At 52.5% G+C, this 209,751-nt stretch overlaps 3 protein-coding genes and 5 long non-coding RNA genes across 36 annotated transcripts in view; 3 read left to right on the top strand and 5 right to left on the bottom strand.

Annotated features, from left to right (window-relative positions):
- Nucleotides 1–4,613: 4,613 nt before the first annotated feature.
- On the bottom strand, nucleotides 4,614–10,225 carry LOC117195934 (uncharacterized). Of its 4 annotated transcripts, XR_007478630.1 has the most exons (5): nucleotides 10,116–10,176; nucleotides 9,001–9,144; nucleotides 8,779–8,889; nucleotides 7,058–7,191; nucleotides 4,614–4,755 (listed from the first exon to the last, which is right to left on the bottom strand). It is a non-coding gene; the product is annotated as an uncharacterized LOC117195934 (long non-coding RNA). The 4 variants fall into 4 exon arrangements; XR_007478631.1 differs by lacking the exon at nucleotides 9,001–9,144 and having other exon boundaries at nucleotides 10,116–10,225; XR_007478632.1 differs by lacking the exons at nucleotides 8,779–8,889; nucleotides 9,001–9,144; nucleotides 10,116–10,176 and adding an exon at nucleotides 7,776–7,916.
- Nucleotides 10,226–22,203: 11,978 nt separating this feature from the next.
- Nucleotides 22,204–122,731, top strand: PPFIA1 (PTPRF interacting protein alpha 1). 12 transcript variants are annotated; one of them, XM_033402495.2, is made up of 32 exons: nucleotides 32,937–33,434; nucleotides 34,688–34,951; nucleotides 69,729–69,830; nucleotides 70,346–70,510; nucleotides 70,935–71,009; nucleotides 71,364–71,465; nucleotides 71,688–71,909; nucleotides 74,179–74,325; nucleotides 75,742–75,876; nucleotides 76,758–76,832; nucleotides 77,210–77,293; nucleotides 79,362–79,493; nucleotides 80,668–80,730; nucleotides 81,804–81,883; nucleotides 86,209–86,344; nucleotides 89,357–89,580; nucleotides 91,655–91,886; nucleotides 94,205–94,234; nucleotides 97,077–97,228; nucleotides 98,099–98,271; nucleotides 98,685–98,778; nucleotides 105,706–105,787; nucleotides 105,880–106,080; nucleotides 107,576–107,638; nucleotides 108,147–108,173; nucleotides 113,210–113,385; nucleotides 113,475–113,572; nucleotides 115,537–115,712; nucleotides 116,420–116,488; nucleotides 117,713–117,878; nucleotides 120,569–120,637; nucleotides 121,311–122,731. In XM_033402495.2, exons 2-31 carry the CDS (start codon nucleotides 34,688–34,690, stop codon nucleotides 120,625–120,627), a joined length of 3,804 nt encoding a protein of 1,267 aa, XP_033258386.1. In that variant the 5' UTR covers nucleotides 32,937–33,434; the 3' UTR covers nucleotides 120,628–120,637; nucleotides 121,311–122,731. The 12 variants fall into 12 exon arrangements, with proteins under 12 accessions (XP_049568983.1, XP_033258386.1, XP_033258382.1 ...); XM_049713026.1 differs by lacking the exons at nucleotides 32,937–33,434; nucleotides 76,758–76,832 and adding an exon at nucleotides 22,204–22,962 and having other exon boundaries at nucleotides 113,207–113,385; XM_033402491.2 differs by lacking the exon at nucleotides 76,758–76,832.
- On the bottom strand, nucleotides 30,730–34,061 carry LOC125965112 (uncharacterized). Its single transcript, XR_007478638.1, has 2 exons — nucleotides 33,964–34,061; nucleotides 30,730–32,943 (listed from the first exon to the last, which is right to left on the bottom strand). It is a non-coding gene; the product is annotated as an uncharacterized LOC125965112 (long non-coding RNA).
- Nucleotides 108,180–110,919, top strand: LOC125965110 (uncharacterized). Its single transcript, XR_007478629.1, has 2 exons — nucleotides 108,180–110,101; nucleotides 110,198–110,919. It is a non-coding gene; the product is annotated as an uncharacterized LOC125965110 (long non-coding RNA).
- LOC125965111 (uncharacterized) lies at nucleotides 114,413–115,541 on the bottom strand. The gene is made up of 3 exons (XR_007478634.1): nucleotides 114,854–115,541; nucleotides 114,719–114,772; nucleotides 114,413–114,654 (listed from the first exon to the last, which is right to left on the bottom strand). It is a non-coding gene; the product is annotated as an uncharacterized LOC125965111 (long non-coding RNA).
- Nucleotides 122,732–124,882: 2,151 nt separating the features above from the next.
- LOC125965109 (uncharacterized) lies at nucleotides 124,883–133,937 on the bottom strand. 3 transcript variants are annotated; one of them, XR_007478628.1, is made up of 4 exons: nucleotides 132,828–133,937; nucleotides 132,013–132,148; nucleotides 130,909–131,640; nucleotides 124,883–129,436 (listed from the first exon to the last, which is right to left on the bottom strand). It is a non-coding gene; the product is annotated as an uncharacterized LOC125965109 (long non-coding RNA). The 3 variants fall into 3 exon arrangements; XR_007478627.1 differs by having other exon boundaries at nucleotides 130,909–131,626; XR_007478626.1 differs by lacking the exon at nucleotides 130,909–131,640 and having other exon boundaries at nucleotides 132,828–133,454.
- An 803-nt stretch (nucleotides 133,938–134,740) lies between these two features.
- CTTN (cortactin) lies at nucleotides 134,741–167,929 on the top strand. Of its 7 annotated transcripts, none has more exons than XM_033402498.2 (19): nucleotides 134,741–134,897; nucleotides 138,706–138,802; nucleotides 141,046–141,132; nucleotides 141,275–141,348; nucleotides 143,359–143,488; nucleotides 146,704–146,817; nucleotides 147,092–147,202; nucleotides 148,252–148,306; nucleotides 149,478–149,588; nucleotides 151,820–151,930; nucleotides 152,473–152,583; nucleotides 153,341–153,451; nucleotides 154,699–154,754; nucleotides 158,430–158,499; nucleotides 160,556–160,704; nucleotides 163,321–163,410; nucleotides 165,237–165,378; nucleotides 166,184–166,255; nucleotides 166,690–167,929. In XM_033402498.2, the coding sequence occupies exons 3-19, from the start codon at nucleotides 141,046–141,048 to the stop codon at nucleotides 166,824–166,826; spliced, it is 1,731 nt and encodes a 576-aa protein (XP_033258389.1). In that variant the 5' UTR covers nucleotides 134,741–134,897; nucleotides 138,706–138,802; the 3' UTR covers nucleotides 166,827–167,929. The 7 variants fall into 7 exon arrangements, with proteins under 7 accessions (XP_033258389.1, XP_033258392.1, XP_004278101.1 ...); XM_033402500.2 differs by having other exon boundaries at nucleotides 134,801–134,921; XM_033402499.2 differs by lacking the exon at nucleotides 134,741–134,897 and adding an exon at nucleotides 134,908–135,047.
- Nucleotides 167,930–180,829: 12,900 nt separating this feature from the next.
- SHANK2 (SH3 and multiple ankyrin repeat domains 2) overlaps nucleotides 180,830–209,751 on the bottom strand; it is a 559,408-nt gene continuing 530,486 nt past the window's right edge. For 3 of the 7 annotated variants that reach the window (XM_049713018.1, XM_049713022.1, XM_049713019.1), the window contains 7 exons: nucleotides 207,962–208,097; nucleotides 207,272–207,352; nucleotides 199,854–199,984; nucleotides 198,370–198,481; nucleotides 197,513–197,533; nucleotides 193,721–196,127; nucleotides 180,830–185,539 (listed from right to left, as the gene is read on the bottom strand). In XM_049713018.1, the coding sequence (XP_049568975.1) occupies nucleotides 184,969–185,539; nucleotides 193,721–196,127; nucleotides 197,513–197,533; nucleotides 198,370–198,481; nucleotides 199,854–199,984; nucleotides 207,272–207,352; nucleotides 207,962–208,097 (3,459 nt within the window). In that variant the 3' untranslated portion in view covers nucleotides 180,830–184,968. Of the gene's footprint in view, nucleotides 185,540–193,720; nucleotides 196,128–197,512; nucleotides 197,534–198,369; nucleotides 198,482–199,853; nucleotides 199,985–205,694; nucleotides 205,716–207,032; nucleotides 207,042–207,271; nucleotides 207,353–207,961; nucleotides 208,098–209,751 lie in introns of all 7 variants that reach the window. The other 4 variants (XM_049713023.1, XM_033402506.2, XM_049713021.1 and 1 more) reach the window with 3 other exon arrangements.

Below are 209,751 nucleotides of genomic sequence, written 5' to 3'. Positions count from 1 at the left end.
TGGCTAATGGGTCGCTTTGGGACATAGGTGATCTGGAAAATGTGTCCACGTTTCTTGAACAGAGGCAGATTTCAGAGGTGGTGCTAATCTTCTTATGGTTTATGGCATATGCTACTGAAATGTGAGGTGCTGGGCACCCTGGCCTCTGGCCTGCATCCCCCAACACGGTTCCCACACCTGGAAGGAATGTCTGCCCTCTGTCACACCAGGTGTTCTCATGGAGGCTTTGACAGCACGTGCTTACAGCACTCAGGATTTTCCAATGCCTGGGACCTGGCACTGGACCGACTCCGTGCCACTTGAGGTGAGGCACTGGTCCCCCTGGGCACTGACATCCCAAGGCTTCCCTCAGGGAGCTGCTCTGGTCCACGTGGTGAGGATGTTGGAGCAGCCTCAGTAGACCGGTCATGTGACCTAATCTCACCACCCAAGGCACAGATCTGAGTTCCAGGACAGAAGAGGTGATGGATGAGAAGGCACCGCCTTCCAGCATTGCTGTCCGCCTCCCAGGCCCTGGAGATGGGCCAGCCGTGGTGGCTCTGGGCCGCTGGGGCAAAGCTGCAGAGCCTGGTGGTGGGTGAACTTGCACAAGAAACTGGCCCCGGAAGGTGGGAGCTCAAGGCCAGCTAGAATCCTCCGTTTGTTCAGTCCTCAGTGGCCAGGGGGCTTCCACTGTAGCTGCGCTGCCAGGCATTGAGGTGAGACCGAGCAAGCAGGCAGCCTGCCCTCAGAAAGCGCAGGATTTCCCCACTTTTGTGACACAAAAGGAAAAGGCACAATAAAGGTGTATAGAGTGACTTCCCTGGTGGTCCAGTGGTTAAGACTTCACCTTCCGATGCAGGGGGTGGGTAGGAGAGCTAAGACCCCACGTGCCTCGCAGCCAAAAAACCAAAACAAGCAATATTGTAACAAATTCAATAAAGACTTTAAAAATGGTCCACATCAAAAATAAAAAAAAAAAAAAGGTGTATAGAAAAAGCACAAATGCTATACGGGCCCTAAAAGTGGAAAGGTACACAGCAAATTTTGGAGAACAATTCTCTGAATGATAGTTTTTCTGTATGCTATCCAAATTTTCCCCGTTTCTGTAACAGTTTCAGTTGTCCGCCAAATACCAGTCCCAGGTGTAACGTGAACCGTCATGGGGGGTGTCCTGGAGAGCAGGGCGCCGCGTGGGCTCTCGAGCCTGACCTGAGTGTGAACCGGGGGCTTTGTCCCTTGGGGCTCCACCTCCCTGAAAAGGGGCCATTAGATAAATAGGAAGTGCTTGGGCAAGTCTGTGGCACTATTTTTACCTTAAAAACAAACACACGTCACCCAGAGCCCCAGAGGTCTGCCAAAGGCTGTTCTGCTCTGTGTGGTCTCAGAACATCGAGCCCGGCCTTTGTGCGGCTTGCGGGATCTTAGCTCCCTGATCAGGGATTGAACCCGTGCCCCCTGCAGTGGACTCGCAGAGTCCTGAGCACTGGACCGCCAGGGAATTCCCGTTCCAGGTCTTCTCATAACCCCTCCTGGGACAGACGTGGTTGACATCTAACCAGAACTGTGACCCCGGGGACAGGTCAGCTACACCCCACGTAGGCAGGGAGCTGCTGCAGTTTTTGGACAAAGATTTCTCACAGCAACTTTCCAAAAACAACCCATCCCTTTTTTTTTTCAGTCACATAAAATTAATTTTTTCTGATAAAGCTGCACACAAGTCATGTGGTTTACTTGGAAGCGAAAGTTAAGAGCCACGTTCTGCTCTCAATCCTTTTTCCCCTGAGAAGAAGGGAAAGAAGGGTCCAAGTGTATGCGCTTCGCGGGAGATTTCCCGGCCGACGAAGGAGGATTTGAACGAGTGTTTCCTTGACAAGGGTCGCTCCCTCTCCCGGCCCACAGGTTTCCCGGCTTCACAGCCTCCCCCTGCCACCTCGCCAGGCCAGCCCTGCTCCTGGGCCCCCGCCCCCTCCAGACTCTTCCGTTGGGGCGGGGGCTGGCAGCTCCCCTCCCCCCTGCTCTCCCCGCCGGCTGGCTTGCCTCCCGTCCGCTCCTCTTCCTCCCAGGCGACCCCACGGCCACCCCCAAAGTGCACTGCAGAGTGGAGGCTGCCGGTCCCACGGTGCGCTCTCCTGGTTTGTGTGGCCTCTAGGGCACCTGTTCTGGCCGCTCCGCTCGGCCTCTTTAACCTGTCCCGGCACCAGACCCCCACCCATGGGAGGACCTTGGCCTCGTCTCTCCCAGGTCCCTGGTGCCTCCCATCTCTCTCTCTCTCTCTCTCTCTCTCTCTCTCTCTCTCTCTCTCTCTCTCTCTCTCTCTCCCCCTCCCTCTCCCTCTCTCCCTCTCTCCCTCTCTCCCTCTCTCCCTCTCTCCCTCTCTCCCTCTCTCCCTCTCTCCCTCCCTCTCTCTCTCTCTCTCTCTCTCTCTCTCTCTCTCTCTCTCTCTCTCTCTCTCTCCTCCTCTCTCTGTCAGATAGCTGGGGGCAACGCTTGCCATGCAAGGGAGCGGATCACAGATTTCTGGGATTCGGACGTGGGCGTCGTGGGGGCAGGTGTTCCGCGGTCCCCTCCCTGGGGCTCGCGCTCCCGTGCGCCACAGCACCGGCTCCTCTGGACGCTACCTCGCAAGCCTCTCTCGTTCCCGCCCCCCAGCGGGGCTCCACCCTTCTCAGGACAGCCCCGCCTCTGCCCCTTCTGCCCCGCCCCATCAGCCGCCAGAAATAGTCATGCTGCAGACTCCTGACTGTATTCCTAGAAACCGCAAGCTCTCTGCATACATTTTTCAGTTTTGTGTTTTTCTTCCCATGATACGTATTCTGAGTCATCTTGCTGACTGCTTTCTAACCTCAGGATTCCTGTGTGCATCGAGTTTTGGAACCAGACAGGCAAGCGTGACGCAGGGTAGCATGTGCTTATTCGAAAACGTCCAGGCACCCTACATTGGCCGGAACAGGCAAAACTCTTTTACAAGGAAAATGTGCAATTGAAACCCGTTTTCGTCAAAGAAGCCCTCAGTTTCTTAAGTCAGTGACTACGTTAATACACTGTGGCAAGAGTCCCACGTGGGTACCAACCACATTAATTGTCACCAGGCAACAGAGGCCGAGTCAGTGCGTGAGCGGTGTTGTAAAAGCTGGAAACCGAAGAACGTGGGCCGTTTGGTCACCCAGGCACCAGGCAGGTCTAAGCTTCCCTTCCCCACACCTGCTTGGTGACAGTCTCGACACAAGCAACGATTTTGTTTCAGCGCGTGTTGTTTCACGGGACAGACCTTCTGTCTGGGGAGACGACAAAGTTCTCGAGAAGGTTGGGATGATGGTTGACAACATTGTGAGTGAAGAGGGTGAACTTTATGTTGTGTATTATTTTACCACAAGTTTTAGAATCATCCTTCACATTAAATTAACCCTTTAATTATATTATTAATCTAAACTGTATTCATTTCGTGGGCTTCCCTCTAATTTGAATTTTATTGGCGTTTTATAAGTTACGAGGGCTATAGGAGCATAAGCGTGTCTCCGGCCTATGTGTGTGTTGAAGTGACATTATTACAGATAAAACCTTGTCCATCCCTGGGAGTCTGAGTCCCCGTTACTCCTTCCAGCGGGGTTTCCAGCTGGAGACACCCGTGTGCAGGGTACCCAGGCCGCCTGGGCAAGTCCTGGGGCTCAGCGTCATGAGGAACAGGAGGGGCGCCGGGCCCTATGCAACTTGCTCCCCAAATGCCCACCTCCTGGGGGGCTGAGGACCGGCTCAGACACCCCGTGTGATGAGGCCTCGCCTGACCCCCGCCACCCGAAGAGGACCCCCCCCCAGCCCTGGTCGTGCCCCACCAGGCGCGGTTTCCTCATCACCGTGGCTTCCAGAGCTGCCCAGCGGCTCTAAGGGCAGAGGCTCACTGTGCCCGCTGAGTAGGTGAGTGAACTGCCACGATAAAAGACCAGGTCCAGGGGCCCCAGGGCAGAGACCAGGCTGCCTCTCCGCCCATCGTGCCCAGCCGTGACCGAGACCCAGGATTTGCCCTTCACGCCGCCTAGTCCCAGCAAGAGGTCCACCACGGACCCTAGGGTGGCTCCCCCACCCCCTGAATCGCCACCGGCCACCCCAAGAGTCCCCTCCCCGGGCAGGGTTGATGCCACGTACACAAGAACACACACCTTCTGGCTCTGGGAGCTCTGAAACGTGTGGTCCGTTCACGCACCCACCCACGCATCCACACCTTCATTCAGTAGGTTCTCAGCCAAGGGCCAGAGGCTCAGGTGGGGCGGTGGGGAGGGGCCCTTCGCCTCCCTCTAGCTGGTGACGGCACAGTGGGGCCCCACCTCCCTTTCTCACCTGGCAGGACCAGCCCTCTCCCAGCTGCTGCAGGCTCCAAGAAGATGAGTGATGGTGAGTGGCTGGGAGTTGCTTCCACATGGTAAAGACCACGATGTCATTACTGTAACTATTCCGGAGTGACGGCACGTGTTTAAAATGACTCGCCTTTACGCCAACTTGACTGGGTATGAAACTCTTCGATCATACGTTCATTCCCTGAGGTCTCTGGAGGCATCAGATGATACCTGGGGAACCTGCCCCAGTGCCTGTCACCGAGGAGCACCTGACCCAGGCCCAGCCACCGATCCTACTGTGAGAAAGGGGAGTCCTCTGTCATCTGGTCCCACTGATGTTGTCTGCAGCCCAGACCATAAACCAAGGACTGTGGAAGTTCAAGTGAACGTAAGTAGACGGACAAGACTAAGAGACCAACTCTTCTTCCTCACACAGTGGGGGCCCCTGTAGAGGCAAAGGAGAACAGAATTAATAAGGTAGATGTAATAGGGACACAGTGAGCAGTGCCGTGAGAGGCACGGCATCCCCTGCAGCCAACTGCCCGGGTTCAAACCCTGGCTCTGTTTAGTGGCTGCGTGGCGCTGGGCAAACGAACCCACCTACAGAATGGATTATTATAGGACCTACCGCGAAGGAATGGGATGCTGGGGGCATTCTGTGACTTGCTTCTAAAGCACAGGGTGGGTACAAGGACGCCTGCAGCCTCTGTTCCGGGTGCTGTGTCGGAACCGTGATGACATTTGTGTAGCAGACAGCAGAGCCAAGAGATGTGTCACTGAGTTGCTGAATTGACTCACTCTGCCTCTGGGCTCCATCACTTGCTAACACTTCTTTTTACAATTCTTTAAGACACTTTGGTTGGATTTTCTGATATTTGATGCACTGAAAGGCATCATAGTGGTCAAAAGGGAATTTAGAACATAAAGATGGTGTTTCAAATCAGTGAGGAAAAAAATTCAATAATTGGGGTTAGGACAACTGGGAAAGATCGTTGCATCCTTACCTTCTTCCTTCTACCAAAATAAATCCCAGATGCCCACGAGATTTGGATTTTTTTTCAATATGAAGCAACCCTGGGAGAATTTCTCATCTTGGAGAGGAAGGAGAGGGCCATAAAATAAATGATCAATTCAACTACATAAAAACTAAAAATGTCTACCTGTCAGAAAATATTATAAACCAGTTTAAAGACATGACCCCTCGTGAAATGGTTGTAGCTGAAGGAAATGAAGTTTAGGGTGAAGAGCCTGCCCAAAGTCACCCACTCAGTCACCTGTCAGCTAGTGTTCGGTGAGCACCTACTGCGTACGGGGTAGACATCGCCAGGACGGGAGCTGCGTCCGGGAGCTACCTTCATGGAGCTTCCAATCCAGTGGGAGAGGCCCGGTGCTCACAGCCTCCTCAGGAGGGCAACACTGGGCTTCCTGTGACACCCACTGGGTCCCCATAGCTGGGCTCTGGGTCCTCATGACTTAGCATCCAGTGTCAGGACCCACGTGGGGGACGAGGCCCCGCTGAGGAAGGGATCGCTGCTTTGCCTCCAGGCACTTACTGCCCACCGGTGTAGCACTCACAACCTGCATTTCCCGTGAGTCAATTTGGGGGTACTCTGCCTTCCCCTGGGGCTTCCAGGGGACGAGGCCAATGCAGAGCCCAGTGAACGTGGTGCTGATTTGTTATTATCCTGGGATAGTAACTGCCTTAGGCGTTGGGGAGGAAGAAAAGGACTTGGGACAAATAAAACATGGTGCTGACGTGGAGACAAACAGAAACAATTATAAGTGGAGAAACTGAAGTCCTGAGAGTTGCAGTGATTTGTCAAGTCACAGGCAGAGATAGGACTAGAACCCAGGCCTCCTGACTCCAAGGCCCATGCAATATCTAGGACATCTAACTGTGTTTCAGAGAAGGGGCCTTCTGAGCTGGGTTTCATAGGATAAATAGGAGTTTGCCAGATGGCGAGCAGTTTAGGCACAGGAAACAGCAAGTGCAAAGGCCAAGAGGCATGAAATTGGAGGGTTTGTTCAGGAGGCAGCAAGTAGATTAGTGGGGCTGGTTCCAGGCAGGCTCAGGAGAGTTACACGGAAAAAAATGTGGTAGCACACGCATATCATCCCTGAGGAAGAAGGTGGCGCTGGTTAAAGCTGTATAGCAGCTTTGGGGTTTTTTAAAGGGCTTTGGGGCTTTGCCTCTTGTTTTAGTCTCACGGAAACCTTGAATTGTATTAAGGGGGGTGTTTTCCCCTTTTGACAGGTAAGGAAATGGGGATGCGGAGGACTTCAGTGATTAGCACAGGGTCTCACAGCAGGAAGGGGAGGAGTGAGGTCTCCAGTCACTCTGCCAGACTAAGAGAGCCAGCCTGCCCTGCAGAACTCTCTAGTCCCCAGACAGGCCCCAAAAGTGGCCCAGCTTGGGGTGGGGGTGGGGGCGAAGCCAGGACCCCCGGGGAAGGCTGTCCCGTCTCACCACAGGCAGCACCAGGGTGGGAGCAGCCCCAAAAGCTAAAATAAGGCTCATGTGCTCCAAAAATACTCTGCTGAAAGCACTGCGGTCCTGGAAATGGGCCCGTCTGCTGGCTTCCCGCCTGGGGAATCAGGGTGGAGCACGAAAGCCACACTTCCGTCCCCACCCCGTTTATTTGGGGAGATCAAGCCCTCGCCACCGCCACCGGAGCTGCCTCGATCCATGCAACGCTTGCTGGAGGGAGTCTGGGCACAGACGCAGGAGAGGTCGGTCACCCACTCACCGTTCACCAGCACGTCCCCGCGGTGGCCTTGCTGTGCCAGGCCCTGCTCCTGGCATCAGGGCACAGCAGGGAGCACGGCCGACCAAGGTGCAGGAAGCCTGGGGCGGGGAGCAGATCAGGGCGGGTTCATCGTGCTGTGAGGACGCAGTGAGAAGATGCAGACAAGGTCATGAGTCCCGCCCGCGTCAGTGCATTGTTCCTTCACTTATTCAGGACCCCCTGTGGGCTTAGCCTTGGTGACCTCGTGGGTTCCTCCCAGCAGCCTCTGAGCTACTGACTTCTGACCTGTCCCCCTTTAACTTCACCACCTTGGCTCCAAACCTTTCCCTTTCTTCTGAAACCCCATCAGGGGCCCCTGACCTCAGCGCCTACCTCCAAAGCAAACAGGCCAGCGGGAGCCTGCAAGCCTTCCTGGCGCTTCTCAGCAGGCAGGTGGCTGCCCTCACTCCACACTTCTGGCCTCCAGCTCCGCGGCCTGGCTCAGACCCTCTCAGCCTCTCTTCTGGAACAAGCACTTGCTTCCTCCCCGACTCTCCTGGGATCTCTCCAGCCGCAGGCCCCTGTCCACACCCGGGCCTGAGAGCCAGCCTGATTCTCAGCTCACACACTCACTTCATGTTCCTGTCTTCACAGTGTGTTTCCCAAATCTCAGTGATCCCAGGGCCAGCTTGGAAATTTTTGCCTTAGCCATGTGCCACCTGTTCTTTTATTTACTTACCTTTTCCTTCGAAGTGACTCTCTTTCCTCACTGAATTTTAAATGAAAAGGGAATAGGATGTCTTCATCACAAAAGGAAAACAATCTGTGGCAGACGTGGCTGGTGTCCCCACTGTCTGTTCACACCTTCTCACTTTACATTAGAGCCCTGACTTTTAGCTGCCCAGATCCAGGCTATATTTCCCAACCCCACTTGTAGCAAGTTATGGCCATTCAACCGAAGTTCTGCACATGAGCAGAAGCGGTGGTTGGAACTTCCTAGAAGTATTTTTAAAAGGAGGAGGATGTGCACTTCAGCATCCCCTTCTTCCATCCTTCTAGCTGGAATGCAAACATGATAGCTGGAGCATGGGCAGCTACATTAGACCATGAGGGAGTATAGCAACAAGATAGAAAGAGGCTGGTTTCCTGATGGTCATGGAACCTCCCTACTGACCTTGGAAGGTTTACCTCAGGACTGCATTTGTATGAGAGAAATAAACTTCTCTTACGGAGGCCACTGTGATTTGGGGATTTCAGACGTTTGCCATAAACCCAATACTGATTGAAACACCATGTCACTTGGAGTAAGCAGAAGGTGACAATGAATGCAGTGAAAAATAATATTCTAAAACTGTGGCTCTGAACCCAAGAGCTGCTCTTTCTGTTTAAAAAAAAAAAAAGACATTAGTCATCATTAGACTGAGACTGAATCTGTTTGTTCAGGACTGATGGGTAATTGAAAATGGAATGTCTTTCTCACCATGTGACTCGGTGCTATTTAGTGCCAGGTCCTTTACTTCACTGCTCCCTAAAATCATCCAGCTGATCACACCCCACAGGCTGAAAGCACAGCACAATAGGATGAAGCCTGCACGGCCGCCTATTGACACCCCTGCTCCTAGCCTGGAACCACCCTGCCATGCCCTCCCCCAGGGCTCCGCCGTAAGCAGCAGCCCAGCTTCCAGCCTCCGCCCAAACGTTCCCCTGGGTCTTCCTTTAGTAGATGTTTCTCAAGCACCCACCGTTTGTGGTTCTGAGCGACCGGTCCAGAGCCAGACAACCACGCCTTGCTCCCTGCTGGGTGGGTGACCTGGGCAAGTTATGTAGCTTCTCCCCACCTCAGTCCTGCTCATCTGTGAAATGGGCATAAAGGGTTACATCCATCAGTACATATCATGTGCTTGGAAAAGAGCCCAGAACCCACAAAGCCTGCCCACCCCCCACAAATTAGCTGCTGTTGTTACATGTCAAGCGAGGGGGCTACAGCGGCGAGCCAGGCAGGTGAGGATTCTGCTCTCCTGGGGAGGCAGGGTAACCTTCTAGAGGCTCGGAAGACACAGCTTCAGCCCTGCCAGCAGCATGACACCCTCTGCGTTGAGCACGTCCCGCTGTGATGGGGGTTGGATGGTGATGGACCGTTAGGGGCCTGTCTTCCTCACTAGACGGGGGCCCGTGACAATAGGGAACTCAACTGACATTTGACTTCTGAGCACCTAGCCTAGCGGGAGCCTACACACAGCAGGTGTTTCAGGAAACGGTATCAACAGAGGAATGAGTGTGTGAGATACAAGATGGGCAAAGACAGCGAGGCTGAGGGCAAGGTGGCTCAGGTGCTCCTTCCAGCCCAGGTCTCCACCCCCAGCCCAGCACCGTTCCTTCTGCAGCCGCAGCAAAAGGCTTTGAGTGGCTTTCTTCCTGGTACAGGTGACCTCACTGACACATGTGTGCATATGTGCAGGTGGAGAAAATGTTAGCTGTGTAGAGCTCAGGCCTTGAAGTCATCAAACTAGGTTTGAATTCAAACTCTCCTGTGCATTTGCTGTGTGGCCCTGGGCAAGTTTACCCGAGCTCTCTGAGCCTCATCTTCCTCACTGAGAAACTGGCTTTGATGCCGTGATCTATTCCTGTGTAACAAACGACCCCAACACTTAGCAGCTTAAACTACCAGTTATGTCCTGTCTGCCAGGGTTCCTGTGGGTCAGACCTCAGGAGGGCTCAGTGGACTGGTTCTGGTTCCAGGCCTCCAGTTTGGGCTTCCTCCCAATATGGCGGCATGAGGGTGGCTGAATCGCCTACGAGTGGCTCGGGGCTCATGGCCAGCGTGAATCCGCAGCCCATGCAGGTTCAAGGGCAGGGGAATTAGACCCCCCTCCTTGGTGGGACAGTGGGAAGGTTCTAGAAGAGCCTGTGGGACAGGAGATGTTGTTGCAACCCTCTTTTGGAAAATACAGTTGCCACAGATGATAACACTCATGCTGGCCTCAGGGGGGCCCAGGAGGGTTTCTAGGTGGAAAACACCTGAAACAGCGTAGGTGCCTAAAAAGTAACCTCTGTGATGATTGATTGGCTCCCTTCCTACCCTTCCTTGGTCAGCTTACATCCTGTTCAAAATCCACAGGCGTCAACTCCCATGAGACAGCTGGAAGAAGTAAGGATCTGTTAGTTCACTTGGAGTGGCCCTACGCCCGGCGGAAGGAGTTCCAGGGCACTTAGCCCAGGCCAGGTGAGCTTCAGCGACACCACATGGGAGCTGGGCATTCACAAGGGGCATTTCCGTTACACCGGGTGAGCACGTGGTGGCCACACTGCCCCACCTGGAGGGCTCAGCCTCCACCATCGGTGTGACAGCCTCTCCGTAAACCGTCCCTTCCAGGTCCTGGAGAGCCTTGTGGCTTGATTTCATCTCCCCTCTGACACAGCAGCACTGAATTAAGAATTTCTGCTGAAGGGAAACTGTCAACGGTAGGGGCCAGAGTATGTCCTTATTGGACGGCCTTCCGGGATCCATCTTGGCAGCCCTCTTTGTTGCCAGACTCAGGTTCGGCTAATCCAACACTGAGAGACAAGTGCTGGGTAGAAGGAAAGACAGCTTTACTGAGGAAGCTGGCAATCCTGGGGAGAAGGTGGACTCATGTCCCAAAGAACCAGCTCCTCCCTCCCCAGGTTTTGCTCAGAGATTTTATAGGGAAAAGAGGAAGGGGCTACGTGCTGGGAAGGGGTTGTGGGGTGTGTATCAGCTCGTGCACGCTCTTCTGATTGGCTGGTGGTGAGCTAACCAAGAGTCAGTGTCATCAGCCTTCTGGTTCCAGCCAGTCAGGGTCTCCACGCTGGTGGTCAGCACGCAGGTAACTTCTTCCACCTGCTGGGGTTTCAGTCTCTGCAAAACAGCTCAAAGGATGTGGCTCAGAATATGATCTCTAGCCCTTGAGGAGGAAGTAAAGGTCCTTGACTCTGTCTAATGGCTAAACTATTATTATTTTGTCTTGCTTGACTATTTTCCTTTGTTTCTGCATATTCTCATTTCCCTGATTAAATTAAATTTATTCTTTGGAACTCAGAAAAGGCCTCAGAGGCTAAAGTTTTTCTACAGACGAGAGGCAGGTGGAGGACAGGGGTGCTGTCTGTTCCGGGGAGACCCCATAGGGCCCTCCTGCTCAGTGACAGCCTGACCCCTGATCACAGAGAGCATGAAAGGCCACAGAGGCAGTGGACCCTGGCCTGGGGTATCTTCCATGATCCACCCTCTACTGGGTTGAATAGTGTTCCGAAAAAATTCACGTCCACCTGCGACCTCCAAATGGGACCTTATTTGGAAATAGGGTCTTTGCAGATGTAGCTAGGTTAGGACAAGGTCATATTGCAGTAGGGTGGACCCCAAGTCCAATGACTTGTATCCTTCTAAGAAGAGGAAATTTGGACAGAGAGACACATGGGGAGAACACTGTGTGAGGACAGAGGCAGAGGTTGGAGGGATGCAGCTACAAGCCCAGGAATGCCAGGGATTTTCCACAACCTCTAGAAGCTAGAGAGGGGCGTGGGACAGATTCTCCCCCAGAACCTCCAGAAGGAACCAGCCCTGCCAGCACTTTAATTTTAGGACGTCTCACCTCCAGATTGTGTGAGAATATGTTTCTGTTGCTTTAAGACACTCAGTTTGTGGGGTCATTTGTTACAGCAGCTGCAGGTCACACACATACACACCACCACCACTCCTAGCTACACCCACCCTAGCATCCCCCCTAGTTCTGCCCACACCCCCCTTGTTCAGGCGGCCCATTCAGCTCCTCTCTCTGACTTACCAACCATGGCAGAAAAAAGAAAAGATTTTACTCTTTAAAAAGTGCATGTAGGGGCTTCCCTGGTGGCACAGTGGTTGAGAGTCTGCCTGCCGATGCAGGGGACACGGGTTCGTGCCCCGGTCCGGGAAGATCCCACGTGCCGCGGAGCGGCTGGGCCCGTGAGCCATGGCCGCTGAGCCTGCGCGTCCGGAGCCTGTGCTCTGCAACGGGAGAAGCCGCAACAGTGAGAGGCCCGCGTACTGCAAAAAAAAAAAAAAAAAAAAAAAAGGTGCATGTAAGACTTCCCTGGAGGTCCAGTGGTTAAGATTCCGTGCTCCCAATGCAGGGGGCATGGGTTTGATCCCTGGTTGGGGAACTAAGATCCCACATGCCACACAGAGGAATGGATAAAGAAGATGTGGTACATATAGACAATGGACTATTACTCATCCATAAAAAAGAATGAAATAATGTCATTTGCAGCAACATGGGTGGACCTAGAGATTATCATAGTAAGTGAAGTAAGTCAGACTGAGACAAAATACCATATGATATCACTTATACATGGAATCTATAATATGACACAAATGAACTTATCTACACAAATCTACAAAACAGAAACAGACTTACAGACATAGAGAACAGACTTGTGGTTGCCAAGGGGGAGGAGGAGTGGGGGAAGGAAGGATTGGGAGTTTGGGACTAGCAGATGCAAACTGTTTTATATAAAACGGATGAAAAACAAGGTCCTACTGTATAGCATGGGGAACTGTATTCTATATCCTGTGATAAACCATAATGGAAAAGAATATGAAAAAGAATGTATATATATATGTATAACTGAACCACTTTGCTGTACAGCAGAAATTAACACAACATTGTAAATCAACTCTACCACAATAAAATAAATGTTTAAAATAATTTAATTTAAAAAAATTAAACGCTCATTTAAGACCAGGTATTTCACAGGTGTGACTTCTCCCCCCACTTTGTAATCTGCGCAGGTCCCAGCTGCATTTGCTCTGTGTCACATCAGGGAGAAAGGATCAGGAGGAAGCCTCTCTCCTTGAGTGGGTGGTGGAGGGAGAGGTGGGCAAGACCTCTGGGCCCCTCTCTCTCTCCCACCCACCCCACCGCACCCCCGGCCATCAGGACAGGGTGGGCCTTGACTCCCCCGGACACTAACTACAGTCCTGTCACCCCGAACTGTAAAATCCTCCCATGGTCCCCTGCCGGCTCGACCTTTAGCATCGGAATCAGCGGTTCCGCACCTCATGCCCACACGTTTTTAATTGTGATAAAATACACGTAACATGGAATTTCCCATCTCAGCCATGTTACACGCACAGTTCAGTGGCATTAAGTAGATTCACGTTGCTGCGAACCATCTCCACCATCCGTCTCCAGAACTTTCCATCTTCCCAGACTGAAGCTCTGTCCCCATGAAACACTCGCTCCCCTCCCCTCCCCCAGCCCCGGGCCCCACCACCCGCCTGTCTGTCTCTGTGGATCTGGCTTGTTTCTCTCAGTACCATGTCCTCCTGGTTCATCCATATGGTAGCCTGTGTCAGAATTCCAGTGCCACCTTTTTATAACAAGCAACCCGTAAAGCCCTTCTCACTCTCCGGAAATGCAGTGTCTAGAACAATCTAGCACCTTGCCCCTGTCCCCACCAAATGCCCAGTAGAACCCACAATCACCATAACAAGCAACCTGCCACCCTGCATTTCCCAGACACTCCCTAGGGACAGTCCCCCCACAACCACCCTGAACACTGCTGTCCCAGATGACGCTGGCCCCTGGGGAGCCCAGGGCTCCTTGTTCCTCATCCCCTCCCCAAGTCTCGAGCCCCTGACACCCCTATGAAGTTTCCTCCTTGCAGATTTCATACCCGTAAGCAAATCACACAGGCAAAAGGCTGCCGAGGGCGGAACCGGTGCACACTCCGCCTCTGCGCAGGCTCAGCCGGCAGCGCCCCACAGCTATACCACCATCCTCGGCCATCACCCTCATTTCAAAGAGGTGGAGATTGAGGCCCAGGGAAGAGGAGAGACTGGGACTAACGCTCACTGCGTGCCTCCCAGGTGCCACGTGCAGTGTGTCCTTGCTGCTCTCAGCATCCCTGAGAGAGACATCATCCCATTTCACAGAAGGGAAGACCGAGGCTCAGAGAGGCAGGGAACTTTGTTCTGGATCACGTCACAAAGCTGTTTGGTGGCAAAGCCAGAACCAGGAGCTAGGACTCCTAATTCTAAGTCAATACACCCTCCCACCTCCGTGAGGAAGGACAGAGGGGCTCAGACACCCCTCGCCTCTCCCACAGTGGCCGCGGGATCCCTGTGAGCCTCCAAAACCAGGCTGTGCACCCTGACCCTGTGAGTCAGCGCTCAGAGGGAGCAGCCGCCCTGGTGCCACCCGGTCTCTGCCAGGCACTGCCATGGCCCCATGGGCAGGGTGGCATGTGTCTTCCCTGGGCCAGGAGGTGATTAATGACCTCGCAGGGAGGATGAGCAGGTAGGACCAGGCGCAGGCATCCCAGCTGAGGCGAGTTTCTCTGTCTGGCTGGTTTCTCTGCAGCTGTTTTCACTTCGCTCCGGAAAATCAGCTTTCCTGCCTTGCCCCAGCCTCCTGCCACCCCTACTCCAAAAACACCACCTTTGCCCTTGTCCTCTGCCTGGTTCTGCCACGGCTTCCAGCGCTGTGCCTGCTCCCGAGCCTGGCATTCAAGGCCTTGTGCCAACTCCAGCTTCATCCCGTTTCCTGACACAAGCCTTCTCCTCTGGCCAAATTCCTCCCGTCCCCAAAACGTGCCCCAGCTTTCCTGCCTCTGAGCCTTTGTCTGTGATTCCCCCCATGTCCGCCCTCCTCACTCCATTTCTCCTCCTAGGCTGAGAGGGCAGGTTTGGAGGTAGAGGAACCTGATTATAATCCTGACTTTGCCTTCGTATCAAGCTGTGAGACATCGGGCAAATTCCCGTGCCTCTGTGAGCTTCAGTTTCTTCAGGTGTAAAATGTCATTCAATTCAATGCATATTGATTGAAATCCTGCTGTGTCCACAGCAGTCTGGGAACTCAGCAGCTTGGAAATCTTCTTTTTCACTGTCTATCCTTTTGTACCTTTTCAATGCTGTGTTATATGCAAGTGTTCACTAATTAATTTTTTTTAATTTTTTAAAGATTTTTTGATAATTTTTTATAGTTTTTCTTAATTGAAGTATAGTTGATTTACAATGTGTGTTAGTTTCAGGTGTACCGCGAGTGATTCCGTTATATATACATACACGTGTGTGTGTGTATAGGAATATATGTATATTCTTTTTCAAGTTCTTTTCCCATATAGGTTATTACAAAATATTGAGTAGAGTTCCCTGTGCTGTACAGTATATCTACTTTATATATTATTGTTTATCTATTTTATATAGTGTGTCTATGTGCCTCCCAATAAAATTTTTATTAAAATAATAATTCCTAATGAAATAAGACTTAGAAAAGGGAAAGATATCTCACTCCAAAGGCTGCCACGAGGATGAAGGGAGATTTTACGTAAAGTACCCGGTCTAGTGTCCAGCAAAGAAGTGCTCACCAAATCACAGCTTCATCAAAATGCTGCCCTCTCAGCTCCTCTAATATGACTTCTTCAGTTAAACCTGATCCCCACCTCCTCCAGGGTCTCGTGACACCTTTGCTTGTCCTATTTCATCCATCCATCCATCCACCCATCCAGCCCCAATACAGCCATCCACTCATCAATTATTTATTGCATACCTACAATGTGCCAGGGCCTCTGCCAGGAGGGCAGGAGATAATGACAAAACAGTCCCAGTCCTTCCCCTCATGGGGACAACTGTCAGGCGGGGGAGAGACACCACCAGAAAATATTTACAGCATTCGAGCTTTGCTAGATTATGTACAGAGTAAGTGCGCGCCATGGAGCACACAGAGGTGGCGCATGACTTGCAGAAAGGCAGCATCTAAGTCGAGACCTGAAGGTGGCACAGGCCGGTAAAGACAGGAGGCGTGTTCCCTGCAAAGGGTGGGAGGTAAGGTCAGTGCCGAGAACACGATGGAGCGTTGAGCTTGAAGTTGAGAGAAACACAGGCCTGGAGAGGTGACAAGGGACCTCGTAGTCACATGAGGAATTTGAACTTTGTCCCAAGAGCAGGCTTGGAGGGTGTCAAGCAAGGAAGGGCATGATAAGGGTCTGGGTCGGGAGCCCTGAGTCTGGCGGCACTGTGGACAGTGGGCTGGAGGGATGGGAGGCAGGGGTGAGCAGAAGTGGTGGTGCAAGGGATGGGAGGCAGGGGTGAGCACAAGGGAGCCCGCTGGAAAGCTGAAGCAGAGATGCCTGGGGCAGGAGAAGGTGATGGGGGCTGAGCAGGGCACGGGCAGCGGGGTCGAGAGAACAGGATGAGATCAGAAGATTGCCCCCAACTCTTTATCATGAAGCTCTTCATCCTGCAGGAAAGTTGGAAGAACAGTTGGCGACCACGGTCTCCACTTTGATTCAACAGTTATTACCGTGTTCCTCTTTTGCCTTCGCTCAGTAGATAGATAGCGAGACAGGTAGATTTCCTTTTTCTGAACCACTTGAAATTGCAGTCATGACAATGCTTTGTCCCAGGGCCCTTCAGCTGCATCTCCCCGAGTAAGGTCATTTTCCTCCTTAACCACAAGACCAGTATCACACTGGAAGTTCAACAGGATGGCATCTGGTGTCCAGTCCGAGTTCAGATTTCCCCAGGTATTCCAGGAATGTCTTTCTGAGTTGGGTTTTGTTTGTTTTGAAATCCAGGGACCCGTCAAGTTTCCAGGATTGCATTTGGTTACATCTCTTTGGCTTTTAAGGAAGATTCGGGAGGTGGAATGTGCAGGGCTTGGTGAGTCATCGTATGTCGGGGTAGAGGGCAGGGACGAGTCCGGGGGACGGCTGGGGCTCTGGCTTGGGCAGCACGGATGCGGTTCCCCAGACGAGGAGTTCCGGAATAGGAACAGATGTCGAGAGAGGAGCGTCTGGTAGGCAGGTGGAAATGCAGGGGTGACATTCAGGGTCATGGTGGGAGACAGACTGGAGGCTGCATGGGAGTCCTGGAGCTGCCATAACAAGTGACCACAAACTGGGTGCTTTAAAACAACAGAAATTTATTCGCTCGTGGTTCAGGAGGCCAGAAATCTGAAATCACGGGATCAGCATGGCCGTGCTCCCTCCATAGACTCAGGGAAGGATCCTTCCTTGGTCTTCCAGCCTCTGGTGGTTTCCGGCGATCCTTGGTGTACCTTGCGTTACAGCTGCATCCCTCCGACCTCTGCCCCCTTCTGGTACTTGACCTTCTCCCCTTTGTGTCTTCACACGGTCCTCTTGCAAGGATGTCGTCTCTGGATGTAGGGTCCACCCTATTCGAGTGTGACCCCATCTTAACTAACTGCATCTGCAAAGACCCTATTTCCAAATAAGCTCACATGCTGACGTTCCAGGTAAACGTGAATTTTAGGGGGGACACGATTCAACCCACTACAGGGACCATATAACTGTCTAGATGGTCATTGAAACCTCAGGAAAGGATGTGATTCCCCGGGGAGTACAGATGGAGAGGAGGGCTCGGGATGGAGCCTTATGGGATCCCCATGTTTAAGGGGGTCGCCGTAGGGTGAGGAGCCCTAAAAAGCGACCAGGGGGTTTGGCCACAGCTGGGAGGGGGAGGAGGGTGTGGGGTGAACAGGGCAGAGTGCCGTGGGTACCAAGTAAGAGATGCGCTGAGCCGGGGCTCTGGATTCCAGGAAGAGAGCAGTTTCCGGGGACTGCTTGGGGAAAACCCAGACCGCACGGGATTTTGGTTTTAACTTTCGCACACTGGCCTTGGAGCAATCTTTGAGGCCAGTGGAGTAGTCAGTGGCTCTTTTGATGTATTGCTTCTCTGATGCTGTCAGTGCTTCCTGTAGGACCGGAAGCCCCTCCAAATTAGGGACCCACACCTGCTCTTGTTCACCGTGACACTCATAGCCCCCAGGACAGTGCCAGCATGTAACAGGCATTCGGAGTACCTGTTAAGTGAGCCGGTGACTGGGGCCAGCCTCCTGGCTACCGCTGGGCCTTTGATCTGGCCGAGGTCCCCAGTGTCGGAGAAGGGGCACCCCGATGCTGTTCACCCCAATACTCACCACCTTCACGCTCCCCACGCAGGACGAGGCAACACGTGGAGCCACTGAGAGGGAAACCCGTCCCTTCCCCTACCCCCGACTCCCTGAGTGTGGAAGGAATGAGGGAGACTACATCGTAATAATAATAATCACAGCGGACCTGCACGGGCGGGCTGGGAATCCAGACCTCCGTGTGGCTGCCACGGTCCTTGTGTCTGCCCAGCAAGCGTCCCCCAGGCCCGGTGCATTGGCCCCGCCGGTCAGCCTGCCCTTCCTTCTCCACCGCCTGCCCCAGACGGCCTTAGCTCAGCCCAAAGCCCAGAGGAGCCACTCCTGGCTCCGCCTGGCTCGCCACGCCGCACCAGTGAGGTTTGCTGCTCTGGATGGGTTTGGTCTCTTCAGTTTTTACTCTGAGTCCTTAATCTCTTTCTCACAAGAGACTGTAACTTGTCATCCCCAGGCAGGTTGCCGCTTGGCCAGTGGGTGGGAACCTGCGGCTCTGCCCCCACACCCCTCTGGAGCCCCAGCTGGCACAGCTGCAGCGGGAGGAGCCTGCAGGCGTGGGAAAGGGGCAGAGCCACCCCCACCCTGCCCCCGCTCCTCCTGGCGGCCGGCTGGGGGCCCGCCTCACTGTCCCAGGGGGCCCCAGGAAAGGGGGTGGGAGGGAGGAAGCCCCCTCTCCCTCTTTTTTTTTCCATATATAAGTGCATCTTTGGGGGCTGTCATCTGGGAATTCAATTTTATTTATTTATTTATCTATTTTTAATTTTTTTGGCCACGCTGTGCGGAATGCGGGATCTTAGTTCCCCAACCGGGGATGGAACCCGTGCCCCCTGAATTGGGAGCACGGAATCTTAACCACCGGACTACCAGGCAAGTCCCCCACCTCTCCCTTTTGAGGAATTTCCCTTCCCTCAGGCAGAGCAAATCTGAGTACCCCCCATCTTTGGGAAGAGGGGGTGAAGTGTCCAGTAGACGCCCCAGCCTCAGTGAACACCCTCCTCCCAGCCTTTGCGCTGCTGGTGCCTCTGCATGGACCTTCTTCCCCCACTCTCCTCACATGACTAACTCTTACTTGTCCTTTCTGTACTGCCTTTGATGTTGCTTCTTCCAGGAAGACTGCCCTGCTTTTCCTGGGCCAGAGGTGGTGCCTTCCCCCAGGCTCCCAGACCCCACCACCTCCTTTCCCCTGCACTCTGTCTACACCCACGGGGGATTTGGGTTCCTCGAGGGCCGAGGCCATGTCCTCTTGCCCTCCCTGTGTCCTCGGCACCTGGGCCCACGGAACCTCATAGACTTGCTGTAGCTGGGATGGGAGTTGGCCTGGTTACCTCTCTCTCCCTCCTCTCCCAGGACCAAGCTCATCGCCTCACTGACTGAGGCTCCCGGCTTCCCCCTTCCCCACTGGGACCACAGCCAGGAGCTGCACGAAGAGCTGTGTGAGGGACGGGGCAGGAGAGGCAAGCAGGGTGAGAGGGGCTCCTTGGCGGGGTGACCTCCTGGAAGAGGTGACTCTATGGCACGACAACTCAGAGACTGGGAGACGTCAGCTGTGTGAGAGGTCAGGTCAGAGAGTTCTGGGAAAAGAGGAACAGCCAGTGCAAATGCCCTGGGGCAGGAACCAGCCTGGCAGGTTTGAGAGCCACTAAGGCAGCCAGTGTGACTGCTGCTGGGTGAGTTGTGGATTTCATTCCAAGTGTGTCAGAAACCAGGGAGGAACACGATCTGACTCAGCCTGGGCTGCTGCGGGTGGGCTTTCCTGAGCCAGGGTGGCCTGCTGGGTTGAGGCTGAGGGACAGGGCTCGAGGGGGATTCACGGCGGTCCCCACTCCTGCCCCCATCCTGCAGACGCTGGCCAGTACTTGGAGGTATTCCTGGAAGGCACTGCAAGGAGGAAAGCACCCATGTGGGGAGCAGAAGCACAGCTCAGCTTCCGGCTCCCAGAGGTAATATTAATCTTACACAGAGAGAAATAGGTCAGGGGCGAGAGAACCTGTTTTTCTGCCACCCACAGGGATGGAGACTGGGGCGCAAAGAGCACTGAGTGGGATCTCAGTTCTCCGACCAGGGATGGAACCCGTGCCCCCTGCAGTGGAAGCACGGAGTCTTAACCACTGGACCGCCAGGGAATTCCCCAGCACACAAGCCTTTAAACAAGGACAGCATGTCTTTTGTCTTAAACCCCATCTGGGTTTAAGATATTTGCACAAAGGTCTAAGTTAAATGTAAACAGGTGTTAAATTATTTGACAAAAAGGACCCGTCTTTTCCTCTCTTATTGGAAAGACCCTGCACTGCCATAGGGACCAGCTGTGTGACTGGAGCTGGGGTCCCACCCTGGCCCCTGGGGCATCCAATAAGGTGTGCCCACCTGAGCCAAGCACTCCGGTCTCCCCACCACCACTTACCCCCAAGTGAGCATCCTGAACCGCAGGCTGGAATGTGCAGAAAATGAACTCAGCACCTGACTCCGAATCCTTCGCCCTCTGAAAAAACGTCTATTATGAAATAGTTCATTTATACAAAAGAACAGAGGTGAAAATAATGAGATAACATGGACGCCCACGTACCACCGACCACTTAAGAAATAAAACAAGCCAGGACCAATCACGCCTTCTAGTGCACCTCATGCCCGGCTCCCCTGCACCCCACCCCACAGGTAACCAAGACCCTGGATTTCACTTTTATCTTCCCCTCTTCCTGGGTTCCTCCTGCCTCGTGCCAGCTGCTCTGTGGTCTTAGAGCGCACGTAGGACGTTGGTAGGGAATGTTTAATGTATTTGTTTCCTGTAGTAAACTGGACTGCTTATGACAACAGAAATGTATTCTCTCCCATCCTGGGGGCCCTAGACTTCTTTTTTCTTTTAATTTCTTTTTTAATTTTTGGCTGCGTTGGGCCTTTGTTGCTGAGCGTGGGCTTTCTCTAGTTGTGGCGAGCGGGGGCCACTCTTCGTTGCTGTATGCGGGCTTCTCCTTGCGGTGGCTTCTCTTGTTGCGGAGCACGGGCTCTAGGTGCGCAGGCTTCAGTAGTTGTGGCACGCGGGCTCTAGAGCGCAGGCTTAGTAGTCGTGGCACGCGGGCTCTAGAGCGCAGGCTCAGTAGTTGTGGCGCACGGGCTTAGCTGCTCCGTGGCATGTGGGATCTTCCCAGACCAGGGCACGAACCCACGTCCCCTGCATCGGCAGGCAGACTCTCAACCACTGCGCCACCAGGGAAGTCCCGGCCCTAGACTTTTTGATCAAGCACCTCCAACACCAGAAATCCAAAACGAAGACCAGAAATGAGGCCAGAAATCCGAAATGAAGGTGTGGGCAGGGTTGGCTCCTTCTCGAGGCTCAGAGGGAGAATCTGCCCCATGCCGCTCCTCTAGCTCCCTGGGGTGGCCAAAACCCCTTGGCGCTCCTAGGCCTACAGCCGCATCCCTCCAATCTCTGCCCCCGTCTTTACACGCCTTCTCCCCTGTGTGTCTGCGTCCTCTCCTCTTTCTATAAGGACACAGTCATTCTATGTGGGGCCCACCCTAAATTCAGGATGGTCTCATCTTGACATCCTTAATTTGATTACATCTGCAAAGACCCTTATTCTAAGTAAGATTGCATTCACAGGGACCAGGACAGATCTACCCACCCACCGTTACATAGAGGAAGGTGCTCGATATTTACTTAGCGATGGAGGTGTTGATGCAAAAGTCTAGGGTACCCCGTAGAGTGGGAATGTTTCTGGCATGGGCTCTCCTTTCAGGGTGGGACCACATCTTACGCCTTGAGGTCCCCCAGCTGCTCAATGGGATGGAGGAGATGGGGTCCGGTCGGGGCTGCTGGAGGCTCACTCAGGAGCCCTCTCAGGCTTATTAAGATGGGCCAAGCACAGAGGCGCAGCCAGGTCTCCCCGCCCGCACCTGGCGGCCACAGCACCGCCATCTTGCCCACCACCCTCCCCCATCAGACTAGGTTAGAGCAGCGCTGCCACTGCTGTCAGCCCTCCTTGCTCCCATCCTTTCCAGCGGGGCATGTCTCACCATGTGATTGAAGAAATGCTGGGGTAATTACTTCTTTAAGGCTTATCTCCTCCCCAGGATCCTGCCTGTCCGGTTCCTTCCGCCCCTGTAGGCCCTCGAGAGATCACTGTGCCCTGAATGAATGAGGTCAGGTGTGAGTGATCCGAACCCTTCCCGCCCTGGTCCGAGGGAGCCTGCAGGGTGGGCTGCGTCGCAGTGAGGCACCCGACCCGTCCAGGGGGAAGGAACTGCTCCACGTGGGCTCCCTGGGACCCTTCCGGGGACAGCAGCTGTTCCACAGGTGATGACTGCCCACCTGCTCGGTGCTGGAGATCAAGGTAGAGAGACAGGCAGAGGGGCAGAGTGCTGCCAGCCCCCACCTCCCGACCGAGAGCAGACCCTGCCCTGGGCCCTCCCCCATGCCTCCTCCATCCTCCCTGTGCAAAGCCTCTGCCTACAACTCCCACGCTGGGAAGCCCAGGAAAGAGATCCCACGTGTTCCCATCCTGCCCGGTGTGAAAGCCCAGACCAGCCAGCGCTGTGAATTACCGCGGACGGACAGGCCCTGGGATGGGCACTTCCCAGAACTCCGGCTGTGAGCCTGCCCGGCTTTTCTTTGGCGCTCAGCTCTTAGAAATCCCTTGGGGCAGCACCTCCCAGCACAGCGTGGGCGGATTTGTGTTCCAGTTGTCCGGCTTCTTCCGGGAATTGGCAAACTCCTTTTCACAGCCCTGCCCCTCACACCCTGCCTGGAGCCTTCATGGGTGTTCACATACTCTGCTGCTGCCTGGGTCAAGGAAGGCATTACTCAGGTCTAAATATTTTGATCCAAAAAAAAAAATCCCCACACCCACTGCCCAAGAAATGGGCCTCGTTTCCCTTTCTTCGTCCTGAACCGCAGCCAGCAGGTCCTGAGGACGCTGGACCGGAGAAGACGGTGACCGTGCGCCCCGTCAGTCCCTGCCAAGCTGGGAGCCACCCCTGCCAACAGCACCTTCTCATCCGGGCCAGGAGAAGGTACGGCCAGGGGGTTGCCTGGGCAGCAGGCAGCGGAGGAGCTGAGGCAGGGTCGGTGAGGAGGGTGGGGTGGGGCAGGGGCACCGTGGGGTTGCAGCAGGCGGTCAAGGCTCCATTTGTGGGAAGTAAGTTTGCCTCATATGTGGGGATGCTTTTCCTTTCACATTGGATCTGACTCACCTGCTAAAACCTGCTATTTTGACCTAAACTTACATGCTATCTAGAGAAGCGGCCTGTAATGAACATCAGATGTGTGAAAATCTATACAGCACAAGAAAATCACAGGTGCCTCCCTAAACATGGTATAAACACACAGGATGATGGGAATTCCCTGGTGGTCCAGCGGTTAGGACTCGGTGCTTCCACTGCTGGGACCTCAGGTTCGACCCCTGGTCGGGGAACTAAGATCCCAGAAGCCACGCAGCGCAGCCAAAAAAACCCCCAAAACAACAACAGCAACAACAAAAACCACACACACACAATTAGACAACGTCAGAAGCCAGGTTGAAGAAATCTTCCAGAAGCTACACGTAAAGGCAAATTGTCATTAACCATTTACAGACTCACCAATGTGGGGTAAAGAAACGACTGTAGGTATTCTTCAGGCATAGTAGTAAAAAATATCATTAAAAAATGGGGATTTGAGAACCGCCCCCAGCTCGGGTATTACCAGATTCCTTTTTAAAACAAGTTTCTCAATGGGGTAAAATGTATGCTGCAGTCCTTGAGTCCACCCTGGCCGTTCCAGCTTGGACTAGTCAATGGTCAGACCTTGTAAATGGAAATGTGATAGGCAGGAAGTTAACACTGAAGGTGGGAGGAGATTACTGGTGTATCTACCTCATAACCAAGGACGCTGCTGAGGCAGGCTGTCACGGGCAGATCTGTGTTCCCCAAATTCATGTGTCGGAGTCGTGACCCCCAGCATTTCAGAATGTGACTGTATTTGGAGTTGGGGTCTTTCAAGAAGTGATTAAAGAAAAATGAGGTCACTAGGGCGCATCCCAATCCCATAGGACTGATGTCCTTATGAGAAGAGGAGAAAAGGACACAGACACACACAGAGGGACGACCCCGTGAGGACACAGGGAGAAGATGGCCGTCTACAGGCCGAGGAGAGAGGCCTCAGGAGGACCCAGCCCTGCCCACACCTGGATCTGGGATGCCAGCCTCCAGGACTGGAGACAATAAATGTCTGCTGTTTAAGCCCCCCAGGCTGTGGAACTTTGTTACAGCAGCTCTAGCAAACTAAAACACATGCCAATCTCAAAGAAAAAGTTTTTCAGCTTTTTTTTTTTTGTTTTTTGGGGTTTTTTTGCATGAAATGCTAAGCCTTTGATTCCAAATTAACTTGGTGTTAGCAGTGAAGATGGACAACCAGACCCTCCAAGGCAAAGAGCACATAAGAGCTCTGAGCTTGACACACGGACTCATCCGTTAATCGACGCTGAGTTCATGTCTGTCCACCTCTCTCTGGCTTCTCCCTGGGGAAACTCATTTCCCGTCCTGCATAACGGTAACGGTGGGGAGCAGAAAGGGCAGAGAGGAGCTCTCAGCCACAGGGCAACCTCAACGCTACTTCTCGATGTAGGGGATCCAACTGCTGCGAGCCCGTCTCCAGAGCCATTCATGGCTGCAACACGTATGACTTTCAAACCAGATGCAGTTTTTGTTTGCTTGTCTGTTTCGACGCTGGACACAGCTCTGCTGTCCTGATTTACTGTCTGATTTCAAGTGGCTCGACATGATCACGTCTGTTGAATAAATGAATGAAATGGATAAAAATGGCCACGCCCCACAGTTGTCATGTCATCTGTCAAAGTTAAAGTGATTTTAAGGAAGTGTCAGGAAGAAGGAAAAGGCTTTGCCGGCTGCAGTGAGATCATTCATTCATTCAAGGAAAGAGCTCAAACAACACGCTCGTTTCTTGTTCTGACTCCCAGGGCCCTGGGCATGGGTGCTGGGTGGCACAGCCTCTCGGTGTGACCCTCCTTCCTCAGTAAGTCAGCAATCATGATTTCCAAATTCCCAACAGACAGTCATCTTTGAGACTTGGGAATGAGGTATCAGAATTCCCCAAACCCTAATTATGTTTCAAAACACTGTATTTATATGATTTCAATAATGATGGACCCTAGTAAGCAGGTTCAGAGGTTTTCTGTAAAAAAAAAAATCATACACTCGTGGCTTCTTATTATTATAAACTAATATATTCTGACAATATTACATATTTTAATAATGTGGGAAGGATCTCTATCTGATGTAGATATTGGATAACAGAAAACGTAAAAAGAAGGGACTATTAGCAAAAGACAAATGCCAATTAAAAATCATTTTAGGGGCTTCCCTGGTGGCACAGTGGTTGAGAGTCCGCCTGCCGATGCAGGGGATGTGGGTTCATGCCCCGGTCTGGGAAGATCCCACATGCCGCGGAGCGGCTGGGCCCGTGAGCCATGGCCGCTGAGCCTGCGCGTCTGGAGCCTGTGCTCCGCAACGGGAGAGGCCACAACAGTGAGAGGCCCACGTACCGCAAAAAAAAAAAAAAAAAAAAAAAAAAATCATTTTAACATGGATGGACCTAGAGATTATGCTAAGTGAAGTAAGTCAGACAGAGAAAGACAAATATCATATGATATCACTTATATGTGGAATCTAAAAAAAAATTGATACAAATGAACTTATTTACAAAACAGGAAGAGACTCACAGACTTAGAAAACAAATTTATGGTTACCAAAGGGGAAAGGAGGGGAGGAATAAATTAGGAGTTTGCGATTAACATATACACACTACTGTGTATAAAATAAATAAACAACAAGGACCTACTCTATAGCACAGAGAACTATACTCAATATCTTGTAATAACCTATAATGGAAAAGAATCTGAAAAAGAATCTATATCTATATCTGTATCTATCTATCTGTCTCTCTGTATATATCTGAATTACTTTGCTATACACCAGAAACTAATACAACATTGTAAATCAACTATTCTTTGATAAAAAAATAAATTATTAAACATTTAAAGATAATTCCACAAATATATATTAAAAAGATTAATTGCCCTGGAGAGTCTAGAGCCTTTGTTCCATGACAAATATGCCAGTTGTAGAAAAACTTCTTCCACTTGACAGTGACGTTGGTCAGACTTTTAGGAGTCCAAAGCATTCTTCGAGTTGGGCAATAGGAGAGTACAGGTTGCTTTTTTTTTTATTATGGTAAAAAATTATATATATATAGAATATAAATTTATATTCTATTTATATTCTATTTTATATTCTATTTATATAGAATATAAAAGTTACCATCTTAACCAGTTGTAAGTGTATAGCTCAGTGGCACTAAGTACATTCACATTGTTGTACAACCATCCCCACTCTCCATCTCCAGAACTTTTTCGTCTTCCTAGACTGAAATTCTATCCCCATTAAACTCTCACTCCTCACCCTCCTCCCCCTACCCCTGGCCCCCATGTCCTACTTTGTGTCTTTATGGACTTGACTCCTCTAGGGGCCTCCTGTATGTGGAATCTGTCCTTTCGTGGCAGGCATGTTTCACTTAGCATCACGTCCTCAAGGTTCGTCCACAAGGTCACTTTTTTTGCAGTTTTTTCTCGTGGTTGATTTCTAATCTCATAGCATTGTGGTCGGAAAAGATGCTTGATATGATTTCAATTTTCTTAAATTTACAGAGGCTTGCTTTGTGGCCCAGCATGTGATCTATCCTGGAGAATATTCCATGTGCGCTTGAAAAGAATGTGTATTTTGCTATTTTTGGGTGGAACACTCTAGGGATATCAATTAAGTCCGTCTGATCTAATGCGTCACTTAAGGCCTGTGTTTCCTTATTGATTTTCTGTCTGGAAGGTCTATCCATTGACGTAAATGGGGTGTTAATGGGGTGACTATTATTGTGTTACTGTCAATGTCTCCTTCTATATCTGTTAACATTTGCCTTATATGTTTAGGTGCTCCTGTGTTGGGTGCATATAGATTTACAATTGTTATGTCTTCTTCTTGGATGGATCCCTCGATTGTTATGCAGTGTCCTTCTTTGTCTCTTGTAACAGTCTTAATTTTAAAGCCTATTTTTCTGATACGAGTATTGCTACTCCAGCTTTCTTTTGATTTCTATTTGCATGGAATACCATTCTCCATCCCCACGAGGTCACTTTTTTAGTGGTGAAACTATTTCATCTGCTCCACAAAACCATAGACTACAGTGAATATTCAAACACTGAGAAGTACCAGCAAGTATTGCCGAGTGGGATTCAAGTCATGGGACGCTGAGATCCCTGAGCGAGTTTAATAGCGCTACACAGAATCACAAACCGCCAATTTAAGGACTTTGTTTATTCCTCAGAACGCCACTCATAGGATTTGTGTGAAGTATCCTGTGTGTATAAGCTCATTCATGTTTATTTCATTCACATGAATGACTCACCCCTGGCACAGGCAGGGCCGGGAGCAGGCAGCTACAATGTGCTGCAGCCACAAGCCAGACTGGTTCCGTAGTGGCTGGTTCTTGCCCCTGTGCTTCTGTCCTGGTTCCCAAAATCTCAACCTTATCCTTCAACTCCACGTGAGAGCGCTTCCTGACCTCGCTTTTGACCTGACCAATGGATTCTTTCCAACCACTAACCTCTTCATGTTGACTATTTCATTCTCCAAAGAGAATTTTAATGCTTTTCCCTTTGTCTTGATGTCTTGACTGATATCTCTATTTGGGATTAGGAAAAACATAACTTTCATGAGAAATGGTGGGAAAGAATTCCTGCCTCGAAACCCAATGGGCAGTGTCTCCCCTTGTGGCACTGCCACAGCTCCTGGCTGCCACAGGACACTGCCACAGCTCCTGGCTGCATGTCCTGAAGGTCAGGGGGCAAATAGGAAGAAGAACCACAAGGCTTTCTCCCATGCTGTTCTCTCTTCTGACAGAGAGGAAAACCCCACAAGCCCCTGCACTGTCCCTTATGTGGAATTGACAAGATCAGGGTCCAGCCCCTCTCATAGCCTTTCGGGGGCAAAGCACAATGAGATACCAGAGGACTCAGCTCAATCCCGATTCTCTCCAGGGTGGATGGGCATGGCCTGGATGAAAGGGACCCCCTCAGGTGATAATAGAGATCTTCTATATCGCCCTTCCCAACTAGCAAAACCCTCAGAGCCATCCCCATGAGGCGGTTCTATCATCCGCACTTCAGGAATGAGGAAACTGAGGCCCAGAGGGGATTTGCCTAAGAATACACAGCCATGTCCAAAAGAAGCAGGACCAAGACTTGAACTAGGCAAAAGCGCCTTTCAAAGAGGGGCCTGATGACCAGACTCAGCAGGGAACCAGCAGTGCTGCCAGGGTGGTCACTTCTCACGTCCAGCCACGAGTCTCACAACATCCCAGCGTGATAGTTAGTGTGGGTGTTATTATCCCTGTCTACAGATGAAGAGATCAAGGCTTCGTATGGCTATGGACTCCACTCGAGGTCAAGGTAAAGGTCAGGGCTGGGGCCCCAGCTGAGCCCTTGGAGAGTCTGAACTACCTGCCCAGGCCCTTCTTCCTCCAATTGCTGGGCGTTTTTATTAGATTGGCTCTATCTGAAGAGCATAATGAAGTTGTCAAGAGAAGCAAGTTGCAAGGAGCTTATGACTTGCTTTTAAATATAAGTACACGGGGACTTCCCTGGTGGCACAGTGGTTAAGAATCCGCCTGCCAATGCAGGGGACACAGGTTCGAGCCCTGGTCCGGGAGGATCCCACATGCCGTGGAGCAACGAAGCCCGTGTGCCACAACTACCGAGCCTGTGCTCTAGAGCCCACGGGCCACAACTACTGAGACTGCGTGCCACAGCTACTGAAGCCCACGCGCCTAGAGCCCATGCTCTGCAACAAGAAGGCACCGCAATGAGAAGCCCGCGCACCACAACAAAGAATAGCCCCCGCTCACCGCAACTAGAGAAAGCGTGCACGCAGCAATGAAGACCCAACGCAGCCATAAATAAATAAACTTACACAGATGAAAGGGGTGGACGTCTTCATGTCCATGTGGGAGGCTCTGAGGTCCTCGAGGAGCTGGTAACTCCCTGTGCCCAGCACTGTGTTGGGACAGTGGGGCGTGTTTCAGACCAGGAGGTGGAGAGGCACGTAGACCCTCAATGGGCATCAGGTTTAGTGCCTTGATGCCCTGGTCTAGGGGATTTGTCCCCAGTTTTGGCGGCCTGGGGACTCGTTCTGTTGTAGCAGCACAAAAACTGGCTTTGGAGGCAGTCTTGGGTTCAAGACCCCCAGGTTCTACCAAATTATAAACTGTGGGCCTTGGACAGGTGATCTGATCTCTCCACGTCTCAGTGTTCGCATCCATGAAAGGATGGAAGATACGCTTGTGAGGCTTGAGTGAGGCTATACGAGTTAGGGGTTCTCCGTAAATGCTTTTTCTCCTTTCTTCTCCTGGGGATGGACACGCACCAACCAAGCTCCGGACAGGCTCCGTCATGGGCCAAAACGTCAGCTACTGGTCAACTGTGGGCAACAGAACTGCCGTGGAAACTGGACCAGCAGGCTGATGTTCTTCCTTGCTTGGTGGCCACTGGGACCTCAGTTTCCTCATGTGCATAGTGGGAAGGATACAGGAACAGCCGTGTGGGGAATTATCTTAAGAACGAAATGAGATGAATAGTCTTCTTTCTTTCCCTTTCTCCGTGTCTGTCAACCCCTCCTCACCTCAGCAGGGATACATGGGAAACCCAGACAGGGTTGGTTCTTATGGCTAAAGTCATCAAGCTAATGAAGCCCAGGGCCTCACCTCCTCTGCAGGGGACTGGATTACTGGGGCAGCGCTGAGACCCACTGATAAAGTGCTTCCTCTTTGGGTGTCCCTTTAAGAGACCATCCTTGCTCACAAGCATAGTGACGAGATCAGCAATTAGGACCGCCCCCGTTCATTCAAGGCTCCAGTCCCAGCTCTTCCCAAATTAGCTGGGTGCTGCTGGGCAAAGGCTGTTTGCATCTCTGAGCTTCAGTTTCCTCCTCTTAAACGGACAGCCACATCCTCCATCACCCACGGCCAGCTCAGACCTCTCCACCCCACCCCAACCCCGAATAGTATTGTCCCACCACCATTCATTAGGTTGCTTTACATATTCCAGTAGACCTGGATCTCTGTGATAGAGGCCAGGCCACATTCTGATCTCACCTCTCCTCCCGGGCCCCTTACCTCTCTAGAAAGGGGAGGTGGCCCAGGCCACGCTCAAGGTTGACAGCTACATCATCTGGAGAGTCCACGCTGGCGGGCACATGTGTGAAAACACAACTCTGAGCACAGTAAAAAACACTCTAGCCCCCACCGGTACTCCCATATTTTATCTAGCCTTTAATAGAAGAATTGGAGGGAAAACATTTCTCATGTTCATTGTTTTCCTGACTAAGCCTCTGAAATATTTCTCAGGTGAATACTTCTGGGAAAGAGTTTAGTTGAGTGATATAGATAACTACACCAAAATGTCATCTTAGCTTCCCGAAAGCAGTGTGCCATGGCTTGTTCTTGCCTAGGTTTTATGAAAGTAACGCTGGTGGGGTTTTTGCCTCTAATGATAAAAAGAATGCACATTCATGATAAAGTATCTGGAAGGCACAAACTAGCACAAAGAAGAAAGTGAAAACAACCCATTGTCCCCCTCAAAGACAACCCCTGCCAACAGGCTGACATTAACTCTTTCTAGGAGTATCTCTGTACATACATATACAGAGAAATGTAAGAAACTAACTGAACTCAGTAACAATGTTTTCACATATAGACATACATGTTTTTGTTTTACAAATTTGAGAGTGAAAATTGAATTTCACTTTTCAAAAATATTTCATGTAAGACTCATTTTATGAAAATTGTATCACTTGGATTAATATCAGTCATATTTAGAATTTTTCAGATACAAGCTAATACATTTTCGATAATACAGACTTCAACTAAACACAAACTTCCCTTGTTTGAATTGGGGCTCACACTCTATATACTTGTGTGTAACTTGGTATTTTTTGAAGTTTTTTTCCCCATTAAAAAAATTAGGTATATGTTGATAAAATAGATAACCAACAAGGACCTACTGTATAGCACAGGGAACTATACTTAATCATTTTGTAATAACCTATAAGGGAAAAGAATCTGAAAAAAAAATAGATATATATGTATGCATAACCGAATCACTTTGCTATACACCTGAAACTAACACAACATCGTAAATCAACTATACTTCAATTTTTTAAAGTTAGGACACAGTTTACACATTAATGTACAGTTCTGTTAGATTTGACAAACGCATGCAGTCATGTACCTACCACCACAGTCAGGATAAAGAATTTTGCCAGTCATCTAAAATATACCTCTGAATGTCATCAAGCTTTCTGTCATTTGCAGTGCAATGATTTAACCAGTCTTTTTTTGTTGGCCATTTGAGGTTGCTTACAATTTTCCTCTTAACTGATTTTGCAATCTGAGGGAGTGAAATGAATGCATGAAAATGAGTGAAATCTGGGATTCTCATTTTCCTGCCGTTATACCAAATGGGCTTCTCCCTTCTCTGCTTGGAAAACTGCTCATCCTGAGACCCAGCTCAGATGTTATCCCTCTGTGAAGCCCCTGTGATGCCAAATGGAGAGTTGGTTCCTCCTTCCTCTGCAGTCCCAAGGCACCAAGTCACACGCTGTTTATAGGACAGACATTGTAATAGTCTGTTTCTCTTCTCCCCTCCAGGCTGTGAATTGATGTCTTTCGCAGTCCTGTGTTCCCCAAACCTAGGCCATGCCTGGCTCACAGTGTTCTATAAATGTTCATGAAATGAATGAACATTCTACTCTGTTGAACACGATTTTAGTATTGTGCTGATTTTTTAGGAGGCAGGTACTTTCTGAGCATGGTGCCAATATGGGCTGGATGAATTAAGCTGGTACACTTGAGGAGAGCTGGATGTTTTCCTCTGTTACAGACCCTGGATCGGGGATGCAAATTCATATTTATGTGGAGTCATTCAAATATTTATTGAATGAACAAATACATGGATGAAAGGTGTGGTCCTGGACTTGGGAGGTAAGAAAGCCAATCAGACATAGCACCTGTTCTTGGTGAGTTCACAACTGGGAATCAAGGAATCTACCTAGGAAGGCTTCACCCCCCTCCCCCACCATGCAACCTGTACTTAGACTTAGCGAGACAGCAGCCAGTGTCACTTGGCAACAATGCCTGGACATTTTGTTTTGCCAAGAGTTTGTGATCCAGGAGTCACACCTTGAGTGGGGAGCATCTGCTTTAATTTATTAAAGGTGTATTTATTAATCTCTGCATCTGCAATATATAGCACAGGACTTGGCACACAGCAGGGATTTTTGAAAGCTTGCGCAAGGATGAAATATGGATATGAATAAGGATAACAATGTTGAGAAAGATAAAAATGACCACCATTCGCTGAGTACCTCCCCAGCCAGGTCCTTGACTAGGTGCTCCCTACACATTCTGTTTCTTATAACAGCCCTGGGGTAGGTCTGTATCACTCACTCTCCCATCTTACAAGTGGGTTCCCCCGCGGTGCCCAGGCCCACACCGCAGGGAGAAGTATCTGCTGGAAGTTGAACAAGGTGTGCCTAGCTCCAAAGCCTGCCTTCTCGACACAGCGCCCAGGAGCCTTAACATCAAACGCTGCCCATCTCTGCCTCCCCAGGTACTGCAGGTAAAGCTCGGTAATGGGTCTTGCGTCGAAACGGCGTCCTTCCGAATCGTGCAAGGACCGGTTCCTAGGAGGCTCCGGAGGCCACACCGCAGGCTCCGACCGGCTGCGAACAGGTGACTTGCACTGGGGTGCGCTCCGGCGTAAGGTGTGTAGCCGTGACCTTCGGGAAGTGTCGGGCTCAGAACCTGGCACCCAGCAGACGCTCGATAACGGCCTTCGGTGTCCTCCGCGGCTGTAAGCGGAGAGTTGGGGGCAGCCCCCGAGTTGGAAGACGCTGCTCGGAAAGAGGACCAAAGCCCGAAGCCCGGAGCCCGGTGCCGGAAATCAGGAGCGGCGACTCGACCGAGGCTCACCCACCTGGGCGGGGCCGGGGGCGGGGCTTCTACTGTATCCAGTCAATCGGCGTCCGAGAGGCGAGCCCGCCCCCTGAGGAGGCGGTGCTTGCACACTCGGCCGCCCCCTGAGTTCCTCCCCCGGGGGACGGGGCGGGGCGTGCCGGCGGCGCTCGGCGCTGACGCTGCGCCGACGCGCCCGACGTCGGGCACGTTGACGCCGGCGACGCGCAGCCGGGCCCGCTCCTCCTGTGCTCTGCCAGTGTCCGGCCGCAGGCCGGCCTTAGTGACTGGGGGCGGCGGGCCCGGGGCGGCGGGCGCGGGGCGGGCGGCGGGCGCGGGCTGCCTTCGTCGGGCCCCGAGCTCGCCTGGAGCGAGCAGCCGCCCGCGAGCCGCCGCGGAGCCTCCTCGCCCGCTCCCGCCGGCGAGCAAGGTAAGGGATAGGGGGACTGAAACAGGGTTGGGGCGGAGCGGGGCCCCGGGCGCCGGCGCCCTCCCCGTGGGGGCCGCGCGGCTGGTGAGTGTCAGCCCCGGGGGAAGGGTGTGCGGCGGGGCCCGGGGTCGCTGGGGCAGGGGGCGCTGCCCGCGCGACCCCCGGCGAACGGGCTCTCGGGGCCGTGCGCCCCCCCTCCCCGACCCCAGCGCCAGGTGACCCGCGCCCCCGGGGACCCCAGCGCTGGGCGCGGGGGCGAGGACCTGTAGCCGCGGGAAGTCCCGAGCCAGGCTGGGTTCCCGTGGTGAATCGTTCTCGCCACCCTGGCGTCCGGGCTGCTGCAGCACCGGGTGCGGGTGCGAGCGGGGTAGAGTCGTTGTCACTGTCAGGTGCGTGGTATGCGGTCCTGGGCATCTCCGTCCCGGGGGTCCGCCGAGCCCGGAGCACCGGCGGCAGCCTCGGGAACCGGCCCCCTGCCCCTCGCCCCGTCATTATATTTGAGACACTTAGTAGCCTCTCGTAATCTCACCTTTCACTTTTCCTTCCTTCCTAGCCGTGCACGTCTGTCTCGACCTGCTATATTTCCATTGTGGAATTTTTTGGGGGCGGGGGGTCTGTTAATTTACGTAAGTTAGGTTGACTGACCAACCATTGTAGCCGTTGAAAAACACCTCTCGCGCCCTTAACGAGTCCAGTTCCGTTTATCCCTCACCAAATCCAGCCCAAGAATTCAGGGAGCCGTCAGTCCTTCCTAGGAGCTGACTGCACACATTCCTCTAAGATGCCTGATGGATTTTGTACTTGTCAGTTTTACTGGCTGTATGCTCCTTCTGTGCTTTTCCTGAAAAATGATTGGATGGCACGTGTTTTGACTTTCTCTCCCCCACCGGGAAATAGAAAGGAAAAAAAAAAAGGTTACAGAAGCACACTTGTTTTCAACAACTAGAAAGTACAGCTTTGCAGAGAGAATGCCACAGGGTTTGTTCTTTATGTGAGGGTTGTCTTCTTTGGTCTTTACCCCTTCACTGGATTACTGTCAGTATTAAATGTCTTCATCTTGTGTGTTCTGGGCACTTTGTATATGCATGTGTATGTTTTCCCAGTTTTTTTCTGTACAGAGCAGAGCAGTCAGATCTGGGAATAATGAGGCTGTCAGCCTTTCACTTATCAGCTACAGATAGCTATAAAGTTGCAGCTTTGGGGAAGCCTTTATTTTGCACTTGATGACTGTGGTCTGGGTCTTTCATTTCAAGATGATGTGCGAGGTGATGCCGACCATCAGTGAAGCAGAAGGCCCCCCAGGAGGAAGTGGGAGCCATGGGTCCAGCTCCCCTTCACAGCCAGATGCAGATTCACATTTTGAACAGTTGATGGTCTCCATGCTGGAAGAGAGGGACCGTCTCCTTGACACTCTGAGAGAGACCCAAGAAACGCTGGCCTTAACCCAGGGGAAGTTACACGAGGTTGGTCACGAAAGAGATTCCTTGCAGAGGCAGCTCAATACCGCGCTTCCACAGGTATGGGTGATTTTCACCTGAGTTTTTTCTAAACGCTTTTTTACGATGTTGAAATTTTTCGATGTGTATTTTGCGTAATCACTCGTGAAATGGTGGTTCTGTTATTTGTAAGTCCCATATAGATAAAATTCCTGAGGATTAAACTTCTTAGTGAGAACAAACTCCAGTGTACCATAAAGTTCTGTAAAAACACCTTATTGCCCTTGTTCCCCTTTAGAGCGGCAGAAGGAACTGCCTAGATTTGGAAGAGCGCCCCAGGGTTTTTGAAAAAGGGCTATGAAGCAGCCAAGCTCTGTGGTGCCTTCCATTTCGCTGTCTTAAGCTATTCCTTGCCTAAATGTGTATTTCCATGGGTTGTGTTATGTATTTCCAATTTCCTAATGAAATTTACTGGACAAATAGGATTGATTTCACAGGAGAAATATTTTTACAGCCACCTTTCTCAGAACACCGGTGTTTTGTAAATTAGGTTTGTTTGAGGGGATAGAAGACGGAAGATGGATTCCTTTGGAGCTCTCTCTGTGGCAGATGAGAATTATAAAGCTTACAGCCACACTGAAGTTTTTCATCTAAGGATATCGTGTTTGGAGCAGTGTTTCAAGGCCTTTTCTTGTGGAGCCGAGTGAGGATCTAATGACAGGAGCAGGGAGAGGGTGTCAGCTGGAAGAGTGTGCACTGGGTGGCACAGAGCACAGTGGGAGATGTGTGTGTTCCTTGGGTGTTTACGAGCTGTGTAGGTGCCATTTTACCTATTCATATAGGTGCCTTTATGGTGCTTTCAGGTGGACATGAATAAGCATGCATTTATTCTCTCAGGATGGGTCTGCAGTGGTAAATAGTAAATGAATAATTACTAGCCTTAATGCATTTCTGGGCTTTAGTCAATTCTCCTGAAAGATGGGTAAGCTCAACATTTGGATTTCCTTTTTAGCAACAATAATCTGATGTCAGTGCTGTAATGTTCTGTCTTTGTCAATTTGAGAATCATTAAGTTTTTTCTCATTTGAATCTTGTAAATTACCAAGTTTGTTTGGGTCAGATTTTATTACCACAAGCTTAGAAGGGTTGGCCAAATTATGTTTTACTGGGATTTTATTGTAGTATTTGTAAATCTTTTCAGTACTTTGGGGTTTTTTGTTTTGTTTTGTTTCTTTCGTAGCTGTATTTGTCTTCTTATAATTTGAGGTACATAACACTGAAGTGTAGTTTTTTGAAAGGATGAGCACAAGGGATTTGTGACAAGTAAGGGACAGGAGTTTTGTAAAGTCCAGTCTCATGCAGTGGAGGTTGTCACACCAGCCAATGGGACAGTCGCTCAGTGATTTGTTGCTAGCTGCTGCTCCGTGTTGTAGCCTGGAAATGCCTTGTTGAGTGGAGAATGTGATGACGTCACCAGCTCACCTCACCACCTGAGCACCTGAGTCCAGCGTTTTAGAAACACAGGAACCATTAAGTAAACATTTTTTGGATCCTTCCCTTTCTTGGCATTTGTCTTCTGTTTGGTGGCTAATTGTGTGACCAGGTAGGAGTGTGAATAAACTCCTGCCAGGTTATGTAGGCAAGTAATAGTGTAACTTAAGAAAAACTTAACTGTAACAGAACATACGTCAGAAAAATTCACAAATCATAAGTGTACATCGCAGTGAATTTTTCATTAAGCAAACACACTCTTGTAACCACTGCCCAGACCAAGAAATAGAACATTACCAGGCTTCCCAGAAGCCCCCTCCCACCCACTCCCAGTAATTGTCTCCCAGAGCTAACTGTGGTCTCGACTTTCTGCCGTTGATTAACTTGGCATGCTCTTGACTTTGTGTAAATGGAATAAAGTAACGTGTATATTTTATTTCTTCATTCTTTCATTCAACATTATCTTTGCGAGCTCTATCCATGTAGCTTTGTTCGTTCTCATCTGCTATTTAATAACCCAGTGTATGAATGTACCATAATTTATTCTTTCTGTTGTTCATGGGTATCTGGGTTGTTTCTAGTTTTTACAAATGCTGCCCTGAATGTTCTTGCTTTTTGGTACAGATATGTATGTGTTTCTGTTGGGTGTGTTCAAAGGAGTAGCACTGCCAGGTGATGGAGTATGTTCAGCCTTAGTAGGGTCTATCCAAGGTGGTGGTCGTGACCGTTGTCCTACCTCCCGCAGTGTGTGAGCCGTTGGTTGTTCTGACCCTCGGTATCGGCAGTTCTTTGGTTGTAGCTGTCTGGTGGTGTTGAATGGTAGGAACTCAGTAGGGTGGGGACTTGCTCCCTGATGGCCAGTAAACATCCCTGGCGTTCGTTGGCCATTTGCTTACGTTCTTTGGTGAAATAATTGTCTTTTGCCCATTTTTTGATTGGGTTGTCTGTTTTGTTTCTTACTGATTTGAAGGAGTTCTTTTTATATATTCTGAGTACATATATGTATGGCAGGTTTTTTTGGGGGGGTGTTTGCCTTTTCACTTTCTCAGTGGTGTCTTTTAAAAAGCATAATTTTTTATTTTAATGTACCCCAGGTGATCAGTCTTTTCAGTAATATTTAATGAGCTTTGTGTTCATTGAAAGATATCATCACGAAGTTGCATGAAGATGTTATCCTGTAAAAGCTTTATTGTTTTATCTTTTACATTTAGATCTGTAATCCATCTGAAACTGATTTTTGTTTATTGTGTGAGATAGGGGCCAGGCTTCATTTTTTTTTTTTTTTTTTCCTTTAAGTGTATGGCTATCCAGTTGTAATTTATTAAAAAAAGCATCCTTTCCCCAGTGTGCTGCAGTGTCATCTCTGTTGTAAATCAAGTGACCGTAAGTGTATGGGTCTGTTTCTGGACTCCCCTCTGCTCCATTGATCTTTTTCTCTCTTTTGCACAAATGCAACGCTATCTAAATTACTGTAGATTTAGTCAGTCTTCATATCTGGTAATTTAAATCCTACACCTGAGTCATGATTCAGTATTGCCTTGGCTAACCTTGACCCTTTGCGTTTTCAGATAAATTTTAGAATCCACTAGGCTGTCTTTCCCCAGAAAATGTGCCGGGATTTTAATTGAGGTTGAATTTAATTTGTAGACCAGTGCGGGGAGAAATGACGTCTTTTTAATATTGTTCTTAGAATCCATGAACACAGTATATATAGTCCTCCATTTATTTAGATCTTCTTTAATTTGTCTTAAAATTTTACAGTTTTCTGTATGTCTTATGCATGTTTAATTAGATATCTCATATTTTTGATGCCATTATAAATTACTAGTATGTAGAGATAGAATTAATTTTTCTGTATTCACTTGCTAAATCCATTTATTTCTAGTAATAATTCTTGTATTTTCTATGTATACACTGTTATGTCTGCAGATAAGTTTCTTTTTTTTCTTTCCAGTTGCTGTAACCCTTTTTCTTTTTCTTGCCTTATTGTACTGGCTAGGATCTCCAATACAGTGGTGAACAGAAGTAATGAGAATAAATATCCTTGTCTCATTCCCAGTATCAGAGGAAAAGCTTTCACTATTTCACCATTACATATGATATTTACTGTAACTTTTCTTTAATTTTTAAAAAAAATTTATTTATTTTACTTCTTTGGCTACTTTGGGTCTTCGTTGTTGCGTGTGGGCTTTCTCTAGCTGTGGTGAGCAGGGCCTACTCTTCACTGCGGGCTCCTCACTGCAGTGGCTTCTCTTGTTGTGGAGCACAGGCTCCAGGCACACGGGCTTCATTAGTTGTGGCACGTGGGCTCAGTAGTTGTGGCTTGCGGGCTCTAGAGCACAGGCTCAGTAGTTGTGGTTCATGGGCTTAGTTGCTCCGCGGCACGTGGGATCTTCCCAGACCAGGGCTCGAACCCATGTCCCCTGCATTGGCAGGTGGATTCTTAACCACTGCGCCACCAGGGAAGCCCTACTGTGGCTTTTTTGTAGATATTTTTATGAAAATATGAAAAATTTCCTCTTTGCTAAGAGTTTTTTAAAATCATGAATTAAAATTATTACATTAAATTTTCTTAAGTATATTTTCTGCAAATTTTAAAACAACCAAGTGATTTTTCTTTTATGTGGTGATTTAACTTTTTAAAAAATTTTGTGATTCTAGAATAATCCCAACCTGATCTTGATGTATTCTCCTTTGGTTGGATTTTATTTGTTAATTTTGTTTAGGATTATTGCATCTGTATTCAAGGTCTGTAATTTTACTTTCTTATACTTCTTGTCCTTGTTGGGTTTTGGTATCAAGGTTATGCTCGTCTCATAAAACAAGGTGGAAAGTGTTCCTTTTTTACCCCCAGAAGAGTTCCTGTGAGATTGGTGTTTTCTTTCTTAGATTTTTGGAAGAATTGATTGGCAAAACCAGCTGGTGTAGGATTTTCATTAAGGGATGGCTTTTAATTTCAGATTTAATTATTTTCATGGAAATAGAATTTTTCTGATTTTATATGTCTTCTTGTGTCTGTTTAGGTAAAGCATTTTCCCCCGCTAGGAATTTATTCAGGCCACCCAAACTTTCCAATTAGTAAGTGTAAAGGGGTTCATAATATCCCCTTTAAAAAATACTTGATACTGGTAATTTGTGCTTTGTCTCTTTTTCTTAATCAGTCTCTCTAGGGGTTTATCAATTTTATCAGTCCTTTCAAAGAACCAACTTTTGGCTTTATTGATTTTTTTTTTTAATTTCATATTTGTTCTCTATTTCCTTACTTTGTGCTCCTTTTTCTTCCATTTGCTTTGTGTTTCGTTTGCTATTCTTTTCTCTGGTTTCTTGGGATAGATGCTTAATTGATTTTTAGCCGTCTTTCTTTTCCAGTACATGTGTTTAAGGCTGTAAGTTACCCTCTAAACACCATTAGCTGCATCCCACAAATTTGAATAAGCCAAACTTTCATTTATCTTTTATGTAAAAGTATTTTCTAATTTTCATTGTGTTTTTGAAAATTATTATTTAAAAAAATTTTGAAGAAGTGTGTCGTTTAACTTCCCAGTGTTTGGGGAGGCTTTTCTCCTTATCTTTTTGTTGATTTCTAGCTTAATTCCATGAAGATCCCTATCTTAGTCTTTTTGGGCTGTTGTTATAAAATACCATAGACTAGCTGACTTATAAACAATAGAAATTTATTTCTCATAGTACTGGAGGCTGGGAAGTCCCAAGATCAAGGTGCCGGCAGATTCCATGTTTGGTGAGTCCTGTTTCCTGGTCCCTAGATGTCCAGCTTCTTCTCACTGTCCTCCCCGGGCGGACGGGGGCAAGGGAGCTCATTGCACTTAGGACCTAATCCCTCGCAGAGTCCGTGCCTTGGGGGGGATGAATTTTGAGGGGGCATAAACTGTCTATCTACTGCAATCCCTAAAGATACCCTGCATTATTTCAATCCTTTGAAATGAGTTGAGCTTTCCTAATGGCCCAATACACATTCATTTTGTTAAGTGTTCTTGGGCACTTGAAAGCAATGCGTATCCGCGGGAACGCAGTATTCTGTGTGTATCGGTTAGATCAGGTTTGTTAATCATGTAATTCAGATTCTGGTAGCCACGTTAAATAAAGTAGAAATAGGTGAAATTAATTTTAATATATTTTATTTAGCACAGATATCCAAAATATTATCATTTCAGTGTGTAATCAACATAAGAAAACGAATGAAATATTTTACGCTCTTTTTTTCGTACTAAGTCTTTAAAATCCGCTGTGCGTTTCCTGCTTGCAGCACATCTCAGTGTGGAGCGGCCACGCTTCCAGCATCACTGCCTCATAGCTGCACGTGGCTGCCTACTGGACAGCCCCCTTCCACTGAGAGATGCATCAAAGGCTCCCACTGCGATGATGAATATGGCTGTTTCTCCTTTTCTACTTCTCTCCGTTTTTATGTGTTGATATTTTGAGATTATGTTATTAGGTACATTCGAATTTAGAATTCTCCTCGCTAGATTGAACTTGTATCATTATGGAATTTTCCTTTTTATCTCTAGTAACGCTTCTTACTTCAGACACTATTTGACAGTGATATCTGCACATCAGTTTCCTGTCCGTGTTTGCCTGGGTATCTTTTCCTTTCGCCTGATTGTGATTTTATATCTTAACATGTACCTCTGTGAATAGTGTGTAGTTTTTATTTTAATCAGTTTGATAGTTCTTATCTTTTTTTTTTTTTTTAGTTCTTATCTTTTAATTAGAGTATTTGCTCTATTTAAATGTAATTGCAGTCTTTCAGTTTATAGGTACAGTGTTACTATTTGTGTTCTGTTTGTCCCACCTATTCTGTGTCCTTTCTCTCTTACCTTCTTTGAGAAGTATGAAGTGTTTTTAACTCTGTGTTCCTGTGTCGGTTGTCGGATATACAGTCGCAGACACAGGGTGTGTTTTACAGTTCAGCCTAGGTTCGTGCCTGCCTTTACTGCCCCCCGACACTGCTGTTTGCTTTGATACTCAAACTGCCCTGAACGCCCTCCCACCTCCTGTGTCACTGCTATGATACTTTAGAATTTTAGATATATTTTTGGCATTATCATCATTGTTTTGTACAGTTAATATTGTGATTTATTCTCATAGGTTGCTTTTCACTTGTTTTTTCATATTTCTGTCAGAGACTTCTTTTTCTCGAAGAACTACTTCAATATTTTTTTAGTTCATGTCTGTGGGTGATGAGTTGTCTCATTTTCATTTGCCTGAAACGGCTTTATTTTGCCTTCACTTTTAAAAAATAAATTTATTTATTTTTATTTTTGGTTGTATTGGGTCTTTGTTGCTGCACGCAGGCTTTCTCTAGTTGCAGCGAGCGGGGGCTACTCTTCCCCGTGGTGCGCAGGCTCCTCATTGCGGTGGCTTCTCCTGTTGTGGAGCACGGGCCCTAGGCGTGAGGGCTTCAGTAGTTGTGGCTCACAGACTCAGTAGTTGTGGCGCATGGGCTTTGTTGTTCCACGGCATGTGGGATCTTCCCGGACCAGGGCTCGAACCCGTGTCCCCTGCATTGGCAGGCGGATTCTTAACCGCTGCGCCACCAGGGAAGCCCCTATTTTGCCTTCACTTTTTTTTTTTTTTTTTTTTTTTTTTGCCGTACGCGGGCCTCTCACTGCTGTGGCCTCTCCCGTTGCGGAGCACAGGCTCCGGACGCGCAGGCTCAGCGGCCATGGCTCACGGGCCCAGCCGCTCCACGGCATGTGGGATCTTCCCGGACCGGGGCACGAACCCGCGCCCCTGCATCGGCCGGCGGACTCTCAACCGCTGCGCCACCAGGGAAGCCCTTGCCTTCACTTTTGAAGAATGTTTTTGTTGGGTATAGAATTCCAGGTTGGTGGTTATTTGTTTTTCAGCATTTTACAGATGCCAATCCCTTATCTTCTGACTTCCTTTTTCTGGAAAAGTCAGCTCTCAGTGTTGTTGTGCCATTAAAGGCAGTGCCGCTTTTCCTCCGGGCACGTTAACATTTTCTTTTTGCCTTAGACACCAGAACTGCTGAAAACCGATGTGTGGTTTTCTTTGTTGAGTCAATGGCTTGACTCTGTAACCAACGTTGACCATTACCTTCACAGGTGTTTCTCACTCCCCTTCCTGTCTCTCCTCCACTGTGAGGAGCCCCATTTATACGTACACTAGATCTTTTTAACGGTGTCCTGCGGTGTCTTTTGGGCTCCTTGGATAGACTTTTTTCCCTCTAACTTCTATTTTCTTTTTAAAACTAATCCATCCTTCAGTTCATTGATCCTCTCTTCAGCTGTGTCCGATTTGATGTTAAGCCCATAGATTGAGTTCTTAAATTCAATCACTGTTACTTTCAAGTTCTAGAATCCATTTTGAATTTTGGAAAATTCTCCTTTTGTCAAGTATATTTTTGAACAGTTGAAGTTTGCGTCTGATAGCTCTAGTGTATGGGTCCCCTCCGGATCTGTTTCTATTTCTGTTCTTTTTTTCTCCTGGTCCTATTCGTTGTTACGCCCGTTTTTGTCTTTTTAGTTGAGTGTTGGACATTATGTGTGAAAAACTGTAGCGGTTCTGGGTGATGCTGTCCTCCTTCAGAGTCTCCTGTGTCGCAGACCCAGGGTAGGGTCACAGCTCTTGGCTCAGTCGGGGGCTCAGTGGCTGGAGGCTGGGAGTCCTTGTCAGCCTCAGGCTCAGCTGCCTTCACCCACCTTCCCGCCCCCCCGAGGGTGGAGCCCTGCAGGGTCTCCATCTGGAAGCTTCCCAGGGCCCCTCCTTGGCAGGTCCTGAGCACCGTGAGGTTCTACTGCAGCTCCGCTGCTCAGCCAGTTTGTGCGGAGTGTTGGGCTCATTTTCTGTGTCCCCCTTTTCTCGGGGAGCTTAGTCCCTAAAGTCCTGGCTGACTTGTCAGGCCTGTACTAGAATGTTTGTCTTCCCAGCCTTATGGAACTGTCCAGAGCTCTGTTAGCTAGTACCCTCTGCTTGCCTTTTCACTGCGTTTTCTTCCCAGAGTCAGCATGGGCAGATGCCCCGAGGGAGGGAGCGCCCCTCTCAGTCTCCCGCTCCCTCACTGGGTTTCCCTTTTCTTTGGAGTCTTGTACCCTCCAGTTTTGGCTGCCTCAGTACCTCTTTGATGCCTTCAGACAGACTTTAAAAATGTATTTTATTTAGCTTTTCTAGTTCTTGGCGGGCTGACCTACAAACTGCTCACGTACATAACTGGAAGTGGGGGAATAACTGGTGTGTTCTCTCCATCTGAAGCAACACGTAATAGTAAATATATTTGATCATCTCTATTTGATGCAGGAGAACAAGGACCACTGGTCCTTGCTTAGTCCCCACTCTTCCGTTTCTAGTCAGAATCCCCAGTTTGCCCATGCTCGGCCACTTGAACTTGGAAAGAGGATGGAGCAAGCGGCCCACTCGCCCTGGAGACAGAGGACCTGCACTCTGGCTCCTCTCGCGGCCATTGTCCCAGCCCCGCACTGGTCTCCCCTCTTCCCCTTGCCCTGTGCCAGCCTGGCGGTGATGACGGGCTGGCGGTGGCAGAGGAGGAGGATAAGGAGGTGGGAGGGGTTATGTGACCTTTGTTCTGTGAGTTGATCACATGTGGGTTTTCTTTTTCAGTGTTTAAAAAAATTACTGCTTTTAGTCTTCCTTTCAATTTCATTTTAAAGTTGAAAATGAAGATTTTATTCTTAAAGTTGAGTGTAGTGATTTTACAGTCTTTTTGAAAGCAACAGTTGAGATTTTAAAAAGACGTCTCAGAGAACTCCAATACATAGAACCGAGAAAAGAGAATGTGTTCAGGTTGAATTGTGGGCAGAACCCCAAACTGTGCTGCCATCTCTCCCAGAGTCTGCTAATTCCTGAGACTGGTGGATATAGGACTCCAAGCACCCTAAGGACTAAGGTCCTAAAATCACAACTTAGTCTGCCTGTGTCAGGAGTGTTGGTTGTCACAGCAGAGGTTTGGGCTGAGCGGGGAGCAGTGTAGCCTGTGCTGGGGGATCGGAGCGCAAGGAGGGTGGAAGCACAGCCTGGCCAGGAGGGTGAGAGGGGACGGGAGACGATGCGGGACGGAGGAAGGGGTGACACCTGGTGGGGTCTGAGGGGCTGCGGCCGTCAAGGCTCGGGCAGGGATGCCCCTGAACGTCTGCGATGCCCCCTCCACGGCACCAGTTACCTGGCAGCCGAGGGCCGAGGTTGAGAGGCTCTGGTGGGAAGAATCCCCAGCCTGTCTCGAGCACCGCTGAGTTCACAGCGGGGTCCAGCACTCCACTGGGGGTTCACGGTCAGTGCCCCTACCAAGGTTGGATCAGTGCTGCTGAGCTGAAGTGAGTGAGTCAGGCAGGGAGGACTGACCTCAGAATCAGAGTGAGGTCTAAGTAGCTCAGTGACTCCTCTTCCAGGCTGGAGTCTAGGGATGCCCTTGACTTTAGGTGGGGCCCTTCCAGTGAGCTTTTTCAGCAGGTGCAGGTGGCAAAACCCCTCTCCGAAGACCATGGGTATTTCTAGTGTTTTTGGTTTCTGAAACAGTTAATACTGTTCAGTACTACTTTGAAACAGTATCCTTTCAGTTAATACTACTTTGTTCAGTAGTATTACTTTGTTCAGTAATACTACTACTGTTCAGTACTACTTTGAAACAGTATCCTTGAGCACGGGCGCCTTCCCTCTTTGGCACACACTCACTGCACCGTTGAGCAGAGCCCTCCGGTCTCCGTGGAGCCCCTTGTGACTGAGTTGGTTCCGGGTTCTGGGCTCCTGGGAGACAGTGGCAGAGGCAGAGCTATATGCAGCCATTTCGTCTCCAGATAGCGGTGAGAGTGGTCACAGTGGTGAGAGTGGGATAGGGGTGATAGTGGTCGTAGTGGTCATAGTGGGATAGTGGTCATAGTGGTGATAGTGGTGATAGTTTTGGCTTCAGTGGGGAAGGATTGACACCATCTGGTTGAAGGTTGTGAGAGGCCATGCTGGTGCTGTGTGGAGGATGGGTGGGGCGGGGCTAGAAGGGATGGGGAAGAAACCACTGGCGGAGAGTCATTGGGGTACATGGGTTGAGCTGTAGAGTCAGTACTTTAGGCAAAAGTTTTAAACCCCTTGACATCACCCATCTTACAAAGCACAGAACAATGTATGTAATATTTTAATGAAGTGTACATACTGCTTGTGTGTATAATGTATACACTGATATTCACTGAGCGCCTGTTCTGTGTCAGACACTGTTCTAGGTGCTGAATACTCAGTATGTAGGAAGGGTCATGTGGCCCAAGATCTCTTTATTTGTGCAAAGAGAAATAGAATGAAAGACTCTGTGTAGTTCAGTTTGACCAAGTTTGACGCGTGGACAGAACCGCAGCAGAAGCAGCGGCCGGTGCTGAGTGTCTGCACAGGAGGACTCGGCCCGGCGGCTTTCCTCACGTTTCCACGACCCTCTGTCCTCCCCGCTCTACTGCTTGAGCTCACACACACGTCCTCGCCTGGCACACCTCCATATGGGTGGACTTTGGGCCTCTTGAATTCAGCATGGGCCCAAACCAGCTCTTCCCACGTCTGTCTCTCCTCCTGAGATGGTACAGTTTTCTGCCGAGTCAGGTGGTCAGAAAGCAAGGAGACCACTCGTCTCACCCTCCTAGTCTCCAGGCCCTGTAGGAGGCACCTTTCCTGTCTCTCGGACGCCACCTCTGAGGTCCACTGGCGAGGTCTGGACCCTCTTCTTCCACCAGGTTGATTCAAGGAGGGGTTGGCCCCAGCGACCTCTCTGTCCCGCACCAGCCATACTGGGTTGTAGGTCATTCCTCACAGGAGATGTTCTGTTTTCCTGCAGTTTCTTTGTAAATATGCTGTTCTGTCAGAGAGGAAGGCCCTTCTTACCCTGTCTTCTGCTTGCTAGCTCTTGGCGCTAGCTCCTGCTGAGTACTTTGGTAGCTAACTCTTTTGGAGAGCCAGTTTGGCCCTGTGTAGAAAGAGCCTCAAAAAACTCCTGTCCTTCTTTCTTTTCCAGATTACTCTTCCATTTATTTATTTATTTTTTAGCATGGATTTTGCAGCTAGACAGGTCTGCATTTTACTTCTGTCTACAAATTAACTGCCTGCTGTTAGGCCAGTGGCTTAGCTCTTTTCTCTTTTAAATTAAATTAAATTAAATTATTTTTTATTTATTTTTTGTCTGCATTGGGTCTTCATTGCTGTGCGTGAGCTTTCTCTAGCTGCGGCGAGCTGGGGCTACTCTTTGTTGCGGTGCACGGGCTTCTCATTGCAGTGGCTTCTCTTGTTGTGGAGCACGGGCTCTAGGTTAGTGGGCTTCGGTAGTTGTGGCTCGCAGGCTCTAGAGCGCAGGCTCAGTAGTTGTGGCACACGGCCTTAGTTGCTCCGTGGCATGTGGGATCTTCCTGGCCAGGGATCAAACCTGTGTCCCCTGCATTGGCAGGCAGACTCTTATCCACTGCACCACCAGGGAAGCCCAAGGAAATGGTTCTTATCTGGAGGAAACTTACGCATAATGATATTCACCATAACAGCTTTAAATACGATTTACATTTTTTACTGGTTAGAAAATTATAAGAGCAGTACACCAGTTAGAAACCATTTTAAAGTATAAATGATGTGTAGTTCGCGTTCCACAGGGGTTTAACGTCTCCCACTTTACCTCCCAGCCTTACCTCATTTCCCCCATTTTTGCCCTCACTTTGAGAGGGAACGATTTCTGGTGGTCCCGTTCTTGTGGTGGGAGGTCGGCTCACTGGGCTGAGGCGGTGGTTTCTGACCCCTCTTCGTCTCTCTCTCTGCACTTCCTCCTGCTCCCCAGGGACCTTCCTGGTCACTAGGGGACTTCCTAGGACCTTAGCATCCATTTGGCGTTCCTGCCAAATCACTTCTTTCATTGGAAGTTGAGTGATGATTTCTCCGACTCTCGGTCCTCCTTTGTTTATTAATTGATGCTCCTCTTTCAAGAGCATCCCTTTTTATTCTCTTTCTCTCTCAGTCACTGTGGACACTGGATTGGTATTTATTCGGTGTATTATAGTCAGTTATCATTATTCCTTAGATGCTTATATTGTCCCCCTTGGATTGGCTCCTGTGGCCTTTGCCAAGGCCCTGTTAGGCTTTGAATGTTTCCTTGTTTTCTGGAACAAAAATTTGTCCCAGGCCCACTTTGTGTTTTTCCTGCCTCAGATCTGAAATCATTCCTCTGAGGAGCCCTGGTTCCTTTTCGTGGGGAAGTATTTAGAAATCAGTATCTGGAGGCCAGGTGTGCTCATGTCACAGGGGTTAGCATCTTTTAGGTCCTCCTAGGGAACAGAGCTAGACAAAAATATTCATTTTTTAAAAACCGTGGATTTCATATTGGTATTTCCTTAACAAATTAAAATGAAGTCTTTCCCCTTAGTTTATTTTCTATTTATAATTCTTGTCTTACACTGTTTTGATTTCTAATGATGTTAGCATTATTTTCTTTATCCTATGATATACATGAAATATTTTCAACATTTTAATACCATATTACTATAATCATCCTACTGTATGAAGTTTTATAATTTCTTTGCAATTCTTTGGGGTCTTAGAATAAATAAATGTATCTAAATAATATATAGTTAGAATAATGGGTTTTAAAGCAATGTGAAGTAACATAGCTGCACAAATAAAATTTGATATACAGTTCATTTGTTTCTGTTTATTTTTTTTAATAAATTTATTTTATTTATTTATTTTTGGCTGCATTGGGTCTTCGTTGCTGCGTGTGGGCTTTCTCTAGTTGTGGGAGCGGGGGCTACTCTTCGTTGTGGTGCGCGGGCTTCTCATTGCAGTGGCTTCTCTTGTTGCGGAGCACGGGATCTAGGCACGCGGGCTCCAGTAGTTGTGGCATGTGGACTTAGTAGTTGTGGCGCAACGGGCTTAGTTGCTCTGCGGCATGTGGGATCTTCTCGGACTAGGGCTTGAACCCGCATCCCCTGCATTGGCAAGCGGATTCTTAACCACTGCGCCACCAGGGAAGCCCTCTTTTTATTCTTAATTTTAGGGTTTGCATTCTTCTTTTGGAGTTAATTTTTTTCGAATACATAAAGCATTTACATGGTTCAAAAATCGGAACTATAGGAAAAGGCATTCTCAGAAATCTTGCTTCTCCTGTCTCTGTCCCACCCAACCCTCACAGGTGGGTGACCATGTCTCCTAGTTTGCCTGAGATGGTCCTGGGTTTTGCCTGTTATCCTGAGCAGTTAGCAAGTGTTCCCTTTCACTCTCAGAAATGAAGCACAGCTGAAGGTTTGTTGCTTGCTAATGCTAATTAGAGAAGTGACAAAATGTTTCCACTTCGTAGGTTTTCCCTGTAGCTGGAAGTGAGCTCTTGGCCCAGTTCTGCAGGCTTGGATAGCAGGTCCTTGGCAGGGAAGGTCCACCCAGAGAGTTCTTACGCTTGGCTTGCAGAGTCTCAATGTTATTCTGAGGGGGAAATTTCATTTTGCTCTGAAAATAAATTTGGGAGCTTAAAGCATATCCTGCATTTCCAAGTTTTTCTGCTTTGCAAATAGGCTAATTATCCCTTCTGCCTGTGTAATTTTAAACCCTTGTCAGTAGTAACATAATCATTGATTTCATGTGTGGCATGTCGGTATAAAAGTTTAAGCTCTACTTGAGACTAGTCGATATTTCTGAGCCATTGATCTCTCTTGAAATCGGAAGGTGCTGTTAGAAGCTAGGGCCCGCTCTTCTCCCCACCTTGACAGTCTTTCATGGGAGAACGTGAATGCCAGGTAAGGTCAGGCATCCTCTGTACCCCAAAACAGAAACAGATGTGGCAGGGGAAGAGTATTTCAAATAGTCTGAGTATTAATTTGAATAGTCTGATGCGGTGTTTGTTTTCATGCAAATTAAAATCTAAAGGACTTTATTTGTGACCAAGTGTGAAATCCAGTTGAGGCCAAGGGTTAAAGAAGTTCTGTATAGCACTTTGCTGCTTTGTGGCTCAGCTCCTTTCCCTCCACCGCAGACACATGCTGACGGGGGACTGTCAGCACGCTGGCGTTTCACCCCTGCGCTGTCTGAAGGCATTTTATAAAACAGTAGCGCAGCTCCCTCCTCAAGCCGACAGTGACTTAAACGAAGAGCTTAAAGCAGGCCTGCGGGTGTGCCCCGCATCTCTCACTCGCGGGCCTGTCTCTCTGGGTAGATTCCATCCCACGCCTGCCCCACCATGGACCCCAGGTCAAGGTGGGTGCATTTTCGAGGAAAGCAGCCTGTTCAGGCAGAGTCGGCGGACTTCCGGGCCAGCCTTCCTTCCCTGGTTACTTTTGTCAGTTTCCTCAGAGGTGAGCCTTCAGCGTTGTCATCAGTCAGTGAGGAACAGTAACTGTTTGTTTTTATTTAGCAAGTATTATACTTAGTGTTGGCCATGTGTTAGGCACTGGCCAGGGGCTGTGTGGATGGATGTTTAGGGGGATTAAATGAGGTAATAGCCAACATGTTTTGCCTCTAAGCCTTTTTTTTTTTTTTAAGTGAAGTATAGTTAGTTTACAATGTTGTGTTAGTTGCAGATGTACAGCAAAATGATTCAGTTTTACATATATATATGTATATATATATGTATTCTTTTTCAGATTCTTTTCCCATGTAGGTTATTACAAAATATTGAGTATAGTTTCCTGTGCTATACTGTAGGTCCTTGTTGGTTATCTATTTTATATATACTAGTGTGTATATGTTAATCCCAAACTCCTAATTTATCCCTCTCCCATCTTGCCCTTTGGTAACCATAAGTTTGTTTTCTATGTCTGTGGGTCTATTTCTGTTTTGCATATAAGTTCATTTGTTTCTTTTTTGGGCTGCGCCGAGCAGCCTGTGGGATCTTAGATCCCCGACCAGGGATCGAACCTATGCCCCCTGCAGTGGAAGCACGGAGTCCTCACCACTGGACCGCCAAGAGATTCCTGTATCATTTTTTTTTAGATTCCACATATAAGTGATATATGATAGCCTCTAAGCCTCTTTATGTGAATTATCTCACTGAGGCCTCATAATGATACTATAGAGTATACTTTATTTATTTTTGGCTGTGTTGGGTCTTCATTGCTGCACGTGGACTTTCTCTAGTTGCGGCGAGCAGGGGCTACTCTTCATCGCAGTGCACGGGCTTCTCACTGCGGTGGCTTTTCTTGTTGAAGAGCACGGGCTCTAGGCGCACAGGCTTCAGTAGTTGCGGCACGTGGGCTCCCTAGTTGTGGCTCGCAGGCTCTAGAGCGCAGGCTCAGTAGTTGTGGCGCATGGGCTTAGTTGCTCTGCGGCATGTGGGATCTTCCCGGACCAGGGCTCGAACCTGTGTCCCCTGCATTGGCAGGCGGATTCTTAACCACTGCGCCACCAGGGAAGTCGCCTATAGAGTATACTTTAAACAGTACTAGAAAGCAGGATGCTATTATGTACCCCATTTTATAGATGAAGAAATTGAGGTTGGGGAGCTCCCCAGAGCCCCATAGATCACAGGTGGTGGTCAGTGTTTGCACCCAGGCAGTCTGACTCCAGGGCTGCTCCCTGCAGGAGGAGATGGGGCCGGCAGGATGCCCCCAATGCCCGTGGGGGTGGTCCTGTGAGTGCCAGGGTTTGCTTCTTCAGCAAAGGGTCTCTGTCCCCGTTGGCTCTGCCTGTGGGCGGCGGGCAGCGCCCAGAACAGGAGCCCTCCAGTGGTCCCCACGGCACCTGCCGCCCTGTGGAGCCTCGTGGGGCGAATACGATGGTTTCCTGACACCGTCAGTTGGTTCCTCTAGTGCCCAGAATCTTTAAAGTCTTCTGTTCTCAGATGTCTTGTCTAATTCTGTTTCTGACTATTCTTGTGGCTCTTTCACTTGACGAATCCAGGACGTTTAGAGTTTCTCTTTTGCTCCTCATCACCTTCCCCAGAAGCTCTTGCCCGCAGTGTGTGCCCAGGGGTCTACGTGTGCTGTGGACGGCGGCTCCGGAGCGCGCGTGTCCCTCAGCCAACTCTCGGCCCCTGGTGAGAGTCACATGCACTGAACTGCGCCACGTCTGGGTGGGTCACTGCAACAGTGAGGAAGGAAAGAGCTGTGGCTTTGGAATGCAACAGATCAGCCGGCAGTTTGCATGTCAGGGTGTGCAAGGCCCGTCTTCTGTCACTGTCTGTGATGCAGGTAGCTGGGTGGCAGCGCGGCAGAGCCCTGAGACAGCTTCTGATCTGGTTCCGTCACCGGGTCACCTCTTGGAGCCTCTGGTCGCATCTCTGTAGAATGGGGAGGGGCAAGGGGACTCGACCCTGTAGTTCAAAGCCTTATGGAAAGGAGCCTGTCTCTGGAGGGTCTCCGAGGGGCTGGCTCCCCAGGGAGCGCAGTGCCACCTAGAGCCTCATGTGCCGAGAACCTGCGGCCACACGGGGGTCCGGGGAGGACGGTTGGGAAGCCCTGGGAGCTAGATGGTCTCCATGTCCCGTTGGGCACTGTGACTGTCAGTGTTCTGTAGCTCCTGCACAGCCCTTTACTGTAAGTGGGAAGGAAAGTCGACGTTCGGCTGTGGTTTTCACCGCAGCTGGGGCCGAAGAGTGAGGAGTGATGCTGGGGGCACAGCTGGTCCTGAGCAGACGCTCTGCCCCTCCGGACGTCTCTCTCCCCGGGCCGAGGCCGCGCCCTTTAGCCACTCAACGAGAAACATCCTGGTGCATTTGGATGGGATGTGATTCCTACCGCGAGTGTAAGAATGGAGGTTTTGTGAGAAGGGCAAGGAATCAGATGATGGGAGGGAAATTGCAAGGACTTTCTTCGCTGCGTTTGTTTTTGCCTGTGTGGAGGGAGCCGCTTTTTCTTACTGTGTGAGTTGGAGGCCGTGCTTAACTAAGAGCATGGGCTCTGGGGCTGGGCCCTCACTTTGCCACCTGCGCTGAGAGCTGCTTCACAGGCTGCGGTGACGCCACCCTGAGCGTGTCCAAGAAGCCCTCCCAAGAGTGCCTGGGCTCCGAGCAGAGCGGGAGGCGTTAGCCGGTGTTCCGCTGAGCAGCGTCAGGGAGTGCGGCGATGATGAGGGGCCCCTTCCTTCTGGGTTCCCAAAGTTACTAGGGGAAAAAAGGAGGCAAGTGAAAAAAAAGAAGTTCAAACAATGTCAGCTGTAAGATGCACAGAGTAACAGTCTCTGCCCCCATCCAGCGTGCCCGCGGGGTGGGGTGACGTCAGAAAGGCAGTGGCGTTTCTCACGCTCATTCATGCTTCTCACTGAGGAAAATGCGTGAAGTTGCGCGCCGAGGAAAACAAGCATGCTAAGTTGGGGGGCTTAGTTGCAGACTGCCTGGGTGATCCATGCAGAAAAATAAATGGCTGTGCACACTCTGAGCAGCTCCCAGCGTCTCGGGGAAGGTGGGGGCGCCGGGCCCGGAGGCCACGAGCCCTGTCCTGCTGTGCGAGGCTCTGGTGAAGCTGCTTGTCCGGAAACTGCACCTGCACTGCCCACACCATCGCCCGGAGCCGCGGATGCATGACCACCTCTGGGCACCGCTTGTTGCTTCCCGTTCGGAGTCTGGGCTCCAGGCCTGTGATTGGTGGGCCTGGGGCTGTTCTGCACTGTCCCCAGATGTGGGAGAGGCCAGGAGAGCAGGGGGCTGGTGCTTCTGCCTCCTCCTCTGGGTCACAAGCCGTTCCTCAAGGACAGACCACTTCCCAGCCGTGGGAAGGGGGCTCCGAGGCTGCGTGGCTAAAATAGATGCCACGTGGCGACAGTATGACCATGCGTGTTGACAGTGTCAGAAAGCAGCGTGACATTTGCTTAGGTGGCACACAGCGAAGACTGCCCGGCTGGGATTTTCAGGGACAGTCGCCACGTCCATCTCTCCTCCGCCCTGACCTGCTGGAGAGAGAAAAGAACACAGTAAATAGAGATTGGAGTCGGGTGCCCCTCCCGGCGGCCTCCTGTGGCATCACAGAGACTTTTGCTGTTTTATTCCTGCCCCTGGTTATCTGTGCTCCATTTCAAGGAGAAAGTTCCACAAACTAGAAGCGCTGCCCTTTTGGCTTGCGTAGCAGGGTGCCTGAACATGACCTGAGCGTAGAAAGGTCCATGGGGGGCGAGTGGTGGGTGGTTAGAACAAAGGGTTTAAGTTGGAAAGAATGTACATTCCAAGGTTGTTTTCTTGTGCAAACCAGAGAAATACTTGGTCCCAAAAAAGTTTAACGATGAATTAAGAGATTGCTCGAAAGCACATTCCTGCTGATAGGTTCTGCACGCTTTGTACAAACCCTTGAGTGTCCGGTGCTTTCCTCTTTGTTTCCCCGCTGAAATAGTGTTTTCACTATTAATGACTGTTATTAAAAGGGCCGGTGCTGCCAGGAAGTGAGATGTTCTCTGGTGTGCCTGCAGGTGCTCAGGCTATAGCCCGTTTAGTAAGTGACCTCCAGGCTGGCACCCACCCTGCTGCTCAGACGCTTTCACTGCACTCAACGAAGAAATGAAGGTCTTTGGTGTTGACTTGGAATGCGTGTTTCATGTGCTCTGAAACGCTACTGGTGTTGCTTCAGTTAACTTCATCTTAAGATTCTCTCACTGGAAGTTTTATAGTAATACTACAGAAAAACAATCTGACACACATAATCCTAGTTTAAAGTAACTTTAAAAATTGTCAGTAATGTAGAGGGAGCTCGTGTTCTCGTCTTTGTGTATTTCCTGTGCTCACTGGCAGGTGTTAGGTTCTTTTTTTTCCATGTTTGGAAAACCTCTGTGGAAAGAATTGAGGGAAAGGAAGCACTTGCTACCCAAAGATAGTTGGATAATTATTTTCATTTTATCCTAGTCATGTGCTCGTGACTAGGAAATACATTAAAATCCTAGCCTTCTTCTGCCCCTTTTCTGTAGTCGTGCAGATTCGTTCACTTCTGTGGGCTCGGCATCCCCCTTTTGAAGGTGACTGCCACGGCTGTGTCTTCATCCCCAAGTGTGTGATGCACCTTTCACGCCCCAGCCCCAAGCTTTGTCACATCCTTTAGATGTGACCCAGGCTCTCCTGCTGCGTCTCATATCCAGGGTTGTGCCATGCGTCCTCCTTGCTCAGCCTCCCCTCCCACCTCCCCTCCCAGCTTTCCGTGCCTCGCCTTTCCTTCCCTTCTCACCCTCCAGGACCACTCAGCGCTGCTTCGGTTTTTCTTTCCTAATGTTGTTTTTATTTTCTCCTGTATTCTGGTATCGCTGCTTGGCCCCTCCATGCCTCGAGCCTCTGTGATGCACCCTCTCCCCTTTCCAGTCCCTCCAGCACGCTTCTTACAGCTCCCAGGTTAACCTGAACCTTTGCTGTGTGCAGGTTTCTGCAGCGCCCATCCCTGGTAGCAGAGGCAAAACCTAAGCTCTTTGTTTGGCACTCACAACTCCACGATCTGGCTTTCTTCAACCTTCCCACACCGTTTCCCTCTGTAAATACCCCTTCGTTCTAGCCACACCAGTCTTTTTGCTCCCCTTCCCTCACACCCTGGCCTACACAATTCCCTGCTTGTGGAGTCCCTTTCCCGCTCCCTTTTTTCAAAACCCCACCTGTGTCTCAAGGCCGAGGTCAACCCTGTGAGGTCTGTTCTCACACCTCTAGTTCCTACTGGGATTCAGCGTCTGTCCCATCTCTAGGAGAAGATGGAGTCTGATGCCTGGGGCCGGTGTTACTTTTTATTCCTTTTACTTTTCTTCAGCTTTTAAAAATGTCATCAGCTTGAAGAAAAACACAGATGAAGTAGTAGGCTTGGGTATATATCAAGGCCATCCTTGAGGGGGGCAAAAGAAATCACAGAAAGATATCCTGGGGGATATGTAGCTGCCCTCTTTCTTTCCACGTGGTGATGGTGGTGAAGTTATTGGTTGACTGTAACAGTCCCTTCCTTTTCACTAACTGCTGAGTGATATTTTTCTTGTCCACCCAGTCTTTCCTTCTCTCCACCCCCCTCCCCACCTGTTTCAAGTCTTCAATCCTCTGCTTACTAACATGTGGCCTTGGTGTTGATACTTACTGTGTTATCTTCCCCTGAAGATAACATATTGTCTGTATTGAGTTCTCAGTCCCAAGCCACTTATTAACTGAGTGACCTTTGCACTTCACTAACCTGCCTGGGCCTGTATTATAATTTGTAAAATGAGGTCATTATGAGCACCTTACTGGGTGGTTGAGAATAAAATGTGATAACATATGTGAAAATACTTTGAAAACCATAAAGCAGCAAACAAAAATAGCGCTATTGCCATTAATATTTACATCTACGTGTACTTAGAATAGCACCTCAGAAATTGCTGGTGTTGTCCAGCTGGTGTTTTCCAGGGCTACTCATCCTTAGGCCTGTGTTCCTACCCTACTAAGCTTACTAGAGCCACAGAGGAACCCTAATAAAGTACCTTCAGTTATGGTTTTGTAGCTGGCCTTTGTTTCATTCTCAGGTGTCTTCTTGTTAAATTAGAGGGTAAAACTGTTGTAACAGGGGACTCTTGTCAGACTGGTTTGCAAGACATGAATACACAGACCCACAAAAGGTTAAGAAGGTTACAGAGTAGTAATATTTGCTGTCAGAGGTAGTATGTTACTGATTTGTTTCCGTACAAAGCTATTGCCTGATCACTGGTGTGTTGCTAGACCCTTTGGGGGGCTGGGGTTTCAGTAGTGAGGGGGCACGTCTTTCCCCCGAGTAGACTGGGGTCCGCGCAGTGAAGCGGTGGCGGAGGCCTGGGGGAGCCTAAGCGGGAGATGGGTGGTCAAGCCCAGCCCGCGCGACCCTGTGTTCAGCCTGCGGGAGGGTGTGGGGCTGGGCCGGCAGGTCAGCAGGTGGGGAAGGAGGGAGGTGATGGGGGTGCGGCCCTGACACAGTGTGGGGATGGTCCTTCGCACGGGGGTGGGAAGAGAACGGTTGACAAAGGCCTTGAGAGTGTGGCCCCGGGGAAGTGGTGACCAGGAGCAGAGCTGGTTGTCTGACAGCTTCTGGGGGAGGATGGTGATGGACGGGCAGACTCTGGACAGGCGGAGGGGCGGATCTGCAGGCAGCCGAGACATTTTGTCGACAATCAACCCTTTATCTGTATCATTTCCACCAATCAGCTTTGTGGTCTTCTAGTAGGCAATGTCATTCTTGTTATGAAAGCTGCATGACAGAGAATCAGAAGCCTTTTTCAAGTTCATTTGTACTTATTACTTTCAGCCTTTGCTCTGTGGCCTGAAACACTGCAGCATTTGTGTTTCTTTGGCTCGTCAGCAGAATTTCAGGAAATGCTATAAACGTAGCCGTAGATACTCTGAGACTACTCATTCTTAAACTTGTATTTCTATTGACTAGGCAGAGTGGAGCCGCAAGAGGAACCCCTAATAAAGTACTTTCAGTTATGGTTTTATACCGAGACCTTTGATTGACTCCGAGATAACCTGTCTTCCGTCTGGTGTATCAGGAAAGCAGCCCGCTCGGTTGTCCTTGGTCTTCTGTGCGCTGAGCCTTGAGCTTTCAGTCGCGGTCCCCCGTGTCTGTTAAAAGGCGGCCATGATTCCCCATAACTGTTTTTTGAGTTCTTTCAGAGTCACATTGTAGCTTTAGAGCAGAGTCAGGTGCAGTGTTAGCTGACCCTGTTGCGTGTCAGAGAGCTGCTCTTCAATAGTACCTGCTGGGAATTTGGTGGAAAATTCTCTTCCTGTCGACAGTGCAGTCTCACAGGGCAACAGAGGAGGTTCTGTCTTATAACCCCTTCTGTGCAGTTGTGTTTGCTGATACTATGAGGGCCCTGGAAGGTGGGGTCCGAAGCCTCCTACACCTAATTTAACACATCTAGGGTGTTCTAAGTTAATAAAGGTCATGAAGTAATTTCACAGAGTGCTTAATCACATGTAAAAGAGTTGATTGTGGCTTTTTGGGTTTTTGGTGTTTTTTTTTTTTGCAAAATAGAGGTGCTACTAGGAGCTAATGACAAGCCTGAAATATTCTAAAATTGTGACTAACTCAGAAAAGCCAGGAGCACACCACCATAAGGTTTTTCAGGAGACTTGCTAAGCTGTAAACTGTACGGCAGTTCCCGAGCGGGGCCGGGGAGAGCAGCATGATGTCGTCTCACCAGAGGAGTGGAGATGCTCCTCAGGCGTGCTGTCCTTCCCCCAGGATGGCATTGGCTTCCTTCTCAAGTTCAGCGCGCCTCAAACCCTGATGGCAGCCTCCCACCACTCCCAGACATTTCTCTGTGCCATGTTCTGATGGTGCCACCATTGCCAGGAGGCTGCAGCAGGATCTGGAGCTCGGCCGTGGGAGTGACGGGGCAGTGATCCACCTGGTGTCCTGCAGCTGGAGCGCGCCATGTTGTTTTCTTAACGTAGGTGCTCGGGGATGCCCACATGGTGGTTGGCGTCGATGATTCCCAAATGGCTCACCAGCAGGTGAACCACTGTTGTCCCAGCAAAGAGAAGAAAACATGGTTAAAGGACCTCTCAGAAGTGTTCTGAGTCCATGTGATGTGACTGCAGATAGAATATAAGCATATTAGGTATAGTAACTTAGCATGCAACTAGAATAAGTAGTTCTGTCTATTTATTTTCATAAATGTGTAGGACTGAGCCTGAGTCAGAGTCGGCTGTTTAATCTGCATTCCTGAAAGCGTCTGTTAAAGTGGCCGGAAAACTTTTGGCAGTTGTCTTAATGGGAAACCAGGGGGATTGAATTTTACTTGAAATTGCCTTATATTTGGGCATGTATGCTATATATGTAATATTTAAATAAATAATTTGGATATTCAGGTATATAATCATAGGTTTGTGATTATTTTTACTGTTATATAATAGCATAATATTTTAATTTGCCCTTTATTGCCATGGGGAGGTTAGAAAAGGCAAAGATTCTGGGCTTCCCTGGTGGCGCAGTGGTTGAGAGTCCGCCTGCCGATGCAGGGGACACGGGTTCGTGCCCCAGTCCGGGAGGATCCCACATGCCGCGGAGCGGCTGGGCCCGTGAGCCATGGCCACTGAGCCTGCGTGTCCGGAGCCTGTGCTCCGCAACGGGAGAGGCCATAACGGTGAGAGACCCGTGTACCGCAAAAAAAAAAAAAAAAGAAAAGGCAAAGATTATAAGTGGAGAAATTGTGGTGATATTTGAACAAAATAAATGCTTAAAAAAATTTTTTTTTGCAAATAATGTTTTATGTTTAAAAAGTAGTAGTGCAGTCCTCACCTTGCCCAGGACTCTGAAGGTGACCATGCAGGCTGAACCTGTGCAAGCAGTCTTCCTCATCAGTGGACTTAGTTATAGTTGTTGTGATCTTCTTTTTGTCAGGACATCAAAACCCTGTAAATTATAAAATATACAAAGAGATGCCAAAAGCAGTGAAACTAATATTTCTTTAGTACACTGTAGTTTATCACATTAGAAACATTGAGAATTAAATTACGTAACCCTTTGACCCAGCAGGTCTGTTTCTAGGTGTGTACCTTAGAGCAATACAATAGCTCCTTTTTACAATATTTTAAATTATAATCTGTGCCATCATAAAATTATATCCATTTTAAAATGTACCTGAACACATGATTTTAAGAAATCAGTACAATACCCTAATTGTAATATAAAGTGAATTTTAAAAATCAGTTTACAGTGAAGTATTTTGTTATGTACGTGTTTGGGCATGACTGCACTAGAAGACACAAGTCAGGTGTTTGTGTTCCTGCTAACGGATGTTTCGGTGTAAGAGATGATGATCAGAGGCCATTCTATAGGAAAGGATAGGAATGTCAGGATGCATCAGGATAAGTAAAACACAGACCAGTCTCACTTGTATTTGATCCAAGAAAAATAAAAAACAGTAACTGAAATAAGGAAAATGTGCCGTTTGTGTTACAGATTGTCAGGTGAGAAAATGAGGACGTGTAATAACCTCACGAACAAGCTGAGCCTTCTTTGTAAGAGAAATGTCAGCATAATTCCCCAGCCGTGAGAGGGTCAGGGGAGCGAAGGATGCTCCAGAGAACGTGTTACCTCTTGCTCACACCGGGTGCTGGGCTTGCATTCGGTGTCTAGCATAGGAAAAGGTTTTGGAGACTTTGATGTGATAGGCAGGAGGGAAGGAGGATGGATCCAAAAAAGAAAAATTGACACCGAGGTTTAATAACACCCAGGATGGTGGGACTATAAGGAAACATGTTTTCACACATTGCTGGCCAGTGAGGAATAATTTAACAGTATATTTTAAAATGATCAACATCCTTTGACTCAGAAATTCTCAGATTATCCCACAGATATATTTGGCACACATGCAAAATGATATATGCGCAGGATTATTTGTTACCATGTTACTTGTAATAGCAGAAGATTGGAAACACAAACAAATGTCCATCAGCAAGTGAATAAAAAATAAATTAGGGCTTTTGAATTCATTGGTATGTGCAATCATTGCAGCTATAAAAAAGGAAGAGGACATCGTGAACTGATATGGAAACATCTTCAGGTTATATCCTTAACCAAAGAAAAGCAAAGGGAAATGGATGTATTTATTGGCATATATATATATATATATATATATACACAATTCTAGATAAGCAAGAAACCCATGACTTTAATTACCTATTGTGTGGAAGAGCAAACTGGGCTGCAAGGGAGACTTTTCTTATGTATACCTTTATTACTGTTTCAAAAATATATATATTTTTTGAAGGTTTGTGTTAAAACTCTGTCCTAAGCCCCCTTCCATTGCTGCTGCTATTACTGTTTTTTAAAAGTTTGTTACAGCTGAAAAGAAACATCTCTGTGGAAATATGGACTTTACGCTGTTGCTAATGGTGGTTTAGACAGTCAAGGTCAGACAGGCAGTTTCTGGTCTCATACTCTGAAGACATTTCTTTATGATTCAGTAATGTCTTGGGACACACATAGATCTATGAAATGAAATATTTGAAGATGAAAACTGCTTTATACTCTAGTAAGCATGAGTAGTGCTAAAAACCACATAACCGGCTTTATTGGGAAATTTGAAACATTATATAAATACAAACTGGATGTTAACATACTTCATATTGTGTTCTCATTTTGTTATTTCCCAGTGTTTTAGAACCCAGAAGGTACTCATTCCTACTTGAATGAAGGATTTCTGCCCTTCATTTTTTTACTTCATTGGTTTGATTCTCCCTCAACCCCCAGGCTCAGTTTTTTAAATTTAATTAGAATGTTTTCGCCTGTGATATTTCACTGACATTATACACTTGTTTCTAAAACATATGAAATATGCATTCATACTTATATTCAGGTGGTTTTGAAATACACGTGTGCATTTATTTTTCAGATTATCTTGACTAATTGTAAGAAACTATGTGTGTTTAAATACTGAAATGCAAATAACAACCAAAAACATTTTGGTTTGCTCTTTAGCAGAAAGATAAAAATATGTGAAGCAAAACTTATAATTACTGTCCATGAGGAAATCCCAATTTTTGCCTAAAAGAAAATACATTCCAAAGAAGAAAGGAGTGATGGCTGAGATAGCTGGATATTTAAATTGGAATTTAGAAACAGAAATGGAACAATTCACTCATTTACATTGTGAAGAAGTATGTCTACTGCTCTGTATGCCCAAAAACCAAAGTATAAATCCACATAAAAACTTGTGCAGGAATGTTCATAGTAGCATGATTCATGATCGTTAGAAAGCACGAGCAACCCAAATGCCCACTAACCAGTGAATGGATAGACAAGCTGTGCTGCATCCACATAATGGAATTATTATTGAGGCACAAAAATGAATGAGGCACGACACACACTCCAACGTGGATGAACCTTGAAAACATTACACTGAGTGACAGAATCCAGACACGAGAGGACAGATATTGTCCAAGTCCATATGTGTGGAATGTCCAGAATAGGCACGTGCCTAGAGACAGAAGGCAGACTGGCGGCTGCCGGAGGTTGGAGGAAAGGGGTAGCTCGGAGTGACTCCTAATGGGTCCGGGTTTCTTTGGGGCAGAGAGGCCGGCAGCCCAGGCGGAGGAGGCGGCGGCAGCGGCCAGTCTAGGAGATGCAAGTGTGAGGTCGAATTAGCAGGCCCAGCAGTTGGCAAACATGGAGGAAAAGGAGGGAGGCCATGTGGTCTCCTCTACTCTGGGGGCCAGGAGGAAGATGATGAGGTCCTGGAAGACAGCCGAGTGGAGGTGCATGGTGGGCAGTTGGACAGTGACCCAGCACGGGGGGGTGAAGCCTGACACAGGTCAGACGGGCATGGTGTGTAGGGTGAACAGGGGACCTCAGACAGAGCCCCCGGAGCACCAGCCATTATGAGATGAGCAGAGAACTAGGGACCAGGACAAGGGGGAAGAAAGTGGGGAGGGGAGGGTTCAGAAGCTCCCCCATAGGACGGGGTAGGTGAGCACTGAAGCTGGACTGGGTTCAGTGGAGACAGGGGTGGTGCTGGTGTGTCAGCCAGAGCTCATTCAGTGAGGCTGGAGGCTGAGGCCACCTTGCAGTGATGAGTGGGAGAGCAGGAGAAAGAATTAGAGATTGAGATACGGCGACTTTGGGGGAAAGTATCTGGACAGCTTACGTCCACGTAGGCGGCCTGTATTTGCTCGTGCCCTGTAGTTTTAACCTTGTTTAGAAAGGAAGAAGGAAGTAAAGATTGGCCTTTTTTTTTTTAATAAGTTGGGCTAATGATTTCATTCTTTTTGTTTTAATTTTTAAATTTATTATTATTATTTTTTTGGCTGCACCGCACGGCTTGTGGGATCTTAGTTCCCTGACCAGGGATTGAACCGGGTCCCGGCAGTGAAAGCACTGAGTCCTAACCACTGGACTGTCAGGGAAGTCCCTGGTCTTTTTTTTTTTTAAAAAAAAACAAAGCGAGTACGTACTTAATTGAAATTAAACAGGAATATAAGTTAAAAAGACAGACTCATTTCCGGCCCACTTTCGCATCCATAGTGGATAATCTGCATTAGCAGTTTGGTGGGTGTCCATCTATATTTTAAATAAGAAATACAAGTTGGGGCTTCCCTGGTGGCGCAGTGGTTGAGAGTCCGCCTGCCGATGCAGGGGACACGGGTTCGTGCCCCGGTCGGGGAAGATCCCACATGCCGCGGAGCGGCTGGGCCCGTGAGCCATGGCCACTGAGCCTGCGCGTCCAGAGCCTGTGCTCCACAACGGGAGAGGCCACAACAGTGAGAGGCTCGCATACCGCAAAAAAAAAAAAAAAAAAAAAGAAAAATACAAGTTTGTGTTTGCTTTTAACCCAATTGAGATCGCATTGCAGTACTGCTCTGCACCATGTTTGTTAGGTTCAGAGTATACAGTCTCAATTGCGTAATTGCCAAATGCTAAGTATGAGCATAAATTTTGTCAGTATCTATTCTTAGAAACGAGAAAAAATAAATCAGATATATTGGGACTTTTGAACTGCTTATGCATTTTGCTCTGTTGCTTGCAATAATCAGTAGTTGAAAATCCAGTGCTATTGCATTCACGGCTTTAAATACATCTAGTGAGCTCATGACTCAGATTTTGCAAAGGTGTAAAGTTTGTCTTTTTTCCAAGTGTCCCTCTGTCCTTCTTCTCCCATCATTAGGTCGCAGAATAGTAGATAGTTATACATAACCTTTCCAAGCATATTTTAATCAACACATTAGAGTTTCAAATATGATTTGCTGATTCATTTTAATGTATAAACTTCTAATTTTCTTTCAGTTCAAAATTTGACATGCTTTTAAACCTAAGACTGTGGCAAATATCAATAGCTTCCGTCAGAAGATAAACTAAGTCAGTTCTGCAAGTCAGTTTTTCAGGTGTTCATTTTAGTTTGCTAAAAATTAGACCCCATTTCCATTCTTTATTATACTCGTGTCCCTACAGTAAGAGGACATACACTTTTTGCCTCCAGTGAAGCTTTAGTCTTGTTTCAGCAGGTTAGCAAAAATAATGAAACGTAATTTAAAAATAAAACAGAGCTATTGGTGGAGATTATAGAGAATAGAAGATGTAGAACCGTAACACGGATGGTCAGGTAAAGAACACGGGAAGGGTGTCGGGACCACGTGAGGGTAGGAAGTGGCCAGACCCTGCTGCTTCCCACTTCCCTTGGTGTCTGGGAAGAGAGAATGGTCATCGCTTCTAGAACCAAATGTTGCATCTGATCCATAGGACTTACTTTTTTTTTTTAATAAATTGATTTATTTTTATTTACTTATTTTTGGCTGTGTTGAGTCTTGGTGCTGCACGCGGGCTTTCTCTAGTTGCGGCGAGTGGGGGCTACTCTTCGTTGCGGTGCGCGGGCTTCTCATTGTGGCTTCTCTTGTTGTGGAGCGCGGGCTTTAGGCACGTGGGCTCAGTAGGTGTGGCTTGCGGGCTCTAGAATGCAGGCTCAGTAGTTGTGGCGCACGGGCTCAGTAGTTATGGCTCGAGGGCTCTAGAGCACAGACTCAGTAGGTGGCACGTGGGCTTAGTTACTCTGCGGCATGTGGGATCTTCCTGGAGCAGGGCTTGAACCCATGTCCATTGGCAGGCGGATTCTTAACCACTGCGCCACCGGGAAAGTCTCTTGATCATGGACGTTGATTAGTCATGTCTGGTTCATGTAATCTGATCCAGTTATCTAGATCCAGAAATGATAATTATCGGCATTTTCACGCATTATGTGAAATCAAGTTCTTAAATTGATTTTAGTGGTTGAATGTTATTTTCCCTCGTCTCGGTCCTAGAAAATGTCAAATGGAAATACAAATCTGTATTGTGCAGACTTATATTTTAAACGGAAAATACTCCAGTGATTGTTGTATCTGTTCAGTTTCAAAGAATACTTCAAACTTTAATTACAGTAAATAGAATGTCACTTTTAACTGGCTTACAGTACTTTTTAAACAGACATTTTTTTCTAAAGAGAAAAAAATGTAGATGCTGACAGTTAGGTTCCTGTCATGGTGATAGAGTAGATCGTTTATTGCACGTATTTGGGATTTATTCAGGCTCCACAATTTTTTTCTGCAATGACAACACAAACACAGTGCACATATGAACATGCTTTTGGAATCTTAAACTTTGGAATTTCCTGTCTAATGTTTATCTAAACTCCTAAGTTTAAATTTGCTTTGATACTTTTTCGGTTGAATTCTCTTGAGCAAAGAGAAAGGTTTTTCTTTAAGGAGTAAAAATAATTGTGAAGTTCTGTAAATTTTTTTCTACCATATTCAAAGCAGTATATCATAGAATGGTTTTAACTGTTGAATTTATTGTAAGAAACACTTATATTTAGCCAAAATGTTGGGAATTAAATATTCTCTTAATAGGTGAATGAAGACAGTTTGGAGCTATTAGGAAAAACTTGAGGAAACGTTGTATGTAAAAGACATAGGCTTGCTTCTGGTGGTGAAAGAGTTAAAGGAAAAGTGACTATGGAAAAAGGCTTGCGTGTGGAAGTGGGGCTAGATGGCGGTCCCTTCTAGCTCCAAGGGGGGTGAATGTGTGAATCGCTAGTTGGCGTAGCCGGCGTGTACAGGCGTCTTCAAGCTCCTCCCGCCCCCGCCAGCCCACAAACTTGCAGTGTGCACTTGTTATGCTTTGACTCCATATTTCACTTAAAGGCAGTGAAATGTGTTCATGATAGATGGTAGGACTTTGGAAAATAAAACCCCGAAATTCAACCCTCCTGGGGCCTACAGGCTGCGACCCTACCACCTTGTTGTGGTCCTTTGCCCTTCCCATGTCTCCCTTGTCTTCTTTACCCACGGAAATTCCGTGGTCCATTATCATCACACACACACACACACACACACACACACACACACACCCTACCTGAACACACACACACACACACACCCTACCTCAGCACACACACACACACCCTACCTGAACACAGACACACACCCTACCTGAACACACACACACACACACACACCCTACCTCAGCACACACACACCCACCCTACCTCAGCGCACACACACACACCCTACCTCAGCACACACACACACACCCTACCTGAACACACACACACCCACCCTACCTCAGCACACACACACACACACACCCTACCTGAACACAGACACACACCCTACCTCAGCACACACACACCCACCCTACCTCAGCGCACACACACACACACACACCCTACCTCAGCACACACACACACACCCCCTACCTGAACACAGACACACACCCTACCTCAACACACACACACACCCCCACCCTACCTCAGCACACACACACACACACACCCTACCTCAGCACACACACACACACCCTACCTGAACACACACACACACACCCTACCTGAACACACACACACACCCCCTACCTGAACACACACACACACACCCTACCTCAGCACACACACACACACACACACACACACACACACCCCCCACACCCTACCTCACCGTACTCGGAAACCCGCTCCCGTTAAGTCCGTTCCCTGTCCATGGGTGTCGCTGGCAGCCTGCAGTGGACCCGAATGCCCGCGGTCGTGGCACTGGTGTCCGACCCCCTCTCTGCTCAGTGGCTACTTGGTGCCCGCCCCTCCTCCCCTCCCCAGTGCACCGCGTGCACCCTTCCACTCAGTGCAAAGGCATCTGTTTTCTCAGGGAGATTGGAAGAAATTAGAAGAGGACTTCCAGAAATTCCCACCGCACATCTCCCTGTGTGTCTGGATCTGTGCCTACGTATTTGAGTGCCTTTCCCTTGACTGTGGGTGAACTGGGCGCCCCCGGGAAAGGCACCCTCTGCACAGACCCAGCTGACTGACCTGCTCTCGGCTGCTCGGGTAGTGGCCATTGGCTCCCACCTCTCCCCTGGACTCTGGCCGTCAGCGTGCGAGCCCCTGTCCCCTCCTGCAGCAGGGCTCTCTTGACCCTGTGTCTCCTTTAACCACTGCCCTATTTCTCTTCTCCTCTTAACTCAAAGTCCCTCAAAAGAATGAGTGTGCCCACTGCCGTCCTCCTCCCATCCTCTGTTGCCCTCTGTCCACCCAGGCTTTCGGCCCTGCCAGGGCTCCCGACCTGCTATGGTCATGGTCACCGCTGGCCTCCATTTCAGCAGACCCGCCCGCCAGGGGCCAGTCAGATGACTCCCAGCAGCTGTTGACCCTGGTGACCATTGCTTCTGGAGCACTGGACTCCGAGGTGTTCCCCTTCCCTCCTGGCCCCCTGTGGCCGCCCTTGCTGACGCCTCTCGTTTCCAAGCCGTCCAGCGTTGGCTTCTCACAGGGCTCAAGCCTCATCTTTTATCGCCCACGCTCAGTGCCATGAGATCACTCTTCCACCTCGGCCAGCATCCCCGAGAAGTCCAGACCGGGAGGTGCAGCTCCACTTGAATGCCTTAGAACCTCTCCAATTAAGCTTGTCCGAAACTGGACTTTTAGACCTCCCTTCAAAGCCTGCTCTTCCCGTAGACATTCCCTTCTCAGAGAATGGGGCCTCCATCCTTCCCTCGCTCCTGCCAGAATCCTTGGAATCGTCCTAGACCCTTATTTCTCTCAGATTTGTTGGATCTGTCGGCAAATCCTGCTGGCTCTACTCTCCAGCGCGCCCTGCCCCCCCACCCCCCCGCGGTGTGCTCACTCGCCTGGCCTCTCCTGCACTTTCCCGATGCCAGGCTGCCTCCCCACATCTGGCCTCACCCTCGTACAGGCTCTTCTGAGCACAGCATCCAGAGGACCCTTTGAAGGCTGATGACGGCCACAGCAGGGGCACATGGGATCCTTGCATTTCGCCCTGAGAATTCTTCTATGTTCTGCGTCTCTCTAGTCTTGGTCTCGGGTCAGACCCTCACTTCTCCCCGGGGTTCTTGCTGTGGCCTCAGCTGGCTTCTCACTCTTAACCTCCTCCACCCCAGCTTCGGCCCTGCTCCCAGGGACTTTTGTTTACCCAGCAAACCCATTTTGAGCAGCACATCCTTTGTGTCAGGCACTGCCTGGAACTTTGAACAGTTTGGCCCCTTCCCTGTTCAGGGCCCCCAAAGTCTGTAAATAAGACAGCTCCCAGAGCCTTCAGGATGAAGCACAGACTCCTTACGGGGTCCGCGGGACCTTAGTCTAGCCTCTGCCCACCTCCAGCCTCACCTTACTCGTGCCTGCAGATGCCCTTCTCCAACTTCAGCGCTGTACTTTCGTGACGAGGCTCTTGCCAGCTGGACAGCTGGGTCCTGCTTGCCATTCAGTGCAGGGGCCATCCCGGCAGCAAACCTCCCATCAGAGATGGCTTCCGGTCGGCTCCCACAGTGGCCTGGGTGACTCTCATGCAGAGCACGGGGGTCGTTGCTCGCTTGCCTGTCTGTGCTGTTGGAGCGCCCGGGGAGCGGCCAGGCTCACCTCCTGGCGTTCAGCCGTTTCTCGGATGCATTGTGACTTCCAGTTAGGATGGCAGCATAAACTCATGCTTTGACATATGTCTTCTCCAGACCCAGCAGTGGAAAGATAAATTTAAACAGAGAAACATAAACCAGAAAATATGGCCAGGCCCCCAAAAGAGGAAAATACCCTTAAGGATAGAAGCGGGGTACCCAGTGTGGGGAGCTTGAGCTGGCTTGATGCCCTGGCCTGCGGTGCTCCAGGCCCTGAGCCGGTGGTGGCACAGGAGACGTGGCTCCCGTGGGTTACGGTGATAGGATCCAAAGCGTTGAGGCGAATTAGAACTAGATTCAGACTCACTTTCTGAAGCTGGGGTTGGCCTCGGTGTATAGAGGCCAACTGCCCTCTATACACTGGGGCTTTATAGGAAGTTGTGGGCCCGGGGAGGGTAGAAAGCAATACCTGGAAGGCATGGCTCTGTCTGGTGGTTGGTTCTCTAAGAGGATCTGCACTGTCTGTAATGGAAGCAGGCAGCAGGGGCCCTCGGTCACCATGGAAACGTAGTTCTGGCCTGAGGCCTTGGGAGGCTCAGAGGGGCAACCATAGGACCTAGGCTGGGTGGGGGGGAGGTCGGCACCAACAGCGTCACCTCCTACTCGAGGGGAGCTGGAACCCAGGTCCCACAACACGAAGATCTCACACTGAGAGACCCTCCCAGAGCCCGCTCCTAATGCAGCCGTGCCTTGACTCCATGTGAGAGTCGCGGATGGGGCCTGGCAAAACCGTCAGAGAAGTGTGCTTCAGATGCTTCAGGCCTGAGCTAACATCCATGAAGAGCAACTAGAAATCACAGGACAAGAAGAGACAAAAATGAAACGAGAGCAGGAGGGCCTGGCCAAGAAACAACTGGAAATCCAGTCAGTGAGAAACATGTTAGGACGATGAGCTTTGGGCTGGACATAATCAGACATTTAGTGACAGGCATTTTCTTCATGAAACTGACTCAGACTGCAGTGCAGAGCGGGACAGTGTGATCAAGGAAAACTCCAGGGCCCTGAGTTCAGACGGCCTTAGAGCCAGCCCTGCCTCTGACCCTCACGAGTAGTAACTGCCTCTCAGCCTAGGCTAGTCTGAGTCAGGCTTTCTCTCACCTGTAGCGGGAAGAGTGTTTCTCATACAGGATCTTAGTAATTAGATGGAAACCTCTCCCTGATGTTAGACATTAGATGATCTGACAGTCAGCTAGTTATTTACCAGAGGAATCAGCTCGTCAGTGTAATTAACACGGGCACATCTGAAAGAAATCTCAGAAACTCAGGAAGGGAAAGAGCTTGCTGCCAGGACAGGGAGAGCAGACGTTGTCCACGTGGCTGCCCCGCCCTTCCTGCTTCCCAGCCACAAAGCCCAGTGCCGATGCTGCCGGCCAGGTCTCTGAAGATGTATCTTCAGAATCTTGGTCAGGTTTGAAGACACATTGGATTATTTCTGTCCAGCGTTCCTGGGATGTCTTCGTGTTTGCAGGTCTGCGCTGAAGTACTGAAGTGAAGAGTTGTTCACGTTCTGTAGCTTTGTCTTGTCTCCAGAGAGCACCGTGTATACGTGCGCGCGCGCACCTGTGTAAATTGTGGTGAAATATATACAACGTAAATGTACCATTTTAACCAGTTTATTGACTGTCTGGCTGACTTCAGTGGGGTCAGGCCAACAGACTGGCCTTGGGGCGCCACTAGCCTTTTCCCGGGGGACACTCCAAAGCCTGTTGCCTTCTAGACCTTTTTTCTTTACTCTCCCCAGTGGTTCTAGGTCACACGCCTGTGAGTCATTTAAAAAAATCTTTATCCACTTTGGCATTAGGATTTACGTTCAGGAAAGTATCTCGGACTCCCCTGGGTCTTGAGAAGGCAGGCTTGGATCCCCTCCCCCGCCGTGTGCATGCCAGGCTCGGGGGTGGAGGGGTGAAGGTTGGTCGGAGTTGTGGTGTTCTGTGTGGTCTTGGGCTGCTCGGTGGACCCCTCGTTCTCTGGAGGGTCAGAGAGGCCCCGCTTATCCCAGGGCGGGAGTTGTCTCTGTGTGAAGCCTGGGGAGGCTTGACGGGAATTGGCCTTTAGAGACACTCTCTCGCTCTCTTTTGTATTTATATTTATATCTATTTACTTATTTAACTGTTTTCTAGGAGTTTGCAGCACTTACTAAAGAACTAAATGTATGCAGGGAACAGCTCCTCGAAAGAGAAGAAGAAATTGCTGAACTGAAAGCGGAAAGGAACAACACCAGGGTTAGTAGGGGATTCTCTGTGTTAACATTTGCCTTGGCGTCACGACTGGGCTCCGTGTTGCTGTCTTTAAACTCAGAAGATGATCCACTCTGTCTGTTTTTAAACACATTTTCGACATTTTCCCACTGAGTGGACTGGGGTTGATCAGTTCAGGGTTCTCATACCTTGCTTGAAATTTATGATGAGAGTTAATGCAATTTTAATACATTCGAGGGGGAATTTCTCTAACTTTATTTATTTATTATTTTTTGGCCACGCCGCACGGCAAGCGGGGGGGCGGGTCTTAGTTCCCTGAACAGGGATCGAACCCACGCTCCCTGCAGTGGAAGCACGCAGTCCTAACCCCTGGACCGCCAGGGAAGTTCTCTCTGACTTTAGACAGAACCAGAGGGATTCAGACCTGTCTTCACACGGTTTTGGCTTTAGTGTGAGATTGAAAGGAGTTATTGCCCCAGATTCAAATATGAGATTGAAAGTGCTCTGTAAACCGTGCTCACCTTGGCCTTGCCCTGCAGCTGCTGCTGGAACATCTGGAGTGCCTGGTCTCGCGGCACGAGCGGTCCCTCAGGATGACGGTGGTGAAGCGGCAGGCGCAGTCCCCGGCAGGCGTGTCCAGCGAGGTGGAAGTGCTTAAAGCACTGAAGTCGTTATTCGAGCACCACAAAGCCCTGGATGAGAAGGTACCGCCGCCACACGGCAGTTCCGGGTTTGTACACGTGCTGCGTCATTTGGCGGACAACGCAGGTGTTTGTGCAACTTTAGTTGACTTTTGAGCTTCTTGAATTCTTGTAAACACGGTTTTTCTATAAGAAGCCAGAGTTCTACATGGTTAAAAAGTATTAGTTGGCATAAATGTCTCAAGATTTATTATATCCTGTGTATCAAGTGGCTATTAGGAATTGGGTAATAGAATTTATTTAGGGTGAAATTTTAAAGCTATTAGCAAGCCGGTTTTCTCGACGTTAAGATCGACGAAAGACATTAAAGGTATTCTATTATGTTATATTACACTAATAGTCTACTAGGATAGCTATGCAATAAGAATTGAATTAACATATCTACACATATACACACACACACTAACTGAATCCCTTTTGTTTTCAGGTGAGAGAACGGTTACGAGTAGCACTTGAAAGGTGTAGTTTGTTAGAAGAAGAATTAGGTGCCACACATAAAGAGGTAAGCTTGATAAATCGTCATACAGTTTCAACTGAGGGTTCCTAATTCTTAATCCCTTCATTTTAAAAAAGTACGAAGACTGTAGTAGTAGATATCAGATGTTACTTATCTTTCTGATTGAGGACCAGCCCATATGGGTCATTTTAATGATTAGTAAACTAGACTTTTATTTCGGAGTTGCAGAATCTCTTAAGTACCCATGTCTCCAGTAGAAGGTAAATTCTGACTTTAATGACCTGGTTATATTCAGGATGGATAACATCACCATGTGTTTTCTTTTCAGTTGTGTTTTTCCAAATGGAGTTTTGCTGTCTTTACTTATTTCTTTACTCTCATTCAATTGTTTGCTTTTAGCTAATGATTCTTAAAGAACAGAATAACCAGAAAAAGACACTAACGGACGGGGTGCTTGACATAAACCACGAGCAAGAGAACACGCCGAGCGCGAACGGAAAGGCAAGTCCCTGGTCCCCTCTGTGTGGTTCTCGTCCCCCCCGTCCAGTCTGTGCACGCGTGTTGGGAACCTGTCGCCAACGCACCACTTCGGCCCGAGCGGCCGTGAAAGTTGTGTGAACCCACAGCGTGCAGAAGGCAGCTTTGACCTTACCGACTTCCCAGAAGTGCTTTATTTCCTCCCTCAGCAAACAAGGCTGTTTAAGGGTTCTTTCCCCCCATTAGAGATCTTCTGATGGTTCTCTAAGCCACGAGGAAGACCTGGCTAAAGTGATTGAGCTCCAGGAAGTCATAGACAAGCAGTCAAGGGAGCAGAGCCAGATGAAGGAGCGCCTGGCCGCCCTGTCCAGTCACGTGACAGAGCTGGAGGAAGATCTGGACACGGCCAGGAAAGACCTCATCAAATCTGAGGAAGTGAACACAAAGTTGCAACGGGATGTCCGTGAAGTGAGTGACAGTCGCCATGTCAGTGTTGTCATGGGGTTGAACGTGTGGACTGTTTTGGTTTGATTGTCACTTATTCTCCCAGTTACTTCAACCTTGGGGTGACTGTATGAGTAAGAGCAAAACAGAACAGAGCCCTGAGACTTTGACTGGCGGCTTCCCCGTTTCTGTGTCAAGGTCTTTAAAGGTAGGGGAGGCCTGGTCCAGCTGGTCCGTTGGCAGCGGCACGGACACGAAGCCGGCCCTTCCTGCTGTGCTGCTGTGGCTGTACTGCCCTGGGTGTGGACTCCTCGTTCCTATAAGTCCTAGGCTGTCGAATGTATTCCTGATCATGCTCAGATTTCCTTTTGATACACTTCGAGCGAGCGTGGTGGCCTCTGCGGCGGTAGTTCTCTCGGAGAGACGCGAGCATGGGCTGTGGGCTCTGCCAGGGCGGCACTGTCGGCTGTGTTTCTAGTTTTCTGATGTTCCGCGCCTTGAGGGGAATGTACGATATTGATGGTGGTGGTCAGACAGAGTGGCATTTGTTCACACTTGGGTCATCAGGCTCATGCTGTAAAAATACGTAGAAATGTGTGCATCTCTGGCAGACGTTTCTGCGTGTGGCATGATTTATGAGAAACTAGCCCGCTGTCACTAAAAACAAATGAGCTCTGGGTGCCTTCCCTGGCACCTCCTCCTGTTAGCGTAACCTCTCCTTTGTAAACAGACAGCTCCTACCCCCTCCCCCACACCTTGTGAGACCACCGCAGAGAGAACCCCTTTCACGTGTATGTAGAACAGGTGTACATTCTGTTTAGTAGCTTGGTGTGAGTAATTTTATGTAAGAATTCAAAACAGATCTTTGCATGTATCTATATAACCTATCTACATTATTCTTTGGCAACAGGAGGAGGTGAGGTGGCAGAGTTCAATATGCAGAGAATTTTGAAAACGAAAATTTTAAGACTTGCCACTTTTAATATTAAGACTTTGCTAATATTGGTTACTTAGTGAACAGGGAGGGACCTGAAGCGGATTTTTAGCTGGGGACGGGAATTGCAGTAGCAGAAAGTTCAGGTCCTAGTTTCAGCGTTTGATACTGTGTAATATAATTTTGCTTTAGAAGAATTAGGCTTTAGAAGGCTGCTTCCAGTTGTATGAAACTTCTTCTGTTTGTTTTCAATTTTATTTATTTTTGGCTGCGTTGGGTCTTCGTTGCTGCACGCGAGCTTTCTCTAGTTGCGGCAAGCGGGGGCTACTCCTGTTGCGATGCGTGGGCTTCTCATTGCAGTGGCTTCTCTTGTTGCGGAGCACGGCTCTAGGCGCGCGGGCTTCAGTAGTTGTGGCGCATGGGCTCAGTAGTTGTGGTTCGCAGGCTCCGTAGTTGTGGAGCACGGGCTCAGTAGTTGTGGCTCGCAGGCTCTAGAGCGCAGGCTCGGTAGTTGTGGCGCATGGGCTTAGTTGCTCCACGGCACGTGGGATCTTCCCGGACCAGGGATCAAACCCACGTCCCCTGCACTGGCAGGCATATTCCTAACCACTAGGCCACCAGGGAAGTCCCCAGTTGTATTAAACTTTGAGTTCTGTTTCCATTTGTTAATATTATTACTTTAATTCTGTGGTAATTGGATGAGATTTCATCCAACTTTTACCCAAGAAAATGAGACACATATCTCACTGTTGTATCTCCACCTGTATCGTGAGGCAAACAGAGGTCCTGTCTTCATGGCAGATACCTTCCCCCTCCTAGAATTCTTGCAATAACAGGATATTTTACTATACTTTTTCTCTTTTTTTTTGGTAGTATTATGTAGAAAAGGATAAACTTGGTAAACTGAATGGCCAGACATAGCATTAAGACAGATGAGTGCTGGGATTTCCCTGGTGGGCCAGTGGGTAAGACTCCGTGCTCCCAATGCAAGGGTCCAGGGTTCGATCCCTGGTCGGGGAAGTAGTTCCCACACGCCACAACTAAGAATTCACATGCCGCAACAAAGATCCTGCGTTTCGCAACTTAAACCCAGTGCAGTCAAAATAAATAAATATTTAAAAAATAAATAAAAAAGACAGATGAGTGCTAATTACTTGGGGAATATTTATGATCTTTGAGGTAGGTGCGTTTTCATTCACATCGGAGAAAACTGGCATGTCTGTCAATTTAATTTTGAGGACAGTAATTTTATATTTGATTTGAAACTTACGATTGAGCCCAGTTTGTTCTCTCTCTGAGTACACCCATCTGTTATGTATTGGTTACTTCCCTTCTCTCCCTCTGAAATGCCCGACATAGGCCATGGCCCAGAAGGAAGACATGGAAGAGAGAGTCACTACTCTCGAGAAACGCTACCTCGCAGCACAGCGTGAAGCCACCTCTGTGCACGACCTCAACGATAAACTGGAAAATGAAATTGCAAATAAGGAGTCTATGCATCGACAGGTAGTGGTTTTTATCGAATTTTGTCTGGCTTTTATTAATTACTTACTAATGAAGGGGGGAAGACCTTTTCCTGTGACTTCCATGTTGGAAATCAAGTCCCAGGGTAAAGTTTTTATGATCTTAGAGTATTATGTTCAGAAGTGTGGTGTACATTGTAGATCAACTGTACTAGAATAAGATAAATTTAAAAAAAATTGTGGGTGACTGCAATTTACAGGTTTTCATTTTTTAGGATTTGGTTCAGCCATTTTGTGGAGCTGCACTCCTGACTCTTGTTGCCTGTTAGCATTTTTACCAAAAGAGCAGAGAGTGGCAAAGAACTTCAAGGCAGCTGGCTGCCTGTTGGTAACTGGGGTCAGTGTGGTAAATGGCAGATTGAGAGACGCAGTCTGAGTAGTAAGGTCTGTGCCTCCTGTGGTTCGGTTCGCCTCACTTGCTCCTGTTTCCGTGTGGTCTCAGATAACCAAGAGTTAACTAGGGAAACCAAACCTGGCTTCTGGAAAACAAAGTGAGTTTGTTTGGTGTGTTATAAAGTGTATCATTGGCCCCAAAATAAAAATAAAATACTAGAAAGCCATTAAAACTTACGGTGTGGAATGCTAATTAAGAGCATTAAAATGTTCAAAATAATGACTTTAACAGGCAGATCAGAAAATACTACGTACCATGCGCTGTTATTTTCTGAGGGTTTTGAAGCATAACCTGTTGTTTGTATATGTGCGTAGAGATATATGCACACAGAAAACAAGAGAGCTGCACAGAAACAAGCGTTAGCCTCTCAGGAGCTGAGCTTACAGATGATTTAACATGTTCCCTTTTCTAAAGAAAGAAAAATCTGTCTAAATTTTCTACATTGAAAATTTTTCAGAGTAAGAGGATTTTCTAAAAGAATGACCCTACGTTTACAAAGCTAAAACTTGACCAGTGTTCCCTTAGGCCCACTCTTAGCAGGTCTGGATTTCAAAGGAGATGAACGCTGTATTTTGGCTTACATGCCCGTGGCAGCCTGTTGTCAGTAAGGTTCCCTTCAAATGATGATTCTGATGATGTTTTAAGAAGGGTTAGTACTGAACCCTTCTTTCCTTAACTTGTCAATAAGAATAAATAAGCTCCTACCGAAAACGGGTTTGCTTTCATGTATAGGAACTTGTGTGTGTGTGTGTGTGTGTGTGTGTGTGTGTGTTTTAAGACTTCTTTGGAGGTATTTAGGAAGAGCAGATACTTTTGGCAAGAGGTGTTTTGCACGTTGAAGTCAAGCCCAAGAAAGTGGGTGTGCGCTCTTCACAGAAAGAAAAACTTCACTGTGAGGCAGCTGGCAAAACAGCTGTGCCCCCCTCGGAACGGACTTATTAGACGATTGAAAACGGAAATGGCTGAACCATTCGCCCGTGTTGACGCTTTGCTCTCATTTTGTAGACTGAGGATAAAAACCGCCAGTTGCAAGAGCGCCTGGAGCTGGCGGAGCAGAAGCTGCAGCAGACCCTGCGGAGAGCGGAGACCCTCCCCGAGGTGGAGGCGGAGCTGGCCCAGCGGGTGGCCGCGCTCTCCAAGGTGCTGCCCTGGGTCTCCTTGTGGGGCAGACGCCGGAGTTGGGTGTTGAGGGTGATTTGTTCACGTGCCTTATCGTTGTGGTCTTGTCAGCGCCCCTAAATCCACCAAGCAGCTCAGACTTGTTTTCAGTGCTGTACTGTCTGAGACTGGAGCAAGTTTGAATGTCAGACATTATCCCTGCTTTCGTGTCATCCCCACATTCTTTTCCCTCCAGTTTTGTCAGATGTGTTCTGTGTGTCCCCAGGGTGCTTCAGCTCAGAGTCACTGCTGCTTGGAGCTACTCAAGTCAGCAGCTCCAAGGTTAGGGCAGAAGCTTTGGGGAAGAGCAGGGTAGTTTTTCTCAGAAGTAGGAAAATCCCATTCTCTGTCGAAGACCGCCAAAGTAACTTCGTAGTAAACAAGTTTTTGAGTCTTTATTCATTCACTGGTTCAACACATCATGGTGGGGCATGTGCCAGGCCCGGTCCCTGCCCTCACAGCCTCCCCGTCCCTGGAGAGCCGGCAGGTGAGAGGGGGTGTCCCAGTGACGCAGCGGCGCTGGGGGCGGCTCGTCCACACGGCGGGGAGGAAGCGCACAACCGGCCACCGGCCCAGTCTTTCAGGCATATGGTCCTGCACTGCCAGTAGGCGCTGGCCAGGCCCAGAGGCCCTGGTGCATCCGTCAGGAGTTCTGTGTTGCCTGCCTGGAGCTTAGTGAGCTGCTGAGGGGGCTGGACAGACCCGGGGTGGGCAGATGGCGTCAGGTGCTCGCAGACCTTCCTTAGAGCAAGTTCATTGCTAACAGCTGTAACAGAAGCGCTCCTTTTCCTTCATGATCTGCATTTAAAGTCTCGGTTTCTTTTCTCCCCTGTCATCTCTCCTGTCCCTGGTTGGCCTTGTAGTCTGACCTTTTGTCTGCTGGAAACTCGGCCACTAAGGAAGCTAAACTGTTCGAACTTACCTCCCAGATTAGGAAGGTAGAACGTGTACATCGCTCTTGACTGTGCTTGCCGCTTCCTGCTTCCTGTGCTGACTCACCCAGAGCAGTCTGAGGCTGGGGCGAAACACAGCCCCCGGGTGTGGGACCTGGGGTGGGGGAGCACAGCTACTCTCACAAGTCGATCGCCAGCGCCCGTCACGCCTCAGTCATCTGCCCGAGAGGGTGAATTGCCTCCCGGGGTCACGCATGGGGCCACGCAGGACGTGCGAGCAGGTGTCAGCGCCTGCCTTCCACTGAGCACGGGGTGCGTAGTCCACGCACAGCACGTCCTGCTTGTTGCTGCTGCAGTCGTACCCCGCGTGTTGTCAGGAAAGGGCAACTGTGAGCTGAACTGACACCATCCTTTGCTGGCAGGCCGAGGAGAGACACGGCAACATCGAGGAGAGGCTGCGCCAGATGGAGGCCCAGTTGGAGGAGAAGCACCAGGAGCTGCAGCGGGTACGTGTCCGGGCAGAGAGGCCGAGCGCCGGGCCGGGCCTGGGGCTGCTCCCCCCCCCACCGCCGTGTGCACTCAGTGTGCGGCCTCATCTGCGCGCTGTCTGCTGATTGGCGCACCCACCACGTGCTTGCCCGCAGGCGGTGTGTAGGGGGGAGGAGGCCGCCTGCCGCTCTGACCAGCCTATTGCGGGAGCTGCTCCAGGTACAGGTGGGACCTTACGGGCCTCCCTCAAACAAGCCTGAGGTGCCAGCCCGGGGTGCCCATGCCACTTAAGGCACAGCGTCCTAGGCGTTGGGTCTGCTTGCCTGGGGTGTGGCACTGGAGTCCCAGATTCCGGTCACGGGCCTGATCGCTGTCCTGAACCCCAAAGTATTGTTCCAGACACAAAGGTAGACGTAGGGATGGCCGTTCCTGAGCAGGAGGAAAACTCCTGTGCTCGGAGATGGGGTAAAAAGGAGCCTCGGGAAAGCGTGGTGGTGGAGGCTCACATCAGCTGAGTCCTGAGGGAGCTTTCCTGGAAGATTTGGTCACACGGCGAGATGGAACCTCCAGGAAATAGAGCGAGTGGTGGCCCCAGGTCCAGGCGTGCGACATCAGTATTGTCACCACCAGAAAGCGGCGTTCCTGGGCCTGGACTGCAGAGCATCAAATGTGAGCTTCCAGGAAGGAAAGCGTCTGCCTCCCATCAAGAGATCTGCATGCCAGGCGCCCCTGCCCCCGACACAGGCATGCGCCCTCCCCTCTTAGGCGGAGAATTGGACTCTGACCGCTTGAGGGGTGCACTTCATTACTTCCAGAACTCGTTGCAATAGGGATGCAGTTTATGACTAAGGCAATTCAAAGCAAACTTTTAAGTGGTTTTGCTTTAAAAATATTTGAGGGACTTCCCTGGTGGCACAGTGGTTAAGAACCCACCTGCTAGTGCAGGGGACGTGGGTTCGAGCCCTGGTCCGGGAAGATCCCACATGCCGCAGAGCAGCTAAGCCCTTGCGCTACAACTACTGAGCCTGCGCTCTAGAGCCCGCGAGCCACAACTACTGAGCCCACGTGCCACAACTACTGAAGCCCGTGCTCCGCAACAAGAGGAGCCACCGCAGTGAGAAGCCCGCGCACCGCAACCGAGAGTAGCCCCCGCTCACCGCGACTAGAGAAAGCCCGCGCGCAGCAACAGACCCAACACAGCCAAAAATAAATAAATACTTTTTTTTTTTTTTAATTTGGATGCTGACAGCCTTATCGTACGGTGAGCTGGGCCTCTTCTAGGTGGTGGTGGTCGCTGTGTTTTGGGCGTGATTCTGAGCGCTTTGTATTTAGTGCTTCCAACAACCTAGGAGAACAGGGAGACCCGCCGAGGGGACCTGCCCTGATGTGTGCTGCCTGTCAGCACTTTCTGTCCCCTCCACTTTTCTTCTGTGTTCATTCAGGGTGTGGGGTGAAAATAAGCTTTTGAAACCATGAAGTTGATGCTAGTTTTATAGAACACAGACTTACCAATTTTATTACATTTCAAAATTACTTGCGGTAATTATTTCTAGTTTTTTAGTATAAATTATCATTACAAAGAATTCAGGTGATGTTAAGAGTATAAAGAAAAACATGTGAAAGTCTGTCTCCACTGTTTTTTTTCCCAAAATGAAATTTTTTACCTTTTGCTTTATAAGTTGAATTCATTTTACCCCCTTAATCCAGATTCAAGCTTCTGTTTACATGCTGGGAAGTTCCCCCTCCAGTGTGTGTGTAAGCTGATCCCCTTTAAAATGTGCTTGTTTTCTGCGTGTAAATCTGCTCCTTGAGTCCATCAGACAGTTAATGGTTGGTGACACTAATGAGGCCCCCTGGGTGCTTTGTGGAACAGAAGCAGTGGGAGGGACCTTTCTCTGCACCTGCAGTCAGCTCTGGTGATCCAGTCGGTTCTGGTGACGGTGCAGAGTCCACCGGAGATGGCAGTGGGAGGGGCAGCCTGGGGAGCCAGGGCATAGGCCAGTCATGTCATCGCTCCTTGGCGCTTTTAAAATAATGACCATACTTGTTCTTGAAGTTTGTAAGTTTTTGTTTTTCTTATTTTAGGCAAGGCAGAGAGAAAAAATGAACGAAGAACACAATAAACGTTTATCAGACACTGTTGACAAGCTGCTTTCAGAATCCAACGAGCGGCTTCAGCTTCATCTTAAAGAGAGAATGGCAGCTCTGGAAGACAAGGTGCGCTCGCACACCGTCCCCGAAGGCCCCTTTGCAAAAGGGGCGCCAGGGGCTACGTCCTCGCCCAGGCTGTGCGTGTGGGAAATTGCCTGTCATTCTTACTCTCCAGAACAAGAGTTAGAGAACTGTTTCCATAGCGGGCCAGCCACGCAGTAAATATCTTAGGCGTTTACCAGTCGTGAGTAATTGAGTAGAAGAAGTTCATGCTGATCAGTTAAGTAGCATGAAAGCAGCCACAGGCAATCCGTAAAGGAATGGACGTGGTTGTGTGCCACTGGCGGGCCGAGTTTATCAGCCCCTGCGCCAGAATTTTCTAGGTCCACCCTCACCCCTTCATTGCTCTTGTATTAGAGGTTTATTTCTGTCTCTTGTGTGTGATGTAATATAAAAGATTTAACCATCTAAAAACAAGCGTTCTCATATTCCAACTCCAGCCTTCTCTCTTTTCATTTGGTTTGGAAAATGTCTAAGCCTGGACTCTTGCTGCTCATCATGGAACTACTGTAGCTGTAACCAGAGTAAAGGAGTAGCCGAGAATCTATGTCAGAGAAGCTCTGATGGGCGACACTTTGGTTCGGGTTTGATAAAAAACCTGTCCCGACTGCACCAGTGCCCTAGAGATGAGGCCCAAGAATCTTCCCTGAGATTGGCACCTGGGCTGATGCTTGTTTGGGAGAGACCAGTGGTTACCACTAATTATGTGGCACGTTTCATTTTACACAAAACCCACGATGAAATGCATTACTAGAGACCACATAGGGCAGTTACCTCACTTCCTCCCTGATCTGCGGGCCGGCCTTAAGGTAGGACTATTTTTGTCTCAGATTTGAATTTTGCATGTGAAACTTGTGCCGGTTTCCCGAGTGACCACTGAACTGCAAAAGCTGAAAGCCGGTATAAACCAGTTTAACTTACCCCATGAACTTGACCTCCTTACATCTAGAAAATCAGTCGGTGAAGAAGGAAATTTTATATGTACAGGTTATGATTAAAAGGTGTCATCTGGCCTCGTGGCTCGCAGTTCGCCCTGGGAGTGTGATCTGCCCATTAGTATGTTCATGTGGCCCATTCCTTCCTGCGGTGCTTCACTGTTTCAGACAGAACTGTAGCCGTCCTATAGTACGTGGAACATTTTTAAGAATTAACACTAAAAGGCTATTTATATCTTTTTCAGAATTCCCTCCTACGAGAAGTTGAAAATGCAAAAAAGCAATTAGAAGAAATGCAACATGATAAGGTGCTTCAATCTCTAGATTGTTTAGAAATCTGTTAAGAGCTGAATTGAGCTGGGTTCACTGTTACTATAATTATTACAGCTGTTCAGCAGAAGTTGAGTTACATTTTCTTTATGGCTAGTCCACTGCTGCAACATATATAGCACTCCGGGATTTGTGTGTTGAAGGCGTTTGCGTTTTACATGGATTTAGAGTCCAGCAGGTGTGTGTGCTTCAGAATTCTGAGTCCTTTCTGGGTTCATCTGAAAGCTGAAACAAAGCAGGAGCCTTTCATCTGGAACAGTGCCGTCCATCAGAAAGATAATAAGAGCCACATGTGTAATCTAACATTTCCTAGTAGCCACATTTAAAACAGTAGAAAGAAACAGGTGAAGTTAATTGTATTGTGTTCTACCCTATGTAATCAGAATGTTATCTTATCGTATAATTGCTCTAAAAACGAATGAGCTGCTTTACGTTCTTCTCTCCACCTGAGTCTTTGAAACCTGCGGTGTGGTTTCTGGTCACAGCACTTGGCGCTTTGGGGTGGCCCGTCCCAGGCGCTCAGTAGCCACATGAGGTGAGTGGCAGCTGTGGCCCACAGCGCAGAGCAGGAAGGCTGTCCGTTGACTCAGAAACTCTGGCAGTCTGCCTTGTCGCTTTGCCCTGTGAGGAAGTGGCGTTGGGAGTAGGGGTGGCACATGAGTGGATGTGTGCTTGGTGTAGACAGCTGAAAGCAATACAGAGGAGCGAGTGCGATGGAGAGTGAATCCTGCGTGTGTGTCCCCCACCCCTGCCCCAAGTACAGCTTGTCTCAGAATTCATTATTGTTAATGGCTTGGCGTTTCTCTTCTGAGAGCTTTTCTACAACCAAGATGTAACTTTTTGTTCACTACAGCTTATAAAGTTAATACTGGTCTGAGCGTTTATGTTTGCTATAGGACTCTTGGAGAACATTTTCTCAGAATTAAAATGTTTGGATTTTATAACTGCTAATGTAACCTGTTACGGTTTTGTTCAGCATTTGAGCACATTTTGATGCAAGTCATTTTATATCCTGGAAGCAACACGTGTTATGCCATTTGCTGTTTTGTAGGATCAGCTCGTACTAACCCTGGAAGCCTTGAGAGCTGAACTGGACCAGACGGGGCTGAGAGGGGCTCCCCTACACCACAGGTAGGACGTTCCCCAGGTCACAGCTCTGCTCAGCACTGTCGTGTGTATACAAGGGCGTGTCATGGCTGCGTGGACAGTATGACTGGGTGGGTATAGCTCGTGGTCGCGCCTCCAGGAGCCTGTAGCTTAGTGGCAGGCTAGAGGGAAGAAAGAGTAGAATATCATTCCTAAGGTTAGAACTCGGTACCTAGGAGAGTGGCAGTCACATTACTGACAAGACTCAAAACCACAGGAGGCGGTTTGGAAGGAGGGTGGTGGCTCGTTAATATTTGGGTGTATTCATTTGAGGGACCTGACAGACTGTGACACTGATGTTTCTTAAGAATCGCAGAAGGTTAGTGACTTGCAGTCATTTTAAAATGTATTGAGACATGACTTGGCGTTGGCTGCCGTGGGAGGAACCACCTGGCTTGTGAGTGAGTTGAGCAAATGACTCAGCATCCTGATTTTTTTCTTACTTGTCATTATAGGGGCGATAATTCTTTTTAAGCTATTTAAATTTTTCTTTGCTTTCTTTGTGGAAAATGATCATCAAGTGAGAGTTAAACTTTAGCAAAAGTTATTGAAGAGCTTAACTGGTGACATTCATCCATCTGTAGGAAAGAGACTCCTGCTTGAATCGTGATTTAGGAGACAGTTCGGAGCCTATACAGATATTGCAGCATTTGCAAACGTAGGGGACCGTCAGGGTCTAGGGTCCTTGCAGAACCTCCTAGAAAAAAAGAGAAATCAAGGAAGATAGAGACAGAGCCAGAAACTTTCCCTGTCTCCAGAACCACCGGGGGGTAGAATTTCAAGGAGAGTGTGTGAGCTTACGGACGGTGGGGGGTGGGGGGGTGGAGGGAGATCGGGACAGCGGCATTGCTGGACTTGCTGGCTAAGGTCCTCTAGGGTGAGGTCAGAGGTGGAGGCAGAGCCCTACTCACGGGGTAGATGAGGTGCGTGTGAGGACGGTGCGGGTACCTGGAGGAGGAGGTGGACACAGCCTGTTACTCTTTTGGGAGTTTGAGTGATGAAGGGGGCGCAGGTGCCAGAAGCGAAGGGCTGGCACAGTTGCGGGGGTTTTCAGTGGAAAAGCCTTGGGCATGGTCACCAGAGCCATGTGTGACAGTGAAAGTCAAGGACGAGGAAGCAGCTCTTGCTCTGATGGCGCAGGGGGGCGGGAGGGGGGCTCCGTGCTCTGATGACGCAGGGGGGCGGCGGGAGGGGGTCTGTGCTCTGACGGCGCAGGGGGGCGGTGGGGGGAGAGGCTCGGTGCTCTGATGGCGCAGGGGGGCGGTGGGGGGAGAGGCTCTGTGCTCTGATGGTGCAGGGGGGCGGGAGGGGGGTTCTGTGCTCTGATGGCGCTGGGGGGTGGCAGGAGGGGGCTCTGTGCTCTGACGGCGCAGGGGGGGCGGCGGGGGGAGAGGCTCTGTGCTCTGATGGTGCAGGGGGGCGGGAGGGGGGCTCTGCTCTGATGGCGCAGGGGGCTGGAATGGGGGGGCTCTGTGCTCTGACGGCGCAGGGGGCGGGAGGGGGACTCTGTGCTCTGATGGCGCAGGGGGGTGGAGTGGGGGAGCTCTGTGCTCTGATGGTGCAGGGGGGCGGGAGGGGGGCTCTGTGCTCTGATGGCGCAGGGGGGCGGCGGGAGGGGGCTCTGTGCTCTGATGACGCAGGGGGCGGGAGGGGGGCTCTGTGCTCTGATGGCGCAGGGGGGTGGAGTGGGGGGGCTCTGTGCTCTGATGGTGCAGGGGGGCGGGAGGGGGGCTCTGTGCTCTGATGGCGCAGAGGGTGGGGGGGGCTCTGTGCTCTGATGGCTCAGGGGGGCAGGGGGGGCTCTGCTCTGATGGCGCAGGGGGGCGGAGGGGGGCCTCCGTGCTCTGATGGCACGGTGGGGGCTGTAGGCGAAATCTGTGCTCTGAAGACAGTGGGCTGGAGGGGCTGGGTACTGCGGGAGGGGACGTTTCAAGGAGGCAGTTCTCGAGGTGTAATGTCAAGTGGCTTAGCAGAGAGGTGGTTGGGATCACAGCAGGTGGGGAGGGGGGCCTCGGGGTGCGGAGGGGGGACTGAAAAGATGGCTCGTGGGCAGGGCAGGCTCGGCTTGTTTGGCAGGACTTCACAGTGAAATCAGTCACCTTGTCTCTGAGATCTTCTGGGAGGAAAGCCAGCCTCTGTTGACAAGTGGGGGACAAAGATGGTGGCTGGGCTCCGTAAGGAGACTGGGAAATGACTGCTGCGGGGCGACAGAACCCGGGGGCGTTTGTGGACTTCAGAGGATCCGCCAGCCACCAAAAGCACGTACGGGATTTTGTGTCGTAGCTTTCACCCGATTTTGAAGCGTGCTGTGGCCCCCAAGCAGTTGGGTAGAGGTCATGCTGAGAAAGAAGGAGCAGTTTCCTTAGGCATGAGGCCAGAGGGGAAGGGGAGACGGTTGTGGTTCAAGGGAGATTCCAGACTTTGATCTCCTGCAAACAAGGGATAAATCCTATGCAACACTTGAAAACATTTCTTTTTTTTTTTTTTTTTTTTTACATCTTTATTGGAGTATAATTGCTTTACAATGGTGTGTTAGTTTCTGCTTTATAACAAAGTGAATCAGTTATACATATACATATGTTCCCATATCTCTTCCCTCTTGCGTCTCCCTCCCTCCCACCCTCCCTATCCCACCCCTCTAGGTGGTCACAAAGCACTGAGCTGATCTCCCTGTGCTATGTGGCTGCTTCCCACTAGCTATCTACCTTACGTTTGTTAGTGTATATATGTCCATGCCGCTCTCTCGCTTTGTCCCAGCTTACCCTTCCCCCTCCCCACATCCTCAAGTCCGTTCTCCAGTAGGTCTGTGTCTTTATTCCTGTCTTACCCCTAGGTTCTTCATGACATTTTTTTCCCTTAAATTCCATATATATGTGTTAGCATGTGGTATTTGTCTTTCTCTTTCTGACTTCATTCTGTATGACAGACTCTAGGTCTATCCACCTCATTACAAATAGCTCAATTTCATTTCTTTTTATGGCTGAGTAATGTTCCATTGTATATATATGCCACATCTTCTTTATCCATTCATCCAATGATGGACACTTAGGTTGTTTCCATCTCCTGGCTATTGTAAATAGAGCTGCAATGAACATTTTGGTACATGACTCTTTTTGAATTATGGTTTTCTTAGGGTATATGCCCAGTAGTGGGATTGCTGGGTCGTATGGTAGTTCTATTTGTAGTTTTTTAAGGAACCTCCATACTGTGCTCCATAGTGTCTGTATCAATTTACATTCCCACCAACAGTGTAAGAGGGTTCCCTTTTCTCCACACCCTCTCCAGCATTTATTGTTTCTAGATTTTTTGATGATGGCCATTCTGACTGGTGTGAGATGATATCTCACTGTAGTTTTGACTTGCATTTCTCTAATGATTAATGATGTTGAGCATTCTTTCATGTGTTTGTTGGGAAGACATTTCTTTTAAAAACGTCGAGCAGTGGGTGAACCAGAGGAGGCTGAGCTAGCACGTGGTCCTGGCCCGCTCTGCAGAGGGTGTGAGGAGAGCTTTACTCTCCTCAGGGGAGTGGGGTCTGTTTCCTGGATTTCAGGGCTCCTGCGAATGAAGGCGCCACCCTTCTTCCCAGAGACAAGGGCCGAGCAGCTCCTGGGCTGGGCCCGCAGTGCAGGTGGGCCCATGGTCAAGGCTGGGCCGCGCCTCCGCTGACCGGGGTGTCTCCTGACACCCACGCCCAGTTTCTGTCGTCATGCTCAGGGCCCCAACCACCTGTTCTGGGACTTCTTCAGCCTAGCGTCTTGATCGTTAATGTAATTACACCCAGCACTCTGCTTTTGATTCGGAAACACCAGTCCATCTAAGCTCTAAGCCGTGGTTCAGAGGGGTTTCTGCTGCGGGTTTGTCTGAGGCGCTGTGAGCGGTGTAGACGGTGTTCCAGGTAGAGGAATGTTTATGATTGATGGGCTTCACACTGGGCATCTTGGCCCAAACAGGAAAGGAGAGAACAGCTGAAGGCCAGAGGGGAGGTGTGGATGTCAAGGAAAAAGCAGGGCAGGTGCCGGGCCCAGCGCCCTGACCTGAGGGCGGGTTCCCAGGTGGACCACAGACCCCTGGGCGCCGCAGACAGCTGGGTGCCGTCCCTGTCACTGGCATGTCCTCGTGTCCGCGCTGGCTTTCCCGGATGTGGTGGGGCAGGCGGCAGGGTGCTGTTGGAGCGGGCGAGCGGTGCCCTCCTGGGCGACCTTCTCCTGTGACATCACTCAGTTTCCAAGTTGACAGGTTCCGGCTTGGCCAACAAAGTGAGGTCACTTTCCTCCTAATAATGACCTTTTTCTTCCCCCGTGTTTCAGCCGACCCCACTTGGGCAGCGTCCCAGATTTCAGGTTCCCCGTGGCAGACGGGCCCTCGGACTCCTTCAGCAGCAGCGCGGTGTTGCGACGCCCGCAGAAAGGCCGGCTGGCAGCGCTGCGCGACGAGCCTTCCAAGGCAAGCCCCCCACCCCCCGCCCCGCCCAGCCCAGCCCCGCCCCCTGTCCCGGGGACCAGCGCTCTGTGAGATACTGGCCTCCTCACCCTGCGGTTCGGAGACTGTCTTGAAACAAAGCTTGATGGGTTGCTTCCTCTCTTCCCCTACCCCCGTTCTCCTTTTTCTGACTAAGAGTTTACTTTTAAGGCAAGCTTTTTTTTTTTTTTTAAGAACAAATTTTGGTAACATGTGACCTACTGTAAGGCACAGCACAGTGCTGATTAGCACAGGTTTGAGGTCGTCCTTACGAGTAAATGAATACACACATTCATCATCTTGTAGTGAGAATTCTCATTTGGAAGTTCAACTGCCTTCATATTTTTGTGCATTTCACGGCATATATTTTTATATATGTCTCTGTATTTTGAGCTCCCATATTCAGTGAGCAGCTAGTTTGGGCCAGGCATCCTCAGACCTAGGGCTCCAGCAGAGAATTAAAAACAGACAAAATGGGCTTCCCTGGTGGCGCAGTGGTTGAGAGTCTGCCTGCCGATGCAGGGGACATGGGTTTGTGCCCCGGTCCGGGAAGATCCCACATGTTGCGGAGTGGCTGGGCCCGTGAGCCATGGCCGCTGAGCCTGCGGGTCCGGAGCCTGTGCTCTGCAACGGGAGAGGCCACAACAGTGAGAGGCCCGCATACCGCAAAAAAAAAACCAGACAAAATACCTGCACGCACGCACACTCCAACACGCACTCCCTAGTGAGAAGAGAGAGGCAGCAGTGAATGGAAAGTAAAATAAAACATGCTGTGTGTATTCTTTATCTACTGCTGCATAGCCAATCACTGCAAAGCTCAGTGGCTTCACAGTGAACATTTAATAGTCCACAGTTCGTGTGCACGTGGGAGCATCTTAGTGGGCTGGGCCCTGCTCAGGGCCTCCTGAGGTCACTGCCACCGGAAGGCTCCCCCGGGGCTGGGTGGCATGCTTTCAGACTCCCTCACCTGGCTGTTGGCGAGAGGGCCCCGGTCCTTGCCGTGTGGACCTCTTCATGGGGCTGGCTTTCCTCAGAACTCCCTCCGAGAGAGAGCGGGGGAGAGCCCTTTCATGCCGCAGTCCCGGAAGCTGCACACCTTTGCTTCCACTGCGTTCTGATCGTTAGAGTGAGCTGCGAAGTCCTGCCCTCACTCACGGGGGTCAGGGAGGAATTGCCCTCTGCCTCTTGAAGGGAGGAGGATTAAAGAATTCATGGACGTATTTTTCAGTCACCACAGCCAGATGGTAATAAGCAGGGAAAGGAAACCAAGGGTACCCGAGTTGCCAAACAAGGAGGGGAATAATAATTTTTAAACAGGGTGGCCAGCGAGGGTCTCCAGGAGGGTGGCGTTCGAGCAAAGACCTGAGGAAGGGAGGGGAAGTAGCCATTCGGAGGTAATGGTCGTGCCAGCCAGACGGGCCGGTGCACTGGACGTAGGCTACGGGCGCGGGGGCGGTCGCGGTCCGGGAGCAGCTCAAGGCTGGGGTCTGTTTCCTGCTGTGAGGGAGATAGCCGGGTCGGGGGAGGCTGGGATCTGGGCCTTGGTCCCGTTCAGGTGGACAGGTCGGCAGCTGGGTGTTCCAGGACCCAGGAGAGCTCTCAACTCGAGGTAGACTTGGGGTCATGGGCATACAGGTGGTATTTAAAGGCATGAGCCAGATAGGGTCACCCGGTGGGTGCCTGTGGAGAGAGAGATGAGGTCCACGGATGGAGCCGTGGGGCACCCCGGATTCAGAGGTCGGGAGGCTGAGAAAGGGCTGCGGGGGGGTGAGGAGTAGCCCGGGAGGGTGGGGCTGCTGAGTCAGAGGCTCCAGCGCTCTGCTGGGCAGTGTGGGGGAGGGGACCTAGGCGTGCGGGCTCCACGGAGCCCCCTGGAGCCACACCTGCTTGCAGAGAGTGGGAGACAGACGGAGGAGGGAAGGGGCGGCGTAGAGGCTGCCCTTGGGCGCTTTCAGGGAAACGCAGTGGTTGCTGGAAGGAGCCCTGGAGGGAGAGTTCGGTGGTTCCTGCTGTGTGCTTTTAAGGAGAGAGGAGGGAGTGGACATCCTGAGGCTGTTGGGAATGAGCCCCTAGGACGTGGATTAGCCACAGGGAAGGAGGAGTGATGGCAGGTGATCCTGGACCAGCTGAAGGGGGTGGCCCGGCCCTGGGGAGGGTCGGAAGACGGATTGCGTGGGCACAGGCCCCAGGGGCAGGGGGCTGGGGAGCCTGCGTCTAGAGGCTGCCCCGTGGTTACTCTGAGGTCGTGTCTGGCAAACGGAAGGCAGGACCCTGGGCTGAGCGTGGAGGTGGGGATGGGGAGTGGGAGGAGGTTTGGGGAGGGAAGGGGTGTGGGATGGCCCCAGAGGAGAGGCAGCGCAGGGCCCCAGCGAGCACGCTTCTTCTGTGCATGTTCTGATGACAGCGCAGAGGGCGTCCGGGCTCAGCACGGAGGTATCCTTGCAACGCGAGTTGCAGTTCCCTAGAAAAGCCCCGCTGCTCTGCAGCTCCCTCGCCCCGAGGGCTGTCGGGGGCAGGCTCTCCCATCTCCCTTCTGCTGCTGCTCTTGTCTGCGCGTGTTGGGAGACGAGACTAAGGGACCTCTGAGAGCCCTGTTGCGTGGTGGCGCTGGTAAAAGCTATGGCAGCCGAGGTGACCCCGGCAGCTTTGGATCTGAGGGATTTTTGTTTACTTCCCTTCAGCCTGGCTGATGGTGGCACGGAATTAATTTTTTTAATTTTCGGTTTTTGTTTCTGATGCGGTTGCCTCAGCCTTGCGAATAACGTCGTAGAATTGCCTCCCGTCCAGGCCAGGAAGTGAACGTGGCCAGGCTGTCTGAGAAATAGATTCTCTTCCTGCCCATTTCCTAAGTACTGCTCACTTCACAGATGTCAGTGGCTTCTAAGCGTGACCCATTTTTCCAAGGTCTTCTGGGTCTCTGTGTAAAGTTGTTTCAAGTTGCTGGTAGCCTGCAGTTGCCCTGACTGTCGCTGCTGAACCGTGGCCTTTCGTGCGCAGGTGCAGACCCTGGACGAGCAGGACTGGGAGCGCGCGCGGCAGGCCAGCGTGCTGGCTCACGTGGCGCAGGCGTTCGAGAGCGGCGCGGACGTGCCTGACGGCGCCGGCGACGGGGACACGCTTTTCAGCTCGGCCACTCTGCTGTCGCCCAGCGGGCAGGCCGATGCCCAGACCCTGGCCATGATGCTTCAGGAGCAGCTGGACGCCATCAACAAAGAGATCCGGTGCGTGTGCCCGTGCCTGGCTTCCCGGAAACACGGTGTCTCCGAGGAGTGGTCGCTACTTAGAAAAGCCTAAGTGTTCCATAAATAAGGAAACGTACGTCGGTTCTGTTTTAAGAATTTTAAGTCCTGAGATTGCCCTTGCTTATAAAGCTCAGTTAAGCAGGGCGTTGTCTCCACAGTTGTGGGGTCAGCACACTGTGTGAGATGTCGTGGAAGGGGGAGGAGAGGCGTGAGGCGTTCAGCCCCTGCCCCCGGAAGCTGCCGACACACCTGGAGAGAGATGGCGGGGTGCAGAGAGCCGAGGCCATGCCCGTCCGGGGTGCAGGGCGGAGACATGGCACCAGGGAGTCGGGGCGGAGTCGGCTCCCCGGATTCCTTTCCCGGGGCAGGGCTGGCGGGCGTGCCGCAGAAAGTGAGGGCACACCCTTATTCGGCCTCTGCCAGCCGGCTGTGTCCCCCCCAGCTCTGAGCCCCGAGGTGATGCCCCCCTGCAGCCCGTGCGTCCTCCGGCACGGAGAGGTCGCCCTCTTGTGGGTCCCTTGGAGCCTCGCGTATTCTGTGGTGTGTCCCAAAGCCACCGGGAACAGAAAAGCTGGGGTTTTCGGGTTGGCAGGCTCCCACTGGGACTTGCGATTTGCTTTTAAATTAACATAATGTGAAAATCGGTTCTTGTAAGACAGGGGTCAGAGGATGTGTGCTTGAGTATTTTCTAGTCTCATCAGTACATTTAAGATGTTTTCTTCAGAAACTGTCGTAGCAATTATAATAGTTACTTTGCAAAACAGGGAATAGAATCCAGAGGACGCCTTGTAGTGATCAGGAGGCCTTAGGTCTGGGGGCGGCAGTGTGATCGGGTACCCTGAGGCCTGCCCGGTGTCAGATCTGCCATGGCCACACCTCCTGTCCCAAGTCCACATGCAGAGCAGCCCCAGGCCGGTGACCCTGTGGCAGACCCGGTCAGAGTTGCTGCTCAGCTTGCTCTTGTCACATTAACACAGGCAGAGGTGCCCGTTCCCACCTGCAGAGAACGGGGGCCAGAGAGGAAAGGCCGCAGAATAAACGGCAAAAGTAGGTTGTGCTGCCTGCACTTTTGACTTCATAGACTGCTTCGTGAGCCATGTTTGAACCCAGACGAGCTCTGAAAGACTGTCTTTCCCCATCCCTGCGGGAACTGTGAAACGATAATATACTTTTATTTTTGTAGCCAGGTAAAAATGATTTTTTCCTTATGCAACAGGTTGACCTGATGTAACTGGTAAATTCTGCCCATCGACTTTTTATCAAAAATGAGAAAATACTTTCAGTATATATAAACAGAACTTAAATTGGAAAGGTTACGACAAGGATCCGGTATTTTAATATCAAAATAATTGTATTTGCATAGTCAGATATTTAGACTGCTATTTAACCATCCAGTACACATTCGGGGAGAGGAACATTAACCTTGAATTCCAGAGTAATGCAGCTGTGGTCGACATGAATCCAGAAACTCACATGAGAGACTTCCCTGGTGGTACAGTGGTTAAGACTCTGCCCTTCCACTGTAGGGGGCATGGGTTCAATCCCTGGTTGGGGAACAACAACAAAAAAAACCCCAAAAAACAAACAAAAAAAGAAACTCACATGAGGCTGGTAGAGAACTTTATGAAATAATACTTTTGTTCAAATTCAACCTTAAAAAAAAATCAACTCAGCATTTTCATCAGGTCTAGAGACTTGTGTTTAGAAACTCCACATTGCTTTGTGAATTGCTTTTTTGATTATATCAGAGTTCCCTATTTCCAGTTGAAAAAATTGATAGACAGGTGTGCTGCTTTGCTGTAACAACAGGGAAGGTTGTAAATTTTAAATATTGTAAAAAAGCTGTAAATTTTAAATGTCTCATTATGCAGTGAGCGTTGCCACCCAGCCCCCATCAGAATTTAGTGTAAATAAGGAAAATCAAACGTGAATGATCGGAAGCAACTCAGTGCTAAGTCGTCAATCGTAACACAGAACACAGACCCAGATTTGTTATCCAGACACGTTCCTCTGTTTTCTGACAAAGGCAGGTGACGGTTTTATTCTGTTTCAGGTTGATACAAGAAGAAAAGGAGAACACGGAGCAGCGGGCGGAGGAGATTGAGAGCAGGGTGGGCAGTGGGAGCTTAGACAGCCTTGGTCGTTTTCGATCAGTGAGCTCCATCCCCCCGTACCCTGCTTCCTCTCGGGCCAGCTCTTCCCCTCCCAGCAGCGGGCGGCCCACCCCTCGAAGGGCCCCGCACAGCCCGGCAAGGGAAGTGGACAGACTAGGCGTCATGACTCTGGTAAGTGTCTGCCTTCTCCCTGCTGCACCCTCCCCCAGCACACCTGGTTTGCTTGCTTGCTTTCTTTGTTAACCTAGAAGAAAGTCAGGTGCATTTGCTATGTTCAGAGGTTCAAGATTTTTAAAGCTAGTATTTAATCAGTCCCCCCAATTAATGACAAATTAATTTTGATGTTTGGACCACCAGCTTAGCATGTCATCATGAACTCATCCAAAGTTCTCCTTTGTGTAACATTGGGCATGGCCTCTGCAAGGCGCAGCAGCTACAGAAAAGTTTTTGTTTTTCAGGAGTAGACAGCTTAGCAAGAGTAAACATAGGCAGCCTTAATGGCATCTCGAACACTGTACAGAGAGTCCATGCTGTCTTCCTTTACACTAGGGATGTCTCACTGGAGGGGGCAGGGCATGCGGTCAAAACAAAACCGAAAAAGCTAAAGTGGTCCTCTTGCTGAGGCAGCTGGCCACGCACTCACGCCGGCTCTGCATGTGAAACCAGGTTAAAAGCCGGTGCCCCTGGGCTTCCCTGGTGGCGCAGTGGTTGAGAGTCTGCCTGCCGATGCAGGGGACACAGGTTCGGGCCCCGGTCCGGGAAGATCCCACATGCCGCGGAGCGGCTGGGCCCATGAGCCATGGCCGCTGAGCCTGCGCGTCCGGAGCCTGTGCTCCACAACAGGAGAGGCCAAAGCAGTGAGAGGCCCGCGTACCGCAAAAAAAAGAAAAAAAAGCTGGTGCCCCGCGGCTCCCAGGGAAGCAAACGGGCGTCCTCACTCTTCCTCATCTGGAAACGCGATGAGCACGTGGTGACAGCGTGCAGCTCTGGAGCACACGTTATAGCTTTCTGTGGATTTAGGTCTTCTGAGTGCATTGCTGTTCACCACGTGAAGTTGGATTTACAATATTCTGCTTTTGAACTGCACTTGTATTATAACTTTTTTCTGTTACCACCCATTTTCATTTTAGCTGCATTGTTAGCGTATAAGTAAATCAACTGTGAATCATTTCAGTGACACGTGAAGTGGTGACTAGTCCATGTCGTGGTATTTGGGCATATACTGCTTCTGTAATTTACATCATTAGCTAATTAGCTGATAATTAAAACTCTTTGACGATTTCATTTGTGGTTTCATGCTTAGTATCTTTCAGAGAATTTGTAAAAACAGTTCTGTGTATTTTTTTCTTTGTTGTTATGTGGTTCTCTGTCCTGGCTGACGGTGTGTCTGCTTCTGTCATTGGTGTTGATTCCCTGTACCATCCTTTGTTTTATCAGTTAATCCAGACCCCAGCCTCCCCACCGCTGGGTCTGTAGTTTACCATCCAGCTCCGCTCCCCGTCCTCCCCACTCGGTTATCAGTCCCTTCCACAGCAGTGCTGTGCTCCACAGCGTGTGTCTATGCTTGTGGCTCATTAGTGGGGTTTCTTCGTTTCTCATTAAACAGTGTTTTTCCCCCATAGCGGTAAGTTTTATTTAGTGTATCACTGCATAATAGGTATGGCTACAGGCATGATGTAGATGGACCAGAGTGTTTTTGCTCACACTGTATAGCATACGTGTAATTCATAAGTGAGATGCTGCTTATATAAAGAAATGACCCGCTAAGTGTAGAATTCATGGACTCTGACACGACGTACTTTCTGGTTTCAGTGCTTGTATTACTTAAGACGGTAAATCTCATCAGCTTATTAAACATGCACAGTTAGTGTCTTTACTAGACTATTTTTAATTAAATTATCTTCTATGAATCATAAAATGTAAAGACTGTCTGCTATTATGCTAGCTTTTATTCTTACATATTTTCACAGGGTACCTGCTTTAATCAATAAATTTATTTTGAGAAGTTTTAAATCAAATTCTAGGTAAGGATTTTACGTTAATGTCCAATAGGTGGTTAGATTTGTTCAGTGTTAAAATAGGTATTGCAATTACTTCCTCATCAGTTAGATTGCTATTTTAAAGTATAACATGTTTCTTATTAAGAAAAACTAAGTTATAGAGAAGTTTGGCTTAGAACAGACAACTGTTAAGGCCCTTTGTTATACAGAATGCCGTATTATAAGAAGTGGAGTATGTTGTAATAGAATTGTATCTTCCTGAGGAAAATCTATACTGTTTCACTAGGAAATCTTGAATAGCTTATTATATTTAACTTTCGTGGTCAAAAAGATGTTCTATCTCCAGTTACATTTTCTCTAAATCTTACCTCACTCACATGTGTTCTGCCATTTCCTTTAATATGTCTGCCTGTACTGGTCCTTGAATTTTTAAATTCAAAGTGTGCAGTAAATCTGGTTTCTCTTCATTTCTTCGCATGCATCTGTCAGCCTAGTGATTTAAGGAAGCATCGTAGAAAGGTAAAATATTTAGTAATTCAGCATGCCTTTGTTTCTTTGTGAAGTATTGAAGAGTCCCTGTCGTGTTACGTGAATGAACACTATGTGGTTGAGTACTGGTGAATAATTGACGTTTTAATGGAAGTGTTGAAACTCACCCTCCACTTAACATATGCTGATGGTTCCGCTGGAAATAGGTCGTTCACTGGGACAAATGTAAGAGTTTGCCTTTCTCGCGCTTGTTTGCCTTCTAAGTGTTGCACGCTTATTTACAGTAGACATAGTGGTTTTTATTTTTTGTTATTTTTAAATTTTATTTATTTGTTTATTTACTTATTTATTTTTGGCTGTGCTGCGAGGCTTGCGGGATCTTAGTTCCCCAACCAGGGATCGAACTCGGGCCCCAGGCAGTGAGAGCACTGAGTCCTTAACCACCCTACCGCCAGGGAATTCCCCATAGTGTTTTTTAAAAAGAAATGATGGGAGGCTTCCCTGATGGCGCAGTGGTTGAGAGTCCACCTGCCGATGCAGGGGACACAGGTTCGTGCCCCGGTCCGGGAAGATCCCACATGCCACGGAGCGGCTGGGCCCGTGAGCCAGGGCCGCTGAGCCTGCGCGTCCGGAGCCTGTGCTCCGCAACGGGAGAGGCCACAATGGTGAGAGGCCTGCGTACCACAGAAAGAAAAAAAAAAAGAAATGATGGAAGCGGAGCCATAGATGCTAGATTTGGGGGAAAGCAATTTTAATAGTCACAGGTAGTAGCATTCGGTAGGCTGTCACTTTGTGCCAGGCGTCGTGCTGAATGCTTTACGAGTCTGTTCCCTAATCCCACAAACACCCACGTGAGGTCCAGGTGCTGTTGTTATCCCCATTCAACAGACGTGGACACTGAGGCTTAGAGAGGCCAGGTGCTGTGCCCAGGCTCGCACAGTCAGTCAGCAGCGCAGTGTGGATTTGTCTGATTTCAGAACCTGGACCCTCAGCCCTGGCGCCGTCTGGCCCGCTTTTCCACCAGGAGCTCTTGTCTCCTTCACAGCATTCCTGACGGAGAGCGCTCGGGGCTCCTTCCTCTCAGATAACCCTGGACTGAGCCCCTGTTCTTGGAGGGAATACGGTGCGCTGAGGGCCAGATCTGTTGACCACGATGTCTCCCTCCCTCTCAGGCTCACAACCCCCTGGGCGTGCACTCACCGCGCAGCCGTGCTGCGGCCCAGCCGCCCAGCGCGCCAGCGCCCCTCTGCCAGGCCACAGCAGTGCGGCAGTTTAAAGTCCCGGCTCTGTCACCGATTGGTTGTGACCTGGGTGAGCCGCTCGCCCGCTCTGGGCCCGGCTTTGCCCTGCTGTTAAGTGAGGACAGCGGTAGACCCGTGCCCCTCGGGGTGGCCGCGCTGTGCCGTCCCTGCACAGTCCACAGGTCGGCAGTGAGACACAGTTCTGCTGCATACGTTCGTAGTTTTCTTGGTGGCAAGACTTTCTCAATAAAGGTAGTGGCCTGTTGATTACGTCCCGGCCGGGGGGCCTGGTCTGTTGCATGTGGTAGCTTGAGCTCGCTGGCTGGCTACTGAGAGGGCCTTGTTCTAGGTTTGGCGTGTGTGCGCCAAGAACCAGGCACCGGCGGACCTGCCGCCTCCTCCACGCCGCACGTGGATGCCGAGACGCCTGCCCAGCTTGCGTGCAGCTGCCCGTCCTAGTCACGTGGGCACAGCGGGGCGGGCTCTCATCCCGGGGGAGGTGCCAGGCTGGGTGGGCCCGGAGGACTTCCTTAGGAAGAGGCCCTTGGGAAGGGCCTTGTCGTGTTTACTGGGCTTCAAAGCAGCTGTTTGTCTCCACGGAGTCCCTAGTCAACTCAGGCCTGTGTCACTTCCCTGACCCGTTTGATTTTTGTAAAGGATTGTTTGAACTTGAACTTGAGATCGATCCCTGTTAAGTTTCACATTGATGATTTCTAGCCTTTCTAGCCTTTTGCTATCTGATGATTGTAATTAGAAATCAGGAGAGGACACAGTTTATCCAGCTGTCGCTTAAATGAGTTCAGCTGTGTTTTGCCCCGGGTCACTTTGTTGTCACCAAGCCGCTGTGGGGCTGCAGTGGATCAGTATTATTCTTTACAGAATCCCATTAAAAAGGCACAGGTCGGTTGCTCAAGTCGCATTGTTTCTACAAATGCTTGCCGTGCATGTTTCGTAAAATCTAACCTGGCGTAACCACTAAACCCAAATTTATAAGGGAGATCTGCCTGGACCCTGAAGGGGTTAACCTGTTCCCCATACCGTAACCACCACCCTGCTTCCCATACTCACATCCCATTATAAGCCAAAAAGCTGGGAGTCTGGAAGAGATCGTCTTTTGATGAAGACCTAGAACAAGCTATTTCTTTTTTCCTCTCAAACAGAAAGGTCTGGACAGGTTTGCCTGAGAGGTTTCTTCCCCGTGCTAGTGTTTCTGTTGAATGGCATCAGGAGATAAACACAGCCGTCCTCTTCCTCGGGGTCCTCTTCATCGCGGTGGTTAATGCCATGCGTGGTTTATGGTGGTGGCTTCAGGCGGGGCTCAGCTCTCTGCTGCCCCTGCGGGCCTGTCCGGGTGGCCTGGATTCTAGGGACGGCAGGCCACGGGAGGCCGCTGTCCAGGTCTCCGCGCTCGTGCGGGTGCAGGCCGGCTCCCTCTGCTGACAGCCTTGCTTCTCATGAACAAGACAGCCCTTTAAGATGGCATTAGGCTAGATCAAGCCTTTTTGTACTGGCAGAAAGCATAGCTAATAGGTTTTCAGATAAGTTTCTGGTTATAACGTAGAGCCTCCGTGACTTCCTTTATCCGTCACAGTCTGTTGTCACCTAATTTTACACTTATCTCAATCCCTCAGCTGCCGGCTTCCCGAGACGAGGTACGAGACGACAAGACGACCATCAAATGTGAAACCTCACCCCCCTCGTCCCCACGATCCCTTCGGCTGGACCGGCTGCACACAGGGGCGCTGCACACAGCCAGCCACGAGGACATCAGGGACGCACGCAAGTAAGGGCCCTGCTCTCCTCCTTCCACTTTCAGGAAATCTGTTCGTCTTCTCTTGAAAAACAAGTCAGAATGATGATTTTAAAGAAATACCACTCAGTTCAGCGTGTTTGTTGAAGTGATAGACTTAGGGTGCCGACCCCTGCTCTGGGCGCTGTAGTGAAATCCGGCAGGAGGTGCCTTCTGTTTGGACAGAGTCAGCTTGGCAAGGAAAGAGTTAAGAGATATCAGCAATTTTAGAAACACCTCGTTTCTGCAGATTCTACAGATTAACTCCTTTGGGAACTTTCTTCCTATTCTGGCTGGAGCCTCCGCCCGGCGCGGGCTGTTTCTGAGCGTTACTCCTCTGTAGGACACTGCGTGGCTCTCGGATGCGTTCTTGTCCTTTCCGAGCTGTGAGGTGTCCCACCCCATCTTTCCATGCTCCCCGAGTGCCTCCTCTCAGGAGACTGTCAGTTGCAGTTCTGTGACGCTGGCCTTGTTCAGACCACCACCTGCTGAGCTCCTGTCCGGAGCCAGGCAGCACTCGATGCAGGGCACGTGTGGTCATCTCTCCAGCGCCCCTGCACGGTGACCATCGCTCTCCTGCCCCGGCCCCGGGGGCGTCTGCACCTGCCGGGCCATTACCTTGAGGGGCTCGGAGCACCCTCTGCACTGGGTGGTCTAGAGTCGGGCCCCTCCCCCTTCGGAGGAGAGCTCACGTCAGAGAGTCCCGGCCTCTCGGGAGCAGCTGTCCGTGGTGGGGAGCCTGCACCTCTTGTGCGCGCCGCGGTCCGCGAGGAGCCCCGTCTGCCGCATGGTGTGGGGAGCGAGCGTTGTAGGGGGTGTGGTTGCGCGAGGCCACCCGTTAAAGGTCACTTTCTGTCCCCAAAGCTCGACAGGCTCGCAGGACGGCCCCGCGAGCAACCCCAGCAGTAGCAGCAGCAGCCAGGACTCGCTGCACAAAGCCCCCAAGAAGAAGGGCATCAAGTCCTCTATCGGCCGCTTGTTCGGCAAGAAAGAGAAGGGCCGGCCTGGGGCCCTGGGCAAGGAGTCGCTGGGACAAGGTGGGTGGTTTCCAGCCGACCCTTCAGTGTTCGGAGTGGGCAGGGGGCTGCACGCACACCTCTGCGCGCCCCTCCGCCGCCCCGTCGCCACCGCGTGCTTCCTCTCACACGAGCTGGGTGTTCTCCCGGGTCTGTTTCCCCAGTGGGTCCACACACGGCCCAGAGAGCACGGGTAACGTCTGCCTGCCTTGAGCAGCTCAGCGTCTCCCAGGCGTCAGCCTTCCTGCCTCTTGAGCGTTTTCGTGTGCGTGTGTGCGTGTGTGCGTGTGTGCGCATGGGCCGTCTGGTCGGAAAGTTCACCTTTAGAATTTTCCTCACTCTCCCTACAAAAACTCCTCCACCTGTTTACAGAAACACCTAACTCGGCCGTGTTGATTTTCTCTCAATATTTCGACCACTCTGCTTCCTCGTAGCTGTTATTTCAGAGACAGAAAACTCATCTCAAGATGCCTTGGGACTCAGCAAATTGGGAGGACAGGCTGAAAAAAATCGTAAACTTCAAAAAAAGTAAGGTTTTTGTTTTTTGTCGATCTCACTGAACAGTTTTCAGTTGTTCCTGATGCTTAACTAATGTTTATTGATTAAATGTGATATCCAGCTCTGTAGATATACTATCTTCTGAAAGCTTAGCCCAAAGCCTTTATTAAACTGTGCTTCCCGGAGGACTTAGAACACCTGTGAATTCGGGGAGGCCTCACACGTGGGCTCCTAGTCCACTCTAGAGAGTTCTCTGGCGAGGATGTGTCGTGGCTGAGTCGTGCGCAGCCACGGAGCCTTCGTATCTGAATGCGGCTCCTGCACGAGTCAGCTTTGGGGCGTTGGGAAGCTTGGCTTTCCTGTGCTTCAGTTTTCTCATCTGTGAGATGCGAGTCATAGTAGTACATACCCCATGGGGCCTTTACGAGCATTAGCTGTACAGATACATCTACGTATACGTCCACGAGGCTCCTTAAGCAGTGCCGGCGCTGGGGCAGACGCACGTGTGACTGCAGCCACTACGGGGACTTGGCATTTGCGGCTCACGCTAGCCATCAGTCAGGAAGTTGTCACTTACCATGTTGCCCTTTTTTTCCCTCCTCTGGTAGATTTTGTATTTTTACCTTAAACAGACTCTCAGTTTTGCAATCTTATTAAATTTTAATTCTGAGTTGTCCTGATTTCTGAAAATAAGCGATAACAGTAGGGATGGTTTTCTGCAAAGGAGCTCGGGCGTTGTGATGCCCCAGGATGAGGCACAGAGGCACATAGCGTGTGCATGTGTCTCTGGGTCCAGAGACGTTTTCTGACCCAGGACGATTTGTGTGTCGGGTGACCACATCCCAAACGAGCGCTAAGTAGATGACCTGGATAGGCGGAGGCTGTCCCAGTGAACTGACAAGTGGGAAATAAGATGGAACGTTTTGTAGTCTCGGGTGAGCACGAACCTGAGAGTGGGGAAGGTGGTGATAAGGTGGTAATACTGGCCCTTGAGACGCGGGAAGCTGGGTGGGCTCTGTGATAAATCTGACGATGGGGAAGGTCATCTGGCCACTGTCAGGCACCTTGAGAAACCAACGCTGGTCTGGAATCCGGGGCCTGCAGGCACTGACCCCAGGACCACCCTTGAGCCCAGGGGGACCCTCTCCACTAGAGGCCAGTTTGCCTGTAGCCCCTCAAGTTGCCTGTTGGTTTTTCTTTTGTGAAATCTGCCTCATCTTAGCTCCTCTTCTTAGAGGTCACAGTTCTCTTGCGTGGCATAGTGTTGATTGCGTTCCGGGGGAAATGCTGTCCGTTCGGTCATTGCTCACGACACCGTAGGAATACTCGGTCTTTGGTTCCCTGGAAGTGGAAAACTGTAGAAACTCAACAGCAAAAGCTGATTTGAGTGTTGCTGTCTTTGAACTGTAGAGAGTGTCGTACCCGAACTCAGGTGACTGCCGTTCGCTTATGGGGACTTAACGTCAGAGCCTTTTGCCCTTCTGGAGTCATGCCAGGACACTTCTGTGCCCTAGATTCTGCTGGGGCGTTTCACTTGACATCTTCCCGCTCAGCTGCTAGAGACCAGGAGGGGTTATGGCTGTGCCGCCAGCCCTCCCACCCTCTGCTCCTGAGCGTTGGTGTTTCACGTAGCGTCAAACGTAGTTTTCCACTGTGTTTTCTCCATTTGTCTTGTAATTCTCAGGAGGAAGCTCGAGTGGTGGGCTGCACGTGGCAGACGTCGCTGGGTTACTTGCCCGGCGTGTGATGAAGTTCCGTGCGCTGGTGTGTGTGTGTCTGCTAGGCAGGTTCCTCTGGAGCTCGGGTGCTCAGGCTGAACTTCTGACTCTGTGTTACCACGGCTGAGAGTGCACGAGCAGGGTGTTCTCTGCTCCACCGTCACGCGCGGCAAGTTCTAACATGTACTGACGACTTGGAGAACAACGCAGAGTCCGAAGGTTTTCTGACTACAGTGGGTGATTTTTGTTCTGTCAGTTGACCAGAGATACGATTGGCTTCAGGGAGAATGCTTTACTTATAAATGTGAAAAAAATATTTTAGCTTTCCAGAAAAAGTACTGTTTGAATATAGTTTAACGTTTATGGCATTATCGATGGGAGAATCAAAATACGCTTGTCAGAAATATTTTCTTTTTATCAAGCCCCAATTTATCTCAGAGGTGCTCTTTTAACTGCTGAATTTACACAGCCAGTGCGTCCACTTTTTTAGAGAATTTTCAAAATTTGGTGAAGATGAGACTTTCAGGTTTCATGAAAGCTACATGAGAGAGCGCGGCGGGCACACTTGGTGCTGGACGTGCTCGGTGGGGCGTGGAGGCTGCAGCTGTCGTGGGAGCCGGCGTCCCTGACCATCGTCGCGGTGGCCTGGGCTCTAGACGGGCTCCCCGTGTGCTCGGTGGGGCGTGGAGGCTGCAGCTGTCGTGGGAGCCGGTGTCCCTGACCATCGTCGCGGTGGCCTGGGCTCTAGACGGGCTCCCCGCGTGCGGGCACTTGCTCAGCGGCGTTTGAACTGGGCCCCGTTAATAAGGACCTGGTGCTGTAAATGCTGTCTTTCCACCTCCCCTTGGTTGACGCTGTCGTGCGCTCACGGGGGAAGCTGAGTCGTGGGGTTTGCTGTGCTGTGTGTCCTGAAACCTTCCGCGTTGCCCGTCGCCAGCTACAGGCTCGGAGCTGCACTGCTTTTGACGGGAAGTGGCACCGCAGTCCTCCTGCCCGGGCCTCTCTCCGGCCCTGCACCGGCCTGCGCGGCTGCGTTGGTGAAGTGGAGCCCGGTGAGCCTTTGTAGGAGGTGCCGGGTGTGCAGAGTGTCAGTGTCAGAGAAATGAGGCCCTGTCTGTTGTCTGGATGATGCCACTCGTATGGTATTTGATCAGCACCTCACACAACCGTCTCGTTACGAAAGACGGCTTGACCGTGGCGCTTCTGTCCCAATTTAAAACGCATGTTGTCATTCACATATGACATGACCTTTCTCTCATAGGCGTGTCTGTTCCCCATAGAATTCAGCGTATTTCTGAATGTCTTTCTCCTGTGCCTCTGATTCTGAGGTTAGTAAGTGTGCCACAGGAGTCGACTACTAGAGCAGGTATTTAAGAAATCCCGCTTGGGGTCTAGAATTTGATCCTTGACGGGGCAGATCAAGTCCCAGCCGAGTAGCCCCGCACGCGTGGCCCGAGCCGGGTGGGCACAGTGCTGACCTCGTCCCAGCTGGCCCGCAGGGGAGGCAGCCCCCTTGAGCTCGTTTCCCCAGTCCTCTCTGTAAACTGAGGTCAAAGATGAGAGTGAGACAGTGACAGCAGAGAGCGTTGCAGAGGAAGGAAATCAATCCCAGCAGAAACGGAGCGAGTCCTCTCTTTGCTTCTGGACCGTGGCTCGGGGCCGCGGGATCCCGGCAGATGGCATACGCCTCATCCCGCAGGATACTGGCTCGTAGCTCAGCTTCTTCGGAACAGAGCTGGATGCTTTGGGGAGATTTAAGGCATTTGGAGTCCTGTCACCTTAGTGCTCGTGTTTTAGGCTTGGGAGCTAATGACTGGAAGATTTCTTGTTTTCTAGAAGATTGACCTGTGAAGGAATACCTCCTTCCCTTGCAGTTAACTTAGCTGAGGACTAAATGCCTGTCATGTTTATCTTGGTAGCTGTAGTAAAGAAGGAAGAAAAGACGGTTCTGTTGATTATTAGAAAGTGGTCGTGTGAGTGAACGGGCGAGTTGGTAGGCTGTACTTCACATTTATTTATTTCTTTGCTCTTGATATCAGTACTTTTTTTTTTTTAAAGAAACACATTTGTTCCTAAGTGAGGGACTGAACAGATTTTATTCTGCCACTCAAGAGTTTTTTAAATACCATTTTTTGTCATCAAGTCTTTTTCTCTTGGCCTTTTGTTACCGATATTCCATTAGCGGAGACCAGATGTTCTGCTTCTGGCAGAGGACTTAGCGATAGCTTCCCAAATAGTCTCCAGGTAGCTGCTTTCATCCCCTGGTTTCTCAGACTGTCTATGATGGGGTTCAGTGAGGGAGACAAAACTGTGTGCCGTGGCAGTCCCCAGATCTCGAACAGATAAAATGTCAGCAGTTGGTCGTAAGGCAGCCAAGAGCCCTGTGGTGCGGACGAGCGCGCCGAAGAAAAGCAGCCGCGGGAGCAGGTGGGCCTCCGCCGGGGGGAGCGTGAGCGTTTCCAGTTGAGAAGAACTGGAAACAGGAGAGAGTAGAAACAGAGAATCCCAGGGCACGCGGCATTCCATTCGGAGCAGTCGCGGGTTGTGTCGGCAGCAGGCAGAAGTGGGTTCCTAGATGAAGTGGGAGAGCGGCAGTGATTTGCTCCTGTGCCCCACTGGCGGGAGGGGCAGGAGTGGGGGCCCTGCCGCTGATGCCCGCCTGCGGGTGTGCTTCCCCCAGCGCGGGACGGGCACCTCGGGGAGGAGGGGGCTTGTGCTCCCAGGCCGCGGGCCTCCTCGCCCTCTCGCTGGCTTCCCGCGTCTCTCAGCCGCGTTGTCCTGTCACCGTCACCGTATCCCAGTGTCATCAGGGTGCTGGACCGGAGCTCTAAAATCCCAGAAATACATCCATGGTAGAAAAGGCCTTTTATGAAAGCGAGCGACTCTTGCCTGGAAAAGAGTCAGAACAGTGTGCACCAATCTCCAGGTAATGGGATCAGTGGGCTCTTTTTAACCCTGAATTTCTCGTCTACAGTGAATATCTGTTGCATATTTAAAAAAAATGAAGCCTCTGGCAACGTGCCAAGGATTCAGTGCCTGTTTGGCTCCCTTCAGAGCGCGGGGTTCTGAAAGCCCCCAGCCTGGCAGGTGCTGCGGCGTCGCCTCCTGGCCAGCCTGGCAGTCCGGGGACCACACTCAGGCTGTCCCTGGCTGGCCTGTGCAGGCCTTGTTTGCGGCGCTCAGAGGCTTGTATGGCCCCCGTGAATGTTTACATAAGGTGTAGCTGCTGTCTTTGAGGAGGAGTCATCTTCAGGGAACAGGAAGTAGCATTCAATTCAGCGCTGATGGCTGCTCTGCCCGACAAGGCCCTTCTTGCCTCCATGACTCCTTCCAGCGCTGGGGTCCTGTGTCAGGGTGGTCACAGTCTCATGTGGACTCAGTTTTTGTTTTTAATTTATGAATAGCTTTGTTTGTTTTAATTTGAAAAGTTTACTGGGTTTTTTACTCTGCTTGAGCTGTTAAGATACATGTTGTGTTCTCTGGTATAATCATTCCTGGATAATACAGTATTTACTATTCCCAGGAAACCTAAGGTTGACTTAAAGGAACACTTACTTGAAATTTTATGTGAAACACTTTGGGCTTTAATTGTACATAGACGTCACAGTCTTAAGTCTAATGCTGCTTGAATAGAATGAAAAGCCGCTCTGTTTCTCTAGGGAGTTAGTTCCCTGGCGGCGCAGTGCTTAGGACTCCGCGCTGTCACTGCGGTGGCCGGGTTCAGTCCCTGGTCGGGGGACTAAGATCCCCCAAGACGTGCAGCGTGGCCAAAAAAAGAAAAAGAAAGAAAAGCCACTAAGTATCTTTAGAAATCAAAGATTCCGTGGGGTGATCTGCAGAAATTATTACAGAAAAATAACTAAGAACGACCTAGGAATTTCGCAGTGACTCAGGGATGTCCAGTCAGGTAAATGGACCTGTCCTTTCCACTCCAGTCCCATCTTCTCTCCTAGACTTTTCATTTTTAAGCTAATTAGTGACTTTCAGAAAGTTTTGTAAGTACGTAACGCAGAGAAGTACAATAAGGTTCATAAAGCTTCTTGTGTTACCTCTTACATAAGTATGTTATCCGTAGACAAAATCATTTTAAAAGATGTTAACATTATGGTTTGGGCATTTTAAAGTCAGGCACACAGAACATCTCTGATCCCATAAAGCAGCGGTCCCCAACCTTTTTGGCACCAGGGACCGGTTTCGTGGAAGACAGTTTTTCCGCAGAGTGGGGGGGCCAGGCAGGGGGACAGTTCAGGCAGCAGTGCGAGCAACGGAGAGCAGCAGATGCAGCTTTGCCTGCTCCCCCGCCGCTCACCTCCTGCCGCGCGGCCGGTTCCTCACAGGCCACGGACTGCCACCGGTCCACATCCCGGGGCCTGGGGAGCCCTGCCATAAGGATCCCAGGACTCCTCGCTGCCTCCTGCCCTGGGCTAGTTGGCATCGCCGTCAGTATCATAGGCTCACGGCCTGCCTTGTGTGCACTGGTAGAGGTTGTCGGCATTTAAATTTTCTGGATGTGAAGCTTGTGGGTTAAACCAGAGATGACCCGGGAATTCCCTGGTGGTGGTCCAGCGGTTAGGACTCTGCCCTTCCACTGCAGGGGGCCCAGGTTTGATCCTTGATCGGAGAACTGGGATCCCACAAACCGCGCAGCACAGCCAAAAAAAATAAATAACCCCCCCCAAAAAAGATGACCCAATATCTTAATTTAGCAAATACCTACTTAGCTAAATAGCAGTGCAGAATAGAAACAGCCAAAATCCAGCCCTTTCCTTGCTCGCTGTATTAGAGCGTCGTTAGTGTTAAAGGTCTGCGTTGTTCTCTGTGTTCTTTGTTGTGAAATGTTGAGCATTTCTGAAGCTCTCTGAGGCAGACTCCTCTGTTCAGACCTAGGTATGGTTTCCTCTTCCTACGGATTTGTCCTCCTTGTTTAGAAAGGGATGAGTGATTATGTTTTGTGTTGAATATCCTACCTTGGATGTGAAGACTCTGCTGGGTCTTTTAAAGTTGGTAGCAATTCTTTAATCCTGGAAGGAGACACTTCTGTAGAGAATCCTCGAGGGTCTTTCAGCATCTCGTTACTCAGGCGTTCAGTGTGATGTGTTCCAAACTACCCTTCAGTGGACGGTTTAGAAGGTTGAAGGACAACGATGAGATGTGTGGCACCACACTTTGGGGGTTTATAGAGGACGCTTTGCCTGTGTGTAGTGTGGCTCTTGAAGGTCTGAACATCTGTCACCTGTAGGCATGAATTGCTCGAAGAAGCCCGGAGACAAGGCTTACCCTTTGCACAGTGGGACGGGCCAACTGTTGTCGTCTGGCTGGAGGTGCGTATGCCCCTCTCCGAATCCTGGCCGAGTGTGCGAGCCCGTCCGTACGCCACGCATAACCTTCTGGCCCCCGTGTCTCCCGTCTCCAGCTCTGGGTCGGGATGCCGGCCTGGTACGTGGCTGCTTGCCGAGCCAACGTGAAGAGCGGGGCCATCATGTCCGCCCTGTCGGACACGGAGATCCAGCGCGAGATCGGCATCAGCAACCCTCTGCACCGGCTGAAGCTGAGGCTGGCGATTCAGGAGATCATGTCCCTGACAAGTCCGTCAGCCCCTCCTACGTCAAGAACGGTACGTTTCCGTAAAAAGAGTTCATCCCCTATGCGTGTTGCTTCCGCAGTTCTTTAGAAACACATCTAGTGTTCCAGTTTAAAGGTTTAGCATTCAAAGACATGACAACTTTTAATTTGCGGCAATTGGGCTGTTAAAAGATACGTCATTAAATACTTTTATAACAGCTTGGCTACAGTGGCATTGTGATATAGAAATGGGAGTCTTTGAAAACGTAATAAAGTAACCATCACAAATTTAAATATGAATTTAAAGAAAGTGAAGGAGAAAAAGCTTAGACCCCGGGCTGCATTGTAAGCAGTGGTCCCCTCGTTTGACTTGTTCGGCCTGTTGGCGCTCTCCGTTTCGGGAGCTGTAGACCCTGGGATTTTAAGAGTCCGTAAATCTGCAAGTGTACTCCAAGTAGTGTTTGTGCTCATCCAGTTTTGCTCCACGTGGGAAGACCTTGGAAGTCCTTTAAGAGGGTCCTCCTAGTTGAAAAAGTGAAAAACTAACGTAATGAAAACGTGAATGATAATTGGGAGATCAGGACGGGCCAGCCCTTCATTTCTCAAGGGCAGACTCTGTACACCGGCTCAGTTCCCACTCTGCTTTCAGTCTGTCTACTCCGGAGAGAAAAACCAGTGCGGAAGCTAAGCCTCACAGACGTACTTCCTCTGAGTAGCAGGTCGACGCCTGATTCAGGGCTCACGGTTACTTTACACAAAAAGCATGAAAGCTTTTCTGTTCGCTTGTCTTCCGTTGTTTCTCAGTGGGAACGTCGTGGTGATGACAGTAGCCCGTGTCCTCACCTCTTGCACAGGTGTGCGTGATCTCAGTGTATCTGATCTGCTCTGTGCCCAGGTGTTTCACCAGAGTCGCCTTTTCAGAAATGAAGGTGCTGGGGGTTTTCCCGCAGTTTTTATCAAGTATCTCGGTAAAGGGAGCGTCTTATGAGTTGAGTTTAATGGACGGTGAAGACGAACAGGCCTCCCGTGAGGAACCTGCCCACCATTAGGCGGGGGCACCGCCCGCGGGGGCTCGGCCGTCTGGGGCTGCGGGGACGCCCGGCGGTGCCGTCACTGGGACGCTGGCGGCCCCGCGCCCCACCTCTGACAGAGGCCCCGGTCCCCGGCGGGCGCCTGCTCGGAAGCGTCTCCCCAGAGCCCAAAGCCGGACTTCTGTCCTGTTCTTTGTTGTACTTTGACTGGGTGAGACCGTCTTAAGTACAATGGCTTAACAGCTCTTTAGATCCCACGTAGCTCAGGTGTCAGCGTGGCACAGGAAGAAGCTCTAGGCTGTCCTCCTTAAGAAGGCGGGGTCCTGCCAGGAGAAGGGCCGAGCGCCCGCCCGTGTCTCGCTGTGGGCATCTCAGACGGGGAGGTGGGTGGGGACGGCCTCTGCCCCACCCGCTCCCCTCCCGTGCCCTGGCTGACCTGGCTGACGTGTCTGCCGCCTTTCCCCTCTGTCACCGCTGCCCTTGCCCTGGATGTGGCCGGTCACGGGGTGCCCCTAGACCACAGGAAATGTCTGGTTAACACACGAGGAGATGGAGACGCTCACGGCCACGCCCCAGACGGTCAGTCCCGCCCCGTGCTCACCCCCCACCCCCACCCCTCCCCGGGCAGCCCCACCTCAGGTTGGCGCCGTTCTTGGCCTTTCTGTGGAAAACAGAAATGTCGTCTTACGTTCGATTGTTCTGGACAAGTATTTCCTTTAGGTAATAGTTAAACGTGTGAAACACAATCCATATTTCATCCTATTTTATATTCTTTTCAGGAACTTAGAGTTGGTAGACTCGCTCCACGTAGAATAGACTTAATTGCTGTCTTCTTTAGGGGAGCCCTCAGTTCAGCCCTCTGGCCCTAGTTTTCTCCTCTTCCGGGTGTGCTTGCCGTGGGAAGTCCGCTCCTCGCATGAGACATGGGAATTGTTGGTTTTGCATGAGTTTTGCATGATGCTTTGATTCTCTGACCCTTTTCACCCCATTAAGCTGCACCTCCCCTGCAAAGTTAATTTGCTTGCATTGCTAAGCTCGCCAATACTAATAGTTATGTTCTTTTGCATCCCTGACCACGTAACATCAGGAAGATGAGGAGGGAAGCTGGGCTCAGGTTGGAGACTTTCTATAACGTATTCTTCACTATATGTACAGCAACAAAAAGAATTGGAGTATGAAAACTTGTAATTTACTTTTCTTGACGTTTTTAACTTCTTGACATAGAATATTGTTAATGGTTTGAAAGCATTAGCCAAAGAAAGCACGGGATTAACCAGTGCGTCTCATGGACAACTTTGAACATGTCTCGTGTGGTGCCCTGGTAGTTAGTTCTCACTCACGTAAATTACTTTGTTTGACACGTGGTCCTTCCTACAAAGCCCTGTTGGCTTTGGCAGCTCCTGAGATGATGTATTTCAGTCCCTGGTGGGGGTAGCGTTAGTTACAAGACCTACTGAGGAGGAAATCGTGTTCTAATAAATTTCCAACACAAGGGTTGCCGTAGAGCCTCTACCTCTGTCGGCATTTGCTACATTGTGTCCTAATACAGTGTTGTTCCAAAGGCTTTCTTACTGGTGGGATTCTCAGAAATTGAGCCCATTCTCGCTTACCGTGCCTGTGGAATTGTTAGGTCCCCAGTTCAGCTCGAGAAAAGCCCTGTCACAGCTGTTTTGCAGCTTTACTTTGAGACCCGTTGATTAAAAACAGTGATTTCCCCACGTGTGATCCCACGACATTGCCCTGTGACTCACGACAAGTCGAAGCCTGCCGGCTGCGGCTGGAGTTTCCCTGAGGCGCTCACTAGTGGCACCTGTTCACGGACCTTGAGAGGATAACTGTTTAACCGAAAAGTCAAAGGAATTTTAAATCAGAATTTTCCTGATCACAGGTTGTTGGTTGAAACACCTGCTTCCCTCTATTTGTACTCCTGAAATAAAGCCAATTATATCACTTTTCAACAGAAGAGGAAACGCTATAATATGATGCTGTGAGCTCCCCCCCACCACCATTTAGGTATTCTGTGCCACTACTCCAGGTAAACATCCTCATTAATTTTTTAACCTGGTCACTAATGAGTATCAGTGAATTTGAAAGAGTGCATTTCATAATTACTTAAACATCAGTATATTTTACACTAAGAAGCAGAACTTGGTGAGCACTTGAATATAAAATTCCCTGCGTCATGGGGCACGAAGTGTAAATTAAATAAGCTGGACGTTTGCTTTTCGCAACGGAAGTAGAAACAAGGATGAGCCCTGCCGATGACACCAGAATTGCCAACGTTGAGTCCTCAGCGTAAGCAAGGACCGCTTTCACTCCTTTCACTCCTAGGGGAGAGGAAAGCAAAGAGGCTTCCTGGTGTCCGTGAAGCTGCCAGGGGCAGATGGCGTACAGTGCGTATTCCCTGTGGTATTAGCACAGTGACCAGCTCCTAACCCAAGGGGAAGTTTGAGATTCCCTTGGGCACTCAGGGGAAGAAGACATCAAGGTGTTGTCAAAGCCTTGGATGCCTTCCTTTAGCAAGTAGCATCACCCAGCTGTCCGCGCGAGACTACACTGCCCACTGGTGGTACAGGATCGAGCAGGACAGCCGCATCCGTGCCATCACTCTCACCTTGTACAGAGTTCAGAAAACTGATTTGTATTTGTGATCATTTCAGTGATGGAAAGATAGACCCTGTAGAGTCTCTTGTATCCCAGATGTTCTCTGACCATGAGAGAGCCCCATTGTGTGCTTTCTTTCAGAGGCTGTGATGACAGCCTAGGAGGTGTGGGTCTCCCTTGGATTGAGCCTGATTTTCCCAGAAACCTATATGATCGACCATTTAGGTGTGACTAGAGTACCTAAGGAGTAAACAAAGATACAGAAGCTTCTGCTTCCGTGGAATTCTCTGTTTAGAAATGTCTTTGCATCTTGTTTCTCTTTAAGAACACATAATCCGCAAGCAAGGAAATAATACCAGGTATTCACGCTGTAAGTGTCAGGCTATGAGAGATATTCATGCTGCAGGTGTCAGGCTATGAGAGATATTCATGCTGTAGGTGTCAGGCTATGAGAGATACTCATGCTGTAGGTGTCAGGCTATGAGAGATACTCATGCTGTAAGTGTCAGGCTATGAGAGATATTCATGCTGTAGGTGTCAGGCTATGAGAGATATTCACGCTGTAGGTGTCAGGCTATGAGAGATATTCATGCTGTAAGTATCAGGCTATGAGAGATATTCATGCTGTAGGTGTCAGGCTATGAGAGATATTCACACTGTAGGTGTCAGGCTATGAGAGATATTCATGCTGTAGGTGTCAGGCTATGAGAGATATTCACGCTGTAGGTGTCAGGCTATGAGAGATATTCATGCTGTAAGTGTCAGGCTATGAGAGATATTCACGCTGCAAGTGTCAGGCTATGAGAGATATTCATGCTGTAAGTGTCAGGCTTGAGATGAGAGTTGGGTTTGAAAGAGTGAAGAAACGTGATATTGTGATGATGTCCCAAAAGTGTTTGATGTTTATCTCCACTCATGACTATTTATAGAATTTTTTTTTTCTATTAGAAACATTTTTTTTTCCTATTAGAATTTGAGTGTTCTTGCTGGAGTCTGAATCATTCCTTCCAGCTTTGTTGGTATTAATAATAGATTAGAGGGCTTCCCTGGTGGCGCAGTGGTAGAGAGTCCGCCTGCCGATGCAGGGGACACGGATTCGTGCCCCGGTCCGGGAAGATCCCACATGCCGCGGAGCAGCTGGGCCCGTGAGCCATGGCCGCTGAGCCTGCGCGTCCGGAGCCTGTGCTCCGCGACGTGAGAGGCCACAACAATGAGAGGCCCGCGTACCGCAAAAAAAAAAAAAAAAAAAAAGAAAATAGATTAGAGGCCATATTTTTGAGACAGACCATGGTGGTAGTCGAGAGATACTATTTCCAAGGATTGCATAATGTACAGAATTCCTCTGAATATACCTTAGTCTTCCTGGACTGCAGAACATCAAGTACCTTTCTTTGGTGTGTGTGTATAGACATATGATGTGTTTATTTTTCATTGTGCAGACCTTGCACATATTCTGTTAGATTTATCCCTGAGGATTTCATGGGTTTTGATGATGTTATAATAAGTGGTATTTTTAAAAATTTCAATTTCCAGTTTATTTCTAGTATTTACAAGTATTGTGCATTTTTATATGTTGACCTTGTATCCTGCAACTTTGCTAATAAACTCATTTTTATTCTTGTAACTGTTTTGCGGATTCATTTTCCACATTAATAACCAGGTCATCTGCAAATACCGTTTTATTGCTTTTCCAGTTCGTATGATTTTGGTTTCATTTTTCTTGTCTTATTACAGTGACTAGGAGTTCCAATACAGTGTTGAATAAAAGTTGCGAGAGCAGACATCCTTGCTTTGTTCCTGACCTTAGGGAGAATGCATTGCGTGTTGTCAGCTCTCCGTTTTTTGTAAATGCTCTGTATGTGAGGTTGAGGCAGTTTTCTTCCATTCCTAGATTGCTGAGGTTTCCGTATATACATGATGAATATCGTCAGCTGCCTTTTCTTTGTCTTTCGAGATGATATTATGGTTTTTCTTTTCAGTTCATCGATACAGTGAATTTCATTGGTTTTTCAAACATTGACCCAACCTTACGTTCTTGGGATAAGCCCTACTTGTCACGATATCCTGTTCGTTTAATTGATTATTGATCTCCTGATACTTCGTTAAGGAATTCTGCATCTGTGTCTCTGAGGGATATTGGTTTGCAGTTTTCTTATTATATGTTTCTCTGGTTTAGGTATCAAGATGATTCCGGCCTCGTAGAATGAGTTAGGCGGTTTTTTTCCTTCACTGTTTTGGAATAGTTTGTGTGGAATTGGTATTTTTTTCATAAATGCTTGATCGGATTCACTAGTGAAGCCATTTAGGGTAGAGATTTTATGTGTGTGCGTGTATGGGTGGGTAGGAAGGTTTGTAACTACAAATTTGAGTTTTAATAGATTCAGGTTATCTGTTTCTTACTGAGTGGCTTTCATAAATTGTGTCTTTCTAGAAATTAGACTACTTTATGTAAGTTGCTTAAAGTTGTTCACAGTTTACCCTTGTTGCTATCCTTTCAATGTCTATAGGATCTGTACTGATGTCCCCTCTTTCATTCTTGACATTGGTGGTTTATGTCTTCTCTTTTTTCTTGATCACTCTGGTTAGTCAATTTTATTGATATCTATGAAGAAATTGATTTTAGTTTCATTGTTTTATTTTCTGTTTTTTTGGTTTCCATTTCATTGATTTCTGCTCCTTTGTTTTCTTCTTTCTGCTTCATTGATTCCTAATTTAATTCTGTTGAGGTCAGAGAACATACTTTGTATGATTTCAGTCACTTTGAGTATGCTGAGACTCGTCTGCCTTGAAGAGTGTTCCATAGTCCCTTGAAAAGAACGTATCGTGCTGTTGGATGGAGCGTTACATAAAATGTCAGTTAGGTTAGGTTGGTTGATAGCGTTACTTAAGGCTTCTCTATCCTTACTGGGGTTGGTTGGTTGTCTGTTTTGGCTTCCTCGTTCAATCAGTTACTGAATAATTGAGAGAGGAGGGTTGAGGTCTCTGACTGTAATTGTGCGTTTGTCTCTTTCTCCTTTCAGCCTGTCAGTTACTGCTTTGCTTATCGGTTCTTTTAAAACTATTTTTTAATTCACTGGACTGACTTGGAAGTTAACAGATGTTTTGTTAAGGAGATTTGGAAAACAAAGTGTTAAAAATAAAATTAAAGACAGCCAGAGATACTGTTAATGAGTAGAGTTAGATCGATCCTTCAAACTTGTTCATGAGTCGTGATTATTATGTATAAAAGCTATTTCAGAAAAGTAATGTGTGGTCAGTTATAATTTTATCGTGGTTGTTAAATACGTTAAATTTATACACACAAGAGAGTCATAGAGTTTTAATGGCATAATTCCTTTTGTATAAAATTTTGCCAGCAAATTTATAAGGTAGTAAATAAGAGATCAAGTTATTTTGAAATTATAAGCAATCACGTTGTCGTTAGCTTATCAGCCTTTGAGAATACGTAACAGATGAAAAATCCAGTTTAAAGATGATATAAACGGTCCTTGTGGCTGCTTTCGTGGGCTTTTTCCTGAGCTGATCGTCCCTGATTATTGAAAGCAGACACTGGCGTACGGGGACATGAACCACGAGTGGATCGGCAACGAGTGGCTGCCCAGCCTGGGCCTCCCGCAGTACCGCAGCTACTTCATGGAGTGCCTCGTGGACGCGCGGATGCTCGACCACTTGACCAAGAAAGACCTTCGCGGGCAGCTGAAAATGGTCGATAGTTTTCACAGGTTAGTCGCCGTAAGTAGTTCTTGCTAATTGGCTGGGAGACGTTTGACTGTTGCCCGGTCTAAATTTTTTCTTTTTCTCTTGGAAATAGAAACAGTTTCCAGTGTGGAATTATGTGCCTGCGAAGGTTAAATTATGACCGGAAAGAACTGGAAAGAAAAAGAGAAGAAAGCCAGAATGAACTGAAAGGTTAGTACAGTCGTGTTTCTTGCTTCCCAGTGTACTAGCAGCCTCAGTGATTTCCTGTTTTAAAGAAAAAAAATCAGGAAATGCTTTAAGTGGAGAAGACGTGTCTGGCATCGTTACAGAGGAGGGAGTGTTTTGAAGATCCTCCTCTGTGGCCAGAGCACTTGTGCCTGCGTCCTTGTGCTCAGTCTGTAGGTTAAGTGTCTCAAGGCAAACATTCTTCCCATGACTCTAGAGATTTCCTGTTACTATGACACGTGTCCTGTTTCACTCAGAAATGCTGCTACACACTGTAGATCATTCCAGAGCCGAAAAGAACGAGACCTGCTGTTCACTCATTTGATTTAGGTGTGAAAAACGCTGCTCTGGCCGTCTGTCAGAGGACTTGAGGAGTGCCGAGGAGAGCAGCGCGTGGCTCTCCTCCCAGGCTGGGGCGAGCGGGCCTTGAAGGTGCAGTGGGAGCCGCTTAGCCAGGGAGGAGCGCAGAGGCATTTCAGTTAGAAGGCGGTGCGGAGGCCTGGGAGGACGTGGGCTGTCCCACTGGGGGATGTCAGATGCTTGTCTGCGAGGGGGAGCTTCTCACTCTGTGCGCCTCTCAATGGTCAGGTATGATAGAGTGCTTTCACATGAGGTGTTAGTGATTAAGCTCGACGCAAAACCTCCCAGCATTTTCAGAAAATAAATCTAATAATAGTAATAATAGTAGTAAGACTTAGGGAACGAGTCCAGGCACTTTCAAAGGCTACTTTATTTAATCCTCGCCACAGCACTGTGAGTGTAAGCACTGTTTTCACCCCCAGCTTTTACTAAGAAGGAAACTAAAGGTAAAATACGGTTGGGGAGACGCGGCCCGTGTGAAGGATGGTTGAGTCGTGATCGAGTTGATGTGAATCATGAGAAAAGGCAGAAGCCAACATCTATATATTCTATACTTTATCCAGAAAAGGGCGTTGGAAATGAAATCTGTGAATCTGTTTCACTTGTTTTCTCTATGGTTTAAATGGTTTAAATCTTCTTACGGTGGATGGGAGCTGCCTTTGAAAGTAATCGGTGATCACCTGCGGCTCTGTGTAGCTCTCTGTCACCTGCGGCTCTGCGTAGCTCTCTATCACCTGCGGCTCTGTGTAGCTCTCTATCACCTGCTATCACCTGCGGCTCTGTGTAGCTCTCTATCACCTGCGGCTCTGTGTAGCTCTCTGTCACCTGCGGTCCTGTGTAGCTCTCTGTCACCTGCGGCTCTGTGTAGCTCTCTGTCATCTGCGGCTCTGTGTAGCTCTCTGTCACCTGCGGCTCTGTGTAGCTCTCTATCACCTGCGGCTCTGTGTAGCTCTCTGTCACCTGTGGCTATGTGTAGCTCTCTACTAGCACAGACTTAATCACTTATGACTTGGCTTAATATGAAGTCTTCCCCCCAAATCTCTAATATGCTGGAGAATATCTTTAAGTTTCTCTCTTTTTAACAAAAGAGAGACAACAAAAATGGCTTCAAGAAAAAAGGCTTCACAGTTATAAGCGAGAGGTTGATGCTGAATTGAGCAGGGTGTCCAGATACGGCGCCAGCTCCTCCTTGGGATGGGAAGAAAGTATATCAGAGACTCTCAAGTCCGTATCTGAAACGTGTTCGTACCTGGTGGGCGTTCACATCCTTGTGTGTCCTTTTATTTCTGATCCCCGGATCCTCGTTTTCTGTTCTCTAGAAACTACGTGTACGTAATAACTTCGTTCCTCTTGGGTTCACTTGAAGAATGAGTTCTAATGGGACAGTCTCCACTGGAGTGGGGAAGGGCCAAGCCATCAGCGTCTCAGTGCAGGAGGGGCTGGCTGCCCGCCTAACGGTGTCTCCCAGCTTTTGTCAGGAGCTGAAGGGTCAGTTTCGCGGTAGGGATCTTTCCGCCGTGCCTGCAGGGTGTACGTGATGAACACAGCTTTCTGAGGCCACTTTTAAAAGTGTTTTTATTCATCTGCAGATGTGCTCGTTTGGAGCAACGATCGAGTGATTCGCTGGATCCTGTCCATTGGTCTCAAGGAATACGCAAACAACCTCGTAGAGAGCGGTGTGCACGGCGCCCTTCTGGCCCTAGACGAAACCTTCGACTTCAACGCGCTGGCCCTCTTGTTACAGATCCCCACGCAGAACACACAGGTACAGCCCAGACGCCGGGCCTTCACTGGGGCGCAGCGTGTGGTCCGTTCTCCCCATGCAGACATGTTGCTGCCTATCTGAATGGAGACCAAACTTAACATCTCAGACCACTAGTAATCTCATTCCATACCAAATCCGTCATATAATAGTTCAAAATCTGTAATGTTTCATTCCGCAGTATTTTTTGCCTATTGACTTTTCATTTTCCGTTGGAAGCATGAGAGTCTTACAGTAAACACAATAAGGGGAACTTTCATTCAAGTCAGTACTCTGGTAAGAGTGACGTGTATCGAGATTTAGTTCTTCCGTGGAAAGAGAAATACTTTGTGTGTCAGATGAAGGTTTTATTAATTTTGTTTCTATGTGTAATTGCAATTCTTGTTGACTCGTGGGCTCATTTGAGAATGAGGACATTTTTTTATTCTTCTACGGAAGATTGTATATCTTTTGCCAGTACCCCGATCTTCCCACCAGCACCAACCCACAGAGCACACTTTTGTATGTAATTTCCAAGAGGTCATGGATCCCTCTCCCCAAAAGGCCATCCATGGACTCCATGTTAAACCCCTGATTTAAAATACTGTCAGAGTTTGAGTTTCTTTGTTTTGTTTTGTTTTTAAAGTCTTGGTTTAAAAAGCAGTCCAGAAATGCTGATATTCAAGTGAGATTGTTGAAAGCTGTAGGGTGGTGTTGTTTTATGATTTCAGGCTCGTGCTGTCTTGGAAAGAGAGTTTAACAACCTTTTGGTCATGGGGACCGACAGAAGGTTCGATGAAGTAAGTTTTCAGCTTAATTTACATTAATGCAACTTTAAAAGTCATTATCTTATCATACTTGTATGAACCATGTAGTCAGCGTATTTCTTCTAAATGTGGAGACAATTTTACTTTACAAGTTAAGCTTTGCTCTTAAAAAATTATTAACAAATGAGCTATTAAAAAATTAATATCTTTGGACTTCCCTGGTGGCACAGTGGTTAAGAATCCGCCTGCCAATGCAGGGGACACGGGTTCGAGCCCTGGTCCGGGAAGGTCCCACATGCCGCGGAGCAGCTAAGCCCGTGCGCCACAACTACTGAGCCTGCGCTCTAGAGCCCGCGAGCCACAACTACTGAAGCCCGTGCGCCTAGAACCCGTGCTCCACGACAAAAGAAGCCCCCTCGGTGAGAAGCCCGCGCACCACAACGAAGAGTAGCCCCTGCGCACCGCAACTAGGGAAAGCCCGTGGGCAGCAACAAAGACCCAGCATAGCCAAAAATAAATAAATAAAATTAATTTTTAAAAAATGAATGGCTTCAGTAAGATAGGGGTTTGTGTTTTTTTTTAATTTTCGCTATTTAACTTTTGATACCCCTCAAAGGTATTTTTTTATATCGTGAAACACTGGTTTCAGCTTAGGAATGGAGTCTAAGTTGTGTTTTGGGGACCAGCTGGATGTCTTACCCTAATCCAGAGCCCCTGTGCTTTGGGGGACTGTTTCATAAGTATATTGGAAAGTACAAAATATTAATTTCCCCTTACACAAAACCATGACTCATTTATTCCCACACTTATCGTTATTCTCTTCATTGGACGTTAAGGAAACTTGAGTTTCACAAAGAGAGTAGAAGGGCACCTAAAGCAGCATTTGCTGGCTCTGTCCCAGCATGAGACAGAATTGTTCACAGCTCGAAAACTGTTTTTAAAGACAAATAAAAACGTGTTATATTATATAGCAAGAAGGTGATTCCTTCAAGATAAGAAGTGAAGCCTGGTAATTGTCAGGAGGAACGTACACCCGGGCGGCCCAGGCAGTCCTGGTTGATGCTCAGTTAGGGTCCCAGCATCAGTGGTACCGGGCCCCCGGCCACTCTCCACAGTTCCCAGCTAATCATATGGTTGTCACGAACGGGGTGAAATAAAGATGCGGTAACAAGCTCAGTCATTTTAAAGGGCTGGTAACTTTATGTTTTTGTCCTTTATTTTTAAATCCGTCTTGTTTTCTGTCCTTTAATTCACCAGGATGATGATAAAAGCTTTAGGAGAGCACCTTCTTGGAGAAAAAAATTTAGACCAAAGGATGTTCGTGGCTTAGCTGCTGGGTCAGCAGAGACTCTCCCCGCAAACTTCCGGGTCCCGTCCTCTCTGTCCTCGCCCTCTGTGCAGCCAAAGAAGATGCAGCTGGACGGTAGGTGATGCAGTGCTGCCCCAGCCGTTGGTAGGCAGCTTGAGCAGCTCCGGGACTGGAACGTTAATAATGATCTAGAATGGCCTACTTAGTATGTGACAAGGCACTTGAGTACTGTTGCATGCCCAGGTGTAAATGTTTAAAATTAATCCTAACATCTGTTTATAAAAGTTTAACAGTAATAGAGTCTTAATTCTTAAGTTCTTGTCTGGTTGAATATTAGCATACTCTTCTAACTAATAAAACTAAGAATCGTGTGTATTCTCAGAGCGTTAGATCGACACCCATGCTCGTAAAGATGTGTGTGTGGCAGGCAGCGCTCAGAAGCTGTTTCATAAAATAGCACATAGTAGTTTTCAGACCCCACCAGCTCCCCCTCGACTTCTCTTCGCGCTAGAACGGTGACTGAGTCCATTTGAAATAACCTCCACCTTCCTGTCCTCCCTCCGTCCTCACTGTTATTTGTCCCTTGCACGCTGTAGAAGGCCGGGGAGAAGGAAGAAGGTGAGGTTGAGAGAAGTCATCACTCGAGCATGGCTGGGCCCATAGTCATTTCACACCCAGCTCTGCTCTTCCCTTTGACAACCGCTCTGCCAGAGGGCACCGCCAGTTAAGGGTGGGCTCTCAGCGCTGCTGTGTCCCCACTCGGCAGCAAAATCAAGACGGACGGCCTGGGTCTGAGTCTGGCCCTGCGGCCTAGGAGGCGCCTTGAGCACCGCTCCTCAGTTTCCCATCTGGGAAAGGGTCGTCTTGGGGCACCCTCCTCCCCGGCTGCCCGTGCCGGTTACACAAGTGATTCACAGAGCGGGTCGTGGCTCAGGAAAGCGCCTGGCACGTCCTCAGTCCCGTGAGGGCGGAGCCCTTAGGGCCGCCGCGGCGCTGCTGTTACTCAGGCCGTCCCCACGCCTGCCATGGCCGGGCTGCAGGAGAGCGAGGGGTTTTCGAAGTGTGCTGACGGGGTTTGTAGTTTTCTCCTGTTATCAGCCCTTCCCATGCGTAGGTTTGTAAGTTTTGCTCTCACTTGCCTGTATGAAAATCAGCGCAAAGTACATTTAGGGAAGCCTTTGCTAACTAAGCTGGACCCTTTAGTGAGGGCGGTTTACGGATTTGGGTTGTTTTGTTTTGTTTTTTTGTTTTTTTTTTTTTGCGGTACACGGGCCTCTCACTGCTGCGGCCTCTCCCGTTGCGGAGCACAGGCTCCGGACACACAGGCTCAGCGGCCATGGCTCACGGGCCCAGCCGCTGCGCGGCATGTGGGATCTTCCCGGACCGGGGCACGAACCCGTGTCCCCTGCATCGGCAGGCGGACCCTCAACCACTGCGCCACCAGGGAAGCCCCATTTTTACAGATTTTAACCGTAGCTTGGCCTTCAATTTTTGGATAGTCTAAGTGAGTGCTTTCTTATTTTCCTCACTGCTTCATTTCCATTCTCCTCGTTATAAATCGCATTTCGCTGTTAAATGCTCACAGTGATGTTAACATTAGAGTTTTGATAAATTAAAAATACTCCTAGAAAGAGGTGTAGGCAGTATATTATATGGGAGATGACTTTTTACCCTTGTGTGATAAGGAAGGCATAAACTATTAAAATGGGTTGTTTTCATGGCTTTTGAAGGCAAAAAGTGCAGCAGGTCCCTGGGGTTCTTAGGATCAGAAGGATTTAGAAAGATGCTGTGCAGGACTTCCCCAGTGGCCCAGTGGTTAAGGCGCCGCGCTTCCAGTGCAGGGGGCGCGGGTTCGATCCCTGGTCGGGAACTAAGCCTGTGTGCCACGTGGTGTGGCCAAATATAAATAAATAAAGTCAAATAAAATGTCCAAATCAATGGCTTTAAAACCAAAAAGATCTGCTCCGATCAGCAGCGCCAGCCGTCTTAAGCCCTTTCTGGAACCGCGGCCAAATATTGGTCAAATGTGTTCCTGGTGGACCTGTGGGGAAACGAAAAATGTTGAATTGGGAGCAGCGGATTTCTGCTCGGGGTTATGGAAATTTCTTACTCAGTTTAAAGCGGGGTGAGGGCTTACCTATTGGGCCCCGCAGCCTGTTTCTTGACAAGAAAAAAATCGTCAGTGGTGACATCCTTTCCGGTGGAAGCTGACACTGGGCTTCCTCCGCTTTGTTAGCTACATCCCCGTCCTCTGCCCTCTGCCCTCTGCCCTCTGTCGAAGCCGCTGCGGAAGGCTCCCGGGGAGAGAGAGCAGGCGGGTCCCCCTGGGGCAACAGAGCGCGGGGCCTCCGGGCCATCGGTGCTGGGCTTCAGTCCCCTTGGCGGGGCCCGTCACGTGGCCGCTGTCACTGTTGCCCGACTACCGTCCTCGCGGATACAGCGAAAGAGAAGTCCAGGCGCTCTCTGAATCTAGAGGGTTTAAGGAGGGACCACGTGGTCACGCTGGGTAGTCGTCACCCACCGTGCAGGCGTTTCTCTGTCATCTGACTGCGGCTGCTGCTGTAGTGTGACCTCCCTGTGCCCCCCAGGGTGGCGGAGGTGAAGGGAACCCTCACGTGGTGGCCCTTAGGCTCCCTTTCTCTGGCTCGTCCGCCCCTCCCTGTCTGGTGGTTTCCCCCAGAGCCCTCAGGAGGTGGCCGCTCTGGATGTGAGTGCGTGTCCGTCCTTGTGCCCCCGTGTGGCGTCCCACCACTAACCGCACGCTGTGTTTGCACGCTTCCTCCCTCCCGTGCTTGTCGGACCAGGCAGCGTGGCGGGAGCGCAGAGGCTGGACTCCGCTGCAGTCAGGACTTACTCCTGCTGAGCCAACGCCGGTGAGTACAGGGCGGCCCTGGCCCCGGCCCGCAGGTGCGGGGAGGCCACGCCCTGGCGCCGGAGCGTCCGGGGGGATGGGGCGGCAGGAGAGCGGAAGGTGACCTTGGCGCTTAGCTGCCGCCGGGAGTGGTCAGTGCACGGCCCGGGTCTCCGTCGCGTTGCCCTGCGTGGTGGTGTCGCTCCCGCGTCAGCGGTGCTGCAGCACCGTGTCTTGCGTGCACATTCTCGAAGGGAACAAGCCCCAAAGCATCAGGGTTCACGAGGCTGCACCGCCGTGTGCCTCTCAGTCCAGAGGCCCGTCTTTAAAACGAAACTGCGCTGGCATCTCGGGGTCGGCCGCTGCTGAGGGGCCACCCTTGCTTTGCAGGTGGTGCTGTGGGTGGGTGTGGGCCCGGGAGCCCAGCCTTCCCCTCGCTGCTCTCAGGGTTCTGTTGTCACGTCTCAGCTGGAATGCATGATTGGTTTTCTTATTAGTAGCTTTTAGATGTGTGTCAAAAGAAAGTCAGTCAAGGAATTCTCTCCGTGATCCGCTTGGTCCTTGATACTTACCTACGTTCTAAAAGCAGCCAAAGCACAGAACGTAGGGCTTGGGGACGGGTCGTGGAGGGGTAGGAGCTCGGGCACTTGAAGCTGTCTCGAGACTGACTCGTTTGCTTTTATTTTATTTTCCAGTTTACCCACACTACTTCTACAGATGATTATGCAGCATTTTGAATCCAGCGAAGACTACATTTTGAGCTCAACGGAATCTTTAATCTGTTAATACTTGTTATATGGACCCTAAGATATTTTATTACAGAGTTTTTAATTAGTGAAAAATTCATGAATACCATAGAGAAAATATTTTAGAATTTAATGTTTCTTATATTTATGTAAACTTATGACTTCATTTATATAGTTACTTACTTTTTCATGTATATCCAGGCTATAAATATCCTTTCAGATCAATTCATGTTCTTATATCTGATTTTAGTCTTTCAAAGGAATGTACTGTAATGCTTGTATGTATAAATCCTATGAACAAATATAGGGCTTTTGTAAATTATGCATTTATTGTAATTATTCTTGTTTAATTTTTTAATGATAAACCATGACAGAGCAAAGGATTTTACCGCGTTTGTAAAATCATGACACAGTGTGCATTACCCTTTACAAAATGTAACCTAGCCCTACAACAATCATTTTGAAAGAAGCCAACTTACTTTCAAGCAATTGTTGTTGTATTTTAATGACTGACCTTAGCTATCCTTTTTCTAGCAAGAAATGCTTTACTCTGTAGCGTGAAGAGATTAAAAATACGGGGTGTTAAAGAGCAGCTTCTAATCAAATTTGGACTGAAGGGATCATTAGAACGCTCTGAAAATCCCTTCGGACCGGTGGTGAGCTCTCCCGTAGCCTGGCCTCTGTGGATCCGGACACCTCGTCTTGGGTGGCTGGCAGAAGCCGCGAGCTGGGGGAAGAGCGACTCCGGTGGGGGGGTGGGGCCTGGGCCCCCGCGGCCCGCCGCGCCCGCCCCCTTCCCCGCCCCCCTCCTGGGAAGCCGGGTCAAGGGCGCCGACTCTTAGAGGACCAATCACGAAGCACTGCACTGGCTGAGGAGACACTGGCGCACGCGGAAGGTGAAGGCACTGAGATGCTGAGAATAATGTAGTGCGGCTCTAATCAAGGCCTTATTTTTCTGATGTAAATCATCCTTTTACATTTGTCTGTAAACATGTTTAAAGAATGGACCTAGCCGTACATTTTTAGATTTTGACGATATAGCCATTTTGGATTGCATAAGTAGCAAATGTAACTTCTACTTTTTAATGGCATATTAAAAAGCCAGCAGGAGACGTGTTCAGATCATGGCGCATTAGTTATTACGCAGCTGCTGTACCGGCGGACAGAGATGGCGTGGCTTTTTACATTCGGGCTCTGCCTTTAATTTACTTGTACAGTTCGCTGTTACCGTTCTGTTTTTCTATTCATCTTTTGTGAACTTCCCGATTATGTAACAAAGTATGTACAGTCTACTTTTGAACTATTTTTATCACAGTATTATTTATTGCTTTCTTTCAATAAAGTACTGAAGCAGAATTTTCCACTGCCAATACAGAGTACGAGGGTAAGCTGTGCTCCTGCTGAGAACTGACCGCAGCTGTTGCGTCTCCCGCTCCAGGCCGACTGATTGGAGCCGGTGTCGTCATATGGAAATTCTGTTGTAGGAATGGACGGACAGACTGAAAAGGCTGGACGATGGGAGTGTAGGGTCAGGTGTCCTCCAGAGGGGGACCAGGTGTTCGTGCCCTCGGTTCTGGAGGCCAGAGGCGCCCTCTCATCAGTACCTACGGGGAGCCGGGCCCTGGAAGCCTCTGCTGCCACAGGCACCGGGCCGATTGTCGGCAACAGCGTGGCGCTGTGTAGGCTCACCTATGGAGTCCAGGGATGGGGCGGCCGAGGGCAACCCAGACCTGGACCCGAAGGAGGACACCCGGGGCTGTGCGTGTGCTCGCGTGCAGGTGTGTGGGTGTGGGTGCTTTTTAATTTTTTTTTTTTAGTCAGCAAATTTTATTCACATATTCCATAGAAACAGGAATGTAGCAAGGGAGTTAGGGAAGTATGAAAAAAGATTTTTAATGCAGAATCGTAATCACAGCACTGGGTACATCTGGGAGCAGGCTCTCCCCCCGGCATCAGGCTCCCCCCGCATCAGGCTCCCCCCACATCAGGCACGGCAGCCACACTTGTCCGATGCCCCTGTGCCGCCACAGCCCTGGGCACACTCAGGGCAGCCGGAACAGCAGCTCTTGCAGGAGGTGCATTTTTAGGAGCCACCGGTGGGGCAGCAGCAGCTGGGATCTGTTCTAAGCTGAGGTGAGGCCAGAGAGCTGGAGCAAGTGGCGAAGCAGAGGCACTCGTGCTGGTGGCGGTGTGCGCGCGCGTTCCTCAGTTCCGCCGCCTCTGTGCGGGCTTGGTGTCCTGCTCTTCCCACGTGGCCACACAAGGGTCCCAGGGCTGTGTCCTTCCAGATTCATGGCCTCTGTGATAGCTCAAGCCAAGTCCTGAGTCACATCCAGGTTCAGTGTGGCAGAGGGGTGGGAACACCCAAACTGGAGGGCTGAAAGTGGATCCCCAGGGGGACAGCCGGGCACTAGTGGGTGGCAGGGTGGGAGCAGGTGGCTGCTCCCGAAGGGCCACTGCAGGCGGCACTAGGACGAGAGCACGGACGCCTTAGCTCACTAGGTGACGTTTCCCGCCCTCACCACCACGAAGGTGTTTCTGCCATCAGGTCTGAGGACGCAGCAAGCCCGGTGACTGCCACCACCCTACTTGGGCCCTGTTGGGTGGGCACTGCTGACCATGGCCTCGGTTTCATTCCTGTCCCGACTGTCCCTCCAGGGCTGACGGGCTCCCTTTCTGAATGGCACATGTGTTGTTTATGTGGATGAATGCATTCCGGCTTGTTTCTGTGAACATAGCTGTCAGGTCATGGTGTGTTTCCCTCTTTAGAACCTGTGCTTTGCTCGTCTTCCAGTTTAACTTAGGAGCGGCCTTATTTTCTGCATTTCCTAGCTCTCAGGGTTAACTTAAGCGTGAGATTTAAAACCACAGAGTGCTTTTCTCATCCGACACTCCATTTCTGCCTGAACAAAGCCAAGCGAGCCTTGCGTATCTGAAAGATTCTGGAAACGGAGTCATGCCTGATTCATAAGCTGCAGGTGTTTTATGACAGCTTGTCTCATTGATTCCACTTAGGCCTTAAAAACAAGTGTCGACGGAGAAATACCCAAAGAAAGCAGTAAGGAGACGTTTCTGTAGTTTTGCTTCTCTTAGAACACTCGTTAGCCATGCTTCTCAGGTCTGCTCCCTTCACAGCCAGTGCCCAGGGCTTTGCGCATCACGGGGACGGGAGGGAAGTCAGTCTGCAGTCCAGGTATGGTCACGTTAAAGGGGGTCTTGACTCTTCCCACCATTAGAAACTCTTTGTTAGGCTACACATCCTACCCTTAAGGATCTAAGTTTCCTGTCACGCGTTTTTGAGGTCACTGTGGTTTTAGTTTTTGTTCTTTGCCTTTTACGAGCTAAGTTCTCTCCTCACCCAAGATGGGTTTCCGGGGTATCCGGAAGAGTCCGTCTTTCCTGTGTTCTTGCCAGATAGATGAGTAGGTGCATATCCAAGTGCTACCACAGCTGCTGTTGTAACTACCCACGTGTCATTCGGTACATTTCTATAAATTTGTTTACTTTTATTTTTGGCTGCATTGGATCTTCGTTGCTGTGCGCAGGCTTTCTCTAGTTGCGGCGAGTGGGGGCTACTCTTCGTTGCGGTGCGCGGGCTTCTCATTGCGGTGGCTTCTCTTGTTGCGGAGCACGGGCTCTAGGCGCGTGGGCTTCCGTAGTTGTGGCACGAGGGCTCAGTAGTCGTGGCTCACAGGCTCTGTAGCGCAGGCTCAGTAGTTGTGGCCCACGGGCTTAGTTGCTCCGCGGCATGTGGGATCTTCCTGGACCAGGGCTCGAACCCGTGTCCCCTGCACTGGCAGGCGGATTCTTAACCGCTGTGCCACCAAGGAAGTCCTCAATACATTTCTAAATATCGCAGATCCTTTTGTTTCTTACATTTCCTTGGCTTAATCCCTTGGTGAGAATGGGTAGCCGGTGCCTTTGCTGTTTCATGTCCTGGACTCAGCGGGGCACCTTTTCAAGTACTGCTGTCTGAGACCAGCACTGTGTGCAGCCCTATGCCCAGCGTGCAGGTGCAGTGGGAGAGGAGGTGGGCCAGGTCCTTGCGGAGGCTCGAGGGGAGGGTCCATTCTCTCTTCCAGTGTTCGGTGGTTGCTGGCTTCCGTGGCCGTGGCCGCATCCTTCCAGTCTGCTCTGTCTTCACGTGGCCTCTCTGAGTGTCTCATCTTCTGTCTCTTTATAAGAACACCTCTCATTGGCCCACCCAGGTAATCCAAGGCGATCTCATCTCAAGATCCTTAATTACATCTACAAAGATCACTTTGCCAAATAAAGTCACATTCACCAGTTCCAGAGATGTGCACAGACGTATCTGTGTGGGACCACCACCATCAGGCACTCTGGAGAAGACCCTGCTGCCCTGGAGATACCAGGATGGCTAGAACTGGCCCTGCCCAGGGACTGCCCTCTAGTGGGGACTGGACCCTCGACATCCCATGAAGGGCGCTGTGAGCAGAGAGCAGGGGGCTGGGCTGGGACGTGGGGGGAAGGACCATCAGACGGCTCACAGTGACCTGGTAGGTGCTGGCAGAGACTGGCCAGGTAGAACATGGAAAATATTTTAAAATAATCAAAATGACCCGTGGCGTGCAAACAGGTTTGACTGGTAGGAGAAGTATTCTTCCAACTGGAGTGTGTCGAGTGTCCCTAGCTGCAAAGGTAGACCGACAAACTCTGCTCTATTAAAAAGTGATTTGGGGACTTACCTGGTGGCACAGTGGTTAAGAATCCGCCTGCCAATGCAGAGGACACGGGTTTGAGCCCTGGTCCGGGAAGGTCCCACGTGCCGCGGAGCAGCTAAGCCCGTGCGCCACAAGTACTGAGCTTGCACGCCACAACTACTGAAGCCTGCGCACCTAGGGCCCATACTCCGCAACAAAGAGAAGCCACCACAATGAGAAGCCCATGCACTGCAACGAACAGTAGCCCCAGCTCGCTGCGACTAGAGAAAGCCGCGCGCAGCAACAAAGACCCAATGCAGCCAAAAATAAAATAAATGAAATAAATAAATTTATAAAAAAAAAAAAAAACGTAACTGAGGAATTGTAGTATTACACTACCTATAGGGCCGAAGAGATTTTAGTCATCAATTCTCCAACATCTTAATTTTTTAAATTCAATATTTATTTATTTGGTTGCATCGGGTCTTAGTTGTGGCAGGCAGGCTCCTTAGTTGCAGCAGGCAGGCTCCTTAGCTGTGGCATGCAAACTCAGTTGTGGCATGCATGTGGGATCTAGTTCCCGGACCAGGGATCGAACCCGGGGCCCCTGCATTGGGAGCGTGGAGTCTTAACCACTGAACCACCAGGGAAGTCCCCACCTTACTTTCTTTTTAATGTTTTATTTTAATCAAAGTAATAACGTGTATATCACTTAAGTGAGACCCCAGCGGCCCCACTCTCTGACTTCCCCTTCTGTGGTCCATGTGCAGCTGGGTTAACTGTTTCCTCTAGTTGCTTCCTTACTCCTAAGTAATTTGTGTTTAATGTGGCCCCTTGATTCACCAATTTTATTTATTTATTTATAAATTTATTTGTTTTTATTTTTGGCAGCGTTGGGTCTCTGTTGCCGCGTGCGGGCTTTCTCTAGTTGTGGTGGCTTCTCTTGTTACGGAGCACGGGCTCTAGGCGTGTGGGCTTCAGTAGTTGTGGCTCTCGGGCTCAGTAGTTGTGGCACACGGGCTTAGTTGCTCCGCGGCATGTGGGATCTTCCCGGGCCAGGGCTCGAATCCATGTTCCCTGCACCGGCAGGCGGATTCTTAACCACTGCGCCATCAGGGAAGCCCTTGATTCACCAATTTTAGACTTTGCAGATTGGCAACTCTTTATGGTAGATGGGAATTTTAGCATTCCTCTGCCCTGCCCTTTCCTCTCCCAACACAGTTAAATCAAAGTTGTTGAATCCATGTCCACTGTTTCCATTAATAAGGCTGTAAATATTATCTATTGCCAAGCCAAGTGGATCACTGTGATTACAACAAAAAAGGCATGTGGAAAGACAGTATTCCCCAGTATTTACAGATGAAATAATACAGTGTCTGGCATTTGCTTTAAAATAATCCTGGGGCAGGGATAAGTCAGGATATGGATCAAAAAAAATTGACCCTGTGGGGAGATAACTGTAAAAGATGGGTGATGGAAGTGTCCATCGACAGATGAATGGATAAAGAAGATGTGGCACATACATACAATGGAACATTACACAGCTATACAAAGAAACAAAATTGAGTTATTTGTAATGAGGTGGATGGACCTAGAGTCTGTCATACAGGGTGTAGTAAGTCCGAAAGAGAAAAGCAACTACCGTATATATGTATTCCATGTATATATATGAAATCTACAAAAAAAAAAAAGGTTCTGATGAACCTAGGGGCAGGACAGGAATAAAGATGCAGACATAGAGAATGGACTTGAGGACATGGGGAGGGGGAAGGGTAAGCTGGGACGAAGTGAGAGAGTAGCATTTACATATATACACTACCAAAGGTAAAATAGATAGCTAGTGGGAAGCAGCTGCATAGCACAGGGAGATCAACTCGGTGCTTTGTGACCACCTAGAGGGGTGGGATAGGGAGGGTGGGAGGGAGACACAAGAGGGAAGGAATATGGGGGATGTCTATACATGTAGCTGATTCACTTTGATATACAGCAGAAACTAACACAACATTTTAAAGCAATTACACTCCAATAAAGATGTTAAAAAAGAAAAAAAGATGGGTAATGTTTTCATGAAGGTTTATTATATTAATCTGTTTTTGCATTCGTGTGAATTTTTTTAGCATAACAAAAATTTTAATAGTTATTTTTAGGGACATCCTCCATGTGACAAACTGTCTTAGTCTGGACTAGATGTCTGGAAATTGCTTCTTGGCTCTCACTTTGGAATGTAATTTAGCCTAGTTTTGAACTTCTAAGCAAGCCACAGTGGAAAACATTTTACACCACAGCTCTGCATGTATACACTACATTTCATCAATTTTATTATGACCGTTTTTTCACATCTTTTTACCCGTGAAGTCAGGATGTGTCTTACAAGCAATGACATCTTACAAATACAGTATGTGACAAAATACCCCCTAGGCTGCAGATTCTTTGCTGCTCCTCTCATTAAGAGGTGGGGTCTTAATCCCCCCGTCCCGACCTCCTTAAGCCTGGGCTGGCCTCAGCGACTTACCTGGTTGACCAACAGAATGTAGCAGGTGTGATGTTCACGGACCTCTGAAGCGAGGTCAGCAGAAGCCTTGCAGAAACCAGCCACCGAGTAAGAAGTCCAGCTACCCAGGCCCACCGTGCTGTAAGGAAGCCCAAGCTGGCCCCATGGAGAGCTGTGCAGAGCGAGATCCTCGCGGCTCCTGCCAGCCTACTGGAAGTGAAGAAGCCAAGTTGGACGTTCCTGTTCCTGAAGACATGATGGGGAGAAGAAACGAGGAACGCACCCAGCAGACAGAGTCAAGGCCCCAGACATACGGCCCTAATCAGTTCATCCAGCCACAGCCCCAAATTTGATCTATCACAGCCGAGGCTCCATTGAAAACAAAGATGAACCACATCCCCTGCACTTGCCAAACTCCTGGTCCAGCATATGAAGTTTCAGCATAAAATGGTGGCTTTTCACCATGAACTTTTGGAGTGCCTTACTACACAGCAACAGATAATTGCAACGATTCTGTATGAAATGAACTCATATATTCTATTCTGCCGTCTCATATACTTTTTATACTGTTTTCCTCCCCCAGAAAATCGATTTCACAATTCCCTGTAGATCACCATCTGCTATCTTATCTGTTGCTTTGTAAAAATCCACCCCAAAACTTAGTGGTAAAAACAATGATTTCTTGTTTCTCTTGATTCGGTGGACTGGCAATCTGGGTGGTTCTTCCGCTGGTCTTTCCTGGAACCACTTACGTGATGGCAGTCACCTGACAGCTCTTGTGGGGCTGGGAAGTCCGAGGTGGTCTCAGTCAGGTACCTGGAAGCTGGTGCTGGCTTTTGGCTGGGAGGCCTGGGTTCTCCTTCATGTGGCGTCTCTCACACTCCAGGAGCTTCTTCACAGCAGTGCAGTCTCAAGTTCCAAGACTGCAAGACCAGAAGCAGCAAGGCGTCGTAAGGGCTAACACCGTAATGTTAAGGATCCTTAACGTTATATTTAGAATGCATACAGTGGGACTTCCCTGGTGGTCCAGTGATTAAGCCTCCGTGCTTCCACTGCAGGGGGCACGGGTTCGATCCCTGGGCAGGGAACTAAGAACCCACATGCTGTGCGGTCTGTCCTCCCCGTAGCAGCCAGAGTGGTCTTTGTGCGTCAGAAAGTTCACGCCACCTTCCTGCTGACCAGTCTCCTGTGAGCTTTGGTTATTCTAATCTGGACAATGGAAGCAGTAATTCCAGCTCATTGAATGTGGCATATGTATTATATAATTACATAATATAATAAATATTAAAAAAATAATTCCAGCTCATCGAGAGAAAGCGGATGAGTGGTTGCTTGGGGTGGGGTGGGGTGGATAGAAATTGATCACTAATAAGCAGGGTCTCCTCTGGGGGGGATGAAAATGTTCTAAAGGTCGGTTGTGGTGACGGTTGCACTGAGACAGGCTGGGACCTGGGAACTGGGACCCTTTGCTGCAGTGCTTACATCTGGACAAACATCTCCTTGAGCAACAAAATACAAAGAAACTTTAAGGGGCTAAAAATAACTGTGTGCATGTACAGTTGGGGCAATTACGGACAACAAGATACAAAAAGCCCCAAAACCCAACTGCCACTTCTGAAGAGCCGGGAGCAGAAGCAGGGTACTGCGCATGACCCCTGCACACACCACGACCAAAGGGCTGGGCGGGGCTTCCCTGGTGGCGCAGTGGTTGAGAGTCCGCCTGCAGATGCAGGGGACGCGGGTTCGTGCCCCAGTCCCGGAAGATCCCACATGCTGCGGAGCGGCTGGGCCCGTGAGCCATGGCCGCTGAGCCTGCGCGTCCGGAGCCTGTGCCCCGCAACGGGAGAGGCCACAGCAGTGAGAGGCCCGCGTACCGCGGAAAAAAAAAAAAAAAAAAAAGGGCTGGGCAAACCCCCTAAGTCACCGCTCCAGCCCGACCCCAGTACACACCCCTACCCGCCCCCCATAGAGGGAACCAGCTGCCCCCCTCGGGAAGTGAGCGAGGGAACCTCTTACTTGTTCTCGCACCCTCCTGCTGCAGCAGGGGCCCCAGTACAGCCCTGCCTGAATTTCTTGTCTGGCTTCTGATCCATTTCTATTGATTAAGGGGGCAAGAGCCCTGGAGGGTAACAGTGCCACCTCCTGACAATACTAAAAACCACTGAATTGTATGCTGTAAGTGGGTGTGTTGTATTTTATGTAATTATAGCTCAATAAAAACGACTCTTAAAAAATAATTTCAACGCATAAAGCTGTTTTGAGGGGAAAATGAAATATCCTATTGGTGTTCTGAGACTCCACTTCTAATGTCGGGGTAGTCCCCCCACCCCCCACCAACAAACAATTCTCAGACACCGGCGGGGCGCCTGAGAATTCAGCTCAGTTCTCACGCTACCTGCTCCGAGGTGGCGTCAGAGCCTGAAGGTTACAGATCCAGTCGCACAACGCCCGCACGCCCACGTCAGACGTCAACTGCAAGTCTAGGTTGCTACCTGCGCTTCTGACTCACCGGCTACAGACTGGAGGTTCCCACGACCTCCTCCTTGGACTTCAGACACCAGCCCCAAGTGCAGGTTGTCACCTGTGCTTCTAAGCCACTGGCTATAAGTCAGAGGTTCCCAACCCTCCTTGGGATTGATGAATTTGCTAGAGTGGCTCACAGAACTCAGAGAACCTTGTTACTTGCTAGATCACAGATTTATTTTAAAAGGTTATGAACTCAGGAACAGCCAGATGGAAGAGGTGCACAGGGCAAGGTGTGAGAAAGGATTCAGAGCTTCCATGCTTTCCAGGCAGCGCTCTCCCCAGATCTGCACACGTTCACCAACTCGGGAGCTCCCAGAACCCCGTCCTTTTGGGTCTCTATGGAGGATTCATTACACATGCACGATTGATGAACTCTTGGCCCTTGGCGATTAATTCAACCCGCCGTTCTTCACTTCTCCCCTCCCCAGAGCTCAAGGGTGGGACTGAAATTTCCAACCCTCTAGTCACTTAGTTGGTTCTTCTGGCAACCAGCTCCCATCCTTAGGTGCTTTCCAAAAGTCAGCTCATTCATATAACGAGACACATTTATGCTCTTAACAGTTAGGAAATTCCAAGGGTTTGGGGAGCTGTAAAACAGGAGCTGTGAATGAAGATCAACTATATATGAGAAATATACATTTGGTCATCTGAATGACCAAATACATACTTCTTTTTAAAAAATTTTTATTTTGGCCGTGCTGCGTGGCTCGCGGGAATCTCAGTTCCCCAACCAGGGATTGAACCCGGGCCACGGCAGTGAAAGCCCGGAATCCTAACCACTGGACTGCCAGGGAAGTCCCCATATTTCTTATAAATCACAGTATCACACTTATACTTTAAAAATCTCACAGTGGTGTCTGACAAAGCCAGGCTGTCCCCAAATGTTAGTTCCCCTACTTCCAGGTGGGATAGTTCCCTCTGCCTCTACAAGGATGCAGTCATGAGCCGCTGCAGTCACTGACTTTCAACCTACCCTGAAAGGAGGTCAGGGTGGAGATCAGGAATGAAGTGCTCTGTACTCTGGGAAAAACTGGCAGAACAGGTCTTCAGGTAGTTAGATATTTTCAGGAGAAGATTTTCTGAGTCCAATTTCTTGCATCTTCTCATACCTAGAAAAGCAGTAAAATTATTAACAGGGACATCTGCACCTCGTGACTAGCAGCTAGCCTCTGTGAAAATGTGTGTTTGACTGCATGTGCCCCTCCCTTCACTAAAATCATGTCTACTGACCCCCCAACTCCACCTCTTTGGAGCAGTTCCTCAGAGCCATCTGAAAGGCTGTCTCTCAGACTGTAGTCCTCACTTTGCCCCAAATAAAACTTAACTCACAACTCTCACATTGTGCATCCTTTTTCAGTCAACAGGGCCAACACTTACTGGGCACTAACTGTATGCCGGGCCCTGGGCTAACCAAGCAACGTGGGACCTGCATATTACAATCTCCAGGAGACAACAGCTAGCTGCACAAATGGGGAGACCGGGGCTCAGAAAGACAGAGTGACTGCCCACGGTCACAAAGCTAGTAGGCCTTGGAGTTGGGATCTATTGTCAGATCCTCTGCGTCCAGAGCCTAAAATCCTATATCAAAAGGGAGCCTTCCCTTAGTCCACCACGCAATTAGCTTGATGCCTGACTGCACACAGCACTGCACTGTCGGTGGTAATGATGGAAGCGAAAGCACTTCGATTCTATCCATCTGACCTCAAGGTTTTCTATGCGGACCCCGTTCTTTGCCACCTCTGTGCCTTTGCTGCAATCCCTCCCTCTTCCCGGGATGGCCTTTCCTACCTTTTTACGTCCTTATCCTGCTTAGTCTTAAAGCTCCTGCTCAAAAGCCATCTCTCCAGCATCACTTCGTGGACCTCGTTTTGACATGCAACAGGCCCCTCAAAGGTACCAAGTCCACAAACGTATCCTCACTCTTCCATCGCAATCTTGGTGTATCTTCTCCCCCAACCCTCATTCCCCACCCTGCCCATCTGCCCTGTCTGAGCACCTACTCAGATACTAGGAGTCATCCTTTTGGAAGGAAAAATTCCAGACTTTAGAACGGGCAAAAATGATTCTTAGGTATTCTTTTAACAGAATGCTGGAGCCTCTGATAAACACGATTCTACAGGATGTGTGCCTTTGTTATTTTTGCCTAGATTATTCCGTACCTCTGTGGAGGTAGAAGTTAACCTGGAGAAAACAGATGCAAATAATTTGCACCCACAGAAAGGCAAATTACCTGTGTCCAATGAAATACAACTGACGTTGCCCTATGGATAGACCGGTTTTTGCAAATTCATTTCAGCATGCCTTTGACTTCTCCTCTGAACAAGTTGTGACACATTTTTGCTTCATTTATTATTAAGTGAAATAAGATCTTTGACATGTGTTCATTTTACATGTGTATGAAAATCATGATTTTATCTTTAAAAAATTATCCTTTGACCCCTGACATCTCCTTCCCCACCCCGTACCCCCAGTCCATCCTCAAACCTGACAATTTAACTTCCTAAATGTATCTTGTACCTACTCACTTCTCTCCATCTTACTTGCTACCAACAGTCTGCCTGAACTGGTGGTAGCAAGCAGGATATTAGGATCCTACCTGGCCATCTTCCCACCCACTCTCCACCCAGCAGCCAGAGGGATTTCATTACAGTTCAAACTGTATGATGTCTCCCCTCTGCTTAATCTCCTCCAAGGACTTCCTGTTTCTTCTAGAATAAAGACTAAGGTCCTTGCTCTGCCCTCCCAATCTCTACATGACCTGGCCCCATCTTGCCCCACTACCCTGCTTCATCACCACACTTCTGCTGCACTGAACTTCCTTCAGTTCCCATGTGGCAAGACCTTTCCTGACTCAGGACCTTCACACAGGCTCTTTCCTTACCTGGAAAATTTTTCCCTTCTTACCTTGTTTACTTCTGTTTGGCCTTCAGATCTTAGCACAAATGTTAATCGCTCACAGAAACCTCCAATCTCCTGGATGAGCTCGGGTCCCGTCTTCTCCCCAATATAATGTCATGACCTTTGACTTCTTCTATAGCATATACCTTGTTTCCTAAGTACATACTTATTCGATTAATGCCTGACCCCTCTTCTAGGCTGAAAGGTCCCTGAGGGCAAGGACCACGTTTATTCTGCTGACCTCTATTCCTGACACATATCTGGCCTTCTCTGGATGGACAGGTGGATGGATGGGTGGGTGGATGGATGATGGATGGAACATGGATGGAGAAGATGGATGGATGGATGATGTACGTATGGGTAATGGATGGCCAGACGGATGGATGAGGAGGGCGCTATTCCTCCTAGGTGACTGGCCGTCACAGTTACCTCCTGTGTCCTCAGGGCTCAGCGCACTCGGCATTGTCCCCTTTCCCGGCTCATTTTCCCTTTGCTCCCTCGGGCTGTGCTATGAATTCAGTATGAGCACCTTGGATTGTGTCCATCTGAGCACAGTCTGGCCCGCGCATGGTGGGCCTAAATGTACTCTGTACAGTCATCTAACTTTTAAGCATGCTTTGCAGGCTGGCACCTGGGCGGAGCTCGCGCCTGCGCCAGCGGTGAGCGCTTCCGGCGCCACGTGGACGAGGGAGGCTGCAGGGACCGCGGGCCGGTCAGCCGGGGTTTGACCACGGTTCCCACCCCGCTGTCTCGGCAAGGCCGTAGGCCTCTGACCGGGCGGGGGCGGGGCGTGCCAGAGGGGGCGGGGCCTCGGGGACCCGGATGCGGCCCCGCCCCCGCACGCGGAACCGGAAGTGGAGAGGGGCGCCTAGGAGCGGCAGGAGAAGCGGGAGCGGCGGGAGGTGGCGGCGCGGCGGAGGCAGGGCGGAGCCGGGCTGGACCGGAGCGACCGCAGTGGTGGTGAGCGAGCGCGCCTTCCGCCAGGTGGGGAGGGCCGGTTCCTCAGTTGCGGTCCCGGGGCGCCGCCGGGTCCTGAAACGGGAAGGAAGCGGCGGCCGCGGCGGTCTCGCCGCATTTCCGCTTGCGGTTTCGGGCGCGGGGGGAGCGCGGGTGAGGCTTCCCGGGGCAGGGGGCTGTGGTCGGAGAGAAGGGGATGGGCTGGCTGGGGGCTGCGGCAGGGCCTGCGCCGGAGGGAGAGGCTGAGGTCAGAGGAAAGGGGGCGGGTTGGGGGAAGGGGAAGGGGTCGGGGCCTGAGGGGGAAGGGCACGCGGTTCTGAGCGGTCGGGGGCGATGGAGGGGGAGGGGCCCGGGGCTGCGGGCAGGAAGGGGGAGGAGAGGGACCAGAGGCGGAGGGGTCCGGGGTATGAGGAGAGGGTGCCCGGGTCCCTAGGAGGAAGGGGCCAGAGGGCCGAGGGGGTCTAGGGGAGGGGAGGGGCCCTCCAGGAGGGGGCGCAGGACCCGCGAGGTTGGGGGAAGGGGCAGAGAGAGGGCTTAGGGGGAGAGGTCAGGCCCCGAGGATTTAGGGGAAGGGGGCGGAGGGCCGAGGGAAACTAGGAGGAGAGGGGGCCTACGGGGAGGGGATCCAGGACCTCCTGGAGGGTTAGGAGACGGGGGCAGAGAGCCGAGAGGGAGGGGCCGGGGCGGAGGGCTGAGAGGGGGACTAGGGTAGGAGAGGAGCCCTACAAGAAGGGGTCCGGGACCCGGGGGGGGGGTCAGGGGCGGAGGGGCTGGGGTCTCCGGGCGGCCGGGCGGGGCAGTTCCCACCCCGCTCCCGGGCCCGCACCTAGCGGGAGGTGTTGCAATCAGGTCAGTGGAAATGCAGCGACCGGCGCAGCTGCAGAGTTGAGAGGCTGTGGGTTGGGAACAGCCCCTCCTCTGGGGGTGCTGGAAATGAGCTGGAAGGGGCTCTTGGGGAGTATTCCGACGCGAGCTGGATGGCCCTGCCGGAGGGTCTCGGGTGGAGGGGGACAGGGCTTCCTCCCCCTGGGATCTGGCCGCGTCGGGCTCCGGGGCGAGGAATCCTCTTCCCGCTGGACGCAGCTCCGGAGGCGTCCCTGGCGAGCGCTCCCCGCTGGGGCTCCGCGGTGACTTGGTCCCGCGGAGCTTGGTCGGGGCTTAAGCCGCCGGGGCCCGACCGCGTGATTCGGCCTGGCGGCCCCGCAGGCCGGCGCTGGGCCGGGCCTGACGGCGGGGTGAGTCACCACGCCGGTGCCGCAGGTGGGCCTGCTCTTCTCCTGGATGGAAGGTACTCCTGGAGCCCAAGGAGCAAGGAAGGGTCCTAAAGGCCCCTCCGGACACAAGAATGAAGAGCGGAGGATGCAGGGTTGTCTTTGATGCTCTGCCCCTCCCCCCCTCCAACTGGCAGTTTGCCCGCACTACCTGTGACTTTTAGTTGAAACATTTTGCGGGACGTATCTATAAAACACTTAAATTGTATGAATGGCATTGGTGATGCAGATCTTTGGTCCGTGGCACTCAGTAGGGGCTGGGGAGGCACATGGTTGAGGGAGAGAATGGTGGTGAGCCCCGGGAACTGCCTTGTGTTGCAGTGGCCTATGTCCTGGGGTGGCGCGTTGTCCATCAGGTTTCTCCTCTTTCACTGGGCAGGCGGTGCTTTGAGTCACCTTGGAGGAGGCCAGGTGGGAGGGGAGTCCTCTGAGCAGTTGTGGTGCAGAGAGTGGGCCTTGTGATGTCTGTTTTGGCTGCTCAGATACCTTTCTGTTCCCTTTGGCTTCCTGCTGCCCTGGAGAGGGTGAGGTTAATGGAAAGCTAATTGTGCGTGGGTGGTTTCATCACCTCACAAAGAAACCCTGTACCCGTCCCCCAGCCCCCCAGCACTAAGCGACCACCAATCTACTTTTGGTCTCTGTAGATTTGCCAGATCTGGCCATTCATATAAATGGGACTGTATAATATCTGGTCTTTTGTGTCTGGCCTCTTTCACTTAGCATAATGTTTTCAAGAGTAATGCATGTTGTAGCGTGTGTCAGTACTTCACTCTTTTTATTGCCAAATACTATTCCATTGTATGCATAGACTACCTGGTATGTATCTATTACATAACATGGACATTTAGGTTATTTTCACTCTGGGGCTGTTAGGAGTAATGCTCTATGAACATTCCTTTACAAGTTTTCTGTGGAAGTTTTCATTTCTCTGGGTATATACCTAGGAGTGGAATTGCTGGGACATACGGTACCTCTGTGTTTAACCTTTTGAGGAACTGCCAGACTTTTTCATTTTACTTTCCCACCAGCAACATAAGAGGGTTCTGATTTCTCCACACCCTTAGCAAACTTATTATTGTTTGTTTTTTGGATAGTAGCCATTCTAGAATGTGTGGAGTGGTATCTCATTGGTTTTGATTTGCATATCCTTGATGGTTAATGATACTGTCTTTTCTTGAGCTTATCATCCATTTCTGTATCTTTGGAGAAATGTCTGTGCAGGTCCTTTTCCCATTTAAAAATACGATTAATTTGTCCTTTTTATTATTGAATTGTAAGAGTTCTTTATATATTCTCTATGATTTGAAAATATATGTGTCTCTCTGTGAATTATTTTCACTTTCTTGGTAGGTGTCCTTTGAAGCACTAAGTTTAAAACTTTGTCCAATTTATTTTTTTCTCTTTTCACTTGTGCTTTTGGTGTCATATCTAAGCATTATTGCCAAATTCAAGCTTATAAAAATCTATGCTTATGTTTTTTTTTTTTTTCCCTAAGAGTTTAATAGTTTTAGTTCAGACATTTAGGTGTTTGATCCATTTTTCAGTTAGTTTTTGTGTATGGTGTGAGGTAGGGGTCCAGAGGCATTACCTCTGGATCCAAAAAATCCCAGGCTTTTAATTTTTCAAAAACTTAAAGTGTTGAGCGGGTAATAAATTATTGTAGATTTGAGCCTATCACTAGCTGCCCTTGGGTAGACTTTTATAGATGCTGGCTGATAACTGCGATACCCAGAATGTACTAAGTAAGCAACCTGCAGAAGTTAGGGTTTCCAAAGGGGAAATTGAGTGTGAGGAGGGCCAGCAGAGCATCACCCCTCTAGTTCCTAAAGCATGGCAAGCCGTGTGCCGATACAAATGGTGTTTGCCTGTGACTGGTTTGTTCCTGGAGAACAAGGGGATTGTATTCATCTGTAATGTCTGGGAGTGCAGTGTCCAATCAAGAGGTGCTGAGCTGGTGGCTTGGGGAATTGGAGTCTTGGTCCTGTGCAGTAACCATACCCGTTCATCAGAGATGCAGCCTGCTTCTCCTTTGCTCCCCGAGTCGCCCCCTTCACATTCCAATAGCCGTCGCCACCCTGGGTTTCATCCCAGCCACATCATGATCCCTTCCTTCAGGGAGTGCTTCTCTTATGTTATTTTTTCTTAAAAACCCAGGGTAATAGAATTTTATGATTTTTAGTAGAGTCATAAATTAGGATGGCCCAGAAATGGAAAGCAGTCAGGATTCTAGCGAACAGGAAATGTATGTTAGCAATTGAGGCAATAGTTTCTGGTTGCATTAAGAAGAAACTTCAAACAGTTATAAATCTTTTGGAACTTTTTTATTTTCTGTAGTTTCTCACTGTGGCTGAAAATCGGTTGAGTTTTTTGGTTAGTAAAATGTAACTCTTCCCACCCTCCTTTCAGATTGCTCTGCAAAACCTCGTTATGTTTGCGAGGATTTCAGAGGTATTCTAAAAGGACCTCCACACGTAAAGATTTGCCCTGGGTGCCCGTCAGCACATATCCTTCTGAGCTTTTTACTCTTAATCTTTTTACAGACAGAATAATTCACAAATGCCTGGAAATTCCTCGTTGGATTCCCGTGTTTTAAACAGAGTTTTGTGAGCACCTTTCATCTTTACTTGGAAAAGAAAGGTTTGTGCACTGTGAACATTCTCCTGTGCTCTCCCGTGGGTGGGCAAGGTAAAACCCCTTTGACAGGGAACACGAGGGGTGTTCTTTTGCTGGGTTTGCAGAGATTGGGATGATAACTGTCTGGGAGGAAATTTCCTTCTTTGAAAAATAAAGTCAATTTCCAGTGTTGCCTGTGGTCTAGGAAGTGGAGGGGATTCTGCAGAACTCTGGAGTGCAGGACCTGGAGCATCTCTGTCCTGTCTGAGCAGCCACCTGGCGCCTTCTTCCTGTCCCATGTTGGGCGGGGGAGGCAGCGGGCACGATGTTAGGGAGAGCCTGGAAGTGCTCACCTACGCACGAGTGAAGCCGGCTTCCAGAAAGATGGGTGAAGAGTGGGCTCTGCTAGCGTTAGCCCCATGAGTCTGGAAAAGTCTCAGGCTGGGACATCGGCTTTCACCTTTGCCTTCGGGGGGAAGTGAGCCTCGCTGGAGACCCCCGACTTTTGTGTGACCGTCTCCTCAATGGTTGGAACTCTAGGCAGCTAGAGTCCTGCAGGTGGGCAGCCCCTTCTCCAGGACAGTGTGGTGTCACGGGGCACACTTGGCTTGGGGAGTCAGAGGCTGAGGGCAAACCGTTTAGCTTCAGGCAGCTGTTTCCCCATCTGTGAATGGGCGCATTGGTTGTGCTGAACCTAGTCCGTCGGCTCTCGAAAATTGTGTCAAAAGCAGTTCACGTCTGGGAAATTCTTTTTTTTTTTTTTTTTTTTAAAGAAACTATTTCTTGGTTAAGTTCTATGTTTTACTTTAATCTCAAAAGAAACTGGTCTTTTATTTACTTATTTATTTATTTTTTAATTTATCTTTGGCTGTGTTGGGTCTTTATTCCTGCATGCAGGCTTTCTGTAGTTGCAGCACGTGGGCTCAGTAGTTGTGGCTCGTGGGCTGTAGAGCGCAGGCTCAGTAGTTGCGGCGCACGGGCTCAGTTGCTCCGTGGCATGTGGGATATTCCTGGACCAGGGCTCGAACCCGTGTCCCCTGCATTGGCAGGCGGATTCTTAACCACTGAGCCACCAGGGAAGTCCACGTCTGGGAAATTGTTGCCATGCTTTGCCGTACCTGGTCAGAGGGGAACAAGGTTTGAAGTGGCCATGAAGGGACATTGCTGGTCCTGTCCCACCTGGTGGCACATGATTCCCTGCCCAGGTGACATGGCGGGAGTTGCATCTGGAAATCTGAGAGCCCTGCACCCTGATTCGCCCCTGCCACCGCCTTGGACTTGTGACCCAGCGGAGCTGGCGGGGGTGGTGGACCTGGACAGGGGAGTCTTAGGCTTGTGAAGGGCTCTCGTCCAGTCTGGGTTCACACAGAAGCACGGTGACCCCACAGAGCGAGACTTGCTCGTCCTCAGTTCAGACGCTGGGATGGGGCTTCTGGTTGATTAGATGAAAATAAGCTTTCAGTTGCTTCCTGGCCTATGTGAAATTTTATAAGTACTTTTGGGGAGAATGAATCCATTCTTCTCATACATAGTTTTCTTTTGAAACCCTTAAAAGCTAGATTTTGCCTTTGCAGTTAAGAAAAGAACGATGTGGTTCAGTTGTGAAGCTGCATCATGGTTCTGTCCACTAGATAAAACATACAGAATTTCAGGACTCTGCTGAGGAAGCAGGGTGGCCAGTCTTCAGAGCTGCCTAGTAGAGAACAGGTTGGCATTTATGTGCTATTTTCCCAAGTAGATAGCAAAGCAACGCTTGAAATATTTGACTTGTCAGAGTCCGAGTTAAGAAAATCATTATTAGGTTTCCAGTAATTTCCAAATTTCCACTTTGAAGTTAAGATGGGTGCTTTTCAAAAAAATTGTGGTAAAATACAACAAAATTTACCATTGGTGACATTCGGTGCGTTCCCAGTGTTGGACAGTATCGTTGTCATGAGACTTAGTGGGAGAGGAAGATATTCCCAATGAGTGAAGTAAGTGCACACGTGACTTTTTTATTTTCCAGAAAATTTCCTCACTTGAGTTGAAGCCAGGAGCATTTCTTATTTGTTTCTGATGCCGGTTGACAGCAGTATTAGAGCTAAAAAATGTTGCGTTTCTTCTGTTCCTACGGGTGTCACTCAGGGATTATGAGTGACTATTTGAGCTTATAGCCCCCCAGCCTGCCCTGTGCCCTCTAGGGTTTTGGGGTCCCAGGCAAAGGTGTCTGCGTCGGCCTCTGCGCAGGGTTCTCCTGGGCCTCTGTAACTGCGGGGCTGCTTTTCCAGATGTGGAAAGCCTCGGCCGGCCACACCGTGTCCATCACCCAGGACGACGCGGGAGCCGACGACTGGGAAACCGACCCTGATTTCGTGGTACAAGTCACCAGTCTGCCTGCCTTTCACGTCTCCCGGAGTGGATTTCCCCAGGGTTTGGGTTTGGGTTTGGGTGGGCGGGTGGGTGGTTGTCTTACAATCCAGGCTGTGGGGTGCACTCGTCATTTATTTTTCTTTTCAGAATGACGTAAGTGAAAAAGAGCAGCGATGGGGGGCCAAAACCGTCCAGGGGTCTGGGCACCAGGAGCACATCAAGTAAGAGACTTTCTCGGTATTTGTGTGACAGTGATGTTCTGAAAGATGAAGATAAGGCAGGGATAAGAGATAAGGTCATGGCTTCCTGTGGTGGAATTGCTTCTGTTTTGTTTTGTGACTCGATTTTTTATTTTATTTTGGTTTTTATTTTTTGCAGCATTGTTCTTTGTATGTGTGTCTGTCTGTGTGTGTGTGTGTGTTTTGGCTGCAGTGGGTCTTTGTCGCTGCATGCTGCGACTCGATATTTATACAGTAGGTGAATGTAAGACCTGATGTGTACATCTGCGTGTTTGTGTACGTGTATGTATACGGACGTGCTCGGTAACTTAAAAATTCCCATCGCAAATGACTTCCGTGCTTCCAATTCTAGAGTCTGTTTTTCAATATTGTGGTTTTCATCGAGGAACACAGTTACCTAAGCTCTTCTCTCTGCTGATGGGAGGTTTCTAAAGTGTGGATGTCTTTGAATACCTTAGACCATAAACACCCTTCTTTAATTTTTTTGTTATACTTTTATTATTTTATCGTGATCAGTTGGATGCCACGAGCTGAATTCTCAGCATTGTGTTCTCTTAAAAGCCTCAAATAGGAGAGCTGCTTGAAGCGTGTCATTGTCTGACTCGGCACTGTCGCAACTGGCCACCTCTGGGGCAGCTTGTTTTCCTGTCGGGAGGTGTAGATAAAGGGACCTTTTAGAATGTGCTCAGTCTGTGCCAGCTTCAGTGTGTGCTCCCATGCCCTGGTTGTGAAGGTGTCCTCACGGACTGCTGACCCGCTTTGGTCACTGGCAGAGAGCCGGTCTTGCTTGGCCCTGGGATCTTTGCAGTAAAATGAAGCTGTTCTTGAGAGAGACTCAGTAGATCGTCCCGAAAAGGAGGTGAAGTCTGCAGCTCAGGCGTTTTAGACACCAGTGTTCCTCCCTCCCTGAGTGGCTGAGCCCACCCTCTCCCCACAAGCCCCTGAAGAAGGGCCTGGGACCGGCCGGAGGAGGTGGTGCCAGGGGCTGACTCGGGTCGCCCGCTGTGGGGTTAGGCTGCCTTCTGACTTGATGCCATCTGGGCCTCATCTCTTCTGTTCCCTGTGGCATCAGAACATGTTGGGGAGGGCAGGTTGGAGGAGAAAGGAGCTCTCTCATCAGGCAGCCTCTGGGTGGGTAGAGCTCAGAGAGCACACAGGGACAGGACGGCTGTTGGTCCTTCCGTGTTCTTGGGAGGCTGGTCTTCCTCCCGTGCTCGTCAGGGGGTCGGGAGGTGGCCAGGCCTGGTTGGTTTTGTAGCCGAACTTCTGGGATTGTTGTCCAGATGTTGAGGTGTGGACATGTTGTCCCTTGGGCAGAGAGGAACCGGATCAGGTGGCCGTCGTGTTGCTGTGGGTCTCCCGACGGAGACAGCTGCAGACGCTTCCTGGCCTGCCCGGTTTTGGCCACATCTTGTGATCTGTCCCACTGTTCCCAGTGTTTAAAGTAAAAGTGGCGCTCACATTGTAAATTCTGCAAACCCCTCACTTCACCTTTGAATGAGAAGCTGGAGTGCTCCAAGGAAAGAGCAACCGTCTAAGTGTTTTGTGTGTCTGGGCTTCTGTCCTAGGGCTGCCTGGGGTGTGGGGCTGTTGACTCTGCTTTTCCCCTCTGCCTCTGGGGACGTTTACAGAACTAGCTCTCCCAAGTCAGGTGTCTGATAAACCCTGAGGAGCTTTTCCCCTTATGGGAGAAAGTCCACGTTTCAGCACAGCTCTGTGTGTGTGTGTGTGGGGGGGGGGTTGGGATGACTCACTGTGTGAATTCAGATTAGTTTCTTTTTTCTGTTAACTTGCATCTGAGAACTGCCGAAGTTGGGGGCCAGCTGGTGGGACAGCAAAGTGAGCACAAGGGAGACGGACTGGGGAGCTACCGAGTAGGGAGGCCTTGCAGAGCTGCCGGGATGACACGCCCTGTCCTCGTCTGTCCCACTGGGAAACAAGGACGCACGTCTGTCTGACCGGTTTCTTCCTGTTTGTTCTCTTCCCCCCAAGCATACACAAGCTGAGAGAGAATGTGTTTCAAGAACACCAGACCCTCAAGGAGAAGGAGCTCGAAACGGGACCCAAAGCCTCGCACGGCTACGGAGGGAAGTTTGGTGTGGAGCAGGACAGAATGGACAGAGTAAGTGCCCGGCCACGTCGCGGTGGGTCCTGGCGTGCCTGACCTCACCATGGTCGGCAGAGTGGTCACTCAGGAGCCTCCCCCGTAGATGAAAAGTTGGGAGTCTACTTGTTGAGGACGGATTTGCCAGAAGTAATCCTCTCTCCATTGACCTTACCCGCGAAGGGCTCCTGTTTTTGGAAGGTCTTTTAAGATGCTGAGTTGCTGGGGAGTGGGTGGTGTGTCGGGAGCCCCGGAGCGGGAGGTCAGTTTCCGCCAGAGGCCGCTCTGTGACCAGGATGGAGGCCTGGAAGCGGCCTGACGGCGGTTCAGCCTGCGGCCTGAATGCTACCCATCTGCAGACCGGAGCCGAGTCTGCGGGCCTTGGTTCACGTCAAGGGTGGAAATTCAGCCGCCAGGCGTGCTGTCGTCCTCCCCACATTTAGTGAACTTCAGAGAGGACCCTGGCCCCCGGCGTCACGCCACTGCCCACCAGGCTGGGGGCAGGCAAGTCCAAGTAGGTGGAGACTGAAGCTGTTAACAGTGCAGCAGCCTTTGCTGGCACTAGAGAAGGGACTGGATCAGCTGGCGGGGCTGGTGTCCGCCCTGCAGAGAGGATGGTAGACCGTAGCGCGTTTGCAGTGAAGCAGGTCTGCAGTCTTTAGACGTCCCCAGAGAGGTAGGTTTTTCCCAGGCTGGTAATGCGAGATGTCTGCCTTTATTCTGTGCAGAGGTATCAACTGGGTTGGATTCTGGGCTGTAATTCCACCCCTGTCCCCCTTGTGCCTGGATCGGACTCGGCATCTGAGCTGGGCCTGGAATGACGCGGCTGTGTCACAGTATGCCATCTGGGCTGTGTCACCACAGAGTGGATACATGGGGACCTGTGGGCACCCCAGGCCAGGTCTGAAATGAGCCTGGAGACGGAGTCTATGAAGGGCAGGCTGCAGGAGAGAGACAGGGACGCCCCCGGTGACCCCGTCACTCCCAGAGACGTCTGGACAGCACACAGGGGCGTGGGGAGCAGAAACCATCTTTGGATCCTAGAAAGTGTGGTGGCTTTTAGGAGCACAGACGGGCAAAATCCCCATGTTTTTCGGGCAATGAAAGCATCATGTAGGTAGAAGCCTTTCCCACCTAACAGAGTCCAGGCTCTCAGGGTTACGGGGAGTGAAAGCAAAGAGACGTTCAGTATAATCTGGGTCCCCAGCTCTGGGTCGGAAAAACCTGCTGGGGAGAACGTTGCAGATGCACCAGGAAGCCCTGGATGAGGACAGTGAGACAGTTGTCGGGGCTGCTGCCGGACTGCCCTGTGCGGGCTGAGCCTCATCCCCCCGGCACCCGCGGCCCAGGACCCTCGGCTCCTGCAGGCTTCCTGTCGGCCCGCGGCTGCCTCTCCCCGTGCTTTGTGCTGCCCTCTGTCAGCGTCACTCCTGCGTTGTGCTGTCCTTCCTGTCGAGGCCTGGACAAGCTGTGCTCGCCTCGTGCTGGGCCTGGCACCGTGAAGGCGCTCAGCGGACGGTGTGTGAGCTCCTGGAGCCACGTGTTGACGGCACCCGGGCGGCTCAGGGAACCGAGCTCTCACTCCAGCCGGCGGTTCCCCTCAGGTGGACCCAGCGGGGGGCGCCGCGGTCGGTGGGTGCTTCCTCCCCTGCAGCTCACGGGAGCGCCACTGGACCAACCTGTCATCAGAAATCACTAAGGTTCCAAACCGGAACAAGTGACCCTGAAGCTGTTTGTAACTTGTCCTTTCCAGACGTTGAAAAAGAGCCCTGAGATCTGCGTGTTGAGACTGTGTGATAGAGACTTCCAGAAAAAAACACATCTCGGGCAGGCACCTACTTGTGAGAGGATTGTGGACTGGGAAGGTGCAGCAGCCATCGGGATCCCATGTGCGCTGTGGTCTGAGCATCTCCCACGCCTCTTTCGGGGCTCACGGGGGCCGTGGTCCATGATGCAGGTTTTGTTCCTCGCCAGGCACATGTCGGGACCAGTGTACATTCCTGCTTCTGGCAGCGCTCTGCCCGGTGCTGACTGTTCGATAATAAATACTGTCTTGTCAACGTAAGGTCGAGGGCAGTCTGAGGGATAAACCTGTTTTGATCAGGAAGTTGGAAGAATTAATAAGCTGTCACTGGCCATGTCTCCAGAGCGGTGTCCTTGGAGCTTCTCTGTGGTGAAGAATCAAGCTGGCCCCCTGCGTGTTGCTGCCTCCGCGTTACTCTGCTCACGTCCTCTGGGACAGACCCAGAGGCTGCGGGTGGGTGGTCTCTGCCGCAGAGGTTTTCCGAGGCTGCGGTGCCGTGGATCTGCTGTTAGCTACAGGCATCGGAACCAACCCGGAAAGGAGAGAAAGTAACAGCTCCAAACTTTAAAGTAGAACCTACTTGGCTCCCTGGGCTGTGGAAAGAGTGCACGCTCCGAGTGGCCTGCAGAGTTCTCAGTGGTGGCGGTGACTCCGCAGTGCTGGGATCCCAAACCCAGCTGCTGAAGTTGTAGATGAACAGGAAGGGGGTCCACAGTGCGCTAGCGGGTCCCTCACTGCAGGAGGGCCCGAGGCGGGGTGGCTCACTGGAGTCATAGTTAACCGGGGTTTGGGTGTGCCTTCTCGCCCCGCGCTGGGTCACGTGGCAGGCACGCGTCCTGTGTCCTCGATGTCCGCCAAGGGGTCCGTGACCACTGTCCATCCTGCTGAGGGAGCCTGGGACCCTGGTGCCGAGCACTGAGGGTCAGGGGCCTGGGAGGCTGGAGCAGGACGGGGGCCGCTCAGAATTCGGGGAGTGTTTTCAGCCTCGCGGCCGCCATGGGGTCTCAGGCAGCTCCCGAACTAGCTGCGTTGCCGAGACACAGAGGCAGCCGTAGACGTTCTGCGAGTGCGTGGAGGTGGTGTGCTCCCAAAAGCTTTACTTACAAAAAGCCTCAGTGCCGGGCGTGGGCCCTGGGCCATGGTTTGCTGACCGCACCGTGGGAAACGCCGCGGGAACCCTGGGGTGGACTGCTTGTTCGGCACGTGACCTTGAGAGGATGTCACCAAACTCCCTTCCTGCCCGTCCGGGGGGCTGATGATGTGCTGACGGGCCCACTCCACTCCCGGACAGGCTGGGCGCACAGTGGCTCTTGACTCTGAACGCGAGGCGTGACTCCAGCACACCTGTCTGTGTCTGCATTTGTTAGCAAAATGCATGTTGTGTCCTGATTCCTGGGTCCTGTGGTGTGAAAATGTCCTGTTTGAGTAGGGTGATGGTTGCCAGCGGTCTTCCCGGTACTGGGTCTCAGGAGTCATGTTGCAGGCTGCTGGCTCTGCGGTTTCCGGATGGGGCCTGGCCTCCTGGCTCTTCATGCCCAGTCATGTGAGAAGCCCCCCCTTGTGGCCGGGCTTCTTGGGCAGTCTCCGGGGAGGCCAGTAACGGAGAGAGTTTGGGGAACACCTGACCAGTGGCCATGGCTTGCGATGCCCCCCGGGAGGCACCTTCCCCCAGGCTGACTTCCACGTTGAGTGGTTTCAATTAGGGTCACCCACGCTGACCACAGGTGCGGGCTGCCCCCTTAGACCCCGCATGGGGGGTGGGCACTGTGGTGATACCGGCGGGTGTCTGACGCTTTTATTTTTGCAACCTGTTCCAGTCAGCTGTCGGCCACGAGTATCAGTCGAAGCTTTCCAAGCACTGCTCGCAGGTCGACTCCGTCCGGGGGTTTGGAGGCAAGTTTGGCGTCCAGGTGGACAGAGTTGACCAGGTGAGTGAAGCATCCTGGGCAGCTGGCGCCCGGGGAGGGCGAGGAGCCAGTCCTCGTAGGTCAGAGCCCACCGCCAGGTGTGTGTGCTCCGGGCCTCTTGACTCTGTGGGACTGCAGGGTGGGTGTCCTGACCACAGGGCTCACAGGGCCCGCCTTTCCAGTTGCTTTGAGATGATTGGCCCTTTAAGAGGCGAGAACAGGGACTTCCCCGGGCGGTGCAGTGGTTAGGACTCCGTACTCTCACTGCCAGGGGCCCGGGTTCGATCCCTGGTCAGGGAACTAGGATCCCACAGGCCGTGTGGCCAAACAGACAAACAGAAGAACAGTCGAGTGTAAGGGTTTTTTTACTGATTGCTGTAGAAACCCCCATGTTGGTATCTACTCATCGGATGACCCCGGGACAGCCTTAGATTCGTCCAAGGATGCCAGCGGGGACTGTTTACACCCACTGTCCCTGCCTGGATGTCACTGTGACAGGGATCCCCCAAGGGTGATCAGAGCGGACTGGCAGAGTGCCTCCTGCCTCCCGCCTCCCGCGCTGTGCTGAGCGTCCGGATGCTGCCCCGCTGTTCTCGAGTCCCTGGCTCAGGGCCGTCAGCCCCTTTGTTTTATGTCGTAGCGTTGCGAGCCTGGGCTTGGGGGTTAGGCCTGGCTGTGTGTGGCCACGGTCCCACGTTGGCCCTTCCCCCGGGCTGCGTGCGTGGTGCCCACCTCAGCGCCGGGCCTTGTTCCTGCGTTCGTGTGGCTCTTGGGGAGCCCATCTGAGAAGCGGGCTGATGGGAGTCGGCCCAGGTCGGTGTCCTGTGGGGGGGTCGGCCACCGGGGGGAGGCAGGGAGGGACAGGCCGCTATGCTTGCAGCTTGGCCTGGGCAGCGCCCCCCCCCCCCCGCCCCCGCTTCTGTGAGCATTTTATGGGTTACGAATTCAAAACAGCAGGGCTTTGGGAAATCAAAGATCAAAAGATAACACGGTTCATGTTTTTTAAAGTGTCCTATGCATCGTGGATCCAGGCATTTAAAACTGCATTTCCCTTTTCTCTGTGACTGCAGTCTGCTGTGGGCTTTGAGTACCAGGGGAAAACTGAGAAACACGCCTCGCAGAAAGGTGAGATGTGAAAGACCCCGGTGATGGGAAGGCAGCCCCGCCTGCTTTTGAAGGGCAGGAGCACGTTGTCACTCGAGGCCTCTTCCTGGGGGCAGGGGTGTCGCCACGGGCAGTTCGCTGCTGTCGCCTTCAGGTGTCTGGTCTTCCGGGTGTGGTGTGACAGTGGGGTCCCTGCCACGCAGCCCATGAAGTGCTGGCATCTCGTGTCCCTGTGCCACCTCCCGTGTGGCAGCAGAAGCTGCTTCCCCTCATCCGTGCAGCGTTGCCCCCGAACAGTTCCCTCTCTAACTTGGTTGGCAAAACTAACTCTCCCCGGAGGATGGAAACAGAGCCGTTAAATTACTGACATTTTCAGCGTGTACGTGCGTCTTTTGACATGGCGTAGGCTAATCTTTATGAGGTAGTGCTCCCTGGTAAAGCCTTTCTGTAAATGAAAGCCTATGGGATCCTCGTTCCCTGACCAGGGATCAAACCTGTGCCCCCTGCAGTGGACGCGTGGAGTCTTAAACACTGGACCGCCAGGGAAGTCCTTTGACGTTTTTTTTTTTTTGCGGTACGCGGGCCTCTCACTATTGTGGCCTCTCCCGTTGCGGAGCACAGCCTCCGGACGCGCAGGCTCAGCGGCTGTGGCTCATGGGCCCAGCTGCTCCGCGGCACGTGGGATCTTCCTGGACTGGGGCATGAACCCGTGTCCCCTGCATCGGCAGGCGGACTCTCAACCACTGCACCACCAGGGAAGCCACCTTGAGGTGTTTTTTGCAAGCTTGTTTACTTCTGCCTCTTGTGGGTCATCCGATGACCCAGGGAAGTAGCTCGGCCTGGGAGTGCTCTAGGCCCCGCCGGTCCACCCAGCCCACCTGGCTCGATGTGTTGGAGGGGTCGTGTCTTTTCTAGAAAGACCCATGCAGCTGCCTAGCTGTCTTTATACACTGACCTTTATTTGAACGGTTACTTCCCAAAGTGGGCCTGCAGCTCACCTCTGCCCTTCAGTAGTCGAAGGGGACCAGACTGCAGAGGCGCATAGACGCGTCCAGCGTCACCCATGTGTGGCAGCGGGTAGCTTGTTGTACATTTTAAGATGCGTGCTTGACCTCCTGGTGAGTCTTGCTTCGTCTGACCAAGGTGGCACTTGGCCTGACACACTTTCCTGACCGCTGCCCTGTCTCCCCAGACTACTCGAGCGGTTTCGGTGGCAAGTACGGCGTGCAGTCTGACCGCGTGGACAAGAGCGCCGTGGGCTTCGACTATCAGAGCAAGACGGAGAAGCACGAGTCGCAGAGAGGTGGGCCGCAGCGGCGCCCTGCTGACCGTCAGGCACCCCGGGCCCCGTTGTTTCTCATGCATTCACCGACACACACCCAGGGGACTTCTCCCTGATGCAAATCGGTTTATGTTATATTTATATAATTTTTCTAACTTCAAGTGTTTGGATGTCCCTGTTACTTTCTGGACGGTGTAGGTGGTTTGTCATTTCTTTTTCTTTAAAGATTTATTTATTTATCCATTTTGTTTATTTTTGGCTGCGTCAGGTCTTAGTTGTGGCACGTGAGCTCTTCGTTGTGGTGCGTGGGCTTCTCTCCAGTTGTGGCGTTTGGGTTTTCTCTTCTCTAGATGTGGCGCGCAGGCTCCAGGGCACGTGGGCTCTGAAGTTTGCGGCACAAGGACTCTCTAGTTGAGGCACGTGAGCTTAGTTGACCCCCGGCATGTGGGATCTTAGCTCACTGACCAGGGATTGAACCCACGTCCCCTGTGTTGTAAGGCAGGTTCTTTACCACTGGACCACCAAGGAAGTCACGGTTTGTCGTAATTTTGATGACTGCTGAGTCCTCTGTTCCGTGGTCAGGTTAACTGTTCCTCTCTGGAATGTGGAATTTAGGTTATTTCCAAGTTTTGATGTTAAAAATTGCCTACAGGGACTTCCCTGGTGGAGTGGTTAAGAACCTGCCTGCCAGTGCAGGGGACACGGGTTCGAGCCCTGGTCCGGGAAGATCCCACATGCCACGGAGCAGCTAAACCTGCGCGCTACAGCTACTGAGCCTGCGCTCTAGAGCCCACGAGGCACAACTACTGAGCCCACACGCCTCGAGCCCGTGCTCTGCAACAAGAGAAGCCACTGCAAGGAGAAGCCCGCGCACCGCAACCAAGAGTAGCCCCCGCTCGCCGCAACTAGAGAAAGCCCGCGCGCAGCAACAAAGACCCAACCCGAAGTAAACCCCAAGACCCGAAAATAAAATAAGTAAATTCATTAAAAAAAAAAAAAATTGCAGTGAATATTCTGTTATATACATAAGTGATTATTTAAAAGAATAAATTCCTAGCAATGGAGTTGCTGGGCCGAAAGACGTTGAATTTAAAATTTTGATAGAGCCTTCTAGATTGTCCTTAGAAGCCATCCTGACTTTCCCTTCACTGTGATGTAAGTGACCAGTTACGGCCCTCTGCCCTCTGAGGTGTGTGTTTATGGAGCTTGACTTAAAGATTCAGCCCCCGCTGCAGAGCTCCTGATCTGTTGGTGGTTCTGCATCGTTTGTTTTGTTTGGCCTGCACATTTAAATTATTTGAACATTGGCCAGCGTACAAACTGAGAGCTCACGTACTTTTTAAAACCCCAGATTTTTTTAAGAAACAAAAATGAAAGCCATCACCGGAAACCCCACTGGCTTGGCATTTCCCCAGGGGGATGGCCGTTGGGCCTGAGGGGCTCCTGTTTGATGAGGGCGGTGCTTCCCTTACACCTGGCAGGGCCTGCCTGCCCTGAGGCTGCTGGGCCTGCTGCGTGGGGTTCCTTTAAACTCTGCCTTCTCTCTCTGCTGGGCACACACCTGTACTCCTTTGCACTGTATGCCTGCTGCCAGTCAGCACCTGCTGTTGGATCCTGTTCATTTTTACCAGATTGTCTCCCCGAGATGCCCTTGAAGAAGAATAAATACGCCTTTGGGCAGTCGGGGAGCAGAGGCCGAAGTGCCGGGAGCAGCCCTAGGCGTGCTGGGAAGGGATTTGATCTCTGTGCGCGTTCTACTCCGTTAATGTGTCCGTGATGGAGTCATGCCTTAGTGTAAAGATAGCGATTTAGTGTAATAATAACTTAGCTTTGAGTTGAACTGACATTTCTGGAAGGTAGTCCGTGTTTATCCTGTTCCTTTGGCGGTGTCCCCGGCACAGCTCTGCTGGCTTTGGTTCAGAGGTAGGGTGACCCTCCAAGAGCTTCCCTGGTGGCTCATCCTGAGTTCAGAAACTTGATGTCACCTGTTACCTCATGCTGTCTTTTGGGGTGAAGGAGAGGCGCTGCAGTTGTTCGTATGCTCTATTTGCTGCACTTCATAGTTCCATCATTATATACAAATAATACTCTTAAATGTTTCCTACGTAAGTGATCTTAGAGTGAGCCTCGGAGACTTCAGGTTTGTTTTTTTAAATTGAGTGATCAAAATACTTCCTTAAAGACTGCTGAAATCCACAGCGTGCTCGCTGATCTTGTGACTGGTTTATGAACAGTACTCTTCTTGTTTTCAGATTACTCCAAAGGTTTTGGTGGCAAGTATGGTATCGACAAGGACAAGGTGGATAAGAGCGCGGTCGGCTTTGAGTATCAAGGCAAAACCGAGAAGCACGAGTCCCAGAAAGGTGGCTTCAGCTTTACCTTATTGTCCAGCTAGCAGCTATTAACGTGATAGGTGATAACCAGAACAGAAATGGAAACACAGAACGTAACCGGGAACACTTAGGGTGGATGTCTCTTTCTGTTAAACATTGAACTGTAAAACAGAAAATCCAAAAACAGAGCCGTTAACTAAGAAATCCAGTCCTTAGACCTCTTTTAGCTTGAACACTGCAGTGGCGTGGCTTGTAGCAGGGGCCACGTGTCGCACGTCTGTGTAAGTGGTGAGACCCAATGGCGCGTCAGTGCTGTGACACTGCATGCTTCGCGGGTTCCTGTAGGGGGTCCCGTCAGTGTTAACCCATGGTGCGGAGATGGTAGATGAGGTTATTTTCCTGACACACTACGAGGCGGTCCTCTTAATGTCATCTGAAATTTCACCAAAGGTCAGGAAGAGAAAGGATGGTTTAGTGAATTGTGTATGTTGAACTTCACGGAAAACCTGCTTTCTCCCTGTTACGCAGGCTGCCCATTAATACTCGATTATGGCCTTTTATTGTCTACGCAGACTACGTGAAAGGCTTTGGAGGGAAGTTCGGTGTGCAGACAGACAGACAGGACAAGTGTGCCCTTGGCTGGGATCACCAGGAGAAGCTGCATCTGCACGAATCCCAAAAAGGTACGTTCATGCTGGCTGCTCGCCCGCGAGGCCCTTCGAGAAGTTCATTTCTGTTTACAGGTCCACGTGTGCCTGGCCTCACGGTACTTGTGTCGCGGTGCTGTCCTGTCTTCAGTGGGGGAGGCGTCCTCTGTCCCCACGGCTTTGGAAGGACCCCTCCGCCCGTAGTGATTCCCCCTTCCCCCTTGGGGGGGCTGCGGTTGGGCGGGGCAGGGCACCTGTGCTCGCCTGGGCCCTGAAGCCCCAGCCGCTGCAGCAGGGTTCCTGAGGGGCTGCTGCCTGCCGCTCCGGGCGGCCACAGGGGCGGCGCGGTGGTCCCAGCCCGAGAGGCGCCCCGTCCCTGGGAGCGTGGCCGCCGGGGCCCTGGGCTTGCAGCCAGCGCGGTGGGGAGCGGGGCTGCCGCGTGGCTGTGGGGTGGGCCGTGTGTGTAACGTGTCTCTTTCTTCAAGTGAGCAGAGACGCGTGCTCTTGTCTGCAGCGTGGGCGGGGCCCTGCAGAGAGTCCCGGAGCACGGAGCGGCCTTTCCGAATCGGCTCAAATACAGTTGCTAACCTGCTTTCGGGCCTGGGCCGTGTGTTCAGACGTTGTCTGTCCTTTAACCTTTTGAGCCCTTTGTGACTATTGGTGAGACTGGGAGCTGGCTCTGTCGTCCCCGAGCTCGGCGCAGCCCTTGTTTCCTCCAGGCGACGTGTTTGAGTCTAACCAAACTTGTGTTTCCTTTCGGTTGTTTTCTCCACTGTCACCTGTGGATTTTCAGATTATAAGACTGGTTTCGGAGGCAGATTTGGTGTTCAGTCCGAGAGGCAGGACCCCTGTGCTGTGGGCTTTGATTACAAGGAGAGACTGGCCAAGCACGAGTCCCAGCAAGGCACAGTTGCTCCCCGGCTCCCCCCAGCCCCGCCCAGTGCCGCCACTTCTAGCACAGACTTCAGGGCTCAGCCTCCGACTCACCCGCTGTCACCTGCAGGGGCCCCTGGGCACTTCCAGCCCAGTGCTGTGCCGGAGCGGAATTCACTCGCACCCTTTCTTCCCTGTTGACTTTTTTCTCTCCCGTAACCGCTGGGGTGTGTGTCTGGTCAAAGGTGGCGCAAGGTGCAGGTCACTCTAACCCCGTGACGCGCCTCGCTCCTGGGGTGGGCTGTCTCTGGTCTCCCGGCGGCCTTCCGCAGCAGTGCTTGCTGTTGCCGGGACTCCTGTGAGTGTCGCGTAGGCCGCCTCCCTGCCTCCGAGACCGGGAGAAACGTGTCTGGTTCAGCCCGATCACTGGCCTTGGACCAGGGGCGTGGGGCAGGCGTGTCCACGTGGTTTCTGTGTCTCATTTGTGGTGGTGTTTTTTTGGTTTTTGCTAGTTTTTTTGATGACACCATCTCTGTGTGACTCCTTCACACAGAACCAGACAGTACGTACGCAAAGCTGGAACTCGACAGGAGGTTTCTGGGTGCATATATTGGGAGTCCAGATGGCAAACGTGCTTTTGCTCAGAGCAGTTATCTAATGTCTGTCAAAATTCAGGCTTGATCATTAGAACCGGGACACACAGTTGGCAAAGAGTCGTGTCCTCATTTTACGGGGCTGAGTTTAGGCGCTCAGCCCCAGCGTGCAGGGAGAGAATCACCTCGGGCTGACCCGGCAGACCGCGTGGGCGTGGCGTTGATACTGCACGGCAGTGTGACTGTCACGTAGATCTGTGTTGCTGCAACATAAGTATTTGGCTGGTAGAAGTTCCGGGAAACTTTTTCTCTTTTAAAAAAGCAAGAGAAAAAAAATAAGTAAAACGAGAGAATCCCTGCACTTGAGCCTCTTTTTAGCACTCAGTAGAGCAGGAGCGCAGAGCAGAGACTGTGCTAGGAGGTGGCGCCCTGCCTGCCACCCGCACCCCTGTCCCCCGGGAGCACGCGGGGAGCATGCCACACCTCTTTCCTGCCTCTCACCTGCCTGCTGCCGAGCACCACGGGTAGAAGCCCAACTCGCAAGCAGAGGCTCATCGTTCCACGTTCTCGTTCTGTCGCTCTGGGTGCATTTTCTCGGGCTGTTTCTGGACCTGTTTGCATGCGCCTGCTGCCGGCAGCTGGCGGACCTCAGCCCGAGACTAAATGCCGTGCTGTCACGTTGCAGACTACTCCAGAGGCTTCGGTGGGAAGTACGGGGTGCAGAAGGACCGGATGGATAAGGTGAGTGCTTCACGTCCAGGGCTCGGGGTTTTCTGCTGAGAGGATCGGGCGTCTGACGCTCTGGGCGGGCAGATGGCTGTTCCCTGGGTGGTCTCTGGTCTCTGGTGGGCGCCTGGCGCGTGTTTGCAGAAGTGTGAACGTTTCAGGCAGGCGTGTGTCATCACCGTGGCGGTGTCATTAGCTGGCACACGTGCCGGGCTTCGTCTCCTGTGTCACGGGTGTCCTCTCCTCAACCCCTCGAGGCCACGCTGTGAGGCAGTTGCTGTCCCTGTCACGTATGGGGGGGGCGGGGTCCCTGGCCAGGCAGGCGCAGCACTGGGCCGCCGTCGCGAACGCCTCCCAGACACGTGGCTGTGACCGTACTTGGCAGTGAACCCATCTGGAAACCGAGCTCTTTGGTCACGCTGGCCGCGTCGCGGGGCCTGCCGTCTTGGGGAAGGCGGATCCGGAAGGTGCGCGTCGCCGCAGGGGTTCCCCAGAGGCAGGGTGACACGGCCGCGCGGCTCCACGCTCTGCTCTCCCTGTGGTGCCCTAGTCCAGCTGGTCCCTCCTGCTTGGTTTCAGAGTCTCAGCGCGTCAGGTGGTTGGGTTTCTGGTCTAAATTCCAACCGCGTCAGAGGAGCAGACCCACGAGCCGCGTGGAGCGGTCCTCGCTGGGGACCGGGCGTGGTCTGTCTCCCGTCGGTTCAGCTGGACCGAGGTTGAGGCTGCCCTGCCCGGTCGGTAGTCTGGGCGCCAGGGCCGGTCCCTGTGGAGTTCCCCTTCCATCAGGCTCCCAGCTGACCCCTCGGGGGACCCCATCACGTGACCGCGTGTGGGCCCTGGGAGCGAGCGGCAGGGCACAGGGCTCTGGCCGCGGGGCCGGGAGTGTCCTGAGGGCGTGCGAGTCTGAGCTCGGCGCTGCGGATGGTGGGAGCTCGCCAGGGAGGACGAGGCCAGTGTGTGTGTGGACGTGGGGACGGGGACACCGAGGACCTGGCGGGCCTGCGGTCGGTGTTGTGGCAGATACAGGAGGTCTGAGAGAAGCCAGACGGGGCCCGCTGCAGGGGGGCAGGTGGTGAGTGGCTGGTCACGACCCACTTCAGGGAGCCCTGCGGACCCCCGGTGAGGTTTTGTGTTTCGTCAGATGGGTTCTGAGCGGCCCTGCAAGGGTTTGACAGGCAAATGACGTGAATAGGACGTGCACCAAGCAGCCTCCCTGCCCCGGGGTGGAGAGTGGATCGCGCGGGAAGCCGCAAGGCTGTGGCCCCGGTTAGGAGGCGGCTTCAGCGCCTTGATCGGGGTGCTTCTGGCTCGGCCTGGGGATGGCGGTGGAGGGAGAGAGATGCTTCCTTGAGGCAGCGTGGGTGCTGAAGCCCCTGCGCTTAAGGGGTGAGGGGGAGGGCCTCCCGGGTGGATGGTGGGGCTGTCTGCTGAGCTCAGGAACTTGGGGGAGGGGCAGGGCTGGGTGGGATGAGTTCCCCGTGGGCACGTCTGGTTGGGCTGCCAGGCGGCGCAGGTAGTTCGGATGGAGGGGGTAGGGGGGGTGCCTGCAGACGGAGGTGGAGTTGGGGAGCCTGCAGAGCGGTGAGGGGGCCATGGGCCACGCCTGTGGGATGGCAGTGGGCAGGCTGGTCTGAGGAGACTGGGCAGGGCACCTGGTGAGGTGCGGGGAGCCCACAGGGTCCACTGGTGCTGGTCTGAGGGTGGAGAGTTGTGAGGGGGGGAGGGGCCGTCTCTGCCCCGAGGCGCTGCTGGGGACATCCTGTCTGGGCGAGCCAGGTGGTGGCACTTGGCATCTGGCAGGGGTCTGGGCTGTGGGAGGGAGGGAGCCGTGCCAACCACGTTTGGGCCATGATCGGGGAGAACTGGGCACTGGTCAGCCGAGGGGATGGTTCTGTTTTAAGGTGGGAGGAGCCCAGGCCATAGACAGGGAGGTGCAGGGAGACCCTGGGGCGTGGCGGGGGTGCGCGGGGTGCCCCTGCGGCCAGCTAGTGGTCTGTGCTGTGCACTTGGGAAGCCTGGTGCTTAGAAGGGTGAGGCACCTGCCCAGGTCTCAGCCTTGGCGGCAGCATGAGATCATCCCTGGGGATAGGCGGCGCAGGGACTCAGGTCTGACGTAGTCCCCGTGGGTGGTGGAAGCAGGTGTGAGGTTTCCGGCAGGTGAGCCCCAGGAGAGGCCGAGACCTTGAGTTGGTCAGGCTGGACGGTGGGGAGCGGGGAGCTGGGTCTAGGTGGAGGAGGGTGGCCAGCAGGAGAGGGGAAGGCTGTAGTCGGTGGGCGGGTCTTGGTGATGGGGGTGCAGTGTGGTGGGGACCCCGCAGCTGGAAACTAGAGGCTTGGGGTCGTGGTGTTTGCCTGTGGGCGAAGGCAGAGAGGTGGCTCTGAGCATCGTGCTGGAGAGTTGGTCGGACGGGACGGGCAGCGGGTGTGCGGGAGCCACGGCCCGGAAGCTGGGGGGGCGCTGACCCCTTCCCCGCCGAGGCCGCAGGGCAGGCAGGAGCCTTGTGGGAGAGCCGGTGGGGGCGGGGCCTTAGAGGTTGTTCTGGAAAGAGATGGGGAGGTTTGGGGAGCAGAGGAGGGGGGTGGTCTGGGCAGCCGAGCAGCTACCTCGGGGTTGGAGGAGGCAGGAGAAGGGGGCTTTGGCGGGAGGGTCGGGGCCGGCCCCCAGGCGTGCCGACCAGAGCCCATGGATCACTGCCGCCCTCGTGGAGCTGCCTGCACCTGAACTTGGTGCGGGCCGTGCGCACCTCCCAAAGCTGCTGCTCGCGGCCGGCCTCAGGGTCAGCCGGTCACAGGCTTCCTTCCACGCATCCTTTCTCACGGTTCCTGTGTCAAGAAGGCAGTGACCGTCCTGAGCCCCTGGCGTGTTTCCCTGGGAAGCGTTTGTGCCCAGCGGCCAGTGCTGCCCTGAGCTGTCAGTCCGCGCCGTGTCAGCCTTTACGTGGCCGGTTGTCGCTGTCCTTTTAGTCTCACAGAGTTGGGTCCCTACAGAACCAAACTAGAGTCGCGCTTACTGGGAGAGGTGGACGATCGGGGGGCCTTTGTACGTCCCAGGGTCCTCTCCCAGCGCAGCAGAGGCTTCTGGGCTCCCCTGCAAATTCTATCCGTGGCGAGAGCTTGGGAGGAACACGTGCTTGGTTTATGGTTGTGAAGTGGAGGCATGTGGTAGGGTTTTTGGTTTTTCTGCTTTTTTGAGCAATTTGCTCAAATTTGAGAGGAAGGTGCAGAGATTTCCCGTATACTCCCTACCTCCCCTCCCCCACCCAGTGGTCCATTTGTTACGATCTGTGAACCTGCATGGAGCCTACGTCGTAGGCACCCAGCGCTGAGGTCGGCTTTAGGGTTCTCTCCTGGGATGGTGCATTCTGCCGGTTTGCACAGGCGTGTAGTGACTCGTATCTACCACTGTCGATTCCTACACAGTAGTTTCACTGCCCTAAACATCCTGGCCCTGCCCATTCACCCCCCACTCCCCATAGGTGTGTTTCTTCTCTGACTGTGACCCGTATGGTCACCAGCCAACGTGTTATCAACACACTTTTCACTCCTCTGTTAATGTGCAGAACAGGTGGATATGAAATCTTTGGGCTCTCTGGTTGGTTCTTTTGGAAGACCTGGGGCAGGCCTTTGTGCAGGGAGAGGAAAGGAAGAAAGAAAAATACGTTCCTGATCTCCCCTTTCCTGTCTTGGTAGAACGCTTCCACCTTTGAGGACGTTGCCACGGTGGCCCCCACTTACCAGAAGACTGTCCCTGTCGAAGCAGGTAAGTCCTAGCAGACCCCCTGGCAGCACCGTGTTTTTTCCCGGGAGAAATTCCACGCTGTGTGGTGTCCCCAGGACAGTGCTAAAGGGGGAGAGGAGCGTCGGCAGGAGCAGATGAAGCATTGACGGAGACCGTGGTTGATCTGTGTATTTTGGGGACAGCAGTTGATTACCCGTTTGAAGCTGTTCATTCCTGCAGAGGTTCAGAGGCACCTTTCAGACACGGGCGTTGCAGCTCTCTGGCGGCGGGGATCGGTTTTGGGGGGTGCTTCCCAAAGCAGAGCTAGGTTAACTGCACGTCCTCAAGGGCCCTGGGAGGTTCCTGCGGAACCTGCCGCTGCCCCGGCCGTGGCATGTCTGAGCAGCATGTCACCGCGTCTGCATGAGTTCAGGCAGTCCTCTCCTTCCTCACTCACGGGCGAGGACCGGGCTGCTCGCAACCCGCCCTTCCGGTGCCTGCTGCGTGCGTGGGCCTCCTGCGGTCCTGGTGTCTGCTGGGGAGCCGTTAAACATGGGCCAGCCTGGGAGGACATCGTTTAGTTGGGGGAATTATTACACGTGATAGAAGTGGTCAGTTAAACGCAGCAAGTGGAGACGACCATTTATTTCCTGTGGACGCCCTGTGGGCCAACAGTCCACACACTCTGGTCTCAGGACACTGGCAGAAATTGCTGAGGCCCCAAAGAACTTTTGTTTACATGGGTTATGTTTTCTGATCTTTACTGTGTTAGAATTAAAATAGAGGCGAGAAGAATTTACCATTTTATTAATTCACTTAAACATTTAAAAGCAGTGAAACTATCACTTATTAGCATAATACTTTTTATGAAAAAAATAACTACATTTTCAAAACCAGAAAGTGCAGAAGAGAAGCATTTCTTTGCATTAAGGTATAGTTAGTTGATTTACAATATTAGTTTCAGATGTACAACCTAGTGATTCAGAAGTTTTAGAGATTATTCTCCGTTTACAGTTATTATACGATATTGGCTAGGTTCCAGGGTAGCGTTGTGTTACGTTTCTGTGGAATCTCCTCAGTGTTGGCCAGCTGAGCTCTCTTAGCTGCTTCTCACTCCTTCAGTCTCTCGTGACACGTTAGGGTGGTGAAGAAAATCTGGACTCCCAGATAAGCAGTGGGAAAAGGGAAGAGTATTCTACTGGCCGTTTCCGGTCGTATTCTCTGTACCCCAGTCCAGCAGGCAGCTGTCCAGTGGTTTTCTTAAAGGTTGGTCTCTCTTGCGCAGCAAGACTTTGTGACATCACGTCAGGGTCATTGGAGGGTATCGATCACTGAGTCACGCTGATCTTCCACACCCTGGCACCTTTCATTATACAGCGTCCCCCAGGTCACGTTCGGTGACGGTATCAACCTCGTCGCGGAGTCTCTGAGTAAAACCGGGAAATTGTCATACTCACGGCAGTGGACACGGATTTTCCAAAATTCTGATTTTGCTTGAAAGCTTGAGTTTTCCTACTGACAACAAATACTGTAGTTGTTTTTTAACAGGGTAGGCTCAGCTCGTTCCTTTCGGAGAAAGGGTCTGGCACGTACCCAAACGGTGTAACCGTAGTTTGTCCATTCCGGGAAAATGATGTTCCAGGAAAAAATCAGTTCGGCCTGCATCTCAGATAGTTGCACGTGTTTTCCCTGGAGGCCCCACGGCACGTCCACAGGGGCAGTCGCAGTGGGCTCCGCCCTCCCATTTTGTCACACAAAATGTTAAAAGGGTTGAGATCTACTCACAATCAGTACTTTCTACTGTTCCATCAAGGGCATCCTTAGGGGGATTTTCTTTCCTTGTGAGTGTCTGGTGGTAAAGAAAACAGTGGTGTTCGGAATGTAAGAGCATTGCAGATGCAGGGCTATGCCGTCTTCCCGCTGTGGGTACAGCACACGCAACGGTGAAGGCCGTTCCTGGTGGGGGACTGAGCCGGCAGCCGAGGGGGCGCGTCGCCCTCAGCTGGGGTGCCTGCTTCCCAAGGGACAGGCCGCCCTGGCGCGGGCCCGGTCCGGGGGAGATGGTGGTGCCCTGAGTAAATCTCTCCTTTCTCTGCAGTGAGCAGCAAAACCAGTGACATCAGAGCGAATTTTGAAAACCTGGCGAGGGAAAAGGAGCACGAGGACAGGCGGCAGGCGGAGGCGGAGCGGGCGCAGAGGATGGCGAGGCAGCAGCGGGAACAGCAGGCGGCGCGCAGGCAGCTGGACGTGAGTGCGGGCGGCGCCCGGGCCCCCCTTGCGTGCGCGGGGCCGTGTGTCTGGCTCGTTCCTGCATGTGCTGCAGAAAGTGGTCAGTAGAAAGCGTTTTGAACTCGCGCCGAAGGCTGTGCTCTCAGGAACTTAGCCTTCAGCCACACAGACGATCCAGTCTCTTGCCACCAGACACGAGACGGTCGATGTGCCCCGGCTCCAGCCGTGCTGCTCCAGTGCTGGGCGACTGCGGGCCTGTCCTCCCCCGTCAGGCTGGCGGCCCCCGTGCCCTTGGCCCAGCCCCCGTCCACACATCTCCCCCTCAGTCTGTTCCCACGCGTCACCCTCGGGAACGCGCTGTCCCCTCGGGTGGCAGGTTGAGGACACAGAAGGAATCCCCGTGAAGGAGGCCGTCTGCCGGCTCTGTAGCCCTTGCTCTGGAGCTCGGATCGGCAGGTGTTTCCGTGATACTTTACAAACTGTCTTTGCACTGGAGAAGGTGCGAGCTGTGAGGGGTGAGCCGGAGAGTGTGGACTCGCTCCTTCCTAAAACTCTGTAGCTGGACTGACGTCTGATGGCCCGGGTCCCCCTCCGCCACCTACCAGCCGGGCGGCCTGACGCGGATCAGCGCACTGTCCCGCGGCCCACGTTCTTGCCCGTGAAACGGGTGTGGGGGCGCCATGACTCGGGTGGCTAGGAAGTCGAATCTGAAATAACGCGTGTGTCGTTTTGTAGATTGTAAAGCTCGATTTAAACCTAAGGACGTTTCCTCCTCAAATCAGTGGTTAGGGCTCTGAAGAGCCCGTCAAGGGTGAGTGGGCGGTTGAGGAGCCGGGAATTAAATAAGCCCTGATAACACGTTCTTATCACACGTGGTGAAGTTGGGATGATAGCAAACGTGTATAATTACCACATACCGTTCCTTAATTGTCAGAAACTCTAAAGCTGTCTCTCCTTTAAGCTTTTCGTTAGGCGCTTGTAAGTTTTTCTTTGTTGCAGACACACGTGCACACGAGGAGGCATTTTTTCCGATAACTTGGTCTCGTTTTCACGTAACGCCTTCCTCGTTTTATGGTTCGGAATTGGACCCCTGCAGTCTGAAAGCTGCAGAAGGGCTGGAGGGCTTGAGGAGAAGGAGGCTCTCGGTCGCTGTTGTCCAGCCCCTCTGCCTTTGAGGTTCTCTCGCCGTCCCTTCCGCCGTGTTGTCCCTCGCTGTGTCCAGCCCCTGCCAGCCTCTCCCCGCCCGCCTGTCCCCCGAGTGGCTCCCATCGATGGGCACGGTACCGCTCGCACCAGAGCCCTCTGGGTTGTGAGGCGCTCTCCTGGGGCAGGACGCGGCCCGCACGCGTCCGAGCGCTCCCTGTGGCGGGTGGGGCGGCCACGGATGCTCGACCCGCACATTCTCGGGAGCGAGCGTGCCCCCGAGAAGGAACGTCTCTGTTCCCCGCCAGATTGGGGTGTGGCGGGGTGGAGGGGGGCCGTCACGGGTCCTCGTGCCACTGCGTGGTGGGCGGCAGGCCCGGCCTAGGCCTGGCCCCTTCGGGGAATCACGCTGCCTCAGGGATTTAACTCGTGGGCGAGCTGCCGGCGCCGTGAGGACTCGTGACCGTCCTGCTGGTGCGGGTCAGGCAAAGCCACACTGGGGTCCAGAGCCGCGTGGTCTCCGGAGGGGGTGGTTTCCAGTGGGCAGTGCCGCCGCCGGCTGTCAGGCAGCCTGGCAGAGCAGGCGGGGAGTGGGTGGGGACGGTGCGGCTCCTGCGTCTGCTGCCCCCGTCCTGTCCCTGGGCGAGCAACTTCCCTCCCCGGGCCGTCAGGTTCCTGATCGGTGGTGTGGAGAAGGTCCACCTCACAGGCGTCAGCACCGGTTTCCCGGGGCTGCGTGCCGTGGCTTAGGACGGCGCACGGTTACCGCCTCACAGGCTGGAGGCCGGAAGGCCTGGGAGGGGTGACGGGGCTGCTTCCTTCTGGAGGCTGCAGAGGGGAATCGCGTCCTTGCCTTTTTCAGCTTCTAGAGCCCCCCTCCCCTCCCCCCCCCACCCCCGCCTTGGCTTGTGGCCCCTTCCAAGCTCTGCTTTGACTGTCTGTCTCCCGCTTGTAAGGACCGCTTGTAAGGACCTGTGATGACACTGGGCCCACCCGGGTAATCCAGGGTCACCTCCTGTCTCGGATCCTTACCATGGTCACGTCTGCAGCCTCTTGCCCTGTAAGGGCACACATTCACAGGACTTTGGGGGTTGGGATGTCAGCATCTGTCCACCGCTGTCCATCCTCTGGCCTCCCCAAGATTCACGTCCGTCCTACGTGCAAAATCCCTTCACTCCGTTAGAAGGTCCCCGGAGGTCTCAATCCGTTACAGCATCAGCTTGGAGCCCAGGTGACGGCGTGCGGATCAGGTGTGCGGGGGGCACTGCCGCCTCTGGCTGGTTCCGTCAGCCCTGGGGGCAGGACTGCGTGGGCCACCAGGGCCGTGTCTTGAGAGCAGACTTGACCGCATGACCTTGCCTGCAGAGCAGACGCTCCCTTGACGTCTCTGCGCCCTGCCTCTGCTCCGTGTTGCCGCTCCTTCCTCCGGCAGCAGCAGCAGTCGCGGGGAGGCCTGCCGACGTGCTGACTGCTGCTGTCTCTGCGTTCCAGGAGCAAGCCCGGGCCCAGAAGCCCACGCCCCCGGCGTCGCCCACGCCCCAGCCGGCCCAGGAGAGGCTGCCTTCAAGCCCTGTCTGCGAGGTTGGTGCTTTTATCCGCTTTGCCCATGAGTCTCTGACGCCCTGGAGACGCCCTTCCCAGCTCAGCACCCCGTGGATGGGGTCCCGCCCTGTGCTGCTCGGTGCCCCGAGGGCAGCCCTCCTGAGTGCGGGGGGGCGGGGGGGGGGCGCTCGCTGCCTCGGCTTACCCACCGGCCTTCTCACCCGCCCGCCGGCCCCGCTGTGCTCTCCTGAGTCAGCCTCCAAGGGTCAGCCGGTGCCCGGGTCTTTCCCTCACCCACTCCCTGCTGCCCTCGACCCGGACCACACCCCCTTCCAGGACCCTCGTCCCCGCCTGGCCGCCGCCCCGCGGCCCTCCTCCCTTGGTCTCTCTCGAGCACCGTGTTCTCCGGAGGCTCTGTCCTTGGCCCTTCCTCCTCAGTCTTCAGTCCCCAGGACCTGCTCCTTTGACCCCTGTGTCACTGAGCCACCTGCCCCCCTGCCCACGGCCGGGTCTCCACAGGCTCTGCGGGCCCCCCTTCCAGAGCAGCTCGGCCCCTGCCGTCCACCCCCACACCCGGCCCAGCCTGAGTCCCCTCTGTCCCGCTGTCCCTTTCACCTGGACGTCACCACTTAGAGCTCACTGAGTCACAGGGACTGAAACTGGCTCAACTCGGCTGGGGCCTAAAGGGGCTGAGGGTGCGGGAGCACCGTGGGCGGGCCTGGGCCTCAGGGTGGTCCGTAGGCTCACCCCTCTGCCTGGCGGGTGTGGCAGGTATGGCGGGTGCGGTCTTAGAATCTGTAATCCCGTGCAAAGGGGGCCCCTGTGCATCCGCCCGTCGGGGCCCACTGCTGGGCCTGTCACTAGCGGTTGGTCCCTTAAGAAGGCTGGAATGACACGTTGTCCTGGGTGGGGCAGGGAGCCCTGCCCAACCACGTGACGGGTGGGGGGGCTGCTGCGGGAAGATAGGGCGTTGCTGGCGGCTGTGTGCAGTGACCTGCTCGGGGTGACCCCCTGACCACTGAGCGGCTCCGCGTGACCCTGCAGCACCGTCTGGCCCCTCACCCTCCGGTCTGTTCCCTTCACGTCCAGGGGCAATTGCCAATAGGAGTCCGTCACCCCCTTGTTTAGCCCTGGAGTGGCGCCCGGTGCCCGGCCCAGGTGGAGCCCTGCCCTGTGGCCTCTGGAGGAGCGCTTCCGGCCTGCCGCACCCCTCTGTCACCCTCTGTGGGAAGCCGAGGCCTGACCACCGGCTCTCCTGGGGCTCTCCGTGGGCACCTTCCTTTTCTGACCCACGAGGGTGCCCTCAGGTGGACCCTGGTCGGAAACGCTGGTTGAAGCCGCTGTCGGTGGTGGATGTTTGGGAACTGGGGTCGTGGCGCAGGTGGCTGTCAGCAGAGCGCTCTTGATGTCCTCTTGCGTGGGACTTGTTGGTCACTTCCTTGCCTCACCTCCACGGAGGGTTCGGTGAGGATGGAACCCGCCACCCGCAGGCTCAGCTGCCCTAGCCAGTGGGATGGGGTGATGCCGTGGAGCTGCCAGCAGAGGCCCGGGAGGGCTGGGAGCCAAAGAGGAAACGGGCCAGACCTGCCCCAGGAAAGTGGGGCTCTCGCAGCTGGCAGGTCTTTGGTGACGGCAGGACTCAGGGTATCGGGGGTGTGAGGACGGGCTTGTGAAGGGGAGCCTGGCCCTCGGCACTGCGGGACCCATTAGGGCCCAGGCATCCGCGGGGTGTGAGCAGGTGACGCCTCCCCGTCCCTGTGTCTGTCTCGTCTCAGCCGGGGCCGAGAGTGGTCCGCGTGTCTCTCTTGGCCGTGTGGCCGTGACCCGGCACGGGCCACGGGAACTGTCTCCTCGACTCTCCGCAGGCCGCGGCTCCGTTCCAGGCCGAGCCGAGCCACACCGGTGAGCCTGAGCCGGTGTACAGCACGGAGGCCACCGAGTACCGGGAGGCCTATGACCCGGAGGCCGTCTACGAAAGCACGGAGGCCCCGGGCCACTACCAAGCAGGTACACGGGTCTCCTGCATTCCACCCCCTCTGCTTCTGTTCCCCTGCTGGCCGACCTGCCCCACCTCTGCCATGCTTGCGGGGCTCCTGTCCTGCTGCGGGCCCCAGACCCCAGGGGGCTTGGCCTGGCCTCCCGGGGGGTTCCAGGAGATCCTTGCTTGTGCTGAGGGCGCTGAGAGGGGTGGGCTTGGAGGAAGGGGCTCTTGCTGCTGTTGTATCAGAGTAGAAGCTCGTGAGGTCTTCCAGGAAGCCAGAGTACGTTGAGGTCTCTGAAGAGGGAGATTTCTGCGCGCTCTGAACATCTTATGGATGGATGAACACTCAAAGTGGTCTTTGATTTCTAGAGATGAGGTTTCCTTTAATGTGTTTGGACAGATTTAACACAAGCCCGTTCTCCCACTTGGAGTGACATGAGAATCAGTATCAGAATCTACACCAGGGCAGGGCTCTCACCTTCCCTGAGCACAGCGCGAGGTGTGATCAGCCATCTGCTGCTTGCATTCATTTGTTCATGATATGACCTTTCCTAAAAGTAGTGCTCAATCTTTAAAATGTAAAAAATGACACCCTGAGAACTGCCAGTGCCTCTATCGAGATCGTTACACGTGGATTCGCTGCTCGGAGCCGGTTCCTCCCCTTGGGAGCAGGAGCCCGACGGCCCACGGCGCACCCTCCCGATCCACGCTCGGCACCCCTGCAGCGTCCTCTCCTGACGGGCTCCTCCACCCGGACCTGAGGAAGGGGCGTCTGACGGGAGTGAGAGTGAGCTCTGCTTCCCTCTCAGACCCTGTTCTGGTTTATTCTAGAGGAGGGTACCTACGGTGAATATGAGAACGATCTTGGAATCACAGCCATCGCCCTCTACGACTACCAGGCTGGTGAGACACCGCCCCGAGGGCTGGAAATGGTGGTGGCGGGGCTTCCAGTCGTTCGTCTCTTCAAAGTCTGACTCTCAGAGCGTTATTTACGATTTTTAAAAAGAATTTATTTTGGAACAATTTCAAGGTTATAGAAAAGTTGCAGATACAGTCCAAGGAATTCCTGTATCTCCCTCAGCCACACTTCATCTGCTCTGGGTTAGGGTTTTGTTCGAAGGGCTCTGCCCTGTCTCTGTGTGCGCCCCTTCACACACAGAGTAGGGGAGACAGTGAACCCTCCACCCCCAGGACCCTGCACCCCCAGAACCCTGCACCCCCATGGAGCCTCAGTGGGAGACCGCCAGCTCGAGGAACTGCTGGAGGCTTTTCCTCTGGTGGCTGAGCAGGGAACGCCGAGTGTGACCGCTGCCCTCTCTCTGTGCCCTCCTCCCTAGCGGGCGATGATGAGATCTCCTTCGACCCCGACGACATCATCACCAACATCGAGATGATTGACGATGGCTGGTGGCGCGGGCTGTGCAAGGGCAGGTATGGGCTCTTCCCCGCCAACTACGTGGAGCTGCGGCAGTAGGTAGCTGGCTACGCCCTCGCCGTCTGTGGCCACGCCCGCCTTCCGGTGTTTTCTTCAGGGTGCCGAGGGGAGTGTGCACTGCTTTTATATTTAATACTTTGCTGATGCTTTTGAAAATGTTTACGCCACAGAACTTGCTAATATATTGTAATCATGCTCCTTGGAGGACTCGGTGATTGTTTTTATGCATTTAAGTTGTTTTTTTTTTTTTTTTTTTGCCATCAACTGTTGCCTGGAGCCACTTCGGGGACCTTTGGTCCTGAGTGCGTGTTGTCCCTGCCCGCCTCTCGCCCTCCACTCCAACGAGGTGGGGGCAGGAGTCCCTGCCCAGGGTTTTGGAGGAAGAGGGAGGGCCTGATAGGAAGTTAGAATTGTGGGGCAGTCGCTAGAAAGTACGGGAGCTGTCGGCTCGGTCGGAAAAGCCCCTTGCGCTGTGAAATCCCACAGTCTTTGCTGGGTTTCAGCAAAGACCCCCCCTTTCTCCGCGGCTCCCTCCTCTTGTCCTCGTTATCTCGCCTCCCCCCGACGCCCGGCCTCCAGGAGGGCTGCTGGGCCCCTGCTCCCGCCCCCGCTTCAGTGTCACCAGTCCCTTAAAGACTGTCCTCCCGCTGTCCCCAGCCCCGGGCAGCTGGCCTGTGTCCGCCCTGTGGGGAGACAGCCGCTGCTGGGGGAAGGCAGGTCCCTTCCCCATGGTGAACCGCAGAAATGCTTCCCATCAAGGAGGCCGTGCTCTTTTTGCCAAAATATCATGTTAAGTGACAGCAAAATCTGATGGATTGACTTGGCTGAGAACAAGAGGGAGTGCTGTGGCCCGAGACGCTGCCGTGGCTGCTGCAGGGAGCCCTTCCCCCGGGAGGGACCGCGAGGCCCACCCGGCTCCCGCACGTGGCCGCGGCAGTGTCCTCCCGGGGGACCACGTGGAAATGTCTCTGGTGTTGGGATGCCAGTGACCAAGAGGTACACGTTTTCTTTCCTGAAGTGCATTTGCTTTACCACGATTAGGTCGGGTTTTATATGCAATTCTTGTATCTGAATTTCTGTAGCACACCTCATAGGTATGATTTTTTTAAATTAAACATTCAAAATAAACTTTTTTTGATCCACTTGCTGCTGATTCACTTCATTCTACAGTGGGGGACGGCCTTGCTGTCACCACCCGGCGAGGTAAAGCCTTGTATTTCTCAGCTCTGGGCCAACCGGCTTCCCTTTTGAAGAAGCACGCTCCTTAAAAGGTATTTTTTAGGAGATGAAATGTTTTAACTCTCGAAATTTGTGCAAGGATCCCAAGCAAGACGGAAAATGCTGTGTTTAAAACTCATTTCTGAATTACGGTTTTCAAAATACATCGCGAGGTGATTGCAGTGTAGCCAAAGGTATCATTTTCCTCTGGGGCGCAGCAGTCCGTGTCCAGGAGACAGTGGTGCTGAGCGGAGGAAGGGCAGGCTTGGGTGGTGGGGGGAGAGGGGTTGCAGCCTCCAGGTCAGCCGAGAAGCCCCGGAGGTCGTGGGCGGCAGCAGCGAAGCGTCAGGACTGACCCGTCCAGGCCGCCCCGCTCAGTGGTGGTCTGCTCCCAGTTGTGCAGGTTCCTGCTTTGGAGCCTCCGACGGTGAGGGGTGGGGTGTGCTGCGTGCTAACCCGGCTCCCTGGTTTCCAGGGCGGTAGGCAGGGCTCCCCTTGCAGGCGGCTCATCTGGCGGAACGAGAGCTTCGAAGCTTCTGGAAGATGTGCTCTCCCCAGCCCCCTCTTGAGGACCTTGGCCTGGTGGGCTGCCTAGACCCTCAGGCAGGTGAGGTGGTGACCTTTTGTTTTCAAGCTAAGGCTGGAGGACTGTTACAGTGGCGCTCTCTGAAAATTCAGGAATTTGGAAGTCGGCCCTGGCTACCCCCCATCGTGTTCCTGACTCCCCGGGTCTGGTGGGAGCTGACCTGGGTCACCTGGGAGCTGGGAGCCTGAGTTCCTGGGCTCATTTCCTTCCCACCAGACCCCCCTGTGGAACCTTCTCGTGGTGCTGAGTTGCCCCATTGAGCCCCTTCAAGCCTGGAGGTAGCACCATTGCCCCCTGGGCCAGCTTTGCTCGCGGGACCCAAGCCTGAGAGGCCCCTCCCCCCACGGCAAAGTGTGGGGTCGGATGGGAGGCCCCAGTGCTGGGAGTCGGGCCACCCTGCCTGCAGCCGCCTGCGGGGGACGCTGTTCCTGAAGAAACGGGGCAGGGAGGTTTCCCCACGATGGGGTGAGGGCAGAACGTGACAAAGGCAGGGGCAGGAAGGCCCCGCTGGCCCAGCGTCTGCCCAGCCTGTCTCCGCCTGTGACCACCTCTTGGCCGTGTCCGTCTGACGTGTCTGTGTGTGTCCTGCTGACCGCAGAGCCTGGCGGGCAGGTGGGGCCTCTCGGGAAAGGAAGGCCTGTTCTGATGCTCTGCGCCCTGGACGTGCCGCGTGGGGCGTGCACCTGCTTGACTTTACGCTCTGATTTCTTCATCTGAAAAAGGGATTAAAAACAATGTCTTCTTTCCTCCCAGACAGGGGCTTCAGGGCTCATTCTCCATGCTTGAATTTGGAGTGTTTTGCCAGGATACACCTTCAGGATCTGATGGGTAGAGTGTATGCATCTTACCAGTAAGACATAACAATACGTTTTAGGAATTTGTTTTTCCTGAAACATTAGGAGACCCTAATCTTATCCTCTCAGACCCAGGTTTTAAATTCTGTTGTGTTTTTTTTTTTTTTCTCCCAATATCCCTTTGGATATTTCTTCTGACCTGTCTGTTCTACCCTGGGAAGACAAACTCTGCATCTGTGATTGTGAAAATGACAAATGGAAGGGAACGTAGCAAATAGAAATAGGTTGGCTGAGAAGCTTCCTTTTTCCTGCCCACAATCAGAGTTATAATATTGCTTCTTCAGTGATGTTCAGAACCATCTGAAACAGTTCAGTTGTCATTTGTGAGCTGTAGAGATTTCCCACTAACATCTGCCGTCTCTAGATTAATGTCAGTATTTTCTCTGTTGATTAAACCTCCTATTAGAAACGGAAACACCGGGCTTCCCTGGTGGCACAGTGGTTAAGAATCCGCCTGCCAATGCAGGGGACACGGGTTTGAGCCCTGGTCTGGGAAGATCCCACATGCCGCGGAGCAGCTAAGCCCGCGTGCCACAACTACTGAGCCTGCGTGCCACAACTACTGAAGCCTGCAGGCCTAGAGCCCGTGCTCCAAGAGAAGCCACCGCAATGAGAAGCCCGCGCACCGCAACAAAGTGTAGCCCCCGCTCACCGCGACTAAAGAAAGGCCCGTGTGCAGCAACAAAGACCTAACGCAGCGAAAAATAAATAAATAACGTAAAGAAAAAAAACAAAGAAATGGAAACACCACCTCCTGAGTGGGCTGTGTGAGGAGATGCGTGTGAACATTTTCTGTAGGCCTGATAACCCTCAGGTGGACAGAATAGTGACCTCCCAAAGATGTCCACGTGCCAGTCCCGGGAGCCTGTGACTGTGTCACACTACATGGCAAAGGGCAAGTAAGGTCTCTAATCAGCTGGCCTTGGTTTGGGGTTATCCGATGGGTGCCATGTAATCCCAAGGGTCCTTAAGAGTGGAGGAGGGAGACAGAAGGGGGATCAGAGCGATGGCCTGTAAAAGGACTCGACCCGCCGGTACTGGCTTGGGAGGTGGAGGGAGGGGCCACGAGCCAAGGACTGGGGACGCCTCTAGAAGCCGGAAAAGGCGAGGGAACGGGTTCATCCTGGGAGCCTCCTGCAGCCACGAGCCCCGCCCTCACCTTGATCTTAGCCCAGAGAGACGCCCGCTGGATGCTGACCTACGGAGCTGTAGGGTAATGGACTTCTGTTGTTCTGGGCCAGTAGGTTTGGGGTCATTTGTGACAGCAGCCACGGGGAGCTAATCTCCCGTCCTTAGGCTGTTTTTGAAGAGCAGGGTCCCTGTTTTCCCTCTCCTCCCCCACGAGGCTGATATCAGGTTCCCAGAAGGTGCTGGATCGATGATCCGCAGCTGATGTAGTGATTGAACGAGTGACCCAAGCTGCTGTGGTGTGAGTGTTGAGAAGTGGCTTCAAACCAGAGTCGTTCCCCTTGGCCAGTGTCCCTCGTAGGTGAGGCCCTGATCCCGTGCTCATTCACAGCCAGTCCCCATTCCCCTGTTTCTCCTTTCTGTCGTCTGGAATATGGGTGTGATGGCTGGCCTCTGCCAGCTGTTTTGGACTCTGAGGCATTTTGAAGGTCCCCTCTGAGGATGGCGGAGCAGAAGCAGAGCTTGGGTTCACGATGGCATCATGGAGTGGCCACACTAGTCTTGCCGCTTCAATACTTTTTTTTTTAATGAGGCAGAGGAATAAACTAAAATAAAGAATGATGCCCACCATCCAGTTCTACAAGGATTAAATCATTAGTCACTGCAGCTGCTGACGGACAGTGCACCCTGAGAGGGATTGAGGACGAAGGACAGCACGAAGCTGTCTGTACTTCGGAAAGACAGGACCCTTAGGTAGATAGAGACCTCAGAAGAATTGTAATGAACCCAGATTCTTGCATCTTCCCATACACAGAAAACACACACACACACACACACACACACACACACACACACATCATTAAATGAAATGCATACCTGTTGCTCGTGAGTAGCAGTGACCTTTTGTTTTTTAATTTTTATTTAAAAAATGTTTTCTGGCTGCACCACGTGGCTTGAGGGATCTTAGTTTCCCGACCAGGGATCGAACCTGGGCCCCTGGCAGTGAAAGTGCTGGGTCCTAACCACTGGACCGCCAGGGAAGTCCCAACAGTGACCTTTTGTTGAGATGTATGCTTGGCCGTGCATGTTCCTAGCGGGCCATATACAGACTGGCCCCTCCCCCTTCCTCTCAGAGCAGATCGTTAGAGCTATCAGAGGTGGTGTCCAGTTCAGCTTCCGTTGAGTAAAACTCAACTCACAGCTCAGGCGTGTGTGTGTGTGTGTGTGTGTGTGTGTGTGTGTTTTGATAAAACTTTTATTCTATTTACACCATTGTTATTTTCAGTATCCGTTGTAAGTGCAAACACAATTTGCTGTAGCTTACGCAAGAGAGCATGTTTCTTCGTATTTTTGCCGAATATGAGTATTGTAAAAATGTTAAACCTCTGACAATCTAGTAAGTGAAAACATTTTTTGTTGTTGCTTGTGTTTAATTTACTTCCAGTGAATGGCTCCCTTTTTTCTTCCTTTTCTCCTTTGTTTGCTTCCTTTCTTAAAAATACACAAATGATTCTCTACAAGCTCATGGGAAATTCAAACAAGGACTTTCAATTCTGGAAATATTTGGGACTAGACATTGTGAAAACCCTCTTGCCATAAAACACCAAGAGTGTTAGATAAATTTTAACAAGCATCTTGTTAATGCAGAGTCCAGCTTGTAAGAAGGTAAAGAACATGTTTAGGGGTGAAACAGAAGAGGGAGCAGGCACACAGAACAGAAAGCTAGCCCTGACACCCAGATTACCACGAGGTCATCGATTCGTCAGTACCTGCACCTAGAGCCTAGGGGCGTTGCCAGGCGCATGGGGCAGGAGATGAGGCTCTAGGTCCAGCAAGGTGTGCTGCTGGAACAGCGGACGTGAGTAGGGCTTGGGTCCGTAAGGGGACATTGCCTCAAGGAGAGGGTGGCGGCGTTAGTGAAAATCTGCCCACTGGCAAAGAGAGATACTGGCATCACTTGTTTGTCTAGTCCTCATTTCTGGGTGGGGGAAGAGGTTGTGTGGTATTTGGTGGAGATTTTGCCTAAAGGAGATTAATGACTGTTGGAAGGAGCTGGAAAGGGCAAGCTTGGGCAGGATCCTGTAAGGGGCGGGGATAGAATAGAGAAGGGGAGGTTGTTTAGCAAGACATTTCCTCAAACTGACCACTAGATGGTGCCAATAACTCCGTACAGCTTGGTTGCCTTCTCTGAGCAAAGCAGTGATTTGTTTCCCACTATAGTTGTCCCGCAGTATCCCGGGGACGGGGGAGGGTGCTTCGGGGACCCCCACGGACACCAAAATCTGTGGATGCTCCAGTCCCTTCTGTAAAGTGGCGTAGTATTTGCAAATAATCCATGCACATTCTCCCATATACTTTAAATCTCTGTAGATTACATATAATACCTAATACAATGTCAGTACTATGTACATAGTTGCTGGGTGCATGGAAAATTCAAGCTTTGCATTTTGGAACTTTCTGGGATTTTTTTTCCCACACATACTTTCAATCTGTGGTTGGTTGAATCTGAGGATACAGAACCCATAAATATGGAGGGCTGACTGACTATATATTCTTGCTTTTTTGCATAAGAATTGGTGACGTAGAGATAAAAGACAGCCTCAATAAATCCATAGACAGAAAGCAGACTAGTGGTTGCCGGGGGCTGGGGGACGACGAGGAGTGGGGAGTGACTGCTAATGGGCATGGGATTTCCTTTTGGGGTGATGAAGATTTTTTTCTTAATTTTTAATTTAATGTAATTTATTTTTGGCTGCACTGGGTCTTCGTTGCTGCATGCAGGCTTTCTCTTGTTGCGGCAAGCAGGGGCTACTCTTTGTTGCGGTGCGCGGGCTTCTCATTGCAGTGGCTTCTCTTGTTGCGGAGCACGGGCTTTAGGTGCGCAGGCTTCAATAGATGTGGCACGTGGGCTCAGTAGTTGTGGCTCGCGGGCTCTAGAGCGCAGGCTCAGTAGTTGTGGCTCATGGGCTTAGTTGCCCTGCGGCATGTGGGATCTTCCCAGACCAGGGCTTGAACCTGTGTCCCCTGCATTGGCAGGCGGATTCTTAACCACTGCACTACCAGGGAAGCCCCAAAAGTATTGTTTTTATAGCAAAAAAAAAGGAAATACTCTATAAGATGGATCAACAAATGAATGGATAAATAAATTTTGATATATGCATATAATAAAATACTACTCAACTGTGAACACAAATGATTTAGAGATGCATCTGTCATCTTAGATGAATCTCAAAAGTCGTATTGGAACAGCTGCAGAGTTCATGAATGCCAGTAATCAGGGTACTATCGCTGACGATGGCAGCGGACACAACTGCGTGGTGAATGAGTGCCGGGCACCATTCTCTTTCTTTATAAGGATTGTGGGTTTATCATGCATGAAGTAGAGACCAATTACATAAGGCTTTCAAATGTGCACAATAATACTACATATTGTTTATGGACACATACACAAGCAATAAACATATAAACACATCCATAGAAATGATAAACGCCAAGCTCAGGGCAGTGGTTACCTCTGGGTGGGAGGAAAGGAGGAAGACTCTGGAGGGAGGGTGCAAGGGGCTTGGACACCAAACACCACAGCTACCTGTGGTGTTTGTTGTCTTCATTTGGGTGGGGACCTGGGTGCTCCTTTTTCCCCATCCTTTTGGCGTGTCCAATATATTTCATAATAATTTTAAAAAGAGTAAGACTAGTACCCAGCAGTGTGTAGAATGAGGTATATTTGGGTTTTTTAAATGATTCATACGCACATGCTTGCAGAGGTATGCACCCGGCCAGGAAAGAATCACAAGGGATCTTTAATAGGCTTTGGGGTGGGGCCCCGGGTCTGGGGAGCCCAGTGGGGCAGGGAGACATGCCTTTTCCTGATTTGAGTTTTGTACCACATGTATATTTACCTCCTGGTTAAATAAATAGTTTAGCCTGTGTGTGTGTATTCCCTTTTGCATTGCCAAAGAATTTCCCATGCAGGACCTCATCTGCCCCCACAAAGGTCCTGGGGCCACAGGGATTGTCAGCCCATATTTCAGATGGAAACACTAAGAAGCCCAGAGGTTGCTTGGTTCATTGGTGGTTGGTACAGGTGGGAACCGGGCGGCCGGTTCCCAGATGAGGAGGTCCCACCCTGGAGAGTAAACCATGGTTGGGGGGGTCACCCAGGGCAAAACCACCGGCCCCTCTGCTCAGGAGGATGGAGGCGGCCTCGGGGTGTTCGGTGTGGCCGGATGGGCTGCCCTCAGAGGTGTCCCCATGCAGGCTCGGCAAACTGCAGGGCCACCGCCCCTGGGAGAGTGGGGGGCGGGGGCATGCACTCAGTGCCACACAGCCAAATAGGACGCTGTGGCTCTTCAGCTGTACCCCGACGCTGCACAGCTGGAGGGTTGCGGGCAAGTTTATTCTTCAGGGAAGAATATCTCATCGCCATTACCACGAAGAGCTGGGGGCACTGCAACCCTGTAACAAGCCTTGGGGGAAGGGAAAGCAATATAGTGCAATCGCATCGTGATTGGAGAAAGGTGAGGGGATGGGTGTTGAAAAGAGGGAAGGCGATATGTTCGCCTAGGTGCTGAAAGTCTGGCGGCAGGACTGCAGTAATTCTTTCTCCATATACACCCACTGTGGTTGTGAGGCCCTGAAACTCAAAACGACAAATCTATCAAGACAATGACCTTCAACAGTGTGCTCCTCCCAATGGAAAAGCGGGGGTCGCACGGCTGTCTGAGCCCCGCGACAGTGGAGTCTCCCTGGCCTGGCAGCTGAGAGTGGGCGTGGGGACAGGTGGGGGCGGGGGAACATGGGCCTCGCCGAGGAAAGGGAACCAGGGTGGAGCTCTCGGTTTCCTCCGCAGCGGCTCTCCCCCCTTCCCCCAGGGCTGGCTCCTGGAGAGCACCTGTAGCTCCCCGCTGTGGCTAGGAAGGCCAAGACGCCCGAGTCTCCAGAGCCGAGGTTCCGGGTGGGCGGGGCCGCCTCGTCCATGGCCCGCCTCCTGGCCTCCGGATTGGTCAGAAGCTGCCCGGCCTACTTCAGGTGGGCTAATCATGGATTCACACTTTGCCGTTCATGATTGGTCCCCATGGGGCACGTGCCCCGCTGTCCTTTTTGGCCAGTCGTGATTGGCTCACGGGGGCACGTGCCCTGCGGTCCTTTTTTTGCCAGTCGTGATTGGTTAACAGGGGGCACGTGGCCCGCCCAGCGTTCTCTGCACTCTGCTCAAGCGTCCGCTCAAGGCAGGAGCGCAGGACCTCGAGGCCAGGCTACGGGCCTGCTGGGCACACTGGCTCCGCTGCGTCCGCTGGGGTCCTGGGGCACCGGTGCAGGCCCTGGGGACGGCGGCTGGGGTGGCACAGGCGTCCTGGGCTGGAGGCGGTTCCGACATAGGCCGTGCCCAGGGCGGGCGGGGTGGAGGAGGCCGACGAGATGGCGCGCGAGGCCCCTCGATGCCCGGCCGGCCCCTGTGACCCCTCTGCACTCCGTTTTCCGGCCCATTTCCACCCGGAGCCTGGCAGCGGCTCCCGGGGCTACCTGGGGCCCCCCAGGGAGGGCGCAGGCCCCCCAACCCCGGGCGCCTTTGTGGTCCGCGGAGCAGTTCTCCGCCAGCGGACGGCAGAACGGGCGCCTTCCTCCAGAAGCTGGGAATGGAGGTAAGTTAGCCACACCCCCGGTTCTGGGAGAATCACTGCGCTCCCAGCCCCGGCCCTGGGGGATTCCGTCCCCCCAGCCATACGAGTTCCCCCATGGTGCTGGTGCTTTCTACCTGCCTGGTGCGGCCCATCCCGTGTGGCAGGCCCGTGGCGGGAGAGGGAGAGGGCAGGAGGAGATTGAGCCCGGGTACCGGCCCAGCGCCGTCTGCTTAGCCGCTGGTGAGGGATTTGGGAAGTGTCTCTCCCCACCTGGTGACCCGCCGCCTCCCTGGGGAGGAGCTGCCACCCCCTCCACCTGGGAACGGCTCTGATTTCTGCCCCAGCAGCCGCTACTGGGGCAGGACCTGGGAGGCATATTAGCTCTAGATAGAGGAGGTGCCTGGTTTCACGGGGTGGCGGGGCCGCAGACGGTTAGGACGCGGGCTGCAGAAACATGGGTGGGCCAGGGGGAGGATTCGCAGTAACTTTCCGGGCCAGGGGTCAAGAAGGGTCAGTACAGGGGCAGGCAGCGCTCGGGAGGAGTGGAGGCACTAGGGAAGTCTCTGTCTTTACCAGGTCTCTGAGGACCAGATGGAAGCTTCCGGAGCCAGAGTGGCTGCAGGATGGCTGCGGTGGGCCCGAGGCTTGAGCGGCAACTAGGGGCCTCTGGAAGGCGGCCTGTGCAGACATTGCCTTTGCAGGGAGACAGCAGGGCATGAGGTAGGCAGAGCTCCTGTCTTCGTGGGGCTTATCTTCCAGAAGTGTGTGTGTGTGTTTGTGGGGGGCAGATAATCAGTAAGCAAATTAATAAGCCAATCTGAGGTAGTAATGAGCGCCATGAAAAGAGAAAATGGGGAGATGTGAGCGCGTGGTTGGGGCGATTCTACTCGAAATCCGGTGGTCCAGGCCACGCAGAGAGGGGGAAGAGCATTCCAGGTTCAGGCACAGAGGAGGCCCAAAGGTGGGAATGCAGCTGCAGCAAAAGGTGAGCAAGGAGGAAAGGCTTGGAGAGGCGGGCGGGCCCAGGTCACTGGGACGCTGGGGGCGCGCGGCTGGATGGCGGGGCTGGGAGCGGCGTGGCCGTTTCTGTTTCTGTGTTGCCACTGCTGTACTTTGTGTTATACCCAGTCTTCTCCTTTTATGGTCTCCTTCACTGCCCCCATAAAGAGCCCCCACACTCTCCACTTCGTCCTCCTGCTTGCTGCCAGAAACAAGCTGGTCACTGGTGCCTGTGTGGGAGAGGGAGAGCTGGGCTTTCCTGGCGAGCCTGTGGGGTGCTAAACGTTTCAGGCCATGTGGTTTTCTCCAGGGCCTTGATGTCTTCATCAGGGCCTTTGTGGTCACATTTATAAACTCTTGCTTGAAAAAGGAGCCTTTATTTTTAGCTTGCCCAGATGGCAGGCTCCAAGGCCAAGGCAGGAAGCCGCGGCTCCCTGCTTTTGGCTTTATGAAGCTTCAAAGCTGTGTGGGCCTGGTAGACTCATTTTCAAACCCATTGTGCAGCCCGGTGACTCCTTTTCAATTGGCCTTTGTCTCTGCCACTGAGGGGGGTTGTGAAGGGAGAGGAAGGGGCTGCCCCAGTTCTCACTGCAAAAGGAGGCTGCTGGGTATGGGAGAAAACACACTGGCATCGGGGTCAGGTGCTGTGTCAGCCAGGAAGCTGCAGCTGCAGGCAATAGAGGCGGGCTTGGACTGACTTAGGCCACAGGAGAACGCACTGGGAGGAATTGGGGTAGCTCAGGGCCGGGGCAGGAAGAATCTAATGGGAGGATGGGCCGGGGCCGCTCCCTCGGTAGGACTCACGGTCTCCAGCTGCCGTACCCCACAGGAGGTGGCATCTGCTCTCTCTGAGCCTCTGTTTCCTCGTCGGTAAAGGAGATAATCAGCTTTGAGTTGGAATTCTGATGGGAATAAAAGCAGATGCCACGTGTCACGTGGCTCAGAGCTGGGGGTCATTTTACAAATATCATGTCTTTGCTCTGTAAAAACCTGGGATCCTGAGGTCCAGGCTTCCCTGATTCTAGCCAAGGGAAGTGAGGCATCCCGGTTGCCTCTGAATTAAATCTCCCTTTCTCACAACCCTGAGGGGTTTCAGCTGGGAGGAGCCCCCAGCTTGCCCAGCCTCCTGGACCCCTGGCTCTTCGCAAATGCACTTGGAGGGGGGCAGAGTGATGTGTCCTTGTCACCAGTGGTGGATCCTGACACAAACAGCGCTCCTTGGGGTTCTTCCCTACAAGTGGGCGTAGCTGTGGAAGCTCTACAGCACGTCCTGGTCCTGCGCTCGCTGTGGACCTTGGCAAGACTTTGTCTCTTTATCTGTAAAATGGGGCTGTTCGTTCCTGCCTCACAGCTCTGTTAGACGCTCGGGGTGCAGTGCTCTGAATGGTGCCTGGCGCGGAGAGATTTACTATTGTTTCCAGCCTGTACTCCCTCTCGGGACTGTGCACAGAAATAATGGATTTCTGCCTTGTGCTGTGGTCTCGTCCCTGGAGCTTTAAGGGCTGTGTTCCCTTCCTGCTCTCTGTGTTCTGGGGTTTGAAGAACACATCTAATTCCGTTTAAGTTCCTTGGCAAGGAAGACTGAGTGGGCAGTGGCAGGATGGCTTGAGGTGTTGGAGCGTCAGAACAGGTGTGCCGGCCACCAGGTGCAGGCGAGTGATCAGATGTCTCTGACCTCAGTCCTGCTCACCCGGCTGTTTCCCGGGGCCCCATCTCACGCAGGGCCCAGGGCTGGCCTGCCCGTCCGTCTTGCCCAGCGGCCGTGGTCGGTGTCTCACCCCTTTGGCTCTTGGGCTGGTACATACCTCCATCAGAGGCCGCAGCAGCATGTGCAGTAGCGCCCCCTGGGAAACCGGGCCGTGTCTCCCCAGCCACCCTGTTCAGATTCTCCCATGGTGGCTACGTTTGTTGACTGAAATGAAAAAGCTTGGGTATCTGGTTGCCTTTGGCCCGGTGAACAGCAGCACCACTGATAGTCTTGGGAGGTGAAGAGGCACAGGCCCCTGGTGGAAGAACCCAGAGGCGTGCCGTGGACACAACATGTGGCGTCTGCCCTGCCTCCGGAAGGGTCCGGCTGGCTGGCTTGCCGAGGGGCCCTGGAAGATGGGCGGCACCGCCCCGCGGGCCTCACTGTTGCTGTGATTAATCTAGCCCCAGGCAGGGCGGCCGTTCTTCCTACACCTCACACCCAGCTTGCACAGTGACGAAGGCTGTGCAGGGCAGCATAACGTTTTAACTTTGAGCGAATGCAGACGATGGCCTTGAGAACTAGACTGATGTACTTCTCACATTGTCTTTCTTTTAAAAAAAACAAACAGACTTGTGTTGCCACGCCTATAGCTTACGAAAAATGGAAGTAATTCTTTTGTGATGAGTGGCCTTGATCACCAAAAACAAACATTTTATTTTTCACAAAACGTGGAAGATGATGGATCGGATCGGTACTGCTGATTGGATAAGCATTACCAACAAGTACCACTCGGGGGCGACACAACACATGGGGAAGTAGGTCTGAAAGCCCAGGACTCTTGGTAAAAATGTCATTTTCTTTTCCCTGGAAGTTCTCAACCATGTTTTGTATTTCAACTAAATGAGAATACTGAAAGTGATATAGTAGAGAGCACTTTTTTTTTTTTTTTTTTTTTTTTGCGGTACGCAGGCCTCTCACTGTTGCGGCCTCTCCCGTTGAGGAGCACAGGCTCCGGACGCGCAGGCTCAGTGGCCATGGCTCACGGGCCCAGCCGCTCCGCGGCACGTGGGATCCTCCCGGACCGGGGCACGAACCCGTGTCCCCTGCATCGGCAGGCGGACTCTCAACCGCTGCGCCACCAGGGAAGCCCTAGAGAGCACTTTCAATGGAAAATTAATTGATAACACAATCTTATTTCAATTTTCTTTTTATTTTTTAACTTAAATGACTGTGTATATCCCACAGTCTTATGATGAGGAAGGCTCCAGAATCATGTCTAGGTCTTCTCAACATTTCATTTCTCGAATTGTTCTTTACTTTTCGTTGTGCATTGATATGGGCTTCTCAGTTCAGAAACCAAGGCACTGTAACTATTTTATCAGCTACATTAATACAGTGAAGGTATATTTACCCTTTCATTAAATATACAGCGTTTGAGTACAATATGGTTTTATGCAGATCAGGTTCAAAACACCCAAGGCACACACTTTACTTTTTTTCCTTTTTTTTTTGTTTCTGTATTTATTTGAAGGCTCATATTAAAGTTTCAGAATTGCTATAAACACAGAGTTCCAGAGTAGAAGCAATGGACAGTGACTGTTGTGATTTTAAACATAACACGGGAAAGACTGTGAAATGTAGAGACACATTACAGGAACAATAAAGAAACAAACCACTGATACAGCGTGGATTATAAATTGAAGTGATCAGATCTGCTGAAGTCTGAGAAACAAGCCTGGAAGCCTCCCCACAAAGCACGGGCAGGCCCGTATGCATGCAGCCGCTGTGGTCACCCAGCCACTGTGGAACTGTCACCTACTTGCGTGTGTACGTGGATATCTACAAATACAGAAGACATTCCAGTTCACTGGTTATTAAAATGCATCAAATAAAGTACAGATAAAAGAAAAAGTCTTCCAATGTCTGTTTTTTTCTTAACAAGACGAACAGATACATTCATCAGGAAGAAGTGGTCTGGAAGAAACCACTGGACAGTGAAGATGGGGGTGGTGGCTAGGGTCTGGGAAGAACCATTGGATGGTGGAGCAGGGGGACTTCAGGGAGGGTAAACTACAAAAGGTACGAGGCTGAGATGTTTTCAGGAACATAGAAACGGAGTGGCTGCCGTTCAAGAGGAGAATGTGCCAGAACAGAAGGAACTGTTCAGGAACTAAAGACAGTGACTTTTCACTGCTGTGAGGCGGAAGAGGTTCAGTATTGAAGTCGAAAATACGCTTCCCTCCAGCAGAAGGGATAGCCCGTGTCTTCCGGGCTCAGTTCTTGGCCAGAAGACGCATTCTCTTGCCTCGTTCACCGAAACGTTGTGGCTCTGTGTCAGCCGGTGGGGCTGCCTGGCTGGTTGTGCAGACCCCACGGCAGGAAGACCGCCGCCGCTTGTGCCCTTGGGGGGAAGGCTTGTATCGGGCTCGCCCTCCGGGCCCCTCTGCTTCCGTCCCAAACAGACAGGAGCGCCAGCGTTCGCAGATGTCCGCCCGCCGTGACACTTTCCCAGTTCTGAAAGAATACTCGTTTCCACCCATACACCGAGAAAGCTTTAAGGAAGTGGAACCGAGGCAGATTAGCTCACCGAAAGGAGAATCTTCACTCTTTGAGGAAAGCTACCGTCTGGTCAGCTTCACAGAGGTCAAGTGGCTGGATTGTAAGCTTGGCAACTTTTTGTTTGATTCAGAAAGTTTTCACTGTTTTGCAATCAGAACCACAACCTTAGTGCAATAGTATATTTATTTTTTTTTTTAACAGTAATTTTGGTTGCCATACAAGAGATTTAAGGATTGGGAGAAAGTGCAAATTACAGGAGCTCGTTTTTCCTTTTTGTTTTTAATAAGGTCTAAAAAGAATAAAAGCACAAAAGTAACAGAAACACAGATAATGCGAACACGTTACACAAACTGTAGTGTGAAAAGGATTAGCTTCTAAAAAAAACAAACAAAAAAATTGTTAATGGGAAAAAAATCAATATTTGTGGCCCACACGCAAAAAGTCATTGCCAGATCACCCTGGGTAATGCTTGTTCAGTAACTCAGGGGGAAAAAAAAAAATCACCGTTTTATTAACTAAAGTACCACAAATAATTCACTTTGTGATATGTAAAGTTCAGCAAATCAACAGTCACATTGAGTCAGTTTTATATTATATGGATTTACTTAAAATGTGCACAGACACCCTGGAGAAGGTATCTTGGCAGGTATACATAATTTACATCTTGAGCAATTTTGGTTTTGTATACACAATATTACAGAAACTAGGCATGTAAATGCAATTTATTTAAATTACAGTATATAACAAAAGTGGATCTTTTTAAAACCTGGAATAGTATTAACATGATCTTTATATGAGCAGTTTAACATCTGTTTCACCATTAAAGAGGGGCACAGGGTAGGGCCTGGTCCTGACGTGTCCCAAGGGGGAGAACAGTGGGCGGTGGTTTAAATGAGGAACTATTGCTTTCTGTAGCAGACCTGGCGAATGGAGCTAGAGACTGAGTCATCTTGGCAATAATGTGTATATTTTGTCGGTCGGGGCAGGCTCTGATGGGGCCTGTTACTTCTCTACAGTAACACAGGGTGAGACAACCAATGTCACCAGCTCTCGTCCCTCAGTCTGCTCGCTTCCGGTCGGCTGCACGCGACTTGAGGTCTCTTTAAGGAAGGGAGTAGCAGCCAGCTCTCACCTCCTGGTTGCCGAAGTTCAGTAACCCCAACGCCCCCAAGTTGCCGTTGGTTACCGTCTACCCGCGGCCTCCTTTACTCGTCCTGTCTGTCTAGCATTTTGCCTGGCACCGAGCAGAGAGGTAATACCAACAGTAGGCAAAGGAGAGAAGAGCCACGGTGAGGTGGTGTACTTAGTGGGTTTTGCAGTATCACCAAATGGAAGACAGATAATGGCCAAACCACCATTTTACATTTTCTGAACTATCGGGCAGCCTCAGCAGGCCACCTGTAGTATCTTGGCTTGAAATTTCTCTAGGGTAAGATTTGTTCATCTCATGATGGAAAAATTGAAAGTACACGGAAGTAAAGCGCCTTAAAACTCAATTGATTTCAAGTTGGAATGGATCATTCAGATACAAAGATGGACCTGCAGAAGGTTTTGGAACAGAAGGTCCAAAACTCAGTTTCCAATTCAGGGGCACGTGGCTGGAAAGACGGGGTGTGTGGTGAGTGTGTTTGTGTTTGGAGAAACTGCTGCATTGTGAAACACAACCACTTTTGAAGAAATAATTGTCCTTCGATGACGAAGTTCTAGCAAAGATAGAAAATATAACACAGCTCTGCTGGTTCAGATGCATCCAAATAAGGTTGATTTAAAAAGGTCATACTTTTATAATTATTCCACAGAAATAGTATTATTAAATCACAAAATTTTTTTTTTCTTTAACTTTCTAGCACTGAAGTGGCACAAAGGCTGCCTAGTAGACCAGCCACTTTTTTTTCTTAAAATATTGTGCTTATAAACTATCTGTACAACTATTGAAACTTGCAGTAAAGAAAGAGATTTTAAATCGCTAGATTTTACTATTCATTCTAGAGCTGTTCCAGGCCTCATCAGACACTCGACTGTGAGCATAAAGGAAAAAGGAAAAAAATCATGTTTGTATAATTAGAGATGGGCTAGGCTAGTTCTGAAATCATACTAAAAGCCAAAAACCTGACATTCGAGCTTCTTCCATACGTGGGAGAGCATGCTGACCCCTGACTGGGTGTCCTGTGGCTCGCGTGCCGGTGGCGACCTCCCTTGGAAATTAGAGGTACTGTTACAGGGGAGGGGCTCCAGGGGAAAGAACGCGGCAGGGCCCAAGAAAGCCTTGCCAGAGGCCTGACTGGCAGCCCACGAGACCTCTCTGCTCTGCCCTCCTTCCTTCATCTGCATTGCACCCTCACCCTGGGTTCTGTCTATGCGCCATGCCCGCTGGGTTTTCAAAAAACCTGCTGTACTGTTAAGACAAGCTGGTGGGATTCCTGGACGCTCAGAGGAAAAGGGGAGAAGCCCCTAAGTACCCTCTTCCTTGGCCTCGGGGGACAAAGGGGCTGTCTCAGCTGCGATGCTTCCCCTTGGCCGGGCTCAGAACTGGGGGTGGCCGCGGCACACGCCCACCGTGAGCCCTGTCATCCTGCGTGTCAAAGTGGTTGCTCGCCTGCTCTGATCTTCGTAGAATTCAACACGCTTTCGATTTTAAACAATGCCCAAAGGCAGAGAAGCCCCTTCCCCCGCTCCTGGGGAGCTGCTCCCCCGCTGCGGACACTCTGGGCACAGCAGCTGCACGCCGGCTGCTTCCCACGGCCAGGTCTCCCTCCTCCTTGGAATCGTGACTTTGTGCTTTGACTAACTCCATGTGACATCTATTTGGCCACTTTGGAATTATGCTAACAGATTTGCAGAAAGAAAGAAAGAAAGCTAAGCAAAGCTGGGCACGATCCCATTCGGACCACCCACCACTGCCAAGAACCTCGTGGCTGGAGAACCCCGGGTGCATGTCGGAGGAGACAGGGTGAAGGATCCACGGGAAGGAAGCTTCTCTGCCTTCCAAAGGGGCACCGGCTACGCACATCCGCGGGCGTCTCGCTGCGAACCAAGTCCGGGAAAGAAAGGAGCACGTGGGCTTGAGTGCCCTTGAGGGGCCGCAGGCTGAGGAAGGCCTCGCGCCCGGGCCCGGGCGGAGCTGCCGGACGGCAGAGGAGGCCGCGGGAGGTATGTGTCTAGAGTGCAGTGGTGTCTGCCTGCAGGAGCAAGGGGCGCGCGCGCGGCGGTGGGCATCTCCTGGGCCTCGTGAGGTCAGGTCACCTGCGTGCAGGAGGCAAGCCGCGCATCTTTCCACCTTAGATTAGAAGCCCTCCCTCCCCTGGTCCCCTCTTTGACAGAAACAGCCCAGGGAGCCCACACAGAGAGCCCGGGGGCGGGGGGGGTGTGTTGAAGGCCTCCGCTCAGCCACGCCAGGGACACAGCATTTCTCTGGGTAGCAGGAGACCAGCCCGCGGGGCGGGCTTGGCGCTCGCCATCACACACGTCAGTGCAAGCCCATCTCTATTTATAGCAAGGGGTCCGTAAAGGTGAGGCGCAGCCGCCCTTATCTGTCCAGCAGCTGTTTCAAAGCCCTTTCGATGTTCATCCGGTGCCCGACTCGCGTCACGCCCAGATCTATGAGGTCTTCCTTCTGGAGGTTTGGCAGGTGGCTGCCGTCGATCTCGTTGTCCATGAAGGCCTCTTTATGCTCACCCAGGTTGAGGCTTTCCAGCCAGTCCGCCACGTCTGGTTTAGTCCACAGGTGGACAGGTTTAGTTGTAAAAGGCTTATTGGAGACTGGCTGTTGCAGTATGGAGGGGGATGGCGACCTGCTGCGTCCCGCTGGGTTCAAGCCAAACAGGTCCCCGGGAGGGGGCTGGCTTGGGAGGCCGAAGACATCCGAGAGGGTGGGAGAGGGAGCCGCGGCGGCAGCGGACAGGGGTGCAGGCAGGATCTCTTTGTTCAGCTCTGTGGGCGAGACCACGGGGCTGGGGGCACGTCTTGGTCCTGAGGTCCTGCTCTCATAGTCTGGGGGCCGGCTCTGCAGGGTGATGGGCTGGGAGGTCCCAGGGCGAACCGTGAAGGTGACCGTCGTGCTCCGCGTACCTGAGACAGTGCTCATGACCTCTGGGCCTCTGAAACGGCAGCAACAGAGAAAACCATCACAGGTCCGCTCACAACGTCCCGAGGAGGGGGCGGGAGACACCCAAACCACAGCAGAGCGTCCGACGGCAGGTGCGCTGGCAGTGAGCAAACGCTTTGCCATGCCGGGGGCGGGGCAGGGGGACACGAGCGGAAGGCACCAGAGCACACGGGGCGGCCACTCACCGGAGCCTGGCAGGTTGGGGGTGGGGGGGGCAGGGAGACCTGGAGACGGGCCCGAACCAAGTCCTGCTCCCTGGCCGGGGCGTGTCTGTGCCACACCAGTACCGCTTGAGGATGTGGCATCTTTTGCCTCAATTTCAGCAAGCAGAGGGGGGGCACCCTTGAGGAGAGACCCTCCCTCTTAACTGCCTGCCAGGCCTGAGGCTTTTTGGCTTAGAAGGACAAGTGCAGGGAGGGGCACCTCGCAGGCTGGCCCTGTTTCAGGAAGGGGGAAGCCCTGCGGCTCCCTGGGGGCGCTCATGGACGCCGCCGTGTCAGCGTGAAAGGGTCGGGGTCGGGAGAGGGGCTTTATTAGCGGGCGGGAATGAGCCGCAGCCGCGGGGCCCAGTCTGTCCGCGCTCTGGACTGGCCTCCTGCTGCTCTTTGCTTTCTCTGCCGCGGGTGTGTATTTGCGTGAAACTGCCAGTTGGTAACCGGGTGCCTCTCAGCCTCGTGACACTTCCCCACTCAGTGCTACGTCGAGTACGGCATCTCTGCGTGAGGAAGCAGCAGCAGGTCGCGGGGGGGGACCTGTGCCGACTCAGGCTTCGATCTCGTCCCGAGGAGGAGCATTTCCAGGGGCAGGGGGTGCACGCGGCTGGGCCCGCACCCCCACAGGGCGTTCAGATACGGCTTCCGGGAGGGCCAGGGGCTCCAGGGCCGGATCTGTTACACATAGGGGGCCCCTGTTGAGAATTTCCAGGGGCCTTGGTTACTGGTTGCACTGGGCACCAGCAGGTAAAGGCAGCCCCAGGCGAGACCCTGAGGATGCCTCCTCCACTACTGCCAGGGTCGCTACTCAAAATCAAGAAACGGTCCAGGGCGTCACCCGCAGGGAGCGGGGAGCCACCCCTCTGGCCCCCAGACCTCGGTCCTGGAGAGAGAGGTGGGCCGTGCGCACGGCGGGCATTTAAGAAACCTGCAAACTCCGGTGCTCAAGTAGGGCTGAAAGATGCTCCCCGGTTCCCACTCCAGAGGGCCCCACGGCTGTGGGCACACCTGTCTGGGGAAGGCTCATTGGAACCACTTTGATACCACAGCTAAGCTGAGATGGTAAAGCAGCCCCACCCAGAGGGGATTTGCGTTGTTTAATTAGGACCTTCAGGGGAGGTGAAGCGGGTCAGCATCTCACAGGAGCACGCGGCACTTGCTCTAAGGTGACTTTGCGTGGCGCCGGGCCTGTGACCCTGACTGGGTCGACTGGGGCAGGACAGTTGGGAAGTGACCTTGTTCATCGGCTTTGTGCAGCAGAGGCAAGTTAACCCCCCAAAGTGACAGCAGCTGCTTTAAACCCAGGCAGCCTTTAACAGGGGGCCTCTCTGAGCCAGAGGGTGGGTGTCAGCACCACCCTCCTGTGGGAACACCCCAGCGAGTCCCAGGTAGTTGGGATGTTTTTTTCAAAAGAAGGCTCTGCAGGCAGCTGTGTGTGTCGTCAGAAGCAAACAGATGGGTGGGCAGTGAGAACGAGGGACGGGAGAACACACCAGAGAGAAGAGGTTTCTGCACGCAGCACTTACTTCTGTTCAGCACGACCCTCTTCTGTTACCACCCATCATGGGAGCAAATGGAAATGACAAAATGGAATGGGTTGAGACAACACTGCAAAATTAATTACAGTTTAAAAAAAGCAGCTTTTTTCGATGGATGAAATTAAAGCAATGGCACAGATGCTGGCTGAGAGTCTACCCGCGCTGCTCCTTTTCTGGCCACGGAGTAGAGTGGGCAGTGCACAGAGCTGCCCGGAAGAGAACCTCAAGAGGGGCATCACTTTAGTGTTTAGGACGGGAAACTCACACCTGTGCCTGCCTTGGCTGGGGATGGTGTGAATATAGAGAGAAACATCCAGGAAGGTGTTAAGAAGGAGAACGACGTTAGCCTCTGCTTGGAGTCCCTGAGAGCCAGTTCATTGCTGACATCCAGACTCGGCTTCCCGGGCTGCCTTTGTCTTCTGCAGCTTAGGAAGGACAAATCAGCGTTCCTGGTTGGGGGAGGCCGTGCTTTGCGTCAAGTGTACACCGAGAGAGGAGAGCCCGGCAGCTAATAAAGGGGGTTGTCAGATCTGGCCCCATACTTGGGGCCACCCACGGCCCTGCGGAACGTTGCCGTGGAAAAGAACCAGCGTGTTTGAGGAGCTGAGTGGAGGCCTGCCCGGGGCTGGTCCACCCTGCCCTCCTTCTCAGCGGTTTGATTGACTCTCAGTTAATCAGGCGGATATCATTCACTGGATCTCCTGGTTGCGGAGATCGTTATGTTGCTAAGCAACCACTGGGTTCCCGGGTGGAACACGCAGGAATCTGTTGCCCCGATTTAGAACACAGACACACACACACGCACACACACGCCCTCTCTTGGACTATTACTCTCTATCCTGCCTCTTAAATCCAATCCATACGGGAACATGAGGATTAAAACAAAAATGGAGGGTTAACTGACATCCCGAGATGCACTGTTATTTTATCGTCAGCCCGAGTTGACCGGCGTCGGGGAAGTGAGGACTCAAGTCGCCTTTGCATTGTGTTTACAAATGCAGTTCGGCTGTCGAGCAGTGGCTGGCTGTGGGCCGGAGGCGCTCAGGGGGCCGGCGCTGGGGTTCTGGACCCTTCCCGCCCAAGCCTCCCTCCAGCACGCCCGCCGGACCTCTGCCTTCCAGTGACCATAGGGTCTTCGTGAGGAGCCCCTGTCTTGCGTATAAAATAGCACTTATTTCCAGACCGCTCTCTTCTTGGTTTCTACCTTTATAGCACCTCCAAAGGTCGGTCGTTCCAAAGACAGGGAGAGTGGCCCGAGGCGTTAACAGATCTGCACAAGGCCTGAGCCTGGCCCTGGTTCCCGGCTCTGAGCACCGCGAGCCCCTGTGTGTCTGCAGTCCCGGGCCTGGCCTGCAGGAACGGCGGATGGATGTGGGAAGCTGGTTTCCCAGATCAGGAAGTGACGTGACTCGGCCAAGCAGATGGGGCTGGAACTGGGCGGGGGCAGGGGGCTGCCTCGGCTTCAGCAGCCCTTTCGACACATCTGAGCAGGTGGGAAGGCACCCAGTTTCAGCGGGAGGTCAGTTTTGAAAAGTCTTTGCTCTGGGACCGGCTGGGCAGAGGTCATTTTTTAACAACCCAGATAGATTTATTTTAAAACCGAGAGGCTCTCAGGATAATACTGTGGAGAGCCAGTGAGGAGCTGGTGCCACTGGCCAGGCCAGGCCAGGGCAGCCGGAGGCCGGAGGGCATCACCTGAGAAGCAGCCAGCGCTCCCCTGCAAGCAGCCTGAACCCCCAGGGGACCTGGAGCGCCGTCGCTGCCTCCGGGAAGTGAAGGCCATTCTGGATGAACCGAAAAGAGCGAGGCGATCGGAGGGGCTCCTGGGGGCTTGAGCCGATGCCGTGCGCCCTGGACGGAGGCCAGTGGGTCCCCCGCAGGCATCCACTCACTGCTCTGATACTCCTCCCAACAGCCGGAGAATAAAAGCCAAACCCAGACTGACCTTCCGCTCCCCTGGGAGTGCTGACAAAGAACAGATGCCTGGGCTTCCTAGGTCAAGCCCCTTTGTTTTGTGTCAGACGCCATCATCTACCCGCTGTCTCCGGAGCAGAGGCCCCCGGGACCCCACATGGGCCGGCTCGTGGGCTTCCCTGTGTCACTGTGACCCACCTGACTGCATAGCTGCTGGGTCACCTTCATGGAACGAAAGTTCACGCCAAGCCTTTGCTCAACCACTCGGACGCACCCCAGCCCTTCCCCTCGGCACGCGGGAGCCCTCCGGGACCCTTCCCCCGTCAGCGCTGCCTCTGGTCTGGCCGGTTTCTTCAGCGTGGAGAGCACTTGCCAGTGCCTGGGCTTTGTGCTTGCTGGTCCGCTGGTCCTGGTGCCCGGGATGCTCTGCTCCTGCGTTTCCGCCCAGCTGGCTCCTTTTACTCCTTCAGGTGGTTCAGATGCCACTTCCTTGGGGAGGGTCACCTCCGTCCTGCCCATGGTCGCTGACTCGTTGGGACATCGTCGTCCCTTTGCAGCGCCCGCACCCTTCGGGCTCGCCTTGTTTACTGTTTCTTATCCATTCCCCCTTGAGAATGGAGCCCTTCAGAGGAGGAGAGACCTTGAATGTTTTCTTGTTCAGTGAGGAATCCTGGGGCCCGGCCCGGTGCCTGGCACACTGAGGTAACCAGTAATCCCTGGTCCAGTGAACGGTTCATGACTAAGTCTGCGCCCAGCTTCCCGGGGCCCAGGCCTCTGTGACTGTGCACCCCTTTTGTTACTGTCCTCCCTCAGGTCTGACCCTGGGCTCCTACCAAGAACCCGTCAAGAGGCCATGGGGCTGGGCTGTGGCTCGTTTGGCTTCCCGGCTCTGTGACTTCATGGAAAACACCAGGTGCTCTGAAACGAGGCGGACGCTGCTTGTGTGTCTAGGTTTCCAAAGGGCTTCGCACGGCGGGCCGCCCGCTGCAGGGCAAGGCCGTGCTCGTCGTGGGTGTCGGCTGTGCCCTGGCGCCTCTCCGGCCGTTCACGGTCATCCTCTCGAGCTCTGAGCTTTGCAGGGAAGGTCCGGGCCTGCAGGACGCCAGGCGCCGGTGCCGGGCCTCCAGCCCGTGGGGTAGCTTGGGGCGGTGCTGGGTAGGACAAGCAGCCGATCACCCCAGAGGCCTAGTTCTTAGGAGGTGTTTCCAGATCAGGCCTGGGGGGAGGCCGCGAACGCTAGGCCGTAAAGAAAATGACTTGATCGTCGTCTTTTCGCCAACGTGTCTGTAATCAAGATGTCGGCAGAGCCTGCGTCGTCACTGATTTCGGGGGACACGTGATGGCAGCAGAAACCCATGCACGGCTCAGGTTAAGTCAGATGTACCCCAGTAAGCGAGGGCCTAGTCGTCCAGTGTCCTCTTTTCCCCGACCCTGCCCAGGGTCACCGCACCTCAGAGTTCAGAAAGGACCCGAGGGCAAAAGTAACTTACCAAAGGGGCAGGTTCACCTGAGGTTTCTGCCCTCTTAGCGGACAAACGATTGTGGAGCAGCTCAAAGAACTGTCCCTTTCTTGGGCGATCAAACTTCTTTCTGTGGAAATGGGGTGTCTGCACTGCCGCCTGTCTGTCATTTCAGAGCACGGCCGGTTTTCAGTTTTCCCTAGAAAAACTCATTTCTTTTCCCTCACTAGGAATTTCCTTCATCCAGTTTCTGCCTCATTTTGCCCAGGGCCAAATTCACAGCTCTTAATTTGTAGATGCATTTAAAAGTAGCAGTGAGACACCCAGGCAGGTGAGCCCTGGCTGGGGGTGTCCTGGGCTTTGTCTGCTGCATGAATGGCTGAATCCCAGGCCTCTCCATGAAGGCACGACCCAGCGAAGCGGAGGCCTGTCCCAGGGAGTGTGTGTGTGTGTGTGTGTGTGTGAAGGAAAGTGCAGTTGGGTGCTGCCTGCTCATGACAAAGAGCTGGTGCCCGGTGCTCGGTCACCCACTCGGGGGGCTCTGCTGAGGACCTGCCCCCTTCTTACCCTGGTCAGTCCACCTCCTGGCTGCAGCTCACATCCATCGGGCTTTGCCCGATGCGGCCGTGAGATCGGAGAAGCCAGAGTGCGCAGGCGAGCGTCCAGCTTAGTGCTGGAGTCAGTGACCGACCTTCCTCCTTGTCCTTGGGCCTCAGGCCGACCTGTTCCTGGTCCAACTCAGCGTAGCCCTTAGCAGTGAGTAGGGAAGGGGAGGGGACACCGCCTCGGGGAGGTCACCAGTGCTGGAGGCCGCCCGGTGACCACCCTTGCAGATTATCAGTCACCAGGTAAGCCTGAGAATAGCCCTGTCCCGGTGAGCTCGGTTAGGTAGTGGCGCCTTTCTTCCAGGCTAATCCCTGGCTCCAGCGAGAGGGGCGGAGTCGAGCCCTGAGGCAGCTCCGGAGGTTGGAGTGCTTTCGTGCCTTCCAGCTGAGTGCCCATGGCCAAGGGCTTCACCTCTGACCCCCGGTTCACTCATCTGCACCATGGGAGCAGGTTCAGGCCCTGCCTCCGGTGCCTGGGCCGCATGATGCCCGGCATTTGGTGAGAGCATAACAGATGTCACCTAGGGCTTGTACCGTGATGGGCTGGGGTATAAATAATAGAAGAGACGGGAGGTGGCTGTTCCTGGCAGCTGGCTTGGGTCGGACAGAATCGGTCTTGCAGCTGCTCTCAAGAAGTCCGACAGGATTCTGCCCGCTGACCCCTGCTCTCAGGCCCCTCCCACCCAGGGAAACCCTAGAGACACCTGCAACTCGGAGACGCCCTCTCCTGTGAGCCCCAAGGAGCTCACCCAGCCAGGAGAGGAGCTGGGGAGGCCTACAATCCGATGCCGTTCAGAGAGGCCCCTGGACCCCCGGGTGGGAGTGCTCCGGGGAGCGTGGTGCTGTGCAGGCTGCCCCTAGAATTGGTGCCCTTCTGCATCTTCCATACTTCAGACATCGCTGGCGGTGGGAGGTGCCAGTCAGAAGACCTTGGCCTGGTCCTGGCTCTGCCTTCTGCTGGCTGTGCACATGGACAAGCCACCTGGCCTCTCTGAGTCTCCATTTCCCCTTCTGAAAAATGGGTATCATTATACATGCTCTCTAGCAGCTGTTAGAAAGATTACTCACCATGTCCAAGTGTTCTGTAAAATATGAAACACAGTGATAAGGCATCTTAATTGTTGTACCTCTACATAACCTAGCAGCTAAAGACCGGTACTATTACGTGGCAGAGCCAGTTTTAAACATTTCCTTGAGACTGTCAAGCACGTAATACTCATAGGTACGTGTGTACGTACGTCCACCAGAAACGGGGAATTTGTAAGGAATCTGTTCAGCTGGAGTGCCCTTTGAACGCCACTAATGATGGGTGCCCCATTAAAAGATGGTGGTGTCGGCGTGCTTCTCTCTACTGAGACTGGCCCATCAGCGTTCCTCGGAGGAGTAGTGGGAGCTGTGCACGTAACTTACGCCCGCACCGAAAGGTAACCGGGAAAGTGGTGGCTCTCAGCCTGCTCTCAGGACCTGACCATAGTGCAATACTGCCGATTAATGGACGGAGATGTTTGAATCCAGCGCCTGCCCAGCAGGAGTATGAAGAACGACTTCATTAGTTGAGATGATGAAACCTGAGAGTAAACATCAGTGGGGGAACGTGAAGGGCCCTGCTGCCTGGGGACCCAAGCAGTGGTGTGTGTCTTGGGCGAAGGGAACCGAGAACCGTGAGTGATGGCTGGAGCACCGGGCTCTGGCGAGGGTCATCCACCAGCTACAGGCGGGGCGGGGGGGCCTGTTACAGCGTGGCGTGCCTTGACAGAGCCCTGGGGTTGGGTTTAGGACTGGCCCCCCACGTGCGACCCCTGGTTTCTAGGCAGTGCCTTACGCTCTGCCTGACGTGAGCGCCCACGCGGGGAGGACCGCATGCTTTTCTTCCACGATGTCCGCCCTGGGTCAGGATGGGCTCCAGGGTTGCATTTCCCTCTGAGCTCACTAGTGGATCTGCAACCCGGCCCCTCCCCGGCCTCAGACCAGTTAGTGACAGGAGGAGGGGAAAAGAGCCCCTCACGCACATGTGACCGCACACGTGATTGCACACACGCTGCTCACGCGACCCCCGGCCGGTGCACCCCTCCCCTGCAACCCCTGGGTGAGGCTCCAGAATGGCCTTTGGGGTCCTGGCCAAGACCTGGAGGCCGCGGGAGGGAAGAGCAGGGCTCCTCCCCGGAAGCCACGGCGGGGATGGCCTGTGTGGCAGTGTCTCCTTACGCGTCTCTACGCGGGGGCCACGTCCTGCCGGGCCAGACGCGCTCCGCTCTGCTGCACCGGCGTCCAGGGGACGAGAAAGGGGCACATGGGCGCACGACAGAGGCGGCCGACACAGAAGGCTGGCATTCCCTGTCCGTGTCCGCTTCCGTTGCTCCCAAGGGCGTTTCCTGGTCAGCACTGGCCGGCACAGGAAAGCCCACCTCGGGATGGTCTGCGCCCACGCCGGCCGCGGCACTTACCTTGGAGCGAGGCTGGCAGGCTTGGATCCAGCTGGCGAGTCCAGTCCTTCCCCCGGCTTTGCCGTTTTCTCTCGGTTCATTTGCTGCAGGATTGAGTTCAACTCACTAATCACGTTTGCCTTTGGGCCGGAGAGAATCGGGCTTTTGACCTCCGAGATGTCACCCCACAGCCTGGAGGTCCTCGGCTGGATAACCTTTGTGGTCCCGGGCTGGGCCCCGCCGGGGGGCGGCGGGCGTGCCGGCGGGGGGACCACAAAGCTGTCCACGTCCTCCTCCAGCAGCGCGTCATGGTAAAGCGCGTTGCCTTTGTGAATGATGGGCTTCATTTTTGGCTTAGGAGGTACCGGGGGTTTGTCAACCGTGAACGCTTGCCCGTCTGCATAGACTGTGCAGGTGTCCACGTTCTCGCCGCCCTCGGAGGACAGGGTGGAGATGCTGGAGACCGTGGAGATGGTGCTGGTCGTCTCGAGGTGGTGGTCGCTGCTGCTCCGGCTGTCTGCCTCCTCGATCCCAGAGTCCGTGACGGCATCAAAGCTTTCGGGGGGTGGCAGGAATGAGGCGGGCAGACAGTTCGAAAGGCCAGCTGGCTTCTTACTGTCCGCAGAGTTGGTGGGCTGGCTGGAGTTCAACGAAGGGGACTGGGGGGCGTCGTTTTTCTTCTGCTTGACCAGGTCTGAGAGTGCGGGGACAGAAGCAACGCGGTCATCGGGGATATCAAAACTGTTTGCAAATTCCAGGGGAGGAGGCAGTGGCTCTGTAAAAATAAAATCCTCGTCCAGATCCACGGATGCCAGAGGTGGGGGAGGGATGCGGAACGGCAAGATCACCGCCTCCTCCACGGAGCCCGCCGCCACGACGGTCCTGCCGGGCGCGGCGGCCGCGGGCTCGGGGCCAGCGGGGATCGGTAAAGCACCTTCAGTTTCGGGAACGCCTTCTGGCACCTCGGACGGCGAGCGGTCCGGCTTTGTTTCCGCGTCGGCATCCTCGTCCTCTTCCTGCAGGAAGGCGTCCGGCCTGGCTGCGTCCACGGTGTGTACCATCAGCAGGCCGGCCGACTTCCGCTGGGACGCATCCGCGATGTTGGTGGGCGTGCCCTTCTCGTCGCCCTTCCGCTCCTTGCCCAGGTCGGCCTCGTACTTGTTTTCCGTCTCCTGCCGCCTCAGGGGCCCCCGCGTGTTCTGCCTGGTGACCGGAGGGAAGCCTGCTTCCCCACTGGGCCGCATTTTGGTGTCGATGTAGAGAGGTTTGTTGAGGTCGGCCTTGGGGGCCTCCCCCTTGGGGCCCTGCTGGGACTCCTTCAAGGCTCGGTCCCTCGCGGAGAGCGCCAGGGCCAGCGGGGAGCTCGGGTCCAGCAGCCTCCCCGTGAGCGGGTGGACATAATTCTCAGGGCCGGCCGCACTGCTGCTCTTGAGGGGAGCTGCAGGGCTGCTCTCGGGCCCCTTGGCTTTGGACGTGGAATTCAGTGGCCTGCCGGCCTCACCCTGAGCTCCGGCCTCGCCACCACCCACAAAGTGGTTCTCGGGCTCCCTGGTCGCCGCCCCTGGCGTGGGTGACGACAGCTGCTCGGTGCCGTCCTCCTCGCCGAACCCGCCCTCCTCGGGGAACTTGGAGGGCCGTGCCTGGGGGGCGGGCAGCCCCAGGCCCACGTCCTCGTCCCCCAGGTCCGTGGACAGGAAGGCCGGCGAGTTCCTCCTGGCCTCCAGCCGCTTCTCCCGGTCGCGGACGGCCCCGGCGATGGCGGCGGCGAAGGGGCTGCTGGCGGTCAGGCTGTCGTCGGGCCGCAGCTGGCCCGGCTGCTCGGAGGCCGGGGGCTCGATCTCCGTGCTGCTGCCCTGGCTGCTCTTGCCGCTGCTGCTGGTGGAGGGCTCCTTGACGATGATGGTTGGGATGGGGATGGAGCACGTCTTCTCGGGGCTGTCCTCCACGTTGGACTGCTTCACCAGCATGCCCTTCCGCCTGGCGGGCTTGGCGGGGACGTAGACGGCTTTGCTGGCGACCTTCCCGACCTCGGAGTACGGGTTTTCGGGCATCTGGCCCCTCTTGCCGCGGAAGGTGGCCTGGGCGGCGGCGTTGCGGCTGTAGAGGTCCTCGGAGTCCAGGGAGTAGCGGTCCAGCTCCCTCCTGTGGTACAGCCCCTTCTCCCTCAACATGGTGGCCACCGTGTCGGAGCGAGCTGCCGGGGACACCTTGGCGGCGGAGTTCTGATTGAACGCGGGCTTGATCGTCCCGTAGACTCTGGGAGTTGGGGACTTGGGGCAGTTGTAGGCGGTGGGGGAGGGTGGGGGAGGAGAGGGGGGCACCGACTGTGGCGGGGGCGGGATGTCCTCGGAGGTGTCCGGCATGGACAGGCTTCTGGTGAACTTGAGCATCGGAGGGGCCAGAAATTGCCGCTCTTCCCCCGTGATTCCTACAAGTAGAAGGCAGTTTAGATTTAAATCACGGCAATGACGCACACCCCGCTAAGCTCCTAGGATGGCGCGACACGCTGTGTCTCTGCAGACGCACAGAGAATCACGATGCACACTGTTCACAGAATGCAGCACAAGCCACGATGCCGAGGGGTCACGGGGCCCATTCGGAGCCAAAGCAGAAGGGAAAGGCCCCGGGAGGCCCGGAGTGCGTGCTGTTGAGAGAGATGGTGCCCAGAGCGACGGGCGCGAGCTGACTCCCCGGGGTTCGTGTGCGCACGTGTGAGCGTGTGTCGGGGGCCGGGGTGGCCTGCATCAGGGGCCATCCATCCCTTCAGGCTTGGCCAGGGCCCCCGGTGGGAGTTTTCAGGTTTGGGACTGAGGCTGTCGAGCTGCGTGTCAGAAACGAGGGCACAGGGAACACAGGTGGCTGCACTGGCTCATGGGACGCGGATGGTGCCGCCGTCCCGGGGGCTGCAGGTATGCGGGGAGGCCTGGCGCCCTCGAGCAGAGCCCTGTGCATATGGAGACCCTAGGGTGGCCTCTCCTGCTCGACAGGAACCCGTTTTGTTGCCTGACTTCTCTGGGCCCCCGAAGGGTACTGGAGCTCCCCAGGCCCTCAGGAGGATGGCTGAGCGGCCCTGGCAGGAGAACGTGCTGCATGCAACACGCCAAGACCCTCTAACCCAAGACCCCAGCCCAGGCCGGGAGCAGGATCCTGACCAAACACTCGGCCGCCTGGCCCAGCGAAGCCCTCTGGGTCCTAAGACCCTCTGGGCTGGGCCGAGGGGCCCGGTGGTTTACCACGGTCCCCACTGACCACGGTCCGAGTTGGAGGACTGGACCTATGGAGCCCCGTGGGTGTTGCGTGAGAGAGGGCGCTGAGGGGCCCGCAGGGGCGACGGCCGCATCCGGCCGTGTCGGGCCCCAGAGCTCTGGTGTGTCCACTGGGTGGACTTTCAGATTCTTTCCGACAGTTCAAGATACAAAAACATCAACGGAACGCACTCCGGACACAGGAAGCGGCACACGGACACGGACGCTGACAGATGTCAAGTACGAGGGTCTCGCGTGGGGGGGCATGCAGGTTTTTCAAAGAGCTAACAAAACAAATCACTCCAAATCAAAAACGCTCCTAGGACAAACTACAATAATTTATTCCAGTGAGAACTTCCATTCGATAAGGGTATTCCAAATTTCACATACTCCTTGTGGGAGGGCGTTTTGGCATCGCAAAGATGGTTGCTCAGAGGCCTCTCATTGAGCGTGCGTACGTGGCGGCTGCCTGACAGTTACGATCCCAAGGAGCAGTGATTTAAGAACACGCCTTATGGAGGGATTGTTACATTCACACTGCGGATGCCAAACTGTAAGGTGCACTGACCTGATAGAAAGATTCTGCTGTCTGACAGGAGGAAATCGACTGTTATTAAGCAGTTAGAGAGCCAGGGGCAGGAGATGGCGTGAGCGCTACTCTGTGGTGGCCCCGAGCCCCTGGGGGGACCTTGGGGACCGGCAGACGCCACCTCCGCCATCCCTTATCGTTCAGTTCCTGCCAGCTGCCACCCCTTCAAACTAGCGACAGAGGCGCCAGGCCTGAGACCGCAGTGCTGGACACACAGAGCAGTGCCGCCTCCCCCAGTGTCCGGCAGTGGCCTTAGCTTCTCTGAGAATTTACACGGTAAAGACAGTGCTGGATTATCTCACAAAGGGGCTGTCTGAAGGGGTCACGTTTACCTTGCCTGGAACAGAGTCAGCAGGAACCATGTGAAGTTACTAACAAGAAGGTAGCGGTTTCCCGCAGCGCACAGTACATCGTACCCGCAGAGCGCGAGAACCCGGCCCAGCCACCCTTAGAAGTGTGTCCATCGAGCTCATCCACAAAGCGCGGCGGTGGCCGTTCGCAGGGGACCTGGGCCCACCCCGCCGGCCCACTCTAAACACGCAGGGTGGGGGCGAGGGGCTTCCTGGACGTCACCTGCCCACCTCCACCTCCCTCCTGACTGCGGCCCCTCACCCTGCTGGTATTATCACGGATACTTGGCTTGTGAGGCCGGGAAGCCACCCTGGATTCGGTATCCAGAGGGTAGGAGAGTTTCAGACGGCTCAGGCGGTCAAGGCCTCCCTGGGGGTGAGGCCGGGTGCCCGTCCTCTGGTGGGCGGGCCTGGGGCCTCTGAGGGGCACTGCCGAGGGTGCTGAGAGCCAAGGGGCACCTTTGCGGGTGTGGCCACGCTGCTTACCTATTGATTTTTGCCTTCGCATCGTACCTCGAGGGAGGCCCAGAAACGGGCCTTTCGGGCTCCCAGGAACGGTGGGCGTCATCACGGCGATCCCCTGGCGTTCGTACACGGACTGCAAACCAGAGAGCCCGGGGTGAGCTGTGTCAGACCAGCGCCACCCACGGCAGCCAGACAGGGAAGCCCTGGGCAGTGGACACCTGTCACGGGGCTTCCCCCAGCTGCTTCTGGGGAGCACCTCCGTGTCCAGCTGAGGCTGACGACGGGCCACACCAGCGTCCAGGACCCAGGAGGGGGCCCTGTCTGCCCTCAAAGTGCCGATGAGCCCTGCTCAGCGGAGCCGTGGTCTGCCTGACATTGACTGAGAATGGCCAGGACGGATGTCCTGTAGGAAAGAGCACCTGGCGGTGGGCAGTGGGGTCCGACCTTGGCCACGTCTGCCTCCGCAAAGTGGGCTGACCACAGTGGCCCAGAGTAGGGGACAAGCCGAGTGCCGTGCCCTGGGGCACGTGGGCCCCGCGGCAGGCGGGCTGCCCGTCCTTCCTCCGCCTGGTCCAGGAGGAGCCTCGCGCGTCCCTCCTTCGCTTTGCAAACAGCTTCCCTGTGCAGCCCCCGCCCAAGCTGCTGCTTCCTCGACTGGAAGACAGGTCGCTGGCCGGCCTCACCTCACCTCGCGGCGTCGGAGGGCCACTTGGAACAGCCGGGTGCGAGGCCCGAAGGAAACAGGCGTGCGCGCGCCCAGGCTGTTCCCGCGTGACCCAGTCTCGCCGGGCTCTGGGTGTCTGCCCGGCCCGGGGCTTGGAGGGTGTCTGGAACGAGCTGGGTACGGGGTGCCGTGGGGGGGTCGGGGGTCGGGACGCAGGGCCCTGGAGGAGCCGCCCGGGCCTTCTGGAGATGAGGGGAGGCAGGGGGCATCCTGTATCGTGCACTACGCAAAACCGTCACATCGGACCGATGATACTTCTGGGCGTTATTAGGAAGAGGCGGGGTTAAACAGAGAGTCAGTGTGAAGTGATTCAGAGAAGATACAAAGTCAGGAAGTAATCGTGACAGGTGGTGCTCAGGCCGGCAGCAGGCACGAAGCTGGGGTGGAGAGGGCCACGTCTGGAACCTGAGAGAAGCAGCCTGCCCGGACGACGGGCAGCTCTGCCAGCCCGTTGTGGCCCGTGGTCTCTGCTGACCGCCCCCTGGGAACAACGGTGGCCTGAGACCTCGGAGGGGCGGGGTCCCAGGCGTACACGGAGGCCCTGCTCCGGAAGGCTGCCGTTTCGCTCCGGGTGGCCTACGGGAAGGCCCTCGGGGCGAGTTACTGAGCCGGTCACGCGGTGGCCTGCCCCCCCCCCCCACTGCGGGTCTGCACTGGAATGGGGTGCCTGTCGCGCGTACGCAGATTGGGGCTCCGGGTCTGGACGCTGGGGAGGGTGAACTGCAACCGCGAGGTCTGCCCATGTTGGCCTGCCGCCCGCTCCCCCAGCCCAGCCACTCACGTTCACGTCCGAGACAGAGGGGAAGCACCGGCTGGTGGGCCGCTGCTTGATGGTGGCCACCCTGGACTCCACTGCGACGCTCTCAGCAGTTCGGGATGGCTTGGAGGCTGGGACTATCTCGTCGGGTTTATCTGCAACGTGAACATGACCGTCAGGACGGGCGTCGGTGAGCAAAGCCCCAAAACACAGTCGGGCGAGGGGCTGAGTTAGAAAAACGCCCGAGTGCCTTGTGCCTTTTCCCAAAGCCTTTACGGTACACGTGGTCTGTCGCTGTGGTGCGGAGCACGCATGCCTCTCGGCCACAAACGCTGACACTGACAGGACCTGTCCCCCAAGCCGTACGCCCCCCCCCCCCCCCCCGCCGGGTGCACGTGGACAGGAGGGGAAGGAGACCCTCGCGGAGGCAACGCAGCCTCGGCACCGGAGGCTCCGGCACTCAGGGCGTCGCTTTGTTCATACTAGTGCGGTTTATTCTTGCTGGTGGGGGAGCCAAGCCAACGTTTTGAACATTTTTCTTTTTAAGAGCTCAGAGGTGTGGCTCCTTTGAAACTAAGCGCAGTTGCCAGGGTCTAAGGACCCAGCACCCAGGGCTGGAGGCGGCTGGGCAGCGTGGGTGTAGGCAGGGGTAGAGGTGGGGAGGGGAGGCAGCCCCTCCACCGCCACCCGCTCAGGAGCCAGTTGACGTTTGTGCCTTGCTGTGCGGGGGAGTCCCCCCTCCCCCAAGAGCTGAACATTCTCAGTTCCTTGTGAAAAAGAAAGCCCAGGGTTAGTTATCAGTGATGCTTACAGATTAAGAAATTTTAAAATTTAAATTTAAATTTAAAAATGTTCCACTTGGGGGAAAACCCGAAACTGGAGCATGTCCTGGACCCGCCCAACATCCTGGCCTCCGCCCGCGGGCCGTCTGAGCTCAGGCACCGGCGTCTGATCAGGGCTGTTACAGCGCAGGACCCTGGTTTGCTGACACCAGGGGCGCCCGGGGTCGGGGGGGCAGAAGCCAGCGTGAGGCGGGCCTGGTGGGAATCTCCCACTTTGGACCCTGTGAGGCGCTGCACTCTCCCGGCCACCCCCCGAGAACATTCTGTCCACAGCTCGAGGTCTCCTCCTAGCTCACCCCACACCCTTCTGGGGTCTTGTGACGCCCCACGAAGCTCGTGCCGTCAGAAAGGCCCAGGCCTCTGGGGTCTCGGCAGCCCCAGGCTGCGAGGCCAGCGTGAGACTTCGGGCAGGAGCTCCGGGTTTAAGGCCCATGGCCCCCCAGGAAGAGCACAGCCCCTGGAGAGGTCCCCACAGTCCCCAACAGGCAGGCCTCCGGCTTCGCGGGGCCCCTTCCTGGTCGGTGCCCAGCCACATCCTGGACCAGGGTGAGGGCCCCACAGTCCCAGGTCGCCTGCTCGGGGAAGGCCGAGGAGCTCAGGCACGGCAGCTCGCGGGAGGCCCTTCCCGACCCGCCAGCTGGCACGGGGACTCCCAGGTCCCCCGCCCCGGCATCCTCCCGGCTCCTGGCCTTCTCGGGGGACACTGGCAAGCACCCGCCCTCTTAGGGGGTCGGTTGGAAACACCCACGTCTCTGGCCAGCCCAGCTACCGTTGCGGTGCCCCTTAGCGCCCAGCCTCGTGGCCCAGCCTCGCCTCTGACCCTCCTCCTTTTGCCAGATCCCCTGCCCCACATCCCCAGTCCCAGCGACGTGCCTCCTTCAGGAAGCCTTCCCCTCGGGTCTGGGCCAGGATTCTCTTCAGGCTGGGGTTTAACTTCTTCCTGTGCTTGTCTCTCCACCCCACCCCGCCCCTTGGCTAGAGGACTCAGGGTCCTTGGCTGACGTCCCCAGTGAGCCCATGGTGACCTGCAGGTCCCCTCGGCTCCTGGAAGCCGGGCACCTCCCCGTGGCTGTCGGCTTTGCTTCGGCCGAGGTGCAGCTCTTTCTCCAGCGACGGCGGGGAGTCAGGTCCGTCTCCCGCGTTGGGACCTTCGTCCGCAGGTTCGGCCGTCTTCTCAGGCCCAGCCTTAGCTTCAGCCTGTGCAGCTCCGCTAGGCTCCCCCCCCTTCCCTGGGGCCTCCAGGAACGTGGGCCTGGAGGGGATGCCGCTGAGTTAGGGAAAGGGCGACTCTCCCGTGGGGGGCACTGCAGGTGGGGAGCTCGGCCGCCGTGCAGCTGGCCACGTCGGGGCACAGCACGGGGCGAGGGCCGAGGGGCTCCGGGGCCGGACGGCTCTCCTGGGATGGAGAGTTACACCAGCTGGACCTTCCAGAGGCTCCTATCTCCAGCTGGGCCCTGCGAGTCCATGTCTGGTTCCCCCCCCCCCCCCGCCCCCAGCACGCTTGGGGCCCCAGGCATGTGGCAGGCACCCCCAAAACACACCTCGGTGGTGGGTGTGCACAGGTGAGGCAAAGGCGCCATCATTAATGACAGCAGTCCCCGACCCCGTGGAAATTCTCGGCACCTTCATCCCGTTTCTCATTCTAACAGGAATCTGGCCATAGGGGAGGGGTCATTCCCATTCTGCAGAGAGAACAGCTGGGGATCTGGGATGCCTAAGGTCACTCGTGCAGGTGGAACTCCGGGAGCAGGTGGGAGCTTGGGCTCCATTGGGGTCACCTGGCCCCCGTGTCCACCCCTGGGCCAGGGTGCCGAGCCTTGGCTGACAGCGGCCATCCGATGGGCTGCCGTCGGAACGGTCCTCCTGGTCCAGCTGACTGGACATTCAGGGCGCCGTGCCCGCACAGTCATGCCCCATCCACATGGGGTCTGGGGTGTGATTGAAGGTGTATCCCCTGGAGCCACGGCGACCTTGCGGCGGACGTCCTGGTCCTTGTTTAAGCCTTTGCCCTCTGGTCTCCACGCCACCTAAGCGTTCTTTTGAACCAGAACACACGAGAGCACCTTGGTCTGTGGGGTTGGGTCGGGGGCTACTGTTCTGTCCTCAGTGACAGCGAGTTAGTGCGGTTTTGTGCGGTTCTTACATAGAAGGCCACCCTGCGTCGCTTCCCTCCCGGGGGCCCAGGTCCCCTCCTGGCCCTCGTCTCAAAGGGAGGCTGGTGGCCTGACTCGAGACCCTGCTCAGCCCCTGTGCTGCAGGGTTGGTTTGCCTGCACGTGAAGCTTTGGAGAAAAGCTGTGACACTGGGTTCCTGCTTCTCTTTCTGGGCTCATAAGGATTATTCACGGTCTGTAAGAGCCTGGAGTTGCGTCTCTAGTCAAGGATTCCAGATGAAGGGGATTAGTGAGTCCAGCCCCCCCTGCAGTCTTAAAATGAAGCACTGAGGCTGAAAGCAGTCCTGCAGGCCGACTGGGACGCTGTCAACCCTTGAGAAACAATCCAGTAGGGAGTTGATGGAAACACTCTGGAAGGGACCCCCGTATTTTAACTTTCTAAGCAGATGAAGTCTGGTGCCCACCGTACACAGGCTGCACCCTTCCTGGGTGGGGAGGGCGGGTGGTGGATGTCAAGCATGGGTGGGTCGCGTCCAGCCACGTGTCTCTTGGAAACCAGAGCACAGCTGGGGACCCCTGCCTGTCACCAGAGTCCCCACCCGGGGCCCTCCCCTGACCTGACCACAGGCAGGGTCACCCGCGTGTCCGAGCCCTCCCGCAGGAGAGATCCCAGCTCGTCCAGCAGATGTCGCCGGCTTTGCAGGAGGGAGGCATCGAATCGTGGAGTGAAACAACCCCCGAAATCGGGGCGAGCTGGGGAAGCTGAGGCCGCCCCTGGGCTGATGCGGCACACCTGGCTGCGAGAGGAGCCTGTGGCCGTGTTTCCCGCTGCACTGCTCCCCGGGGGGCAATGGGGCGCCCACCGCAGAGACTCTGTGACCCCCATCTGCCTGTGACCACGTGCCGGACTGGTTCCAGCACCCCTGCCCCTCAGAACCGTCAGGAGAGCATCCCAGGTGCTCCAGAAACGTCCGGCAAGGCCGGGATTGGGATTCTCAGCCCCTCCAGCTTTTCGGGCAGGTGGCTTCATGGAATGTGTCCTAATCCTGGTGGCGTCCAGGAAGCCTGTCCCTCCTCGTAACCTTGAACAGCTTGTTTGCCAGGCTCTCTGGTGGGCAGGGCCAGCCTTGCCCTGTCTCAGGGTGAGAGGGCACGGCACACACAGCTTCCAAGAGGAAAGCCAAGTGCCGACGGCACCGACGTCACAGATGATGAGCCGCTCGTGCCGAAGCAGCAGCTGTTGCCAGCTGCCCGTCTCTTGCTTAATCGTCCCGGGAGGCCGTGCGGGAATGGGGGTGGGCGGTCTGACCCCAGCAGACTGTCCCTGGCCTGTGGGCCCTGACAAGGGATGGGCCCGCGGGAGCAGCCAGAGGTGCCCGCGGGGCCTGGAAGCTGTGGTGAAGCCGGTCCCAGCGGCTCTGTCCTGGAGCCGCCCTGGGCCAGTGTGGCGCTTGTGGTGGTCCCGCGCCCCCGGTGCCTGTGAGCATGGTGTCTGGGGACCAGAGCAGGTCCTCAGGAAATACTCGAGGCGTCTGAGCTCAAACTCTCATCCAGTTTTCTCCACTCTTTGAAGGAAGGTGGGTCCCCCTCTCCAGGACTCTGGCCTGTCCTCTGTGCGACTCTGCCCTGGCCCAGGCTGGCCGTGCAGAACACGACTTCTGTCCTTTTGTCACAGCCCGGGGTGTTTGGCTGCTGGGGCCCCTGGGGGCGGGTGGGGGCAGGCCACACGCGCCCCCAAGGCTGGGCCGGCTCCGAGTCTGAGCTTCCCCCCCCCCCCCCGCCCCGACAACAGACTTTCACGGCTAGCCCTGTTGTGGCCACGGGGCTCCTGCAGCCCCCTGGTGCGGTGCCTCTTCTGGAAGTTACGGTGGACGGAGGGGGCTGTTTCTGCCAGCTGGCGTGGGCCTCGGATCGAAGGGTGGGGGGGATTCAGAGGGAAAGGTAATCGCAGGAAACTTCCTGTGCCCTGGGCGTCCACCACGTGGTTGATACAGAGACCCATCCTAGAAAGCCCACTGGGAATTTTCCCGGGCAGCCCCTGGGGGTTGCGGGGGGAGGCTCAGGACTGCTCCAGGGAGAGGCTGCGAGGGTTAGCCTGCCTCTGGGGAGACACTGGGTGAGAGAGGAGGCGCTTTCCGGAGCTCTAGGACCCGCGACCCTGCCCCCAGATATCGCCCTGCTGGGTTCTGAGACCCGCCTCCCCATCTCAGCGTTTCGGTACCATGCTGTGTCTTAGCGGTAGCGCCGCGGGCCTGTGAGAGGGTCACCGCCTGCTCCTGAACTGACAGTGCTGCTTTTAGTCGCTGGGGTAGTCGTCTCCAGCTACTAGGTGAGAAACCCCCCAGATGTGGGCGCTGCTGCGGGAGGGGCCGGTGTCTTAGCTGCTCACGGCACAGAGGCTGGGTCCTCCGTCTCCACGCCGGCCTGGGGCAGGGGCGGGGAGCGGCATGGCCTTGCAGCTGCCCCCAGCTCAAGGGCAGTCTTCCTGCACATGTAGAGCAGGCCTCCTGGAGAGCGGGGTGGGGGTGGGGTTCTAGAGCTGAAGGCAGGCGGCAGAGGGCGCTCAGGGGTCCATTTGCCAGGGACCCTGCTGGCCTGCGTCCTGGCCAGCAGCCACGGAGGCTGCCTGCCCCCCCGAGCCAGGCAGGCCCAGCTGTGACAGGGTGCAGGGTCCCCACAGTTACGATGACGTAGACACGACTTGGGGAGACGCAGAACACGCTGGGGCACCACAGACGGGAGGGGCGGGGCAGGTGTGACAGACTGAAACGGGAAGAGTCCTGGGGCTGGGCCCCCTACAGGACCCCGAGCAGGGAGAAGACAGTACACGGTCACGGCACGTTCTCGACTCGACGCTGAGGGCCACAGGCGTGCGTGCGGGGGGTGAGACAGACACCGGTCGCCCCTTACCCTTCTTCTTCCGGACGGAAGCTTGCAAACAGAAAGGGGAGTGTGAGTCCCGTGGCGGCAGTGCTGCCTCGCTGGGGGCGGACTGCCCACCACGCGCACCCCTGGCTCTGGGCACACGCGGGTGGGCAGGGATGCACTGTCTACGCTGTCCTGGGACCTGCCGGCTTGTGGCCTGCCTTTTCTGACTTGCTCTCTGGCAAACTTGCCTCCCGTGGGGACAAGGGGCTTTCCTCTCACTCAGCACCCGCCCCTGCCTGGCACCCCGCCAACTGGACCGCGTGAGCCGAGGCAGCTCGTAGGAAGGACCCTCACAGCGCCCTGAGCTGCGCCCCCTTAAAGGTGACCTGCCCGCGGGTCCTCCTGGGGGGAGCCCGCGTGGCACATGCTGCCTGGCTTTGGAGAAGCACGGGTGATAGTTCACACTGTCATCCCTGTCGGGGGCTGGGCCCGGCCTGGGGTTCAGGGGGCGTTTCCTGGAGAGTCCTGTGTGGGCACGGAGGGGCCAGAGGAAAGGGGCTCTGGGCGAACTCGTGGCTCTGGGTGGAGGTGGGCAGCCCCACAGCACTGCTGCCCTTTTCTAGAAGACCTAGGCCTCCAGCTGAGCTGCAGATCCTAGACGCAGGACACGGTGACAGGTGAGGGGGCCCTCGCTGGGAGACAGCCTGGGGAGGACAGAGTGTGGGAGACCCTCCCAAAAGAGCTGCAAGGAAGAAGGGGCTGCTCTGTACGAGGAAAGGGCCAAAGGAAAGGGTCTCCCCCTGAAGGCTGGGACCAGGTGGCAGCGACAGCAAGTGAGGATGCTCAGACTCCCAGCCCTGGACCAGCTGGGCCTGACGATTTGTTCTGTGCCCCCGTAACCTGCCCTGGGCAGAGCTCACAGATGCTTCCCCTCCCTGCCCACCGAGCCCTCTCAGCGCAGTAAGCCGTCAGTCCACTCGCCCACTCCCGTGTGGTCAGAGCAGCCTCCTCCTGGAGGTGTCCCTGGGCGCCGTGGTGACACCCAGCGTGGCGTCTAACCGGCACCCGGAGTCATCCCTCTTCATCAGCCACGCGGCCACTACACCCAGGGCTCACGTTGGTCTGCATATCCTTCCCCAGGCCACGTGGTGGGTCCAACGGCCACAGCCCTCTGTGCTTTGCAGTCCTTTCGAGAAGGCACCAGGAGCTCCCTCCACTTGGCCTGCAGCCCCCCAGGCCCGCCAACCCCTCCGCTATCTATGCCAGCGGCCAGGGCCACAGCTTTCTGGTCTGAGCCACACACGGTGGGAAAGATTCTGGGGGGAACCCTAGACGGCGGGGGGGCTGCTTGGGGGGAGGGGCCACAGTGGGGCAGCTTACCTTTATCCACTAGTGAGAGGCCCAAAAATTCAAAACAAAACAACGTTAGACGAGCCAAAAGGAGGTTAGGCGAAACTACTAACCACCCCCGAAGCCGGCAGGGCCCCAGCGGGCCAGCGTGGGAGCGCCGCGCACGGGGACGTTTCCTGACCCCTCTCCAGGTGTCAGGGCCAGGAGAGGGGTGAGCGAGCAAGCAGAGGGCCATGCAGAGGCTGGGGCGGCCCGGACGTGGCACTCACCGAGCTCCTCCAGCTCCGAGGTCATGGACTTGGAGCGCAGCGTGAGGGCCGTGGTCGGGGCGCGCTTCGGGGGTGGAGGAGCTTGGGGGGCAGACGGGAGGGAGGGAGGGAGGTGAGGGCCGGGCCCCAGTGCCGCCACCCCCTGCCCCTTCCAGAACAGACAGCAGGTGGGGCCCCTGGACCTGCCGGGAAGGCTGAGATGGGGCCTCCCCCTGGGTGGGGAAGCTGGTACCGGAGGTCCCGACGTGCTTCTCCAGTCTCTTTCCTGCCGGGGAGTGGCTCTGGCCTGCTCCCGGCGCCCCTCCGCAGGCCTTGCTCAGCCCCAGTGTCCCCCAGCTGTGACCTCCCTCGGGAAGGAGGGTGGGCCCGAGGACCTCTCCGTTCCACGGGCCCAGGCTGCATGCCATCACAGTGACCGATGCAGGTCAGTTTGGAGCGGGAGCCCCCAGGCCCCTGTCTGCTGAGCACAGCCCTGGCCTGAGGCCGCCCACCACTCCCTGTGGGCCAGCCCGAGTCCCCTCCTAACCTCCTTTTCTGACTTGTTTCCTACTCTGGGGCAGGGGGAACGGGACCCCCCACCCCCAGTGGCAGATGGGGCACACCTCGCAAATGCCTGAGCACAGGGGGCTGGGGGGGAAGAGCCCTGCCCCCCACCCACCCTTCGGGCAGGGCTGGCGGCCGGGAGGGCACCTTTCTTCCTGGCCGTGTCGTCTGGGTCGAGATTCCTGGTCACTGTGACCACCTTGAGGACGAGGTGATTCCCTCCCTGGCGGATCATGTTCACCACCTGCCGGTGGCCGACCTTCACGACATTCTCGTCGTTAACCTGTGGAGAGAGAGGGCAGGGCGGTGAGCTAACGGGATCCCAGCGCCCAGCTGGAGGGGGGCACACGTGGGCAGGCCCCGTGGGAGCGAAGGTGCCTTGGGAAAACCGAGCAGAAGCCGCGCGACCTGGAGGGTGAGGCCGGGCCTCCTGCAGCCCAGAGCTGGTCACCGGCCGGGGCCGCTTTCTGGGAGTGAACGTCCCTGCGGCTGCTGCGAGGAAGGCAGACTGGGCTCGGAGCAGGGAGCCTCCCTTGATGGCCCAGGCCCCATCCCCTCCCAGGTGGGCCCTGGCACCTGCTGTCCGGACCCCAGCTCCTGGTGTGAGGGCCGGGCACGGAGGGCGGCACAGAGAGCGAACCCACAGGAGGTGGGGTCCATGGCGGCTCCAAGCGCTGTCTTCGAGGAAAGAAAACCGCCCTAATGATCGAGAACTGATAAGAAGCACCTGAAACCCGCCCAGGCTTGCGATCGCCAGTCCACGTTTTGCTGTACTTCCTTCTCCCGCTGTGGATTTCTTAAAAGCCGTCAAAGTGCAGGGTAGCCACAGACAGAAGAGTCAGCAGGGTTTGGTGAGGCTTCACAAATCCAGCACCCCACGTAACCAGACCCCAGCGGGCGCACCAGGTGCCCGGCTCTGACGACCAGGACCCAGGCGAGCGGGTCTGATCATCTCTGCGGGCCTCTGCCAGGCCAGCTCGGTCTGCTTCACCCCGGCTCTCCCGGGGCCCAGGAACCCCTTCAGGCCTGGATGGGCAAACCAGACGGCTGGCCACCGGGGAAGGGCAGTTCAGGAGGCTGCCTGGGAGGGGGAGATGCGCCCGGTTCCGGGCGGCAGCCGCAGTCTGTGCAGTGACTCCTAGCGGCTCTCCTGTTCACTGATTGTCTCAGAGTGTGATTAGGGAGCCAGATGAATTCAGGAAGTAAAGAAGTGCGGTGGAGAGTTGGGCCAGGAGAGGGGACGGCTGTCCCCGAGCTTGCCAGGGTGGAAGCAACGGGCCCAACTCAGCCAGACCACAGCTACCCGGGACACGCAATCCGAGGCACACGGGTCTCCCTCCCTTGCGTCTCTCCTCCCACAAGTGCGCTGAGACAGCAGTGCTCGTTCATTAATTCCAGCCACCACTCTTGCTCTGAGGGCCCTCTAAGTCCAGGAGGTACAGGGGGTGGACGGTCCGTCCCCACCCTCCGGGGGCTTACATTCTCATGGGGGAGTCGGACGGCATGGAAGTCAACGAACAATGTCAGCTCAGCTGTGCTGAGTGCCACCCGAGAAAGCAGGGCCGGCGAGAGAGGGGCAGGCGCTGTGCACAGGCATTGGGTCGTGGTGATGGGGCACCGGACAGCCGGCGCAGCCAGGGCCGGGCTCTGAGGCGAGCATGAGCCTGGCACGTTCGTGGGACAGCAAGATGGCCAGGGGCCCAGAGGGCCAGAGCAGTGTGAACCCAGCGGGGAGGAGGGGGTAGAAGAAGAGCCTGGGTTCTGAGAGGCCCAAGGCCCAATCAGCGAGGCCCTGAGTGCCAGCTGAGACCTTAGGCTTTGAGCGTGAGAGGGATGTGGCAGACTGATGTTTCAGGAGCGTCAGTCACTTGGGATGGGAGGAGGGGGTGGGGCAGAACCCGGGCTGGGAGCACGGGCTGCTTGGACCGGAGGGAGGC

Source organism: Orcinus orca, chromosome 8 (assembly GCF_937001465.1).
Source record: "Orcinus orca chromosome 8, mOrcOrc1.1, whole genome shotgun sequence".
In the NCBI taxonomy this organism is placed as follows: domain Eukaryota; kingdom Metazoa; phylum Chordata; class Mammalia; order Artiodactyla; family Delphinidae; genus Orcinus; species Orcinus orca.
This window is presented reverse-complemented; position numbering and strand designations above follow the sequence as displayed.

Excerpts from the sequence above, each read along its gene's own strand:
- PPFIA1 (XM_033402495.2), top strand. The coding sequence starts at position 34,688 with ATGATGTGCGAGGTGATGCCGACCATCAGTGAAGCAGAAGGCCCCCCA. Across the intron at positions 107,639-108,146 it reads TCACGGCCACGCCCCAGACG|GAAGATGAGGAGGGAAGCTG; the intron begins GTCAGTCCCGCC and ends ACGTAACATCAG. Across the intron at positions 113,573-115,536 it reads AAGCCAGAATGAACTGAAAG|ATGTGCTCGTTTGGAGCAAC; the intron begins GTTAGTACAGTC and ends ATTCATCTGCAG.
- CTTN (XM_033402498.2), top strand. The coding sequence starts at position 141,046 with ATGTGGAAAGCCTCGGCCGGCCACACCGTGTCCATCACCCAGGACGAC. Across the intron at positions 163,411-165,236 it reads CTTCAAGCCCTGTCTGCGAG|GCCGCGGCTCCGTTCCAGGC; the intron begins GTTGGTGCTTTT and ends GACTCTCCGCAG. Across the intron at positions 165,379-166,183 it reads CCCGGGCCACTACCAAGCAG|AGGAGGGTACCTACGGTGAA; the intron begins GTACACGGGTCT and ends GGTTTATTCTAG.